Source organism: Coregonus lavaretus (genome assembly GCF_964263955.1).
Source record: "Coregonus lavaretus genome assembly, chromosome: 27".
Lineage (NCBI taxonomy): Eukaryota > Metazoa > Chordata > Actinopteri > Salmoniformes > Salmonidae > Coregonus > Coregonus lavaretus.
Genome location: NC_140014.1, coordinates 38,177,347 through 38,396,273, shown reverse-complemented (window position 1 = coordinate 38,396,273; position 218,927 = coordinate 38,177,347). Strand labels below are relative to the sequence as shown.

The window sequence follows — 218,927 nt, the reverse complement described above, 5'->3', positions numbered from 1 at the left end:
TCATTATAGTTCTGGGCGATTTCGTGGGAAGGTCAACTTGAGCATATACAAATAAAGTTAGTCATTTCCAAAAAGAAACCACGTTCATAATTTATCCTTAAGGTCTATATGTGGGTGTTCAGTCTATATTTGAAACGTTTAAGTAGTTAATTGCATGAATTTTGACCATTAGTAGCTAGGTTTCCATCCAATTGCCGACAGATTTTCATGCGAATATGCATAAAAACTATATGCCATTTTCCCATCAAATTGACTTGTCGCAGATAAAAGGCTGTGCGTGATGACATAGTGCACATAAAAATACCTTTTACGTTAAACCCCCCCCCCCAAAAAAAAACAACAACAACAACAACAACAACAACAACAACAACAACTAGTTAAATGGGTTGATGGTTTTCTCACAAAAAACGTTGCATTATAGGCCTTTATACAATGGGTGGTTCTAATCCTGAATGCTGATTGGTTAAAACCGCATTCCAGCCGGTGTCTATTCCACAAGTTACCACTGGCTAAATCTATGACATTAAAATGCCTATTTACTCTGTTCTATCTGACTGCGCAATCCGCTGTCTCATCAGCCCAACCAGGCAATTTATAAAGTTGATCTCCCCTAAAAAAGCAGTGTTTGGAGGAGCCTAACAACACCCGTGCCAATATATCCTCCAAACACCAGCTTCTCGGGCATTATCACTTAAATAGCGTGTGCCCACTCCGGTATTGGCACTGCGCTCTCGCCAACAGCTCACAGATACAGAGCTGGTTGGATAGCCTACATGATGAGGTTATTATGGACAAAAGAGCTAGACTATTTTTATTTGTCAAACGGCAGCCAAGCATCGATGATCATGTCAGCAGAATAAGACCCTCGATATTTATTGGAAAGGAGCATCAAGCTCATCACCTTGCACTTTCACCACCCTGTTAAATTCCTCATAATTTATTTCATCTGTAGCCTAATAATCTGCGTGCTTTCCCGACGAGTCATAGCGGGAGGACCACACAACATGTCATCGCGTGACTCCACGTTTCTTCGATATGATGGTTATTATATCAATATTTGCGCATAAAAGCGTTTCCACCGACATTTCTCGCATAATTCCTTTTACCGACACAAAAAGATCCCACCTTGTCTAGCGTATTTTGTTTTGTCGACATTTGTCAAATTTACCAACACATTTTCTGTTTCAATAAGGCCTGTGGTGAAATTTTTTATCCGACGTACTTTACTTGCATATAAAGGTTGTATGGAAACCCAACGGGAAACCTGGTTAGTGAGTAGGATGCCAAGTCTCAAAAAAGGCTTTTCAGACAATCATATTTCATGGCTTTTAGAAAGGGCCCACAGAGCTTGTTTTTCCACTCACATCTGGCCCGGAGTATTAGTTATGAAGATGAGATGTTAATGAAGCAATACAAACCAGATTGAAGTGTCTTGAGTCTTGTAATAATAGGGGAGGGGATTATGTTTTTTAGATAATGTTGTTGTAAAACCTTACATCGAATCCTCTTGAAACTTTCTCTGTAAACCCAACTTTCAACAAGGTTTTATATGGTCTATAATTGGTTTCTCTCTTTTCATTGTCGGGATCATTTTTCAGTGTTATGATATCCGTAAAATCCATAACGTTTGCGGATTTGATGGATATTGATGCATCATATCTTAGCTTCAGATATCTTGAAAATTATGTGTTCTATATTTAAGATTCTCTTAGACAATATATACATGCTGAAATGCGTTACCCATACATGGGCATGGCAGTCCTATTTATTAACAATAGGCTATGTGAATAGTCCTGTAGTGTCTTTTTCGAATTAAATCCCCCCCAAAATATACTGACTTCATTCAGTGTCCAGAAATGTGAATTAAGCACATGTATGCTGTCTCATTTACATATTTTGTTACAATATTTCAGATTTTTTTTTCAATTTGACATGTTTAAGGAGATAAAGGGTGTGGTGCCCGGCCTTGTATACTATCCAGGCCTCGTGTAACTGCAATCCTAAAGTATTATTCATTCTACTGACCTTTTTAAAAACATTCTGATTGACAACAAATATGTTATGATAGATTTTGATCAAGAAATCTTTAAGATTTTAATGTCTATTTCAGACTCCATAACATCCATAATGGTCGTTTTTCAGCTCTAAAGTAATGATGGAAATGACAGTCTTTCAAAATGATAGTTTTTCAGCTGTTCAGCTGTGTTCAGCTAAGCCTTTCCTTCGAAATGACAATCCATGTTTTGACCTAAGACTTATAAACTCACATACTCATTAAAAGCTTGTCCATTTCATGTAACATCCATAACGTTTCTTATTACCTTTATTTCTCCAACATGCCAATATTTAGAAATCCACTTTTTGGGGGGTATACAGGGTATCCCAGTGGAAGCTGGTGGGAGAAGCTATAAGAGGGCGGACTCATTGTAATGTCTGGAACGGAGTTCATGGAACGGTATCAAACACATCAAACATATGGAGCCGTACTCCTATAGCTCCTCCCACCAGCCTCCACTGGTATACACTCACCCCAAGGGGTACTATAGACACACACATCAAAAGTTTAATTCTGTGAGACATTACATTTGTGATTTTGCATACAAAATGTAATGTCCATAATGCTGGAATCGCCCTTCTATTTAATTCTGTGGGGATATTAACCTACATTTGAATGACTGGAACATTGGACAGTAGGACATCTTAGCTACCCACTGTGCCTTTATTAACCCTGTGAATAACAATTCATTCCATTTCATGATTAGGTCCAGATTGATATCTGGCCTGGTCATAAATGGCCCTTCATATTTTGGGATGTTTATTGCGTGTGTGTGTGTGTGTGTGTGTGTGTGTGTGTGTATGTGTGTGTGTGTGTGTGTGTGTGTGTGCGTGTGTTACTTTATTTATTAAATTTATCACCAGTGAAAACAACTCCCGAGTGAACATGGGTTTATCCAAGTATTGACAGTCCCACTGGCCATTTTTTTGTTGTGATGGAATGTAAATTACTTCCAGCTGTGTTTGTGCTGTACACCAACTGCCATTTCTCTCTCTGTCTCCATCTGAAGGTTACAACATGAAGACTTTCATTCTTTTATATTTTCTAGGACTAACTTGCAAGAAGGTTGGTCAAGATTTCAGCTATATGTTTGTAGCAGACCAAATACTTAATTACAAACTTGAAAATGGGCCCTATTCCATAATAATTGTATAATGTATCTTTGTTTTATTTTGTGGTTTGTTCCTGTTGAACATATGTACATGAGTAATAATGTGATGTGTTTTTGTTGCTGTTGCTCAGGTCTCCGCAATGGGTAAGTTAATTTAAATGTTTCCCTATTTTGAAGATGATGTCTACCTCCCAAATGGCACCCTTACGGTGCACTACCCTAGCCCTATTCCCTTTAGTGCACTACTTTCAGCCAGAGATGGCTGCAGGTAGCCTCCTACAGCTTGTCAGATCAGTCTGGTTGTAGGAGGCTATGCTCCAAGTGCCATAATCTATAGTCTGGAAGCGATCCAGAAATGAAGGTGCCACTAGGGTTGTTGGGGTCAATTCCATTTCAACTCAGTTAATTCAGGAAGCATTGACTGAATAGAAATTAAATTGACCCCAACCCTGCCGTATAGCTAACATAGGAATGTGACAGGGTTCCATTATCATGACGTAGTGCTGTTGATAGAGGTATGGGTAAACAGTGAGCATCTGCCAGTTTATCATTTGCATGCCCGCTCTTAATCTGAATTCCTTGTACAGTACTTCCTTTATGACCGGAAAACTTTACATAAACTTTACATCATCTAGTTTTAAAGTATGTTTTGCATGTTTCAGACAACTCAACAAAAGTCTACTATATGGAACTGAGAACCGAGAAGTCCATACCGGACAACTATATATCTGATATACTCAACAATTTTAAAATTGACAATCCCGTGAGTGTTGACACCTTTAAAATTACAACAGGTAAATATGTACGCAATATTGTAGCTGGTTTACTAATGCAGTATCAAATACTCTAACTTGGGAAACATTAGTAAACTTACAGTAAATACACACACAAGTCTAACCCAGTGTCCATTCAGTATAGGCCTATATGAATCAAACTCTATATGTGCCTACATAATGTGTTCCCTTAATTTTCTATTTATTTCCATTTTATTTATTTTGGGGTAAATACAGCTAAAATTATGTATTGAAATTATTTCAACAGATTGTGTCCCTCTTGAAAACCAAACTCAGTGCACTTGCAAGCTAGGGCATATCTGGAGTGAAGCAGTGTGTCAGTCTTCACCTAACTGTTGTCAACAAAAAAACTGCACATTTAAAAACCTAAACACAAAACCAATGTGTCTCCCTGAAACAAGAGGTATTGTGTGAGTGTGTGTGTGTGTGTGTGTGTATAATCCATGTGTAAATAATCAAACATACCAGTCCGTCAACTTGTTTGCATTTTCCATAAGCCAGTTCAAAAACAGAATGCAAAATGGCCCAGTACACATGGGAAATAATGATCTCTGTTATTCACAGTTACTGTCGACGGATCACTTACCATACCTGGAGAGGTATATTATGAGAGTCTCAGCAATCCACAATCTGCTGAATATATGGCATTGTATAACAAATTATTGCCACAGGTATGTGTCAAATTTACTGTAAATATAAACAAATAAATAAATAAATAAATAAATAAATATAAATATATATGTTTAAGATGTGGTCGAGGACTTCCAAAAATTCTCATTTTTTTTTAAACAACATAGAACCCAAATGCAAAAAAAGAGAAAAATCCAACCTTTTATTTAAGTACATTACTTTGGTGGTAAAAAAAAAATCACACATTTAGAAAAAGAAAAACTTGAAATCATGTGTCCCACAATTATTGGCACCCCTAACAATTCAGCTGAAATTTTTAATTGATTTTTTAAAAGATATATTTTTCTGTAGTTGCTAAACTTGGTCAGGGTATCTAGGAACTTTTAATATGTAATTCATGACTTCCTGTTTCCCTGGGGTATAAATATGACGTGACACAGAGGCCTAATTCTCTTACCCATTTGTCAACATGGCAAAGACAAGAGAACACACCATTCAAGTAAGGCAGATTTGTGTCGACCTTCATAAGTCAGGCAATGGCTACAAGAAAATAGCCACTCGCCTTAACTTGCCCGTATCTACAGTCAGAGGAATCATTAAGAAGTTTAAAACAACTGGAACAGTGACAAACAAGGCTGGAAGAGGTCCCAAGTTTATCTTGCCACAACGCACAGTGAGGAGGATGGTAAGAGAAGTAAAAAAAAGTCCTAAGCTCACTGTCACAGAATTGCATCAAAGAGTGGCATCTTGGGGTCACAAAGTCTCCAAAACAACCATCAGACGCTCTCTACATGCCAACAAGCTGTTTGGGAGGCATGCAAGGAAAAAGCCTTTTCTCACTAACACTCACAAACGTAAACGTCTGGAGTTTGCTAAGCGGCACTGGGACTTCAACTGGGATCGTGTGCTTTGGTCAGATGAGACTAAGATTGAGCTTTTTGGCAACAAACACTCTAAGTGGGTCTGGCGTAAAACAAAAGATGAGTATGACGAAAAGCACCTCATGCCCACCGTGAAGTATGGTGGAGGATCTGTGATGCTGTGGGCCTGTTTCTCTTCCAAAGGCCCTGGGAACCTTGTTAGGGTGCATGGCATTTTGAACGCTTTGAACTACCAGGACATTTTAAATAAAAACCTGATGGCCTCTGCCAGAAAGCTGAAGATGGGTCGTCATTGGGTCTTTCAGCAGGATAATGATCCAAAACATGTGGCAAAATCTACACAAAAATGGTTCAGCAGTCACAAACTCAAGGTCCTCCCATGGCCATCTCAGTCCCCAGACCTCAACCCAATCGAAAACCTGTGGGGCGAGCTAAAGAGGAGAGTGCATAAGAGAGGACCCAGGACACTGGATGATCTAGAAAGATTGTGCAAAGAAGAATGGTCAAAGATCCCTCTCTCTGTGTTCTCCAATCTTGTGAAATGTTATAAGAGGAGATGAAGTGCTGTCTTGTTGGCAAAAGGGGGTTGTACAAAGTATTAACATCAGGGGTGCCAATAATTGTGGGACACATGATTTCAAGTTTTTTTTTTTTCTAAATGTGTGATTTTTTTTTTACACCAAAGTAATGTACTTAAATAAAAGGTTGGATTTTTCTCTTTTTTTGCATTTGGGTTCTATGTTGTTTTAAAAAAAATGAGAATTTTTGGAAGTCCTCGACCACATCTTAAACAGGGGTGCCAATAATAGTGGAGGGCACTGTATATATATATATATATATATACACACACACAGTGGGGGAAAAAAGTGTTTAGTCAGCCACCAATTGTGCAAGTTCTCCCACTTAAAAAGATGAGAGAGGCCTGTCATTTTCATCATAGGTACACGTCAACTATGACAGACAAATTGAGAAGAAAAAAAATCCAGAAAATCACATTGTAGGATTTTTAATGAATTTTTTGCAAATTATGGTGGAAAATAAGTATTTGGTCACCTACAAACAAGCAAGATTTCTGGCTCTCACAGACCTGTAACTTCTTCTTTAAGAGGCTCCTCTGTCCTCCACTCGTTACCTGTATTAATGGCACCTGTTTGAACTTGTTATCAGTATAAAAGACACCTGTCCACAACCTCAAACAGTCACACTCCAAACTCCACTATGGCCAAGACCAAAGAGCTGTCAAAGGACACCAGAAACAAAATTGTAGACCTGCACCAGGCTGGGAAGACTGAATCTGCAATAGGTAAGCAGCTTGGTTTGAAGAAATCAACTGTGGGAGCAATTATTAGGAAATGGAAGACATACAAGACCACTGATAATCTCCCTCGATCTGGGGCTCCACGCAAGATCTCACCCCGTGGGGTCAAAATGATTACAAGAACGGTGAGCAAAAATCCCAGAACCACACGTGGGGACCTAGTGAATGACCTGCAGAGAGCTGGGACCAAAGTAACAAAGCCTACCATCAGTAACACACTACGCCGCCAGGGACTCAAATCCTGCAGTGCCAGACGTGTCCCCCTGCTTAAGCCAGTACATGTCCAGGCCCGTCTGAAGTTTGCTAGAGTGCATTTGGATGATCCAGAAGAGGATTGGGAGAATGTCATATGGTCAGATGAAACCAAAATAGAACTTTTTGGTAAAAACTCAACTCGTCGTGTTTGGAGGACAAAGAATGCTGAGTTGCATCCAAAGAACACATTTTTACATTACATTTACGTCATTTAGCAGACACTCTTATCCAGAGCGACTTACAAATTGGTGCATTCACCCTATAGCCAGTGGGATAACCACTTTACAAATCTTGAAGGATTACTTTATCCTATCCCAGGTATTCCTTAAAGAGGTGGGGTTTCAAATGTCTCCGGAAGGTGGTGAGTAACTCCGCTGTCCTGGCGTCGTGAGGGAGCTTGTTCCACCATTGGGGTGCCAGAGCAGCGAACAGTTTTGACTGGGCTGAGCGGGAATTATGCTTCCGCAGAGGAAGGGGAGCCAGCAGGCCAGAGGTGGATGATCGCAATGCCCTCGTTTGGGTGTAGGGACTGATCAGAGCCTGAAGGTACGGAGGTGCCGTTCCCCTCACAGCTCCATAGGCAAGCACCATGGTCTTGTAACAGATGCGAGCTTCAACTGGAAGCCAGTGGAGTGTGCGGAGGAGCGGGGTGACGTGAGAGAACTTGGGAAGGTTGAACACCAGACGGGCTGCGGCATTCTGGATGAGTTGTAGGGGTTTAATGGCACAGGCAGGGAGCCCAGCCAACAGCGAGTTGCAGTAATCCAGACGGGAGATGACAAGTGCCTGGATTAGGACCTGTGCCGCTTCCTGTGTAAGGCAGGGTCGTACTCTCCGAATGTTGTAGAGCATGAACCTGCAGGATCGGGTCACCGCCTTGATGTTAGCGGAGAACGACAGGGTGTTGTCCAGGGTCACGCCAAGGCTGTTCGCACTCTGGGAGGAGGACACAACGGAGTTGTCAACCGTGATGGCGAGATCATGGAACGGGCAGTCCTTCCCCGGGAGGAAGAGCAGCTCCGTCTTGCCAGGGTTCAGCTTGAGGTGGTGATCCGTCATCCATACTGATATGTCTGCCAGACATGCAGAGATGCGATTCGCCACCTGGTTATCAGAAGGGGGAAAGGAGAAGATTAGTTGTGTATCGTCAGCGTAGCAATGATAGGAGAGGCCATGTGAGGATATGACAGAGCCAAGTGACTTGGTGTATAGGGAGAATAGGAGAGGGCCTAGAACTGAGCCCTGGGGACACCAGTGGTGAGAGCACGTGGTGCGGAGACAGCTTCTCGCCACGCCACTTGGTAGGAGCGACCGGTCAGGTAGGACGCAATCCAGGAGTGAGCCGCGCCGGAGATGCCCAGCTCGGAGAGGGTGGAGAGGAGGATCTGATGGTTCACAGTATCAAAGGCAGCAGACAGGTCTAGAAGGACAAGAGCAGAGGAGAGAGAGTTAGCTTTAGCAGTGCGGAGAGCCTCCGTGACACAGAGAAGAGCAGTCTCAGTTGAATGACCAGTCCTGAAACCTGACTGGTTTGGATCAAGAAGGTCATTCTGAGAGAGATAGCACCATACCTACTGTGAAGCATGGGGGTGGAAACATCATGCTTTGGGGCTGTTTTTCTGCAAAGGGACCAGGACGACTGATCCGTGTAAAGGAAAGAATGAATGGGGCCATGTATCGTGAGATTTTGAGTGAAAAACTTATTCCATCAGCAAGGGCATTGAAGATGAAACGTGGCTGGGTCTTTCAGCATGACAATGATCCCAAATACACCGCCCGGGCAACGAAGGAGTGGCTTCGTAAGAAGCATTTCAAGGTCCTGGAGTGGCCTAGCCAGTCTCCAGATCTCAACCCCATAGAAAATCTTTGGAGGGAAACATCACTGCTCTAGAGGAGATCTGCATGGAGGAATGGGCCAAAATACCAGCAACAGTGTGTGAAAACCTTGTGAAGACTTACAGAAAACGTTTGACCTGTGTCATTGCCAACAAAGGGTATATAACAAAGTATTGAGAAACTTTTGTTATTGACCAAATACTTATTTTCCACCATAATTTGCAAATAAATTCATTAAAAATCCTACAATGTGATTTTCTGGGGGGAAAAAATTCTCATTTTGTCTGTCATAGTTGACATGTACCTATGATGAAAATTACAGGCCTCTCTCATCTTTTTAAGTGGGAGAACTTGCACAATTGGTGGCTGACTAAATACTTTTTTCCCCCACTGTATATATATATATGGGAATGGGTTACAACAAGGTTAACCAAAGTTCGATTTTAAGGTTGTTATTTTATTGGTGAAAAGACACAGAATGAAGAGGAACTATAATTTAGAGGGTGATATATTATTTAGATGGTTGTATATGGTATTTGCAAGAATATATGTTGACAATATACACTTCAAAGATCTATGTGCATGACCATTATCATTTTAAAAAATATATATGCAATCCCTTTTTTTCTTCTTCCTTTTAGATGAAAGCGTTGTACAGTACATTAAATTCGTTTGACAACATACGCATTACAGGGTTCAGGTAATTCAGCTTGTTTACATTCTATGTTATATTTTGTGTGGGATTGACATACAGTAGAGCTGATCTTGTCCCATGTTTTTGCTTTAAGTCGTGGTAGTGTCATCGTTCATTTTGAATTGACCTTCAACAACATTTCAGCTGACGACCTTGCAATCAAAACAGCAGAATTGCAAAAAACACTCAATGCTACGTTCACGCTAGAGACAACAGGTATGTCTATCTAAATCAGGGGCTAGCTACATCGGGGGCTAGCTACATCGGGGGGCCCGTATGTATCAATTATCTCAGATTAGGAGTGCTGATCTAGGATCAGTTTGGCCTTTTAGATCACAATGGCTGTGTTTACACAGGCAGCCAGTTCTGACCTTTTTTCCCCAAATTGCCCAATTATTGGCAAAAGAGCTAATCTGATTGATCAAATGAAACCAATTAGTGGCAAAATATCAGAATTGGTCTGACTGTATAAACACAGTCAATTAATAATATTACATGGACAAGGGGACCTGATCCTGGATCAGCATGCCTACTCTGAGACACTTGATACAGTGCATTTGGAAAGTATTCAGACCACTTCACTTTTTCCACATTTTGTTACGTTACAGCCTTATTCTAAAAGGGATTCAATTGTTTTTCCTCCCTCATCAATCTACACACGATACCCCATAATGACAAAGCAAAAACAGGTTTTTAGAAATTGTTGCAAATGTATTAAAAATAAGAAACTGAAATATCACATTACTCAGTACTTTGTTGAAGCACCTTTGGCAGCGATTACAAAAGCATACCCACAAAACATACAGGTTGGTTTCCACCATTTTAGCTACTAGGCTACAGTTGAAGTCGGAGGTTTACATACACTTAGGTTGGAGTCATTAAAACTTGTTTTTCATCCCCTCCACAAATTTATTGTTAACAAACTATAGTTTTGGCAAGTCAGTTAGGAGCTTCTGAAGCCTTGACATAATTTTCTGGAATTTTCCAAGCTGTTTAAAGGCACAGTCAACTTAGTGTATGTAAACTTCTGACCCACTGGAATTGTGATACAGTGAATTATAAGTGAAATAATCTGTATGTCAACAATTGTTGGAAAAATTACTTGTCGGAAAGATATCAGTTTGTCTCTGTGAATGGTCTGTCCTCCGACAAATCAACTGTACATTTCGGTGTTCCTCAAGGTTCCGTTTTAGGACCACTATTGTTTTCACTATATATTTTACCTCTTGGGGATGTTATTCGAAAACATAATGTTAACTTTCACTGCTATGCGGATGACACACAGCTGTACATTTCAATGAAACATGGTGAAGCCCCAAAATTGCCCTCGCTAGAAGCCTGTGTTTCAGACATAAGGAAGTGGATGGCTGAAAACTTTCTACTTTTAAACTCGGACAAAACAGAGATGCTTGTTCTAGGTCCCAAGAAACAAAGAGATCTTCTGTTAAATCTGACAATTAATCTTGATGGTTGTAAAGTCGTCTCAAATAAAACTGTGAAGGACCTCGGCGTTACTCTTGACCCTGATCTCTCTTTTGACGAACATATCAAGACTGTTTCAAGGACAGCTTTTTTCCATCTACGTAACATTGCAAAAATCAGAAATTTTCTGTCCAAAAATGATGCAGAAAAATTAATCCATGCATTTGTTACTTCTAGGTTAGACTACTGCAATGCTCTATTTTCCGGCTACCCGGATAAAGCACTAAATAAACTTCAGTTAGTGCTAAATACGGCTGCTAGAATCCTGACTAGAACCAAGAAATTTGATCATATTACTCCAGTGCTAGCTTCCCTACACTGGCTTCCTGTTAAGGCAAGGGCTGATTTCAAGGTTTTACTGTTAACCTATAAAGCGTTACATGGGCTTGCTCCTACCTATCTTTCCGAGTTGGTCCTGCCGTACATATCAGCTGGTAGAGCACGGCGCTTGTAACGCCAAGGTAGTGGGTTCGAACCCCGGGACCACCCCATACACAAAAAAAAATGTATGCACGCATGACTGTAAGTCGCTTTGGATAAAAGCGTCTGCTAAATGGCATATTATTATTATTATTATTATTATTATTATAATACGTACGCTACGGTCACAAGACGCAGGCCTCCTAATTGTCCCTAGAATTTCTAAGCAAACAGCGGGAGGCAGGGCTTTCTCCTATAGATCTCCATTTTTATGGAACAGTCTGCCTACCCATGTGAGAGACGCAGACTCGGTCTCAACCTTTAAGTCTTTACTGAAGACTTATCTCTTCAGTAGGTCATATGATTGAGTGTAGTCTGGCCCAGGAGTGTGAAGGTGAACGGAAAGGCTCTGGAGCAACGAACAGCCCTTGCTGTCTCTGCCAGGCCGGTTCCCCTCTCCACTGGGGTTCTCTGCCTCTAACCCTGTTGCAGGGGCTGAGTCACTGGCTTGCTGGTGCTCTTTCATGCCGTCCCTGGGAGGGGTGCGTCACTTGAGTGGGTTGAGTTACTGACGTGATCTTCCTGTCTGGGTTGGCGCCCCCCCCTTGGTTTGTGCTGTGGTGGAGACCTCTGTGGGCTATACTCGGCCTTGTCTCAGGATTGTAAGTTGGTGGTTGAGGATATCCCTCTAGTGGTGCGGGGGCTGTGCTTTGGCAGAGTGGGTGGGGTTATATCCTTCCTGTTTGGCCCTGTCCGGGGGTTTCTTCGGATGGGGCCACAGTGTCTCCGGACCGTTCCTGTCTCAGCCTCCAGTATTTATGCTGCAGTAGTTTATGTGTCGGGGGGCTGGGGTTAGTTGGTTATACCTGGAGTACTTCTCCTGTCTTATCCAGTGTCCTGTGTGAATTTAAGTATGCTCTCTCTAATTCTCTCGTTCTCTCTGAGAACCTGAGCCCTAGGACCATACGTCAGGACTACCGGGCATGATGACACCTTGCTGTCCCCAGTCCGCCTGGCCTTGCTGCTATTCCAGTTTCAACTGTTCTGCCTGCGGTTACGAAACCCCTACCTGTCCCAGACCTGCTGTTTTCAACTCTTAATGATCGGCTATGAAAAGCCAACTGAGAGACCTGAGCCCTAGGACCATACGTCGGGACTACCGGCCGTGGTGACTCCTTGCTGTCCCCAGTCCGCCTGGCCTTGCTGCTATTCCAGTTTCAACTGTTCTGCCTGCGGTTATGGAACCCCTACCTGTCCCAGACCTGCTGTTTTCAACTCTTAATGATCGGCTATGAAAAGCCAACTGAGATTTATTCCTGATTATTATTTGACCATGCTTGTCACTTATGAACATTTTTGAACATTATTATTTATTTATTTTTTATTTTATTTTTGGTCATTTAGCAGACGCTCTTATCCAGAGCGACTTACAGGAGCAATTAGGGTTAAGTGCCTTGCTCAAGGGCACATCGACAGATATTTCACCTAGTCGGCTCGGGGATTAGAACCAGCGACCTTTCGGTTACTGGCACAACGCTCTTACCCAGTAAGCTACCTGCCGCCCATCTTGGCATGGTTCTGTTATAATCTTCACCCGGCACAGCCAGAAGAGGACTGGCCACCCCTCATAGCCTGGTTCCTCTCTAGGTTTCTTCCTAGGTTTTCGCCTTTCTAGGGAGTTTTTCCTAGCCACCGTGCTTCTACACCTGCATTACTAGCTGTTTGGGGTTTTAGGCTGGGTTTCTGTACAGCACTTCGAGATATTAGCTGATGTAAGAAGGGCTATATAAAAAATAAAATTGATTGATTGATAGGCTAATTGACATCATTTGAGTCAATTGGAGGAGTACATGTGGACGTACTTCAAGGCCTACCTTCAAACTCAGTGCCTCTTTGCTTGACATCATGGGAAAATCAAAAGAAATCAGCCAAGACCTCAGAAAAAAATTGTAGACCTCCACAAGTCTGGTTCATCCTTGGGAGCAATTTCCAAACGCCTGAAAGTACCACGTTCATCTGTACAAACAATAGTACGCAAGTATAAACACCATGGAACCACGCAGCCGTCATACCGCTCAGGAAGGAGACGCGTTCTGTCTGCTAGAGATGACCGTACTTTGGTGTGAAAAGTGCAAATCAATCCCAGAACAACAGCAAAGGACCTTGTGAAGATGCTGGAGGAAACAGGTACAAAAGTATCTATATCCACAGTAGTCCTATATACACACGAGTATCTATATACACACGAGTCCTATATCCTTGTGAAGATGCTGGAGGAAACAGGTACAAAAGTATCTATATCCACAGTAAAACTAGTCCTATATCGACATAACCTGAAAGGCCGCTCAGCAAGGAAGAAGCCCCTGCTCCAAAACCACCATAAAAAAGCCAGACTACGGTTTGCAACTGCACATGGGGACAAAGATCATACTTTTTGGAGAAATGTCCTCTGGTCTGATTAAACAAAAATAGAACTGTTTGGCCATAATGACCATTGTTATGTTTGGAGGAAAAAGGGGAAGGCTTGCAAGCCGAAGAACACCATCCCAACCGTGAAGCACGGGGGTGGCAGCATCATGCTGTGGGGGTGCTTTGCTGCAGGAGGGACTGGTGCACTTCACAAAATAGATGTCATCATGAGGAAGGAAAATGATGTGGATATATTGAAGCAACATCTCAAGACATCTGTCAGGAAGTTAAAGCTTGGTCGCAAATGGGTCTTCCAAATGGACAATGACCCCAAGCATACTTCCAAAGTTGTGGCAAAATGGCTTAAGGACAACAAAGTCAAGGTATTGGAGTGGCCATCACAAAGCCCTGACCTCAATCCTATAGAAAATGTGTGGGCAGAACTGAAAAAGCGTGTGCGAGCAAGGAGTCCTACAAACCTGACTCAGTTACACCAGCTCTGTCAGGAGGAATGGGCCAAAATTCACCCAATTTATTGTGGGAAGCTTGTGGAAGGCTACCCGAAACGTTTGACCCAAGTTAAACAATTTAAAGGCAATGCTACCAAATACTAATTGACCCACTGGGAATGTGATGAAAGAAATAAAAGCTGAAATAAATCATTCTCTCTACTATTATTCTGACATTTCACATTCTTAAAATAAAGTAGTGATCCTAACTGACCTAAAACAGGGAATTCTTTACTAGGATTAAATGTCAGGAATTGTGAGAAACTGAGTTTAAATGTATTTGGCTAAGGTGTTTGTAAACTTCCGACTTCAACTGTATACACTCATCCACACAGATATACACTCATCCACACACACAGCTACCAGACTCTGTTATTGCTAAATACTGCAAAAACACTTGCGACCAATCCCCCCTTCCCCAAAACACGTGTAAATATTGGACTGTAAATTGTGCCTTCCTGTATTATACTGATGCTAACATGTTTATTCTATTCTACTGAGCCATTTACTTTATGTTCATATTCTTATCTTTTATTATTTCTTATTGTTGTTGCATTGTCGAGAAGGAACCTGCAAGTAAGCATTTCATTGGACGGTGTATGCAGTGTGTATCCTGAACATACGACTAATAAAACTTGAAACTTGAAAACATTTCTATAGCGCTTTTCCAGAGCTCAAAGAGCTTTACATAGTAAGGGGGGGGGGGGGGAACTCACCTCTTGCACCACTAATGTGTAGCAGCACCCTAGGGTGATGCACAGCTCACCACACATCAGCTAGCATGGTGGAGAGTTGAGGAGCTACTAAATGTTCTGTGTACTTTTCTCTTACAGGCCTTGTTGAGATCACAGTACCAGAAGGCCCGGTAAAATATGGTTCTACCCAGACAATATTCTGCCAAACCAAGGAGGACATGAACCCAATTAAATGGGCTTTGACAAGCAGTCAAAATAAAACAAATGACGTTACAACAGGTACTGAGTCTACGGTGACACCCACGAGTAGGAACTTCACAGTTGTCCTCAGACAGGCATCGGAGGTCTGGGAAGGTATGTGTTATCTGTTATTTGTATGGTGTAGTAGAAGATGATAGGACAGGTCACAGGGCCAATTAGACAGCGGCTGTGTCCCAAATGGCACCCTATTCCCTATAGGCACAGGTCAAAAGTAGTGCACTATATAAGGAAAAGGGCGCTATTTGGGACACATTCATTATTTGCAATTATGCATGGAATTTCATATTTTTTCTCTGTGCTGAAAGGTCTGTGCAGATATAGGCCTACAGTTTGTGAATTGGAGTTCGTTGGGTGAATTGCACTTTTATGATGAGCGAGTTGGCTGAGGACTTGTGCTAGCTCCCAGAACTAATGCCTCATTGTAAGCAAAACAGTAAAAACACATTTTATATTTTCTTTTCTTTTAACTGCAGGGCTGTACATGTGTGTCTTCAATCCAAAATCATCCAACGTGACCATAAACCACAGAGCCAGTGCCACACTAGACATAGCGCTACTGCCACAAATTGATATTAGTAGCACGCCCCAATTTCCAGACTGCTCCATGGTAAATAATGAAAACAGTAGAATCCTTGTCACAGTTCAATGTGAAATTAATAATATCGCTGAAAACTATAAAGTGACATGGAGTACGACCCACACTGAAAGTCCATTAAATAATCGAACAGGTAATTTTCTTCCCTTCATGGTCTTCACACGTTAATACACTATGTTTTAGACTATGTTATAACAGTTGCTATTAAAATGAAATTAGGAGCAAAGTTAACACATTTGACAGTTAAATCTTGTAATTTATCCCTCCACAGATGTTACCAGTAACAGCATAATTTACAGGATTGATACGACTGTTAGCTGCAGCGATTCAGAAAAGCCAACTGTAACATGTACATTTATGAACGTCCTGTCCCAAGAGAGAAATGCCACTGTCAAATTCCCCGTTATCTACAGTAGGTTTTCAGTACCATTACCCAGCATGCACAGTGTATTCTCCCATATGAACAATGATGCTCTAAAATGGTACAGTAACATTCAGCGGCATACCCAAATCTTTTTGGAATGGGTAACAAATGCAAGCATAATTTCAGTGAAATCAAAGATAAATATACTGAACAAAAATATAAACGCAACATGCAACAATTTCACGATTTTACTGAGTTACAGTAAACTATGGATTTCACATGACTGGGCAGGGTCGCAGCCATGGGTGGGCCTGGGAGGGCATCAGAATGAGTTTTTCCCCACAAAAGGGCTTTATTACAGACAGAAATACTCCTCCGTTTCATCAGCGGTCCGGATGGCTGGTCTCAGACGATCCCACAGGTGAAGAAGCCGGATGTGGAGGTCCTGGGCTGGCGTGCTTAGACGTGGTCTGCGGTTGTGAGGCCGGTTGGACGTACTGCCAAATTCTCTAAAACGACGTTGGAGGTGGCTTTTGGTAGAGAAATTAACATTCAATTCTCTGGCATCAGCTCTGGTGGACATTCCTGCAGTCAGCATTCCAATTGCACGCTCCCTAAAAACTTGAGACATCTGTGGCATTGTGTTGTGTGACAAAACTGCACATTTTAGAGTGGCCTTTTATTTGTCCCCAGCACAAGGTGCACCTATGTGTAATGATCATGCTGTTTAATCAGCTTCTTGATATGCCACACCTGTCAGATGGATGGATTATCTTGGCAAAGGAGAAATGTTCACTAACAAGGATGTAAACAAATTTGTACACAAAATTTGACAGAAAAAAAGCTTTTGTGCGTATGGAAAAATTCTGGGATCTTTTATTTCAGCTCATGAAACATGGGACCAACACTTTACATGTTGCCTTTATATTTTTGTTCAGTCTAGTTTTTTGTATTTTTTTGTATTCTTGGGCGAGTTCCAGGACGACTTCACTACAGACGTTGCATTGTATCAAACATGGGTTGTGCGACATGTCATCGACTTCAGTCGGGCATCAGATTGCTATGTCATATCCATCCAGCTAGGTTATCATCCTATCCAGGCGTTGTGAGATCTGGCAGGCGACTTCTGTCTTGACAAACATTCCACTCTATTTCTTGTTCATCTAACTGGTGAAAAAATTGTAAAGATGTCTTGAATGTCTATTTCTTACTTATTGTCAAAGATTGTTGTTTATTTCCACAGAGAATTCAAATTATTGTAATGCTGATGGTGACTGGCCAAAAGCAAAGGCTGAATTTCAGGCAGTGCTGAAGTGTAAAGATGGTATTGGAAAAAGACAGAGACCGTGTTTGAATAATGGATATTGGAATGATGAAATATCGAACTGTGTAAATGTAGATCTACATGATATCCTCATGGATTCACAGGTATTACAACTCTCATCAGTTTTTAAGGGGCAATCTGGGATTAGTACATCTGTTTCTGGACATTTAAATGAATGATATATCATGGGTCGTTCCACGAAAAGAGCCTTTTTGCGTCCCTTTGATATTTTAAGTAGAAATTGTGCACCAATATTGAATTTTAAAAGCCTGTTATATTAAATGAAGTGCACTTTAATATAGACATTTTTTGTCATTTTAGCAGACGCTCTTATCCAGAGCGACTTACAGGAGCAATCAGGGTTAAGTGCCTTGCTCAAGGGCACATCGACAGATTTTTCACCTAGTCGACTCGGGGATTAGAACCAGCGACCTTTCGGTTACTGGCACAACGCTCTTAACCACTAAGCTACCTGCCGCCCCATGAATAATTATATGAATCCGCTTTTTAATATGCATAAAAACTTGCTAAAGTGACAATTCTGCATCCCTCCGCACAACCTCTTTGCCTTCTAGGAAGATGTTAACACTTTAAACAGCTGGACCTCACTACCCCCTTATTACGTCAACGAGCAGCCATTTTGACTGCATTGTTCTAACAGTCTAATAAATACATTTCATATATGCTATCAGAAATGTTTTCCTTTGGTTGTGTTTATGAAGGTATTGGGTAACATTAGAATATGAAGAAAAAAAATAGTATACATTTTTTTTAGCATTTTCATTAGTTTATGTTACTGTAAGCGATCTGCTGCAGCGTGCTCATGTGTGGAGCACAAAGGAACAGAGGTTATTCTTGGAATAAGTTATATTTTGAACTAGAGCTCATCGCTTACATTTTAAGAGTTATTTGGCAAAGGTAAGTGTTTTGGAAACCTCAGAATCTGTTCTCTGATAGTATACTACTTTAATATTTGAAAAAGTCACTTCAAACTGCTTATAACACAAATTATGTTTGTGATATTGAAAAATCGAATATCATAAGTGTTAAATATACTTATTTAGGAAAAGTCAAGGACGGAGGGGGGCTTGACTTTAAAAATTGCAGACATATTTCCATTTTAAATTCATATGCAGTCAAAATGACTGGATCGGCGGTTCTAGTGTTAATCCACATCACCCCACAATGTCTCCATGTTTTCACCATCATTGTAAAGCCCTAGTTATTTTGTTGCTTTCTGAAGATTATTATTTATTTATTTATAGATAAGAAAGGCTAGAAAAGTTTTTTTGTGAATAATTAAATTGCCACTCCCTGTTGTCAAAAGGGGATTGATTTATGGCTGATTTAAGATGAAATCGTCAACACTGTTATGGTCAACTCTTACTTTATTTGGCACTGATTAGGCACTTACTATAGGTCTTTGTTTTAAGTGTTGAGATGGGAAAACTTTTTTTTTCTGGAAGTTGAACATGTGCTCTTTATGACAGAATGTTAAAATTAGGTGAAATCAAAGTTAGACTTCTCAAAAGGCACCGAACTGGTGTGTCGACCCATAGAGCCATTCATTATAGAATAATTGAACTTAAATGACTCATGAGCTTAGTCCAACTGTTGTACCCAAAATATAAGCTTGTTCTTTATTCCATTGTTTGTAAACAATGTATTTGTAAACAAACACTAGCTTCAAAACATGGTTAAAACTGTAATTTTGATCTTATTCAGAGTGGTTACATTTCTCCAGCCCCATCCCTCAGCTGTTTCCCAAAACAGGTGGCGGGGTGCCCGTGTTGTCATTTAAATTACTTTTTGTTATTATAATGCATAATGACATAAATTTGCCACTGCTCTAAACTGTCGTTTTTTAAATGCATTTTCCTTCTGTCATTACAGAACCTTGCAATAGGACTTGGGTCAGTTGAAAAAAATGCTGGGGACATATTTTCACGTCTGAACTCTTCCACCTTTACCCCCAATTCCATCAACACTTATGCTAATATACATGCTTCCGTGTCCATTCTCTCCACCATGTACAATGTAATCAATGCATCTCAAAACAATTACACACTGAATGACGCTCAATTAAAAGTAAGTATAATCCAAAATCATCTTTACCAGAATGTTATCTATCTGTTCTTCAGTATGTATTATTTATAATAACAAAAGATTAAGTAAACATAAAAATAAAAAATAATTAAATTGACTAAAATATGAATCCCCCCAACCCCCTCTTTCAGGATGCCCTATCATCATCCAGCAATCTTTTGGATGGCGCTCTTAAAACGTCATGGACATATCCATCTGACATTGACAACACATCCATGGCTGAAAGATATCTGCTTTCTGTTGAGGGCCTGGTTAAACAGTCAGATGTCCAGAATATCACATACCAACACACAAACGTAGAGTTGAATGGCTGTAATCCTCAGCCGGAGACACCTTGTGAGAACAAAGTTTTCAACGTCACCGTAATCATGAAGACTAGCTCCAATTTGGTTAAAACTATAGGTTTTAAATCTCTCAGTAAATACCTACAAAAAGACGATAATCCAAACAGCATCGTGGTGTCCACTACCATTGGTAAAGGATCTGGAGCGATCTCAATAGACTTCCAGTTGATCGATAAAAGACCCCGCAACCACATGATACAGTGTGTATATTGGGATTTTACGAAACACCAATGGTCTGATAAAGGTTGTAAATGGGGTGGTCCTGGTAACGAAAACCATTGCGAATGCAACCACTTATCCTCGTTCACCACCCTCATGTCAAAGACCCCAGAGATTATTCCCTATATGAATGAGATAACCTATGCGGGCTTGGCCGTCTCAATTGTCTCACTTCTTTGCTGTCTGGTGATAGAATGTCTTGTGTGGAAATCTGTTGTCAAGTCTAGCGTCTCATATTGTCGCCACACAGCCCACATTAACATCTGCCTGTGTTTACTGATAGCCGACTGCAGCTTTCTCGCCTCCGCTTTTCCCGACAAGATCCCAGAAAATTGGTGTCAGATCTTTGTGGTAGTTAAGCATTTCTGCTACCTGGCCATGTTCTTCTGGATGTTGTGCCTGAGTATCATGGTTCTCCATCAGATGATATTTATGTTCCATCAGATGAGCAAGAAGGTTTGCTTGGGCGTGTGCTTTTTCGTCGGCTATTGCTGTCCACTGTTAATAGTTTTCATTACATTTATCACCTACAATAGTGGCGAGGAGAACTTATACTATACCTCTGACACGTGTTGGTTGGTTTATATTGGGTTTTTAAAGGGCTCGATCTTCACGTTCATTCTGCCTGTCGGTACTATTGTGGTAATCAATGTGTTCTGCATGATAGTGGTTATCATGAGGCTCTTGAGACCAAGTATTGAGGTCAACACTAAGGATGAAAAAGAAGTGGTCAAAGGTATCCTAAAAGCGATTGTCCTCCTAACCCCAATCTTTGGAGGGACATGGATTTTTGGATTTTTTGTTTTGGTGTTTGACATCACCAAAGGACCTATAGCCTACCTGGTGAACTATGCCTTCCTTCTGCTGAACGCATTCCAGGTATGACTGAGATCAGGGTTGGGTCAATTCCATTTCAATTCAGTTAGAGTGAATTGGAAGGGAATTGAACCCATCATTGACTAAGATACAATTGTCTTTTCCCTCTTCAGGTCACATGGTTTTAATGTCGTTTTTTTATACTCTTACAGGGTCTCTTCATTCTACTCACCACATATTTTGGAGAAAAAACGGTAAGCTACTTAAAGGTCCAATACAGCTGTTTTATCTAAATATCAAATCATTTCTGGGTAACAATGAAGTACCTTACTGTGATTGTTTTAAATTAAAATGGTCAAAAATAAACAAATTGCTTCTTAGCAAAGAGCAATTTCTCAAGCAATAATTTTTCTATTTCTGACTGGGAGTGGTCTGAGTGGGGAGGGGAAAACTGAAAACTAACTGTTATTGGCAGAGGACTCTACAAGGTGTCGAAAGCCTTCCATAGGAATGCTGGCCCATGTTGACTCCAATGCTTCCCACAGTTGTGTCAAATTGGCTGGATGTCCTTTGGGTGGTAGACCGTACTTGATACACATTGGAAACTGTTGAGCGTGAAAAACTCAGCAGCGTTGCAGTTCTTGACACATTCAAACCAGCAAGCCTGGCACCTACTACCATACCTCGTTCAAAGGCACTTAAATATTTTGTGTTGCCCATTCACCCTCTGAATGGCACAGATACACAATCCATGTCTCAATTGTCTCAAGGCTTCAAAATCAATTTTTGACCGGTCTCCTCCCCTTCATCTACACTGATTGAAGTGAATTTGACAAGTGACATTAATAAGGGATCATAGCTTTCACCTGGATTCACCTGGTCAGTCTGTCATGGAAAGAGCAGGTGTTCCTAATGTTTTGTACACTCAGTGTCTATAAAACACAAGACGATCACTCTTTTGACTGCACTGGGCCTTTAAACAAAATAACACGTTTGATCCTGCAATGTGCAATACCTGTTGTCTGATGACTCATACTGAATTTAATTCCACTGCTCCATCAGTTACATACATTCAGTCTGAAAATGTAATCCTAGAAGTCTTTCGTGTGGTGATGTCAAAGTGAGGGGCATTGTAACCAATTCAACTATCAAAGCCAATTAAGTGATTCATGGCTCTGGCCCAACCCATCGGTTTCTGGGACCAATCATAAGGGTTTGAATGTTTTCGCATTCCAGAAGTAAAATCGGGGCTACCTTCAGTAAATTGGGGCTACGTACTGAAACATTTAATTAAACGGAAATGGAGCCGTTCTGAATGACTAGTTGAAAACCGGGGAGGTGTTGGGTTGTGGGTTGGGAAACGCTATCGGTTGGGAAACGCTGTCAGCATGGCTGCTGCCCTGTAAATATATCACTTATTGCTTCAAGCCACACCCCACCACATCCACCAAATGGAGAAAACGTACCTCAGTCTGTTCGAGAACATTTTGGGGAAACGTGTCATTCGGTACAAACCGTTACGCAACCTAAAAAAAGTTGAATCTAACTGAATGCACCCGACTCATCTTGGAGAAGAAACGTTAGTGGGCGTGTCGTTTGGCCGGAGTGATGTGGATGGGTAACCAGGTAACAACAATACCCGATGAATGAGACAAATATGTAGCAAAACAAAGACCCATTTCAATCTATTTTTTTATTCCTTCCAAACAGGTTCGTGTTGCACTACTGAAATATTTCAAAATAAAAGTAAGTTCACAAATCACATACAATTTATTTATTGGTCTAAAACAACTGGATGTAATGTCATAGCTAATTGATTATTTATCCATTTCGCTCTTCACCAGCAGGTACAATCAGCAGGGAGTGGAAGTTCCAAACTGGCATCCACGCTGAAAACGAAATGATATTTTTAATCCAGTTTGACAATTCTGTTTCTTTTTTTTTTAGATACATTTTATACCTATACTGTTTATTCATCTAGGCTTAGTTTACATTTACATCTAAGTTAAACCCCATACTAATCAACTGAAATTCTGACACGGAGATAAAGTATGTGCAGTGTCATACAAGTATCATTGTTATAATTGTAGCCTTTTTCTGTTGTAATATAGCCTATGTAGTAGATGTTTATGTAAAATGGTAAATTACATAATAGGAATTAACAAGTTGGAAAATGAATTGCATAATATGTATAGCCTACACCTGTTGCTATGATACGATAAAACTTTTTGGGGGGGTTATTTAAGTGTTTAGAACTGTTTTTCATACTGTATGGCCAGTGAAATGTATGTAATGTAATGTCTGTATTTTTCTGCGAAATGCAACTAGTGCTTCGTGGTGTAAAACGTATTTTTTTTTATTAAATTGGTTTGAGTAAATTATATTAGCTGTTATTTGTGTGTGCAATTTTCCCAATAAGGTTTTTGTTAACAAGGTGTGGTTTTGCAGTCCTGTTTAGTTCCTCTCTTCTCTGCTCCTCCCATTCCTTGTCCGTGTCGTCCAGGGGAAAACCTTTCAACACTGCCATCTGGCGGTAGGCCCTGCACTCTGGCTCTGCACTGAAATATGATGCAGACAATCACATTAAGTAACCTACTGCACATCACACACATAGGCTTGCATCCCAATGTTACCCTATTCCTTACAAAGTTCACTACTTTTGACCAGAGCCCTGGGAAGGGATTAGGGTTCAATTTGGGAATCTATAATGATGGCCGTGTCCGAAATTTGGTCTTGCTTACTAGGCTACTGACTAAAACTGCATGTGTACTAATCATACTACATACAATTTAGAACATTACATACGGTTTAGTAAACATTTATGCAGTAAGCAACAAATATTAACATAGGCTACTATACTCACTCACCCTTACTGAGAATGCATAATCTAATGCACAATTGTGTTGCTTCCTGCCATTCGTTAATTTTGGTACAGCACGTCCCCTTATGCCACATTCAAAACAACTGGGAACTGGGAAATCTCTGACTACCGACTTCAGTGCATACAAGAAGAGACAACTGGGAACTGGAGAAAAAAAAACGAGTTCCGACTGGGAAAAATAATTTTGAACAGTCATCCAGCTCGGAGTTCCAAGTCGGCAACTCGGGCCTCTTTCTAGAGCTCCGACCTGAAGATCACTGATGTCATGATTTGACCTAGTTTTTTCCCGCATTGTATTGAAAGCATCATTACTTCATCTGATTATCAGCTGCAATAAATACATTTAAAAAAAATCCCCATCAAAATCCATCTGTTAAGCTAGAGATATGTTTTTTGTATGGGCTGTCTCTCAATCCACGGTATCCGCCACTTTAATATCTATGATCCGCCAATGTCGGCCTTCCGCATCTGTGGTGGAAGGTGGCAGAGCCACAGCGGTGTTCGTCAGACCAGGACACATCCTGAAAATGTATCTTCTCACGAAAACGTCTGTAGCGTCCGAGAGGTTTGGGCTACACACTATTGTGACCCCACAAGTGTCACGGGACACGTCTGAAAGTAACCCGGTACTGAGCTGAAAAAAAATGAATGGAAGTTGGTTAAAAGTCATGGGAAGTCATCAAAAAGTAATGAAATTCCATCTGTCAAAATGTGTATGAACCCTTAACAGAGAATAATCTGGTGTCTCTATAGCATAATGTCATTTGGGAATTTCTGTGAACATAGTCTAATGGATCGACTTGAAAAAAGACAGCTCCTGCAACTCTTTCATCCCAAGTCAAGCGCTGGAATTGAAGGAAAGCTGGCGGGTACACAGTTCGAATGCTGGAATTATTTTGGATGAACGTGCGAAGGTAACCTACTTTTTGAAGTGAATTGTTTGACAATCAGATGAAAACATCATGACTGGTTCTGTTTACGGCACATGAAAAGGTAATACATTTTAAGGGGGGGGGGGGGGGGACTGGCCGCTGTCTGGGGACTCCAAATCACTAGTCCGCCCCTGACTAGATGCTGGCCTCTGTCTGGGGACTCCAAATCACTAGTCCGCCCCTGACTAGATGCAAAGCCGAAATTAGTATGACATCCTGGCAATTAAAGCATAGCCTACTTAATTTTCCACATTTTTACTATTCACGTTTTTTCGCATTCCCAAAATGACTACTATTAACAACGCAAGTAGGCCTATGGGTTTTCGGATACGGCCATTGATCCCCTCAGACATCATTCAAATAAAGCAGTGAATCCATCATCTATCAGCAGTGAATCTTTCATATTATTGTGCATGATGCAGAAATAAATAATCACATGAATTACGTCACACATATCCCCTCAGACGTAATAGAAATGAAGCTGTGGAGCAGTGGTGTTTACTGTACTTTGAAAGAGAAGAGAACATGAGAGAAAATTAGAGTTCTCACTTTTAAACTAGACTTAAAGAAGTCTGGCAAGAGGGGACGTTATTCTTATATCAATCACAATTCATTACCCAAATGTTTAGTAGACTAGAATACATTAACCACAACAGTGAAGTATGTGTGTGTGTGTGTTTGAGCAGAGTAAAATAAAAATATAAAAATCACCGAAATGGGATAAATATAATACTATAAATATACAAAACACAGTTGTGTAAAGTACTTAAGTAAAATACTTTAAAGTATTACTTCAGCAGTTTTTTTGGAGTATCTGTACTTTACTATTTATATTTTTGGCAACTTTTACTCCACTACATTCCTAAAGAAAATAATGTACTTTTTACTCCATACATTTTCCTCGTACTCGTTACATTTTGAATGCTTAGCAAGACAGGAAAATGGTCCACTCACACACTTATCAAGAGAACATCCCTGATCATCCCTACTTCCTTTGATCTGGCAGACTCACTAAACACAAATGCTTCGTTTGTAAATTATGTCTGTGTGTTGTAGTGTGGCCCTGGCTATCTGTGGTTTGCTCAATATAAGCAATTTGAAATGATTTATACATTTACTTTTGATACTTAAGTATATTTAAAACCAAATACTTTTAGACTTTTACTCACATAGTAGTTGCTTTTACTTTAGTCCTTTTCTGTTAAGGTATCTTTACTTTTACTCAAGTATGACAATTGGGTACTTTTTCCACCACTGACAATACATACCTTTCAAGAAATCGAACACAGTCACTATGTCCATAGACTTCTGCTATTCTGACTGGTTTGTCCCCAGAGAAGTCTTCTTTGTCTATGGGGGCGTGTAGTGAGTGGAGCAGGCGCAGCACCCCAAGTCTCCCAGCCTCGGCTGCAAAGTGGGCAGGTGTCCATCCACTATCAGTTCTCAGGCAGGCTCTGGCTCCGTGCTCCACCAGAATCCTAACAGTCTCGGTCTGTCCTGGGAAACAGGGACTAAATGTGACAACATATTTAAAAAAAACTAAACAAGAAAGAGAGCCTCCCAATGCAGTTCATAATAAGCATGATTTGACAAATTATGAGTCCCAAATGGTACCCTATTCCCTTTATAGTGCACTAATTTGGTCAAAGTAAGTGCACTATATAGGGAATAGGGCACCATTTGGGATGCAAACTAAGTGTTATGATAGTGGGCATACTGTAGGTTGTCACAGACAGACAAATATTTAATGTTCTGTAGGCAAAAGTTGCAAATAAACATTTTATTTGACATTTTATTTATTTAGCAGACACTCTTATCCAGAGTGACTTACAGTAGCGAGTGCATACATTTTTATACTTTTTTTTCGTACTGGTCCCCTGTGGGAATCGAACCACAACCCTGGCGCTACAAGCGCCATGCTCTACCAACTGAGCTACACGGGACAAACACAACCGACGTGATTCCTTATTCTACATGTCAGAGAGGCATGTTTGTTCTATAAACCAGTACATCATGTTTGTTCTATAATATATTTATATCTGAACGTTTCATAACATTATACCCTGCTGAATGCAGCCCTCTTGTTTAATGGACACAAACCTTCTAAAGACGACTACCTTTGGCTGCAGCCCAGTGAAGCGGTGTCTTGTAGTTCCAGTCTATGTCTCTATGATTGGGGTTACATTTCTTCTTCTTCTTCTTCTTCAGAATCTCCTCCACTAGATCAAAGTCTCCAGCAGCAGCTGCTTGGTGCAACTCTGTCATTTCTAACATGATTGGAAAAAAAGGAGGTTGCCAAGCAACGTTCAACAACACAAGAGCTTACAGCTCCAGGGTGAATTTCCCCTAGGAACAGATCGAGCATCAGCTTCCCCTCCCCCCCAACCATTAGTGTGGAAATGCTAAACTGACCCATGATCAGCATCTAAGAATGAACCAGGAAGTATGTTTGCCCTCTGGTGGACTGGTAAACAACTTTCACACATTAGCCCAATTCCCAATTCTTTCATCCTTCCCAAGGTGTGCACTTGTACACTCCTCCATCAAGGATTAAAAAGCATTATATTAGTGCAGGTTCAAGGTAGAATTGGACTTGGGATAACTGATCCTTCTAATCTTGAAAGGGAAAACAAATTCATACATGACTACCATGCAAAAAAAAAAAAGACAATTATGGCAACAAACTGACAAAAAGTAGGCTATTTGAACTTTAGAGTATTGAGTATAAAAACTACAAACAATATCTTTGATAATGCATTCTCAGTCCCATTTTATTGCTTTCAATTCCAAACAAGGTACAATTTCATGACATTCCAAGACAGATACTAACACTTTCATTGAAACATCCTTTGAAATTCCCATCTACAAGCTTTTCAAAACCTGTTGTTTCCAAGTGCATTAAGTTTAGTAGCAGTTCTATTGAATACTAGTCACATGGACAATCAATTTGGCAAAGATAGCGTAGATCCCTGGCATAGGAAAACTCAAAATGCAAACTTTTGGAGGGGAAACAACTAACAAGTGGGAATCCCAGACACCACAAATAAAACAAGATCATTCAATCAAGATCATTCACCACCTAACATATATTTAAACAATTACAAAGTTACAAAACCGTTACAGCTATGGTATTTTGAACATGAAAATAGTCACATTTAATAGTACATTGTTACATTTTAGTCATTTAGCAGATGCTCGTCCAGAGCGACTTATAGGAGCAATTAGGGTAAAGTGCCTCGCTCAAGGGCACGTCGACAGACATCACCTAGTTGGCTCGGGGATTCGAACCAGCGACCTTTCGGATACTGACTAAACGCTCTTAACCACTAGGCTACCTGCCACCCCTGTAGATTTGTTTGCAGCCATAAATGTCTACAATGTGCTAACATACACAATCTCCCCTTCATCACTTCTAAAGTCTTGCTGCAAATTAGGACCAAAATCTGACCAAACCAGTTTCAATCATCAGATTCTGCCAGTTGCCAGCTACAATGATTAGCCGCCTCTTCTGAAAGGGAAGAAACATGAATTTACATTATTTATAATGTATACTGATGATTGACTTGAGATTATTGATCATTTTTACAGTGTTTTTGGTTTTACATGTGGGGCATTATTTCTTATTTGCAAACTAAGTTTCCCAATGGGATAATAAAGTTGAACATTTTAAATGTATTGTAGTATTACTAAATAATATAAGAATTTAACAACGTTTAAAAACGTCAGCTGAAGCACAGGTAACCTTTAATAGAACAAAAAGCAATGAGTTAACATTTGCTCACAAGCATTCTACGGAGACGTCAGTGAAATGCTACATACCATTTCTTCAGAAGTGGCTCCCGGGTGACAATCTCACGGTATACCTCTTTCAATAAAAAGTTGAGAACTTTTACCAACCTGGTTGAGACTCGGTGGGGGAGCTTCTCCAGCAATTCTTCATGAAGTCATTCACAATCAGCTTCTCACACTCTACTTTCACTTGGTATTGAGGAACGGGTAGCTTGTTATTATTATCCATTTTCTCAACTGTCACTTTCAGCGGCTTATCAGCAAGGAGCTCATAGAATCCATCAAGAGCATTGTCATCCCAGCTGCCTTCTGAGTTCTCAAATCCAGCCAGGGAACACAGAAAGGCCTGAGGAGGGAATTCTAGTAGCTGAAGTGGAACAGACTTCAAAGACTTCAAATCAGTTTCGGACTCATTTCCATAATCCACAAAGACAACAGAGATAACATCCGTTTTGCTAACAATCTGAGCTCGATACCATTGCTCGTCTTCGGCAAAGAGAGCCAGACAAAGACTTCCAGAGCTCAGGGTAGTCATGAGGACTGTGTCCTTCTGCTCAGCGTTTCCAATGAGCTGACAAACTTTAGAGATTTCAGCAAGCTCCTCAGAGTTTGCATACTGGCACCAGAAATAACCAGGGCCAACTATGGAGGAGGCGTACACATCCAAAGTCTGTCCCAGGAACATATCAGGTTTCCAGAATTGCAGCAGTGTAGTATGCTCTCTGTGACTCCTCTCCATCTGGGATGGCAAAGATCCAGAACTTGGGCTTTGTTGGTCAAGGTGAGTAGATTCTCCAGCTGAACAACCCAGATGTAGTGAATCTGCTAGTACGATGTTCTTGTCCAGACAGACCTCCCAAGTGGATCCAGTCTCTTTGATGAACTTGCATTCCAATTTCCTCGCACTGTCCGCATTTGCAACTTTTTTGACCTGGCAACTAATTTCCTGCTCCAATCCTTTGTCTTTAGTGTCCGCAAGTCCACTTAAAGAACAATGGATGCTAAATCTTGGGTGCTCCAGGAACTGGGCGTCCAGCCTGCAAACCTTGAGGGGTGAAACGGATGCTTCATTACCAAAGTCTATGTATTGCACATTAACTTTGTCTTCTCCATTTGTTCCTAGAATGACTGCACGATACCAGGAATGGTCATCTGGAAACTCAGAATTCACCAGATCCCCTGGCTGCGGATTGGCAACGTTCTTGCGTGCAACACCATCTGATTGGTCAGAATTGAGTCTTTCCACAAGAGAGAACAGATACTTTTCATCCTCTACTAATTGAACAAAGAAACTTGATGGACTGTTGCATTGTGAAACATAGACATCTGCTACCCAACCTGGTTTTATTGATCGTGTTGGAAGATTTTCAAGTTTGGGGACACTCTCGGAAGGTACATTGGATCCACTTGAGGAGACTCCTGCAAGACCATCAGAACAGATTGTCCTGACTGCCAGATTGTCTCCTGAACATTGCGTGGTGCTTGGTGATATATCCATCATTGGAACCTCAGTGGAATTCAATTTTGGAGTTGTTTCTTGTGTAAGACATTTATACCCAGACAGGTTCAAGGTTTCATTTGAAACAGTCACGTCAGAGGAGAAGAGCTCGTCAGCGCACTCGGTTTTGCTGTGGACGTGCGAATCAGAGCAATGCCAGTAACTTCGCATCAAGTCGTTGATAACATGCTCCTCACACTCCACTTTGACCTGGTATTGTGGGGTGAGACTTTCCAGATTATTATACATATTCTGAACTGTAACTTTCAGTGGTTTGTCGACTACAAGCTGATAAAACCCATCAACAGCGTTGTTATCCCAGGCACCTTCTGGGTGCTCAACTCCAGCCAGAGAACACAGGAAGGCCTGTGGGGCGCTCTCTAGGAGCAGAGGTGGAACTGACCTTATCGCCATAAGATCAACTTCGGACTCATTTCCATAGTCCACAAAAAGAACAGTGAAAAGATCACTAGTTTTGCGAATGATCCGAGCTCGATACCATTGGTTGTCTTCTGCAAAGAGAGCCAGACAAGGACTTCTGGGGCTCAGGGTATCCATGGGGACAGGGTCCTGCAGCGCAGAGTCTACAAACTCTTGAACAATTCTTGAGATCCTGTATAGCTCCTCAGAGTTTGCATGTTGGCACCAGAAGTAGTTAGGTCCAACTATAGAGGATGCATAGACATCTAAAGCCTGGTTCTGGGAAATGCATGGCTTCTTGTACAGCAGGGGAATCGGGTTTTCACCTGAACAAGACAGTTGTGATACATCTGCTCTGACTGTTCGACTAGCTTCAACTAAGGAATGTGCCAACACAATACCTTGATCTTCTAGACTGACCTCCCAAACTGATCCGGTCTCCTTCATGAATGTGCATGCCAGTTTCTTCTCAGCGTTTTCTGTTGTTGTAGCCTTTTTGAACATCATTGTGACATCTTCATCCCATATCTCTTTGTTGTTAGCATTAGTTATTCTTCCAAGTACACAGTGAATACTGAGCCTGGGATATTCTATGAACTGCTTGTCGAGTTGTTTGACTTTCAGAGATGGAATAGTTGCTTCATTTCCAAAGTCTATGAATTCAACATGAACGGTTCCATTCCCAGGTTTGCGCCTAACAACTGCACGATACCATGAGCTGTCTTCAGGATACTCTGCATTCACCAAGTCACCGAGCTGCAGTTCGTTCAAGTCAACTGGAGGGGCATCACAAAATGACGGTGAGCCATTTAGTTTCTCCACAAGAGAGAATATATCATCTTCATCCTTTGTCAACTGAATAAAGAAACTGGAGGGGCTGTTGCAGTGTGAAACATACACCTCTGTTACCAACCCTGGTTTCAAGGGTCTTGAAGGAAGGTCTGTGAGTTTGGAAAAACTACACATCTGTCCACCATGTTCAACCATAGGCTTCATTTCAGGTGTATTGTCCAACAGTGACTGCTGAGGAGTAGACTGTCCAACTTTTCTTTGTGGAGATGCGAAACACATTGCAGTGGTACTGTGCATTATTACCGTTCTCCTCACATCCTGAGATGTTGGCATTTGCACACTTTCTGGCAAACTCAATTTAGTAGTTGATAGTTTAGAGCTCAGAGAAGGCGATTGGACAAAAGTTATTTCTTTTCCTGGTCTCGCCTCTTTCAGCTTCTCTCTGACCTTCTCATTTACATGTGTCGTTCCGTCATACAGTTCAACTAAAAGCTTTCCACCAGAGTCTTTAGCCACCGCTGTGATGGTAAAGCTCAGGTCCGTGGCATGCTTTTCAAACCAGCGGTTGACCTCTTGGGATACATCTTCTGGAACACCGAAGAGTCCAAACGGAACAGCTTGCACAGGAACTGACATGAGCGAGCCGGCTTCCACAGGGCAGGGAAGGATATCTGATTGACCCACTGCAACTGTGTCACCATAATCCACAAAGTGAACCTGAAGGGTTGGATGTGTTGCTTTAATCTGTCCTCTGTACCACTGGTTATCAGTGTATTTAGCTAAACAAACAGTTTCTAGTGATTGAGGACAGTTTGTGCTCTGCAGTGGCTGGTGGCAGAAATGCTGAAGATATTTTGTCAATTTGTCAATCACACCAGAATTTCTTTCAAGCTGGCCATAGAAGTGAGAAACACTTTTTGCACTCGTTATCCACACCTTCTCTTTTCCTCCAACTTCAATATTGTGTAATGAGAAGTTTTCCGTGTCGGGTGGGGCAGAAGAAAGTGGAGGAGCTGGGGCCTTTACTCCTTTCTGAACCAGTAGTTTGCATGCGCTTTGAACTGGTGTTTCAATATCTACCATATTAACCACCAAGCCTTGGTTGTCACGCATGACTGCATGTACAGTGCATTTCAATCCTACATTTGAGTCAGCAGTGGAATCTACAAACTTCTGGAACTCCGATGAGGCAGCATCACTCCATTCTGCTGGAACAGGACTTGTAGGAGTGTTCAGATTCTGCAGGAAACACTGAAAGGCCTGGGTCTTCAGTCTTCGAAACACTGGGTCCAGGGGGCGCAGGTCCTGCAGAGAGACCCTCCTGGTTTGTCCGTAATCTAAGAAACGCACCTCTACATGGGGAGACTGATCATTCTCAACGATCCGTGCTCTGTACCACATACCATTGTCATGATGTAGAGCAACACAAATGTCTTCATCAATTTGCTGTGGAGAACTGGAGGCATAACGATGCTGCATTTCTTGCATAAGGATCTGAAGACTTGTACCCTCTTGTGCCATCTGGCACCAGAATTTTGCCGGACTTTCAATACAAGATACTTTGACCTCCAAGGTGCTTCCTACCTGGAACAAATGTTCATTGAGGACAGTCTCTGTTGCTGAGGGAGAGTGTGGCGTGGTAAGGGGAGGCACACTGTCGTGTATGTCTGTGGCAAAGCTTTCCTCTTTGACTCGTGGTGGAGGCCTCTCAGACTCCAGAAGACATCTCTCCTTCACTCCAAAAAGCTTGTTGATGTTTACATTGTCGTCTCCATAGAGTGTCACACAGTTGATGCCTTCTGACAAGTTGTGGTATTCAAATTTGGCGATGACAGTCTTGTGCAGCAGCACAGATTTCAGATACTTTATTTCATCCACTGTCCATCCAAGGCCTTTGTCCTCAATACCGTGGAGGGAGCAGACATAAGTTACAACTGGCATTCTGAAGAACTTGGCAGCCAGTGGTCTGATGTCACCCACATGGACAAAGTCTGTCTTCCCATAATCCACATGTAGTACTTCCACAGCACTGTCGGATCCAATGTCCTGCTGTAGCACAGATCGATACCACTTGCCATCGCTCCCTCTAGCTGCACATGGAGCGCCTGAGGCCAGTTGTGTTGCCTTGCAAAAAGCAGATCTTCCTTCGTAGTAGTCATGAATATGCTCAGAGAGTTTCTTCAGCTCCTGAGAGAAAATTGAGAGTTTGCAGAAGATACGCTGTGGGTTTATCACCTCTGTGACTTCCACAGTCTCAATGGAGTCTGTTAGCAGTTCTGGATAGAAGTATTGTTGAAACTTCTCAAGTTCTCTCCCAGCATCAGGCTGTTTGTGTGACACTGTAGGAGGCAATGCCTCTGTCGAGGCAACTTGACTCTTTGGCAAGTTCAGAGACGATAGAACAAGTTGTTTGAATGTGTCACTGGGGAGCTTTCTGGCAAAGCCGACTTCGCACATATGTTTGTTAACGATCGGAATATAAAGGAGGACTGTTCTGTCTGGCATCAATACATCCTGAACCATTCCATTGACCGTTTTGCCACAAAGAGACTCCAAAAACTCTGAGGCTGTTGGAGTCCATTTGTTTTCATGGGATAAGGGGGACACATTGGCAAGAACACAGAACTCCACTTCTGGAGGTAAAAGAAAACAGTCATTCTGACCCCATGCTAAGGTGCTGTTTGTAGCAACATGAGCTCTCCCTTCATCAATGAGAAACACATTGTAAAGCTGCCCATGTCTTGATATTATCCTAGCTCTGTGCCAGGTTACATTCAGATGAGCTAGACACAAGTCTCCAGGGTTTCCCTCTGATTCACAAAAGCTCTGTCTGGGAATCTGAATTCCCCTTCTCATTTGCTGGTAAGCATGTTGCCTTTCTTGATCAAAGTTGCCCCACAATTCCACTAGAGCACAGATAGGATTTAGGTTTACCCTTGTAATGAGAACTGTGACTTGGGATCCTGGAGTTGGCAGTCCAGGAATGGAACACATTTTGAGTAGAATTCAGGACCTCAGGTCACAATTACCCTGGGAATACAAAAAAACAAGAATTAGGTATGTGGATGGTAGGCTACAAAGGAGGTTGGTGGCACCTTAATTCGGGAAAACAGCCTTGTGGTAATGACTGGAGTGGAATGGTATCAAATACATCAAACATATGGTTTCCATGTGTTTGATGCCATTCCATTTGCTCCATCAGCCATTGTTATGGGGCGGCAGGTAGCTTAGTGGGTAAGAGCGTTGTGCCAGTAACCGAAAGGTCGCTGGTTCTAATCCCCGAGCCGACTAGGTGAAAAATCTGTCGATGTGCCCTTAAGCAAGGCACTTAACCCTAATTGCTCATGTAAGTCGCTCTGGATAAGAGCGTCTGCTAAATGACTAAAAATGTAAAAATGTTATGAGCTGTTCTCCCCTCAGCAGCCTCCTGTGGTAGGCTAACCCTTTTACAATTACATTACATTTGGCAGACACTAGACAGAGTGACTTACAGTCAGTGCGTTCAACTTTTACAATGGACATATTTTCAAAATATATGGTCATCCATATGATATATATTTTTGTCATTTCTTTCATGATATATGGGACTGTTTTTGTTCAAAATTAAATAAGGAACAAATCAATGCTTATGCATAGTTGGCTACCTTGATCATTAAGAAAATAGATGCACAACACAATGTGATAGGTGGCCACTTAAAACAGATGGAAAAAAAACACAAATTATAATTGCAAAAATTAAAGGTTATCGAAAGCTCTCTTTTTGTTGTCAGTTATTCCTTCAAACTTTGCTATAACTATGTGCTACAGTTTACTATTGTGAATTATGTTTGTCAAACCAGCTTTAGCTGGTAGATGATGCCATGTTCCAAAACATGCCTAGAGCTGATTAAGCAGGTCACCAGCTTGCCTAATAAATCAGACTGCGATACCAATTATTGGTACACAGTCTGAAAAAAAGCAGTGCAAAACTTGGAATGTTGACTTACAAAACCAGAATGTTGAATAAAATTACATTTAAACTCACTCTACCGGTTGTCTGTGCGGTTGGTTTCCTCCAAACGTGACGCTTGGCATTCAGGCCAAACAGTTCAATCTTGGTTTCATCAGACCAGAGAATCTTGTTTATCATGGTCTGAGAGTCCTTTAGGTGCCTTTTGGCAAACTCCAAGCGGGCTGTCATGTGCCTTTTACTGAGAAGTGGCTTCCGTCTGGCCACTCATAAAGGCCTGATTGGTGGAGTGCTGCAGAGATGGTTGTCCTTCTGGAAGGTTGTCCCATCTCCACAGAGGAACTCTGGAGCTCTGTCAGAGTGACCATCGGGTTCTTGGTCACCTCCCAAGGCCAAGGCCCTTCTCCCCCGATTGCTCAGTTTGGCCGGGCGGCCAGCTGTAGGACGAGTCTTGGTGGTTCCAAACTTCTTTCATTTTTTGGTACCCTTCCCCAGATCTGTGCCTCGACACAATCTTGTCTTGGAGCTCTACGGACAATTCCTTCGACCTCATGGCTTGGTTTTTGCTCTGACATGCACTGTCAACTGTGGGACCTTATATAGACAGGTTTGTGCCTTTCCAAATCATGTCCAATCAATTGAATTGACCACAAGTGGACTACAATCAAGTTGTAGAAACATCTCAAGGATGATCACTCGAAACAGGATGCACCTGAGCTCAATTTTGAGTCTCATAGCAAAGGATCTGAATACTTACGTAAATAAGGTATTTCAGTTTTGTACTTTTAATAAATTTGCAAAAATTTCTACAAACCTGTTTTCACTTTGTCAGTATAGGGTATTGTGTGTAGATTGATGAGGAAAATGTTTTATTTAATCAATTTTAGACTAAGGCTGTAACATAACAAAATGTGGAAAAAGTGAAGGGGTCTGAATACTTTTCGAATGCACTGTAGATATATATACAGTACCAGTCAAAAATGTTTGGACACCTACTCATTCCAGGGTTTTTCCTTTATATTTACTATTTTCTACACTGTAGAATAATAGTGAAGACATCAAACCTATGAAGTAACACATATGGAATCATGTAGTAACCAAACATTTATTTAAACAAAGCAAAATATATTTTATATTTGGAGATTCTTCAAAGTAGCCACCCTTTGCCTTGATGACAGCTTTGCACACTCTTGGCATTCTCTCAACTAGCTTCATGAGGTAGTCACCTTGAATGCATTTCAATTAACAGGTGTGCCGTGTTAAAAGTTAATTTGTGGAATTTCTTTCCTTCTTAATGCGTTTAAGCCAATCAGTTGTGTTGTGACAAGGTAGGGTTGGTATACAGAAGATAGCCCTATTGGGTAAAAGTCCATATTATTGCAAGAACAGCTCAAATAAGCAAAGAGAAATGACAGTCCATCATTACTTTAAGACATGAAGGTCAGTCAATCCAGAACATTTCAAGAACTTTGAAAAGTTTCTTCAAGTAAGTCGCAAAATCCATCAAGCGCTATGATGAAACTGGCTCTCATGATGACCACCACAGGAAAGGAAGACCCAGAGTTACCTTTGCTGCAGAGGATAAGTTCATTAGAGTTAACTGCACCTCAGATTGCAGCCCAAATAAATGCTTCACAGAGTTCAAGTAACAGACACATCTCAACATCAACTGTTCAGAGGAGACTGCGTGAATCAGGCCTTCATGGTCGAATTGCTGCAAAGAGACCACTACTAAAGGACACCAATAAGAAGAAGAAACTTGCTTGGGCCAAGAAACAAGAGCAATGGACACTAGACCGGTGGAAATCTGTCCTTTGGTATGGAGTCCAAATTTGAGATTTTGTTCCAACCGCCGTGTCTTTGTGAGACGCAGAGCAGGTGAACGGATGATCTCCGCAAGTGTGGTTCCCACCGTGAAGCATGATGGATGAGGTGTGATGGTGCTTTGCTGGTGACACTGTCAGTGATTTATTTTGAATTCAAGGCACACTTAACCAGCATGGCTACCACAGCATTCTGCAGCGATACGCCATCCCATCTGGTTTGCACTTAGTGGGACTATCATTTGTTTTTCAACAGGACAATAACCCAACACACCTCCAGGCTAGGTAAGGGCTATTTGACCAGAAAGGAGAGTGATGAGTACTGCATCAGATGACCTGGCCTCCACAATCACCCTACCTCAACCCAACTAAGATGGTTTGGGATGAGTTGGACTGCAGAGTGAAGGAAAAGCAGCCAACAAGTGCTCAGCATATGTGGGAACTCCTTCAAGACTGTTGGAAAAGCATTCCAGGTGAAGCTGGTTGAGAGAACGCCAAGTGTGCAAAGCTGTCAAAGGCAAAGGGTGGCTTCTTTGAAGAATCTCAAATATAAAATATATTTTGATTTGTTTAACACTTTTTTGGTTACTACATGATTCCATGTGTTATGTCATAGTTTTGATGTCTTCACTATTATTCTACACTATTATTTTTAGTTTCAAAACGTATTGCCACAGTTTGCCCTACTGAACACGACCCAGGTCTCAATAGGCCTTGTTGTTAGTCAGAACATCCTTAGTTCAGGCAGTGATGCTCTTAACGCTCAGAAGCCACTGAAATGGAGAGGACAGCAGTAATCTTGCTTGAAGATATCTTATATATAATAATAAGAATAATTTATTAGGGCTTTTCCAAAACTCAAATTGCTTATATTTTCTTGTCATCTCAAACATAACATCAGTCAAAGCTTTTTGTCTGTTTTAGTAGTATTGCATGGTCATGAACTGGAAAAATGTGTCATAAGATCTGCTAGACATTTGGAGCAATGTTGTCTTTCCCTACAGCGAGGTCTTTTGGGTCTCGAAAAACGACATTCATTAAATGGTCTGTCTGCTGTGTGTGTGTGTGTGTGTGTGTGTGTGTGTGTGTGTGTGTGTGTGTGTGAGTGAGAGAGTGTTAGGGAGAGAGAGACAGGTTGTGTGTGTGTGTCCTTGTGTGTGTGTGTGTGTGTGTGTGTGTGTGTGTCCTTCGCTGACTCAGCAATCAATGGAGTAAGACGTGTGTTGTGAGGCGCATTTGAAGGAAGGATGGCGTCTGGCAAACCTCACCAGCATGGGGTCTTGTCCATCCCAGGGGGAAATCGACAGACAGGGAACAAAGCACTCTGGGAAAGGAGACAATCTCTCGGCTTGTAGAAAGTTGTTCGTAAAAACGGGGTCTGTCAGTCACGAGGCTCCGCCCAGCAAACAAATACTAGTGTTTTGAAACTGGTGAGTCAGTGAGGCGGAGAAAGAGTGCTCGAAATTAGGTGGTGAGGAGAGGCGGAGAGTGGGGGAGGGAGGGGTAGAGGCTATAGAAAGGAAAGACACTGATAAGGCACAGTGTGCTACTACATGGTAACGAACTGTGAAGGAGGTGTGTGTGTGTGTGTGTGTAAGTGAAAGCGTGAGTGTGTTTCACTAACACTGATGTTTGTTTGCTACGAGATAGGAACGCAAGCTAATGAAGACATGCAAATGCAAACATGAGTGCAGCAATTATATTAAATGAGCACACAGCACTTGTGCATTGCGGTTTTACCAAGGTGGAGTAAGAGATGTGCGGGGGCCTTGCATGCCTGTTGTCCGCCAAAACGCTGGTGTTGTGGTTGTCATGGCATTATTAATTGATCGGCTTATGTATGCTAATTTGTTTTCCCCGGGATGCGGTGGGCGGGGGAGCCGCGTGGGAGTGTGAGAGACAAGAATGCAAATTATAAACACGAGTGGCGGCAGGTAGCTTATGTAACAGTGTTGCTTCCATCCCTCTCCTCGCCCCTACCTGGGCTTGAACCAGGGACCCTCTGCACACATCGACAACAGTCACCCTCAAAGCACCGTTACCCGTCGCTCCACAGAAGCTGCGGCCCTTGCAGAGCAAGGGAAACAACTACCTCAATGTCTCAGAGGGAGTGACGTCACCGATTGAAATGCTACTAACGCACCGGTTACACTTAGTGGTTAAGAGCGTTATGCCAGTAACCGAAAGGTCGCTGGTTCTAATCCCAGAGTCGACTAGGTGAAAAATCTGTCAATGTGCCCTTGAGCAAGGCACTTAACCCTAATTGCTCCTGTAAGTCGCTGTGGATAAGAGCGTCTGCTAAAATGTAAAATGTCAATGTAAGAAAAAGGAGGAGACAGAATGAGGAGCGGCGACACCACAGCAACTTACTTTTCCCTTACTCTTTTAGGAGCTTTGTAAAAAGCCTTTTCTGCAGGGAAAAGTGCCGTTCCACCGAGTCCGCAGCAGCAGCTGGAAGGGACGTGGCCTTAGACATTTGTCAGAAGCCCAGGTGAGGGCAAAGAGAGATTGATGATACAGAGTGAGAATTCAATTATACAGTGATGAACTGTGCCCAGCGGGCAAAACTGATTACAATGCCATCATTATGACGTATTTTATGATATCATGGTCAGGTTGTATATGGACTGGATATGTTTTAATCTTTTTAGCAACCAGAAAAAAGGTCCAAAATATGACTTACTTCCCTGTTGTCACAACAACAACAAAATGATTTACCTGGAGTAACAGAGACCATTTGGTGGTTATGACGTCTTCTCAAGACGTCATGTGCCAAATTGTGTCAGCTGGGTATTTTTTTAATCCTGCTAAATATCTTGAGGCTGAGCTGGTTATCAAAGCCAATCAAGCTAAAACAATATCCACCAAGCCATGTGTTGCTTCCCGCCCGAGGAGAATTTGGCCCTAAGGGAGCATCGAAAGGGCATTTGTGGAGTAAATATCTCATATATGTAGAGAAAGCCAAGCGTGTGCAAAGCTGTCATCAAGGCAAAGGGCGGCTACTTTGAAGAACCTAAAATATATTTTGATTTGTTTAACACTTTTTTGGTCACTACATGATTCCCTATGTGTTATTTCATAGTTTTGATGTCTTCACTATTATTCTAAAATGTAGAACATTTTAAAAATAAAGAAAAACCCTTGAATGAGTAGGTGTGTCCAAACTTTTGACTGGTACTGATATATTATATAAATAAATGAGAGAGAGATAAATAAAAACAAGGGAAGAGAAGAGAAGCTCTAACCCCAGAGAGACAGAGATATGCTGGTGGCATGCTATGACACATACATGCATTTCTTTATTTCAGATGCTATACAGATACAGACTTACAGAAGGAGAGTAATTCGTTAATTTTCTATCATATTATTTTGTATAAAGATAGCCATTATATTGTTAGATCATAGGAATAACTCTGGTAGGCCTGAAAACAGTCTTCCTCACCTCAAGATCAACTATCGGAGTCAGTTGGAGCGCCGGGGTGCGCTGCCTTCATATCATAGGCCTGCAGTAGGTAAAGCTTAATAATAGCCACACCATACCAAACATTTCTAAATTGTATTAGGGTCATATCAAAAGTAAGTCAAGCCATTGTTTATAGGGAAAATACAAGCAGAAGAGCAAATGTAAACCAGGCGAAAAAATCACTACCCCCCCCAAAAAAGAAAAAAAAAAAAAAAAAAAAAATACACAACCCTCCGCAAAGCAAAATAAATTAATATCCACAACCCTCCCCTATTTTGGACCAACCCTCCCCCCAGTAAATGTCGATCTGCCCCTTAGGTTGGGGGAAAAAATCCATGCAAAACATTGTTCAATTCAAACAATTTCTGCTGAGGGGTCCACAACAATTAGCTATCGTTTTCTCTTTCAGAAACTGACACAGTCCTTTTCCAAATACAGCATCAATTACTGCTCAAGATTATAACATCCTGCCAACATGGTAAATAGACCGGTATTTTATGAAAAATATTTGACAGTATCGGTAGGCTAGGCTATTGTGTGCGATGGGAGCACGACATCATTGCCTATTTAATCCCAGGGTTTATACCAAGAAAGTACACAGAAACCCAATAATATATTGATAAATTAAATATTGAACAACATTTCGTATTTTGCATGCCGTGGGCCAATAGTTCCAAATTATATAGCAAATAATGGGCGTTATTAGCAATAACGGTGCGTGGGGACAATGACTGAGGAAGCTAAGCCAGTAAAAAAATCCATATTACAACTTGTTGTGATAATTGCGTTGTTTGCTCTACAACCCATTCGTTCGTACGCCACTGTGATCTACAATAAGGCCGTGACAACAAAAAGACAACAGTCACACAGTGGCGGAATAAATTCAAGTACACATACGTTTGTTTCATCACAAACCCCGGAGAGCAACATCTGTCCGGTGAAGTCAACAAAGCAAATATTGCACGTCACAAACAGTTATATGACCTACAGCATGGTCAAGCAAAGTTAACGTTTGACAGTTTACTAAACAACTACTGATTTAGAACCACAGTTACCCGCAAGTCAGCCCAAATACAACAGGAGCACTGCCTCCGCTATTCCAGCACCATTTCAACTTAAACATTTACACATCAAATCAACAAGGCTATATATGCTTAGTGTAGTACACTGAAAAACTAATTTATGTATGGCGTGCGCCAAATTTATGAATCTCAATATTTTCGTATGTGTGCAGACTTTTCAGAAATGGCGCATGCAGAGATTTACGCAACGGTTATAAATGAGGTCCCAGCCCCATGGACAATCGGCTGAGTAAATTCAAATATAATTATATTCAACATTCGTGACAGACAAGGGACGTTTCGGGGTTTTTTTCTATGTAAATGTACGTGGCTATATACTGTACACAATGAAAAGCATCGCCACATTCAGGACTAGTCACCAGCTTGAGATGGTCAAACTGGATGTCCCAGCGAGGAGTACTCTGTCATTCCATGGTGAATGGAAACTCCAGCTATTTGACAAGTAATTCAATATACCTACCACAACGTTTTATAGAAAACCATAGAACCCACAATCGTCTTGTAGCCTATTACAAAGCAGACTTCTAATTAGTTCTAAGCAACCATTTAGAAATCAAATGTAAATTCAGAACAAATCCTTACCAAGTTTGATGTAACTTATGTTTGTGAACGTTTTGTATTTCCTCATCGCGATCCAATTGGAATCAACCACCACATGCAATGGACGCCAAATAATTAGTGTTTATTGAAGCCAGTCTACCGGGGAAGGTGGAGGTTGAGGAGCACCATAGACCTATTTAGACATCGCATCATTGTATATGTCCTACTACGGTGTCTGTGAGCATGGGCAGCGCGGTTGAGGCCACCTCCATTGAAGTAGTCAATTTTCTTCTTCTTGGCAAACAAACTGAAAGGGTGCACACTGCCACCTACTGTGTGTTGTTTGATCAGGGATAAAGCCAATGTTGGCGATTTACTGCCACCTGCAGTTATGGAATGTTTGCTCAGGAGTATAATGAATTGGTTGATCCCTCCTGATGACCTAGAATTATGTGATTTTTCCTTAACCCGTAGGAAGTCCCACGCACTTGACTACTTCAAAATGGTGAAAGTCGTCAATGACACTGCCCATACTAAAATAGGTTTTTGGGTTCTAGAGTCCTCTGTCTATCTCTATGGGGCGCGCGTCACCTGTTGCGCCCACATCCGCAAATTGATACATTAAAGTCATGAGTATGTTTACAACTTTTTGATAATGGATTAGGCAGAATCTACTGCACACCCAAAACCGACTAATTAAGCTGCTGGAGACAAATTGCAAGACTGGAGAAACAGGAAAAAGACTCAGCACATTTATTTTAATAATAGCTGAGATTTCGGTCAGTAGACCTTCATCAGACCATGTAGAACTTTTTTGACGGTGCGACTCTGAATGCAGCTCAAATCTGACTGTTGAGCGCTCCTCGCAACAAACCAACACAAACAGGTAGGTCCCAGGGGCGGTGTGTTCAATAGGGCGATATGGGCGACGCACTGCCAAACGGGAAAAGGAAGGGATTTTTTTCTAATCAATTATATCACGGCAACAGTAGTTATCAGTGTTGTAATCTAGACGTCTGATCTGCCACAGTGCCACTAAATGTCCAATCAGGCTAAAGTCGTGCTTCAAATGCCCCCCCCCCCCTTTTGGGGCGATTTCAGTCAGGTTGAAAATCGCCCAGAAGTCTGTCATAGACTCCCATGTAAAATCTATTTTTTTCAAATATCAGAGCTTTCAATACAATCTCTATGGGTTTCTGAGGGCTTGCACTTACGCGCTTTCGTCATACGTAACGTAACCATGAACGTAACTAAGAAAAGAGCGGGTAGCCTCATCAATCAATTCACGTACTACTATCAAGATGGCTATAGCGTTCAGTGCAACTCGATTGTCTCTTTGAAATAAGTTACTTTTTGTCGGCGAACAAATGAAGATAAATTGGCAACGAAACAATTAGGACCTCCCAGACCAAATTTAATAATTCAACAGGTTTCTACTAAAGGGGGGAAGTCCTACACCCGAGGATTTTCCAAAAATTGGTACGAACGAAAAACCTGGCTAGCAGGCTGCGATGTAGCTAATGCAGTCTTCTGCTACCCCCTGCTTACTCTTTCACCCTGAAGGCGGCACGGCAGACAGCACTGCTTGGACAGCGACTGGTGTGTAACGGACATGCACCATCTTTCAGGAAAGATTAAGAAACATGAGCTGTCAAAGACCCACATGGATAGCTGTTTGAGATTGTCTGCTTTGGGGAGAGTGAACATTCCCACTCAACTGGATGAGGGATACAGGCTAGCTGTCCGCCGCCACAACGATGAGGTTAGTGTTGATAATCACAAGTTTACTGGAGAACTGAAACTGACAAGGCTGACAAGATAGGACCCTTTTGTCCATTGTTATTGGATAGGAACAGAACTTATAACCAGCTCCTGACCTAAATAGATCTTAGCACAACATTTTACTCAACATATCATATTCCATATTCACTATAACAAATATATTTACTACGACATTAGCAAGAACCGCCACATCCTCAGCCGGCTAATCCAGTGTGTGAAGTTTTGCGGAGTGTTTGAGTTAGCTTTGCGAGGCAAAGATGAAACTGAGGGCTCCACCAACCCTGGTAAGCCAACACTTTTGAGATCAGTCAATAAATGCTTCTGGTATTGACTTATATGCTGCCCCTGTCTTCATGTTGTTGCTGGACATATCTTTTTTAAAATGTGTGTTGGTCACCTAAATCATCAGAAAAATTGCCCCCCCTGAGAATTTTTTCAGGAGCCGCCACTGGTAGGTCCTCTTACCTATGTGAAGCTAGCCAAAATAAGGATTAGCCACAATAGTGGAATTTGTGGTTCGCCTTCAAAATAAAAGTCCCTAATTTCAGTGATACAAATGGTGGAATCGTGCCATATTTGGACTAGATAATGTTAAACAAGTTTGGAACGTTATATAAATTCAACAAAAGTCAGTTGATCGCACTGTGGATGTATTAGACTTCAGAATTGCATTGGGGGCATACTTATATTTCACTGTAGAGCCTTACCTATGGATTGTGGATCCATGAAATGGGGGATCAGTCTAGTCAGCGACACCCACATAACACAACTGTGAAGGATTTACACAAATATGAGCGTTGTAGCTCATATTGCGTGATTCTGAAACCACTGAAATGAGCCACATTAAGCTTACCAGTCAACCTACTACATATATTGGACATTCATATTGCACTGGACAGCTGTTACCTATGGATTGTGGATCAATTAAATGGGGTAGTCAAAGTCCCACAATAAGAGCTGCAATGCTAATATTACATATTTTATGTAAATTCTAAACATTTGTTCTGTGGGTGTCACTGAGTACACTGATACCCCCATTTCATGGATTCACAATCCATAGGTGAGGCAGTACAGTGCAATATGAATGGCCAATATAAGTAGTAGGTTGACTGGTAAGCTTAAAGGGGAATTTCACCCTGGGGGAATCTGGGCTTGTTATCATGTCCGAGGCATTTCTAGGTCAGTGAGATGTGTTTCACACATAATTGCCCAGGAGGAAGGCAGGTCTGGGATTTGCGCGCTGAATGATACACCCTATGACTACTTCTGGTGTATTGAAAGGGGGGGGGTGAAAATAAATGTAGCCTGCTTTGTGGCATTTCGAAGGATATATATATGATACTGATCACACTATAAGGCTCTATGTTATACTGATCACACTATAGATTTTTGTGCGTGTAGATATGGTTGTCCTTGTTCGGCAGAGCCATTGGGCGTCTTTCGATGTTCCTATCGGTGGATGAATTGCTAAATATACAAGCTGACACATTTTTTCCAGTCTGAAAGACTACAACTGGTGTGGGGCGGTGCTTCGTTCTCTGGCCCAGTCCCTCCCCAAGACAGGCTTTAAAAAAAAAAAGGGAGGCAGACACTAACACCATCCTTTGGGCAAAACAGAGAACTGACCAGACAGCAATGACCTCGAGTGATTGCTCTCAACAGGAATCCGACAACGGGACATTTTTTAAATGTTCTATTAGCTACATGGTGACATTCAACCATACATGTTTTAATCGGAATATAGTGAAGAGGATTCAAAACAGTTGGATTTAGCTAGAAGCTCAGCTACAGCCGATGCCAGCACCAAGAAGGCAGATGACAAATATGGTGGCTAGCTAATTAAGTTATTTTTCCTGCAAGCCACCTAGCTAGCTAACTTTAGTTTATATACTGAAACCCAAATTGTGTATTGCTGGCTAACATACTGTGTTACCGTGGGGGGAAATCAAATTATTTTTCTGTTTGCTAACTTAGGTGGCTAGCTAGTCTAGCTAAGTTAGCTAAACAACTACAGGTAGCCATATCTATGACTAAAAATAGAAGAGGTTTTACAATCAGAGGTCGATTGTAAAACCTCTTCTTTTTATTCTTAGATATGGCTACTAAACAGCAAGTTACAACCAGCCACCTAAAGCTAGGTTTACCAGCAAACATTAGCACATGACTGCCATTGGCTAGTTAGTTAGCCTGGCGCCTGCTAACTTATATGCCATATCTATGACAAAAAAAAAAAAGTATGTTTATGACAAAAGCGTAATGTTAGTTTTTTCCAACTGCTTACACACGTTTTTAAAACTGTCTCCTTTTTTCAAAACTCTACACACAATTCCCAAAACTGCACACACAAAATGCAAAATGCCTCACATCTCCTTCAAAATGTAACACTGCATTCAAAATGCCATAAAAACATGTCAGAATGAAGCATTGGCATCAAATGGCAAACACTTCTTTCATAATAGTACATTTTTGGATATACCATGTAAACACTGTTGTTCTAAATCTAAAGCTCTTTGGTCTTTCATAGGCTTATATCTACATTTCAATACAGTGTTCTACAGTGAAAGTCATTTGCTGAGAGGGGTAACAAGTACACTGTAAACACCAATGCAATGTAGAAACAGAAAATATTTAGTTAATTTTATTTAATTACTGTTGTATACAGTAGCATACAACAAAACCATAAACATATGTAAGCCAAAAGTATATTCTTTAGAATACAGTAAAGAACACAATTCACGGGGGGGGGGGGGGGCAGTCCAGGAATTGGTAGGGGGGGGGGGCAGTCACCAGTGCTAAGCTACGCTTCATCTCTTCTCCGGGCTGGGTCTGGCCACAATACTTCGTCCACATCACAAGATATGTTTTCTCTTGCCAAACATCGAGGGAAGTATCTCCTAGCATAGCGTATCCAACCTTGGACAGAGGCAACCTCTATGTCCCCACATGCGTCCTCCATTGCCTGGAGAAGCGGCATGCAGGCATAGGGTTGGCGATCATACCACTTTCCAGCGCCAGGCTGAGAAGAATTCCTCTATGGGATTTAGAAAAGGTGAATATGGGGGTAGATACAAAACTACACATTGTGGATGGGTGGCAAACCAGTTTTGGACCAGAACAGCCCGGTGAAAACTAACATTGTCCCATATAACCACAAATCTAGCAGGCTCCTGATCTGGATCAGGGACAAGCATTGTGTAAATTGCATCCGGAAAAGTGAGCATATGGCCGGTGTTGTACGGACCCAGTGTGGCATTGTGATGGAGGACCCCGTTTTGAGTGATGGCAGCACACATAGTTATATTACCACCACGCTGTCCAGGGACATTGGTAATTGCCCTCTGTCCTATCACATTTCTTCCGCGGCGCCTGGTTTTGGAGAGGTTGAAGCCAACCTCATCCACATAAATAAATTCATGGCGAATTACATGGGCATCCATCTCCAATACTCTCTGTAACTGACAAAAGGATATACAGATGAGTAAATATGGTATGTCTGAAGTACTGGAAGTAGTGTTGCATACATACCTCTACAAAGTCATGTCGCAGATTCTTGACTCTGTCAGAGTTTCTCTCAAATGGCACCTTGTAAAGTTGTTTCATCGTCACTTGGTGCCATTGGAGGATGCGTTGTATGGTCGACAGGCTTACAGCATTAATGTTGTTAAATATGGTGTCATTATTCAAGATATGCTCTCTTATCTCTCGAATCCTAATTGCATTGTTGGCCAAAACCATATTTATAATTGCAGTCTCTTGTACATCTGTAAACAAGCGTCCTCGTCCTCCATGATGTCTTTGCCTTTCCACTCTGTACAGAATTCAAACACAGTATGTGTTCAGCATAGGAACTGTAAACAATGTACACAAAAAGGTAGTACAGCATGATAACCAACCTTATTCATTTAATGCAGTGCAGTAAATGGATGGCTTAGAGTTACAAATGTTTATGCAATACTATGCAGTCATACGTATTTTACAGTACATTACTGTAATGCTAAAATAGTCATTAGATAGTTGCATACCTGTTCTCATTTCTGAAGGTTCGAATTATGGACGCCACTGTAAATCGACTCAAGTTGGGCTGGACTCTCAGTCCAGCCTCTCATGGTCAAACCGTGGTTGATCACATGATCAACAAGTGTTGCCCTAATCTCATCAGAGATGTCTCTCCTTCCTTCTCTTCTCTTCTTTTCCCTCGTCCTCGTCTTCCTCTTACTCCTCCTCTTCGTCTTTGAATTTGTCCTCGTTGTTGTCCCCTGCCTCTCCCTCCTACTCCTCTTGCTCTCTGTCCATTGTTGGCATCCATTGTTCAAAACAGGTAATCTGACCTTTGACCTATTTATAGGCATATACTACAGTAAAGCAGTGATTGGTTAGTGATCAGTTAAGCAGTTAGTGTTTGCACATGTGAGGAGTGTGTGTGTGACCTGGTGAATAAGTGTAGCATTTTGATTGGTTGTGTTTGGAAAAGGAAAGCAAGTCACTTCCTGTTAGATTGTTGGGTTTTAGGTAAAGAATTGTGTGTAGTGTTTTGAAAAAAGTGTTTTATGCAATTGACAACTGAGTCAAAGGCTGAGAAATAGCTTATGGTTTTGGAGATTTTGTGTGTAGTTTTGCACTTTGAGTGAGAGGTTTCAAAAATCGTGTGACATGAAAAGATTTTGTGTGTAAGCAGTTGGAAAAAACTGTAATGTAGTAATGACTATATGCCGTGGCAGTGCCAGGGTGAAATTTCTCTTTAATGTGGCTAATTTCACAGTGGTTTCAGAGTCCCGCAATATGAGTTACGATGCTAATATTTGTATAAACTCTTCACTGTTGTGTTCTGTGGGTGTCACTGAATAGACTGATACTCAATTTCATTGATCCGCAAGCCATAGGTAAGGCTGTACAGTGCAATATGATTGTCAATACGCACAATAGGCTGACTGGGGAGGTGATTTCCCACTGTCAAAGTCCCGCAATAAGAGCTACAACGCTAATAGAGAGAAATACAGTGAGGGAAAAAAGTATTTGATCCCCTGCTGATTTTGTACGTTTGATCAGTCTATAATTTTAATGGTAGGTTTATTTGAACAGTGAGAGACAGAATAACAACAAAAAGATCCAGAAAAACGCATGTAAAAAATGTTATACATTTATTTGCATTTTAATGAGGGAAATAAGTATTTGACCCCCTCTCAATCAGAAAGATTTCTGGCTCCCAGGTGTCTTTGATACAGGTAACGAGCTGAGATTAGGAGCACACTCCTAATCTCAGTTTGTTACCTGTATAAAAGACACCTGTCCACAGAAGCAATCAATCAATCAGATTCCAAACTCTCCACCATGGCCAAGACCAAAGAGCTCTCCAAGGATGTCAGGGACAAGGTTGTAGACCTAAACAAGGCTGGAATGGGCTACAAGACCATCGCCAAGCAGCTTGGTGAGAAAGTGACAACAGTTGGTGCGATTATTCGCAAATGGAAGAAACACAAAAGAACTGTCAATCTCCCTCGGCCTGGGGCTCCATGCAAGATCTCACCTCGTGGAGTTGTAATGATCATGAGAACGGTGAGGAATCAGCCCAGAACTACACAGGAGGATCTTGTCAATGATCTCAAGGCAGCTGGGACCATAGTCACCAAGAAAACAATTGGTAACACATTACGCCGTGAAGGACTGAAATCCTGCAGCGCCCGCAAGGTCCCCCTGCTCAAGAAAGCACATATACAGGGCCGTATGAAGTTTGCCAATGAACATCTGAATGATTCAGAAGAGAACTGGGTGAAAGTGTTGTGGTCAGATGAGACCAAAATGGAGCTCTTTGGCATCAACTCAACTCGCCGTGTTTGGAGGAGGAGGAATGCTGCCTATGACCCCAAGAACACCATCCCCACTGTCAAACATGGAGGTGGAAACATTATGCTTTGGGGGTGTTTTTCTGCTAAGGGGACAGGACAACTTCACCGCATCAAAGGGACGATGGACGGGGCCATGTACCATCAAATCTTGGGTGAGAACCTCCTTCCCTCAGCCAGGGCATTGAAAATGGGTCGTGGATGGGTATTCCAGCATGACAATGACCCAAAACACACGGCCAAGGCAACAAAGGAGTGGCTCAAGAAGAAGCACATTAAGGTACTGGAGTGGCCTAGCCAGTCTCCAGACCTTAATCCCATAGAAAATCTCTGGAGGGAACTGAAGGTTCTTGTTGCCAAACGTCAGCCTCGAAACCTTAATGACTTGAAGAAGATCTGCAAAGAGGAGTGGGACAAAATCCCTCCTGAGATGTGTGCAAACCTGGTGGCCAACTACAAGAAACGTCTGACCTCTGTGATTGCCAACAAGGGTTTTGCCACCAAGTACTGTCATGTTTTGCCGAGGGGGCAAATTACTTATTTCCCTCATTAAAATGCAAATCAATGTATAATATTTTTGACATGCGTTTTTCTGGATTTCTTTGTTGTTATTCTGTCTCTCACTGTTCAAATAAACCTACCATTAAAATTATAGACTGATCATTTCTTTGTCGGTGGGCAAACTTACAAAATCAGCAGGGGATCAAATACTTTTTTCCCTCACTGTAGTAATGGCGTCTTTTTATAGGCACTAACTCCGCCATATTTCGTTGGACAAAGCCTATGAGGAAAATGAATGGCGTTTTTGTAGCGTGTTTGGATAAACGCCGAAAATAAGGTCTGTGGTAAACACAGGCTTAGGAGATCTTATACGTTTTGTTCTATGAGATAATCTTCATCCGCTAACTTCATTTTAGTGAATTTTGAAGAATTTATGTAATAATAGAAAACACATCACTTAAAGGCTTCATTATTCATAAAGGTCATGTTAACTGACTGCTAGTATCTCATAGAACAAAACGTATAAGATCGCCTAAGCCTTATTTTCGGCGTTTATTCCTTTCCCCAATTATTTTTTCCCATAGGGATAGCTAACGAACAAGTTTATTTCCGGGTTTTAGGACTACAAGTTGTCGAGCTCTATATTTTTGTAAACTCTTGTCCTTATAGTTTGCCACAGTGGACGTGTCATAATACCCATAAAACCTTGGCGTGACGTTTTGATAAACGTGTAATTGTCTCTAGGACAAGGGTCGTTTTATCAATATATTCGCCTCAATTTACTCAAATTTTTTAAAAATGCTAATTAGCAACAGAGAAGACCCCAGCAAGACTACAAATTCCTGCAGGAAACTCCTGCATGTAATCTCTAGCCGACACTGTCAGCTACCGTTCACCAGCGCGAACAGAGACCTGTGCCCAATCCATGATGAATCCATGTGCTGCACTGAAATGAATTGAATAAAGTGTTGAACTTCTTCTGTCCCCTTTCTCTGCGTTAGCAAGCCACTGACTACACTTTAGCTAGCTAATTAGCAGTGCAGTAGATACAAAAACATGTTGTATTACTAGACCACTATAAGTGTGGAGAAGTGCAGCTATAGTGAGGATTTGGTCAGGGCCAGCATGAGGGATAAAGTTGATCCTGCATCGGTGAGTGTAGCTATTAAGTTCAGTTTGAGCATCTTAGCAATATAATGTGGTGTATACAGCTGTCAACATTCTACAAGGAAAGAGCCACTTAATCAGTTATATAATCATTAACCAGATTACCCAGGATACCAGACTTAGATGAGCGATAACTCAGTTCTAGAATGCTGTCATTGATATAGAATCTAACAATTAAAATTCAGAATTGACTTTGTTTAGACATCCAGCCTGTATTGTAGTTTCATGACCAGAGACAAGTCTTCAAAGGCACAGTATTTATTTATTCGGAGTGGTGCATGATTTCACACAGTCTTGATTTATAGGATCCTTCCCACTATATGATTGATATGTCAACCGATAAAATCCCAAATTATCAATTAAAAGTTTATGGAAAAACTACACTTGTCCTCATGTGAAAATGACAGTTTATTAAATATTCTACAGCTGTAATATCAATCAAATCAAACTTCATTTTTATAGCACATTTCTTACAACAAATGCATTTCAAGGTGTTCAAAGTAATGCATTGAAAGGCATTTAAAACTTAACATCCTTTCTCTTGGCAGGTCTCTATACGCCTCTGTGGAGCCATGCAGCCTATTTTGGCGGTTCACAATATCGGCCGTACGGATGTGAAATCTGATTGGAGGAAGCCAGCCATGCCCAACCAGGTGCAGTCAGTGGAGGACCTGTACCCGGCCGAAGACTACAACCCTCTGTCCCGAGAGCCCACATAGGAGGATCTTCAGTGGCTAAGGAACCGTCTCCAGGGCAGGTTCAGTGGAATGGCATGTCTCCTTGAACTTGAGTCAGAACAACCGCTACCCAAGGGCACTTGGGGCATGCAGGCATCCTGGCTGGCATGATGCTGTCGGTGGAGCAGCAGGAGGCTATACGGCAGGCAAGAGTTAGACAGCGCACCAACCCCAACTGGCTCACCATGAGGAGAGGGAGGTTGACGGCCAGCAATTATGGAGCAGTGGTTAGGGCAAAGCATGTTACTCCATCGCTGCTAAAAAGGGTCCTCAGATCAGTCGTTGGATGGGGTGTTGTCTGTAAAGTGGGGCCCAGATAATGAAGAGGAGGACATCAAGGCATTCAAATGACTACAGGGATGGATGTGCAGGAGTCAGGGCTTTGGGTCACGGGGTCTGGGATCCTGGGTGCCTCACCGGATGGTCTGGTGGGCACCACAGCAGTGGTGGAGGTTGTGTCCCTATGGTGTAAGGGACCTTACCATTGAAGAGGCAGTGAAGTCAAAATATGTAATTATCAAGGAGGGAGGGTCTTACCGCCTCTGTGAAGACCATCCTTACTGGCACCAGGTCAAAGGTCAGCTCCACATCACTGGAAGGGACACCTGCTTCTTCGTTGTGTGAATCACCACCTCCATCACCATCCCCATCCAGCGTGACGACCTCTGACTGACTCATATTGCTCCTCTTGTCATTACCTGTTTTCAGGGAAGCCAATGGTCCAAAAATATTCCACATAGTTCATACACACACACTAGGCTCCCAGAATAGGTTATATTACATAGAAGTTTAGCTCAAAGCAGCCAACTAAAGTAATGTAGTTAACTTTATCATGGGCACAGTGGGAATTTATATCTGTGATGTTCAAATTATTTATTACCCTGTATCTTATTTGCTGAAGGCCCCAGTCATCCCTGCCTGTACCTGGCATTGTTGAAAAACAAGTGAATAATAAATAAAGATCATACACAAACAATAGGCTCCTATAATATGTTATATTACCTTCAGGTTTTGCTCAAAGCAGCCAACTAAGTTAAAGGTAAAAAAAAAAAAGAAACGGCCAACTAAAGTAATGTAGTTAACGTAAATTCTATCCCAAAGGCTGGTCTGAGTGCATCTCCTCAGTTTCATTCAGTTGTACAACACAATTCACATTGCATTGTATCATGGACACAGTGGGAATTTATATCTGTGATGTTTAAATGATGTCTTACCCCCAGAGTGAGAGAGAGAGAGTACATCACTTCCAGCAGATTTCCTTGTTGAGGGTGGCGTTGATGTTCCGCATGTCACGCCTCATGTCTAAAACATGGGGAAAAGGGACATAAAGTCCATTTCTATGCATTTACAAATTCTATGTTTTACACAATATTGTATCATATTTGAGTTACTGACCTCTCCGTCCACAGGCTCGATCTGCTGTAGTCTCTACAACTGGACCCTTGCGCTCGGATCACACTGGCACAGGATGTCCATGCCCCAGATGGTCTGAGGGATGCACTCCTGTTGGACTGTAAAACAAAGAGACGTGGTCAGTGGTGGGTCTTTTTTCAAAGCTGTATCAACATCTTTATCTGGACAGAAAACACATTGTTTATCATAACACAAACCCACCTTGGACAATGTGACAAGTGGTCCCTCAACACCCAATCCTCACGCCTCATTGTTTGTTCTGGTTTCCCAATCAACAGTCTGGATCTTCCTCTTCTGCTATGGTGGATGAGCTTCCTTTTCTGGTAAATACAGGGCCATTTTTCTTTCCCACTGGAAAATGGCAGCTGCAGACCCGAGTGTGGTCACTGGGTTTCTGGTCCGCCGTCTGAAATACTTTATTTTTTTATTTTTTTTACGTTTAATAGCTAGCTAAGTTGATTACTAAAATGGTAACATCTATATTAAAATACCATAACCCACAGACTTGACTATAGTAACGGTAAAATAGACTGGGCTTTGGTCAATCTGCACATCTAAAATCCTACTATGTGGATGCGACATTTCTGCTGGAATGGAGGAATGATCTGGAATGCTCAACTAGATGATCAGGACAGTCTAGGGTACTATTTGCCAGGAAGAGGTGAAGTTTTGCGATGAGCTGTACGACCTTACTTAAGATTCAAATTCTCAAGAAGAAAGTTGAAACCCTGAGCCGTGAGGTCACTGAGGATGAAGAAATGTGGAGGTTTTTCCCACCCTGCGCCTTGAGTGATTATGTCAAAGCACAGGATGTGTAGTTCTGTATGATAGCCACATTAGTGGCTGTATAGTATTTCATTTTCGGGGGTGGAAACAGAGACCTTATATGAAGTAGTTCTAAAAATCCCCTATGGAAAAATGAATGGTGGAAAAACGATTGGAACCATTTCCGGGTTTTACCGCTAGGTTTTATGGGTATCATGACTCATACTGTGGCTAATTTCACATAGGTGTTCCTCGTCCAAGGTGAGCAGGATGATTATGAGATGGAGATACATTGGGATGCCACGGGGCCTTATGCAAAGTCCGGATAAGAGGAATATTGGGACAGGGACACAGAGAAGTGGATTTCTGAGGAGGAAGAAGAGGTCAAAGAGAATGAGGAAAGTAGAGGTTGGATTTGAATTTGAGGAAGATGGCGATAAAAATGGAGATGGAGTGTTGAAGAAGATTGGTGTCCAATGCAAACAGAGTGAGCCGTACGCCAGACCGAGTTCTGGAGGTGAAATGGAAGTGAATGAGGGAGAGTTAAGTGAGGTGGAAGGTGTGGTGAAGAGCTCAGAACCAGAGCCTGGCATCAATGGACATGATAAAGAAGAATCTGGTCCAGTAGGAATTGGGTGCAGTTGAATTAGTGAAGGTAACCTGTAGTGGACTTGTGATATTTGTTTGTGTTTCTTCTGACCAGAGGGAGCAGGCGCTCTGTGTCACGCAACTTGGGTCAAGATCAGTTTCTTGCTTTGCTCTTAGGAACAGCGCACCATTGAAAGGAGTGATTTCTGGGGTAGCCTTAAGTATGGAGGTGGAGCAATTGAAGTTGACGATTCCTGGTGTTTGTGATGCCCGATGTTTGGTGCGACGCAGATCCAGTGGTGAGTGTGGTGAAAGGAGTCACTGTCAGTCCTTTTGAGTTTTGAGTCAGTCTCTACCAGACAAAGTCATGTTAGGATATATCAGTTATCCTGTTAGAGCTTTTGTGCTGAATCCACTGCGCTGTTTCAGGTGCAACGTTTATGGGCATGTCACAGCAGTGTGTAGGAAGGAGATTCCAAGATGTGGGAAGTGTGCATGAGGGCATGGGATAGAGAATTGTGTAGTTTCGGTGGATAAAGTTGTGTGTGTCAACTGTACGGGTGCCCATGTTGCTGGGGTTCGGGAGTGTCCGGTGCGAGAGAGGCAGGTTGAGGTGGCTAGAGGCAGAGTAGTGCAGAAGGTGTCGTATGCTGAGGTAGTGAAGAAAATAGAGGGTGGGTCAAGGGTCATCTGTTTCTTTCTTGGTGTCTCTGAATATGTTAGTCGTGCCTGTGGTCCTCTGTAGCTCAATTGGTAGAGCATGGCGCTTGTAACGCCAGGGTAGTGGGTTTGATCCCCAGGACCACCCATACGTAAAAATGTATGCACACATGACTGTAAGTCGCTTTGGATAAAAGTGTCTGCTAAATGGCATATTATTATATTATATAGTAGTAGATCTGTGCCAGCGCAGAGGGATAGGCCAATGAGTTAAATATGCTTCAGTAAGGTTGGCTTCTTAGCGTTTATAGCAATGGTTATCAACTGTACCGCAGAAATGGAACGTAAATCACAGAAAATAGATGTTGTGGTGGCAGCTGCAGAGAAGTATTTGGGTATACGAGATTTGACTTCAGAAGAGTTACAGGGTGTGTTGAGTGGTGGTGTCCGGTCTTCCCAGGCCGTTGGCATGGTACAGGAGCAGATAGGGTTAAAGTAGTGAAATGGGGTAGTGGGTTTTTAATGATTGTAGGGTTAGTTTGAACGGTGTGTTATTATTATATATATTTTTTAAAGTTTTGTTTTGACTTCTCCCATTTTGTATTACAAAGTATAATGGATTTATACTATCGTCCAGTTGGGGGCGGTAATGCAACATATTTGATGCCAACCGAAGAAGAATAGGTGTTCCTCTTCGAAAGCAGCCTGAAACGAAGTTAGAACACTCCCACACATTTCTCCTCCGTTTCACAGCACGTCCACCACACCAGGAAGTCAGAGTCGGGTACGTACGCGCTCTATTTTTGTCTGTTGTTGAAGAACACATAATAGATAATTCAACCTCATAAACTGACATTTAGAAGTTAAGACTATCCAGAATGAGAAGGCAGTAGAATAAGACTGCTTGTCTGGACCTGTGACAGACGAAGTTGAACGCATTTGTCTCTTCAGTTTAAAACTTTCATGCACTGATCTTGCAAACAAAGATAGCCTATGCTGCGCAAAGAAAGTATCGAGTAGGCCTATAGTAGCTTTATTTGTTATATCACCCCCTATATGGAACCTCATCAGCCCTTGAATAGTTGCATACGAAACGTAAACATGTTACATTGTGTCAGTTTGGATTGGAACGTTACAATGTTAGTCTGCACCTGCGCGTTCTTATGGAAGATGTGTCGACTGTCAAGCTTTGTACTTTTATGGCGCCTTCCTGTGTGGTAGTAGAGGTGGTAGTCTACACTGAAGCTTACCCTTCCACCTGTTAGACAAATACAATTATTCGTTTTTCCTGAGGATCATTTCAAGTCTAGACACCAGACGTCAAATCACTTACTCAAACGCGATAGCCTACAGTTGTCCACATCTGTAGTGTAGCCTACAGCAGGCCAGGCAACAATTCATTTGAGACTCATATTTACATTTACATTTTAGTCATTTAGCAGACGCTCTTATCCAGAGCGACTTACAGTTAGTGAGTGCATACATAATTTTATTTTTTTCATACTGGCCCCCCGTGGGAATCGAACCCACAACCCTGGCGTTGCAAACGCCATGCTCTACCAACTGAGCTACATCCCTGCCGGCCATTCCCTCCCCTACCCTGGACGACGCTGGGCCAATTGTGCGGCGGAATCTTCCCTATGTGCTCTGGCAGTAAACTAACATGAATATGGCATGGAATTACTAATATTTATGCAGATGTTTTCGTTTCGACAGCGTGGACCCAGATGTTACTAAAATGAAGAGGAAAAGCAAAGTACTGAATGATGAAAAATTCACCAAGAAACGTAGATTGGAAGCGGTTACAAAGGAAGAAGATGGCAGAGAGGATCATGGGACATTGTTTAACGACCACTCCACCTCTCCCTCGGTCAGTGCCTCGAATCAATTATCTGATCGATTGATTGATTTTTAATGGCTTACATTTTTCTTCTATTTTTGTTGTCCTTTTTTTTTAGGGTTTGGGAGATATTGGAGTCATCGAAAGCATCACCATAAAGAATTTCATGTGTCACCATTTGCTTGGTCCATTCCAGTTTGGGCCCAATGTGAACTTCATTGTTGGCAACAATGGAAGTAAGAAAGATTTTTAAACTGATACTTTGTATTGGCTAAAGGACTCACCATAGACATGTTTTCGATGCCTTACCTTAACATTCTAACCCATCTCCAACAGTCATTATAACTGAATTTGAACACTGAATTGAATTTACAGTTTTCCCTGTCTATAATTTCCTGGGAGGGAAAATGGCTTAGTTGCTATTCATGAGTGGGACCTATTTCTGCTATGTTGTGCTTGGGATTTTCACCTGATTTTGTTTTGCAGGTGGGAAAAGTGCCATTCTGACTGCCCTAATAGTGGGCCTTGGTGGAAAGGCCACCATCACTAACAGAGGAGCATCTTTGAAGGGTTTTGTGAAAAATGGTGAAAGGTTAGTTATAGTACTTATAGTATATTGACTCCCATTCCATATCTCTTTGTTTTATGGACATTGTACATTTTCATTACCGCTGAGTTTGCAGATAGTTATTTTGAAGGTTCTACTTGTAATGATTGTGATATGGGCAATTCCAAGGTAACGGAATTACGCGGAGACTTTTCACTTTAAAATGTATGCCAAACAAAAAATACAATGATTTCAAAGTTTAACAAACCGTACAACTCTATGCACAATGACTGCTTTGAACAATTTAGAATGTAAAAATAAAAAAATGTGCAGATGCACAAAGTTTGGTAACAGAATTACGGTAAAATCTCCTTCAGTTTTTATTCTGTTATCAAACTTTGTATCTGCACAGTTCTTCCTGTAAATGTTTTTGTAAAAATGTATGTGGAAATTGTTTTAAAGTAGTTATTGTGCATAGAGTTCTATGGTTTGTTAAATTGAAATCAATGTTTTTTGTTTGGTATACATTTTAACGTGAAAGATCTGTAATTCCGTTTACATGGAATTGCCATATGTGGTTGTTATCTGCGTTAGTGTTTGTAAGTCGCTCTGAGCCTCTCCTAAATGTCAGAAATATATAAATGTAAAGAAGAGACCAATACAATGTCCATGTGGGTCAACTTGTTTCCAGCACAGCGGATGTTACAGTGAAACTGAGGAACAGAGGACCAGACGCGTACAAAGGGGATGTCTATGGAGAATGCATTTCTATTGAACAGAGGATATCTAGTGATGGTGTTCGGACGTGCAGGTTGAAGAGTAAATCAGGTAATAGTTTAAATCTTTCTGGCCGCCGGGTCTGTCTGGCCGTCGGGTCTGTCTGGCCGCCGGGTCTGTCTGGCCGCCGGGTCTGTCTGGCCGCCGGGTCTGTCTGGCCGCCGGGTCTGTCTGGCCGTCGGGTCTTATCTGACTATTCTCTTTATCTCTTCTCTATTTTTAATTGACCTTTACCCTCTATTCCAGGGCACTTGGTTTCAAATAAAAAGGATGAATTGACTGCAATTTTAGATCACTTCAACATTCAGGTATTGTGTGTGTTAAATTGAAAGTGAATGATGTTATTTATTTGTAATAATGTCCATACTTTAAAAGCCTATTTTTACTGTTTACTGTAAATCACAGGTGGATAACCCAGTCTCAATTCTTAACCAAGAAATGAGTAAGCAATTTCTCCATTCAAAAAGCGAAGCAGATAAGTATAAGGTACAGTTGTAATTTAAGCTCTTTGTCCTTGTCTTGTCTACGTGTTGGTGGTGCTTGTTTTTTCATCCATTTTTATCCTTTATGCAATTCTAATTCTGTGTGTACTTCATAATGCGCAACCAAAGTTCCTTCTGGGGAAAATTTATATAATTCTATTCTATTTCTGTAGTTCTTCATGAAAGCGACTCTACTGGATCAGATGAAGAGAGACTACATCCACATCAAGCAGACTAAAGCAGTTACCAGAGAACAGGTTGAGAGGCAAGAGGAGGTAATGCTATCCCATGGAAATTATATTTTATGGGGGCCCAAAAATAAATGTACAAAATTTTTAAAGTGCATTTCATACATGGTCACACATACACTTAACGAAAAAGTATATTATTTTTAAATCAGATAAAAAAGGATAACAATGTGACACTACATATGTACAGGTTTGTTAAAGGTTTTCAATTTAAATTACACTGAACAAAAATATGAACGCAACAATTTAAAATATTTTAATGTGTTACAGTTCATATAAGGAAATCAGTCAATTGAAATAATAAATTAGGCCCTAATCTATGGATTTCACATGAGTGGGAATACAGATATGCATCTGTTGGTCACAGATACCTTAAAAAAAAAAAGTAGGGGTGTGGATCAGAAACCAGTCAGTATCTGGTGTGACCACCATTTGCCTCATGCAGCGGGACACATTTCCTTCGCATAGAGTTGATCAGGCTGTTGATTGTGGCCTGTGGAATGTGGTCCCACTCCTTCAATGGCTGTGCTAAGTTGATGTTTATTGGTGGGAACTGAAACACGCTGTCGTACATGTCGATTCAGAGCATCCCAAACATGCTCAATGGGTGACATGTCTGGTGAGTATGCAGGCCATGGAAGAACTGGGACATCTTCAGCTTCCACTAGTTGTGTACAGATCCTTGTGACTTGGGGCCATGCATTATCATGCTGAAACATGAGGTGATGGCGGCGGATGAATGGCACGACAATGGGCCTCAGGATCTCGTCACGATATCTCTGTGCATTCAAATTGCCATCATAAAAATGCAATTGTGTAGATTGTCTGCCCATACCATAACGCCACCACCACCATGGGGCACTTTGTTCACAATGTTAAATTCAGCAAACCGCTCACTCAAACAACGCCATACACGCTGTTTGCCATCTGCCTGGTACAGTTGAAACCGGGATTCATCCGTGAAGAGCACACTTCTCCAGTGTGCCAGTGGCCATCGAAGGTGAGCATTTGCCGACGCCGCACTGCCGTCAGGTCAAGACCCTTGTGAGGTCGACGAGCACGCAGATGCGCTTCCCTGAGACGGTTTCTGACAGAAGTGTGCAGAAATTATTCGGTTGTGCTAACCCACAGTCTCATCAACTGGCCAGGTGGCTGGTCTCAGACGATCCCGCAGGTGAAGAAGCCGGATGTGGAGGTCCTGGGCTGGCGTGGTTACACGTGGTCTACGGTTGTGAGGCCGGTTGGACGTATTGCCAAATTCTCAAAAATGAAGTTGGAGGCCGCTTATGGTAGAGAAATGAACATCCAATTCTCTGGTAACAGCTCTGGTGGACATTCCTGCAATCAGCATACCAATTCCACGCTCCCTCAAAACATGAGACATCTGTGGCATTGTTGTGTGACAAAACGTAACATTTTAGAGTGGCCTTTTATTGTCCCTAGCACAAGGTGCACCTGTGTAATGATTTTTGTGGAAATTCTTACACAGGGACACTCGAAATCAATCTTAAATTAATCATAATTTATTTGTCAGCGTGCTGGAGAGGTTCCAACCAACTCAATACACCATAGTACACGTCTGTCAGAAGCTCCCTGGGGCCGTCCCAGCAGTTGTCTTATATACGGCTATACACAGACATGTTATATTTGCATGATTTTGCATAGTTAATTAATCATTACAGTTTTGTTTCATCCATGTGGCTGACCAATACTGGTTTATAATATGTGACATACCAATACCTCACGAGGCTTCTTCTCTCTATGCTGAGACCTTAAAACTGAGAGATATTTCTCCCCATGTTCTCAAAACAAGGTCTGGGCGTACTGCCAAATTGCAGATACTGATAAGTGAGGATTCGTCCGATCAGTCACTTGCATGAACACAGACATTGGTTATTAGAACAGCACATGAATAGAATAAAGAAATGTATAGAATAGAAAAGCACCAACATTAACATTTCCATCACATGATCATGCTGTTTTTAATCAGCTTCTTGATATGCTGCACCTTTCAGGTGGATGGATTATCTTGGCAAAGGAGAAATGCTCCCTAACAGGGATGTTAGGGAGCATTTTAGAGAAATAAGCTTTCTGGGCATATGGAAAATGTCTGGGATCTTTTATTTCAGCTCATGAAGCATGGCACCAACACTTTACGTGTTGCATTTATGTTTTTGTTTAGTATATAAATAGGACAGGAAGTTAGGCTCTAACCATGTTTTATCATTTGCTTTCAGTGTCTAAAGGATCTCAAGCAGGAGTTTTTGCAGAAGAAGGAGAGGTATGAAAACCTGTCATCTGTTGGTGAGATGAAGGAGACTCTGGAGGATCTCAAGAAGATGATGGCATGGTGCTTGGTAGGACTTTCCTTGGTTGTTGCTCATGGTTGGTGATTCACCATTTTTTTTGTTTAGTTTGGGCAAAGTCAAAGCCATTAAAAGGTGTTGGAAATTCTTAGAAAAACTGCATAGTTTAGGTCACGTCACCTCTGTTTTATTACTTTCAGGTGAGAGAAAAGGAGAGGTTGGTCCAACAGCTACAGGAACAGATAGACGCAGAGGAAAGTAATCACAAACATGAAGAAAACCTTCAACTCTGTCAGGTATTTGTGAAGTATATTTGTACAAGTACACTACATGACCAAAAATATGTGGACACCTGCTCGTCAAACATCTCATTCCAAAATCATGTGCATTAATATGGAGTTGGTCCCCCCCTTTTGCTGCTATAACAGCCTCCACTCTTCTGAGAAGGCTTTCCACTAGATGTCGGAACATTGCTGCGGGGACTTGCTTCCATTCAGCCAGAGCATTAGTGAGGTCGGGCACTGATGTCGGGCGATTAGGCCTGGCTCGCAGGCGTTACAATTCATCCCAAAGGCGTTCACTGTGGTTGAGGTCAGGGCTCTGTGCAGGCCAGTCAAGTTCTTCCACACCGATCTCGACAAGCCATTTCTGTATGGACCTCGCTTTGTGCAGTGGGGCATTGTCATGCTGAAACAGGAAAGGGCCTTCCCCAAACTATTGCCACAAAGTTTGAAGCACAGAATCGTCTAGAATGTAATTGTATTCTGTAGCATTAAAGATTTCCCTTCACTGGAACCAAGGGGCCTAGCCCCTAACCAAAGCTTTACAGTTGGCACTATGCATTGGGGTAGGTAGCGTTCTCCTGGCATGCGCCAAACCCAGATTTGTCAGTCGGACTGCCAGATGGTGAAGCATGATTCATCACTCCAGAGAACGCGTTTCCACTGCTCCAGAGTCGAATGACGGCGAGATTTACACCACTCCAGCCGACGCTTAGCATTGTGCATCGTGATCTTAGGCTTGTGTGCGGAAGCTCGGCCATGGAAACCCGTTTCATGAAGCTCCCGACGAACAGTTATTGTGCTGACGTTGCTTCCAGAGGCAGTTTGGAACTCTTTAGTGAGTGTTGCAACCGAGGACAAATGATTTTTATCAAATAAAATAAAATTTTATTGGTCACATACACATATTTAGCAGATGTTATTGCGGGTGTAGCGAAATGCTTGTTCCTAGCTCGAACAGTACAGTAGTATATACGCGCCTCAGCCCTCAGCAGTCCCGTTCTGTGAGCTTGTGTGGCCTACCACTTCCGTTGTTGCTCCTAGACGTTTCCACTTCACAATAACAGCACTTACAGTTGACCGGGACAGCTCTAGCTGGGCAGACATTTGACAAACTGACTTGTTGGGAAGGTGTCATCCTATAATGGTGCCACATTGAAAGTCACTGAGCTCTTCAGTAAGGCCATTTTACTACCAATGTTTGTCTATGGAGATTGCATGGCGGTGTGCTTAATTAAATGTCAGCAACACGTGTGGCTGAAATAGCCGAATCCACTAATTTGAAGGGGTGTCCACATACTTTTGTGTGTGTGTATATATAATGTATGTTGTCAGGTTGTTATCAAGGTTCATTTAAGATGTGAGTGTGTCAGTTGGATCTGTTGAGAAATCCATAGGAGAAAATAACTCTTATGATTTTCTTAGAAATCCTGCCTGTGTTATATCTTAAAGGTCCAATGCAGCCTTTTTTTTCACAATATCAAATCATATCTGGGTAACATTTAAGTACCTTGCTGTGAATGTAAAAAAAAAAAAAAAAAAAGAAAAGCTGCTTAGCTAAAATACATTTCCCAAGCACAAATTTTGCTAGGACTGTCTGGGAGTGGGGAGGGGAAAACTGAAATGTAACTCTTATTGGCAGAGGTTTGGAACTCTTTCTTATTGGTCTATTAAATATTACCGCATGGTGATGTCACCATGGAAGGCCAAAACTCCCTCCCATCAAAACAGGCTGAAATTTCAGATGGACTTTTCAAACAGTTCTTACACTAAAAGGGCATATCATTATTTTCACAATTTCACAGTGTTATTCCAACCTGATAGTGTGGAAATGTATATAAAACACAGGAAAATCACGTTTTTGACTGCACGGGGCCTTTAAAGTTTTCCTTTCTTTTCTCTCCAGAATAAAGTGACAGTAGCTGAAAAGAAATTGCAGGACATCCAGAGCAGGCTTGATAGTCGGAAAGAAGAGGAGGAGTCCCTGTCAGAGGACTGTCGGAAGATTAAGGAAGAAGTAAAGTCGAAGAACAAAGCTCAGAAAGAGCAGGAGGTAAGGGGCTGGGTTGGGGTCAATCCTATTCCAGGAAGTAAATTGAGGCTTACGGCCCAAATGGCACCCTATTCCCTATGTAGTACACTACTTTTGACCAGGGTCAATAGGGCTCTGTTCAAAAGTAGTGCACTTTATAGGGAATAGGGTGCTGTTTGGGACGAACCTGAAATGTAAATTTTCCTCGCCAATACCCTTGCATACTGATACTTTTTCTGCATGAGTTTGCAGCACTTTGAAATGTAACACCATTGTCTGAGCTGTATTGTCTGAGCTGTATTGTCTGAGCTGTATTGTCTGAGCTGTATTGTCTGAGCTGTATTGTCTGAGCTGTATTGTCTGCTGTTGTATTGTAGGTGGTGTACTTCCGAGCTGTGAACAAACTGAAGCAGTCGGAGAAGGAACAGTCTCTTCTTCGTGAGAGAATTCACAAAGTGAAAAATATGTGAGATTTTTGAGTGATAGTTGGGCATTCAGCATTAGTCAATGTTTGGTAGAATATACTGTGAAATAATTAACTGCCAGTGTTGAGGAGTAGGTATTTAACTACGTTTTGCAGTAGCTAGATGGTAGTTAAACAAATTTCAAATCTAGGTAGTGTTTTCAGTAGTTAATAACTTATTTGCCATGTAGTGGTGGTGTAGCTAACCACTGGAACTTTCTTCTAAAAATAACCGAAAATATGGTAGGCATCACATCTTCCGAATTCTGACTTGAAACAGTAATCTGTGCTTTCAGTTTGTGGTCTGACATTTCAGATTTAGATACCAGAATTTATCACCAAGTAGTTTGGATGTAGTGAACTGCTTTTTCAATGTAACTTAAGTAAACTATATTTTTCTTAAGAGTAGCTTTAGCGTAGCTTAACTTCTTCCAGTGTGAAGTAATTGGTTGCTACGTAAACTGTTTTACATTCGGCTTTTGTTGAAATGATCTTTTGATGTAACCCTGTAGTGGGAGTCAGAACAAGAAGGCTGAGACCGAGCACACAAAGAGACTGCAGAAAATCTCCAGTCTGAGGACGCAGCTGGAGAAGCATGAGACGCAGTGCACCGCTCTGAATCAGGAGATCAAGGACAGGCAACAGGCTCTGTTCAAAGGGAAGGAGGAGCTGGACAAACTACGGTAATGGAAAAACGATGTAGCTCAGTTGGTAGAGCATGGCGTTTGCAACGCCAGGGTTTTGGGTTCGAATCCCACGGGGGGCCAGTATGAAAATGTATGCACTCACTAACTGTAGGTCGCTCTGGATAAGAGCGTCTGCTAAATGACTAAAATGTATTTTCTTTCTCATCCAAGAATGTAGTCTTATCATATTGTACAGCCACAGTATGATAAGATTAGATAAAAACCTGTTATTTTTAAATGATTAAGTCCGATGCATTCCGTTTGCATTCTTCTACAGTATGAAACAAGTACTACAACATACCTACAGACCATTAGCAATTTTAGACGTTAAGACCAAAGGGCCATGGTTCCGGTCTAGAAGCACTGTTTCGACTGCTCCTACAGTTTTTCTTCGGTACTGCAGTTTAACTGACGCCCAGCCCAGAATGACAATTTCCATATACCGGCCACATAGAGAAGTCAGATAATACAATTCCTAATAAGACACTTTAGTCATCAACTTTGTGCACAAAACCTCCATGAATTATTCAAATAATTGTCGCTGAAGCCTTTTTTTTTTTAAATCAATTTTTGCCGAAGATATTAAACATTTTATATTCATCCAATGTCTGCCATGTTTTTGGATGACGTCGTCGCTGCACCCTGTGCACACTGAGTGCTAGTGCGCATGTGATGTTGGTGCGCATAAACCAGATACAACCCGTATATGGACGGTCCATGAATCGGCGTATGCCAACGTGAGTAGATTACCTTGGAAACAACGGTCGGACATCTTGGACGCAGTCTCCAGTTCTTATTATACCTCATTGGTTGAGACTGAGAAGCTTAGTGTTGGAGTAGGGTGTGGCCCGAGGTGACTCACTTATAGGCCTCAGCAAAGTGATCACCACCACTTTCTGCATCAACTGTGACTGACGTGGAATGTTTGTATCAAATGCATCCCATTTGCGCTCACATTCTTCTTTAGTACGAGTACTCAAACTTCTCTAATGCTGATGTATTGATTGAATGCACTAGGTTGGAAGAGAAGAATATCCAGGTGTTGATGGAAGCCAAACTGAAGAGGAAGAACCAGCTCCTGGCCAGTAGATCCAACAAACTGAAGCGCTTTGGAGATAACATGCCTGACCTGCTAGACACCATAGACAAGGCTTACATCCAAGGACGCTTTACCAAGAAACCTCTTGGCCCTATAGGTCAGTGGTTCTCAAGCTTCTTTGGTTGATGTAGGCCAATCATATAGTGGTCTGCCCGAATGGCATGGTCATGTGCAACAGATCTTTAGGTCCATGTTCTTATGAGTCTTCATAAATACCCCCTGTGGGGAAACCTCAGAAAGATGTTTTTAACATTTAATTAATCTGTTTGTTCATTTTTTATTTTTTTTTGTCCATTCATCCACCCATCTGCCTACCTACCCACCCATCCATCCATCCATGTTTTCCCCTCAGGGGCATGTATCAACCTGAAGGACCCAGCGTTAGCTATAGCAGTGGAGAGCTGCTTGAGGAGCTTCATGAAGACCTTCTGCTGTGACAACTACAAGGACGAGGCTGTCCTCCAGGACCTGATGTCACGTTACTTCTCTAAAGGCAACAGGCCCCAGATCATCGTAAGCCCCTTCTCTGGCTCCGTCTACAAGGTTCAAGGACGGTGAGACACATTGGCTCCATCTGAAATTGCAACACATTCCCTACATGGCTCTTGTCAAAAAGTAGCGCACTATGTAGGGAATAGGGTGCAATTTGGGACACATTTAGTTACAGATATTATTAGAGTGAAACTGTGTGGACTGATGAATAACAAGTCTCATTGTTACCAAATTGTTTTATATGTACATAACAAACTGTGTCTACACTTTTTGTCTTTTTGTCAGTAAAGCTATTTTTTTTTTTTTTTTTGTGTGTGTTTCAGAGGAGTCAATCACCCAGACTACCCCTCAGTGCTGGACTCTCTGAGCATAGCCAACCCAGTCATCACAAACTGTCTCATCGATATGAGAGGCATAGAATCGATTCTCATAATCAAGGTTAGTTTCTTCCCTGATTTAAGCTCATAGTTGTGGTCAAAAGTTTTGAGAATGACACAAGTATTGGTCTTCACATAGTTTGCTGCTTCAGTGTTTTTAGATATTTTTGTCAGATGTTACTATGGTATACTGAAGTATAATTGGAAGCATTCCATAAGTGTCAAAGGCTTTTATTGACAATTACATTAAGTTTATGCAAATAGTCAATATTTGCTGAGAAGCAACCCCACACATGAATGGTCTCAGGATGCTTTACTTTTGGCATGACACAGGACTGATGGTAGCACTCACCTTATCTTCTCCGGACAAGCTTTTTTTCCGGATGCCCCCAAACAATCGGAAAGGGGATTCATCAGAGAAAATGACTTTACCCCAGTCCTCAGCAGTCCAATCCCTGTACCTTTTGCAGAATATCAGTCTGTCCCTGATGTTTTTCCTGGAGAGAAGTGGCTTCTTTGCTGCCCTTCTTGACACCAGGCCATCCTCCAAAAGTCTTTGCCTCACTGTGCGTGCAGATGCACTCACACCTGCCTGCTGCCATTCCTGAGCAAGCTCTGCACTGGTGGTGCCCCGATCCTGCAGCTGAATCAACTTTAGGAGACGGTCCTGGCGCTTGCTGGAATTTCATGGGCGTCCTGAAGCCTTCTTCACAACAATTGAACCTCTCTCCTTGAAGTTCTTGATGATCCGATAAATGGTTGATTTAGGTGCAATCTTACTAGCAGCAATATCATTGCCTGTGAAGCACTTTTTGTGCAAAGCAATGATGACGGCACATGTTTCCTTGCAGGTAACCATGGTTAACAGAGGAAGAACAATGATTTCAAGCACCACCCTCCTTTTAAAGCTTCCAGTCTGTTATTCTAACTCAATCAGCATGACAGAGTGATCTCCAGCCTTGTCCTCGTCAACACTCTCACCTGTGTTAACGAGATAATTCCTGACATGATGTCAGCTGGTCCTTTTGTGGCAGGGCTGAAATGCAGTGGAAATGTTTTTTGGGGATTAAGTTCATTTTCATGGCAAAGAGGGACTTTGCAATTAATTGCAATTCATCTGATCACTCTTCATAACATTCTGGAGTATATGCAAATTGCCATCATAAAAACTGAGGCAGCAGACTTTGTGAAAATATTTGTGTCCTTCTCAAAACTTTTGACCACGACTGTACAGTCCAACAAACTGTTTGTTTGAAGGAGTTTGCATTGAGGCGTGATGCTACAAAGGTAAATTGGAAGATCTAAAAATGATAATGTCTGTTTCTAACTGTACCATCATGGAATTGATCAGGCTGTCTTGCATAGAGTGGGAACAGTAGGTAGCTGAAGTTTGAAGATGGTTTTAAGTTAGCAGTAGACTTTGCTGTATGCAGATGTTTCCCCTTCTTCACTGGAGAGTAGGGATGTCCCCGGACAAAAACATCTTGGTCGACCAAGAGTTCTTTCAACCAATCGACTGGTCGAAATTTTAAAACTTGTATTTTTCCATATATAGACACACACTATATGTGTTTTGATCAAATCAAGTAGGCTACTGTGCTTGTCTGATGCTTTAAGCACACTGTGATTTTTAAATAATTAAGACACACAAATGACTCGAGGGACCCAGAGATCAAAATAGCCTAACCAGAAGAAACAAAACTCTTCCCGACCCACTGCTGGCCTTCGCAGATTCTGCTATTATGCTGACAAAGTTGCCGGTAATAGGCTACACCAGGGGTCTGAAACTTTTTTCATTTGGAGTGCCAATTTATCTTACTATTTCTAACGATCTGCATGCCAGTTAGGATTTTCATATGCTCATTTTCGTGGAACAGTTTAATTTATTTTAATAATGAAGTCTTCGTATCTCAAATCATTGTCATGTGATTAATACAAACTATATCTAACATTATACAAATCTAAAAGTAACTTCTATTGACATCCTATGTAAAAATAGCCTACATAAAGCCAACAAATAAAAACATTGCAGCCTGCAGGTAGAAAATATCCTGATAAAAAATAGATCACATTGGCTACTCATGACCTGTCTTCTAGGAACTTGAAACATTGTATCAACTATCAACTTGGTCCAGCCCAAAGCTTGCTCTAACAAACTTGCAACGTTGTATAAAATATTCTGGACCCTCAGTATCCCATGCTAGTGAGCTCCGGACAGACTCTGAAATATTTGCGCTAGGGATAAGAAGTAATCAGGTAGGCCTATTTTATGACTTTTCCACCAGATCAGAGCATGATTCTTTATTAAAAAAATTATGCCGAGTGGTTATCGGTAAAGGGAGAGAAATTGAAATATTTTTCTAATAAGCTACGTTGAGGAACTATTGTCATTCTCATTGGATGTAAAAACAGACTTCGTTCACTTGCTGTTTGAGGTGAAGAAAACATTTATTTGAGAAGCTCCACAGCTCATTAGTGGTGGTGAGTTAAGACTATCAGAAATACTATCAGATCCCCAAATTTATAGCCCTACATTTGCGGGCAGGCCAGGTAGCCTAGGCCTACATCTATGCGTAATCATGTCCGTGTCCTTACTCAACATTGACAGGAGTGCTCCAAACAAAACACAATGAATAAATTGACAACTCATAAATGGAATGAAAAAAAACACAATGTTCCTCACAAGTGTAGCCTAGGTCGTGTGCTCTGCAAACAACGTGTCCACTCCGATAATGAGAACAGTAAAAGACTAATAATAATATATTGAATGCATTAACAGAAATTACGGTAACCAAACAAACGTTGTAGGTTAGAAATGATGAGAATTAAGGGTATGTGTACTACTGGTGATACTGGTGTGCCTCCCCCGCGGCCTCAGCAATGGATTAGTCCACTGAGACAGGCATCAATCAAGACATGCCAGTAACTGACTAAAACATCCTTGGTCGACCAACAACCTATCGACAAAACCGTCGACTAAATGAGTCAGCCCTACTGGAGAGGATGATTAAAGTTCTCAGCTACCAATGTTTCTCTCCCGGTTGTGATTGCAGGAGAAGGATGCAGCCAGGAGGGTGATGCAACAAGGCCGACCCCCGAGGAACTGCCGTGAGGCCTTCACTGTGGAGGGAGACCAGGTTTACCCCAACCGGTACTACACTCCAGACTTCAGCATGGCCAAATACCTCGGGGGAGATCTGGAAACAGAAATTCGGCAAGTACCTATTTTGTTGATCTGGACTCTATTTAAGTCATTTAGATGTATTTGGGTTGTTGTAGTGTGCTCTTATAAAGGACCTTGCTCCGAAACCCATCAGCACTACATATTTGTTTATTGATTTTATTTAACCTTTATTTAACCAGGAAGTACCAGATTAAGATCACTTTATTGGTCAATTGCACACGAGGTCCAACGTAAATCTGACTTCCGCTATTAACCCATCCCCTCAGAAAGACAAACACACAAATATATATATATATATATATATATATATATACATACATACAGTGGGGAAAAAAGTATTTAGTTAGCCACCAATTGTGCAAGTTCTCCCACTTAAAAAGATGAGAGGCCTGTAATTTTCATCATAGGTACACATCAACTATGACAGACAAATGGAGAAAAAAAAATCCAGAAAATCACATTGTAGGATTTTTAATGAATTTATTTGCAAATGATGGTGGAAAATAAGTATTTGGTCACCTACAAACAAGCAAGATTTCTGGCTCTCACAGACCTGTAACTTCTTCTTTAAGAGGCTCCTCTGTCCTCCACTCGTTACCTGTATTAATGGCACCTGTTTGAACTTGTTATCAGTATAAAAGACACCTGTCCACAACCTCAAACAGTCACACTCCAAACTCCACTATGGCCAAGACCAAAGAGCTGTCAAAGGACACCAGAAACAAAATTGTAGACCTGCACCAGGCTGGGAAGACTGAATCTGCAATAGGTAAGCAGCTTGGTTTGAAGAAATCAACTGTGGGAGCAATTATTAGGAAATGGAAGACATACAAGACCACTGATAATCTCCCTCGATCTGGGGCTCCACGCAAGATCTCACCCTGTGGGGTCAAAATGATCACAAGAACGGTGAGCAAAAATCCCAGAACCACACGGGGGTACCTAGTGAATGACCTGCAGAGAGCTGGGACCAAAGTAACAAAGCCTACCATCAGTAACACACTACGCCGCCAGGGACTCAAATCCTGCAGTGCCAGACGTGTCCCCCTGCTTAAGCCAGTACATGTCCAGGCCCGTCTGAAGTTTGCTAGAGTGCATTTGGATGATCCAGAAGAGGATTGGGAGAATGTCATATGGTCAGATGAAACCAAAATATAACTTTTTGGTAAAAACTCAACTCGTCGTGTTTGGAGGACAAAGAATGCTGAGTTGCATCCAAGGAACACCATACCTACTGTGAAGCATGGGGGTGGAAACATCATGCTTTGGGGCTGTTTTTCTGCAAAGGGACCAGGACGACTGATCCGTGTAAAGGAAAGAATGAATGGGGCCATGTATCGTGAGATTTTGAGTGAAAACCTCCTTCCATCAGCAAGGGCATTGAAGATGAAACGTGGCTGGGTCTTTCAGCATGACAATGATCCCAAACACACCGCCCGGGCAACGAAGGAGTGGCTTCGTAAGAAGCATTTCAAGGTCCTGGAGTGGCCTAGCCAGTCTCCAGATCTCAACCCCATAGAAAATCTTTGGAGGGAGTTGAAAGTCCGTGTTGCCCAGCGACAGCCCCAAAACATGACCTTCTCCCATTCCTCCTCTGGATCATCCAGATGGTCATGCACTGGCTTGAGCAGGGGGACCTTGCGTGCGCTGCAGTATTTTAATCCATGACGGCGTAGTGTGTTACTAATGGTTTTCTTTGAGACTGTGGTCCCAGCTCTCTTCAGGTCATTGACCAGGTCCTGCCGTGTAGTTCTGGGCTGATCCCTCACCTTCCTCATGATCATTGATGCCCCACAAGGTGAGATCTTGCATGGAGCCCCAGACCGAGGGTGATTGACCGTCATCTTGAACTTCTACCATTTTCTAATAATTGCGCCAACAGTTGTTGCCTTCTCACCAAGCTGCTTGCCTATTGTCCTGTTGCCCATCCCAGCCTTGTGCAGGTCTACAATTTTATCCCTGATGTCCTTACACAGCTCTCTGGTCTTGGCCATTGTGGAGAGGTTGGAGTCTGTTTGATTGAGTGTGTGGACAGGTGTCTTTTATACAGGTAACGAGTTCAAACAGGTGCAGTTAATACAGGTAATGAGTGGAGAACAGGAGGGCTTCTTAAAGAAAAACGAACAGGTCTGTGAGAGCCGGAATTCTTACTGGTTGGTAGGTGATCAAATACTTATGTCATGCAATAAAATGCAAATTAATTACTTAAAAATCATACAATGTGATTTTCTGGATTTTTGTTTTAGATTCCGTCTCTCACAGTTGAAGTGTACCTATGATAAAAATTACAGACCTCTACATGCTTTGTAAGTAGGAAAACCTGCAAAATCGGCAGTGTATCAAATACTTGTTCTCCCCACTGTATATTGAAGACACACCCTATGTGTTTGAATAAAACCAACTACATATGCACTGAGCTTGTCTGATGCGTTAAGCACACTGTTTGATTAAATAATTAAGACACACAAAGGACTCAAGGAAGAGCCCGATGGTGACACTGTGTTATTCACAGCGAGTGCCTGTGTGACTGGTGCATGTTGTCTTCCTCTCTACTGCAGCCAAAAGACACCACAGCACAGCAAGTGTTTATTGCGCTGTGTGTGCTGAAGCTGCAACATTTCAGCCATTTGGTTTACTTACTTGAAAAGGTCTGTTACCGTTTAGGAAAAACATACCCTGAACCCTTGCTCTCTCTTTACGTGAATCATGTAAGCATCACATTCCTGTGATCAATAACAGTTGTTGTTAGATTACAATATTTTTGTTAAATCCCGACCATTTGGAACAGTGTAAACAACATTAAATAACGGAAAAAAAGATGTATAAAGGCTTTATTACAGCAGACTAAAAACAGTTTAGCGGTTTATTATTTGTTTAGGCTCATTATTCAAAGCTCCTTTTGTTAGTTAATTTTAAAACTAAAATGCTTGATTGCATTTCAAAGCATGAATGTCTCCTATGCTGTGTGATGGCATGAATTAATATTTGATTGATGGAGTGTTTGATACAGTAGCCTATATATTGAATTATAGGCCTAAGTAAGTTACGGTATTAAGACTAAACAGGATGTGCTCTTAGGCCTACAGCTAGATGGTGGTTATACAAGGCTACTCTACAAAGCCTACTAATGATAACGACATTACTTATTATTATAATGATGATCATAATAATAACTAATAAGAACAATAAGAAGGAGATCTAGAGAGAGTAGGGTATAGGAGCGAGAGCTGTGTGCATACTATGTGTGACAAACAGGTGCTGTTAGATTACAATAATTTTTCTGCCTGTTTGGAACAGTGTAAACAACACTAAATACATTAATAAGTAATACCAGTCTGTTCTAACGAAAACAAATTGTGAAGCCTTTATTACAGCATAGAAAAGATGGAAAAACAGCAGAATCTGTGAAATTGCTTTATCCAACATTTTGCCGTTGCATGAGGCTTCATGGTCACGGAATCAGTAGGCTATTAAACAAACACTCAAACAGGCAACAGAAGCAGCATCTGTCTTATTTCTGTAGATATATATGGATGATTTATAAAGCCAGGTACATTGAACAGTTAGGCTATTGATTATAGAACTAATTAAGTTGGGGTTTCCTCTCCTCAATTTTCTTAGACAATTAGGCTGAGGCAAGGGATGTTTCCTCGTCTGTGCTGCTGCTGCCTCCGCCACATTGTTCTCAATCCCAATATACTGGTTAATTTTGCTATTATGCACATATAAACATAGGGAAAGGCGCCAATTCTACGGTGCACTGAAGATTATGTTTCAGAACCGTGGACAGTGACCATATACAACGCGGGAGAAAGCGCATTTGGTATAAAATTATATTAGATTTATTAGTGTTCCACCATTATTTTTACATAATATAACCATATGCCATTTCAGTATCACATGTCTTAGAGTGATGGACTGTGCCGTCCTCGTGGCCTCCACAATGGATCAGTCCACTGAGACAGGCACCAATCAGACAGGTGCCTTGGGCACCATGTAAAAACAAAACTAATTGTGACTGCTCGACTAAAGACATTTCGTTCAAACAACAGCCTATCGACCAAACAATCGACCAGTCGACTAAATGGGGTCAGCCCTAATATATACATATACAGGGTCAGGAGAGTTATGGGGGGCTGCCACACTGGGTGCCCGGGGGAACAGTTGTTTTCAGGTGGTTAAGTGCCTTGCTCAAGGGCACAATAGCAGGCAATGGCATCACAGATTTGATACCAGCAACCTTCCGGTTGCCAGCTCACTTTCCACCCCCAGATTTTTCAAGCGGACCCGGGATTCGAACTGGCAACCCTCCGGTTGCTGGCTCGCCTCTTAAACCTGCCCCCTTCATCCCATGAGATGATACTGTCCTTCAGCATTGTATTGATTTGTAGTTTTATTGTTCTTTGTCATTGCTCAGCATGGTGGAGTCAGAGCTGGAGAACTACAAGGCCCAGCTCTCCCGGTTTCAGCTTCACCTGAGCTCAGTCAATGAGGACATCCAGCGCATGGAGGCCAAACTACACAGCACAATCATGACTCTGAAAAAGACTCTGGTAATGTGTTGAACTGTGTTATAATGTGTCTGTCCCTGCTGTGTTTTCTTCCCGAATTGTTCATTTGAATAGGGACATATGCAACTAAAACATTGACACATTGAACAGTCCGATGCATTGTACCATCACTACTCTGAAAAAGACTGGTGGTGTTGTGGCCGTAAGCATGCTCATCACAAGTGTAATGCAATGCAAGCTGTAGATGAATCTGAAAGATATTGACAAATGTCCTGTATATTAATGCAGGGTGCGATCTGTTGTTGAGCATGTTACACCTCTATGTAACGTAGGACATGAATGCTGTTTAACAGTCTACCTGTATATTTGAATGCAGGCCACAGTGAATCAGGTCAAGGCCAGTGTGACAGAGCTGGAGAATGTTGAGGAGGAACAGACTGATGACATCAACACTTTGGTAAAATATATAACTTTATTTATCCATGATTCCAAATGATGCCATGATTTCCCGTAGAGATGATCGATGACTGATGTTGGTTTGTTTGATTTTTGAAGTGTTAAACGTTTAAATTAAATGCACAGTGTTAACTTCATCAAATGCTACAGGAAGAAGTGGCTCAAGAGAACCAGCAGAGAATCGACGCTGAGAAGAAAACTGTGGAGGAAGCAAAGCAGGAGTTGGTGGAGCGTGAGAAAAATACCAAGGACGTTGATTGCCAGTATGTTGACGTGAGGAACAGGATAGAACAGCTGGCTGAAGAGACAGAGCCACTGAAGGTAAACAAGCATGTTTGGAGTGCCTGATGCTGTAAATATGAAAGCAGTTAATAAAATATGCCACTTGGCAGACACTTTTATCCAAAACAACTTACAGTAGAGGGGGTTTGGTACAATGACTACATGTTTTGTATGTGATCCCTGTGGGAATTGAACCCGTGACCTTGCATGGCATTGCTGCTACCATCCTCTTACCAACTGAGGCACACGATACCTGGCTGATCATTACAAAAACAGCAATAAAATACAAATGTTCTTGCTTTTATAGTTTAAATGGTCCTTAATGAAATGGGAGTTATCTGATACACATTAAACTGTTTGTGATGACATTGTGCTTTGTGTGTTCTTGTTGTGTTCTTGACTGACCAGGAGGAACAGGGAAAGGCTGAGGTACAGTGCAGTAAATTGGATCGAAGCCTGAAGATCTTTGAGAAGAAACTCAAGGATCATCAGGACAACATACAGGCTATGAGAAGTGATCTGGCTCTGAAAGAAGAGGTGGTCACGGTAAGCGATAATGTTTGTCCCAATGTTAGAATCAACCCTAGTGCTGAGCGATTAACCGTAATTTTTTTTTGTTTGTTTGTTTTTAATCAACTAATTAACCGACGTCGGTTCAATTATTTGAATTCCATTTAGTATATATATTTTTTCTGTGAGCTCAATGCACACATTGCACAGTTACTCTTGAGATAAATCAGATCCAGCTGAATTGTGCGATGTAGTAGGGAGTTGTAGTTTCCAACAGTCCAATATTCTACATAGTTTAGTACATAAAACCTGGTAATTAACTACAATGACCATAATCCATTGCGCATCTACTTGTCTGGTCTGTTTATTTTATGCCTGCAATGGATGAGGCAGAAGTATGTGTGATCGTAAGGGGATATAGAGAGCAGCTGTTGCTTCGCGAGGTTTCTCTACCTGAAAATACTTGATCTAAGTGATTGATAGTTGATATTCAGCAGTCATAAAAGTATGCCTTATTTACTTTGAAGAACTACAAAATAGTGATTTGTCAGAGAGGATAAGCAGCAGCTCTATAGAGATGAGATGATGACTTGGAATGAAATAAGTCATCAAATAAAACAAATGTAGCTAATGTACACAACAACTGAAATATTTTATTAAATTAATGTGAATAAATGATGGTTAATAAGTGATAAGTGATAAATGTAATTATTATAATAAAACATTTTTATTTAACCTTTTATTTAACTAGGCAAGTCAGTTAAGAACAAATTCTTATTTACAATGACGGCCTACCCCGGCCAAACCCTCCCCTAACCCGGACGACGCTGGGCCAGTTGTGCGCCGCCCTATGGGACTCCCGATCACGGCCGGTTGTGATACAGCCCGGGATCGGACGCCTCTAGCACTGCGATGCAGTGTCTTAGACTGCTGCGCCACTCAGGATCCCCTAAAAATGGCAGTTGTTAATCTGTTGTTTATAAACTGTTGACAGGAATTTGTGGCCAAAGCCAAAGAGATCAGCCCAGAGCGCCAACAGATAGATCGCAGCGCCAGGAGTATTGATGTGGAGATCACGAGGTTACGGAGGAACATCAGCGTTCAGGAGAGTAGCCATGGAGACCATGAGCAGGTGGTCAGGTAGGGTACTGCATCAGTACATATCCAAATGGCATGGATATTTCATAAAACATTGCTCATTTAACTGTCTGTCGTCTTGTAATGTTTAATCTCTCGTGGACAGACTAGGTAAACACCAAATTACACATTATTTTAGTTCTGAGTTAACTGAGATTATGTGATGTTAGAAGACAAGAATTGTGTGTACATTTCTGCCTGCTCCCACATGCTGTACCTACTGTGTCAAGGCATTTTGAAAATGTAACTTTTCCAGGCCAGTACTGTACATTCATTTAGTATATATCTTTGTCTCCTCACCAGAGAGTATGCAGAGGCCCTTGCTAACTACAGGGACAAATCCAACCAAGTGAGAGATCTGAAGAAGTTCATAGATCGTCTTGACAACATCATGTCCGACAGGCAGACCCGGTACAAAATAATGCGCAGGTAATTCCCGATCATTTTACGCATTTCATTAAGGACAATCCCACCTTGAAAATGCTCATGACTGTTGTTATTTATTTAAACCGTTCGAAACCCCAAAAATAATACTCTATGGCTGGTTTCCCAGATACAGATTAAGACTAACCCTGTACAAATGGATGATCTCCATTGAGCATGCTTTTTAGCCCACGACTGGCCCTTTTAGTCCACAACTCGCTCTATGAATACAGATTTTTCGAATACTGTATATTTAATTTAATATTCCCCCACTCTTTATTTTTATGTACCTAGGTCCCTCTCTGTGAGATGCAAGTTGTACTTTAATAATTTCCTGATAAAGATGAATTGCTGTGGGTCCATGATGTTTGATCACAACAGTGAGACACTCTCCATCTCGGTATGTGTGCTAATCCTCATAGTTTTCAAATGGCCTCCGTAGCTTTTTACATTTAAAAAAGAATCTGTATTCGTCAGAATCAATTTGACAAATATATATATTTTTTATCATAATTGTTCAGTTCATTTATTTAGCCTTTTACAGGAATGTGTCTGGCATTCAAGAGGACTGAGTTTAAGACAACATTAAACCGTCAGTATTTACAGACAACAGGACATACATGACAACAACCACATGAAACAGATGGCGCTAGTCACTCCGCCTCGGTTTGTCCTGTTGTCTGTCCTCTCTGTAACCTCCTGGGCTTGTGTGTACAGGTGAAGCCGCCAGGCCGCGAGAACGACAGTATGAGTGACATGCGCTCTCTGTCTGGAGGAGAGAGATCCTTCTCTACAGTGTGTTTCATCCTCTCCCTCTGGGAGATCACGGAGTCCCCCTTCAGGTGCCTGGACGAGTTTGACGTCTACATGGTAAGACAGGCCTATAAGCATGCTTGTTATTTACACAGCTGGATTCACATAGTTTCTAAAATAGTATTTAATCAAAGTTCAAGTTACTAACGCTCTTCTCCAAGACCTTAGTTTGAGCTGACGAGAAATTTTGAAATCCTTGAAGTTTACAACTTCTATGACTAATTTAAAGGCCCAATGCAGCCATTTTTATATCAGTATGAAATCATTTCTGGGTAACCACTAAGTACCTTACTGTAATACACTGAACCAAAATCTAAATGCAACATGCAAAAATTTGAAAAGATTTTACTGCGTTACGGTTCATATAAGGAAATCAGTCAATTGAAATGAATTCATTAGGCCCTAATCCGATTTCACATGACAGGGAATACAGATATGCATCTGTTGGTCACAGATACCTTAAAAAAAAAAAAAAAGTTACGGACGTGGATCAGAAAACCAGTCAGTATCTGGTGGATCCACCATTTGTTTCATGCAGGTTGACACATCTCCTTCGCATAGTGTTGATCAGGTTGTTGATTGTGGAATGTTGTCCCAATCCTCTTCAATGGCTGCGCCATCTGCCCGGTACAGTTGAAGCTGGGATTCATCCGTGAAGAGCACTCTTCTCCAGCATGCCAGTGGCCATCGAAGGTGAACATTTGCCCATTGAAGCCAGTTACGACACTGAGCAGCAGTCAGGTCAAGACCCTGGTGAGGACGACGAGCACGCAGATCAGCTTCCCTGAGACTGTTTCTGACAGTTTGTGCAGAAATTATTTGGTTGTACAAACCCACAGTTTCATCAGCTGTCATCGTGGCTGGTCTCAGACGATCCCACAGGTGAAGAAGCCGGATGTGGAGTTCCTGGGTTGGCGTGGATACATGTGGTCTGCAGTTGTGAGGCCGGTTGGTCGTACTGCCAAATGCTCTAAAACGACGTTGGAGGTGGCTTAGAAATTCTATGGCAACAGTTCTGGTGGGCATTCCTGCAGTCAGCATGCCAAATTTGTTTACATCCCTGTTAGTGAGCATTTCTTCTTTGCCAAGATAATCCATCTACATGACAGGTGTGGCATATCAAGAAGCTGATTAAACAGCATGGTCATTGCACGAGTGCACCTTGTGCTGGGAACAATAAAATGCCATTCTAAAATGTGCAGTTTTGTCGCACAACACAATGCCACAGATGTCTCAACTTTTGAGGGAGCGTGCAATTGGCAAGCTCACTGAAGGAATGACCACCAGAGCTGTTGCCAGAGAATTCAATGTTAATTTCTCTTTCATAAGCTGCCTCCAACGTTGTTTTAGAGAATTTGGCAGTATGTCCAACCAACCGCAGACCATGTCTATGGCGTTGTGTGGGCAAGCGGTTTGCTGATGTCAACGTTGTGAACAGAGTGCCACATAGGGTTATGGTATGCGCAGGCATAAGCTACGGACAACAAGCACAATTGCATTTTATTGATAACAATTTCAATGCACAAAAATACCGTGCAGTGGGGGAAAAAAGTATTTAGTCAGCCACCAATTGTGCAAGTTCTCCCACTTAAAAAGATGAGAGAGGCCTGTAAATTTCATCATAGGTACACGTCAACTATGACAGACAAAATGAGAAAAAAAATCCAGAAAATCACATTGTAGGATTTTTTATGAATTTATTTGCAAATTATGGTGGAAAATAAGTATTTGGTCAATAACAAAAGTTTCTCAATACTTTGTTATATACCCTTTGTTGGCAATGACACAGGTCAAACGTTTTCTGTAAGTCTTCACAAGGTTTTCACACACTGTTGCTGGTATTTTGGCCCATTCCTCCATGCAGATCTCCTCTAGAGCAGTAATGTTTTGGGGCTGTCGCTGGGCAACACGGACTTTCAACTCCCTCCAAAGATTTTCTATGGGGTTGAGATCTGGAGACTGGCTAGGCCACTCCAGGACCTTGAAATGCTTCTTACGAAGCCACTCCTTCATTGCCCGGGTGGTGTGTTTGGGATCATTGTCATGCTGAAAGACCCAGCCACGTTTCATCTTCAATGCCCTTGCTGATGGAAGGAGGTTTTCACTCAAAATCTCACGATACATGGCCCCATTCATTCTTTCCTTTACACGGATCAGTCGTCCTGGTCCCTTTGCAGAAAAACAGCCCCAAAGCATGATGTTTCCACCCACATGCTTCACAGTATGTATGGTGTTCTTTGGATGCAACTCAGCATTCTTTGTCCTCCAAACACGACGAGTTGAGTTTTTACCAAAAAGTTCTATTTTGGTTTCATCTGACCATATGACATTCTCCCAATCCTCTTCTGGATCATCCAAATGCACTCTAGCAAACTTCAGACGGGCCTGGACATGTACTGGCTTAAGCAGGGGGACACATCTGGCACTGCAGGATTTGAGTCCCTGGCGGCGTAGTGTGTTACTGATGGTAGGCTTTGTTACTTTGGTCCCAGCTCTCTGCAGGTCATTCACTAGGTCCCCCCGTGTGGTTCTGGGATTTTTGCTCACCGTTCTTATGATAATTTTGACCCCACGGGGTGAGCTCTTGCGTGGAGCCCCAGATCGAGGGAGATTATCAGTGGTCTTGTATGTCTTCCATTTCCTAATAATTGCTCCCACAGTTGATTTCTTCAAACCAAGCTGCTTACCTATTGCAGATTCAGTCTTCCCAGCCTGGTGCAGGTCTACAATTTTGTTTCTGGTGTCCTTTTGACAGCTCTTTGGTCTTGGCCATAGTGGAGTTTGGAGTGTGACTGTTTGAGGTTGTGGACAGGTGTCTTTTTATACTGATAACAAGTTCAAACAGGTGCCATTAATAAAGGTAACGAGTGGAGGACAAAGGAGCCTCTTAAAGAAGAAGTTACAGGTCTGTGAGAGCCAGAAATCTTGCTTGTTTGTAGGTGACCAAATACTTATTTTCCACCATAATTTGCAAATAAATTCATAAAAAATCCTACAATGTGATTTTCTGGAAAAAAATTCTCAATTTGTCTGTCATAGTTGACGTGTACCTATGATGAAAATTACAGGCCTCTCATCTTTTTAAGTGGGAGAACTTGCACAATTGGTGGCTGACTAAATACTTTTTTCCCCCACTGTACATTTACATGACCAAAAGTATGTGAACACCTGCTCGTCGAACGTCTCATTCCAAAATCATGGGCAATAATTTGGAGTTGGTCCCCATTTTGCTGCTATAACGGCCTCCACTCTTCTGGGAAGGCTTTCCACTAGATGTTGGAACATTGCTGCGAATAATTGCTTCCATTCAGCCACAAGAGCATTAGTGAGGTCGGGTACTGATGTTGGGCGATTAGGCCTGGCTCGTAGTCTGCGTTCCAATTCATCCCAAAGGTGTTCGATGGGGTTGAGGTCAGGGCTCTGTGTAGGCCAGTCATGTTCTTCCACATCGATCACGACTAACCATTTCTGTATGGACCTCGCTTTGTGCAGTTGGGGGCATTGTCATGCAGAAACAGGAAAGGGCCTTCCCCAAACTGTTGCCACAAAGTTGGAAGCACAGAATCCTCTAGAAGGTCATTGTATGCTGTAGCGTTAAGATTTCCCTTCACTGGAACTGAGGCCTAGCCCGACCCATGAAAAACAGCACCAGAACATTATTCCTCCTCCACCAAACTTTACAGTTGGCACTATGCATTGGGGCAGGTAGCGTTCTCCTGGCATGCGCCAAACCCATATTTGTCGGTCGGACTGCCAGATGGTGAAGCTTGATTCTTCACTCCAGGGAACACTGCTCCAGAGTCCAATGGTGGTGAGCTTTACACCACTCCAGCCGACGCTTGGCATTGCGCATGGTGATTTTAGGCTTGTGTGTGGCTGCTCGGCCATGGAAACCCATTTCATGAAGCTCCTGACAAACAGTTATTGTGCTGACGTTGCTTCCAGAGGCAGTTTGGAACTCGGTAGTGAGACAATTATTTTCAGCGGTCCCGTTCTGTGAGCTTGTGTGGCCAACCACTTCACAACTTAGCTGTTGCTCCTAGACGTTTCCACTTCACAATAACAGCGCTTACAGTTGACCGGGGCAGCTCTAGCAGGGCAGAAATTTTACAAACTGACTTGTTGGAAAGGTGGCATCCTATGATGGTGCCATGTTGAAAGTCACTGAGCTCTTCAGTAAGGCCATTCTACTGCCAATGTTTGTCTATGGAGATTGCATGGCTGTGTGCTCAATTTTATACACCTGTCAACAACGCGTGTGGCTGAAATAGCCGAATCCACTAATTTGAAGGGGTGTCCACATACTTTTGTGTATCTGTGACCAACATACAGTGCCCTCCACAATTATTGGCACCCCTGTTTAAGATGTGGTCGAGGACTTCCAAAAATTCTCCTTTTTTTTTAAACAACATAGAACCCAAATGCAAAAAAAGAGAAAAATCCAACATTTTATTTAAGTACATTACTTTGGTGTAAAAAAAAAAAATCACACGTTTAGAAGAAAAAAAACTTGAAATCATGTGTCCCACAATTATTGGCACCCCTGATGTTAATACTTTGTACAACCCCCTTTTGCCAACAAGACAGCACTTAATCTCCTCCTATAACTTTTCACAAGATTGGAGAACACAGAGAGAGGGATCTTTGACCATTCTTCTTTGCACAATCTTTCTAGATCATCCAGTGTCCTGGGTCCTCTCTTATGCACTCTCCTCTTTAGCTCGCCCAACAGGTTTTCGATTGGGTTGAGGTCTGGGGACTGAGATGGCCATGGGAGGACCTTGAGTTTGTGACTGCTGAACCATTTTTGTGTAGATTTTGCCACATGTTTTGGATCATTATCCTGCTGAAAGACCCAATGACGACCCATCTTCAGCTTTCTGGCAGAGGCCATCAGGTTTTTATTTAAAATGTCCTGGTAGTTCAAAGCGTTCATAATGCCATGCACCCTAACAAGGTTCCCAGGGCCTTTGGAAGAGAAACAGGCCCACAGCATCACAGATCCTCCACCATACTTCACGGTGGGCATGAGGTGCTTTTCGGCATACTCCTCTTTTGTTTTACGCCAGACCCACTTAGTGTTTGTTGCCAAAAAGCTCAATCTTAGTCTCATCTGACCAAAGCACACGATCCCAGTTGAAGTCCCAGTGCCGCTTAGCAAACTCCAGACGTTTACGTTTGTGAGTGTTAGTGAGAAAAGGCTTTTTCCTTGCATGCCTCCCAAACAGCTTGTTGGCATGTAGAGAGAGTCTGATGGTTGTTTTGGAGACTTTGTGACCCCAAGATGCCACTCTTTGATGCAATTCTGTGACAGTGAGCTTAGGACTTTTTTTTACTTCTCTTACCATCCTCCTCACTGTGCGTTGTGGCAAGATAAACTTGGGACCTCTTCCAGCCTTGTTTGTCACTGTTCCAGTTGTTTTAAACTTCTTAATGATTCCTCTGACTGTAGATACGGGCAAGTTAAGGCGAGTGGCTATTTTCTTGTAGCCATTGCCTGACTTATGAAGGTCGACACAAATCTGCCTTACTTGAATGGTGTGTTCTCTTGTCTTTGCCATGTTGACAAATAGGTAAGAGAATTAGGCCTCTGTGTCACGTCATATCTATACCCCAGGGAAACAGGAAGTCATGAATTACTAATTAAAAGTTCCTAGATACCCTGACCAACTTTAGCAACTACAGAAAAATATATTTAAAAAAAATCTATGAACATTTTCAGCGGAATTGTTAGGGGTGCCAATAATTGTGGGACACGTGATTTCAAGTTTATTTTTTTCTAAATGTGTGATTTCTTTTTTTTACCACCAAAGTAATGTACTTAAATAAAAGGTTGGATTTTTCTCTTTTTTTTGCATTTGGGTTCTATGTTGTTTAAAAAAAAGGAGAATTTTTGGAAGTCCTCGACCACATCTTAAACAGGGGTGCCAATAATAGTGGAGGGCACTGTATGTGTATCTGTATTCCCAGTTATGGCCTAATGAATTGATTTCAATTGACTGATTTCCTCATATGAACTGTAACTAAGTAAAATCTTTGTAATTGTTGTATTCATATTTTTGTTCAGTATATTTTATTTGTTGTTTCCTGTTTTGAACCCAGGAAGAGTAGCTAATTGGGGATCTCAACAAAATAGTAAAATAGTAAGCATTACTATTGTCTCCAATTTGTTTTCCAAAGGACATGCACAATCGTCGTATCTCATTGGATCTCCTCCTGGAGCTGTCAGAACGGCAGCACCTTCGTCAGTTCTTCTTCATCACCCCCCTGTCTACTAGGTAGGAGGAAATAGGAGGCGGACATTGTACATGTGTATATTGCCTCCCATTATTGATCTTACGCAGAACATTAAAGATGTGTTGTTGGTGTTTCTCGCAAACTTTGTCTTTCAGCAATTTGCCAAAAAGTGACCACATCAAGATCCATCAGCTGCAGGATCCAGAGAGGACAGGAAGACGTACAGAAGATGAAGACCTGGGGTAGCTGATAGATGGCAGGGTTGTGGTCAATTCAGTAAGTAAACCAAATTCCAATTTGTACATTCTGAATTTACTGGAATTGAAATGGAGTTGACCCCAACCCTGATAGATGGTGGATTAGGCAATCGTCATGCCTAAAAAGTCATTAGAAACAGCGCGGGAATTTTTAAACACATTCTAGTAATTTTTCTAGGAGTGAATACGTAAGCCTCTCTGGGAGACTTAAGACTCTGCTTTACTGTTGTGCGCCATGCAGATGGATGAATTATGAAGAATTTCCCTTATTATACAGTATGTAGGTCTGTATATTTACATAGTGGCTGTGTGGATCATCTTTGTTGTATTATCAACAGTCACATATCTCTAAGCATATCTCACATTCTACATATTAAAGCTGCAATATGTAACTTTTTGGGTGACCCAACCAAATTCACTGAGAAATGTGTGTTTTAGATCTGTCATTCTCATTGAAAGCAAGTCTAAGAAGTGGCAGATCGGTTCTATGTGCGCTCTTTTACTGCAATATTTCTGTGTGTGGAAAATATATTTCACAGAGGTTTAGATGGTACAATGATTCTCTACACTAGATTGTTTTGTCACATAAACTGAAATTAGGCCAACTATTCGAATTTTAGCAACCAGGAAATGGCGAGCGATTTCTGCATAGGTCATTTTTTAATTGCTTGTGATTTAAATTCTGCTTTGAAAGCAAGTGGTGCGATGTTGCAATCTTGCAAATGAGCATTTAACTGTAAATTTGGTTTTGGCTGATTTGTTGAGTGCCTTTTTTAGCTTACTGTATGTGTGCACTAGATGTAGATATCTTTGACTTTGATTACAGTTAGTAATACACTGTGTAATTTTGATACATTGGGAAGTATGTTTTGTTTCATTCCTTATTCAGAAATAATTTGCCCAACCCTGTTATTGATTTAACTGTAATATGTTTAGGTTACTGTATTTGTTTTTAAAATATTTGAATGATGATGATGTGCTTTAAACTACTGTCACTTGAAAGATGTTTTACGCAGCCAATTTTCTAACCTAATTTATATTTTGGAATTCTTACTGTTACAGTGTTACAATTTAAATGCATTAACAAATATTAGCTGATCCGACTGTCATTGGTTGTAATACATAATATTACAGACATTGGGGAAAATAAACTAATGGAAATACCTGTATCTTAAATGAGAGAATCTTGAAAGGCGAATAATTCACCTCGAACAACAACATAATGCATATGTTTGGAACCTAACTAGTTGCTAAACCAGCATCATTTTTGTTGGTGTGGCCAGCATGGAAATATGTACCATTCTTGATTGATTGGTTAATGAATAGAATCACACTTACCAGACCATGGCTTTTGTAAAAGCCCGTAGATGTTTATTTTATTGAGTTTCATTAGGACTACATAAAGAATGTAACCATGTAATTTTGGGTGCAACACATGCAACATGTATAAAAAGAACAAAACTAACAAAATACAGTCTTATCATTTTGAATTTGATTTTTCATATTTAGTATAAACATTTACTTGACAAAGATTGTTGCCATGGAGTTTGGATCATCCTGTTCTAATTATAATATAATAATAATAATAATAATAATAATAATAATAATAATAATAATAATAATAATAATAATAATAACCAACTATGAGCATTCAAGTCTACATGATGCTGTATCCAGAACTGTGAAAACCAGTGCCAGATTCCTCTGGTACAGTAAGTGGACTGTCTACCAGGACATGCCTGCATAGCTTCGCAGTGGTAAATCAGTCTAGTATGGTTCAATGGAAAGTACATTTTCACAATATCTGTAATCCATATAGGTGTACATTTGAAACAGGACTACAACCTTTAGTTTCAAAAGCTTTGTGTTCATGTAGCACTATCTAGTGTAGGATTCTGCATCATCACATTTTTATTTTTATAAAAGTACCGTTGGTAGTAATGCAGTATGTCCGGTGAACTCATGTAAGGTTTTTCTGCTCTGGAAATAAGTGCTTCACAAGCTCCAGACGCCATGCTTGAAAGCCAATATTGTTACATTTCTGCCATGCTCTGTGTTACAGTAAACATATTGATATGTATGATGTAACTCTGTATTGTAAATAGTGGGCAAACGTACAGGCAGAGAAATCCAACCTATTAGGAGCGTTATCATGGCATATATAATGTATCCAGAAATGCTAAGAGTGATGGGTGGCTGATATTGAATATAGATAAGCATTGGCCTGGTGTTGATTGCTCTTACGTTGATTACATTTTGCAAATCCAATCAGTTTTCCATGTTAATAATAATAATAATAATAATAATAATAATAATAATAATATGCCATTTAGCAGACGCTTTTATCCAAAGCGACTTAGTCATGTGTGCATACATTTTTACGTATGGGTGGTCCCGGGGATCGAACCCACTACCCTAGCGTTATAAGCGCCATGCTCTACCAATTGAGCTACAGAGGACCACCATGTTGATTCAACGTCATCACATGTACATTTTTTTATGCCGTGGAAATAGCGTTGATTCAACCAGTTTTTGCCCAGTGGGTAGTATATAATCAGCACCAGATTTATTCTCTCGTTTCTCAGTACTGCTGGACTTGAATTCAATACTCAACTTTCAGATACATCTTCTCTCTGTGTGAGAGGTTACAACCTGGGCCCGTATTGGCTGTCGTTCAAGAACTCAAGTGTCACATTAATTACACATGTATACATTATAAAAAATGAGGGCAACAAGCTCCCACAGGAGGTTAATAATGTAATGGTCTGGTGAATCACTACTGTACATCCCATGCAACAATACCAAACGCTTTTCGTAGGGCTTCTCCTTGAATACCCCGCTTGCAGATGCAACAACTTAATAAGAGGTTAGATTATAGAGCCTGAACACATAACACATGCATGCAAAGATTAGAACCTACACTTCAATTCCAGTCAGTCTGAATAGAACACCTTATTTGGAAAGAACAAGAATCTCCTCTATTTTTCCAAGAGCTCAAGAAGTTTGAATATTATAGAGACGAGTTACAATTATCATAGGAATGAGTGTTCATTACCAGCATATTAAGCATTAGAAGCTAGCTGCAGCAGTGGACATAGATCATCTAAATACTGCAGGAACAGAATCATTTGATGTATAGAGCTTCACTGATATACAAGCTAGCCTAAAAGTGAATGGGTAAATGGAATAGGATGACTTGTGCACAATTCACATTGGCAGATCAGTTTCGATAAAATATAAATGTATCATGATACTGTGTAATATAATATATTTAAAATTATTCTGCTATTTGACATTCTCATGCATACAACCACAAGAAGCAAGTCCATTGAAAAATAGTCCAAGCATAATTATTTTCCTGTGGAAAAGGCTGAGAAGTTGAAGAAGAAGAACTTAATGAAACATTAAAACATGTGCTGCCTGTCCAAAGAGTGAGCAGGTCTGATTTTCTGCAGACGAGCACCACCTCCTCACTTCTGCATATCACACTGCAACAGGAGCACGATGGACGGATCGCTCTTGGCCGCCTCTTTGAACTCATCCAATGAGATCTGGTCGTCGTTGTTCTTGTCCATCTTGCTGAAGATCCTGTCCACCCGTTGCTCCGGTGTCAGGCCGTCCTCGTTCATCTTCATCATGATCACAGTGCCCACCATTTTGTATATGGCCTATAGACACACAGGGGTGAGAGGTGAGGTGATACTACAGGAAAAGAACAGGGGTATAAGGAATTCAAGAAATACCTATTTTCACACAGTCATGGTTAATCTGTTAACATGTTCAAAGTTTAATCTTGATACTACTTCAGTTATTTACCAATGTTCCCCACCATAACATACTGTATAGGCATATACATAACATATACAGTGGGGAGAACAAGTATTTGATACACTGCCGATTTTGCAGATTTTCCTACTTACAAAGCATGTAGAGGTCTGTAATTTCTATCATAGGTACACTTCAACTTTGAGAGACGGAATCTAAAACAAAAATCCAGAAAATCACATTGTATGATTTTTAAGTAATTAATTTGCATTTTATTGCATGGCATAAGTATTTGATCACCTACCAACCAGTAAGAATTCCGGCTCTCACAGACCTGTTCGTTTTTCTTTATGCCCTCCTGTTCTCCACTCATTACCTGTATTAACTGCACCTGTTTGAACTCGTTACCTGTATAAAAGACACCTGTCCACACACTCAATCAAACAGACTCCAACCTCTCCACAATGGCCAAGACCAGAGAGCTGTGTAAGGACATCAGGGATACAATTGTAGACCTGCACAAGGCTGGGATGGGCTACAGGACAATAGGCAAGCAGTTTGGTGAGAAGGCAACAACTGTTGGCGCAATTATTAGAAAATGGAAGAAGTTCAAGATGACGGTCAATCACCCTCGGTCTGGGGCTCCATGCAAGATCTCACCTCGTGGGGCATCAATGATCATGAGGAAGGTGAGGGATCAGCCCAGAACTACACGGCAGGAACTGGTCAATGACCTGAAGAGAGCTGGGACCACAGTCTCAAAGAAAACCATTAGTAACACACTACGCCGTCATGGATTAAAATACTGCAGCGCACGCAAGGTCCCCCTGCTCAAGCCAGTGCATGTCCAGGCCCGTCTGAAGTTTGCCAATGACCATCTGGATGATCCAGAGGAGGAATGGGAGGTCATGTGGTCTGATGAGACAAAAATATAGCTTTTTGGTCTAAACTCCACTCGCCGTGTTTGGAGGAAGAAGAAGGATGAGTACAACCCCAAGAACACCATCCCAACCGTGAAGCATGGAAGTGGAAACATCATTCTTTGGGGATGCTTTTCTGCAAAGGGGACAGGACGACTGCACCGTATTGAGGGGAGGATGGATGGGGCCATGTATTGCGAGATCTTGGCCAACAACCTCCTTCCCTCAGTAAGAGCATTGAAGATGGGTCGTGGCTGGGTCTTCCAGCATGACAACGACCCGAAACACACAGCCAGGGCAACTAAGGAGTGGCTCCGTAAGAAGCATCTCTAGGTCCTGGAGTGGCCTAGCCAGTCTCCAGACCTGAACCCAATAGAAAATCTTTGGAGGGAGCTGAAAGTCCGTATTGCCCAGCGACAGCCCCGAAACCTGGAGGATCTGGAGAAGGTCTGTATGGAGGAGTGGGCCAAAATCCCTGCTGCAGTGTGTGCAAACCTGGTCAAGACCTACAGGAAACGTATGATCTCTGTAATTGCAAACAAAGGTTTCTGTACCAAATATTAAGTTCTGCTTTTCTGATGTATCAAATACTTATGTCATGCAATAAAATGCAAATTAATTACTTAAAAATCATACAATGTGATTTTCTGGATTTTTGTATTAGATTCCGTCTCTCACAGTTGAAGTGTACCTATGATAAAAATTACAGACCTCTACATGCTTTGTAAGTAGGAAAACCTGCAAAATCGGCAGTGTATCAAATACTTGTTCTCCCCACTGTATAACATAACACACTGCCCTTACCCACCTGGACAAAAGGAGTGGATATGTGAGGATGCTGTTCATCGACTACAGCTCGGCCTTCAATACCATAGTGCCCTATAAGCGCATTATGAAGCTCACGGCCCTGGGTCTGAACTCCTCCCTATGCAACTGAGTCCTGGACTTCCTGACGGGCCGCCTCCAGGTGGTGAAGGTAGGCAAAATGACCTCCTCGACTGATTCTCAACACGGGAGCCTCACAAGGGTGTGTCCGCTGTCACCTCCTGTATTCCCTGTGTACCCACGACTGCATGGCCTCACACAGTTCCAACTCCATCAAGTTCGCTGATGACACAACAGTAGTAGGCCTGATTACCAACAATGATGAGACAACCTACAGGGAGGAGGTAGACACTCTGACGGTGTGTCGCCAGGTAACCAACCTCTCCCTCAACGTTAGCAAAACAAAGGAGCTGACTGTGGACTTCAGGCTGGACACGCCCCCATCCACATCAACAGGACCGCCGTGGAGACGGTCAATACCTTCAAATTCCTCGGCGTACACATCGCAGAGAAGCTGAAATGGTCTAACCACACAGACACTGTGGTGAAGAAGGCACGACAGCAACTCTTCAACCTCAGGATGCTGAATAATTTAGGCTTGTCCCCGAGGGCCCTCCGTGTTCTACAGGAGCACCATTGAGAGCATACTGTCAGGCTGCATCACAGCCTGGAATGGCAACTCCACCGCCGCAGACTGCAATGCACTTCAGAGGGTGAAACGTGCAGCCGAACGCACCAATTGAGTGCACACTGCCTGCCCTACAGGACACCTACAACACCAGGTGTCGCAGGAAGTCCAAGAAGATCATCAGGGACCCCAGACACCCAAACCATGCCCTGTTCTCCCCGCTTCAATCACTCCGACATTGGCAGTACAGGAGCATCATGGCAAAAACTGGAAGAGTGGCCAATCTAACCTCAGACCATCAGGCTAGTCAGCAACCTACTCCCCCTTCCCCCCTCCCCCCTGCTACTCCCCCAATGGACATTTTCACCCCACACCCCTCTCAATGATCACTTACCTTACCTTCTGTTCCCCCTATGGACACACATTCTCCTGATTTTATCTAGCGGCTAAACTTGATCGTCCTCTGTCTCAATGTTTATTTTAGTCATGTTTGTCTTTGCAGTATACATTCAAATAACATGCACTGCGGATTTCATTAAAACTGGATAAATAACTTAAACAGCTAGTATAAGCTTCATGGGTACAAGTTTTAAAAAAAACATATAGGGCTGGTTCCCGGACACGGACTAAACCTAGTAATGGACTAAAAAGGCTTAATCTGTGTCCGGGAAGCCAGCCATCAATGTTATTCCTTACCTCAATGATCTCTAACATCTCCACCCTGGTGATCTTGCCATCTCCATCCAGATCGTACATGTTGAAGGCCCAGTTGAGTTTCTGCTCGAAGCTGCCACGCGATGTGATGGACAGGGCACAGATGAACTCTCTGAAGTCGATGGTGCCATCGCTGTTCTTGTCGAAGGTCCTGAAGGCGTGCTGTGCAAACTTTGATGCATCGCCGTACGGGAAGAACTGCAAAGTTGAGAAATTGATTGAGACAGCTGTGATATCCAACTATTTAAAAACATATCTTTAGTTGTAACTAGCATTATGATCAGTTAATATGACGGAGAAAACATAATGAACGACAGAGCAGTTCTAATGCAGAGAAATCAAACCCTGATTCTGTCTGTTCTAGCTTCACAAAGGTTTCTTATCACATTATATAATAAGGATATCAATCATTTCCCTAGCTAGAAGTTATAACACCATATATAAATCATTTCTCCGGTTGTACCACACCTCATACGCACCTTGATATAGAGTTGTTGAAACTCGTCCAGGTTCAGCCTGCCGCTGGGGCAGTCTTTGAGGAAGCCTTTGTACCACTGCTTCAGCTCGTGTTCGTTAAACTCCGTGCTCTTCACCAGGTCCTCCATCACCTCAGGGGTCAGCTTGCTGTTCTGTTTTCCCATGATGCCTGTGGTGCAGGAAGCACATGATCAAAGAGACTCGATAAGATGAAACCTCTCTGACAGTGATGACTGGGATGGGTTTATACTGAATAGAAAGGAAACTCCAGCACACAGAATATCTTGATGCTTCTAGACATTTAATAAATCATAGGCCAGCGTTTCGGTCTCAATAAACCTTTACCAGGGTATCGTTCTACTAACATGTAGTACAATATAGCACAGTACGTAAGACATTTCTTTATTTTATTTTACTTCTATCATGGTTATAGAAAAAGCCTATCACACATTCAAATGTATATTGTGCGTTATGCATAGCGCATAAAATGTTATAAACATGCTTATAATGCATAATGAAGGGATGGTTTTCATAGGAAGTGTTACCAACAATTTTGCTCTCAAACCTGCTTTGTGTCAAACAGTCCTTTTGTAAAAAAATAAACCAAAAAAACAACATTAATAATGAATTGCTTGGTTGATTTCAAGCAATCTGTGTGACCTGCACAGATGCTTTCCCTGCCTGACGCCAGTGTTCTATTTGTGTTCTCTAAATCTGTTGGCACCACATCACATCTGGCCTGACATCACACAGTGCTGGACAGGACCACTGCAGTCAGCACGACCACTTCATCAAGCGTTCGATCATCACCTATCAGGTTACCTGTTTACATTTTACCTGGAGCCTTGACACTTTGGATGCATCTTAAATAGCACCATATTCCCTTTATAGTGGCCATAGGGTTCTGGTCAAAGGTAGTGCACTATATAGGGTGCAATTTGGGATGCAAACTTGGGCTTTTAACTGCAGTTTATGTTTAATAACCTCGATGTAGAAACCTTCCAGAGGAATCTATTCATTAATGAAAACGGAGTGATAAAGTCTCCATCACATAGTGGAGGGATTAGATTAAGTCAGTGTGTAGCCCGTAGGGTGCATGGGCAATAGGCTATCATTGGTACTTCAGTGATCCTTTAAAGCCTTTTGACTAATGAATAAACAAGGGAATCAGCCCAACTGGTGAGCTGCTCTCTGATCATCTTCAATAATATAAAACTCGCAAATCTGACAGCCTGGATTAAACATTGGCTGCTGCTGACACCTGTCTCGCAAATACGTTGACTACAGTATGTTATGTAAACTAAATGTGCGTCCATATGGTAGCCTATATGCGAAATGTCAGATGTTATCCTGACCTGACCTAGAAAACATAAGCCAAATCAAATTAAGTCAGACTATTTATAAAAGGACAATAGTGGGCGATCATAATAATTGGAACAACCGTAATATAATAGAAGACGTTGATGGCCTTGGGTGCAGGCTATGCAGCATATTGTCATGTAGTCATGGACACCAAGCACCGTGCTTGGACCAACAACCATGTGTTAATGCACCACCTATGCCCAAAAGGTGCAGACCTCTGCGCAGACCATGTATGCCACATACAGCGCGTCAAACTCATTCCACAGAGGGCCAAGTGTCTGCGGGTTTTCGCTCCTCCCTTGTACTTAATTGATGAATTAATGTCACTAATTAGTAAGGAACTCCCCTCACCTGGTTGTCTAGGGCTTAATTGAAAGGGAAAAACTAAAACCAGCAGACATTTGGCCCTCCATGGAATGAGTTTGATACCCCTGACATACAGAAACATTACACGATACACAGACACAGTATATTGACATGGGCTTGGCTTATTTGCAATGTAGGCTATATACCCAACATTTAGCACAAACGATATTTTTCATTTAAAAAATGACATATTTAGATGATACAACCAAAAGGCGTGTGTTGAAATGATTTGGATGTTACATAACATCAAATGAGCGTAAGTCATTAGGCTACTATGCATCGAATGACCTTGAGGAGAAACATTTTGAGCGAAGATAAGAAAAGAGAAAAGATCAGGGGCAAGGTGAAAATGGGTTTGGCTCCTACGTTCTGAAGGTTCAATATTTTTAATCTAAGATTAACGTCGTTAGACATTTAACAAGGTATAGATGTCCACATCACATGTACGCGCAAAACTAACATGTGATGTGGAGAAAAATGGGCTATTTATTTGCAGATAGAACATGTCATTTATGATATCCAGTTCATGATAGGAGTCTGCTCAGACAGAGAGAGGTATGCAAGTGCATTCCGATAGAAACGACGCAGTGGTGTGGGAATTAAACCTCTTTAGTGATAACCCGCCCGAAATCACACCACTCTATTTCTCATGTCATTTTTCACCATGCGCATAATCTTAAAATATGACAAAAATTGGCAATCAACCCATAAAATTACATGGTTGTCTGGTCATTCTCATGAAATATGAATAGAACGAGAAAAACACCATTTGGATATTATTTTCTAAATATAATGAATTAACTCAGGATGTTTTTAAAACGTAATGCATTAATTTTAAGGTGACAATTCCTCTCTCACCCAAATAAAACGCAAAATCTCTCCCCAAATCTCATTCATTCAAATTTGTTTTTAAGGGCAGGAAACCACCATTATGAGATACATCTTGAATGGAAATGATTAGCCTATGTCGCTAGATATTCAAACAAAATAATGTAAAATACATGCCATGACAACATAAAAACAACATTCACTGTGTCTGCTGCAGACAAATGCTTCTTACCGTATTTTGGAGATGCTACCGCTAATGGCAGTCTGCACTGTCGTCTATTAGACACAGTAAAAACCTCCCGATGATCAAGAATGCCCAAATGGGACTATCCCTGAAATTGGCCTCTTCAGGACGCAGAGCGAAAAATAACGGTTTTCTGTGCTATTCCAAATGAGGCAGGCAGCGGCGGCAGTACAGGGACGGATCCCACGCTCGTCTCGTCTTTGGTTATGAGATTCTAGACATACGGCGTCACCCCCGTGTGCATTACAAATGGATCTTCAGTTGGCCTCAACTCTGTGCATTGCTCCACTGCTTGATTTTCTAAATTTGTGTCGATCAAATAAGTATAGTATAGGCCTGTCTATGACTTAAAAGTCTTGTTCCCTTTCAGCACAAACGATGACATTATTGGATAGGTGTACGGATAAGAATGGGGTGACCAAAACCAGTCAATAAGCACATGCAGAATAACTAAACATTTATTTTCCCTGGGTGATTTCATGCTGTTTTGTTAAAAGGCTATGCTTCATATGGGATATTCAAGAAATACTTTTTTAAAACAGCTATATTTATCCAGATTACCATTTACATGCAACTGCAGTAAGGCCCATAGGCTACATGCACCAGTTTCTGCATATATTCTAACCTACAATAGCCAGGTCAATCCCAAAGCAAACATTTACATTTTAGTCATTTAGCAGACGCTCTTATCCAGAGCGATTTACATGAGTAATTAGGATTAAGTGCCTTGCTCAAGGGCACGTCGACAGATCTTTCACCTAGTCGGCTCGCTGGATTAGAACCAGCGACCTTTCGGTTACTAGCACAACGCTCTTAACCACTAAGCTACCTGCCGCCCCAAACAAGGCTGTAAAGGTAGACCATGAGCCAAACAAAGGATAGGCCATACTGTTTGACTAATTCAAATATACTGAAATAGCCTGTAGGCTAATACATTATTCTACATCAGGAGAAAATAGAACTGAATTAACACATGATTGTGTCACATTTGGTAACATTTCTTTATTATTTTTTACATGAGTCCCAAGCTTGATTTCATTCTGAAAGATGGTTGATATCACAAAGAAAGATGCTTGTCAAACCACACCTTGTTTCCTTAATATTTTCTTAATTGTATTACTTAGATAGGATACACAGCCAGGTTAAATACACACATTGATTGTTTTCTATTTAAGTCTCACAACACAAAAGCAAACATGAGATATTCAAATACATTGAGAACTTCTTTAGCACCAGTACAAATTAATGAATCCATCCAGTGGTTATTCTCTGACTTACAGTATAGATCTTTCCAATATGATTTTCAAAATAATATACACTAGTCCCAGGTTGGTTTACATGTAATTGGATACAGCAGCAATGACACACAGGTTACTAAAAAGTACACATACTGCCAAATTGGCATACACAAGCATTGTTGAATGGCCTAATACTCCAATACTGTAGGTCAATTGAAGTTATGCAGTGAGTGTTCTCATCCATTGCTCTCCAACTCTGTTTCAAGAATGATATGTAGTAAAAAAAAAATGTACACAGTAAATAGGTTGTGAGGATGCTGGAGATCATTATTTGACCATCTGGTATATTCAACTGTATAAATGACTCATTGTTATGTGTTGGAGCACAAACATGATATATTTGGCAATTTTATCAAAACAATATGTAAAACAATACGCAAAGTCGTTTGAATTTCTGCATTGAGTTTAGTTTATATTATGTTGTGTAAAAAATAAATAAAAAAAGTATAGTACTGTTTAATGTTTTTAATCACATGCATTGATATGTTTAGAACTTTATCAATAGCTTCAACCCTACGACACATTCAAGTCACTTTTGTAAAGCTATAGAATAAAAACAATATGGGACAGTTTTGATGTGTTTGTCACACATTTGTGGAGACCCCCCTTTTTTTATAACCATTAAAACAAAGTAATAACCGAAGATTTGAGACCAAGTATAAATAACAGTTTATCTAAAATAATTCACACTTCTCAACCGATCATAAACGTGACTTGGTATGTTTTACCAGGGCGCATAGGTGCCTTAATAAGCTCATTTATGGGACAGCTGTATCCTCTTCCAGGTATTGTCAGCCAGTGTATCAGTTATGCATTCCACAATTTGCATATTTTGCCATCTGTATAAACCAAAACCTTGTTTCAACAGAAAAACTAGAATATCCAAAAACGTATTCTGTCAATCACATGATCACATTGTTTTCTTTAGCTACATGATCGATGAAAATGCAAAAATAATCAGTAAAATATAGCGTCTCAAATGGCACCCTATTCCCTATATATTGTACCACTTTTAACCAGGGCCCATAGGGCTATGGTCAAAAGTAGTGGAGTATGGGTGCCATTTGGAACGCATCCACAAAGTTGGGTCCCACAGATTGATTAAGTGAAAAAGTGTTCAGATTTAGAACTTGTTTTGTTTTAGTTTGTCGATGTGATAGCAGAGCTTCAGGGCTGGCCCCAGCTTCAGTCCTAGGTACTTCATGATCATGTCACTCTTTAGAAGTAACAACGCGTTGCCGTCTATCTCCTGTGGAAAAGAAACAGAAGCTCAGGTTATATTAAATCTCCACAAAAAGTAAAGTGGACACATGTATCAGAGTTGTTTACTGAATTGAACTGGGAGTGACCCCAATCCTGGTAAGTATTTCACAAAACATCACATCCAGATATAATCCAACCACTCAAATCAAAACATCACATGAAACGTAACAACTGAAAAAGAAAAGGGGTTTCCCCCAACTGTTACAGATCCAGGCCTCAATCTCAATGTCTTTCAGCGATTCCTCACGTCCTTGTCTCTGCCTCAACTGGATTGGAAGAGAAGGTCCAAGGTCCCTCCCCAAGGACCTTCTCCTCCAAGGCGTTTTGAGAAGGTTAGGAGAGAGGATATGAGGTATCAAGGAAATATGAATGAATTATGAGTGATCCAAGGGGTAGCCTACATGCTTCCTGAAGACGTCCACGTGAGGGCCCAGGGACTGCAGGTCAGCGTCTCTGATGAACCAGACCACATCCTCTACACTCCAGGTGGAAGGGTCCTTACTGGGGGACGCCTTGGACTCCTGGGAGTCCTGAGATGGATTGTACACTGCATGAGAAAAGAGAAAGAGGTCAAGAAGGATTTCTATGCTGGTCTATTTTACCTGGTTAGGGCATTGTGATTATAGCAAGAAACACATTTTCTCAAAATCCCTAGGTTTTCCAGAAATCCCGGTTGGAAGATTCCCGAAATTGGGAGGGAATATTCAGGAAAACCTGGACATGTTGGGAAAGTTACCGGAATTTTGCAAGCCTAGTCTCCACTCTCCAATCTCTTACCTATCCTGTTGCCTTCCAGGAAGGTGTTAGGGCTGGACGTCTGTCTACACATACCCAAGGGGGAGGAGCCGTTGGGGAACTGCTGCGAGGAGCGGAACCCATAGGATGGTTTGGATGAGTAGGAGGAGCTTATGGCACTGAAGGCGGAGTCACCTGGGTCCATTGAGTACCGTTTGTCTGACGGGTCCAGAAGATACTCCTCTGGCATGGAGGTTTCAGCTGTGAAATGAATGGAAAGAGATTACATAAGTAAAACATATTGGCAATACTTTTAATAACTTTGGATAGAAGCTGAAGCCTTTAAAGATGTCTATGAAATGTCCTTCTGTGCTTTTATGGTCCAATCGGAAGAAATTGAGCGTAGGGTAATTCCGAGGGAATTATTTCCCCCGGTGCTCTTGTTTAGGTACAGGAGAATGTTCTAGGTAGTGTTCTGGCATGGAGGTCTCATCTGTTTAGGTTGGAATACAGGGATTTGGATAATGGATTAGGATTACCAGGGATTACACTAGTAAAACACCAAATGATGTGTATTTGACAAAATGTCATTCTGTGCTTTCATGTGCAATCTGACGCAATATAGCACAATATTTGAGGCCATTTCTTCAAAAGCTCTTGTTAAGGTACAGGAGTGTTCTAAGAAGTAACATTCAATGCATCATATCTGCACCTCTGCCTACATAATTTCCCTTGTAGGATAAAGAAAGTATTTAGAATTAAATTGAATTGAATACAGGACAGTGCATTACCCTCTGATTGGTAGGAGGCATTATTATGCTGGGGGATTGGTTGGTCGCTGAAGAGGTTTTCACAGTGCAAGCTGCGACAGAGCTTCTTGAGAAAGCGTAGCACGTAGCCAATGCTGTTGACCACAGGCAGACTCAGAAGGTGCTGCTTCCCATCGAAGGTGGCTGGAACACAAAGGAACACTTGATTAAACTTGGGTTGCGTTCCAATTGGGACCCTATTCCAGAGCCCTACGGGCCCTGGTCAAAAGTAGTGCTCTACGAATAGGGTGCCATTTGGGATGCACGCCTGGAATATATTTTAATTTCCTATTGCAGTAAAGCTTGTTGCAGTTAACTTTGCCCCAGGGGACACATCTCTACAGCCATGTCTCAAAGCAACAGTTAACCTAGGATGGCCAATGCATTTCATCCACTGACATTCAAAGACGGAAATGGCCAATAACCCCGGGTAACAGATCCGGATGTTCTCGGAGAAAGGAAGGATACTTCATGGTTACTAGATTATCTAATCAGTGTATGTCAATTTCTATCATTTCCCTCTGGGCAGCAATCAAAATAATAAATATACAACCAAAATCTCAGTGACACTATGTACAATTGGTGGGTCTGTGGTATTTTCCTAGGGGCCTGTGTTTTGGTTAATCGCATCACATTTTAACCTTTATTTGAAGCTTTTTCATCAAACTGTCCCCTTTAATTTTTTATGTAAGATGGTCCAGCACCATTCTCAGACAAATGCTTTCATTTTTGGTCTAATTCTCATTTCTGGAAAAGGCTTAAAATAAAAGGTTAAAATCCAGGTCATGTGACATGATTAACCAAAGCACAGGGCCCTGGTTGTACCTGATATTTTCTCCCCTCCGTATCCCTGTGTGAGGAGAGTGAACACCGCTTTCTGCTGGAAGGCGCTGTCGATGCACCCCTGGACGGCCTGCTGCAGCACCACGGAGGGCCTGTCGGGCCCAAAATGATCTGGGAGCTGCTGCAGCTTCTTCCTGTCCAGGTTGGGACCCATGTTGACGTGCTTGTTGATGTAGATACACACTGCAGGATACACAACAGCAGGGACAGAGGAGGCAAAGATGTTTAGGTCGGCTATTTTGGTGACGTTGCTTTCCTTCACAATTCAATTTAACGAGTACAGTATGCTTATAACTAACAGAATACAAATTACATTTGAAATGTGATTACCAACGTGACTTTTCATAACACCCAATATGTTTCACCGGACAAAGCAGTATGGGGGAGACATTGGAAAAGTAAACTCTGTGAGCACCCGGGGCCTTGTTTATCAAATGTGCATGAGCACAAAAAAGACTAAACCTTTTCCCACAAAGGTTGGTATTTATCACATTTGAATTCGACGGGAAAGTGTTCGTATCTCCACGCGTAGTGGTTGTAGAATTGTATTACAAGTAAATATTGTTATTTTTGGGAAATGGAGGTGTTTGACACAAGGGAATTATAATAATGGTAGGCTAATAAAAACATAAAAAAATTGCCTAATGATAAAACAGATGCATTTTTGTTGTTGGTAAGAAGATCACATAGCAGCCTATGTTTCTTTGACTTTATTATAAGGGCCTGTGGGCTACAGTATTGCTGTGTGATAGGAGCATGACATCATTGTCTATTTCATCTCAGAGCCTATACCAAGACAGGACATAAAAACACAATCATCGATCGATAAACAAAATATTGAACAACGATTCGTCTTTTTGCACAGAAGTGTGGGCTGTAGCATTTATTTGTTTATTGTTTGAATAGACAGTCAATCATCCAGAATGTGCGGCCAGTGTTTCGCACTCGCTACAGACGGCATGCATTCTTAGTTTGAAAAAAGTAACTGCAAAATATTAAAACATTCTGCGCACACCTCTATACAAATGTGATCTAATTTGCTATTGTGCTTTCTTGTAGAAACTGACATGGCCCAGTTCCAACATTTCCAAATCATACAGCAAATGAGGGTGTTTTTGTTACCATAAAAGGTGAATGGAGGGCGTTTTCCAGGCAGGGTTGTAGTACAAATATAGTACGGCTCTGATTTATCAATGAAAACATGTGTACAACAGTTTGATAAATCCCAGTAATTTGTTGTGCGTGCAAATCCTAGAATCTCCACGTACGCCAGAATTTGGTACGACATTTATGCACGGTTAATAAATGAGGCCCCAGGGGCGCGTGGTAGTGTGGGGGCGGGGCTTACCTGTGAGCACCTGGGCATGACAGAGTGGGTATAGTTAACTGTGAGCACCTGGGACCTTGCGGAGTAGGGTATAGTTAACTGTGAGCACCTGGGACCTTGCGGAGTAGGGTATAGTTAACTGTGAGCACCTGGGACCTTGCGGAGTAGGGTATAGTTAACTGTGAGCACCTGGGACCTTGCGGAGTAGGGTATAGTTACCTGTGAGCACCTGGGACCTTGCGGAGTAGGGTATAGTTACCTGTGAGCACCTGGGGCGTGGCAGAGTGGGTATAGTTAACTGTGAGCACCTGGGACCTTGCGGAGTAGGGTATAGTTACCTGTGAGCACCTGGGACCTTGCGGAGTAGGGTATAGTTACCTGTGAGCACCTGGGACCTTGCGGAGTAGGGTATAGTTACCTGTGAGCACCTGGGACCTTGCGGAGTAGGGTATAGTTACCTGTGAGCACCTGGGACCTTGCGGAGTAGGGTATAGTTACCTGTGAGCACCTGGGACCTTGCGGAGTAGGGTATAGTTACCTGTGAGCACCTGGGACCTTGCGGAGTAGGGTATAGTTACCTGTGAGCACCTGGGACCTTGCGGAGTAGGGTATAGTTACCTGTGAGCATCTGGGGCGTGGCAGAGTGGGGGATGGTAGCAGCGTCCTGGGGGATGGAGCTCATGTCTGGTTCTGGGGTGCTGCTGGGAGGAGAGATGGCCAGGGGATTCATCACCATCCTGGGCTTCAGCTGCAGGGAGACAGGGGGTTGGATCTCAGTATCTATTGGGTTATTTGCACACAGCTTAAACTGATCACTTGTTAGTTGTAAATAATACATGCCATTTAGCATTCGCGTTTGTCCAAAGCGACTGACAGTCACATGTGCATACATTTTTACATATGCGTGGCCCCGGGAATCGAACCCACAACCCTAGTGTTGCAAGCACCATGCCATGCAGTCTGAGGTAGAAACAATAGACTAAAGGATGATGGTTCTCAATTGGCATTAGCAAACACTCAACAGCAATCTACACATTGATATGCAACTTGTAAATAAAATCACATCTTCGTATTGCAATATTTACCAAGCATTTCATTTTGCTAGGCATATACAGAGGCCAATCAGAATATTAATTAAAACAGTGTTCAATTAAACAAACAAAGGCTACCTCATGTTAAGCCTTAAAACATTTTTATTTCTCCCACTAAATCTAAATGAAATGAGGTCTGTCAAGCTACATCATCATATGCATTTTTTAAACATCCTGCTGACCCCTCCTCTTTCCCTCTCCTCCCATTCCTCCTCTTTCCCTCTCCTCCCATTCTTCCTCTTTCTCTCTGCTCTCCTCCCATCGCCTCCGCTTTCTCTCTCCTCTCCTCCCATCCCCTCCTCTGTCTCTCTCCTCTCCTCCCATCCCCTCCTCTTTCTCTCTCCTCTCCTCCCATCCCCTCCTCTGTCTCTCTCCTCTCCTCCCATCCCCTCCTCTTTCTCTCTCCTCTCCTCCCATCGCCTCCTCTTTCTCTCTCCTCTCCTCCCATCCCCTCCTCTGTCTCTCTCCTCTCCTCCCATCGCCTCCTCTTTCTCTCTCCTCTCCTCCCATCCCCTCCTCTGTCTCTCTCCTCTCCTCCCATTCCTCCTCTTTCTCTCCTCCCATCCCCTCCTCTTTCTCTCTCCTCCCATCCCCCCTCTTCTCTCTCCTCCCATCCTCTCCTCTTTCTCTCTCCTCTCCTCCCATTCCTCCTCTTTCTCTCTCCTCCCATCCCCTCCTCTTTCTCTCTCCTCTCCTCCCACCCCCTCCTCTTTCTCTCTCCTCCCACCCCCCCTTCTTTCTCTCTCCTCTCCTCCCATCCTCTCCTCTTTCTCTCTCCTCTCCTCCCATCCTCTTTCTCTCTCCTCTCCTCCCATCCTCTTTCTCTCTCCTCTCCTCCCATCCTATTTCTCTCTCCTCTCCTCCCATCCTCTCCTCTTTCTCTCTCCCCATCCCTGCCTCTTTCTCTCTCCTCTCCTCCTATCCTCTCCTCTCATCCCCTCCTCTTTCTCTCTCTTCTCCTCTCATCCCCTCATCTTTCTCTCTCCTCTCCTCCCCTCCCCTTTCTCTCTCCCCTCCTCCCATCCTCTCCTCTTTCTCTCTCCTCTCCTCCCATTCCTCATCTTTCTCTCTCCTCCCATCCCCTCCTCTTTCTCTCTCCTCCCATCCCCTCCTCTTTCTCTCTCCTCCCATCCCCTCTTCTTTCTTTCTCTCTCCTCTCCTCCCATCCCCTCCTCTTTCTCTCTCCTCCCAACCCTCCTCTTTCTCTCTCCTCTCCTCCCATCCTCTTTCTCTCCTCTCCTCCCATCCTCTCCTCTTTCTCTCTCCTCCCATCCCCTCCTCTTTCTCTCTCCTCCCATCCCCTCCTCTTTCCCTCTCCTCTCCTCCCATTCATCCTCTCTCTCTCCTCTCCTCCCACCCCCTCCTCTTTCTCTCTCCTCCCATCCCATCCTCTTTCTTTCTCTCTCCTCCCATCCCCTCCTCTTTCTCTCTCCTCCCATCCCCTCCTCTTTCTCTCTCCTCTCCTCTCCTCCCACCCTCTCCCCTTTCTCTCTCCTCCCATTCCTCCTATTTCTCTCTCCTCCCATCCCCTCCTCTTTATCTCTCCTCTCCTCCCACCCCCTCCTCTTTCTCTCTCCTCCCATCCCCTCCACTTTCTCTCTCCTCCCATCCCCTCCTCTTTCTCTCTCCTCCCAACCCCTCATCTTTCTCTCCTCCATCCCCTCCTCTTTCTATCTTCTCTCCTCTCATCCCCTCTATTTCTCTCTCCTCTCATCCTTTCTCCACCTTTTCCTCCTCTTTCTCTTTCCTCCCATTCCTCCTCTTTCTCTCTCCTCCCACCCCCTCCTATTCTCTCTCCTCCCATCCACTCCTCTTTCTCTCTCCTCCCATCCCCTCCTCTTTCTCTCTCCTCCCATCCTCTCCTCTTTCTTTCTCCTCCTTCCTCCTCTTTCTCTCTCCTCCCATCCCCTCCTCCTTCTCTCTCCTCCCATCCCCTCCTATTTCTCTCTCCTCTCCTCCCATCCCCTCCTCTTTCTCTCTCCTCTCCTCCCATCCTCTTTCTCTCTCCTCTCCTCCCATCCTCTCCTCTTTCTCTCTCCCCATCCCCGCCTCTTTCTCTCTCCTCTCCTCCTATCCTCTCCTCTAATCCCCTCCTCTTTCTCTCTCCTCTCCTCTCATCCCCTCATCTTTCTCTCTCCTCTCCTCTCATCCCCTCATATTTCTCTCTCCTCTCCTCCCCTCCCCTTTCTCTCTCCCCTCCTCCCATCCTCTCCTCTTTCTCTCTCCTCTCCTCCCATTTCTCATCTTTCTCTCTCCTCCCATCCCCTCCTCTTTCTCTCTCCTCCCATCCCCTCCTCTTTCTCTCTCCTCCCATCCCCTCTTCTTTCTCTCTCCTCTCCTCCCATCCCCTCCTCTCTCCTCCCAACCCTCCTCTTTCTCTCTCCTCTCCTCCCATCCTCTTTCTCTCCTCTCCTCCCATCCTCTCCTCTTTCTCTCTCCTCCCATCCCCTCCTCTTTCTCTCTCCTCCCATCCCCTCCTCTTTCCCTCTCCTCTCCTCCCATTCATCCTCTCTCTCTCCTCTCCTCCCACCCCCTCCTCTTTCTCTCTCCTCCCATCCCATCCTCTTTCTTTCTCTCTCCTCCCATCCCCTCCTCTTTCTCTCTCCTCCCATCCCCTCCTCTTTCTCTCTCCTCTCCTCCCACCCTCTCCCCTTTCTCTCTCCTCCCATTCCTCCTATTTCTCTCTCCTCCCATCCCCTCCTCTTTATCTCTCCTCTCCTCCCATCCCCTCCTCTTTCTCTCTACTCCCATCCCCTCCTCTTTCTCTCTCCTCCCATCCCCTCCTCTTTCTCTCTCCTCCCAACCCCTCATCTTTCTCTCCTCCATCCCCTCCTCTTTCTATCTTCTCTCCTCTCATCCCCTCTCTTTCTCTCTCCTCTCATCCTTTCTCCACCTTTTCCTCCTCTTTCTCTTTCCTCCCATTCCTCCTCTTTCTCTCTCCTCCCACCCCCTCCTCTTCTCTCTCCTCCCATCCCCTCCTCTTTCTCTCTCCTCCCATCCCCTCCTCTTTCTCTCTCCTCCCATCCTCTCCTCTTTCTTTCCCCTCCTTCCTCCTCTTTCTCTCTCCTCCCATCCCCTCCTCCTTCTCTCTCCTCCCATCCCCTCCTATTTCTCTCTCCTCTCCTCCCATCCCCTCCTCTTTCTCTCTCCTCTCCTCCCACCTTCTCCTCTTTCTCTCTCCTCCCATTCCTCCTCTTTCTCTCTCCTCCCATTCCTCCTCTTTCTTTCTCTCTGCTCCCATCCCCTCCTCTTTCTTTCTCTCTCCTCCCATCCCCTCCTCCTTCTCTCTTCTCCCATCCCCTCCTCTTTCGCTCTCCTCCCATCCCCTCCTCTTTCTATCTTCTCTCCTCTCATCCCCTCTCTTTCTCTCTCCTCTCATCCTCTCTCCACCCATCCTCCTCTTCTCTCTCCTCCCATTCATCCTCTTTCTCTCTCCTCCCATTCCTCATCCTTCTCTCTCCTCCCATCCCCTCCTCTTTCTCTCTCCTCCCATCCCCTCCTCCTTCTCTCTCCTCCTATCCCCTCCGCTTTCTCTCTCCTCTCCTCCCATCCCCTCCTTTTTCTCTCTCCTCCCATCCCCTCCTCTTTCTATCTCCTCTCCTCCCATCCCCTCTTTCTCTCTCCTCCCATCCCCTCCTCTTTCTCTCTCCTCCCATCCTCTCCTCCCATCCCCTCCTCCTTCTCTCTCCTCCCTTCCCCTCCTCTTTCTCTCTCCTCTCCTCCCTATCCCCTCCTCTTTCTCTCTCCTCCCATCCCCTCCTCTTTCTCTCTCCTCCCATCCCCTCCTCTTTCTCTCTCCTCCCATCCTCTCCTCTTTCTTTCTCCTCCCATTCCTCCTATTTCTCTCTCCTCCCATCCCCTCCTCCTCTCTCTCCTAATATCCCCTCCTATTACTCTCTCCTCTCCTCCCACCCAACCCTCTTTCTCTCTCCTCCCATTCCTCCTCTTTCTCTCTCCTCCCAGCCCCTCCTCTTTATCGCTCCTCTCCTCCCATCCCCTCCTCTTTCTCTCTCCTCCCATCCCCCCTCCTTCTCTCTCCTCACATCCCCTCCTCTTTCTCTCTCCTCTCCTCCCACCCCCTCCTCTTTCTCTCTCCTCCCATCCTCTCCTCTTTCTATATTCTCTCCTCTCATCCCCTCTCTTTATCTCTCCTCTCATCCTCTCTCCACCCATTCCTCCTCTTCTCTCTCCTCCCATTCATCCTCTTTCTCTCTCCTCCCATTCCTCATCCTTCTCTCTCCTCCCATCCCCTCCTCTTTCTCTCTCCTCCCATCCCCTCCTCCTTCTCTCTCCTCCTATCCCCTCCTCTTTCTCTCTCCTCTCCTCCCCTCTCTTTCTCTCTCCTCTCATCCTCTCTCCTCCTTTTCCTCCTCTTTCTCTCTCCTCCCATCCCCTCCTCTTTCTCTCTCCTCTCCTCGCATCCCCTCCTCTTTCTCTCTCCTCCCATCCTCTCCCATCCCCTCCTATTTCTCTCTCCTCTCCTCCCATCCCCTCCTCTTTCTCTCTCCTCTCCTCCCACCCTCTCCTCTTTCTCTCTCCTCCCATTCCTCCTCTTTCTCTCTCCTCCCAGCACCTCCTCTTTATCTCTCCTCTCCTTTCCTCCCATCCCCTCCTCTTTCTCTCTCCTCTCCTCCCACCCTCTCCTCTTTCTCTCTCCTCCCATTCCTCCTCTTTCTCTCTCCTCCCAGCCCCTCCTCTTTCTCTCTCCTCACATCCCCTCCTCTTTCTATCTTCTCTCCTCTCATCCCCTCTCTTTCTCTCTCCTCTCATCCTCTCTCCACACATTCCTTCTCTTCTCTCTCCTCCCATTCATCCTCTTTCTCTCTCCTCCCATTCCTCATCCTTCTCTCTCCTCCCATCCCCTCCTCTTTCTCTCTCCTCCCATCCCCTCCTCCTTCTCTCTCCTCCCATCCCCTCCTATTTCTCTCTCCTCTCCTCCCATCCCCTCCTCTTTCTCTCTCCTCTCCTCCCATCCTCTTTCTCTCTCCTCCCATCCTCTCCTCTTTCTCTCCCCCCATCCCCGCCTCTTTCTCTCTCCTCTCCTCTAATCCCCTCCTCTTTCTCTCTCCTCTCCTCTCATACCCTCATCTTTCTCTCTCCTCTCCTCTCATCCCCTCATCTTTCTCTCTCCTCTCCTCCCCTCCCCTTTCTCTCTCCCCTCCTCCCATCCTCTCCTCTTTCTCTCTCCTCTCCTCCCATTCCTTATCTTTCTCTCTCCTCCCATCCCCTCCTCTTTCTCTCTCCTCCCATCCCCTCCTCTTTCTCTCTCCTCCCATCCCCTCTTCTTTCTCTCTCCTCTCCTCCCATCCCCTCCTCTCTCCTCCCAACCCTCCTCTTTCTCTCTCCTCTCCTCCCATCCTCTTTCTCTCCTCTCCTCCCATCCTCTCCTCTTTCTCTCTCCTCCCATCCCCTCCTCTTTCTCTCTCCTCCCATCCCCTCCTCTTTCCCTCTCCTCTCCTCCCATTCATCCTCTCTCTCTCCTCTCCTCCCACCCCCTCCTCTTTCTCTCTCCTCCCATCCCATCCTCTTTCTTTCTCTCTCCTCCCATCCCCTCCTCTTTCTCTCTCCTCCCATCCCCTCCTCTTTCTCTCTCCTCTCCTCCCACCCTCTCCCCTTTCTCTCTCCTCCCATTCCTCCTTTTCTCTCTCCTCCCATCCCCTCCTCTTGATCTCTCATCTCCTCCCATCCCCTCCTCTTTCTCTCTCCTCCCATCCCCTCCTCTTTCTCTCTCCTCCCATCCCCTCCTCTTTCTCTCTCCTCCCAACCCCTCATCTTTCTCTCCTCCATCCCCTCCTCTTTCTATCTTCTCTCCTCCTATCCCCTCCTATTTCTCTCTCCTCTCCTCCCACCCCCTCCTTTTTCTCTCTCCTCCCATCCCCTTCTCTTTCTATCTCCTCTCCTCCCATCCCCTCCTCCTTCTCTCTCCTCCCATCCCCTCCTCTTTCTCTCTCCTCCCATCCCCTCCTCTTTCTATCTCCTCTCCTCCCATCCCCTCCTCTTTCTCTCTCCTCCCATCCCCTCCTCTTTCTCTCTCCTCCCATCCTCTCCTCTTTCTCTCCCCTCCCATCCTCTCCTCTTTCTCTCCGCCCATCCCCTCCTCCTTCTCTCTCCTCCCATTCCTCCTCTTTCACTCTCCTCCCATCCCCTCCTCTTTCTATCTCCTCTCCTCCCATCCCCTCCTCTTTCTATCTCCTCTCCTCCCATCCCCTCCTCCTTCTCTCTCCTCCCTTCCCCTCCTCTTTCTCTCTCCTCCCCTCCCATCCCCTCCTCTTTCTCTCTCCTCCTATCCCCTCCTCTTTCTCTCTCCTCTCCTCCCATCCCCTCCTCTTTCTCTCTCCTCCCATCCCCTCCTCTTCTCTCTCCTCCCATCCCCTCCTCTTTCTCTCTCCTCTCATCCCATCTCCTCCTCTTTCTCTCTCCTCTCCTCCCATCCCCTCCTCTTTCTCTCTCCTCTCCTCCCATCCCCTCCTCTTTCTCTCTCCTCTCCTCCCATCCTCTCCTCTTTCTCTCTCCTCTCCTCCCATCCCCTCCTATTCTCTCTCCTCCCATCCCTGAAACTGACCTTGAAGCCAGGTTTTCTCCCCCTCTTCTTGGGCACTTTGAGGGGAGGGAGGGATTCAGGGTAGTGGGTTGGAAAATCCATCTTGCGATGTAGTGGGGGTCTCCCCCTCTTCCTGCCGGGAATCTTTCCTGGCTGGCTGGGGAGGAAGGAGGGAGACACTGCAGGCGACTGCATTTCACTGTTGCTGTCTGCTTTCTGTGCTGCTGCTGCTGGTACACTCATTGGAGCTGGAGGGAGACATACAGGAAGGAGGGAAACACAAAGGGAGAAATCATTATATTAATTGAAGACTGCATGGCACATAATAAAAAACAGTGGCTGTTCCACCATATAGTCCTTCCTATCCTCAATGTGCATGAGCCAACATTCTGCCTGCTTGTCTCCCAGACCTTCCATTACCTGATCTCCTCTGATCTAGAACCCTTGAGAACCAAGCGCTTCCCTTCTTAGATCCCGGTTAGATTCCAGAATAGCAGAAGATGGTTCTAAACACTGCACACTGCCTCAGCAGGCTATGAAAGCCATCTTGCCTTTAGCTGCTGTACTGTATGTTTTCTTTCTGCCCCTCTCGTCTCTGCTGCTGTACGCCACACAGGCTGGCTGGCTGGCTGGCTGCAGACTCCTCATTACACTAATGTATTCAGCAGTGGCAGAGGAAGGGAGGGGGAATTGACTTCACCATGGCTACACAGCTATGAATTACCATGACGGATGACAGCGCTCACCATAATCTTAAAAAAGCAGCAGCCTCAAGTGCCAGCCTACTGATGAAAACAAAAACAACATGCATGTCTCATATATATAGCACAGAAGACTATATACACAGGCAATGCTGAATTATTACAGAATATAGCATTAGCATGCAGCATGCTTCATCCTTCCTTTGTGCAGACAAAGACAATAGAAAATAAAGGGAAATAAAACACAGCCAGTGTGCACACACCATCAGAATGAATGAGGATTGGAGAGTATATCCCTTTTCAGTTGTTCTCCTATTGAACCACCCTCTGTCCTCTCTGTGTCTTTGCCTGCTTCTAAATGTCTTGAACCACACCGCAGAGCGGAATCTCCAAGAAAGGCGGATTCCACTGTAATGGTGTGTGTTTGTGTGTCTGCCAGCGCTGGGAAACGTTCTCATGTTGTCATGGCAACAAGCCTGTAACACCCTGCCGGCTGTATCTCCCATGTTATGCTGCTTGATACTCAGGCCCAAAACTGGGAGGATGTATGATTAGTAAAGAAGACATCCTCAAACCAACCGCTAAGTACAATAGGAAATTAATTTGAAAGTGTTGAGAGCGTACATACAGTGGGGAAAAAATGTATTTAGTCAGCGACCAATTGTGCAAGTTCTCCCACTTAAAAAGATGAGAGAGGCCTGTAATTTTCATCATAGGTACACGTCAACTATGACAGACAAATTGAGATTTTTTTTCTCCAGAAAATCACATTGTAGGATTTTTAATGAATTTATTTGCAAATGATGGTGGAAAATAAGTATTTGGTCACCTACAAACAAGCAAGATTTCTGTCTCTCACAGACCTGTAACTTCTTCTTTAAGAGGCTCCTCTGTCCTCCACTCGTTACCTGTATTAATGGCACCTGTTTGAACTTGTTATCAGTATAAAAGACACCTGTCCACAACCTTAAACAGTCACACTCCAAACTCCACTATGGCCAAGACCAAAGAGCTGTCAAAGGGACACCAGAAACAAAATTGTAGACCTGCACCAGGCTGGGAAGACTGAATCTGCAATAGGTAAGCAGCTTGGTTTGAAGAAATCAACTGTGGGAGCAATTATTAGGAAATGGAAGACATACAAGACCACTGATAATCTCCCTCAATCTGGGGCTCCACGCAAGATCTCACCCCGTGGCATCAAAATGATCACAAGAACGGTGAGCAAAAATCCCAGAACCACACGGGGGGACCTAGTGAATGACCTGCAGAGAGCTGGGACCAAAGTAACAAAGCCTACCATCAGTAACACACTACGCCGCCAGGGACTCAAATTTCCTCATTTTGTCTGTCATAGTTGACGTGTACCTATGATGAAAATTACAGGCCTCTCTCATCTTTTTAAGTGGGAGAACTTGCGCAATTGGTGGCTGACTAAATACTTTTTTCCCCCACTGTAGATGTAGTGCGTGTGCGTGTGCGTGTGTGTGTGTGTGTGCGTGCGTGCGTGCGTGTGTGTAGTGCGTGTGAGTGTGTGTGTGCCCTGCGATCAGTGCTTTTTGAGGACGGTTCAGTTTGTTCGATTTTTTGTATTTTTATCACGGTTTTTCGATTTCAGTTTAAATTATCTTATTTTAAACATTAAATGCACTATGCATTATGTGGGTTGAATGCTGTAACAGCACAGAATAAAACAATTAATAAAAGTCCCATGATAGTAGTGACTGCCCATTACTGCTGATCACTTATTAACAATCATTTATTCACATTACTTTAATAAAATATTTCAGCTGTTGTGTACACTGAGTGTACAAAACATTAGGAACTCCTGCTCTTTCCATGACATAGACTGACCAGGTGAAAGCTATGATCCCTTATTGATGTCCCCTGTTAAATCCACTTCAATCAGTGTAGATGAAGGGGAGGAGACAGGTTAAAGAAGGATGTTTAAGCCTTGAGAGAATTGAGACATGGATTGTGTATGTGTGCCATTCAGAGGGTGAATGGGCAAGACAAAATATTTAAGTGCCTTTGAACGGGGTATGGTAGTAGGTGCCAGGCACACCGGTTTGTGTCAAGAACTGCAATGCTGCTGGGTTTTTAACGCTCAACAGTTTCCGGTATCAAGAATGGTCCACCACCCAAAGGACATCCAGCCAACTGTGGGAAGCATTGGAGTCAACATGAGCCAGCATCCCTGTGGAACGCTTTCGACACCTTGTAGAGTCCATGGCCCGACGAATTGAGGCTGTTCTGAGGGCAAAAGGGGGGTGTCCTTAATGTTTGGTATACTCAGTGTATATTACATTTGTTTTATTTGATGACTTTATTATTTCATTCCAAGTCATCATCTCATCTCTATAGAGCTGCTGTCTGACAAAATCACAATTTTAGTAGTTCTTCAAAGTAAATAAGACATACTTTTATGACTGATGACTAATGATCAATCACTTTTCAGTTAGAGATACATGTACCTCGCGAAGCAACTGCTCTATATCCCTCTTGATCACGCATTCTTCTGTCTGTTCTCTCTCTCTCTCCATGTATTCCCCACGCTAACCTAACATAGCAGGCATAAAATAAACCCACAGACCGGACAAGTAGGCGCGCAATGGATTATGGTCATTGTAGTTAATTACCACTTTTTCTGTGCTAAACAATGTCGAATATTGGCCATCGCACAGTTCGGGCCTATTTATTCAGCAACACTGAACCATGCATGAGAGCACCAGCTTTTCCGGACGACTGTGTAATCATGCTTTCTGTAGCCGATGTGAGTAAGACCTTTAAACAGGTTAACATTCACAAGACACATTACCAGGATGTGTACTCAGAGCATGCACTGACCAGCTGGCGAGTGTCTTCACTGACATTTTAAACCTCTCCCTGACCCAGTCTGTAATACCTACATGTTTCAAGCAGACCACTATATTCCCTGTGCCCAAGAAAGCCAAGGTAACCTGTCTAAATGACTATCGCCACATAGCACTCACATCTGTAACCATGAAATACTTTGAAAGGCTGGTCATGGTGGCTCACATCAACATCATCATCCCAGACACCCTGGACCCACTCCTATTCGTACTCCACACTGCCCTTTCCCACCTGGACAAGAGGAACACATACACTACCATTCAAAAGTTTGGGGTCACTTAGAAATGTCCTTGTTTTCTTTATGAAAAGCAATTTTTTTGTCCATTAATATAACATCAAATTGATCAGAAATACAGTGTAGACATTGTTAATGTTGTAAATGGCTATTGTAGCTGGAAACGGCTGATTTTTAATGGAATATCTACATAGGCATACAGAGGCCCATTATCAGCAACCATCAGTCCTGTGTTCCAATGGCACGTTGTGTTTGCTAATCCAAGTTGATCATTTTAAAAGGTTAATTGATCATTAGAAAACCTTTTTGCAATTATGTTAGCACAGCCGAAAACTGTTGTGCTGATTAAATAAGCAATAAAACTGGCCTTGAGACTAGTTGAGTATCTGGAGCATCAGCATGTAACACCCTGGCTCTGGGACTCTATATGTTGAGCCAGGGTGTGTTCTTTCTATGTGGTGTATTTCTATGTTGGGAGTTCTAGTTTGTTTATTTCTATGTTGGCCTGAGTGACTCCCAATCAGAGGCAACGAGTGTCAGCTGTGGCTGGTTGTCTCTGATTGGGAGCCATATTTAAACTGTCTGTTTTTCCCTTTGTGTTTGTGGGTTCTTGTTCCGTGTTGGTCTATGTTACCTAGGACGTTACGAGTCGTTTGTTGTTTTTGTTTACTGTCCGTGTTTATCGCTAATGATAAATAAACATGTTCGTTCATCACGCTGCGCCTTGGTCCTCCTCTCTTAACGACGATCGTGACACAGCAATTGTGGGTTCGATTACAGGCTCAAAATGGCCAGAAACAAATAACTTTCTTCTGAAACTTGTTAGTCTGTTCTTGTTCTGAGAAATGAAGGCTATTCCATGCGAGAAATTGCCAAGAAACTGAAGATCTCGTACAACGCTGTGTACTACTCCCTTCACAGAACAGCGCAAACTGGCTCTAACCAGAATAGAAAGAGGAGTGGGAGGCCCCGGTGCACAACTGAGAAAGAGGACAAATACATTAGAGTGTCTATTTTGAGAAACAGACGCCTCACAGGTCCTCAACTGGCAGCTTCATTAAATAGTACCCACAAAACACCAGTCTCAACGTCAACAGTGAAGAGGCGACTCCGGGATGCTGACCTTCTAGGCAGAGTTGCAAAGAAAAAGCCATATCTCAGACTGGCCAATAAAAAGAAAAGATTAAGATGGGCTAAAGAACACAGACACTGGACAGAGGAAGAATGGAAAAAAGTGTTATGGACAGACAAATCGAAGTTTGAGGTGTTCTGATCACAAAGAAGAACATTTGTGAGACGCAGACCAAATGAAAAGATGCTGGAGGAGTGCTTGATTTCATCTGTCAAGCATGGTGGAGGCAATGTGATTGTCTGGGGGTGCTTTGGTGGTGGTAAAGTGGGACATTTGTACAGGGTAAAAGGGATCTTGAAGAAGGAAGGCTATCACTCCATTTTGCAACACCATGCCATACCCTGTGGACGGCGCTTGATGGAGCCAATTTCCTCTTACAACAGGACAATGACCCAAAGCACAGCTCCAAACTATGTAATAACTATTTAGGGAAGAAGCAGTCAGCGGGTATTCTGTCTATAATGTAGTGGCCAGCACAGTCACCGGATCTCAACCCTATTGAGCTGTTGTGGGAGCAGCTTGACCGTATGGTACGTAAGAAGTGCCCATCAAGCCAATCCAACTTGTGGGAGGTGCTTCAAGAAGCATGGGGTGAAATCTCTTCAGATTACCTCAACAAATTGACAACTAGAATGCCAAAGGTCTGCAAGGCTGTAATTGCGTCAAATAGATGATTCTTTGACGAAAGCAAAGTTTGAAGGACACAATTATTAATTACATTAAAAATCATTATTTCTAACCTTGTCAATGTCTACATTTCCTATTCATTTTGCTATATTTCCTATTCAAACTCATTTCATGTATGTTTTCATGGAAAACAAGGAAATGTCTAAGTGTCCCCAAACTTTTGAACGGTAGTGTATGTGAGAATGCTGTTCATTGACTACAGCTCAGAGTTCAACACCATAGTGCTCTCCAAGCTCATCACTAAGCTAAGGACCCTGGGACTGAATGCCTCCCTCTGCAACTGGATCCTGAACTTCCTTCCTGAGGGTCGGCAACAACACATCCGCCACGCTGACCCTCGACACTGGGGCCCCTCAGGGGTGCGGGCTTAGTCTCCACCTGTCATCCCTGTTCACCCACAACTGCGTGGCCGCGCACGACTCCAACACCATCATTAAGTTTTCAGATGACACAACGGTGGTAGGCCTGATCACCAACGACGATGAGACAGCCTATAGAGAGGAGGTCAGAGACCTGGCAGTGTGTTGGCAGAACAACAACCTCTCCCTAAACGTCAGCAAGACAAATGAGCTGATAGTGGACTACAGGAAACGGAGGGCCGAGCACGCCACAATTCACATCGACTGAGCTATAGTGGAGCGGGTCGAGAGCTTCAAGTTCCTCGGTGTCCACATCACTAAGGATCTATCATGGTCCAAACACACCAAGACAGTCATGAAGAGGGCACGACAACGCCTCTTCCCCCTCAGGAGGCTGAAAAGATTTGGCATGGGCCCTCAGATCCTCAAAAAGTTATACAGCTGCACCATTGAGAGCATCTTGACTGGCTGCATCACCGCCTGGTATGGCAACTGCTTGGCATCCGACCACAAGGTGCTACAGAGGGTAGTGCGTACAGCCCAGTACATCACTGTGGCCGAGCTCCCTGCCATCCAGGACCTCTATACCAGGTGGTGTCAGAGAAAGGCCCTAAAAATTGTCAAAGACTCCAGCCACCCAAGTCACGGCACCGATGTACCAAATCTGGAACCAACAGAAGCCTGAACAGCTTCTACCCCCAAGCCATAAGACTGCTAAATACTGTAGTTGGTTAAATAGTTAACCAAATACTGTAGCTACCCGGACTATCTGCATTGACCCTTTTGGTAACACTTTATTGGATGCCTAGCGTCATAACCATGTCATAACCATTTCATAACCATGTCATAACCATTTCATAACCATGTCATAACCATGTCATAACCATGTCATAACCATTTCATAACCATGTCATAACACTGTAATGACACACATTTTCCAAGATGGCGTAGTAGTGCAGTTCTGTTTTTTGTCGTGTGTCTGTAAATAGCCTGTAAATACCCAGTTTTTTTTGTATTTTTCGTACATATTTCCCTATCAGACTTTTCATCCTTCTACAAAATATACTTTCCTGCAACCCGCCTCACTCAATGTGGAACGGATTCTATTATTGACTTACCTTTATCTAGAATCTCCAGTTGAAACTAGCTAGCCAGCTAACTAGCTACTTGCTATTAGCCACAGTTAGCGGTATTTCACCCAGAACATTGGATTTTTTTCTGCGGGATTAATTTTAATCACTGGACATTAATCACCGGATCGCAACTAGCTAGCCGCAACCGAATGGATGTTGCTGTCTGGCTAATCACCACTGCCCCCGATGCAAGCACCAGTTAGCCTCGAGCTAGCCTAGATCCAGGCTCATATCTACCTCTAGGTGTACCGGACAGGAGTAGCCAGCTAACTAGCTACTTGCTATCAGCTACCGTTAGCGGTTTTTCACCATTGTCCGTGGCCTGCACCACTCACCAGCCAGCTCAAGTCTGGACTATTATTCGGCCAGTCTGCACAACGCGTTATCGACCCAGAACATATCAGTTTTTCTGCCGGAATCACTGAATCACTGGACCTTTAACTCCGGATTCATCGCTACCAGCTAGCTGCAACAAAATGGACGCTGTGGTCTGGCTAATCATCCTGAGCTAGGCCCATCTCCCGGCTATCTACCTCTCTGTCAACCGGACGGGACCACCTAGTGTTGACACGGAGCCCCGCCGATCCTACACGACTGGTCTGCCGACGAAATCGTCTGATGTGGTTACAACGTCGACCACGAAGATTCCATCTGCTAGCCCCGGCCCGCTAGCACACGCTAGCCGTGGCCTCTTACTCGCTAGTGCTTCAGCAGCCTCCGAACTATCCTATTGCTGTTCACCGGACCTTATGATAACTCAGCTATACAGCAGATGTCTGCTGGACTGTTCCTTTTTACGGTACTACATCCTGTTTATGTTTAGCCTCAGCCCAAACATGGTTAGCTTATTGTTGTTTCGGTTATTTCTAATTGTACTATTTCACTGTAGATCCCCCAGCCCAGCTAAACCTGCCTTAGATAGCTCCTTTGTCCGACCCCCCATACACGCCGAGACCGACTCAATTGGTGCCTCCAGAGATGCTATCTCTTTCATTGTTACCCAACGCTTAGGTTTACCTCCACTTTACTCATATCCTTCCATATCCTTGTCTGTACATAATGCCCTGAATCTTTTCTACAACACCCGGAAATCTGCCCCCTTTATTCTATATACGCACTAGAAGACCAGTTCTTAAAGCCTTTAGCCGTATCCTTATTCTAGTCCTCCTCTGTTCCTCTGGTGATGTAGAGGCTAACCCAGGCCCTGCAGCCCTCAGTATCACTCCAACTCCCCAGGCGCTATCATTTGCTGACTTCTGTAATCGCAAAAGTCTTGGTTTCTTGCACATAAATATCAGAAGTCTACTTCCTAAGTTTGAGTTATTCACTGCGTTAGCACACTCCGCCAACCCTGATGTTCTAGCAGTGTCTGAATCCTGGCTCAGGAAGGCCACCAAAAATTCTGAAATGTCCATCCCCAACTATAACATTTTCCGTCTAGATAGAACTCCCAAAGGGGGTGGAGTTGCAATCTACTGTAGAGATGACACTCTATCATACTATCCAGGTCTGTGCCCAAACAGTTTGAGCTTCTACTTCTAAAAATCCACCTTTCCAGAAATAAGTCTCTCACTGTTGCCGCTTGCTACAGACCCCCCTCAGCCCCCAGCTGTGCCCTAGACACCATATGTGAATTGATTGCCCCCCATTTATCCTCAGAGTTCGTACTGCTTGGTGACCTAAACTGGGATATGCTTAATACCCCGGCCATCCTACAATCCAAACTAGATGCCCTCAATCTCACGCAAATTATCAACGAACCTACCAGGTACAACCCTAAATCCGTAAACATGGGTACCCTCATAGATATCATCCTGACTAACATACCCTCTAAATACACCTCAGCTGTCTTCAACCAGGATCTCAGCGATCACTGCCTTATTGCCTGCGTCCGTAACGGGTCCGCGGTCAAACGACCACCCCTCATCACTGTCAAACGCTCCCTAAAACACTTTAGCGAGCAGGCCTTCCTAATTGACCTGGCCCAGGTATCCTGGATGGATATAGATCTCATTCCGTCAGTAGAGGATGCCTGGTTGTTCCTTAAAAGTAATTTCCTCTCAATCTTAAATAAACATGCCCCATTCAAAAAATACAGAACTAAGAACCGATATAGCCCCTGGTTCTCCTCAGACTTGACTGCCCTTGACCAGCACAAAAACATCCTGTGGCGTACTGCATTAGCATCAAAAAGCCCCCGCGATATGCAACTTTTCAGGGAAGTTAGGAACCAATATACACAAGCAGTCAGGAAAGCAAAGGCTAACTTTTTCAAACAGAAATTTGCATCCTGTAGCACTAACTCCAAAAAGTTTTGGGACACTGTAAAGTCCATGGAGAATAAGAGCACTTCCTCCCAGTTGCCCACTGCACTGAGGCTAGGAAACACTATCACCACCGATAAATCTACAATAATCGAGAATTTCAACAAGCATTTTGCTACAGCTGGCCATGCTTTCCTTCTGGCTACCACTACCCCGGCCACCAACTCTGCACCCTCCGCTGCAACTTGCCCATGCCCCCCCCGCTTCTCCTTCACACAAATTCAGACAGCTGATGTTCTGAAAGAGCTGCAAAATCTGGACCCCTACAAATCAGCTGGGCTAGACAATCTGGACCCTTTCTTTCTAAAACTAGCCGCCGAAATTGTCGCAACCCCTATTACTAGTCTGTTCAACCTCTCTTTCATAACGTCTGAGATCCCCAGAGATTGGAAAGCTGCCGCGGTCATCCCCCTCTTCAAAGGGGGTGACACTCTAGATCCAAACTGCTACAGACCTATATCCATCCTGCCCTGCCTTTCGAAAGTATTTGAAAGCCAAGTTAACAAACAGATCACCGACCATTTCGAATACCACCGTACCTTCTCCGCTATGCAATCCGGTTTCCGAGCTGGTCATGGGTGCACTTCAGCCACACTAAAGGTCCTAAACGATATTATAACCGCGATTGATAATAGACAGTACTGTGCAGCCATCTTCATCGACCTGGCCAAGGCTTTCGACTCTGTCAACCACCGCATTCTTATTGGCAGACTAAATAGCCTTCGTTTCTCAAATGACTGCCTCGCCTGATTCACCAACTACTTCTCAGATAGAGTTCAGTGTGTCAAATCGGAGGGCCTGTTGTCTGGACCTATGGCAGTCTCTATGGGGGTGCCACAGGGTTCAATTCTTGGGCCGACACTTTTCTCTGTGTATATCAATGATGTCGCTCTTGCTGCTGGTGACTCTCAGATCCACCTCTACGCAGACGACACCATTTTGTATACATCTGGCCCTTCATTGGACACTGTGTTAACAAACCTCCAAATGAGCTTCAATGCCATACAACACTCCTTCAGTAGCCTCCAACTGCTCTTAAACACTAGTAAAACTAAATGCATGCTTTTCAATCGAACGCTGCTGGCACCCGCCCACCCGACTAGAATCACCACTCTCGACGGGTCTGACCTAGAGTATGTGGACAACTACAAATACCTAGGTGTCTGGTTAGACTGTAAACTCTCCTTCCAGACTCACATAAAGAATCTCCAATCCAAAGTTAAATCTAGAATCGGCTTCCTATTTCGCAACAAAGCCTCCTTCACTCATGCTGCCAAACATGCCCTCGTAAAACTGACTATCCTACCGATCCTTGACTTCGGCGATGTCATTTACAAAATAGCCTCCAACACTCTACTCAGCAAATTGGATGTAGTCTATCACAGTGCCATCCGTTTTGTCTCCAAAGCCCCATACACTACCCACCACTGTGACCTGTACGCTCTTGTTGGCTGGTCCTCACTACATGTTCGTCGTCAAACCCACTGGCTCCAGGCCATCTATAAATCACTGCTAGGCAAATCCCCGCCTTATCTTAGCTCATTGGTCACCATAGCAGTACCCACCCGTAGTCTGCGCTCCAGCAGGTATATCTCACTGGTCATTCCCAAAGCCAACACCTCCTTTGGCCGCCATTCCTTCCAGTTCTCTGCTGCCAATGACTGGAACGAATTGCAAAAATCTCTGAAGCTGGAGACTCTTATCTCCCTCACTAACTTTAAGCATCAGTTGTCAGAGCACCTTACCGATCACTGCACCTGTACACAGCCCATCTGAAATTAGCCCACCCAACTACCTCATCCCTATATTGTTATTTATTTTTCTCTTTTGCACCCCAGTATCTCTATTTGCACATAATCTCTTGCACATCTAGCATTCCAGTGTTAATACTATTGTAATTATTTTGCACTATAGCCTATTTATTGCCTTACCTCCATAACTTGCTACATTTGCACACACTGTATATATATTTTCGACTTTGTTTTTTTACCCCATATGTAACTCTGTGTTGTTTTTATTGCACTGCTTTGCTTTATCTTGGCCAGGTCGCAGTTGTAAATGAGAACCTGTTCTCAACTGGCTTACCTGGTTAAATGAAGGTGAAAAAAATAAAAAAAATAAAAATATTTAGACGTGTTGTGACATAAAGTATATTGCAATATTTTATGGCTGGTTATGACACCTACATAAGAGTGTCAAAGCCCACAAATCCGATCACACAAGCCAAACCATTCCATTCTACTTGTAAATAGTATGTTAAATAACATTTCCTAAAATTGGCCATTTCATTACCATTGTAATTGTACACACATTGATGACAAATACAGTGCCTTCGGAAAGTATTCAGACCCCTTGACTTTTTCCACATTTTGTTACATTACAGTCTTATTCATACAGTAGCACTTTGATCGACCTGCATCCTGAGTTTTCCCGCCGCTTCTCAGACTTCACCAAGTTTGAGACTGAGCTGGAGCTTGTATCATGCCCCCTGTCTTTCGACAGTGAGAAAGCACCACCAGACACACAATTGGAGCTCATCGACATCCAATGTGACAGTGCTTTGAAGGAGAAGTACAAATAGTTCTATGGCTCACTGAATGAAACAAAGTTTCCAAACATTAAAAAGCACGCCCAAAGGATGCTTGTTTTATTCGGGTCCACATATGTGTGTGAACAAACGTTCTCAGTCATGAATTACAACAAATCCCGTCACAGGTCAAATTTAACAAATGACCAGTTGTCAGCTGTTCTGAGAATCTCTACATCAAAGATGACACCAGACTTTGATGCCCTTGCCAAGAGAGGTGACCAGATCCATTGTTCACATTAAGACTCGAATAACTATGACTGGGTAGGCAAGGATTATGCTTTTTCATTGTGATGGTTATGCAGTGAGAATTATCCAGCAATGCACTTGGATACAGGTAATAACTAATCAGTCAGATTTGGGCTGAGGTGATTGGATAACTGTAAATATGGCTCACAATGGAGATGAGAATTGTTCCTTAATATGCTTTCAAAAACAGACCATTCCTAATGAAACAGATGCTCTTACCATATGTTTCACTCAAATTTTAGAATAGTTATTTTTTTACACATCTGCTGTTACATTTTGCATGTCTCCAGTCATACAATGTATATCTATTTTAAAGTTTGCATATTGTGACTAAGTTTGATTGTTCTTTACAAGGGTAGAGATGCAGGATCTGTGTGTGTGTTTGACTGTGTCTGTGATGTTATAAATTATATCAATTTTGTGAAAAATATGTTCACAAAAAACAAGGGTAGAGATGGTCCAAGGGTAGAATTGTTCTGCAAGCATATTTACACCTACAGTACACTAGTATTTGCGTGTCAATGTGAAAATGAATAAAGGCTTCACATGTTTTGTCACACATATAGTACGTGGCCCTTCACTTGGTTTCAAAAACTCAATGTGGCCCTTGAGCCAAAAGGTTTGCCCACCCCTGACCTAGCCCAATGCTCTGTCGCTGATGACTGGGATGAATGCAGGAGCAGGACAAAACACCCTCATTGGGACTTATGACTGACATATGGTTTTTCAGGATAAAAAAGAAACAGAATGGAGCTAAGCACAGCAAAATAAGTCAATGGGTATGAATACTTTCTGAAGGCACTGTACATCATTTGAAACTGAATTTCATGAACTTTCAGGACCACTTGTCAAACAAAGTTTAACATTTATCAGGGTTTCCTTTTTAAAGCAATTTATACAGGTCATTCTGATATAATATGTACCCTAGAGGTCAAAGTTCTGTTGACCTGAAAATTCCAAAATTGTATCTGATGGATAGCTGTTCATCTAAGCTTTGCAATTATATCTGATTAATGGGTATATGAGGGCAATAACTTGTTGTATACTGACATTGTTTGTCATAGTAAAATCCCTATGGGAAAAATGAATGGGAAGGAGGGATGACATTAAGAGAAAGCTGCCATTGCTGCGCTGCTATCACACATTTTCCAACTAGGGACAAAGACCTTCAAGGAAATCACTATGAGTGTCACACCCTGATCTGTTTCACCTGTCTTTGTGATTGTCTCCACCCCCCTCGAGGTGTCGCCCATCTTCCCCATTATCCTCAGTGTATTTACATTTACATTTACATTTTAGTCATTTAGCAGACACTCTTATCCAGAGCGACTTACAGTTAGTGAGTGCATACATTATTTTATTTTTCATACCCCCCGTGGGAATCGAACCCACAACCCTGGCGTTGCAAACACCATGCTCTACCAACTGAGCTACATCCCTGCCGGCCATTCCCTCCCCTACCCTGGACGACGCTGGGCCAATTGTGCGCCGCCCCATGGGTCTCCCGGTCGCGGCCGGCTACGACAGATACCTGTGTTCTCCGTTTGTCCGTTGCCAGTTCGTTTTGTTTCGTCAAGCCTACCAGCGGTTTTCCCCTTGCTCCTGTCTTTCTCAAGTTCCTGTTTTCTAGTTTTCCCGGTTTTGACCATTCTGCCTGCCCTGACCCTGAGCCTGCCTGCCATTCTGTACCTTGTCACACCATCCTGGATTATTGACCTCTGCCTGCCCTGACCCTGAGACTGCCTGCCGTTCTGTACCTTTTGGACTCTGATCTGGATTACTGACCTCTGCCTGCCCTGACCTGTTGTTTGCCTGCCCCCTGTTTTTATAATAAACGTTTGTTACTTCGACACTGTCTGCATCTGGGTCTTCTCCTGAAACGTGATAATGAGACATCTTCACGAATTTGGGGGTCTGGCCCATAGACTATTACTGCCAATGCCATTCATTGCCAATTGAAATCAAATAAACCAACACTGCAACAAAATGTGCATATTTAGTAAGCTACTTTATTCTCTATTCATGAAAAACTTATGCATAATGTGAACTGCAGTCCTTAATTAAATGAGAAATACTGCCCTCTCTTGGCTCACTTAAGGATCATTTTGTGCATTTCTGCCTGGTTGAATAAAGTTGCATTTGAAGCCAAAATGGCGACGTGCATGTTGTCGTCAAAGATGTCGCCCATCATTAGATTTGTACTGAAAGAGCAGTACTATTCCTCGAGACCGATATATAACGGTGTGACTGAAATTTCCAGACGAGGTGAGAATATTATTTTGGTGAGTGAAGACCTCGGTTGTGTGTCGTTTCAAATGAGTAGCAACTGACAGCTAGTTAACCGTTACTGTAGCTTGTTAGCATAGCTAAAGTTAGCTAGTTACCTTAACCTGTCAAACTTAATTTCATTCCGGACCTGTCTAGTCCAGGCTGGCTAGATAATTAACTAGCAACCTACACATAAATCAGCCATTATTATAATGACATTAATAGCTAGCTACATTGTTACGGTGCTGACAAACTTACCTTTTTGAGACGAGGGAATATCGAATCGCTGACAAATCAATGAATCTTTGGACAGCTTGCTCGCTAACTCGGTAACGTTAACTGGATAACAGTTTTTGCTCTTCTAAACACGTAACGTTAAACCTCCGCGGGGGGGTTTAGCTATATATCTTACTACCACAGCATCAGGATGTTAACGTTAATTCCGTGATATGTTCTACTGCTCAGGCTACTCGACAGATGGAGATGCTCTCCCCCAGCCTGCTGCAGAAGACCGCAATGCCGCCGCAGCGTACAGCGGACTGCTGGAGCACTACACCAGTCTGGTCAGGGACGGGGCGCTGCGAGAGGACCCGCATCAGAAAGACGTGGTTCAGACCTGGGATCAAATGCACAAAACCCTACGAGGTTACAGAAACCAGCCTACGTCCATATTTTCGAAGGTAATCGGATTTCAATGCATGCACTTTGATTTTAGACACTGGTGTGCAGACTCACCAAAACACATTCAATAATGCACAGGGGCGGTTGTAGTGATTTGGAGGCACCAGGAAGAGGCATGTCTTAACAAATGTATGGAATTTATAGTAAAGACATGTAATTTAACTGTAAAAAATGTATTGCCTTTTAATGTGCCATGAACACGACCAGTCATGATGTTTTCATCTGATTGTCAAACAAATCACTTCAAAAAGTAGGTTACCTTTGCACGTTCATCCAAAATAATTCCAGCATCCAAACAGTGCACTGTGCACCCGCCAACCAAGTGGCTGAAACTATCTCACTGGGACAAGCGAAACAGCGCTCCTCTGTCTTTTCTATATCTAGCCCATGTATCTGATGCTGTCTGGCCAAAAAGAGTATGAAATCCCATAATATTTTTGGCCAGACAGCATCAGATACAGCGCCTATAGAAAGTCTACACCTTTTATTGTTTACATTTTACATTTCCATCATTTAGCAGACGCTCTTATCCAGAGCGACTTACACATTGGTGCATTCAACTTATGATAGCCAGTGGGACAACCACTTTTCTTCATTTTTTTTTTTTATGGGGGGGTAGGAGGATTAGTTTATACTATTCCAGGTATTCCTTAAAGAGGTAGGGTTTCAAGTGTCTCCGGAAGGTGGTCAGTGACTCCGCTGTCCTGGCGTCGTGGGGGAGCTTATTCCACCATTGGGGTGCCAGTGGGATTAAAATTGATTAAATTATAATTTGTTGTCAATGATCAACACAAAATACTCTAATGTGAAAGATTTTGTTTAATTTTTTAAGATGAATACAAAATAAAACACTAATATACCTTTATTAAATAAGTATTCACCCCTCCTGAGTCAATCCATGTTAGAAACACCATTGGCAGCGATTACAGCTGTGAGTCTTCTTGGATAAGTCTCATAAGAGCTTTACACACCTGTATTGTGCAATATTTGCCTATTATTCTTTTCAAAATTCTTCAAGCTTTGTAGCCCCGGACAAGCACACCCGATTCAACTTGACTAATCATCAGGCCCTCAATGAGTTGAATCAGGTGAGTTTGACCGGAGCTACAACAAAAATGTATGCTGTTGGTGTACTGGAGGACTGGAGTTGGGAAACACTGCTCTAGTTAACCCTATATTCACACAGACTCACAATATATTGACAACGGTCTCTTTTAATTGACCGTTTTTCTCGAAGCCAAAGCTCCCAGAAGGCTTCTACATCTATGGTGATGTCGTTAAGTATAGTAGCTGTATAATATATATATATATATATCTGCTGCCACTATAGTATTACATTTATGATGTTTCTCTTTTGACTTCATTGCACATTTGGGCGGCAGGTAGCTTAGTGGGTAAGAGCGGTGTGCCAGTAACCGAAAGGTCGCTGGTTCTAATCCCCGAGCCGACTAGGTGAAAAATCTGTCGATGTGCCCTTAAGCAAGGCACTTAACCCTAATTGCTCATGTAAGTCGCTCTGGAGAAGAGCGTCTGCTAAATGACTAAAATGTAAATGTACATTTGGTGTGATTCACTCTCCAATTCACTCTTTCTCTGTTTTATTTCTAGGTACAGGGAAAACAATGGTTATGGACATGTTCTACTGACGTGGAGACAGCGAAAGAAAAAGAGGGTCCATTTCCATGGCTTTATGTTGGAAGTAAATAATAAGAGGTTAAGTTGTCGTCAAATGATGATTGACTTGACTGTTAAAAATACTTCATAATGAGTTGAGCAATAGTTTCAGATTGATTTAACTGAAATCTTTGAGGAGGTCAAAGTAAACTCAATATTTGTTATTCTACTTGTTGTATTTAGGGATACGTCGACCTTAAAAAAACCTGCCGAAGAGCAACGCTGGGAGGATGGCTAAAGCCTACGACCCAATGGCACCACTAGCAGAGGAGATCAGTGAAGAGGCCTGTCTGTTGTGCTTTGATGAGTTTCAGGTAAGGGCAGAGGGAGATTCCTGTTACTGATCACTTGTAACCACTGTTATTATACAAAATCACCTGAATAGCATTAGCTAATGTATGGATGTGATCATGTGGAATCCTGTTTAGAGCTGGACAAATAAAGCTGTTTTCTATTATATCCAATGTTAGTATTCTATTCTATACATAGGTAAATATAACAGGATTAGGGCTGTCAAAGTTAAGGCGTTAATTAACACTTTAACGCGTGACATTTTTAATGCAGTAAAAAAAGAAATACGCCGTTAATCACATCTACATACCGCACAAACCCTTTAAAGTGCACTTGTTTCCCGCACGGACAATTTTAAGCACAACTTGGTCTCGGTAGTGCTGACTGTCTCTATTGATTGTGGTGCGCTATGCGCACAGCTTTGAGCAACAATTTTCAAGGAAAACGTACAGGATGTTCAACCATAAACACATTCCTAGGCGTTTCTTTAGATAACAGCAAAAACATAATTTGTACAGAAGTAGCTAGCTAGTTATGTTAACGTTAGCTAATTAGCTAACCCAAATAATGTTTACAATGCCATGGCTCAATGCCTCTTGATTCAACTAACTTCCCACAATGATTTTAATCAGAACAGGACATCCATTCCATTTAGCTACTGTTTTTGTTGTAGTTCTCGGGTAAAAAGATTTAAGCAAATTATCCCAATTCTAGTAGTAGCAGCTTGTGACTAGTTAATGTTGAAGAACATGGGTAAGTAGTTTAGGCTAGATATCTGTATTATATTTTACATGAACTCAGACCTGGCTGATCTGTTATTGTCTTCTGTGGAATTCATAATATTGTTGGGCAGGTTTAAAAGCCCTTTTTGTTCTTTGTCTCCATAGTGCCAGTTATTTTTTTCCTATAGTTAACCCTCCAATCAGAAATTGGGAGAACACTCATTTAGAATGCCTGAAGCTTTAAAAAAATACCTAGAGTCAGGTGTTTGTTAGACCATGAGACATCCCGGAAATTGGTCTTCTCACAAAAACGTCTGTAGTGTCTGACCACTCTATGAAAGGGGAGATTCTCACGAACACGATGGTTTTCTCCGTTTGGCTCTACGACCCCCACAAGTGTCACAGGACTCATCTGAAGGTAAAATAAAAAAAATAAAAAAATGAATGGAAGTATGAAGGTAGTTTTGTGCCTCCCCAAAAAGGGGTTAAATATGTGTAAAAAAACATATTTCCTGATCTTTCTTATATCTCCTATATAGGACAAACACTTCAAAAGCTTGTTTCTTATGATTTGTTTTGACTGTCTTATCTTCCATTTATGAATGTGTTATTCAATGTGTTTCTCTGGCCTATAGTACCTTCTACCTTCTCTTCCTCGGAATCCACTGCTAACACCACTTTCTATCACTCTAAATGTCAAGCTTCTGCCTCTATCCCTAGGAAAGTATTGTCTACCTTTTCCTCCCTCTTTAATCCTCCACCCCCTCCCTCCTCCCTCTCTGCGGACGACTTTGTCAACCACTTTGAAAAGAAGGTTGACGACATCCGCTCCTCATTCACTCAGCCTATTGAGTCCACTGGTCCCACTCACACAGAACTACCCTACGCCTTGACCTCTTTCTCCCCTCTCTCTCTCCAGAGGAAATCCTGCAACTAGCGGGTCCGTCCGCGCGACAACCTCCCTGCTCGACCCCATCCCCTCCTCCCTTATCCAGACCATCTCTGGAGACCTTCTCCCATTCCTCACTCCCTCGTCAACTCATCCCTGACCACAGGCTGCGTCCCCTCTGACTTCAAAATAGGGTTTGAGCATAGCCTGAAGGTAGTTCCTCTTGCTGCTCCATAAACAAGTAAAATGGTAGTGGATATGAGCTTCGACTGGAAACCAGTGGAGTGTGCAGAGGGGCAGGGTGACATGGGAGAACTTGGGAAGGTTGAACACCAGGTGGGCTGCAGCATTCTGGATAAGTTGCAGGGGTTTGATGGCACAAGCGGGGAGCTCAGCCAACAGAGAGTTGCAGAAGTCCAGACGGGAGATGACAAGTGCCTGGATTAGGATCTGCGCCACTTCCTGTATGAGGTAGGGTCGTACTCCACGGATGTTGTAGAGCAAACCTACCTCTTCAAAGAGTATCTTAAATAATCCCACAGCACCCCCCCCCCCCTCGCACCCCCTCCCCATAAGCCTTTCGTGAACTAACACTCACACTTGACTTCTCTCCCTTACTAGCTCTGCCTTTGCTGATAGCTAGGTGGGACTTTCTTCTCTCAATAAAAGTAGCTATTTTAAGATGAATGGACTAACTCTAATTCGCTCTGGATAAGATCGTCTGCTAAATGACTAAAATGTAAATGTACATTAAAAATGACATTAAAAACATTCTGATACAGATTATTTTGTGTTTTTTTCCCTTACAATCAAAACAGCATGGCTATAATCAAGGGAGGACAAACATTTTCATGATTTCACTAATATCATCGAAATCAATAGTACCATTTTATATTCCTAAAACATGCATTGAAAATGATACTGTTGTTGCATCCTGTTGTCATAGCTTTTTTTTTTTTTGGCCAAGTGTCAAAACATCAGTTTTAATAAATGTCCAAATTCATAATCAATATGCTGAAATAACTTGTGAACTTTTGAAGACCAATACATAAAAGTTACTCCCTACACACGTGTTCAGATTACTTGTGTTTTGCGATGGCACCGACCAACATAGTCACCCTTTTTCTAGCTCCTAGCCAACTTTGCAGTATATTATTTTTATTGATCTATTTGATTTAGTACCTTCTAAACTGCACACGGACCAATATTTACCATTTTGCGCTCTTCTTACAGACAAACGTCAATGAACTGGGTGTAATACATTTACCTGTCGATGGATGACAACCTGTCGTAGCCATTTATCAACTTATATTATTATTATTCTTTAGGTAGATTTCCAATACGGAAATGGAAACAACACTGTTTTTGACTGGATAGTTTCAACAAATCACCAGCTCCCATCGGTAGCGACGGGTTGGCTTTCATTTGAATGATCGCTTAACCCTCAAATCCATGAATTCATGTGAGGCCAGATACTTTTTTTCTTCTTCTAGCCACCGGGATTGGAAAATGACAGCTAAGGTAAGTCCCACTACGGATCATTTAGCTACACTGAACAAAAATATAAACGCAACATATAAAGTGTTGGTCCCATGTTTCATGAGCTGAAATAAAAGATCCCAGAAATGTTCCATATGTACAAAAAAGCTGATTTCGCTCCAATTTTGTGCACACATTTGTTTGAAAACCTCTTTAGGAATGGGGGTTGTTGTAGTGGCCATGTCCAACCGGCCCCCAGATGGTAAGTAGAATTACCTTTGTTGAGCTTGGTTCAGCACAATCCATATAGGACAACCTATACTGATATAGCCAGGTCTATTCCTCTACTGATCTAACCAGGCCTATTCCTCTACTGATCTAACCAGGTCTATTCCTCTACTGATCTAACCAGGTCTATTCCTCTCTACTGATCTAACCAGGTCTATTCCTCTCTACTGATCTAGCCAGGTCTATTACTGTCTTCTAGATTTGTACAAGAACGGAATACAGAGGGTCAACTTTGTGCCATTCATTGCTGTGTTAAAGGTAAAGAAGTACATTTCTGATGTTTCTTTGGTATATTAGACAATACATAGTCAATCTTACAGTAGTCTGCCCCTCTTCTCTCATGCAGAAATATTGCCAAGAGCTTCGGCTAGACTCTGGGATAGACTACCGCAGGAGAAACAGACCCTCGGATGGAAAACTCTACTTCCTGTAATAACTGCATGGTGCAAACCATGGATACAACCATAAAGCACTCTACTCACTATATTGGGGTTTAGTAAGGTAGGATTTATTTTAACATGGACATCTTTCTTTCAAGCCTATTGTGAGTGCCGGGAAGGAGGGGGGTGGTCAACTGTGCCCGTAAATTGATTTAGGGTTGCCCTAAACTGTTTATTTGGTAAACATTCCTATGTCACACACACCAAACCCCATGATAGGAACCAATTAAGTTCTTGCCTAGCAACAGAGATATGACCATTCAAAAAAATTCACAAAAATCCACATCAATCCCCCTTCTTTGGGAATACATAGTCCCATATCAATACCTCCAAATACTTCAAATGTATATAGTGACTAATATGTGAATACGGTAACCTAATAATCAAGATGTTCATGATATCAGTCTCAATCCTTACATTAACTTCCACGTTTCAAACCGTAAGATTCAAAAGTTTCTACTCGAAATAAATCATATAAGTGTATCCGAAGACATTACCATAAGGTACCGCTGTTTTAACCATAATATCTATTTAAGACAGTTATCTCGCAATTGTACAAGCAATACCCATTATGCTGAAAATAGTTTTAACATCTTTATTTACTAATATATATACTAATGATTTACGTAAATCAGTCTGTCATCTTATAAATCATAACCAAAACCAAATGACTTATCTCAACCACATTTAGAATGGCAATTCTTAGTAATTCACATTGGTCCTATCACTCAAAATTAAAACCCTCAACTTTAGCACCCATTACAACTGTCAGAGTGTACACGCATATTAACATACAGTATAAATATCCATAATTCTATTATGACCTTCCTCATCCTGAGAATAACTACAGATTATTATCTCAATGCATTCTTAGTACTATTAATTTAGCAGTGTATATACCTCCTACCCAAATTAGCAAATTTAGATAAATCCACATTTATTATCGACACAGCTAACCAACCCCTTCCTTCCCCGGCACTTAAATCTTCTGGCGTCTCTTCATTATCTTCCTCAGACAGCTTCATAGTTGTCAAGGGGTGCTGAAGGTGGGTGTGGTGCAGGAATCAAGCGCAGGACGCAGAAGCTAAGTCCAAAAGACTTTAGTGAGTTATTCACGTAGTACACGAGAACACTAAGCCCGGAGGCGAAATAACGGCGCACACAGGCGTCAAACAAAAGGGCGCACAAACATGTGCGAAAACCTCTCCAAACACGGAGGGAAGAATACGTAGCTCCGAACACCAAACAGAGGAGCAATCACACACAACACCATACACACACAACGAGAACTAAATAGGACACTAATGAGGACTAACTAGACACAGGTGTACAACATCCAGACAAAACCAAACGAACATGAAACATAGATCGGTGGCAGCTAGTACTCCGGGGACGACGACCGCCGAAACCTGCCCGAACAAGGAGGAGGAGCAGCCTCGGCCGAAACCGTGACAATAGTTCAAAATGCATTGCCCATGACAATGTCCCAACTTCAATGTCTCATCCGAGTCACCACCATCTCTACCCCCCATTGTGTCTTGTCCATTTGCCAACCAGTATACCAACAACATGAGAAATGTTGTATTTGAACAGATCTTTCTCCATTCTCACTCAATGGTGGACTCCTGTCCCACTCCCTCGAGATAAAAACATGAGAGAAAATCCGTTGATAGCTTTGATTGGCTGTTGTAGACCGATTGCAGGTAGAAGTGGTGCTGTACAGGAACGTCTTCAACGCCTCTGATGTTCATCTTCAGCCGGTTCACAGGTTGTTTCTTCTTTAGGTTCACACCCTTCTAGGCCAAATGATCCCTGCTATGCATCAAGACAGCATCTGTATTTACCTCAAAAGAAGACAGAACATAACAGTTTAGTTGAGTTCATTTCTAATCCAAGAAATCCATATAAGCATTGACTATATGACAAATTATTATGTTTTACCAATTATTCTTAATACCAATTTCTATTATACTCCCCAATTTCTGTTAGGGAAACCCTCCACAGACAGAGAAATGAATGGGGTGACAGTCAGGTGATTCTTGAAATTCTGGAAGATCTTGAAGTTCTTGGAGGTCTGTCCGTCCGCTGAAGGAATCAGCCAGAACACGTAGCTCATCAGTAGCATTCCCCTTTCCATCGTCTCCCATCACCTGATCCTTGTCAGCTCCAGCATCCTCAGCTCCCTTATCTCTAGGTCGTCGGTTTCCTCGTAGTAGTCTGTTGCAGTGGTTTACATGATACCATGTCGATCTCCCCTCTATCCGTACATCTGTTGGTGTAGACTGGGTGACGATGTATGGTCCTTTTAGCTCTGAACCGTCTTCCTTGACTATGGTCTAGGATCATGCAGAGTCCTTCTCCATTAATCAACATCGCTCTGTGGAGTGTGTCCTTCTGGCAGCGTACCAATAGGGAAGTTGAGAGTCCCTGCTGCAATGACACACAGACACAGAAGAAAGCAATACTCCGCCGTGGCGGTGCCATCTTCCTCCTCTGGGTTGGAACACTCCTCCCCACCTGGGTTTTGTCCATCTCTTCCTTCTGTAATCCTTTACCGCCGGTCTCCAGGGTGCAGACAATGCCCAGATTCTCCTGTTAGGTTGGCAGCGAAGCCTTCACCTGGTGGGAAGAAAGTCTCAACAACATTGTTAGGTGCCACCGTATGCTACTATACCCTGTCTTCTTATCAGTCAGGAGAAGCCTTGAGAAGTGCACATTCTTGCAGCTTGTTATAGGTCATTAGTTTCATAGATAGGCCTCCTCTACACCATGCCTCCTACCACAAATACACTTTCACCTAAAACATGTAATCTAACCCATAACACATTAATTACTACTTCTCATATTTTTAATACAATTTGCCTATTTACCAAAAAGCCTCATGCAACCAGTACTTCCCCCCCTTTAGACACATGACTCACATCGTGATTCGTGCATTCAAAAAACAAAACAACAACATTGCCTGAAACCAAAATAATAAATGAAATGAAAATGACAAATGACAATACCTTAACGTAATTGTATCCCATCAAGTAATATCAAAATTCACTAGCGCCAGGTGTTCCTCATTCAGGACTAGCTCTCTCACTCTGACCTTTTGTTACGTGAATTATTTAACAAACTATTTCAGTGTCTCTGTGCGTCTCCCAAAATCAAGAAACGGACAGAGTCCCGGTCTGCATAGTCAGAGATGTTTATTCATTGAGAATTCTGCCATCACAATTTCAGAGTCCATCTTTTATACTCACACGTCATACAAAAATCCCTCCTCTCTGTAGGCGGGCTGTAGTTTTCCACTTTATAATTGCTCTCCTGACCATCAGTTCACACACACACGCACTCTTCCAAGCCTAACAGTTTCTCTCCTCCCTAAATTCCTCAGTTATCTTGGTTTCTCAGTTGCCTGTAGACAGTTCTCCTTGTCCTTTGTTGTCTGGTCTAACTCTTACTCACATTGCTAAATAGTAGCTCAATGTCATAGTCTTTACTGGTCCTACACTCACACATTCTAACACATTTCACACAGTTTCAGGGTGTAATAATTAGTCATTAATAATTATTCTATCACCTTTATGGTCCGAATCATATATAGGACCATTGCCAAATTATAAACTTCTTCCAAATTATCAGTATTATAAATTACCCTCAACTCTGTATAATAAATTACCTTAAATTCCTCATCCTATGCCTCGTGGCTTTCAAGTGTGGGTGATCAATTCACACTAAAAAGTCAGGACAGAGTTCAGAGGTCATTCAAACCCTTCAAAGAAGTGTTCCATTCTATAGTATAGACTAATCATTAACAACCTTCAAAACTTTCATAAATGTTTTGTATCCCAAGTGTACAGTAAGTCCTCATTACATTTCTTCTCAAAAGAAATCACGTGTTTACCCAAAACTTACTCATAAAAACAATCATTGGAAACATTCCAATGAGATGTAAGGAAATCCCATTTTCCTGGAAGAGAAAGTATACATTTCATTAACATTCAATTATAATCAGCAATCCAAAATTAGTAATTACACACAAAACATGATGCAGAAATACACTGTCCTACCTCACATCAATAATCGTTTGTTTCAATCTAATTCCTCATAACTACTCCAGAAGAAGATTACATACAATCTCTCAAAAGATGAAAAGCACTCAAGGTTCTTTGAGTTTACAATGAGTATTTTTAATTGATAATTCTTTATACCTCATTCTCTGTAATTCTCACAATGATTGATTATTAAACCCCAAAATGGGCTTCATTTTATCCCATATCAAATCATCATGGTATCGTTACTGGATGACTTTCCCCTTAGATTGTTCCTGTCACACCTCTAAATGTAATATTTGAGACATTCACAAATATAATAAATTACTACACGTAAAGAATCAGTGATATTTGATTCCAAGCGTCTATTAAAAAGTTGTTTGAGATGTGATCTCCTACGTCTTCCTTAACATACCTACTGTAGGGTACTTCCACCAATCCTATAAGAAATAATTACACTCAAAACACATCAGATAATACCACATTTCATTAAGTTGACTACATCTTCTAATACAAACCTATAACCCCTTTTCGGTAATGTAATCATCTCAACTTGTTGATGTTTTAAAATAAAAACCTATTGTATAATAAATTCAGAACTTACAAGAAATGTTCACGTCTCCATCAGCCTAATAGGAAAGACTACCTCCCATTGTTCAACGGACCAGAAACAGATTATCGTTTTAGAATTAATTAACTGTCTGCAAAACTCACTGGTGTTAAGCAAACTATAGAATTTAATAATAATAATAAAAAATTGTCAAAGAACATTCCATATTCAACTATTCAGATATCTGCTTCACATTACCCCCTGCATCCTTTACATCCTGATATACATGTAGCCCAACGAGCACGACTCTCTTTCACCCGCTTACTAAATCATGGCATTAGTCAATTCTATCCACAAACCACTACTACCTAATAACATATTTTCATTCACATAACTAGAAAGAATTATTTTTAATACTAGTCTACTCAAACAATCCAATTAAACATTTCTCATCTCCCAATTAACCTACTTTCCTTTTTAACACAGAAAACCCTCTACAATCTCTATTATCCTCTACCTCTGTCTTTCCATCTAACGTTACTTTAGCAGGTGATAAATTATTGTGAAGTTGTAGTCAAAACAAACAAAACATCTATTCACAGGGATGCCACTTTAATTACTATGTTATCCAATGCCGCCATGGGTTGGTTGGCTAATCTCTTTCGTATAGTCTTATCAATTCACCCAGTGATTCAGGTCAACAGCATCAATGTAACAGTTTTGCTTCCTTCCATACATGGGCTTGAACCAGGGACCCTCTGCACACATCATCAACAGTCACCCTCGAAGCACCATTATCCGTCATTCAACAAAAGGCGCGACCTTGCAGAGGAAGGCAAACAACTACTTCAAGGTCTCAGAGCAAGTAACGTCACCAATGGAAACTACCCATTTTGCACTGCTAGCTAGCTACCCATTTCAAACCAGTAACACTCACCCCCCTTTGACTTCCTCCTTTTCCGCAGCAACCAGTGATCCGGGTACACCAAACTTAACCCATTATGACACTTACAGCTCTCTCACATTCAGCGAGCCCCAGTTGCTAACACCCGCAGCTCAACACCTAGAAACTCTCCAGACAACAAAGAAAAAACATTCTCAAACAGCGTACTGCATTTACCTCTATAGTAGGGTTCATGTTTGGTTCATTTTCTCTGTTACGATATTGGGTCAGTAATATTTCTGTAGTGATCTCAGCTAAAAGTTGCTATATTCCTCAGTTAATGTTATCTTTCACACTCTGCTTCCTTCCAGCACTGCTTCATTATCCCTGGTGTTTTTTAATACTATTTTTATTCTCTTTGTCCCCTTGCTTTTTTATTTTTATTTTATTTCACCTTTATTTAACCAGGTAAGCCAGTTGAGAACAAGTTCTCATTTACAACTGCGACCTGTCCAAGATAAAGCAAAGCAGTGCGATAAAAACAACAACACAGAGTTACATATGGGGTAAACAAAACATAAAGTCAAAAATACAACAGAAAATATATATACAGTGTGTGCGAATGTAGTAAGTTATGGAGGTAAAGCAATAAATAGGCCATAGTGCAAAATAGTTACAATTTCGTATTAACACTGGAATGATAGATGTGCAAAAGATGATGTGCAAATAGAGATACTGGGGTGCCAATTAGCAAAATAAATAACAATATGGGGATGAGGTAGTTGGGTGGGCTAATTTCAGAAAGGCTGTGTACAGGTGCAGTGATCGGTAAGCTGCTCTGACAACTGATGCTTAAAGTTAGTGAGGGAGATATGAGTCTCCAGCTTCAGCGATTTTTACAGTTCGTTCCAGTCATTAGCAGCAGAGAACTGGAAGGAATGGCGGCCAAAGGAGGTGTTGGCTTTGGGGATGACCAGTGAGATATACCTGCTGGAGCGCAGACTACGGGTGGGTGTTGCTATGGTGACCAGTGAGCTAAGATAAGACTGGGATTTGCCTAGCAGTGATTTATAGATGACCTGGAGCCAGTGGGTTTGGTGACGAATATGTAGTGAGGGCCAGCCAACAAGAGCGTACAGATCACAATGGTGGGTAGTATATGGGGCTTTGGTGACAAAACGGATGGCACTGTGATAGACTACATCCAATTTGCTGAGTAGAGTGTTGGAGGCTATTTTGTAAATGACATCGCCGAAGTCAAGGATCGGTAGGATAGTCAGTTTTACGAGGGCATGTTTGGCAGCATGAGTGAAGGAGGCTTTGTTGCGAAATAGGAAGCCGATTCTAGATCTAACTTTGGATTGGAGATGCTTAATGTGAGTCTGGAAGGAGAGTTTACAGTCTAACCAGACACCTAGGTATTTGTAGTTGTCCACATACTCCAGCTCAGACCCGCCGAGAGTAGTGATTCTAGTCGGGTGGGCGGGTGCAAGCAGCATTCGGTTGAAGAGCATGCATTTAGTTTTACTAGTGTTTAAGAGCAGTTGGAGGCTACTGAAGGAGTGTTGTATGGCATTGAAGCTCGTTTGGAGGTTTGTTAACACAGTGTTAGGGTCAGATGTATATAAAATGGTGTCGTCCGCATAGAGGTGGATCCGAGCGTCACCAGCAGCAAGAGCGACATCATTGATATACACAGAGAATAGAGTCGGCCCGAGAATTGAACACTGTGGCACCCCCATAGAGACGGCCAGAGGTCCAGACAACAGGCCCTCCGATTTGACACATTGAACTCTATCTGAGAAGTAGTTGGTGAACCAGGCGAGGCAGTCATTAGAGAAACCAAGGCTATTTAGTCTGCCAATAAGAATGCGGTGGTTGACAGAGACGAAAGCCTTGGCCAGGTCGATGAAAATGGCTGCGCAGTACTGTCTTTTATCGATCGTGTTTATAATATCGTTTAGGACCTTGAGCGTGGCTGAGGTGCACCCATGACCAGCTCGGAAACCGGATTGCATAGCGGAGAAGGTACGGTGGGATTCAAAATGGTCGGTGATCTGTTTGTTAACTTGGCTTTCAAATACTTTCGAAAGGCAGGGCAGGATGGATATAGGTCTATAACATTTTGGATCTAGAGTGTCACCCCCTTTGAAGAGGGGGATGACCGCGGCAGCTTTCCAATCTCTGGGGATCTCAGACGTTACGAAAGAGAGGTTGAACAGGCTAGTAATAGGGGTTGTGACAATTTCGGTGCCTAATTTTAGAAAGAAAGGGTCCAGATTGTCTAGCCCAGATGATTTGTAGGGGTCCAGATTTTTCAGCTCTTTCAGAACATCAGCTGTCTGAATTTGTGTGAAGGAGAAGCGGGGGGGGGGGGGGGGGCATGGGCAAGTTGCAGCGGAGGGTGCAGAGCTGGTGGCCGGGGTAGTGGTAGCCAGGTGGAAAGCATGGCCAGCCGTAGCAAAATGCTTGTTGAAATTCTCGATTATTGTAGATTTATTGGTGGTGACAGTGTTTCCTAGCCTCAGTGCAGTGGGCAGTTGGGAGGAGGTGTTCTTATTTTCCATGGACTTTACAGTGTCCCAAAACTTTTTGGAGTCAGTGCTACAGGATGCAAATTTCTGTTTGAATAAGCTAGCCTTTGCTTTCCTAACTGATTGTGTATATTGGTTCCTGACTTCCCTAAAAAGTTGCAGATCGCGGGGGCTGTTCGATGCTAATGCAGTATGCCACAGGATGTTTTTATGCTGGTCAAGGGCAGTCAAGTCTGAGGAGAAACAGGGGCTGTATCTGTTCTTAGTTCTGTATTTTTTGAAAGGGGCATGCTTATTTAAGATTGAGAGGAAAGCACTTTTAAAGAACAACCAGGCATCCTCTACTGACGGAATGAGGTCAATATCCATCCAGGATACCCGGGCCAGGTGAATTAGAAAGGCCTGCTCGCTAAAGTGTTTTAGGGAGCGTTTGACAGTGATGAGGGGTGGTCGTTTGATCGCGGACCCATTACGGACGCAGGCAATAAGGCAGTGATAGCTGAGATCCTGGTTGAAGACAGCGGAGGTGTATTTAGAGGGTACATTTGTCAGGATGATACCTATGAGGGTGCCCATGTTTACAGATTTAGGGTTGTACCTGGTAGGTTCGTTGATAATTTGTGTGAGATTGAGGGCATCTAGTTTAGATTGTAGGTTGGCCGGGGTGTTAAGCATATCCCAGTTTAGGTCACCAAGCAGTACGAACTCTGAGGATAGATGGGGGCAATCAGTTCACATATGGTGTCCAGGGCACTGCTCGGGGCTTAGGGGGGTCTGTAGCAAGTGGCAACAGTGAGAGACTTATTTCTGGAAAGGTGGATTTTTAGAAGTAGAAGCTCAAACTGTTTGGGCACAGACCTGGATAGTACGATAGAGCTCTGCAGGCTATCTCTACAGTAGATTGCAACCCCACCCCCTTTGGCAGTTCTATCGAGACGGAAAATGTTGTAGTTGGTGATGGACATTTCTGAATTTTTGGTGGCCTTCCTAAGCCAGGATTCAGACACTGCTAGTACATCAGGGTTGGCGGAGTGTGCTAACGCAGTGAATAACTCAAACTTAGGGAGGAGGCTTCGGATGTTAACGTGCAAGAAACCAAGGCTTTTACGATTACAGAAGTCAACAAATGATAACGCCTGGGGAGTAGGAGTGATACTGGGGGCTACAGGGCCTGGGTTAACCTCTACATCACCAGAGGATCAGAGGAGGAGTAGAATAAGGATATGGCTAAAGGCTTTAAGTACTGGTCTTCTAGTGCGTTGGGTACAGAGAAAAAAATGGGCAGATTTCCGGGCGTTGTAGAATAGATTCAGGGCATTATGTACAGAAAAGGATATGGAAGGATATGAGTACAGTGGAGGTAAACCTAAGCGTTGGGTAATGATGAAGGAGATAGCATCACTGGAGGCATCGATTGAGTCGGTCTCCGCGTGTATGGGGGGTGGGACAAAGGAGCTATCTAAGGCAGGTTTAGCTGGGCTGGCGAGATCTACAGTGAAATAGTACAATAAGAAATAACCGAAACAGCAATAAGCAAGGCATATTGACATGGGAGAGAGGCATAAAGCAATCACAGGTGTAATTCGAGAGAGCTAAGACAACACCTGGTAATGGCGACAAAGTTTGGGCTGAGGCTAAACATAAACAGGATGCGGTACCGTAAAAAGGAACAGTCCAGCAGGCATCAGCTGTATAGCTGAGTTATCATAAGGTCCGGTGAACAGCAATAGGATAGTTCGGAGGTAGTTCGGGGGCTGCTATAGCACTAGCGAGCAAGAGGCCACGGCTAGCGTGTGCTAGCGGGCCGGGGCTAGCAGATGGATCTTCGTGGTCGACGTCGTAACGGGAAGCCTGTTGTAACCACATCAGACGATTTCGTCGGCAGACCAGTCGGGTTGGATTGGCGGGGCTCCGTGTCAACACTAGGAGGTCCCGTCCGGTTGACAGAGAGGTAGATAGCCGGGAGATGACCTGGCTCAAGGCTAACTCAGGGCAGATTAGCCAACCACAACGTTCATTTGGTTGCAGCTAGCTAGTAGCGATGAATCCGGTGTTAAAGGTCCAGTGTTCAGGGTCGATATGTTCAGGGTCGATAACGCGCTGTGCAGACAGTGCAGACTGGCCAAATAATAGTCCAGGCTAGAGCTGGCTGGCTGGTAGGTAGTGCAGGCCACGGCCACGGACAATGGTGAAGACCGCTAACGGTGGCTAATAGCAAGTAGCTAGTTAGCTGGCTAGCGATGATCCGGTGTTAAGGTCCAGTGATTCAGTGGTTCCGGCAGAAAATCCGATATGCTCTGGCTCGATAGCTAGATGTGCAGACTGTGCAGACTGGCCGACAATTGTCCAGGCTAGAGCTGGCTGGTAGGTAGTGCAGGCCACGGCCATGGACAATGGTGAAGACCGCTAATGGTGGCTAATAGCAAGTAGCTAGTTAGCTGGCTAGTTTCAGCTAGAGGTTCTGGATTTAAATTTATGAAGAAACAACAGAATCCATTCCACATTGGTTGAGGCGGGTTGCAGGAAAGTATATTTAGTTAAAGGATGGAAAGTGAGATTGAGAAATATATACGAAAAAGACAAAAAAACTAAAAACAGGCTATTTACATGAGGACACTACAGAAAACACGACCGCACTGCTATGCCATCTTCACTTCCCATTAAGATAACACACTCGCTTCCCTGTTCTGCACTACACTATTATTATCCCCTGTTATCAACTAAGATAATCGCCACAGCTCTAATGAAACCACCAATCCGCCATTATTAGAAGTCAGCATATCTAGGTAACTGTCCTTTCTAAGTAGGCTACAAGTAACAAACCAAAAACTTGCTGTAGTTGACAAGCATATATTGAATTTATATCCATAGTATTAATATCCAATTTATTGATTGACATTACGCCACCATTCTCAATCGTTTAATCTAGCAAACTATTAGGCAACGCAAAAAAATTACTACCTCGAAATCGTCTCGCTATTCCTGTTAAATAAGTGAGTCTTTCCATTTGAACCAAGCACGCTGCCAAATCTTCCATTCAACATCACCGTACCAAATACTTTGTAGTATCTGTCTAAGCAACACATACCAACAGTTGAATTACACTCAGAAACCCAGATGTCATTCTATGCCATTGTCCCAATGCTATTGAAATGACAAAGAAATCCCGCAAATAGCCCAATTACACTGGTTTATCTTCTTACCATCTGATACAAAATGAAGTTCCTACACTTCATCACCTTAGCCCCGAAATGATAATTAGTATAATGGAAAGCCTAAATTGGCTTTGTACTATGTTATAAGTTACATCTATAAATTCCACTCCTTCTGGGCAGTTAATTTCTTAAACCTTATCTCTATCAAATGATCAATCCACGGCACAAACTCAGAAAACCTATATTTATTATTTTCCACCCCTGACGTACGTCTACGTTTGGGTGAGCAAGTTAATATATACATATTGTTCTAATTATTACTTTATCACCTCTCAAGTAATCGATTACACACATACAATTCATCCTATGTTCACATCTTCACATACTCCATATAGAACGTTAGAATCTCCTAGGTACTCACATCAAACGATCCTTTCATGTTTGTTTTTTTTTACGATTTCATTCGACACAAATCAACCTCTTCAAACATACTCCCAGCGGAACCAAAAAAACCAGACCGTAGTTTCAAGGACACTGACCTTCCCGTCATTGGATTCTCACCGGTTCTCTAACCTTCAGGAAACCCCGTCAAAGACAAACCTCTCCTTAAAACATAGACTTTTCCACTACACTCTAAAATAACCCCACGCTCTCCATACCACTCCTTGATATTATATTATGGGCATTGATGTACGGAACCACAATATAATGTTATATGAAAGCTTATTATCCAACCTTATATCAAATTATCATACACATTCATATAATGTATTATGCACCCTTTCAGATAAAAATTACTTTCTGCTCTTTGTTCATAAGATAGCCTATGTTGTTCCGTTCAATTACTTAACGTCGTTAACTGACTTTTCGCTCTATCTTTAACCTATCCCTTTTAAAAATACCTTCTTGGGGATCCTTATTATCTGTCCATGCTGATAAATCACTGATATATGGTTCACCATAGAAAAACCCTAATTTACTAAACATCCATTCGCACATTGTCTGATTTTCACTACTTTTACAAGAGACTTGTTCTAAATGTGGATTTGTCTGTAATAATTTAGTAATTTCCTTTCTCTCTTTTCGAGGTAAATGAAGCTCTGATTTAATCTTAATGGTGACTGTTTTTCCAGATCCCGGTCTACTAAGCTGACCATCCATTACTTCTATTAGTTCATGCAATATTAGTAATCACATACTTGGATCAAATCCCCAACTTAATCTTTATTAAAATTTAGTTTGCCTATTTTGTCATTGGTGCCATGATTCAACATGATCTCTCTGAGTATTTCACAAATAACTTATTCTCTCCTTACCAAGGTATTCAAACCTAAACAACCTTATTATGATTCTACACACCAAATATTTTTCTATGATGATACTACACATCAGAGAACTTATTTTATGATGATACAACACATCAGAGGTCCGTAACCTATCTCTTTATAATGTCTTTATACACTAAGGGAAATCTTGCGCCCAATTTTTTTAATAAACATTAACACAATCTCTTTATAATGTTATTTCACATTAAGGGAAGTCATGCGCCCACTCGTTTATTCTATGTTGTTTTTTACTCATTACTCTAAACACACCCTGTTTTGAATCATAGCACCATGTCATTGTCTAATTTGAAAGTTGTCCTTACCTCCCTTATACATAACTCAACACCACTCATCGTCCCCCTTTAAAATATTGAATTTTAAACATTCTTTAAGCTCAGCTTTACCACAGATAAGCAGAATTTAACCTAATCAAAAAATGAAAGTCTGCTTACATGTTAGTCTGGCTGTAAACAGCATCCGGTTCGTGACGCCAATCTGTTATAACGAGTTTCTCTGGTATCTCGTACCTCAGGATGTAATAGAATAGTTAAACACTTAGATTCGGAGTTATTTAATAGTTACAGTACTGGATTCGTATGACAAGCTGTACGGGCGTAGCCTATTGTCATCCGAATGACTTACATAGAAAAACCTCTCCGTTTATATAATACTTTCCGAGCTAATTCCATCCAACAGTTGCCAACCATTATTGAGTGTCACTCATCTCCTACAATAGGATCCCCCTACATGGTATCGTGTGGCACCCTAGCCAGGCTATTCCATCACGTACTCCTTCTAAGATTAGCACAAGTGGCCCCCAATCTATCTTGGCACGCAGACCTTCTGTCACCCACCAGTGACATCAATAACACATGGCGTGTCCTTACCCTCTCTCCCACATACAGCTCATGAGTTTAAAGACATTAACAAATACTGTATAGAAAGACGTTATATCAGGCAGTATTAGTGGTAGCAGGGGTTACCTTGTCAGCATTGTGGGGATATCACCTTCTGAGGGCATTGATGTTGAAACGTATATACAGTGCTGATTTGCCTCAAGGTGAGGTAAAGTTGATTTAAGGTCACCGCACGTGTATATTGGGTGGCCATGGAGGAAGAAGGAGATGGGGAGCGAAGTGAAAATTATATGGCGTTAGAACACTTTTTTTGTAACCTGTGACTAACGGGGGAAGACTGGGTGAAAGCATGAGGAGGTTTTTTAGGGCCTTCATTTTTGTGGACCCCAGCAGGAAAGTATCCGAAAGGTATAGATGGAGTCAGGCTAAGAGAGAGTGGGAATCGTCATGTTATCAACATTCGTTTTTTCTTTGCACATGTAATTATGCATAGCTTAACGCATTATTATTACGTTATGTTTTGTTTTTCCTTTTGCTTTTCAAGTCTTGTACTATCACTCTCTTAGGACCCCGAAGGAGGAAATGGAGAAAGTCAAAAGCTCCAGCTGAAATGGAGGAAGTCAAACGTTCCAGCTGAAATGTCATCATCAGTTGTACGACGAGAGGGGGAAATAAGAGTGTGCATAGTGTGATTATAGATCAGAGGCCATAAGTCTCGGAGGTGTAAATATGCAGATCAACTGTGAATGTTAATCGTGTTTTATTTTTTGTTCATTTATAAGTAATTTCCAAGTTGATATAATTTTGAACAGTATGGAGTTACTGTTAAAAAGGGGGGAGTGTTGGATTCTAACTTGGAATATACTTATTCATGTTACCATACTACTTTACATGTACAATTAATATATATATTGGGGTCAATGGAGGGGGAGTGCAGAAAGTTTACATTCTGTCAGAACATGTTATTGTCAAATCTCATGTATCCTATGGAGAGAGGATTAGGAAGGAGTGAATTAGGGAGGAGTGAGGACTTTGGGCCGAGGTCAGGTCAGATGAAGTGACAAGGAACAGTCACCAGTTAAGTTCCTGCCTAGCAACAGAGATGTATTGGATGTCTAGAGGTGCAAGGAGGGGACTGCCTAGAAGGAGGGTATAAATATATGTGCTTGTGTAAACATGTCTTTGTCTTCTGCAGCTGTTTGACCCAGTGGGGGGGAAAAACTTGGTTTGAGCTTCACTAGTCGTCCGTGAGTTTTACTCTGTTTGTTCAGAACCTGACAGGAGCCAGTGACTACCTTGAGATCTCCATGCACTTTAATACGGTCTTCATCAGGAACATTCCCCATGCTCGAGTCATCACTCAATCAATCAAGTTTATTTATAAAGCCCTTTTTACGTCAGCAGATGTCACAAAGTGCTATACAGAAACCCAGCCTAAAACCCATGTCTGTTCTAGTTGGGGTAATGTGTTGTGTTGTTTTTATATGTAGATGTAGCCACTGAGGTTGTTCGATTAACATTGTTGGATGCACTTGTATTTGGTGAGTTGCTGAGAACTAGCCTGGTCCCAGATCTGGCTAGAGGAGAACTATCAGTCTCAGTAAACCTCTCATCCTTGGTTTCTCCAGGTACGAGTGGTGATTCTGTCCGCTCACCCTCTGGATCACATCTTTGTACACGAAGGGAATCACGAACACCACCATCATGAACTCATGGATGACCTCGACCTAAAAAGGGTAAGAATTGCTCCAGTATTATTTTATTGATCTCAGAATTCTGCAATGGCAAAACAAAAAAGCAAAATCAACAGTTCCCTGCATATTATGCAAGGGCTTGCAAATATGACCAATCACAGCACTATTTCCACATAAAACAGTCAAATCATCGCAATATTATCGCATAAAATGGATCCATCATACAGTACGAAAAGAGAGCTCTAAATTTCAACCAATCACTGCACATTTACCACATAATATTACTCAGTGCATCACTGGGGGTGAGCTCCCAGCCATCCAGGACAGGACGTACATGCCAGGCGTCTGAGAAAGGCCTGAAAAATTGCGAAAAACTCCAGCCACCAGAGACATGCACTGTTCTCCATGCTCCCATCCAGCAGGCGGTACCTGTGCATCAAGGCTCAGACAAACAAATTCCTAAACGGCTTCTATCCCCTGGCCACAAGACTGTTGGCTAACTACTACCTCACCCTTGCTACTGGTCACTATTACTGCTGTTTACATGTATATATTACCATCAGTATTTATATATTCCTGCTAACATTCACTTCTCAGCCCTTTTGACATGTTCTGTATACCTGCCTATCACGCCTACACTGACACTCTTGCTCACACACACTCACTCACCACCACACACCCACCACTTATGCTGCTGCCACACTGTTTACTATTATTATTTATCCTGTTACCAGTCACTTTTTCCTTGCTTACATGTACATATCTACCTCAATACTCCAGTATTCCTGCACATTATACATTTGGTATTGGCACTGACCCTGTCTATAGCTTCCTCTCTTAATTCGTATGTTTTAAAAAAAATTAGTTTTACTTTTTTATATTGAATACTGCACTGTTGGGTAGGGCTTGCAAGTTAAGCATTTCACTGTACTTTTGACAAGTATAACGTTCTTCTGAATTGTTATGTTTGTTCCTTTAAATAATGACAAACCGGGGCATAGGTTCAACTACTTTTAATAAACTGATACTCTAGCTAGCAATCTCCTTGTGTAGCCATGCAAGGCATACTTCAACTTCCCCCCTCGCATAGTCTGCTGGGTAACGTAGTCTTAATGTTATTAACACATAACAACACATTAATATGGTTCAATCAAGGCACACGTCAACAAACTTTATCCCTCGTCAGCGCATTTTCGCGACAATTTGGACAAAATAATTGCATAATGATATTGCCATACAAATCTCAGAATTGACGCAGCAAAATCAAGTGTTTTTGCCCGCAAACATCGCAAAAAATGCCAGCGGAATCCTGGAGGGACTGGGTAGAAAGTACATTAAATACAATCTCCTCCTGTTATTGAGTTGACCTCTCAAACTACCGAATTTCACAGAGATGATTGTTAACAATCTCAGACTTTAGAAAACCCCAGAATGACACCAAACACTCATACTAATTATGTTTTTCTATTGAATACATGTACACCTTCCTGTGTTGGGCCAGGATGCAGCCAGTGAGCTGTCCATCTTCAGTGGAGCAGAGGAAATTCCTTGCCTCTCTGAGATGCAGACTGAAGAGTACTGGCTGGAAGGAGACCGCCGGAGCACCACGATCACGTAGCTGTACAGTACCCCAATGAACCCCTACACCCTAAACCCTACACTACCTGCAAGGACAGTGACAACCACCTCGCCAGTACAGACTGTCAGTTCATTTGAGGATATCAGTTAGAGCAAGGTGAGGTGCAGAATCACTCATCTTGATCACATAAATACTATGGTGATTTGTTGATCAGTGATTATGCGCCGTCCGACTGCTGTAGTAAATCTCAAACACGCACATACACTACCACGGGGGGATTCAAAACAAAGGAAGATTTTTTATTTTACTAACATGCTGACCAAACCGGCCGCGTTGCGTGCGCTGGAAAATACATTTACACATGTACCTGCCGTTCAATAATTTCATCCCAACTGCTCGCGGGCGTCTTCGTAGCCAGGCACTAAAATTTTAGAGGCTTGATGCGCTGCAAGTCCCGCCTCTCCCATCTACTCATTATTTTTTATGAACATATACCCACGTGGGTGATTGAAAGATGAACGAGGTCCACACTCCAGTCCAGTAGGTGGCCGTAACGCACCTTAAAGTTGGTTGCCAACAGCCATTTAAAATCCACAAAAGAAGAAAGATGAATCAAAGAAAACCTATTAAAAACTAACTAGGTTTCCCCTTTTTATCTGTGGATTAATTGTCGGAGTAGAGAATGACCCAAAATGGGTCAAAATTCTACAAAGATCCAGCTAAAAAAAGGACCATATGCATTTCAGATAAAATAACAAACCCACTGGCTCCAGGCCATCTATAAATCACTGCTAGGCAAATCCCCGCCTTATCTTAGCTCACTGGTCACCATAGCAACACCCACCCGTAGTATGCGCTCCAGCAGGTATATCTCACTGGTCATCCCCAAAGCCAACACCTCCTTTGGCCGCCATTCCTTCCAGTTCTCTGCTGCCAGTGACTGGAACAAATTGCAAAAATCTCTGAAGCTGGAGACACTTATCTCCCTCACTAACTTTAAGCATCAGTTGTCAGAGCACCTTAACGATCACTGCACCTGTACACAGCCCATCTGAAATTAGCCCGCCCAACTACCTCATCCCTATATTGTTATTTATTTTGCTCATTTGTACCCCAGTATCTCTATTTGCACATCATCTCTTGCACATCTAGCATTCCAGTGTTAATACTAATTGTAATTATTTTGCACTATAGCCTATTTATTGCCTTACCTCCATAACTTGCTACATTTGCACACACTGTATATAGATTTTTTCTGTTGTATTTTTGACTTTGTTTTGTTTTACCCCATATGTAACTATGTGTTGTTTTTATCGCAAGGTCGCAGTTGTAAATGAGAACTTGTTCTCAACTGGCTTACCTGGTTAAATAAAGGTGAAATAAATAAAATAAAATAAAACAGCCAAATGTTTACCTCCCAGGACAAATTAGCTATCAACAGCAAGCTAGCTAAATGACCATGAATGTTTCATGTGTGTTTTGACCTGTCCCCAAATTAATATAAATTAGTTGGTTCACAATGGGTTTTGGTATTTTAACAATTTTGTCATGAACGTGTCGGGTGGGGTTAGAAAAAAATCTACATGTCCACAATGGCGCACGCTTGGAGACGGTTTGATCAGCATGTAAGAAAGTATGAATTCAAGCCTTTGATATTACTTTGCCATTGCACTTTACAAACTGACCATATTGTACAGAATATTTTAAGTTAAACCTCTGTTATCTGTTGATTTCTTTCTATATTTTAGTCATTTACATGTACTATGCTGTACATGTACAGTAGCTAGCAGGTGAATAGTGTGAATGGCGTTCGCAAATAAGTATTCAAGGGAATCCACTTATGCAAATAGAACTCCTGGTTTGAGGTGCATTGCTATTTTATTTTGAAATCTGGTGATGAAAAGGATTGTCTATTTTAATAAGTGATGTACTGTATTATTTAATTAAAATGATCACCAAGATGATCACCAAGAGGGAACTACTTCAGTATGCTTTCCATTATTACATTTAGTTTTTGCCTGTTTTACTTTCGGTTTTGTACACTAGCTTCAAACAACAGACAATGCAATATTTTTGGTTATTAAAAATGTAAATGATTCTCTACATTCTGAGTGCTTGTTTTGTCACCTAAACTGAAATTAGGCTAACTATTAGAATTTTAGCAACCAGGAAATGGCGGAGCGATTCCTGCATATTGGGTCTTTAAATTATGCTATTGTGCTGCGTTCAGGTACTAGTCAGAACTAGGAAACTCGGAAATGTCTGATTAGCCAATTCATTGAACGCAGCGCTTGTTTAACTACAACCAGCAGCAAGTCGGAAATTGTTGAGTTTCCTTGTTTCCACTAGCACATGAACGCGGCGTTAGTATGTTGCATTCATTTCGCTTTCAGTTGAAATGTTCCAACCTGTCAATGTGATGCAATACAGCGTGTCACTTTAAAAGCTGATTCCTTTCGCGCAATCCAGGGGGCAGGTCTGTTCTGTCCTCTGGGACTACTAGCTGCTAGGCTAATTGTATTGTACTACAGTGCTAGTAGCCAGTTAGGGATGGCCTTGGAGGTTGTGTGTGTGTGTTGTGCAGGGCTACTCGAGATGAGGAGACGGAGCGCAGAATCACAGACGGAGCGAAGGTTTTATTTAATCGAATTTCGACATGCAACATTTTGTAAGTAGCTAAACTCTACAATTGGACTCTGTGCAAATGCTGAAAATAATGTCTCGATGGTAACGAGTAACGGTAGCTAGCTCACTGGAGGCAGTGAAAGAAAGCTCTCGGTGGTGCTCTGCTCATAGTTAAACGGATGATAAAGGACTTCGAAAGGAAATGGTCAAGATGGCAGCTCCATTCGGAATGTGAAGGTGCTAGTTTTAAATGTGTATGTAACCCGCATGTTGGAAATGGTAAATAAACACGGGCAAACGGAACGCTGTTGATTGAGTAGCTAACGCGGTACCTATTAATTGAGGACGCATTCCAAAGATAGGTGATGGAATTACATTGAATCCCTTAAAACGAATGTATTAACAAATATATATATATATTTTTTTTACAAAGTACAAACAGACGCTGCAGTACTAGCTCAATGCACATAAAACAATGGACTTTTAAAAAGCGCCATCAATGTTGCTGCGATCAGCAGGTAGAAGACAGTCGACTGGACGCACGTGGAATTCTATCATCAGCTGGAGGTGTGGAATGTGGACACTAGCTATATTGTGTTCATGATGTATTAATGAGTCTGCATGACAACCAAACAAATAGCCTTTTATTAATGGAATGCAACTTTGTTAATCAATGTATACCTAATACAAGCGACAACCCGAGGAGAGGAATATGGCTTTAGTATCGCACAATGAAATTGACATCGATCCAGACTTCGAGCCCCAGAAACGACCTAGGTCTTGTACCTGGCCTCTGCTTCGACCCGAGTCCAACACAGGGAAGCCCGAATCGAACGATGACATCATCCATGAAGACGAGGAGGATGACGTCACAGCGCCCAGCATCTCTAGCTCCACTCCTGTCAACAATGTGAATGGTGGCATAACTATACCCCAGATCACAAATAACTCTTCTAAACACCAAAACATCACCACTACCACTAAGAAAGAAGTACTAACCCCAACCTCCAAAGAGGAAGGGAATAATGTTGATGGGTCCCCCAGGTCCTTACAGACGCATGCTGTCTCAGCTCTCAACGGCCTGGCCTCCCAACCTAGGAAGTCCTCAGCTCGGAGGAATGCCTGGGGGAACTACTCCTATGCGGACCTCATCACCCAGGCTATAGAGAGCTCCCCGGACCAGAGGCTGACGTTATCCCAGATCTATGAGTGGATGGTGAGGTCCGTCACTTACTTCAACGACAAAGGGGACAGCAACAGCTCTGCAGGCTGGAAGGTAAGCAGTGTGAGTGGGGTGACATCACATATGGGACGATGCGTTCAGTCAGAACACTGTAACAAAGCGCTGTGTGACCGAGCCCATGTGTTTTTAGGGTACACTGTCATCTGAAGGTGGCGTCTGAATTGTTAAAGAAATACATTGCTTTCACTTGGGAGTAAACCCATGTTTTAGGTCCGTAGTGTACATATTGTAGAGGACACACGCACGCACATGTTAAATACTTTATTTGAATCACATTACATCAAGTATTCCAACATTTTTAAAGGCGCATTCAAATACACACTCGGGCGCATTCAAATACATGCATACCAAGGACCACAGTATGGTATTCTATGTTAGACCATGTCCCTCGACGTGTATAAGATGAGATGGGGTTAGGCCTCTATATGAGATGAGGCCATGGTGTTCTTTTAATGATAACCAACTGGGAATGGACAGTGTGTGGCTGCCTGATTAAGAACAGGGTGATCCCAGAATGTACCGAATCATGCGTCACTGCCCAGGGACCGTCCCGGCCCCACGCAGATATCACTGATGACTGTTGCCAACAGCTCTCCTGTCACCCCAGGACGCAGTGCTGTACTGTAATAGAAAAAGATGCACCCATTCAGTCATTCGGCCCTCTTGATGAAGACCATGATGAAGACCATTCTGAGAAGGTCAGGACAATCGGGTGTTGTCATGCATTTAGGACAGAACCATATAGGCCTTCATTATTGGTCTGGTTTAGGAGAGTTGGGCTATAGGCTACTGTTAGTCTGGATCCAAACCTAATTGTTCTGTTTTGGATCCAGGCTAGGCTACTGTCCGTCTGGATCCAAACCTAATTGTTCTGTTTTGGATCCAGGCTAGGCTACTAGGATTATATTTCTGACTGTAACACTGAGTGGATAGTTCCTCTGACTGCCACAGTTGTATCAGGGGTCGTAACCACAAATTCATAGACCCTGCCTATTTCGACAATTTCTCTTTAAAATTAGATTTGAACCTTTAACTCTGAGCTTAACCACACTGCTAAACTTATGCCTAACACTAGCTCTCAAATAACTCTAGGCAGCATTCTGCCTTCTCCCTACAGTTTTCAGCGATTAGCTTCGCCCATGACTGGCTCATGTGGACTACAGTCTCCATGCTGTGTTTTAACATTTAGAAACGTCAATCATCACTTGCGTAATGGCTTTACGAAACACATGGCCCTTTCATCAGCAAGAAAGAATCCTTCAAATCAAAAATTAACTTACTGTAGCAGTTTTGCACAGATCCATACAGTTATGGGGGCCTCCATCCAACAAAACTACACTTCCCAATGTACGTGTTAGGAGCATACCACTTGTCTTCTGTTTGTTTTCGGTAAACAAGCGCAGTAACATGGACATGTGGACATGTGGAACACTAACCCTATAAAGGTGTGTAGTAATTTAACCTTTTAGTTTTTTTGAAAATTATTTCTCGCAGATATAAAATATATGTTCTTTATGTTTCCAAAACAGTACCGCAAGCAACGTGTTAATGTTTACAGCAAGCATCGGGGCACTTAACAAAACTCCCCCGGTCAGAAGATGCTATCGTCAATAGGTGCTAAAACAGTTAGCGTCTATGAATGGGGTAGCCTAACCTTAAATTAAGACCAAAAAGCTAATTGTTGTTTTCATTAATTTTTACAAAATAGCCGTTTTGACTTTGTGGCTGTGGTAACGAGTGTAAACCGAGAGTAGGGTTATTTGCATGTAGTAGAGGGGTTCTGGCCTGCAGGGCTCAATGCAAATCTCAAATCACAACAAAAAAAACACTCTTCTTGTAACTTTAAAACACTTTAGGCTAACCAGTTGTTATGCTAGTGAAAGATTAGGCTAGTGATTATTTGGTTTGAGTGGATTTATAACCACGGTTGTCAGTAACGATCATAACCAAGGGGCAGTTAAACACAAGTGTCTGAAATTAGCCCCTTTTTATAATGCTCTACTTTTAACTAGGGGCCCATAGTGCACGGTGTAAGGAATAGTAGGCTGCCATTTGGGACGCGGTGAAAGATAGCTATTCATTGTGTTGGTAGATGGTGAGTGATAGCCATTCATTATGTAAAACGGATCCATACAGCTGAGGATGAAAACAAAAGGCCCCACTACTAGTCCTCAACAGCCTAATCATACCAGTGAAGGGAGTGCTTTTCTTTTTATTTCTCCCTAGTGGAGATACTGATAAAATGGGAATAGGCAGATGATGAAGTATATATTTTTTCAGGCTTCTCTTATTGTGCCCCCACTAACCCTGGGCTGTAGTCAGTAGTGCATACCTTTAGCAAAACGTTTTGCACCGTAAACAGCAAAAAACAAGCGTTTATTGGAAAAGTTCAGGTAGTCCCTCTCCGTTTCGGTCCGTTTTCTTCTTCTTGGTTCGTAGTGAATCCACCCCCAGGCCTCTCTTCTAGTGCCCTTATAGGGTATAAGGGCACTAGAAGAGAGGCCTGGGTGGTTACATTCGGGCTAGTCTATATGTTGGTCTGCAAGGCTCTCTGCGCTCTTGTCTCCTGTCTCTGTTTCATTCCAGGGATTAGTTTGGCCTGGAAAACAAATCCACCCGCCATGGAATCAAGTCTAATGAAAGCTTCAGCTTTGCTGGATTGAAATTGGGGGGGGGTCTGGAAATAGAAATAGCCTAGGTTTGTAATCCGTTACAACTGTTGGATGCGGGATAGATGTTTGTCTCCATCTACGGAAAGGAATAATGATCATAGTAATAACGTAGGGCTGGGCCATATATATCAAACTAATTCAATTTATTTGTTTTTGTTTTTGCGCGATATTCCAAATGCCTGTATAGCAAGAATCAAGTAAAACAATTGTTATGAGCGTTTGTCTGCTGGTTCGCTCATGTTGTCTTTTTGGTCTCACCTTCCCATTTACACCAGAGATCTGGATATAATGAGGAGATGCTCGTGTCTCCCCCCTAACAACTTGTGCCAAAGCCGGGAAGGAAGGTGACAAGCTTAGGTCCAAAATAAGCCCATAGAAACACATTGGGCTTATTTTGGACAGATTTTGGCGAGAGTGAAACATCTCGCTTCACCTCTTCCTCTGTTTACACACACACCAACCCCCTGCCACTCACAACAACAAAGATGATGAGAGATCACTTCTTCCTCTCTGACAAGTGGTTTCAACTCACCATTTGAGGTTTGTTCCAGTAGAATCGGTCATATGGACTTCGAAACACATTGAGACATTATTTTACTGTAATAGAGAAGATGACCTTTAACGATACCCTTTTTATGTCTCAACTGCTCAAATTGAATGCAGAGGAGACGCTATTTAAAATAAGAGTATCAATGAACATTCATTCTAGAAAATTAATGCTCAGTTTGTCGCACAGAGTATTGCAGTACCACATACCGCTAGCAGCATTTTAGCTGAAGACTGTTATACTAGCTGTCTAGTCTGTGTTTTATAAATGTGCAATAAGCATAAAACACAATTTATATAAGGAATTGGCAACTCGTTCTCATTCTGAGAAATAAGGTAGGCCACTTGATTTCAACATCTGAACAAAGTGGACAGGCTAGCATGCTGTTCAATAAGTTGAGACGGACAGAAGGGTTTGTTCAATACAATTCAACTGTTCTACCTTGTTAGCTAGCAAATAAATCCAATTTGGCTCAACTTTAAATATAAAGATTAGCTGGCTACTCACTAGCACGTAGGCTTGTGCTTGAGTGATTATGAGACCTGTGTTAATTTTCTATAATGCCTGCTGCAAGTTAGTAAAATTAAAATCAAATTCAAAATCACATTTTATTTGTCAAATGCGCCGAATACAACTGATGTAGCCTTTGCCGCGAAATGCTGGCTTACAAGCCCTTCCCAACAATGCAGGTTAATAAAAAAAAAAAAAAAAAAAAACTATTTTAACACAAGTAATAAAAAAGCCAGATCAGTGATTATTGCAAAAAAGCCGGTTAAACTTTTTTGATGAAATGATGGTTGTGGAAGGCTTATATTTAGCCTTGGTATAATTTCGCAAACCCTGAATTCATTCGATTATTGCTGACTGTTTGAAATACAGTGTATTTTATATTTTTATTGTACAACAAAGCTTATTTAGAGAACATTTTAATAAGGTCGATTTCCGCACCCGCGTGGAAATTTAATTGGCATAATAACAAATCCCTAATTTAAAATCCTTCAGTTTAAGAGAGATCTGTTTTTTTTTTGCATTAGATGTGTCCCAATCCACCACATCCACCTATGTAACACTTCCGCATCTGCGGTGAAAGGTGCTAGAGCGGTGTTTGTCAGACCATGAAACATCCGGAAAATCGGTCTTCTCACAGAATCATCTGTAGCGTCCGAACAGTTTGGGCTACACAATAATATGACCCCTCTGTGTAAAGGATGAGAATCTCACGAACACATACATGGCGGTTGTACACAGGCCTCACTACAGTCGTGGTCAGAAGTTTTGAGAATGACACAAGTATTGGTCTTCACAAAGTTTGCTGCTTCAGTGTTTTTTAGATATTTTTGTCAGATGTTACTATGGTATACTGAAGTATAATTACAAGCATTCCATAAGTGTCAAAGGCTTTTTATTGACAATTACATTAAGTTTATGCAAAGAGTCAATATTTGCAGTGTTGACCCTTCTTTTTCAAGACCTCTGCAATCCGCCCTGGCATGCTGTCAATTAACTTCTGGGCCACATCCTGACTGATGGCAGCCCATTCTTGCATAATCAATGCTTGGAGTTTGTCAGAATTTGTGGGGTTTTGTTTGTCTACCCGCCTCTTGAGGATTGACCACAAGTTCTCAATGGGATTAAGGTCTGGGGAGTTTCCTGTCCATGGACCCAAAATGTTGATGTTTTGTTCCCCGAGCCACTTAGTTATCACTTTTGCCTAATGGCAAGGTGCTCCATCATGCTGGAAAGGGCATTGGATGTTTGGGAGAAGTTGCTCTCTGAGGATGTGTTGGTACCATTCTTTATTCATGGCTGTGTTCTTAGGCAAAATTGTGAGTGAGCCCACTCCCTTGGCTGAGAAGCAACCCCACACATGAATGGTCTCAGGATGCTTTACTGTTGGCATGACACAGGACTGATGGTAGCGCTCACCTTGTCTTCTCCGGACAAGCTTTTTTCCGGATGCCCCAAACAATCGCAAAGGGGATTCATCAGAGAAAATGACTTTACCCCAGTCCTCAGCAGTCCAATCCCTGTACCTTTTGCAGAGTATCAGTCTGTCCCTGATGTTTTTCCTGGAGAGAAGTGGCTTCCTCGCTGCCCTTCTTGACACCAGGCCATCCTCCAAAAGTCTTCGCCTCACTGTGCGTGCAGATGCACTCACACCTGCCTGCTGCCATTCCTGAGCAAGCTCTGCACTGGTGGTGCCCCGATCCCGCAGCTGAATCAACTTTAGGAGACGGTCCTGGCGCTTGCTGGACTTTCTTGGGCGCCCTGAAGCCAATCGTCACAACAATTGAATCTCTCTCCTTGAAGTTCTTGATGATCCGATAAATGGTTGATTTTAGGTGCAATCTTACTAGCAGCAATTTCATAGCCTGTGAAGCCCTTTTTGTGCAAAGCAATGATGACGGCACGTGTTTCCTTGCAGGTAACCATGGTTAACAGGGGAAGAACAATGATTTCAAGCACCACCCTTCTTTTAAAGCTTCCAGTCTGATATTCTAACTCAATCAGCATGACAGAGTGATCTCCAGCCTTGTCCTCGTCAACAATCTCACCTGTTTTGACGAGAGAATCACTGACATGTCAGCTGGTCCTTTTGTGGCAGGGCTGAAATGCAGTGGAAATGTTTTTTGGGGATTAAGTTCATTTTCATGGCAAAGAGGGACTTGCAATTCATCTGATCACTCTTCATAACATTCTGGAGTATATGCAAATTGCCATCATAAAAACTGAGGCAGCAGACTTTGTGAAAAATTATATTTGTGTCATTCTCAAAACTTTTGACCACGACTGTACACCTGTCTGAAGGTCCCTCGGTACCGGTTGAAAACATTTATTGAAGTATACAGTGCATTTGGAAGTATTCAGAACCCTTGACTTTTCCCACATGTTGTTACGTTACAGCCTTATTCTAAAATTGATTAAATTATTTATTTTTCCTCATCAATCTACACACAATACCTCATAATTTTTTGTTGTTGACATTTCTGCTAATTTATAAAAAAAATAATCTATCACATTTATCTAAGTATTCAGACCCTTTACTCAGTACTTTGTTGAAGCACCTTTGGCAGCGATTACAGCCTCGAGTCTTCTTGGGTATGACGCTACAAGCTTGGCACACCTGTATTTGGGGATATTCTCCCATTCTTCTCTGCAGATCCTCTCAAGCTCTGTCAGGTTGGATGGGGAGCGTCACTGCACAGCTATTTTCAGGTCTCTCCAGAGATGTTCGATCGGGTTCAAGTCCAGGCTCTGGCTGGGCCACTCAACGACATTCAGAGACTTGTCCCGAAGCCACTCGTGCATTGTCTTGGCTGTGTGCTTAGGTTCGTTGTCCTTTTGGAAGGTAAACCTTGGCCCAGTCCTGAGTGCTCTGGAGCAGTTTTTCATCAAGGGTCTCTGTACTTTGCTCCGTTCATCTTTCCCTCGCTCTTGACTTGTCTCCCAGTCCCTGTCACCACCATGCTTCATGTAGGGATGGTATTGGCCAGGTCATGAGCGGTGCCTGGTTTCCTCCAGACGTGACGCTTGGCATTCAGGCCAAAGCGTTCAATCTTGGTTTCATCAGACCAGAGAATCTTGATTCTCATGGTCTGAGAGTCCTTTAGGTGCCATTTGGCAAACTCCAAGCGGGCTGTCGTGCCTTTTTACTGAGGAGTGGCTTATGTCTGGCCACTCTACCATAAAGGTCTGATTTGGTGGAATGCTGCAGAGATGGTTGTCCTTCTGGAAGGTTCTCCCATCTCCACAGAGGAATTCTGGAGCTCTGTCAGTGACCATCGGGTTCTTGGGCAAATACTTTTTTGTTTGCTTTGATGTAACATGAAGAAATTCAGAGCCAGTTAAGTTTTATGAGAACTTTTTTTATTTGTAGCTCTTTATTATGATCGTTGATGGAATGTGAGATTTACATTTACATTTTTACATTTTAGTCATTTAGCAGACGCTCTTATCCAGAGCGACTTACAGTTAGTTAATACATCTTTTTTTTTCTTCATTTATATATATATTTTTTATACTGGCCCCCCGTGGGAAACAAACCCACAACCCTGGCGTTGCAAACGCCATGCTCTATCAACTGAGCTACATCCCTGCCGGCCATTCCCTCCCCTACCCTGGACGACGCTGGGCCAATTGTGCGCCGCCCCATGAGTCTCCCGGTCGCGGCCGGCTGCGACAGAGCCTGGATTCGAACCAGGATCTCTAGTGGCACAGTTAGCACTGCGATGCAGTGCCTTAGACCACTGCGCCACTCAGGAGACATTTTCAAAGGAGGAAGTCTAAGACCTCCCTGACCAAGGCCCTTCTCCCCCGATTGCTCAGTTTGACTGGTCGGCCAGCTCGAGGAAGAGTCTTGGTGGTTCCAAACTTCTTCAATTTAAGACTGTCAACTGTGGGACCTTTTTATATAGACATGTATGTGCCATTCGAAATCATGTCCAATCAATTGAATTTACCACAGGTGGGCTCCAATCAAGTTGTAGAAACATCTCAAGGATGATCAATAGAAACAGGATGCACCTGAGCTCAATTTCAAAACTCATAGCAAAGGGTCTGAATACTTATGTAAATAAGGTATTTCTGTTTTACATTTGTAATACATTTGCAAAAACATTTAACCTGTTCGCTTTGTCATTATGGGGTATTGTGTGTTGATTGAGGGGGGAAAAAAATAATTTTATCAATTTTAGAATAAGGCTGTAATGTAACAATGTAGAAAAAGTGAAGGGGTCTGAATACTTTCCGAATGCACTGTATATGGAGACTGTTTAGTGACCAAAATAAGGGGTGAAGTACTTGTGAAAACAAATCAAATACATTCCTCATCTTTCTTATGTCTCTGATGTACAGATATTCAGTAGTTAATCCAGCTCCTGCTGTGATAATAACGCTATGTTTTATGTCATACATCAGTTCTTGAATTCAACCTTGACATTTTTTTTATTTAACCAGGTAAGCCAGTTGAGAACAAGTTCTCATTTACAACTGTGACCTGGCCAAGATATATAATATAACTTCAATAGCTTTTATTTAACCTTGCTGTCAACCCAACTCGTTCAATACATAACTTGTCCCTTCAAACATAATGTTTGGAAGTCTTATTATTAGAGTATTGATTCTATGCATTATGTCAGGTTGTTAGATGGATGAGCAACCCTTTTGATGTAGCTATTGTAGGGATGTGACGGTTATGGAGTTTTGGGTAACGATTAATTGTCGTGCAAATGACCACGTTATTGTCATAATCATCATTTTGGTTGAAAGCTGTTTTGAGCTTGTAATCCATCATAACGCATCTTTGAAAATGAGCTATGACATCCCTAATGAATACAACACATTTTTGGTGAAACCAGTGTCTCAAAAACGAATGGTTTTGACCACTTCAAACTTTTGGAAATTAAGCTTTTCTTCCCGACTGTACCGTTCTACTCTGTGCTCGTAAAATAATTAAGAACTTTACCTTCCATGTAAACATTTAAAACTGCTATTGGGTTAACTATATTTACATTTTACATTTTAGTCATTTAGCAGACGCTCTTATCCAGAGCGACTTACAGTTAGTGAGTGCATACATTTTTCATACTAGCCCCCCGTGGGAATCGAACCCACAACCCTGGCGTTGCAAACGCCATGCTCTACCAACTGAGCTACATCCCTGCCGGCCATTCCCTCCCCTACCCTGGACGAAGCTGGGCCAATTGTGCGCCGCCCCATGGGTCTCCCGGTCACGGCCGGCTACGACAGAGCCTGGATTCGAACCAGGATCTGTAGTGGCCTTAGACCACTGCGCCACTCGGGAGTACTACTTGAAAATTAAGTTGAATCCTCCTCCTAAAATGAATGTATTAAGACAGTTATGCATTTTGTTTTGGTTCACGGTTATTGTCTATAATTGTCAGTTACTTACACGATAATACAATAATTGTGCCAGCCCTAGCTAATGCTCTGACGCAGTGTTATGGGCCTACCTACTACGATTAGCTTTAAATCAATGGGAGGCTTGCCATTGGCTGTTGTGCTCCATACCTCCATTTTTTCATTGGCTGGTGGCCTGAGCACAATCAATCAGCTGACTGGAAACTATGTAGGTCAGCAGTGAGAGAGAGAGAGAAATGGAGGGTTTGTGTGTGAGGGAGAGGCTCTGTCTGTTCACAACGGGGGCTTTGCGTAAAGGGTGCTACCGGCTGCTGCTGCTGCAGGACTGCTGCTATGAAATGACAGGGTGGGGGAAGGGAGCACTACAGTTCCTGCTTTTAGCGCCGTCTTTCTACAGGAAGCACATACAGTATAGAGATCACGTTTAAGATGCAATATCTTTCACTCTGCAATTCCACCAGAGAATCTAGAGTATCTTGCTTTGTATGAGTTTATATATTTTTGATATTGGGCATGTTGCATTAGATCTATTTTACACAACTGGTAGAGGGTTGTTACCATGTTGTATTTGTTCAATGTCACACATCCATCCTCATTTCAGTCAATATCCTTTAGATGTGGCCAGCCAGCTAGCCTACTGGTTTGAAAAGAACGCCAACTGTTGTAAATAATGTCTGAGAAGTCTTCTACATGTCCCTGTTTCTTTCTCCACACAAAAGAGAACTTGGGAGTCTGCACACTGCACGAGACGCTTTGAGCCAAGTTTCTGAGGAGGTTTTCAATTATATGGGCTGGGACTTGTCACTGCCTGAGAGGGTTGTGGAAAATGTTATTCCTACTCTTTCCTAGAGGGCTTGAGTTCAACTACATATCTTGGCAACAAAGGCATTCATTTAACTGAATAGTCAACGTGAAGTTCCAAGATATGGGAAAATACAAAAAAAATGCAGTCTAGAGAGTAAGGGAAAGGAAAGAGGCTTTTGACTGTCTCTACCACAAAGAATTAACTTCCTTTTTGATGTCACAGTCCCAGCTGAGCTAAAACGCACCCAGAGGCCTTGTGTTCTTAAAGGCATCACAACAATCACACATGTTTGTATTCTATGATTTACAAGGGAAAGTTCTGGATTGGGCTACATGGGTTCAAAGACTTTGCATTCAAGAATGGGCCTTCATAGTTTGATTGGATTATACATGGGGGAAATACAAATAATGTAACAAAGTATACATTTAGATCTTAATGAGGTAGGTTTGTGTTACCCTAATCCACTAACCTTAGTCATGACCACAGTGTTCAGCTTGTTGCCAAATCCTATCAACCTTGCCAGGCTAGTCAATAACAAAAAGACAAGCTGATGAGTCATTAAGAGTTGAGGAGAAGAGAAGCATGTTTCACTCCTGACTGATTGGGTGATGAAAGGGTTCACTGGTTGGTGTAATCCTGTCATTAATTGGCTTGGAGCGAGCCGGTGAGCGAGGGCTGAGGGCTTTTCTGGAAGTTTGTCACCAGACCAACCCATTGACCCAAAGTAAAATATAGACCGGCTTGGTCAGGCCCAATGACCCATATTTCACCATGGACAGACGTGGTCAGCCATATCTCTCACATCACAGAACTTCTGAGTTTGTAGACTATTGTGTGATTCTAGCGGCTTGCTTATATGTAGGCCTATTCTGTCCCATATGGTCTTTGGTTTCATTTTTTGCATATATATCATTTGAATACCACCAATCAAACTGTCAGCTGATGCTAGCCTAAATGGTAGAAAGACTAGAGCCACTCCCATCCATACACCTCATTAGCCCAGCCCTCTCTAAGCGCTGGTGCTGCAGAGCCAGACTTACTGCGGTGGTTTCTCTGCTCTGGGCAGCACTCCGTTAGTGTAGCCTGAATGAACAGACGTACTCCAGCTCTTTAATTTAGAAGCTACATGGTTGAGAATCTCTCCAGGGAAATCTGTTAGACCTTTTACCGCAGAAGACAGAAAATGGGTCACAGCTGCAGTGGAATACTGTATCTCCCAGAAGAAGACAAACACATTGTATAACTAACTGCAGTGTAGTAACCAGTGTATACTATTGTTTTCTCCTTTTATTTAGCTTTTCTGCTTAATGCCCAGTTTATACAGTTGAAGTCGGAAGTTTACATACACTTAGGTTGCAGTCATTAAAACTCGTTTTTCAACCACTCCACACATTTCTAGTTAACAAACTATAGTTTTGGCAAGTTGGTAAGGACATCTACTTTGTGCATATAATTTTTCCAACAATTGTTTACAGACAAATTATTTCACTTATAATTCACTGTATCACAATTCCAGTGGGTCAGAAGTTTACATACACTAAGTTGACTGTGCCGTTAAACAGCTTGGAAAATTCCAGAAAATGATGTAATGGCTTTAGAAGGCTAATTGACATCATTTGAGTCAATTGGAGGTGTACCTGTGGATGTATTTGAAAGCCTACCTTCTAACTCAGTGCCTCTTTGCTTGGCATCATGGGAAAATCAAAAGGAATCAGCCAAGACCTCAGAAAAATAATTGTAGACCTCCACAAGTCTGGTTCATCCTTGGGAGCAATTTCCAAATGCCTGAAGGTACCACGTTCATCTGTACAAACAATAGTACGCAAGTATAAACACTATGGGACCACGCAGCCGTCATACCGCTCAGGAATGAGACGCGTTCTGTCTCCTAGAGATGAACTTACTTTGGTGCGAAAAGTGCAAATCAATCCCAGAACAACAGCAAAGGACCTTGTGAAGATGCTGGAGGAAACGGGTACAAAAGTATCTATATCCACAGTAAAGTCCTATATCGACATAACCTGAAAGGCCGCTCAGCAAGGAAGAAGCCACTGCTCCAAAACCGCCATCATAAAGCCAGACTACAGTTTGCAACTGCACATGGGGACAAAGATCATACCTTTTGGAGAAATCCTCTGGTCTGATGAAACAAAAATAGAACTGTTTGGCCATAATGACCATCGTTATGTTTGGAGGAAAAAGGGGTGCTTGCAAGCCGAAGAACACCATCCCAACCGTGAAGCACGGGGGTGGCAGCATCATGCTGTGGGGGTGCTTTGCTGCAGGAGGGACTGGTGCACTTCACAAAATAGATGGCATCATGAGAAAGGAAGATTATGTGGATATATTGAAGCAACATCTCAAGACATCTGTCAGGAAGTTAAAGCTTGGTCGCAAATGGGTCTTCCAAATGGACAATGACCCCAAGCATACTTCCAAAGTTGTGGCAAAATGGCTTAAGGACAACAAAGTCAAGGTATTGGAGTGGCCATCACAAAGCCCTGACCTCAATCCTATAGAAAATCTGTGGGAAGAACTGAAAAAGCGTGTGCGAGCAAGGAGGCCTACAAACCTGACTCCGTTACACCAGCTCTGTGAAGAGGAATACACCAAAATTCACCCAACTTATTGTGGGAAGCTTTTGGAAGGCTACCCGAAACGTTTGACCCAAGTTAAACAATTTAAAGGCAATACTACCAAATACTAATTGAGTGTATGTAAACTTCTGACCCACTGGGAATGTGATGAAAGAAATAAAAGCTGAAATAAATCATTCTCTCTACTATTATTCTGACATTTCACATTCTTAAAATAAAGTGGTGATCCTAACTGACCTAAGACAGGGACTTTTTACTAGGATTAAATGTCAAGAATTGTGAAAAACAAGGTTTAAATGTATTTGGCTAAGGTGGATGTACATTTCCGACTTCAACTGAATGTATAATTGAGTATAGGTATTTTTTACAGAGGTTAAGATGTTTTTCACTAGTCTCCATAGAAAAACAACGTTTTGGAGCAATTGTTACCACTTACCGCCAATAATCTTTAACATCAAAGACAATTCACAAATTTGCATCAGGAATGAAATCGATACTGCTAAATCCACTTGCATTGGGCTCATTCTCCATTTAAAAAACGATCACGTTATATTGTTGCTCTTCTACCTGTGTAGTAACACTAATTGCACATGTGACATTGTATGAGCCTGTTCAAGTGTTACACAAAACTGAAGTGACCTAATTCTAACCAACCCTCTCCTCTATCTCCAGAACTCCATCCGACACAACCTCTCTCTCCACAGTCGTTTCATGCGGGTGCAGAATGAAGGAACGGGGAAGAGTTCCTGGTGGATGGTCAACCCTGAGGGTGGGAAAGGTGGGAAAGCTCCACGACGACGGGCCGTATCCATGGACAACAGCAACAAGCTGATCAAAGGTGCTCGAGGCCGCGCCGCCAAGAAGAAGGCAGCTCTAGGCCTACAGGCCGTCCAAGATGGCAGCTCCGAGAGTTTATCCTTATCTTCTAGCTTGTCCAAGTGGACAGGAAGTCCCACGTCCCGCAGCAGCGACGAACTGGACACCTGGACGGACTTCAGGTCTCGTACCAACTCCAACGCCAGCACGGTCAGTGGGCGCCTCTCCCCTATCCTGGCCAACCCAGAGCTGGACGAGGCTCTGGATGATGACTCCATCTCTCCCCTCTCCCCCATGCTCTACTCCAGTCCCAGCAGTGTGTCCCCATCCACCGGCCCCCTAGGTCTGGCCGACATTGCCCTTACCATGAACCTCAATGACGGTCTCCCTGACCACCTGATGGGCGACCTTCTTGACAACATCAGCCTGACTGCGTCCCAGCAGCCCCAGGGGCAGGAAGTGGAGAGCAGAGGAAGCAATCAGACGGGGAGCTCAGTGTTTACATTCACGTGTCCAGGAAGCAGTAGTAGTCTGGGCGTCCCATCCTCCGGCAGCTTCGGCACTCCCAGCACCATCTTCCAGCTCAGCCCCCCGTCCTCCTCAGTGGCCTCCCTACGTCAGTCCCCAATGCAGACCATCCAGGAGAACCACCAAGCTTCCTTCTCATGCCTGTCCTCTCGTTTCAACAACCACCACACCCTGCAGGACCTGCTGAACCTGGAGACCGGTGGCAGCCATGTCAGCGACGTCATGCTCACACACTCTGACCCGCTGATGTCACAAGCCAGCGTCTCCATCACTTTGTCCCAGAATTCCCGGCGGAATGCCATGCTTCTCCGCAAGGACCCTATGATGTCATCAAACCGGGACTGTGCTGCAGGTCCGAATTCCCAGACTTCCTCAGTGCCCTGTTGGTGGGCTCAGACTGGCTTGTCAACACCTAACAATGAAGTCTTGTGCTCAAGCAATGAATTGGCCCAGCAGGCCAAGCAGCTTCTCCAGCACCTTCCGTCTCCCAGTAGAAACTCTTCTATGCAGCTTGGTGGCTCTGGTACCAACAACAGCAGATCTGGAAGCATGTTGCAGTTGAATGCTCAGGACCGCTTCCCAATCCCTGCAGACCTTGATCTGGAGGTGTTCAACAGCAGCCTGGACTGTGACATGGAGACTACCATGCGTAATGAGCCGATGGACGCTGACTGCCTTGACTTCAGCTTTGACGACTCTCACCTGCTCTCTGGCGCTCAGACCACTAATAGTTTAAGTACAGCAGGGGGATTCTCCAGCTCCAAACAAACCTCTTCTTCCCAAAGCTGGGTTCCAAGCTAGCTGGCGTACTGTCTCAGAACAGTGTCAGGGTTGGGGTCAGTTCGATTTCAGTCAATTCAATGGAATCTCAGTGTACTTGCTGAATTGACTGAATTGAAATGGAATTGACCCCAACCCTGATCAGTATAGAGAGTGATCATTGCAGGTGAGCTTTCACGACTCATGGATAGTGTGCAACGTGTAGTAGGGCTAAGTGTAAAGTATTCAATGATATTCTTGTTTTTATTATCAGGCATTACATATTTAGAACTGCATTTTTTAAATTGTCTACAAGATGGAGATGAGCTTCTTGTACACGAAACCATGGTCCAAAAAAGGAGGCTTGAGTCAGATTTCAAGGCATGTATTCACAAACCGTCTGTAGTAGAAGTGCTGATCTAGGACCAGGTCCTCCCTCTCTTATTCATTGTGATCTGAAAGGCGAAACTGACGTTAGATTAGCACTCGTACTCTGAGGCTCTTTGTGAATACATGCCCTGGACTGTAGAGGTGTGTGTAGTCTCTGTGTTGGGAGCTGGGACAATGACCATCAGTGTTATCAGTGGGATTTTAGATGTAGACGTGAAATAGACACTTCTTTTAAGTCTCAGGGATTTATCCTTATGCGGTGAATTGTAAACACAGACATACAAATTAAACTTGTTTTACCCTGCTTCCCATGTCATAATTCTTAACCATACATGAACCAACACAATATTTTTACCAAACCATCCGTCAGTTCAGTGGTTGGCTGCCTGTTTACATCTATGAAGCTCCAGCGAATGTTACCTTTTATTTTGTAGATACTTGGTGTTTTTGAAACGTCTTACATCAGTGCACCATTCCATACACCTATATCCTAAATCATGGTTTATAAATGTGTAATATTAAAGTCCAAGGTAATCCACATGGTGTGAATTGTACTGTATGTAACTTTTGTTAATTTTCATCAGTGATTTTGGTATTCAATACTCCCGTGATAAACCCTGAAAAGAACGTTATGAAAAAGGATGACATGTTTCTGCTTGTGAAGTTGCAATGTCCGACTGCGCTATAACACGGCCTGTATTCAATAAAGCATGTCAGAGTAGGAGGGCTGATACAGCATCAGTTTTGTCTTCTAGATCATCGTAAATATGATTCTATGAACGGGGGACCTGATCCCAGATCAACACTCCTACTCATGAATGAGGGCCCGGGTGTTGGGTGGTTGTTCATCTTTAAACAAAGCGATGTAATTACAAACATCTGATTTATTTACATTTAATAAACATTTACTCATGCTAAATATTGACATATAGGCTAGGCCTAAAATAAGAGATTATAGAAAATAACATTCCATTTAGAATCAGAAGCAATAAACTCAACGTTATGAATTATTGCGTTAAGTCAATATTTTGAGATGATTTCCCACATGGAGTAGGATTACGTGAAGAGACGTTAACCAAAATCTAAAATCAACAATCATTCTACAGGCTTTACGGCTATCCTATGCTGTTGTGTTGAAATGTTAGAAGTTTTAATGATTCCTTCTTTTCTTGTCATCTAACTTCATAGCACCACCAACATAGGAGGTCCTGGTAATGAATTTAGATGGATTTAAACTCCTAATACAACATATTTTGAATACAGTAGTTGGATAGGTTTTGGGATGATTCGATGATTAACCATTTGACAGACTGGTTTTATGCTGAAACAAGTTGTGTTCCTATCGTCATTAAAGGAGCAATCTGTAGTTATGTAAATTAATGATACATACCCATTGATTCTTGAAGAATTTAACATAGATGCCTCATGAGCTTAGCTTAGCCCATTACACCCAAAATATAAACTCCTTTGTAAACGATGTAAATGTAAATGAACACTGTATAGCCTCAAAACATGGTTAAAACTATCATTTGGATATCATGGATGGTCGGTCCTTGTATCCATAGCTCTGTCCATGAGTTTGAAAGCGCTTACATTTCTCCAGCTCCATCCCAAATCAGCGGTGGGGGTGTCTCTTTGTTATTGTTCAAACTACAGATTGCGCCTTTAAAGAAATAAAACAGTATTACTTCATGTATGGCAGATCAACACCCACTGCCTACCTATGTCCTTATTTACCTCACTGGTCCTCCTGAATTGCTTCTACATCTGCATTGCTTGCTGTTTGGGTTTCTGTATAGCACTGTGACATCTGCTGATGTAAAAAGGGCTTTATAAAGAACTCTGATGATCACAACCCTATTTGATTTTTGTTGGCATTTCCTTATGTATTTCCACTTTGCATTATGTTATGTGTGTCTGAGAAATGGTGCATGTAAATAAAAGCTTTGTGAAGCACAATAATCGTCTTGAAAATTGATGTTATTCTATTAGATTGAATATTTATATCAATCGCAAGGTGTATTTAAAAATGTTTACTCCGCTGCTGCTGCAAATGTAACCGAACAATAATTGATTGGATTTATATAGCAAAATGCCTGAAGGGCTCTGTTCTGAGACAAAGGGGAACCCTTTATAAGAACATTATTAGATTTCCTATATGTCATTTGTCCTCAGACATCCTGCTATAGGAAATGGTTGCTAGGGAGACATGCCGCCTTAAAATGGGGGGTTGCAACCAGATTCTGTTAATAACCGAGCATTTCTATAGTTCTGCCTTTTTGGGATAGGAAGGAATAGAATGGTGTGTGGAGGCAAACTTGATTAATAACTTCAACAAGCCACATTGCATTATTGTTAATCATCTATCCACAGTCATTCATTCATAATGCAGTTCAGTCCAGGCGATCACAGCCTTCTCTCCTTATGGTGACAAAGGAATTAGAACACTCCCTTGTCCTTGTGGACTTATTGGTGGAAGTGCACCTTGTGACCATTTCTTATTGGATGTGCCAATCCTTTGTTGGAGCCAATCAGTTTCCCTGTATCCAAGAGAAGTGAGCGTGTTGAGATATTTCAATACAGCTAGGGTAGTTGATAATAGAATAATTAAATATTTGAAAGGTACAGTATGGTAAATATCTACGGGCAAGAGATAAAGGTATACCTGACTTATCGAAATTGCTGATAATGGTTTTGGATATGTATGGCGGAAGTTTATACTTGTAATTATAATTGTTTTAAGCTAAGATCTGCTAAATACACTGAGTGTACAAAACATTAGGAACACCTGCTCTTTCCATAACATACTGACCAGGTGAATCCATGTGAAAGCTATGATCCCTTATGGATGTCACTTGTTAAATCCACTTCAATCAGTGTAGATGAAGGGGAGGAGACAGGTTAAAGAAGGATGTTTAAGCTTTGAGACAAGGATTGTGTATGTGTGCCATTCAGAGGGTGAATGGGCAAGACAAAATATTTAAGTGCCCTTTGAACGGGGTATGGTAGTAGATGCCAGGCGCACCGGTTTGTGTCAAGAACTGCAATGCTGCTGGGTTTTTCACGCTCAACAGTTTCCAGTGTGTATCAAGAATGGTCTACCATCCAAAGGACATCCAGCCAACTTGACACAACTGTGGGAAGCATTGGAGTCAACATGGGCCAGCATCCCTGTGGAACGCTTTCAACACCTTGTGGAGTCCATGCCCTGACGAATTGAGACTGTTAGGAAGGTGTTCCTGATGTTTTGTACACTGTGTAGATTACCAATAAAAATATTTTACAAGAGGATAGTGCATTTATCTCCTTTGAAATTATTCAAAGAGAATGAAGTGTATTCACCAATGAAAGAAGCAGCTCATACAAATATTACCACTAACTGATTGAACAAATATATTTGTGTTTTTGTTGGGGGACGGGGCACATGGGTATTGTCTATCAGAAAATTCTGATTTGCATAGGTCAGCAATCCAGTTGGATCATAGGTGTTATTGGAGTTCTAGTGCCCTCTAGGGGTCAAAAGTATGTATAGGTTCCCATAACAACGTAAATCAGGAGCCTGTATAGACTTTTATGACCCCCTAGTCTTCATGGATACTCTGGACAACAAGCTTGGGAGAGGAACCAGTTTGGAGTTGCTTTCAGGAGCCAATGATTCACTTAAATTAGTTTATTTGTGTTTCGCAAGATTTATTGAGAAAACTACTACACACTACAATATCTCTCCCCAGAGATGTTTTTGATTGGATTACACCAGTAGAGATCTGCCCATTGATTGTGCAGTGTTACATCTGTTCATAATTAACATGTTTGTTGCTGTTGCGTTTGTTACTCATAGAGAGTCTCCAGAACGTCCTGTCGTGTCCAAGGTGGTTTACAAACTTTGCTCTACTGCAAAGGTAGAGCTGACCGAACCAGAGCTGTCTCCGGACAGATATAAATTAGAAACTCCCTCCCATTCTTATAGGTACAGACAAATGTCTGTGAGCAAAACATAGTTGGTCATGGTTTAAATGCCAGCCAGTGATTGTGATATTGTCCGTTAGATAGTATTTTTTTCAGTCATTTCAATTTTTTATTTTAGTCTATTCCATTAATTTTTGGAACTTGTTATAGCTCAGTTCCAATTCCTAAAGATGTATCCTACTTCCCGTATGGAGAGAGAGCAGGTCCTGACGAGAGGTCTTCCGGTGGCAGAGGCAGTGTCAGTGGTGTCTCTGTCTGATGAAGTACAGTGAGAGCTGAAGAGCTGCCTCAGTCAGAAGTGCACACCTGAGTCTGCCTCTTCTCCTGAACCAGGTCAACTGGACGGATGATAATGTCACTGGGATAGTCATATATTTATGGTTCTACCGAATAGAAAAAGGTTTTAACCTGTTTCACCCTAAGTCGACAATGTAACACATCACCCAGAACTACTTTACAGCACTGACCAGTATAAAAAGTTTGATATCCTCCCGCCCCCCTCCTAGTTTTATGGAGACTGATGCTACCTGTTGGCCCAGATCAAGTACCTGCACATGCTGAGATGGAGAAGGTTATGTCGTCACTCCCACGTCATTGAGCAGCTGTATCCCTTTTACAAGGTAACCTGGCACAGGCTGTTTACACAGGCAGCCCAATTCTGATCTTTTGCCCAATTATTAGCAAAAAAGCTGACTTGATTGGTCAAAAGACCAATTAGTGGAAAAAGAACCAGGATTGTTCTGCCTGTGTAAAGCAGCCTTTAAGATACAGTATTGAATGTATAACCTTAGTTTATTATGAATAGTAGAGGTCAATCAATCGACCAAAAATCAATCATCAGTTGTCACCAAGTGATTTCCACTACAGTACAAACAAACTCAAATGTCACTAAGGTTACTCAGAGAGTCCTGACACACTGCCAGACGGAGTACGGCTGTACCAAGAGACCGCTCCCCCAACAGGTAGCTACAGTATATCATCCCCCAGACCGCTCCCCCAACAGGTAGCTACAGTATATCATCCCCCAGACCGCTCCACCAACAGGTAGCTACAGTATATCATCCCCCAGACCCCTCCCCCAACAGGTAGCTACAGTATATCATCCCCCAGACCGCTCCCCCAACAGGTAGCTACAGTATATCATCCCCCAGACCGCTCCCCCAACAGGTAGCTACAGTATATCATCCCCCAGACCCCTCCCCAACAGGTAGCTACAGTATATCATCCCCCAGACCCCTCCCCCAACAGGTAGCTACAGTATATCATCCCCCCAGACCGCTCCCCCAACAGGTAGCTACAGTATATCATCCCCCAGACCGCTCCCCCAACAGGTAGCTACAGTATATCATCCCCCAGACCGCTCCCCCAACAGGTAGCTACAGTATATCATCCCCCAGACCGCTCCACCAACAGGTAGCTACAGTATATCATCCCCCAGACCGCTCCCCCAACAGGTAGCTACAGTATATCATCCCCCAGACCCCTCCCCCAACAGGTAGCTACAGTATATCATCCCCCAGACCCCTCCCCCAACAGGTAGCTACAGTATATCATCCCCCAGACCGCTCCCCCAACAGGTAGCTACAGTATATCATCCCCCAGACCCCTCCCCCAACAGGTAGCTACAGTATATCATCCCCCAGACCCCTCCCCCAACAGGTAGCTACAGTATATCATCCCCCAGACCCCTCCCCCAACAGGTAGCTACAGTATATCATCCCCCAGACCCCTCCCCCAACAGGTAGCTACAGTATATCATCCCCCAGACCGCTCCCCCAACAGGTAGCTACAGTATATCATCCCCCAGACCCCTCCCCCAACAGGTAGCTACAGTATATCATCCCCCAGACCCCTCCCCCAACAGGTAGCTACAGTATATCATCCCCCAGACCGCTCCACCAACAGGTAGCTACAGTATATCATCCCCCTGAATCATTCAAATCAATTTCTTTTTACATTACAGATAACAATAAGTGGAATGTCTTTACATTTTCTAACAAAGGCACATACACTATATATACAAAAGTATGTGGACACCCCTTCAAATTAGTGGATTCGTCTATTTCAGCCACACCCGTTGCTGACAGGTGTATAAAATCGAGCACACAGCCATGCAGTCTCCATAGACAAACATTGGCAGTAAATTGGCCTTAGTGAAGAGCTCGGTGACATTCAACGCAGCACCGTCATAGGATGACACCTTTCAAACAAGTCACTTCGTCAAATTTCTGCCCTGCTAGAGCTGCATACTTCCCATCTCATGTAACTGTAAATAGTGAGATATTTAGTTCTCTGCCATAGCTGATTTAATAACCACATCTAAAGATATACACCTGTCTGGTCTGACATGATTTCTATTTCATGACATTATGCCCTGCTACCAGACCTCACTGATGGAGGCCCTGCTACCAGACCTCACTGATGGAGGCCCTGCTACCAGACCTCACTGATGGAGGCCCTGCTACCAGACCTCACTGATGGAGGCCCTGCTACCAGACCTCACTGATGGAGGCCCTGCTACCAGACCTCACTGATGGAGGCCCTGCTACCAGACCTCACTGATGGAGGCCCAACCTCCTCCAGTCTCCTGCACACCTTTAGCAGCTAAGACTCAACTATCAGTAAACATGATGCTGTTCTCTTAGAAGATATTTAAACCATGTTGTAGCAAGTAAACATGATGCTGTTCTCGTAGAAGATATTTAGACCATGTTGTAGCAAGTAAAGAAAACTAACTTTTATTGGTAATGAAAAGGAAAATGCTGTTGATGAGATACAGTATGTGAAGGAGCTTTATACTCCAGGGCCGCTAAAACAAAACATTAAACAAAACATGTAAAACAAGTTTGTAAGTCACCGTGGGCAAACGTTTTCATAGAGCAAAAGCAACGTCTTAAAACTAGAATCCTCAGTTGCTCACATCCATTTTTGGACTTAAATTAATGATACCCATTGATTCTTGAAGAATATAACTTATAAATTCCCCATGAGTTTAGTTCACCTGTCGTACCCCATCAGAACCCAAAATAGAAGCTTGTTTTACTCCAATGTTTGTAAACAATGTAAATGTAAACAAACGCTGTATCGCCTCAAAACATGGTTAAAACTATTATTTTGATATCATGGATGGTCAGTCCTCCTACTTGCATCCATAGATCTGTCTATGAATTTGAGCAGTTACATTTCTCCAGGCCCATCCCTCAGCTTTTTACCAAAACAGAGGTGGGGTGTCCCTTAGTTATTGTTTCAATTAAGGATTCTAGCTTTAAGTGCAAAATGTACCATAAACCTCATTGTAATCTGGCAGCATGATTTAATCTCAAACCTTTCTTCAACAATGTGCGTTTTTTAACTAGAGTTTAGTAAACTGAGCAATACATAAATAATCGCCTCTTTATAACATACATTGTTGAAGAAAAGTTTCAAACTAAATCACACTGCCAGCTTACAATGCGGTTTATGATAAAATGTTCACTTAACACTACAGAAATGCAGCCCCTTGTTTAAAGCTGTGATTTCATTGTTGCAAATGCTACCATACAAATGTAGTCAAATACAGATATTTCCAGTGTTTCTAGCCACACACACAACCATTAGAAAGGTTATTGTAGGGTGAAAAATAACCTTGCATTTGATGGATAAATCATGTTTTTAAGAATGACGGTAATCTCTTCACTCACATGCAGAAAAAAAGGGGAAATAAATCTGACTCGAGCAGAAACATGGCTGGCCTGGTCCCAGATCTGTTTGTGCTGTTTTGCCAACTCCTATGGTCATTGATCATCAACGACCATCAGACTTGGCTAAACATCAAACAGATCTGGGCCCAGGCTATAATGTGGGGATGATCAATAGGTTAAATTCGGACCTGAGAACAACCAGACCTAGACCCATACTAGAACAGACCTGAGTGACCCAAAAATATTTTTGATCAGTCAAGTTGCTCTTCTGGTTTACAAATAGGTCTTTATGCAGTATGTTGGCTAGGTCTTCTATAAGTCAATACATTCACCGTATTAGCGTAAAATAAATATGTTGGGTCCATTCGGGTCTATCAGCTGTAGTTAAATTGACCCGAGACCCGATGACAATCAAACAGGACCCGACCCAGACCCTAGCGAAAAGTTAGAATTTTAGACCCGCTCATGATTGCAATAATGCAAAGTTTGCACTTGTTTTTTCCCCCCAAAATGGAATAAAACACACATGGAAGAACAAACAGTACAGGGATTCAGAGAAGAAGAACATATGGTAAAATAAACGTTTACTTCCTTTTAAAAATAACAGATGCAAACTGTGCCCTTAAGATCCAAGTCGGGCCCTTACAACTCAATCTTAAACCCATGATTTAAGGCGGGAATCAATCCGATCGTGCTTCGCCGACAATGCGTCATTTAAAGGTAATTCCCAATTGAACCGAAATATGCAGTGTTTACTGTGAATGCGATCTCTGCAAACATTGCCTTTTAAAGCCGCATTGTCTTCAACCTGCCATCGGATTGAATCCCGGCCTTAATTTCATCAACACAATCTTTTAGACCGATTAATTAAATCTTGCACTCCACTTCCAGATTTTCAACTAATATTCAAATCAGAGAAAACCATGTCAAATGATGGGTAGGTTATTGATAATTATAAGATCTATTGAGGACATGGAATTGAATGTGTCAATACCAACACTGCAATAAAACACAGCAGTAATACTGAACGGTGCATCGGTCCTAGAACTAACCACCCTCTATCACCATGACAACAAAGTGACTGCTCCATGTGAAGACTGGTAGATAGATTGGTGTATCTTTTACACATAAGCCCGATTCACACTATAGAGCCGTACAGTACAGTTTGGGTCAGCCCTGTAGTGTCAATCAGGCAATACAGTACAAGTAATGGCCAGCACTATTGATGCAGTTTCATGGCTGCTACCCAAATAGCACCCTATTCCCTATACAGTGCACTACTTTTGACCAGAGCCCTATGCAGGCCCTGGTCAAAAGTAGTGCACTGTATAGGGAATAGGGTCCCATTTGGGAGGCATATTTGCTTTACAAACCCTGAGACACAGCAGGCAACTTCTGAACACAGAGACTACGTAGTGCCAAGAGGAACACACAAAGATAAAAACACTCATTTAACTTATAGCCATGACCACGACTGACTGATTATTAGCTAATTGATTGACATGATCAGTTTCCTTACTGATCAACTCTAAATGACCTGATGCTACGTTATACCAACGTTCCCGGACCTGCAGGATTCACTGATCTATAACAAGTATTCACACAAATGGTTTTCACAGAAGTAAAATTTTTATCAAATGAGGCACAGGAGAGTGGATACAGAAAGACAACCAATCAGCAGGAGAGTGGATACAGAAAGACAACCAAACAGCAGGAGAGTGGATACAGAAAGACAACCAATCAGCAGGAGAGTGGATACAGAAAGACAACCAATCAGCAGGAGAGTGGATACAGAAAGACAACCAATCAGCAGGAGAGTGGATACAGAAAGACAACCAAACAGTCAACACTGTTGTCCAGTCTGATACTGACGGTGGTGGAGTTAAGGCGGGATACATTCTGATCGACATTTAAAGGTCATTTCTAATTGAGCTGACATCTGCAGAGTTGACCTTGAATGCGATCCCCACTAACGCAGTAACATTGCCTTTCAAATCTGTGTTGTCTACAAGCGGGATCGGATTGAATCCTTAAATAGCTACATAGTAAATGTTCCACTGACAATAATGGCATGTAGTGTGGACATGTTAAGTTGGGTCTGAATCTTAACATGATCCGCTGACTCAAAGTAATGACATGATCCGCTAACAAAGTAATGACATGATCCGCTAACAAAGTAATGACATGATCCGCTGACAAAGTAATGACATGATCCGCTGACTCAAAGTAATGACATGATCCACTAACAAAGTAATGACATGATCCGCTGACAAAGTAATGACATGATCCGCTAACAAAGTAATGACATGATCCACTAACAAAGTAATGACATGATCCGCTAACAAAGTAATGACATGATCCGCTGACTCAAAGTAATGACATGATCCGCTAACAAAGTAATGACATGATCCGCTAACAAAGTAATGACATGATCCGCTAACAAAGTAATGACATGATCCGCTAACAAAGTAATGACATGATCCGCTGACAAAGTAATGACATGATCCGCTGACAAAGTAATGACATGATCCACTGACTCAAAGTAATGACATGATCCGCTAACAAAGTAATGACATGATCCACTAACAAAGTAATGACATGATCCGCTAACAAAGTAATGACATGATCCGCTAACAAAGTAATGACATGATCCGCTAACAAAGTAATGACATGATCCGCTGACAAAGTAATGACATGATCCGCTGACAAAGTAATGACATGATCCACTGACTCAAAGTAATGACATGATCCGCTAACAAAGTAATGACATGATCCGCTAACAAAGTAATGACATGATCCGCTAACAAAGTAATGACATGATCCGCTGACTCAAAGTAATGACATGATCCACTAACAAAGTAATGACATGATCCGCTAACAAAGTAATGACATGATCCGCTGACTCAAAGTAATGACATGATCCACTAACAAAGTAATGACATGATCCGCTAACAAAGTAATGACATGATCCACTAACAAAGTAATGACATGATCCGCTGACAAAGTAATGACATGATCCGCTGACTCAAAGTAATGACATGATCCGCTGACTCAAAGTAATGACATGATCCGCTAACAAAGTAATGACATGATCCGCTAACAAAGTAATGACATGATCCGCTAACAAAGTAATGACATGATCCGCTAACAAAGTAATGACATGATCCGCTGACTCAAAGTAATGACATGATCCACTAACAAAGTAATGACATGATCCGCTGACTCAAAGTAATGACATGATCCGCTAACAAAGTAATGACATGATCCGCTAACAAAGTAATGACATGATCCACTAACAAAGTAATGACATGATCCGCTGACTCAAAGTAATGACATGATCCGCTAACAAAGTAATGACATGATCCGCTAACAAAGTAATGACATGATCCGCTAACAAAGTAATGACATGATCCGCTGACTCAAAGTAATGACATGATCCACTAACAAAGTAATGACATGATCCGCTAACAAAGTAATGACATGATCCGCTGACTAAAAGTAATGACATGATCCGCTAACAAAGTAATGACATGATCCGCTGACTCAAAGTAATGACATGATCCGCTGACTCAAAGTAATGACATGATCCGCTAACAAAGTAATGACATGATCCGCTAACAAAGTAATGACATGATCCGCTAACAAAGTAATGACATGATCCGCTGACTCGAACTTAACAAAAATCATGATCACCCTAAGTATATAAAACCATGCAAGACGTCGTAAATCACTCTAGCCGGGGGTCAATGAGAAATCTACTCATTAAAGATCCCCATCTGAACCCTCCCATGACCAGAAATCAAGCGTTTATCATAAGTTAAGGCTCCACTTTCTTTTGTCGGCAATACGGCACAGTATTGACTTAGTTATTCATATAAAAATAAATGTATTTACACATTGACAGTCTGTAAAAGTTAAATAATCTATTCAGTACATCGGTAACAATATGAATATATACACAGTGTACAAAACATTAAGAAGACCTTCCTAATATTGAGCCACCCCCAGAACAGCCTCAATTCGTCGGGGCATGAACTCTACAAGGTGTCGAAAGCGTTCCACAGGGATGCTGGCCCATGTTGACTCCAATGCTTCCCACAGTTGTGTCAAGTTGGCTGGCTGGGTGTCCTTTGGGTGGTGGACCATTCTTGGTACACACGGGAAACTGTTGAGTGTGAAAAACCCAGCAGCGTTGCAGTTCTTGACACAATCAAACCAGTGCACCTGGCACCTACTACCATACCCCGTTCAAAGGCACTTAAATATTTTGTCTTGCCCATTCACCCTCTGAATGGCACACATACACAATCCATGTCTCAAGGCTTAAAAATCCTTCTTTAACATGTCTTCTCCCCTTCATCTACACTGACTGAAGTGGATTTAACAAGTGACACCAATAAGGGATCATAGCTTTCACCTGGATTCACCTGGTCAGTATGTTATGGAAACAGCAAGTGTTCCTAATGTTTTGTAAACTCAGTGTGTATACATATCAAATAGGTTGCATTGAAAACAATTCAGGCTTTTTCTGTCAAGTCTGGAAGAGAACGATAGCAGCATTTTGTATTTGCTCATCATAGAGCAGGGTTGGAGTGCATTTCAATTCAGTGAATTCCGGGAGTACTTCTGTAAGAACTTACTATAATTGATTGAAATGTGCTACGTCTGAAATGGTCCCCTAATGACTTCATAGTGCACTACTTTTAACAGGGTGTCATTTCAGACGTACCCATGGACTCCCAACCTTTCTACGGCGTTACTCATAATACTGGCTTGAGGACTGAGCGCAGTGAGCGTCCCTCTTTGGTGAGCTCTCTGGATAAGCACATGCAGGGCAGAGGGATAGCCTCGTCCCGACAGGTGATGCTGTTAAACTTGCACTTCTTCAGATGGTCGGCCATATTGGCGATGTTGGCAAACTTCCACTCGTTTACCGTACCGAAGGCCGTGCTGAATCGCCACACCTGGTTGTCAAACAGAATAATATAAATTAATTAGTTATCATCCAATAATGATAAAGACGTTTATTTCCTGTATGTCATATTGTATTCCTGCTTGTGTTTGTCCTTTTGCAATGCCAAGCCTTTAATCTAGTTGACTAGTTTGTTGATACAGGACAGCATGCATTCAGTGGTCAGCAAATAGCTGTGAACTCGAGATCCCCATGAGCATCTCAAACTATCGTACTGTTCCACTGATCATAGATTTATGGGAAAATGAGACTAACTACAATTAATTACAGATGTTAATAGACATGCACAGTGAGTGACTAACCTTGTTTCGGATCTGCCATGAGGACGACCCATCAGGCCTTCGTGTGTTCTCCCAGAGCAGCACCACCATGCCTCTGGACTGTAGTAAGCTGGCACACACATCCCTCATGGTCCGAGAGACCCTGGACAACTGGCACAGGCTGAAGCCATCCAGGAAACTGGCCACATACTGGAGCACCTCGAAGGGCAGGGAGCTCAGGTGGTCGCAGGTGGACCCGAACCGACAGGCATTCCTGGGGAGGGTTTTATCTCCGTACTGGGGAGGCATGTCGGGCTGCACCCCAAACGAACCCAGGTGTCTGTCATGGATGATCCTGGAGCCCTGCACAGAGGGACAGAGGCGTCTCTGGGAGTAGGTGCAGCCGTAGTAGGCCAGGGGACAGCGGTGCTCCAGCCAGCCGTTCAGCCCGGCGTGGATGTCCCCGTGAACGTTTTTGAAATGCGAGGAGAACTCGTCCCTGCGGAACAGCTGTCCACACACAAAGGTGAACATGGTGCGCCGCTTGGTTTGGTAACGGGCCACGCACTCCAGAACCAGGTCCAGTCTGAGGGAGTGGAAGGGGCTGGGGTTGGAGAGCTGAGGGCTAGCGTGATCACAGGCCGACGCTGAGGCGATGTCCCCCACCATGGTGTTAGTGGCCAGTATAGCCGAGGGGAAGGAGAAGGTCTGGGTACCAAAGTCGATGCGGTAACCGTCTACAAACCTGCTGTCTGAGATGCTGCGGCCCCCAGGGGAGTCCCCCAGACAGAAGAGCAGCGCTGCCGTGATCAGGTCGATTCCATGGAGCCCCAATGGATCGTCAGTTACCTCCAGGTCTGAGGTGTCCACTGACCTGTCCTCTGTTTTGGCTCTGAACAGACAGGGGTCAGACATCAGAGCCCTGCGCCCGTTAAACGTAAACACACTCATCCCTCTGAGCACCTGGAGGTTCTGAAGTTTCCTCTCCAGCCAGCTGTCTTCTATCTCCAATGGCAGATGCTGGAGCACGTTGTAGGGTTCCAGATTAGGGAGTGGCATGGGAAGAGGCAGGTGGATGGGTAGTGGGGGAGGGTGGGGCCCAGAGGGTTCCCGTGGGGGAGGGTGGGGCCCAGAGGGTTCCCGTGGGGGAGGGTGGGGCCCAGAGGGTTCCTGGGGAGGGTGGGGCCCAGAGGGTTCCCGTGGGGGAGGGTGGGGCCCAGAGGGTTCCCGTGGGGGAGGGTGGGGCCCAGAGGGTTCCCGTGGGGGAGGGTGGGGCCCAGAGGGTTCCCGTGGGGGAGGGTGGGGCCCAGAGGGTTCCCGTGGGGGAGGGTGGGGCCCAGAGGGTTCCCGTGGGGGAGGGTGGGGCCCAGAGGGTTCCCGGGGTGTTACTATATTAGGCATGGAGAGATAAGGCATCACCGGCCTGAAGTCTGAAAACCTGTTGACTTCAGAGCGTCTGGGCGGAGATCTGCTTAGAACCATCCACTCACGCTGTCCCAAGTGATTTTGGTCGTCTCCTGTATGGTTGAAAGCGTTACTGAGAGGAGGAGGACCACCCACCTCTGCAAGACCCATCATGTGGTCCTTCTCCACTTCCTCTGAAGACTCTATCCAGTAGCTCTCATCATCTCCCTGTCTGTCCACTGCGACTCCGCCCACTGCTCCGAGCTCACAGCCCGACTCTGTGTCACTTGTCTTCACCTCTACATTCTTCAAATCATCATCATGATTATCATCATCATCACTGTCCTCTCCCCTATGGAGAACCCCATTTCTCTCACCGCTCTTTTCCACATTTACATTGATCAAGTCAATGTCCTTTGCACTTCTGAGAACGTCCAAGGTAGCTGCTAAGTTTATTTTGTGCACCTCACTATAAGACGCATAATCATCATCCATTTCAACCACTCCATTAGTCAAAGCAGCAGCCTCATCCATTTCAACCGTTCCATTACTTCTGGCAGTCTCTGGAACACCTGACACTACATCAGCCATCTTGTCGCGCGTTTCCTCAGCTGGTTTATTATATTCCTTCTCTGACGTGTTGGTGGTGACTCGGAGGGACTCCAGTAGCATCCTCTGATCTTGCAGAGCCAGGGCCATGTCTAGCTGCTCCACCACTTCAACATCGCTCAGGTGCTCATAGGACTTCCTGTCTGAATAGCTCACAGGCCAACGGTTCCACTCCATGGTGCAACACACCACACTGGCCGGGCACGTCTCTAGGTGTTCAGCCATCTTGATCCGGGGGATAGTGAAAGGGCACCCGAATCCAGTGTTGAGGCAAGGCACTCTTTCAAACGGGCATAGTAAATGATGCTCCTCCACTTTACAGGAGTGAAAGACTGCTCCACAGACGAGAGGGCAGCGAATTAGATCACAGGACATACCGGTCTCTGGGCGGATCATACACCTCCTGTTCACACAGTTCAGGCAGTGGGCATGGAGCTCCTCCATCTTTGTTATGTTGATTTTATGGATTTAAAGGTGGATGGGGGGAGGGGGGAGGGCTGTATTGCAGGAAGGGGTGAAGTGACCTGCCCTGCAATAACGAGACAAAAAAAACATTATTAAAAACATGTATTAAATTGGACAAATTAGGTCTAATTAAAATGGACAAATTCAAGTTCAACCACAGTCAGTTTATGAATAGAAAAAGCAACCAGGCCATGTCCCAGTTGCTAGAAACATACTGTCCTGTTACATTATCCCACTGACCTGCTCTCTAGCCACGGAACATGTGGCAATGGAGTCTCGTGCCTTTAAAAGGCTGGCATAGCGCCTGCTCCCTGCTGCCGTCGCAGACTTTCTGTTTACTAAATCTCTTAAGCTGCTGCATGACATTTCACAACATTTGTCGTCTTGGGTTACACGGTCACGCCAGTTCTAGAATCGAACCTAAAGGACCACAGGGTTCATGACCTTTGACCCCAGGCTATACGAAGCAGAGGCCGGTTCAGTGGCCTCACCAGAGACAGAAGAGGAAGCGGGACATCTCACTCGCTCCCTTTTCTGGTTCATATACAGTCAATGAACTAAGCAGACCAGACCCAGCTGCTATTGCATTAGTGCATATGGGAGAGCCACTTAAGCAGACAGGAACTGTGACCATTTCTTTCACCGGTAAACGGTTCTGTGTGGGACATCTTAATTTATCCACCATCTTTGGCCTCACTGGCCTGCTCATAGCTTGATGACGACAGAACCTGAAGATGTTTATAAGCAACTGTCGGCCAACCATGACAGTCTGTAAGGAGAAACGTTGCACTGCCGGGCTTGGCTGGGTTGTCTGGCTTGACAGGCCTTGAATTACTATAAATACAACAGCAGGACAGGATTCCATTTTGGAATATCTGGTCATCCATGAAAGGGGGGTGTAGTTATAGTTGTAAAATACTAGACATGTGTTTGTAATTATTATCGGACATATACAGGTAACTGCCAAAATAAAATAAAAACCAACATAGTGTCTTAATAGGGTGTTGCCCCCAGAACAGCTTAAATGCGCCTTGGCATAGATTCTACAAGTGTCTGGAACTCTATTGGAGGGACGAGACATCATCTGGTGTTTTGTTGATGGAAAATGCTGTCTCAGGCACCACTTCAGAATCTCCCTTAAATGTTCAATTGGGTTGACTACTTTTCTCCTTCCCCCCTTTCTGACACCCAGGTGCAACACGCATCTCTGTGTGCCTGGCAGATATCTCAACTTGGATGTCGGCCCACCACCTCAAGCTCAACAAGACGTAGCTGCTCTTCCTCCCGGGGAAGGCCTACCCGCTCAAAGACCTCTCCATCATGGTTGACAACTCCACAGTGTCGCCCTCCCAGAGTGCAAAGAACCTTGGCGTGACCCTGGACAACACCCTGTTGTTCTCTGAAAACATCAAAGCAGTGACTCGCTCCTGCAGGTTCATGCTCTACAACATCTATAGAGTACGACCCTACCTCACACATGAAGTGGCGCAGGTCCTAATCCAAGCACTTGTCCTCTCCTGTCTGGACTACTGCAACTCACTGTTGGCTGGGCTCCCCGCTTGTGCCATCAAACCCCTGCAACTTATCCAGAATGCTGCAGCCCGTCTGGTTTTCAACCTTCCCAAGTTCTCTCATGTCATCCCGCTCCTCCACACACTCCACTGGCTTTCAGTCGAAGCTCGCATCCACTCCAAGACCATGGTGCTTACCTACGGAACAGCAAGAGGAACTGCCCCTCCCTACCTTCAGGCTATGCTCAAACCCTACACGCCAACCCGAGCACTCCGTTCTGCCACCTCTGGTCTCTTGACCCTCCCACCGGAGGGCAGCTCTTGCTCAGCCCAAGCTCTTCTCTGTCTTGGCACCCCAATGGTGGAACCAGGATCCCCCTGAAGCTAGGACAGCAGAGTCCCTGCCCATCTTCAAACAGTATCTTAAATAATCCCCCATCCTCACCTCGACCCCCCCCAAAAAATAAATAAAACCTGAACCTCTGACAACTACTTTGAGTTGTTTCTTCTTCTATGCCTGTGATGTGGTTGTCCCACCTTGCCATCTTAAGATGAATGCACTAACTGTAAGTCGCTCTGGATAAGAGTGTCTGCTAAATCAGGGTTTCCCCAAACTCTGTCCTGGGGTCCCCCCTGGGTGCACGTTTTGGTTTTTGCCCTAGCACTACACAGCTGATTCAAATAACCAACTCATCATCAAGCTTTGATTATTTGAATCAGCCGTGTAGTGCTAGGGCAAAAAACAAACCGTGTACCCAGAGGGGGCCCCAGGACCGAGTTTGGGAAACCCTGTGCTAAATGACTAAAATGTAAATGAGATCTGGTGACAGACGACCCCCTAAGCTCCTTTGAGACTCCTCTTTCAAAGTCAAAGAGACCTCTACTTCTAGCCATGGTGGCCAAATAACTGGCAATTGGACATTTCTATACATGACCCTAAGCATGATGGGGAAGTGAATTGCTTAATTAACTCAGGAACCACACCTGTGTGGAAGTACCTGCTTTCAATATAATTTGTATCCCTAATTTAGTTTTTCCTTTATTTTGGCAGTTACCTGTATAGCTATCATCCATAAACTTACATTTTAGTCATTTAGCAGACGCTCTTATCCAGAGCGACTTACAGTTAGTGAGTGCATACATTTTTATTTTTTATACTGGAATCGAACCCACAACCCTGGCGTTGCAAATGCCATGCTCTACCAACTGAGCTACATCCCTGCCGGCCATTCCCTCCCCTACCCTGGACCAATTGTGCGCCGCCCCATGGGTCTCCCGGTCGCGGCCGGCTACGACAGAGCCTGGATTCGAACCAGGATCTCTAGTGGCACAGCTAGCACTGCGATGCAGTGCCTTAGACCACTGCGCCACTCGGGAGGACCGAACTTGCATCTAAATATGCTTACTTCCTGCTGTAGTTGTAGCTAAGAATTCAACTTTTTAGTCAGATATGGCTAGCTACTGTTGTAAAGTTATTTGTGTAGCTAGCTACATTTTTTCTCCAGTAACTTTCATATATAGAAATTCATAAGATACGACTAGGAAAAACCTTTCAACGACAGAACTCAGTCACTGCAAGAAGTAGCTATGCACACACATAGCTAGCTAGATCCTTTTATTACTACCAGTGCCAGTTTGCGCAAGATAGATAAACAATAATCTAGCCACAAAGATGTTTATAACAAACCTGTTCTAACTTAGCCATTGATCATGACTCTCAGTTCCATTCCATTACACAAAAGAGCAGTGTTGTAAAGAACTTAAGTAAAAATACTTGAAAGTACTACTTAAGTAGTTTTGGGGGGTACTGTACTATTTCTGACTACTTTTCTCCCCCCCAAAAATTTTTCTAATTCACACACTTATCAAGAGAACATGGCCATCCCTAGTGCCTCTGATCTGGAAGACTCACTAAACACATGCTTCGTTTGTAAATTATGTCCGAGTGTTGGAGTGTGCCCCTGGCTATCCTTAAATTAAAAAAACAAGAATGGTGCGGTCTGGTTTGCTTAATATAATGCATTTTTAATGATTTATACTTTTACTTTTGATACTTAAGTACATTTTAGCAATTTCATTTATTTTTGTATATTTAAATCCCAAATACTTTTAACTCAAGTAGTATTTTACTGGGTCATTGGATGAAGACGTCTTATGTATAGGTGAGGTTTGTTAAGAGCCCCGACGCACAATCTGAACATTAACGTGCGTCGCTTGCGGTATGGTATTGGAAGTATAAGGCCCTTATCTTTCATATCAGCGAGAAATCATTTTCAAAAAAACAAAAGGTTAAATTGATACACACCTTAATATGGTTAGGGTTCCCACAAGGCCATATCTCCATGTTACAGCGCTTGTATACAGAAAACAGACAGAAGACGAGGCAACCACCTGTGCTAATTAGCATACTCTGAACACCTGTGTGTAAAAGCATAACTCGGGAAGTGTAGTTTCGTTGGATGGAGGCCCCCATAACTGTATGGATCTGTGCAAAACTGCTACAGTAAGTGTATCTTTTTTATTTGAAGGATTATTTAATCGGGGATAAAAGTTAAGGGCCATATGTTTCGAAAGGCACATCGCAAGCCATGATTATTGACGTTTATAAGTGTTAAAACACAGCATCAGGATTGTAGGGATGTAGCTCAGTTGGTAGAGCATGGCGTTTGCAACGCCAGGGTTGCGGGTTTGATTCCCACATGGGGCCAGTATGAAAAATACAAAAAATAATGTATGCACTCTAACTGTAAGTCGCTCTGGATAAGAGCGTCTGCTAAATGACAAAATGTAGTTCACATTATTAGCCTGTCGTGGGCGAAGCTAATCGCTGAAAACTGTAGCCTACAGTGTAGGAGAAGGAATGCTGCCTAGCGAGAACTACTGTAGTTCTATAGTTAACAAATATTTAATTAAACATGGTAGCAAGCTAACTGGCTAGATTATCACAATAATACAGTTAAAATACTGTTACTTGGCAAAGTTGGCTTACCCGTAAAAAACGATACAGCAAATGAGTCTTGTCTTTATATTCGGCAGCAACACTAGCCACACACAATTAACTACTGTAGTTCTATAGTTAACAAATATTTAATTAAACATGGTAGCAAGCTAACTGGCTAGATTATCACAATAATACAGTTAAAATACTGTTACTTGGCAAAGTTGGCTTACCCGTAAAAAACGATACAGCAAATGAGTCTTGTCTTTATATTCGGCAGCAACACTAGCCACACACAATTAACTAGAAGTTCGTCAATGTTGTAGCTGTTAGTCAGCTACAAATATTCACGTCGTGTCTTTCGCCTCTAGTCGCTGTGTTGTAAAAAGCAAGCTAGCTCATCTTTGGCTAGCTGCTGAAAGCTACAAGTGGCGCTAGTTGATTACGTCATCGTGCAGCGTACCAAAATTTGGCTAGATACGTGCGCCTGAAATAGATGGGGAATAACGTCACAATATTACATCTCACTGAAATATATTGTCTTAGACATGGAAAAGGTCCGAAATATTACAATTAAACACATGAACAGCTCTTTGAAATACCTTCATTTTTTCTCTATAAAAAACACAGAAAACTCTGTGCAGAGACAAGTTTTTATTTTCATATCACATCTTCAAAATTCCTCTTAATTTCTACAGTGAGATTTTATTTACACACAAAACTACAGTCAATTCATACTTTCCGCTTTCCTTATGCAGAAATGTAATGTGTGTTTATGTGTGCATGTGCGTGCATGCCTGTGCATGCATTAATTTGTGTGTCTGAGTGCACCGGTTCAGATCAGTTCTCATAGCTTGGACTGCTGGGTTAGTTCAGGAGGCCACTTCTGCATTGTGGTGTATGTTGGACAGGGTGAGCTGAGTCTCCTGTGCTGGGTAGGAGCGTCTGGTTCGCAGCCACAGCCTCCCAAACACTCCAGTGATCAGCAGCAGGACCGCTAACAGGCCTGCCAGGGCAAAGGTCTCCACCGAGGGCACACCAGAATCTGCAGGGCAAGAGATCGATCAGTCAGAGATGCAGGGACATATTCAGTAGGGCACAGCTTAGCAAAACATTTTAAAACAGAAAACATAAATGAGCTGGGGTGCGTTCAGCAGGACACAACATTTTGGAACGTTCAGATAGAAATATGTTATGAAGAACAAACATGCCTCTCTGGCATGTAGAATAAGGAATCATGTCGACTCTATCATGGCATTTATATCTGCAACGTACCTCCCTGTTTCACTCTAACACAAAATGTTTTATCTCTACTGAACACGACCCAGTACAGTATGTTGGTCATGGTAAATAAAGAGCCTTTATTGGGAGACTTACTCAGGCTGGGTTGGTCACTCTCAAGCAGACGTCGCCTGATTGGTCCATAAGATACTGTATGGGCCGTAGTGACATCCCTTCTCATCCGCCCATTGTTATCCTCACCAGAACAGTTCTGTTAAATGGATGGTAGTAATCAATGATAGAAATTAGGGAGAAATATTAAGGTACAGCAAGCAAATATATAGTTTAATTACAGGATTATTACCCAGTCTCATTACCATATTTACTTGTTGTTTTACATTTTCCAAAATGATAATTAATTGTAATATTAGGAATGCAAAAAAAGAAGTGTTTTTCGTTCTCTCTTTTATGACAGCAGTTAGGACCTTACTATAAACTAGGGTTTGAAGGAGCCAGTGAGCATCATCATTATGAAGAAAGGAGGAGGGATCACTCACAGGCTGACAGACCCCAGGTGTGTTGTGACAGATCTGAACATTGCAGTGGAGAAACACATTCTTGTAAGAGCTGCCCACGAACTTGAACATTTGTATCCTGAACATAGCCTCTGGCCCCTGTCCATTCTTCAGCACTGTCAACGGTTCGTTTGACAAAACGGGGCAGCTGAGACAGGCCGAGAGAGAGAGCCAGAGAAAGAGAGAGAGAAGGAGAGAAAGAGAGAGAGAGCAGGCAGACAAAGCAGGCAATGGATCGTATCAGTATCAGAGGCAGCATGTGCTACCATTGAATAAGATATCATACATTTTAGAATGTGTTGGTTAATAAAACTCAGGGAAATCCATTAAAATCCTATAATTCCTGGTAAACTATTCCAACAGCTGATACAAAAACCAGACGAGGAATCTATAGTCGCTTGTTTTCATTGAACACATGCCAATGTAAGAGCAGAGCACTTTGCTATTGTGACATATCCATCTTTCATAATGGCAATGCAAACACATTAACATTTAGTATTCTTGGAATGACAAGACAGATCCTCCTAAGTGTTTTCTCCTCAGACGTAGTAAACAAAAGTCCTTGTGCAAATCATTGCTGTGCTGTTGCTAACAGTACAACATACCTCCTGGTTGTCAAGGACATGCACAGTTGTTGAGCTGAAATGCATATGGCTGATGCCGTGTTCATATCATGTCGAACACTCGGGACCTCAGATTTAAAATAAACGTAAGTTAGTTGCGTAGAGCTTCCTATTGGTTGATTCTGATACTTATATATATATATATACATATATGACAATTGGGAAACTCGGACATCATCTTTCTACCACGAGTAAGCAAGTTGGAAATGTCTGAGTTTCCGACATGACATGAATGCGGCATCAGACAGGGCCCGAGTCATGTGACAGGGGTCTGAAATCTATATGGCCTCAGACAGTGTCATGAGACAGGGGTCTGAAGTTGTTGTGTCACCCCTGGTCTCTTGTCTAAGCAATTCAGCAGCTCTTATTTCATAATTCAACAACGCCATTCCCAGAGGACTGTGTGCTGGTGTCAAATGTGGTTGAAAGTGTGACACTGCAAAAATATACATTTAGATAGGCCTCCATAACACATTTATGAATAACAATAAACTGAATGAAACTTAAAGCAAGATGTGCTGAGAGGGGCTTATAATGCACAGTGATATAATGTTGAACTTCTCTTTGAACAGACCTGTCCTTGATGAAGGTGTATTGGATGTTACTGTATGGGTCGTTGGTTGGGGTAGCCCAGCACCTCTCCACACGCAGCAAAAGATGAGCCGGTATCTAAGTGAGAGCGAGACAAACCGAGACTGCAATCAGTGACACACACACACACACAAAGAGGTGCCTCAGGCCTGCAGTCATTAAATATTTTGACCAGGTCAACAGAGAGAGAGTAAAACACCAAATACTGCATGCAGAGCAGAATTAGGACGATACCCGCTAATTATCAAAATCCAGAAAAGAGCTGTTCAATTCTACAACCACCTAAAAGGAAGCGATTCCCAAACCTTCCATAACAAAGCCATCACCTACAGAGAGATGATCCTGGAGAAGAGTCCCCTAAGCAAGCTGGTCCTGGGGCTCTGTTCACAAACACAACAGACCCCACAGAGCCCCACTTCAATCAGTGTAGATGGGAGGATACCGGTTAACCAGTTAAATGTAACCAAATGTAAACTAAAATGTAATCTACGTAATCCCCAAAAGTAATTATTTATCATGAGGGCCATAAACAATAACTAGTAATGCGGCATACTCCAAGAAAGGTTCAAATATCACCTTTCTGGTAAAAATAGTTATCAATTACTGAAGTGTAGTCACTTTTGAGGACACAAGCTTAATTACATAGTACAAATATGATGAAAATATGAAAGATGTTATATGATATATTTCCCATTCAACAAAAAGGCTTGAAATCACTTATGTGCTTTCTAAATACAGCATAATCAAATTATAAAATGACTAACTATAAGATTTCACCTTCCTTATAATTGTAAAATACATATTTGTGTGTTTAGTGTTAGAGAACATTTGCATATTTTCTAAAGGTCTCTCTTGATCAAAACGTCTGCCCCCTTTCGTACTTCAACTATTTGCACATTGTTAAAACACTGTACATGGCCATAGCATTTGAAATGTCTCTATTATTTTGAAACTTTTGTGAATGTAATGTTTACTGTTAATTTCTGAGAATTGTGTTTTTGTTTATTAACTATTTCACTTGCTTTGGCAATGTAAACATGTTTCCCATGCCAATAAAGCACATTGAATTGAATTGAGATAGGATAGAGGTACTGTGGGGAGAAATAGAGAGGGAGAGCGAGAGAACTAGAGTCCAAGTTGTAGTTAGTATGCAGAGCAGCCTGTGATAGAGGCAGGGGGTCAGAGCAGTGATAGTAGCAGAGAGGCAGGGGGTCAGAGCAGTGATAGCAGCCTGTGATAGAGGCAGGGGGTCAGCGCAGTGATAGCAGCCTGTGATAGAGGCAGGGGGTCAGAGCAGTGATAACAGTCTGTGATAGAGGCAGGGGGTCAGAGCAGTGATAACAGCCTGTGATAGAGGCAGGGGGTCAGAGCAGTGATAGCAGCCTGTGATAGAGGCAGGGGGTCAGAGCAGTGATAGCAGCAGAGAGGCAGGGGGTCAGAGCAGTGATAGCAGCAGAGAGGCAGGGGGTCAGAGCAGTGATAGCAGCAGAGAGGCAGGGGGTCAGAGCAGTGATAACAGCAGAGAGGCAGGGGGTCAGAGCAGTGATAGCAGCAGAGAGGCAGGGGGTCAGAGCAGTGATAACAGCCTGTGATAGAGGCAGGGGGTCAGAGCAGTGATAGCAGCCTGTGATAGAGGCATGGGGTCAGAGCAGTGATAGCAGCCTGTGATAGAGGCAGGGGGTCAGAGCAGTGATAGCAGTCTGTGATAGAGGCAGGGGGTCAGAGCAGTGATAACAGTCTGTGATAGAGGCAGGGGGTCAGAGCAGTGATAACAGTCTGTGATAGAGGCAGGGGGTCAGAGCAGTGATAGCAGTCTGTGATAGTGGCAGGGGGTCAGAGCAGTGATAGCAGCCTGTGATAGAGGCAGGGGGTCAGAGCAGTGATAACAGCCTGTGATAGAGGCAGGGGGTCAGAGCAGTGATAACAGCCTGTGATAGAGGCAGGGGGTCAGAGCAGTGATAGCAGCCTGTGATAGAGGCAGGGGGTCAGAGCAGTGATAACAGCCTGTGATAGAGGCAGGGGGTCAGAGCAGTGATAGCAGCCTGTGATAGAGGCAGGGGGTCAGAGCAGTGATAACAGCCTGTGATAGAGGCAGGGGGTCAGAGCAGTGATAGCAGCAGAGAGGCAGGGGGTCAGAGCAGTGATAGCAGCAGAGAGGCAGGGGGTCAGAGCAGTGATAGCAGCAGAGAGGCAGGGGGTCAGAGCAGTGATAACAGCAGAGCAGAGCAGTGATAGCAGCCTGTGATAACAGCAGAGATGAGAGAGAATCAAGAGCAGCGGCACTCACATTACTGTCCAGTCTGTCACAGACTGAGTAGTTGATTAGCTGCCCACAAGGTCTAGTGTCAGGGCCAATATACTTTACATTTTGGTCATTTAGCAGATACTCTTATCCAGAGTGACTTACAGGAGCAATTAGGGTTAAGTGCCTTGCTCAAGGGCACAATGGCAGATTTTCACCTAGCCGGCTCGGGGATTCAAACCAGCGACCTTTCGGATACTGGCCCAACGCTCTTAATCACTAGGCTACCTTCCCGGCAACGCCCTATCTGACAAGTACTGTATGTGTATGGTCATGTCAAAAGACTGGGGTTATGTCCCAAATGGCACCCTATTCCCTATATAGTGCCCTATGTGCCCTGGTAAAAAAAAAGTAGTGCACTATGTAGGGAATATGGTGCCATTTGGGATGCAGCCTATGTCTATGGTCAGGGCCAAAGACTGGTCATTCAGCTCAACACACACTAAAGGTGCTTATCTTTATCCAGCAAGAAGCAGAAACAGCTCAGACACAGTAAGCTTCCACAGATTATAGGGTCTGTTTTTGATCATTCAAAAGCTGTACAGTAAGTCACACCACATTTGTTGGTATTTCAGTTAACTAGCCTAACTAAATATCTGCTGGTTATCTTTACATGATCAGTTCTGATTTCATATTTCAACAACACCATTCCTAAGAAGACTGTGTGATGGTGCCAAGTGTGGTTGCAATGGCACTAAGAAAAGATAGAACAGAAAACAGGTACATGCCACTGAATCAAACAGAATGAAATCACATTGTGACCTTTACCATCAACACTTTAACGTAGATGTTGTCGTCCAGGGTCAGGGAGGGCACAGTGGTCCACTTGTCCTCAAAGTCCTCGTCTTTATAAAGCAACATGGACACAGAGAAGTTCCCATCTTCTGTGTTCAGAGTGATGGTCCTGGAGAGAATTGTATAGATTGTATAGATGCAGTGCTCGAGTTACAGATACAAGAATCCTAACTTCCACTAAAGTCACATTTTTTACATGAACGACTAAAGTGAAAATTCGACTTAAGTGGAAGTTAGGATCGTCCAACAGAGATCTTAGAGGTGATTGGATTGATGTTTTCTACAAACTGTAAGCACCACATAGAACATAAAACATTCCTCTTTTAGATCAGATGTTTTGGCCAATTAAGACTGTGTGAACAATTGTAAAATACCGTTTGAACCATGCGTTAATGAACTCGTAATGAAAATCTATTACCAAATGTGATTTTTTTTTTAAAACCTTAGCTAGATATCTTACTTGACATCCACTCTGATCATGTTTTCCCCATTGGGCTGCTGGACCATGTAGTTTATTGGGTAGCGGCAGACAAACGTGATGTTTATGTAGTTCCTCGTGACGACATCCAAGTCGTTGTTGCGTATGGTGTTTATGAACATAATATGTGTTTCATCCGATGCCTAGAATGAGTAGGATGTCAGAAAAACAACAGTGTCAAGGAAATATGAAGGTTATGAGGGCTGACCTATAAGTCTATGAGGCAGGTGGTCAGTCAGACAAAACGTGATGCATTGGCTGGCTTGGTACATTATTCCACAGCTAAATTAGTCACTTAGGAAGTAACTGGAGATTGATAACCATGATGCACGCAACACAAATAAAATAGAATTTGGTGTACTTGTGTAGACTTTACCATTAAATGCTTGCTTACAAGACCTTCCCAACGATGCACAGTTTAACCTTTTACTGTATTGGGCTAAATCAGGGTCACACAGAGTGTTTCTTGGTAGTTTTAAACAAATCTACTTTGAAACGAGTATACACCTCAAACACATGGTTATGGGCTTTAAAAAAGAAGGCACCTGTACCTTGTCAGATATAGAGTTTAAATGTATTCAATTTTGAGTTTGCATCCCAATATTACACTTTATATACATCACAGAAGACTGAAATATAACAAAACCGTTTGACATGGAGTTTAAAAACAACAACATGTTTTTACTGATTATAAAATTATGAAAAATATACATTCCACCCATGAGTCCACTATGTCATTTGACTACAGGAAAGGGCTACAAATAATAGTAAAAATAGTAACACGATAAATAAAATAAAATACACAAGAATGGAGCTATATACAGGGAGTACCAGTACTAGATCAATGTGGAGCTATATACAGGAAGCACCAGTACTAGATCAATGTGGAGCTATATACAGGAAGCACCAGTACTAGATCAATGTGGAGCTATATACAGGAAGCACCAGTACTAGATCAATGTGGAGCTATATACAGGAAGCACCAGTACTAGATCAATGTGGAGCTATATACAGGAAGCACCAGTACCAGATCAATGTGGAGCTATATACAGGAAGTACCAGTACTAGATCAATGTGGAGCTATATACAGGAAGCACCAGTACTAGATCAATGTGGAGCTATATACAGGAAGCACCAGTACTAGATCAATGTGGAGCTATATACAGGAAGCACCAGTACTAGATCAATGTGGAGCTATATACAGGAAGCACCAGTACTAGATCAATGTGGAGCTATATACAGGAAGCACCAGTACTAGATCAATGTGGAGCTATATACAGGAAGCACCAGTACTAGATCAATGTGGAGCTATATACAGGAAGCACCAGTACTAGATCAACGTGGAGCTATATACATGAAGTACCAGTACTAGATCAATGTGGAGCTATATACATGAAGTACCAGTACCAGATCAATGTGGAGCTATATACAGGAAGCACCAGTACTAGATCAATGTGGAGCTATATACAGGAAGCACCAGTACTAGATCAATGTGGAGCTATATACAGGAAGCACCAGTACTAGATCAATGTGGAGCTATATACAGGAAGCACCAGTACTAGATCAATGTGGAGCTATATACATGAAGCACCAGTACTAGATCAATGTGGAGCTATATACAGGAAGCACCAGTACTAGATCAATGTGGAGCTATATACAGGAAGCACCAGTACTAGATCAATGTGGAGCTATATACAGGAAGCACCAGTACTAGATCAATGTGGAGCTATATACAGGAAGCACCAGTACTAGATCAATGTGGAGCTATATACAGGAAGCACCAGTACTAGATCAATGTGGAGCTATATACAGGAAGCACCAGTACTAGATCAATGTGGAGCTATATACAGGAAGCACCAGTACTAGATCAATGTGGAGCTATATACAGGAAGCACCAGTACTAGATCAATGTGGAGCTATATACAGGAAGCACCAGTACTAGATCAATGTGGAGCTATATACAGGAAGCACCAGTACTAGATCAATGTGGAGCTATATACATGAAGCACCAGTACTAGATCAATGTGGAGCTATATACAGGAAGCACCAGTACTAGATAAATGTGGAGCTATATACATGAAGTACCAGTACCAGATCAATGTGGAGCTACAGTTGAAGTCGGAAGTTTACATATACTTAGGTTGGAGTCATTAAAAGTTGTTTTTCAACCACTCCACAAATTTCTAGTTAACAAACTATAGTTTTGGCAAGTCGGTTAGGACATCTACTTTGTGCATGACACAAGTAATTTTTCCAACAATTGTTTACAGACAGATTATTTCACTTATAATTCACTGTATCACAATTCCAGTGGGTCAGAAGTTTACATACACTAAGTTGACTGTGCCCTTAAACAGCATGGAAAATTCCAGAAAATGATTTCATGGTTTTAGAAGCTTCTGATAGGCTAATTGACATCATTTGAGTCAATTGGAGGTGTACCTGTGGATGTATTTCAAGGCCCACCTTCAAACTCAGTGCCTCTTTGCTTGACATTATGGGAAAATCAAAAGAAATCAGCCAAGACCTCAGAAAAAAATGGTAGACCTCCACAAGTCTGGTTCATCCTTGAGAGCAATTTCCAAATGCCTGAAAGTACCACGTTCATCTGTACAAACAATAGTACTCAAGTATAAACACCATGGGACCACGCAGCCGTCATACCGCTCAGGAAGTAGACACGTTCTGTCTCCTAGAGATGAACGTACTTTGGTGCGAAAAGTGCAAATCAATCCCAGAACAACAGCAAAGGACCTTGTGAAGATGCTGGAGGAAACAGGGACAAAAGTATCTATATCCACAGTAAAAAGAGTCCTATATCGACATAACCTGAAAGGCCACTCAGCAAGGAAGAAGCCATTGATCCAAACCGCCATAAAAAAGCCAGACTACGGTTTGCAACTGCACATGGGGACAAAGATCATACTTTTTGGAGAAATGTCCTCTGGTCTGATGAAACAAAAATAGAACTGTTTGGCCATAATGACCATCGTTATGTTTGGAGGAAAAGGGGGATGCTTGCAAGCCGAAGAACACCATCCCAAACGTGAGGCACGGGGGTGGCAGCATTATGCTGTGTGGGTGCTTTGCTGCAGGAGGGACTGGTGCACTTCACAAAATAGATGGCATCATGAGGAAGGGAAATTATGTGGATATATTGAAGCAACATCTCAAGACATCAGTCAGGAAGTTAAAGCTTGGTCGCAAATGGGTCTTCCAAATGGACAATGACCAAGCATACTTCCAAAGTTGTGGCAAAATGGCTTAAGGACAACAAAGTCAAGGTATCAAGCCTTGAGACAATTGAGACATGGATTGTGTATGTGTGCCATTCAGAGGGTGAATGGACAAGACAAAATATTTAAGTGCCTTTGACCGGGGTATGGTAGTAGGTGCCAGGCGCACCAGTTTGTGTCAAGAACTGCAACGCTGCTGGGTTTTTCATGCTCAACAGTTTCCTGTGTGTATCAAGAATGGTCCACCACCCAAAGGACATCCAGCCAACTTGACACAACTGTGGGAAGCATTGGAGTCAACATGGGCCAGCATCCCTGTGGAAAGCTTTCAACACCTTGAGGCTGTTCTGAGGGCAAAAGGGGGGATGCAACTCTTCATTAGGAAGTGTTAATGCTTGGTATACTCAGTGTATAGTCTAGTGAGTGTGCATAGGATCAGTGCAAGATAGAGTCAGTGCAGATAGTTTGGGTACCATTAATTGGCTTGGGAATAGAAGCTGTCTCGGAGCCTGTTGATCCGAGAGCCGATGCTCCGGTACCGTTTGCCAGACGGTAGCCGAGTTTTTCGGGCCTTCCTCTGACACCGCCTGATATAGAGGTCCTGGATGGCAGGGAGCTCGGCCCCAGTGATGTACTGGGCTGTCCGCACCACCCTCTGTAGCGCTTTGCAGTCAAGGGCGGTGCATTTACCATACCAAGCAGTGATGCAGCCAGTCAGGATGCTTTTGAGGATACGAGGGCCCATGCCTTCTGAGGGGGAAGTGGCCATGACTGTGCCGGTGTGTGCGGACCATGTTAAGTTCTTAGTGATGTGGACGCCAAGGAACTTGAAGCTCTCAACCTGTTCCACAACAGCCCCGTCGATGTGGATGGAGGCGTACTCTCCCCTCTTTCTCCTATAGTCCACGATCAGCTCCTTGGTCTTGCTGACTTTGAGGGAGAGGTTGTTGGCCTGTCACCATACTGCTAAGTCTCTGACGTCCACCCTGTAGGCTGTCTCATTGCCGTCAGTGATCAGGCCTACCACCATCGTGTCATCAGCAAACTTGATGATGGTGTTGGAGTCGTGCGCAGCCACTCAGTCATGGGTGAAAAGGGAGTACAGGAGGGGACTAAGCACACACCCCTGAGGTAAAGCATGGCGGAGGTGTTGTTGGCTATTCTCACCACCTGGGGTCGGCCCGTCAGGAAGTCCAGGATCCAGTTGCAGAGGGAGGGGTTCAGTCCCAGGGTCCCTAGCTTGGTGATGAGCTTGGAGGGGACAATGGTGTTGAACGCTGACTGTAGTCTATGAACAGTATTCTCATCACAAACACGTCACAAACCCTGCTACATTCACCAAATGCATGTGTAAGTCCCTTTGGATAAAAGCGTCTGCTAAATGGCATATATTATTATATTATTAAAAGCCATTCCTCTTTAGCAAACTCTTTCCTTAGTCTCGTGTGACAAGACTGTTCACATAAATGTTAAATTGAGTAGCTGGCCAGTCCACGCAAGATTTGGTTCTGGGTTCCAAGATGACTCTTTCCCCAAACAGAGCCCCTACCTATGTACAGCAGGCAGCACCCCTGTGATTTTCTGTGACTGAAGAAGGTGTGAGTAGTACAGTTGAAATGTTTAGTAGCCGACTACTGACGTAGGCAGAAACCATAAAGAGGGGTTGGATGAAAAGGTGTGACAGGGTTGTGTTCGGATCCGTGTTGAGGACGACTGGTCCCATGGCCATTGAGAAGGATGAATTGACCCTTGCCCTTACTGTCCAGACTTAATAACACCAGGGTAAATACATAGCCCCCCACTGGGCCTACCACTCACTATGTCTGGCCCACAGAGGCTGTGTCCCAAATGGCACCCTATTCCCTATATAGTGCACTACTTTTGAACAGGGGCTCTGGTCATAAGTAGTGCACTACTGTATATAGGGGGTAGGGTGCCATTTGGGACACAACCAGAGAGAAACTAATGTCTTAACTTCTCTGTAGGAAAACTGCTCACTGACCTTGGGTTCTTATAAATGTTTAATTAACAAACTCATCTTGACAGACGGAGAGACCACAATGATAATGGACGACAAGATCTTCAAATCCAATTTATTTCTAATTAGATCATTTAACTTTTAAAATGTGGACCAGAGACTCGTTACATTCACACTTACAGTGGGGAAAAAAGTTTTTAGTCAGCCACCAATTGTGCAAGTTCTCCCACTTAAAAAGATGAGAGAGGCCTGTAATTTTCATCATAGGTACACGTCAACTATGACAGACAAATTGAGGAAAGAAAATCCAGAAAATCACATTGTAGGATTTTTAATGAATTTATTTGCAAATTATGGTGGAAAATAAGTATTTGGTCACCTACAAACAAGCAAGATTTCTGGCTCTCACAGACCTGTAACTTCTTCTTTAAGAGGCTCCTCTGTCCTCCACTCGTTACCTGTATTAATGGCACCTGTTTGAACTTGTTATCAGTATAAAAGACACCTGTCCACAACCTCAAACAATCACACTCCAAACTCCTCTATGGCCAAGACCAAAGAGCTGTCAAAGGACACCAGAAACAAAATTGTAGACCTGCACCAGGCTGGGAAGACTGAATCTGCAATAGGTAACCAGCTTGGTTTGAAGAAATCAACTGTGGGAGCAATTATTAGGAAATGGAAGAAATACAAGACCACTGATAATCTCCCTCGATCTGGGGCTCCACGCAAGATCTCACCCCGTGGGGTCAAAATGATCACAAGAACGGTGAGCAAAAATCCCAGAACCACACGGGGGGACCTAGTGAATGACCTGCAGAGAGCTGGGACCAAAGTAACAAAGCCTACCATCAGTAACACACTACGCCGCCAGGGACTCAAATCCTGCAGTGCCAGACGTGTCCCCCTGCTTAAGCCAGTACATGTCCAGGCCCGTCTGAAGTTTGCTAGAGTGCATTTGGATGATCCAGAAGAGGATTGGGAGAATGTCATATGGTCAGATGAAACCAAAATAGAACTTTTTGGTAAAAACTCAACTCGTCGTGTTTGGAAGACAAAGAATGCTGAGTTGCATCCAAAGAACACCATACCTACTGTGAAGCATGGGGGTGGAAACATCATGCTTTGGGGCTGTTTTTCTGCAAAGGGACCAGGACGACTGATCCGTGTAAAGGAAATAATTAATGGGGCCATGTATCGTGAGATTTTGAGTGAAAACCTCCTTCCATCAGCAAGGGCATTGAAGATGAAACGTGGCTGGGTCTTTCAGCATGACAATGATCCCAAACACACCGCCCGGGCAACGAAGGAGTGGCTTCGTAAGAAGCATTTCAAGGTCCTGGAGTGGCCTAGCCAGTCTCCAGATCTCAACCCCATAGAACATCTTTGGAGAGAGTTGAAAGTCCATGTTGCCCAGCGACAGCCCCAAAACATCACTGCTCTAGAGGAGATCTGCATGGAGGAATGGGCCAAAATACCAGCAACAGTGTGTGAAAACCTTGTGAAGACTTACAGAAAACGTTTGACCTGTGTCATTGCCAACAAAGGGTATATAACAAAGTATTGAGAAACTTTTGTTATTGACCAAATACTTATTTTCCACCATAATTTGCAAATAAATTCATTAAAAATCCTACAATGTGATTTTCTGGATTTTTTTTCCTCATTTTGTCTGTCATAGTTGACGTGTACCTATGATGAAAATTACAGGCCTCTCTCATCTTTTTAAGTGGGAGAACTTGCACAATTGGTGGCTGACTAAATACTTTTTTTCCCCACTGTACTATTCTCTCTGGTCCTGTCTGTACCTCTCTTGTCCTGTCTGTACCACTCTGGTCCTGTCTGTACCACTCTGGTCCTGTCTGTATCTCTCTGGTCCTGTCTGTACCTCTCTGGTCCTGTCTGTATATCTCTGGTCCTGTCTGTACCACTCTGGTCCTGTCTGTACCACTCTGGTCCTGTCTGTACCACTCTGGTCCTGTCTGTACCACTCAGGTCCTGTCTGTACTTCTCCGGTCCTGTCTGTACTTCTCCGGTCCTGTCTGTACCTCTCCGGTCCTGTCTGTACCTCTCCGGTCCTGTCTGTATCTCTCTGGTCCTGTCTGTACCTCTATGGTCCTGTCTGTACCTCTCCGGTCCTGTCTGTACCTCTCCGGTCCTGTCTGTACCTCTCCGGTCCTGTCTGTATCTCTCCGGTCCTGTCTGTATCTCTCCGGTCCTGTCTGTATCTCTCCGGTCCTGTCTCTACCTCTCCGGTCCTGTCTGTATCTCTCCGGTCCTGTCTGTATCTCTCCGGTCCTGTCAGTGGGGTTTAAGAGGGTCTGTTCCTACCTCTCAAGGTGAAAAGAAGGCATGTTTCTTAACTATGGCATTCCCTTCTTTTCCCAAACAGCTTCTAATCCCAAAGGAAAAGTAGGCTTACTACTTTCACTAGGGCTGGTATGCTAGAGCTTGACCCTTGTAAAACTACTGCGAGGGTAGAGAGAGAGAGGGAGAGATTTTTCTTCCACCCCCCCCCCCCCCCACTAAGCTGTGTTAACATTTCGCTCGCTTTACAAGAAAAGCATTTGTGCATTCTAAGCAAGCGTCACAATGACACTCGTGGTCTTGAGTACAGATTTATACCACACCAAATGAAAATGATCCTCAGAGCTGTACTACTGCTGCAACCGTATGAGACCAGGCTGGGAGGATTATAAACGGCGGGACTACAAAGTGTGCCAAAGGCAAGTTTTACGTCTGAGGGTGGTTTTAACCTTCCAGACTTGGAATTGTATTAATTCGCCACCCAAGGCTTTTACTTGCGCCACCCCTCAGAGCCTGGTTCCTCTCTAGGTTTCTGCCTTTCTAGGGAGTCTTTCCTAGCCACCGTGCTTCTACATCTGCATTGCTTGCTGTTTGGGGTTTTAGGCTCGGTTTCTGTATAGCACTTTGTGACATCTGCTGATGTAAAAAGGGCTTTATAAATAAATGTGATTGATTGATAAATGCACAAAAGAGGAACAATGGGTAGCTTACATATTGAAGATGCGCATGTTCATCCCCAGAATATTCTAATGTGTCTGTTTTCAAAGGATAAAGCTAAGAACATTAATATAGTTAAAATGAAACGGATTCTACAAGAACCAATATCACTCCCTAAAAACACACCCCTATGGAAAAATCATTTTATAACTTTTCAGAATTCACAGATAAATTGGTCCACATGGAAAACTAAAGGTATAGAAACCGTAAATGACTTCTTGGGTAATAGGAAATACCATTTATTTCCATGACAGAATTAAAAAGCAATTTGGAGTGACCAATGTAGACATTTTCAAATATATTTAAATTACAAGTTTTATATCATACAATTTAGATCTGAAATCAGAGCAATGTTGAGGGAATCCTATTTGAGTCAGAAAAAAATACTCATGTGATAGGTAAGATATACCAAACCTTGCAGAGAGCCTATCTAACTGACAATCTCTTAGAAAAAATTTTACTATTCGAACCATGACCGAAAAAGAACTGAAATTGGCACAAGATGGAGGGAGTGTTGGAACATAACTTAACGAAATTACAGTTAAATCCAGTATAAAATAATGTACAGAATGTATTATACAAGAGACAAAATCCACAAATTCTACAGCACAACGGCAGAGTCATGTCTTAAGTGTAAAACAAATAATGACTCAATAATGCATGCTTTCTAGGAGTGCTATAAAGTCAAAACGTTACGGTTGGAGGTTCACGGTTAGCTGTCAGAAGTTTTACAATTTAAGTTTACCTTTAATCCGTCTATCTGCATTTTTCAAGACATGGCATGTGGACATGCAGTGAGATACCCAATGGGTTGGATAATCCTTTTCTCTGCAATCATTTTGGAAAAACATTACTTATTAACTGGAAATCGAATGATCAGATCCTCCATCGTTAAGACACTGGATGAATCAAATGCAGTATTATTTAAATATTGAAAAAATGCGGGTTACAGAAAGAAACTAAATAGAACAATTTGAAGCCGTATGGCATAAAATTACAAGCACTAGAAATAACCAATGGATGAAAAGTGAAAACAGTATGTTATTATGAGAACAAACAAGATAGGTGTGGATACTGTGGGAACAGGTCTGAGCAAGTATGATGTCATTAATGTTTGTTGAAATGTATGTACGTCTGAGTTGAAGTTTTGTCTTTATTCAGCTTTTTTTCTTCATGTTGAAGGTTGGGCGTTAAGTCCCAGCCAACGTCATGTCTAGTTTAGTGGATCCATGTCTGTGAATTGTTAAGTTGTCTATTGTCTTTGTCTATGTCTATTGTCTATTGTCTAAAAAACAAACTAAAAAAAGATTTATAGCCTGGCTATTCAGCAGGTCTGAAAACACGCTCCTCATTACCATGTAAACCCTGATAATTTAGAGCTTCAAGCTCCCACCCATCCTTGCTGCTTTGAATGAAGTCCAGTGGCTCTGGGGAGGAACAACACTCCCATTTTCTAATAGGCTACTTATCCCTCCCTCTCTCGTTCTCTGTCTCACTCTCTTACTCTCTCTCTCTCTATGTGTCTCTCCCTCTCTCGTTCTACAGATTATGAGATTATTACAGTGCAGGAAGCTGATATCTGAGGTACACCACCCCATTCACGAAAATGAATTGCTGTGAGTCACGTGGCAGACAGGCATCGAGGCATTCAGTTACTGTTCGATTGAATGTTAGAATGGGAAAAACAAATTACCTAAGCGACTTTGAGCGTGGTATGATCGTAGGTGCCAGGTGCGCCGGTTCCAGTATCTCAAAAACGGCCACACTTCTGGGCTTTTCACGCACGACAGTGTCTAGGGTTTACCGAGAATGGTGCGACAAACAAAAAACATCCAGCCAGCAGCAGTCCTCTGGGCGAAAACAGGTCGTTGATGAGAGATGTCGAATGAGAATGGCAAGAATCGTGCAAGCTAACAGGCGGCCCACAAACAGACAAATAACGGCGCAGTACAACAGTGGTGTGCAGAACGGCATCTCAGAATGCACAACTTGTCGGTCATTGTCACGAATGGGCTATTACAGCAGATTACCACACCGGGTTTCACTACTATCAGCGTCTCCAGTAGGCATGTGATCACCAACACTGGACTATAGAGGAGTGGAAAAACATTGCCTGGTCCGACGAATCCCAGTTCCTGTTGCGTCATGCTGATGGCAGAGTCAGGATTTGGCATAAGCAGCATGAGACCATGGCCCCATCCTGCCTGGTGTCAATGGTACAGGCTGGTGGCGGTGGTGTACTGGTGTGGGGAATATTTTCCTGGCACTCGTTAGGTCCCTTGATACCAATTGAGCAACGATTGAATGCCACAGCGTATCTGAACATTGTTGCTGACCAAACCCAAAAGAGCATCTTTGGGATGAGATGGAACAGGCTGTTCGCAGCATGAATGTACCACCGTCCAATCTGCAGCAACTGCGTGATGCCATCGCTTCAGCATGGACCAACATCCCTGTGGAACATTTCCGACGCCTTGTAGAATCCAGGCCCCGAAGAATTCAGGCTGTTCTGGAGGCAAAGTGGGGTCCGACCTGGTACTAGATGGGTGTACCTATTAAACTGGCCGGTGAGTGTATATGTAACTTATAAAGGAAAACAAGAGGTGTTATTTATGCTAGTCATTTTAAGCATTGCGTGCATCCAAACTCTCATTTAGCTCACACAAACCATTGCAGGGAGGTTCTACAATACTACACCAGATGGGAGGCCAGAGCTCAGTATGACAGAAGTGCATCGTAAAATTAGGTAATTTACTGTGATGGGGATTTTATGTAACTGGTGAAAGGAATCCCAACTGTAGTTTATCTCTATGTTCCTGGTACTAATGTCTTTCTACTTTGTCTGGGTAGCTCTGAATGACAAAGGTTACTACTTTGTTTACTTTACGGATTTAAATCCTTCATAGTTGGCGTACACAAGTAAATGTAAATCTCCCAAAGCAATCATTACAGAATTGCAATGCAATGCCGCTGAAATGAAAGGGCATGTGTACGGGGAAAAACTCAGTTTTACCATGATTGTCCCACAGTCAGAGAGATTAGTCTTGATGCTGAAGACGTAGTCATCTTCAATCTCAACACCACGGCATTCTAGGTCATTTAGGTGCAAATCCCAGACCTAAGAGAGGGGATTACTAGAGAGTTGCAGTAGACCCACGTGACAGCCTAATATTAAAATTGTGATTTGGTTTTGGGTGCTGAGATTACTAGAGCAAGATATTGCACAATATGACACAGCACAGCACATCACAACACACAGGCAGTAATCTATAATACCACATTTAACGGTAGATGAATGGTAATGAAGCTGCATTATAAAGTAATATTAATTCTAGGTGAAACGGAACTTACATAAACGGGTGGCACTTTGTTGAGGAAGAAGGCACTGGGAATGACCACCTCCATCAGGTCATTGGTGCAGAGGACAGTTTCATTCAGCTCTAGGCGAGAGGAAGGAGTCAGAGGGACTACAAATACATCCTGTCCCCCTGACCCTGACATGAAATCACAGAACATGAAATCAGATAAGATGAAATCACATAACATCACATGAAACCACAGAACATGAAATCAGATAAGATGAAATCACATAACATCACATGAAATCACAGAACATGAAATCGGATAAGATGAAATCACATAACATCACATGAAATCACAGAACATGAAATCACATGAAATATCATAACGTAAAATTAGATAGCATTAAATCTGTTGAATGGAGATTTAAATGTATTACACTGTAACTCAATATGTGCAACTATACCGTTTATTACAGTTATTATAAGGGCAGTTGTTTAAGAATGTTGTACTACCACACAGTATGTGACAACATCAATATTGTTACGGCAAGGTTAAATCTATAGATTCTGTTCTCCTACATGTTCCATCACAGACTCCAAACAGTTTCCCCTGTGACAACATGATGCTTCTGGTATGCTTCTGTAATACATGTGGTCTCTAGATTTCAACAGGTTCTTATTGTTGAAAAATATCCATCAACATTAAACCCACATCAACAAACAGATCCAAAAATAGATATTCAACTCAAGATTTGCTCACGAATAGGGTTGCAAAATTCCTGAAAACGTCCCCAAAATTCACTTGTTCATCAAAAGGCCTGGTTGAAGAGAATTCAAGCTTGGAGCGTATTCCCTGCTTATTCCAGAAATCCTGCAACCGGAATTTCTGGAAAAAACAGGGGATTATAGCAACCCTGAAGTAGTTGGATCCCGGTGGTGTTGAAGTGAACTGAACTCACCCTCCTCCTCATGCTCCAGATACACAGTAGAGTTGACTGTCCTCACAGCGAGCAGGAACCAGGCTAACACCAAACTGGCAGGTGTCATCTTCAAAGGCTCTCTCTCTCTCTCTCTCTCTCTCTCTCTGGCGTATCTACTGTCAGACACTCCAAACCTTAGACTCCTGTCTTCTTGGCCCTTTCTCCCAGATCTTTGAATCTTCTGAGCTATTCACCACAGTGTAGGTTCAGACGTAGTCCCCCCTCTCAGTGCAGCCCTCTAAACACAGCTTTAATTAACCTCCTTCCTTCCCTCTCTTCAGACCTTAAAGGCCCAGTGCAGTCAAAAACTAGATTCTCCTGTGTTTTCTATATATTTCCACACTATGATGTTGGAATAATAATGTGACATTTTGAAAATGATGATAATGCTCTTTTAGTGTAAGAGCTGTTTGAAAAGGCCATCTGAAATTTCAGCCTGTTTTGGTAGGAGGGAGTTTTGGCCTTCCATGGTGACATCACCATGCGGTAATATTTAATAGACCAATAAGAAAGAGTTCCAAACCTCTCTGCCATAACAGCTAATTTTCAGTTTTCCTCTCCCCACTCAAACCCCTCCAGATAGTCCTAGCAAAAATTCTTGCTTGAGAAATTGCTCTTTGCTAAGATGCTATTTTTGTTTCTTTTTGACCATTTGAATTGCAAAACAATCACAGTAAGATACTTAATTGTTACCCAGAAATGAACTGATATTGAGATATAAAAAAAACAGCTGCATTGGACCTTTAAAACCCCAGCCTGAATGATGTCCCCACCAACAATGAGATTCCACACATGAATAGGGGGAACCGAGGGGAGTCCGAGGTAACACGCATAAGTTTGTGTCCCAAATGGCACCCTATTCCCTATATGCAGCCATACAACTAGGCCGTTGCCGGCGATGCCCTCTTAGTAAACATCTTACAATTACGTAACTACGTTGTCTTACTACATACATCAACTCATTAACATGTAAACAGAGGCGATAGTACATCTCATTAACATGTAAACAGAGGTGATAGTACATCTCATTAACATGTAAACAGAGGTGATGGTACATCTCATTAACATGTAAACAGAGGTGATGGTACATCTCATTAACATGTAAACAGAGGCGATAGTACATATCTTTAACATGTAAACAGAGGTGATAGTACATCTCATTAACATGTAAACAGAGGTGATGGTACATCTCATTAACATGTAAACAGAGGCGATAGTACATCTCATTAACATGTAAACAGAGGCGATAGTACATCTCATTAACATGCAAACAGAGGCGATAGTACATGGGTGGTCTGCCGTCTTTTGTCCATTTCTAAAGGCCATGGTGAAATCTTTACTGGTGTGGGAACCCCAGTCAATGGCTACGTCCCAAATGGCACCCTATGCCCTATATAGTGCACTACAATTGACCAGGGCACACATTAGGCTCTGGTCAAAGGTAGTCCACTATATAGGGAATAGGGTGCCATTTGGGACACACACTGTGAGATGAAAAGAAGGCCTGCCGACGAGTCAAGGGCAGTACACTGACACTGCCAATGCTCTAACGTTGTGTGTGTTTGTGTGTGTGTGTGTGTGTGTTTGTGTGTTTGTGTTTGTGTGTGTGTGTGTGTTTGTGTGTTTGTGTTTGTGTGTGTGTGTGTGTGTGTGTTTGTGTGTGTGTGTGTTTGTGTGTGTTTGTGTGTGTGTGTGTGTGTGTGTGTGTGTGTGTCTGTGAGGCTGTAACAGACAAGGAGCACTGCAAAGCAAGCTAGAACATGAGGAACATTTAAAGACAATTGTACTATTTCTTTATTCGGAAATTTAACTTTTTACGAGTTGATTTTACAGGCGAAATTTTATGGACATAGAATCATGTTTTTTTTTTGTCTCGCAAATAAGGCTAGTTGAACAGTTAGACTATGATTGTCTGTCATTATCCCACCAGAAAACCAGCTTCAATGGATCCTCTCAACGAATGAGATTCCCCCAAAACTCACAAATCCACTTATGATGTAAAGGACAGCTTCTTTCCTTCCTACAAACTTTTACAATGGCCGAACGAGGCCATTAACAACTTGTCTGAGTTTGACATGAACATCATATAATAGCACAAAAGAAGCAGGTTCAAAACAGACAACTGTCCTATGACAGCCTTTTATTCTTTAAAAAGGGATGGAAATACCTCAACCAATCACCACAGTGATTACATCATCTGGAATGTTTTCCCTCGTCAGAATATCAACATTTAAAGAAGGGGCATGTTTGATGTCATGTTATCCGGTATCTGGATTGGTCATGAGCAGTCTGGTGGAGTTGATACAGGTCCAATAACTGATAATGATGCTTGTTCTGTAGACATTTTCTGAAATCACACTGATAATACATGATCTACTGTAACAAGTGAGCTAACTATTCTGTACCAGACAGACAGATCTAAAGAGACCAAATTCAAACACAAAGTTATATCTACTACTTTACTTACAGGCTTGCTTTTTCTATTTTTTTAATACGTAAAAAGTGGAACGTCTATTACCAATGAAAGACTTGGTCTACTATCAGCACTGTGTGATGGATGCAGTGTGAGCTGAGCTTTGAGCCTGCTTATCCTCGTCTGTGGTGGTAGCCCCTGCTGGGGAAGCATGGTGGACATCTGTAGCCCCTGCTGGGGAAGCATGGTGGGCATCTGTAGCCGCTGCTGGGGAAGCATGGTGGACATCTGTAGTCCCTGCTGGGGAAGCATGGTGGGCATCTGTAGCCCCTGCTGGGGAAGCATGGTGGACATCTGTAGTCCCTGCTGGGGAAGCATGGTGGGCATCTGTAGTCCCTGCTGGGGAAGCATGGTGGGCATCTGTAGTCCCTGCTGGGGAAGCATGGTGGGCATCTGTAGCCGCTGCTGAGGAAGCATGGTGGACATCTGTAGTCCCTGCTGGGGAAGCATGGTGGGCATCTGTAGCCGCTGCTGGGGAAGCATGGTGGGCATCTGTAGCCGCTGCTGGGGAAGCATGGTGGACATCTGTAGCCCCTGATGGTGGACATTTGTAGCCCCTGATGGGGTTAGGATTAGGGTTGGAGTGGCTTGGTTGACAGGTTCAGCTTCCCTCCAGGGCCTGGTGTGGTACTGGTATGGTTTAGTCCAGGGCCTCGCTGTCCTCAGTCAGATCAGCCAGATCAACCACCGTCAGGCAGCCCTTAGCCGTGGTATATTGGCAATATACCACAAACACCCAAGGTGCCTTATTGCTATTATAAACTGGTTACCAATGTAATTAGAGCAGTAAAAATATGTTTTGGTCATACCCGTGGTATACGGTCTGATATACCACGGCTGTCAGCCAATCAGCATTCAGGGCTCGAACCACCCAGTTTATTATAACATTTAACAAAGCAATATATTTTTTGGTTATATATATGTTATAATAATGATAATACATTATATTCACATACTGCTTTTCAAGGACACAAAGTCGCTTAATGTTGTTCTATGACTATGAAATAGATTATTGACCTCTGTTTCTAACACGAGAAGGCCCTCATCTTTTCTCTGCAGTCTTCAACATAGGCTGCATTCTCTCGTCAGTAGTGGACTTGATAAGGAATATGTGAACATTCTGTAGGTGGGTCTAGAGGACAGAGATATAACATATTATAAGCCTTATAGAAATACATTATAATGGCCCATACATGCTTACAACAAGTAATAAAGCAACCCCTGTGTTCTCACTTGGTCTGGCTGATGAGGTGCACCCGGCCAATGGCCTGCAGCTCGTGGGCGGAGTTGAGGATATCTCCACCAATAGGACGTACGTAGCCTTGAGGATGTTGATCCCATTGGAGCCCTTGTGGAGACGAAGGAGCAGGAAATTGATCTTCTCCTCCTATTTAAACCAACATAGATTCTCCTGAAACACCAACGATCAATTCATAGGTTAACAGCACGGAGATGAAGACATACAGTAACAGCAAGCAGGCAGGGTGGACTTCATCATTGGGGCAAATGTATCTAAATTGGAAAATGAGAGATGCTGCGATTGTGAGGGGAAAAAAGCTTATCAGTGGCAGCTCTCGCTCTGCAAGTAAAAAAATATACTTAATTTAGGAGAAAAGTATTGTGCCACTGAGACGTTGTACAGAAGCTATGATTGGAGTGACATGCAACACAAACCTTGAACTTGTGAATGGCGTTGATTTTTACATTTTAGTCATTTTAGCAGACGCTCTTATCCAGAGCAACTTACAGTTAGTGAATGCATACATGTTTTTTTGTTCGTTTATTTTTTATTTATTTTTTTCATACTGGCCCCACGTGGGAAACGAACCCACATCCCTTCCGGCCAAACCCTCCCCTACCTTGGACGATGCTGGACCAATTGTGCGCCGCCCATGGGTCTCCCGGTCGCGGCCGGCTGCGACAGAGCCTGGACTCGAACCAGGATCTCTAGTGGCACAGCTAGCACTGCGATGCAGTGCCTTAGACCACTGTGCCACTCGGGAGTCAATTTGATCTGATCAGTTGATCTGAGAGAACTCCATGTTGTCGTCGAACAGAGCCTTGGCAACGATGTACAGTATACTCTGCCACTGAAGAGTAGGAACAAATACACCACACACAACAACAACAACAACAACAACAACAACAACAACATCATCCTAATGTGATGTTTTAAACATCACCACCATGATTTGTATCACAGGTTTATATATGTTATCAACAGGAAGCTGGATGAGCTCCGCCCAAGACTAACCTATCAACGTGATCTGAAGAAGTGTAATAACCTGTGTTTCTCTGAGTTGTGGCTGAACAAGGACATGGTAAATATAAATCTAACTGGTTTCTCTAATATATCTCTAATGTTAAGGAAATCTCAAGGTTTTACCAAGAGAGTTTTTGTCTATATTTTTCGTAGCAGTCTATTTACCACCACAAACCGATGCTGGCACTAAGACCGCACTCAACGAGCTGTATAGGTCCATAAACCAACAAGAAAATGTTCACCCAGAGGCAGCACTCCTAGTGGCCGGGGACTTTAATGCAGGAAAACCATTTTACCTCATTTCTACCTGTCACCTGTGCAACTAGAGGCGAAAAAACTATAGATCACCTTTACTCCACACACAGAGACTCATACAAAACTTTCCCTCGCCCTCCATTTTGCAAATCTGACCATAACTCTATCCTCCTTCCTGCTTACAAGCAAAAACTCAAACAGGAAGTACCAGTGACGCGCTCAATACAGAAATGGTCCAATGAAGCAGATGCTAAGTTACAAGACTGTTTCGCTAGCACAGACTGGAACATGTTCCAGGATTCATCCGATTGCATTGAGGAATTTACCACATCAGTCACCGGCTTCATTTAATAAATGCATCGACAACGTTGTCCTCACAGTGACCATATGTACAGTTGAAGTCGGAAGTTTACATACACTTAGGTTGGAGTCATTAAAACTTGTTTTTCAACCACTCGACAAATTTCTTGTTAACAAACTATAGTTTTGGCAAGTCGGTTAGGACATCTACTTTGTGCATGACACAAGTAATTTTTCCAACAATTGTTTACAGACAGATTATTTCACTTATAATTCACAATTCCAGTGGGTTAGAAATTTACATACACTAAGTTGACGGTGCCTTTAAACAGCTTGGAAAATTCCAGAAAATTATGTCATGGCTTTCGAAGCTTCTGATAGGCTAATTGACATCATTTGAGTCAATTTGAGGTGTAACTGTGGATGTATTTCAAGGCCTACCTTCAAACTCAGTGTCTCTTTACCTGACATCATGGGAAAATCAAAATAAATCAGCCAAGACCTCAGACAAAAAATTGTAGACCTCAACAAGTCTGGTTCATCCTTGGGAGCAATGTCCAAACGCCTGAAGGTACCACGTTCATCTGTACAAACAATAGTACGCAAGTATAAACACCATGGGACCACGCAGCCGTCATACCGCTCAGGAAGGAGACGCGTTCTGTCTCCTAGAGATGAACGTACTTTGGTGCGAAAAGTGCAAATCAATCCCAGAACAACAGCAAAGGACCTTGTGAAGATGCTGGAGGAAACGGGTACAAAAGTATCTATATCCACAGTAAAACGAGTCCTATATCGACATAACCTGAAAGGCCGCTGACCCAAGTTAACAATTGAAAGGCAATGCTACCAAATACTAATTGAGTGTATGTAAACTTCTGACCCACTGGGAATGTGATGAAAGAAATAAAAGCTGAAATAAATCATTCTCTCTACTATTATTCTGACATTTCACATTCTTAAAATAAAGTGGTGATCCTAACTGACCTAAGACAGGGACTTTTTACTAGGATTAAATGTCAGGAATTGTGAAAAACTGAGTTTAAATGTATTTGGCTAAGGTGTTTGTAAACTTCCGACTTCAACTGTATCTCCCTGGCATATTCCATCATTTATGCAGCAGCATACAATACATTTTTGGACTCACCTTATTGTGCTGTGCTCACTTGAACAGGACAGTGGCGCGGCGGTCCTTCTTGTGGGCAAATTTTGTCATCAAAAAGTCTGGCATTCTCTGGATTTATGGTGCTTTAAAGACAATTGGGAACTATGAAAAAAACAAGGTTGAATCATCTTCAGGTCGAAGCACTAGAAAGAGGCCCGAGTTCCCGACTTGGAATTCTGAGTTGGATGACCTTTCAAAATGTATTTTCCCAGTCAGAGAGAGTTTTTTTTTCTTCGATTTCCCACGGCAGAAGTCATGCTGGATTGACAGCATGGCCAATGTATACAACATTTTCTGGCCCAAGGTGTTGCATGTGAATGTTTATCCTTTTAAGCTTGGAAAAGAGACCCTTAGACCCAGACTTGGACCACACACCCGCTCCACTGAATAGCAGGCTAGTGATTGCTTTGCAACGCTTGCAGTTAGCCACTGATTCCTTCCAAACCACTCATTGTTGAATTTGCGATTTCCAACTTGTTATGTAATGTTGACGGCCGATGAGCACCGATACATTTTATCTATAATTTCTCTTCATATGACAAGGATTGAAAAGGATTTGGCAGTAGGTTGTCGACTTGAGTCATGATGATGACTGCTTGTCTAGCTTGCTAGCTACGATTTTGAAAGTGTGATGTTGACGTGATCAGTCCAATCAAAGCTACAGTAGATATAACGTGATTTTATGTCATTTTATCTGTGGCCAATGACCTTGAGCCTTCTTGGATGGGCACTTCTAATGTAAATCTATGGCAGCACCCAAAGCAGGTAGCTTAGTGGTTAAGAGCGTTGTGCCAGTAACCGAAAGGTCGCTGGTTCTAATCCCCGAGCCGATTAGGTGAAAAATCTGTCGATGTGCCCTTGAGCAAGGCACTTAACCCTAATTGCTCCTGTAAGTCGTTCTGGATAAGAGCGTCTGCTAAATGACGAAAAAAAAAAGGGGCTTGAATTTTCGAGCTCTACCCGTAGATTTTGTGGTGACGTAGTGTCCCCATGAGTGACAGAACACTGAGCCAATCACGGCGCAACTAGAGAACATTACCAACCCCTACACTCCGTATTTTCTGCTGACTGCCCCACCACCACAGAAAGCACTGAGCTAGGCTGAAACATCTGCATTTTGGAGCTGCCTTACTCAAGAAAGCAAAAAAGAGACCATGTTTGTATGCGGCTTTATTAACTCAAATATATATATTTTTTACATTGTTTGCAAACTGATATGTGACACGTATTAATGCCAAAATAACATGCAAAACAGGCAACAACAACAACAAAAATAACAGGTTGCCACTGATGTGCATAAAGGATAATGCAATTGTTGGTAAAGTGTAGGTTAAGGGATCATAGCTTTCACCTGGATTCACCTGGTCATGGAAAGGATTCTTCATCTTGGATCCCAGAATCAATTCTTGCGCACACTAGCAAGCTACTTAATTTGATTCTGGGGATTGACACAGCAGGAAATGGAAACAGCAGATTCAACCCCTCCCCCCTCCCCACTACAGAACCACTACAGAACCACTACAGAACCACTACAAGCACTACCTTGATTTGTCAGAACAATCAGTGATACTGGAGACTACGGGTCTCTTACTTTACATTTGAGCTCCTTGATGTTCTGTAGTACAGGCTGTAGAGACTGTTGGGCCTCAGACACCTCAGCATTGTGTTTAGATAACACAGTTGTATAAATGTAAATACATTATAGTACACAGGTAGGCAAAATAAAAGGAACGTTCATTTGGATTTCTTTGGCCAAATCATAGCAACAACAAAGCATTGGTCAGGGTTTCACCTGTTCTTTGAGCCGGTCGTCTCTCAGTGGGAGGTATCCCAGGGTGCTTTGCGTTGAGCAGTTCCATTAGATTGTGTGTGGCATGAAGCAGTGGCATCAGTTCAGCTAAACCTAGGGTATGGCAAATTCCAAGGAATCTTTGGGAAGTTGAAGCTCATTTACTGCATTTCTACAGTAGCTTAGCTTTATATATATATATTAAAAAAACAGGAAATGCTCTAAATAGCAAGTGGTTCAGTTGTGTTTATTTTGATACCAATACATGAAACCAAAATTGCACTAGCCTACTGGGTGAATTAATGAAAATATCAATTAGGCTACAGCTATCACAACCTATACTGTATTTTAATAGCAATACATTAGCTTTTGGTGTTGAATGGTCCCAGTTAAATTAACCCCCGGCTATCAGATTACAACAAGGCTTACCAGGCCGAGTTCAAATGCCGACATCAAATTCAAAGCAATCGGAAAAGCAAACTGGCACAGTCCCTCCTCTCTGCTTTCTGAAAGGGAAAGCAAAGGGTTGCAGGCTGGCAGCTGCTCTCCGAGCCATGCTCGGCATGGTCCTAAAGCCAGCCAGTCATTACGCTAAACAGCCGTTGCATTTTAATCGAGATTGGAATGATTTTAGCCTACTTAAAATTGTTGGTCTTGAGCTAGGGTATGGCGACTTGCATACCATGCCATACCCAACTGATGACCCTGGCATGAAGCCTCTGTTTAGAAAAACACAGAAAGATTAAATAGAAAGAGAGAGTTAATAAAAACGGAAAAGTTTCATATCTGATGTTGAATAGGTTTTGATAGTCTAACAAGGGCCTTAAAGAGATTGAACAGGATATTAATTACTTACAAATTCGTAACATATTGTACGAATTGGAATCCGTAACGTATCATACGAATTGCAAGCTTTTTTGTATTTTAGTCTTTTTTTTTGCAGGACATAACATATCATACGAAATGGATGACGTTGTACACAATTGTGCACAATTTTCGGGGAAACGTTTTTGCTCGTGACCTTTACTTTCAAAACTACTGGCTGAAATGATACAAAACCTTTATAATGCATCTTTAAGATGTTGGCTGCGGATTGTAGCGTATACCTGCAGTGAATCAGTCTTCAGTCGTCCTTTGCGTTCCTCTGAAGACCTCAGGGCTTCTCTGTACATCTCCACTGCCTCCACAAGTTCATCTACAGGTGGTTATGACAACAAAAACTCTCCTCATTAAAGCCACACTCCTCAATTTGTTTTTCAGCAGTTTCAACCGTCATGCCATGGGCAGACTGGGACCAGAAGTCGGCCATGGCATTTCTAACACACCGGCCCATTTTTTTATTTGAGGCCCCCACACTGGCCCTTTTTTCCTCAAGTCCCCCTCACTGGCCCATATTTTCCTTGAGGCCCCCATTATTAGCTAGATCATTATCAACTTGCGCAAAAAAAAAGAAGGTAGACAGGCCCATTAGGCTAAAAATGGACCAGCCCATCTGGCATTTACCCGGAATTCCAGATGGCCAGTCTGCCCCTGCACACAGCACAAGGATAAAGGATCCTCATTATAGGGACCATCACAGATCAATGATGTCACAGTCTATCAGGTCGGTTTCCCATGGGAAAGACAGAACAACTGGAGAGGTAGAGGAGAGAAGGCGAAGTGGAGGAGGAGAGAAAGAGAGGTGGTGTTTTGTTGTGTACCTCTGATGATGTGGATGCCTGCCAGGCCGTTGAGGACGCACACCAATTGTCTGTGAGCCTCTTCACATTCCACTCAACATTTCTTCTGCAGGGACTTGAGCAGCTCCTCCATCTTCATGGTGCTGTGTGATGGCATTAGGTCATGGGATCCATTAGTGTCACTGACCTCATCGCAAACAACTGGCAAACTAAACCAAAGAAACCAGCTGGCAAACAAACCAAAGAAACCATCTGGCAAACAAAACAAAGAAACTATCTGGCAAACAAAACAAAGAAACCCTCTGGCAAACAAAACAAAGAAACCATCTGGCAAACAAAACAAAGAAACCATCTGGCAAACAAAACAAACAGCAGCACCAGAAACTGAAACCCACTTTAGGCTTTCCTTTATCAACCAACAAACAAAACTGAAACACATTGTAGGTAAGACCTCATTAACTGTCAAACTGAACTGAACAAAACAATATTGCACCAGAGACCTGAACACACTGGCTTTATCGATTAACCAATGAACAAATGTGAGGCCATAGAGGCCATTTATCTCTGTGTGAGGCCATCCAATTACCAGCTAGTAATTTGGGCTCCGTGCCAACCAACTAATATAAGAAAGAGCAATTGAGTCTTCAAAGACAGCATGACGAGACAAGAGCCCTTCTATTGGCCACACACCCCACCTGCTTCACACAGTGAATGGAGCCTTGTAACACAGTAAAGTAAGGTGAAAAAACCTGCACTATTAAGATGTTTATGAACCCCAGAGCCCAAACCTTTTACACTTCAATTTATTTTTGGTTTTTAAAACAAATGTTAACTACAAAATATAATGCTTTTATTTCCAACTTTGGAAGGATACTGAAAGGATATTTGTCAATGCTTTTGTTTTTATTCACACTTCCTGATTTATACTTAATGATTTAGAAATGTCAGGGTATTAATTCACAAATCTCTATTCATGTTTACGAATAATTGTACATTTATTCAAATGATGGTTTACAAATACAAGGCAATATGTTTTTGTGTGTGGATAGTGAATTATATTTGTGCTTAATTTTTTTGTTTGTTTACAGATCATGGTTTATATATTTTTATTGTACTCTCTTTATTTCCAACAATATTGGTATTCATCTACCCACATAGGAGGAGCAATGACAACATTCCTACTATGTATTGGGTAGGAGTGTCTTTGGCTGTTCATAGGATAAATAAACCCTTTGTTTACTTCCAAAGGTAGGCTTCTTCCAAACTAACCACTGCTGAAAGGTATGTGAAGTTCTCTACATGACCCCTACAATTACATTAGAATCAAGTCTACATTCTTGTGACTCATGGTAAGTTTAGGATTTATTTTTTATGTTATCAGTGGCAACTCTCATTCAGGGCTCAAATATGATTATGTATTTTTTTTAATTACATTGTTTGCAAACTGATATGTAACACGAATTAATGCCTAAATAACATGCAAAATTGGCCAATTATAAAAATAAAAAAAATAAAAAATTGTATTTTAGCTAAACAGGTAGCCCTACCTATTTTGCATGTTATTTTGGCATTAATTCGTCTTACATATCAGTTTGCAAACAATGTAAAAAATAAATAAATAAAACATAATAATATATATATATATATATATATCCTTGAGTTAATAAAGCCGCATACAAACATGGTCTCCTGAGTAAGGCAGCTCCAAAATGCAGGTGTTTCAGCCTAGCTCAATGCTTTCTGTGATGAAAGAATAACCAGCGAAAGCAAAGAGCGTAGGCGTTGGTAATTTTCTCTAGTTGTGCTGTGATTTCCTCAGTGTTCTGTCACTCATGTGGACACTACGTCACCGCAGAATCTTCAGGGAGAGCTAGAAAAAATACATAATAATAATATATATTTTTTAATTAGGCAGTTCAATCCCCGTTGGGTGCTGCCAGTGCTGCCATAGATTTACATTAGAAGTGCCCGTCCAAGAAGGCTCAAGGTCATTGGCCACAGACAAAATGACGTCAGACACGTTATATCTACCATAGCTTTGATTGGACTGATCATGTCAACGTCATACTTTCTAGAGGTTCGACTTTCCGACCTGAAGATCACTGACGTCATGATTCGACCTTGTTTTTTCGACCGAGTTCCCAGTTGTCTTGAAAGCACCATAAATCCAGAGAATGCCAGACTTTGATGACAAAGTTTGATGACAAAGTTTGTCCACAAGAAAAGAAGGACCACCGCGCCACCTTCCTGGTCAAGTGAGCACAGCACAACAACTGCTGCTGAATAAATGATGTAATATGCCAGGGATATATGTATACTGTAGCCAAGAAAGTAATACTAAGTGTATGTTGTGTAGTAAGCTGTTAGTAGCCCATGTGTCTCACCCAAAGAATTTGGTCCCTCTCCCCCTCAGAACTTAGCCTATACTGTTCTGACTTGGTGGTGCACATGTAGCCTATAGGCAGTTTTAGAGAAATGTCATCATCCCATATTTTTAAAGCTTTCATTGTCTGCTTATATGCCCTCGTTATCTATCCTACGGTTCTGACTTGGTGCACAGGGAGAATACTGTAAGAACGGCCCATGTTCTGAATTATGTTGGCCATTCAAAAGTGCTGAACCAATAGTTATATCGTCCGTCTTAGCTCGCTCAATAATGTCTTTATCGAAGTTATATTGCCTATCTCATTGGTAACTTATTCATCATTTTAGGCGATGTTGGAATTATGCATTTCTTTGTTTTGCTTACTTTGTGTATTATAATTAGCTCATGTACTTTTCTCCACGAGGAGGGGATACTATATAATGTTTGCCAGTGATAGTTCAGTAACAGACCCATTGTCACGCCCTGGCTCTGGGGACTCTAATATGTTGAGCCAGGGTGTGTATAGTCTATGTGTGTTCTAGGTTTCACTTTCTGGTTTTGTAGATCTATGTTGGCCAGGGTGGCTCCCAATCAGAGACGGCTGTAGCTCGTTGTCTCTGATTGGGAGTCATACTTAGGTAGCCGTTTGGCACTCATTCATTGTGGTTTCTTGTTCGTATTTGGTTTGTGTTTTACCATTGACTGTCACGTCATCGTTTTGTTGTTTTGATCGTGTGATCATTCCATAAATAAATATGTTCGCCTTCAACGCTGCGCCTTGGTCCACCTCTCTGTTCGACGAGCGTGACACCCATGTAATTCCAGTTGATATTGCGAGGGTTGTTTTGTTTGCGCACTGAGCTGTCTGTGCGTCGGTATATTGTCTATAAAAGTGGATCCTCATGATTGTATTTTCCTTCCTTTTTAGACCACATAGGCCTAATAAAATAATTCAAATTGTAGGTTAACCGTGTCTCTCTCTCTCTGTGTCGCTGTGGTGACTTAAAGAAGAGTAAAGTTAACGCCTCAACATCCTGCTGAATTGATCTGAACTAACACCTATCTGCGTTTCTGTCCGTGTCCATTTTGAAAGTGCTGAACGAAGGCCTACCTCGTCTCAGCTCGTTTGCTAGCACTTGCTTATACTTAGAACTTAGTGTTAATGATATAAGAACAGACGTTGTGAATCTACTGAACATAAATGTAATAATGTTTGTTTATGGTTCAAAAGTCAAAACTCATGTCGGCATTCAGTATTATTGAAGGAGAATGCGTTTTTATCGAGTTACATAAATGCACAAGGAGTCAGTAGAAACCATATTTATGTTTGTTTTTTTATACAGTAAATGAGGCTGAATTAACTTTTTAGCTGCCCGATGAGGCTCCGCAGATAGCCAGGTGTAGCGGTGGTAAAGATTACCTCCATGGTGCTGAAAAGAAAGCTCCGATATCGGGACAGCTTTATGTAAGCCTTAACAGTTTGTGGGCACCGTTTGTCACCGTTCTAGTGCAATTAATGTATTGTTTAGTGTTGTGTTGTGGCTTTGCTGGCATGCCTCTAAGATAATCGGCAATGTATGTTATGTATGACACACACACACACACACACACACACACACACACACACATTAAGTATATTGAAAAAGACAACAAAAAGACACGTTTGATATGTTACATAGTTTTTCTTGTTTGAGGTACTGTATGACCCGTTGTCGCGACGAGGATATGATCTGGCATCCAATTGGTTGCCGCTGGAGGAACGGTGATTGCATGTATTGCCGTTGTCGATCCAACCGGGACATGGCATGCTGCACAGCGTGAGTACCGGTACACAGCTTTATTCTAGTACCCACAAAATGTATCTGTCACACTAAAGGAATAGTCCTCATTGTTATCTTCACAAAACCTCCACAGAATCTACCTCAGTAATATTATATTACTACTACTAATAATAATGTATGCCATTTAACAGACGCTTTTATCCAAAGCCACTTACAATCATGTTGTTTATGAATAGAA

The 218,927-nt window shown here is 42.6% G+C and overlaps 7 protein-coding genes and 1 pseudogene across 12 annotated transcripts; 4 read left to right on the top strand and 4 right to left on the bottom strand.

Moving 5' to 3' along the window:
* The first annotated feature begins 19,877 nt into the window (after positions 1-19,877).
* Positions 19,878-23,498, top strand: adgrf3a (adhesion G protein-coupled receptor F3a). Its single transcript, XM_084144068.1, has 4 exons — positions 19,878-21,182; positions 21,332-21,373; positions 22,830-22,865; positions 22,964-23,498. The coding sequence occupies exons 1-4, from the start codon at positions 19,956-19,958 to the stop codon at positions 23,021-23,023; spliced, it is 1,365 nt and encodes a 454-aa protein (XP_084000194.1). The 5' UTR covers positions 19,878-19,955; the 3' UTR covers positions 23,024-23,498.
* LOC311102694 (ankyrin repeat domain-containing protein 66-like) lies at positions 23,491-42,522 on the bottom strand. 2 transcript variants are annotated; one of them, XM_084144067.1, is made up of 4 exons: positions 34,366-34,455; positions 27,050-28,440; positions 26,201-26,429; positions 23,491-23,677 (listed from the first exon to the last, which is right to left on the bottom strand). In XM_084144067.1, exons 2-4 carry the CDS (start codon positions 27,204-27,206, stop codon positions 23,503-23,505), a joined length of 561 nt encoding a protein of 186 aa, XP_084000193.1. In that variant the 5' UTR covers positions 27,207-28,440; positions 34,366-34,455; the 3' UTR covers positions 23,491-23,502. The 2 variants fall into 2 exon arrangements, with proteins under 2 accessions (XP_084000193.1, XP_084000192.1); XM_084144066.1 differs by lacking the exons at positions 23,491-23,677; positions 26,201-26,429 and adding an exon at positions 42,331-42,522 and having other exon boundaries at positions 27,204-28,440; positions 28,830-34,461.
* Positions 42,523-56,462: 13,940 nt separating this feature from the next.
* Positions 56,463-93,102, top strand: smc6 (structural maintenance of chromosomes 6). 3 transcript variants are annotated; one of them, XM_084144692.1, is made up of 28 exons: positions 56,463-56,525; positions 57,458-57,611; positions 57,700-57,817; positions 58,068-58,173; positions 58,820-58,956; positions 59,152-59,213; positions 59,311-59,391; positions 59,561-59,662; positions 61,873-61,992; positions 62,142-62,237; positions 64,129-64,275; positions 64,632-64,720; positions 65,230-65,400; positions 66,421-66,599; positions 66,855-67,056; positions 67,318-67,432; positions 70,425-70,585; positions 74,973-75,108; positions 75,443-75,523; positions 75,673-75,843; positions 76,213-76,350; positions 77,309-77,454; positions 77,755-77,880; positions 78,169-78,274; positions 78,592-78,744; positions 84,868-84,965; positions 85,080-85,200; positions 92,067-93,102. In XM_084144692.1, exons 2-27 carry the CDS (start codon positions 57,480-57,482, stop codon positions 85,168-85,170), a joined length of 3,264 nt encoding a protein of 1,087 aa, XP_084000818.1. In that variant the 5' UTR covers positions 56,463-56,525; positions 57,458-57,479; the 3' UTR covers positions 85,171-85,200; positions 92,067-93,102. The 3 variants fall into 3 exon arrangements, with proteins under 3 accessions (XP_084000818.1, XP_084000817.1, XP_084000819.1); XM_084144691.1 differs by lacking the exon at positions 92,067-93,102 and having other exon boundaries at positions 85,080-86,350; XM_084144693.1 differs by lacking the exons at positions 78,592-78,744; positions 84,868-84,965; positions 85,080-85,200; positions 92,067-93,102 and adding an exon at positions 78,419-78,536.
* Positions 87,716-95,526, bottom strand: LOC311103145 (visinin-like protein 1). Its single transcript, XM_084144694.1, has 4 exons — positions 95,299-95,526; positions 92,513-92,679; positions 92,016-92,231; positions 87,716-88,849 (listed from the first exon to the last, which is right to left on the bottom strand). Exons 2-4 carry the CDS (start codon positions 92,672-92,674, stop codon positions 88,652-88,654), a joined length of 576 nt encoding a protein of 191 aa, XP_084000820.1. The 5' UTR covers positions 92,675-92,679; positions 95,299-95,526; the 3' UTR covers positions 87,716-88,651.
* Positions 95,527-96,289: 763 nt separating this feature from the next.
* LOC311102720 (sex comb on midleg-like protein 4) lies at positions 96,290-124,293 on the bottom strand. 2 transcript variants are annotated; one of them, XM_084144093.1, is made up of 8 exons: positions 124,025-124,293; positions 109,239-109,465; positions 102,204-102,333; positions 100,241-100,441; positions 99,398-99,559; positions 98,649-98,867; positions 98,273-98,418; positions 96,290-97,857 (listed from the first exon to the last, which is right to left on the bottom strand). In XM_084144093.1, the coding sequence occupies exons 2-8, from the start codon at positions 109,458-109,460 to the stop codon at positions 97,732-97,734; spliced, it is 1,206 nt and encodes a 401-aa protein (XP_084000219.1). In that variant the 5' UTR covers positions 109,461-109,465; positions 124,025-124,293; the 3' UTR covers positions 96,290-97,731. The 2 variants fall into 2 exon arrangements, with proteins under 2 accessions (XP_084000219.1, XP_084000220.1); XM_084144094.1 differs by having other exon boundaries at positions 98,703-98,867.
* On the top strand, positions 123,649-146,886 carry LOC311102995 (AFG1-like ATPase; annotated as a pseudogene). The gene is made up of 12 exons: positions 123,649-123,763; positions 124,232-124,446; positions 125,673-125,733; positions 126,056-126,160; positions 126,305-126,435; positions 129,640-129,764; positions 129,990-130,048; positions 130,137-130,219; positions 132,512-132,524; positions 144,846-144,926; positions 145,203-145,310; positions 146,770-146,886. The product of its transcript is annotated as an AFG1-like ATPase (transcript).
* A 2,444-nt stretch (positions 146,887-149,330) lies between these two features.
* foxo3a (forkhead box O3A) lies at positions 149,331-167,660 on the top strand. The gene is made up of 2 exons (XM_084144468.1): positions 149,331-150,748; positions 163,889-167,660. Exons 1-2 carry the CDS (start codon positions 150,185-150,187, stop codon positions 165,359-165,361), a joined length of 2,037 nt encoding a protein of 678 aa, XP_084000594.1. The 5' UTR covers positions 149,331-150,184; the 3' UTR covers positions 165,362-167,660.
* A 4,573-nt stretch (positions 167,661-172,233) lies between these two features.
* Positions 172,234-181,044, bottom strand: LOC311102927 (F-box only protein 30-like; the record flags this gene model as incomplete). The annotated part of the gene is made up of 3 exons (XM_084144417.1): positions 172,234-178,319; positions 178,630-179,679; positions 179,947-181,044. 3 exons carry the CDS (start codon positions 181,042-181,044, stop codon positions 178,116-178,118), a joined length of 2,352 nt encoding a protein of 783 aa, XP_084000543.1. The 3' UTR covers positions 172,234-178,115.
* Between the last annotated feature and the right edge of the window lie 37,883 nt (positions 181,045-218,927).

Excerpts from the sequence above, each read along its gene's own strand:
- adgrf3a (XM_084144068.1), top strand. The coding sequence starts at position 19,956 with ATGGCTGAAAGATATCTGCTTTCTGTTGAGGGCCTGGTTAAACAGTCA. Across the intron at positions 21,183-21,331 it reads TTCTGCTGAACGCATTCCAG|GGTCTCTTCATTCTACTCAC; the intron begins GTATGACTGAGA and ends ATACTCTTACAG. Across the intron at positions 21,374-22,829 it reads CATATTTTGGAGAAAAAACG|GTTCGTGTTGCACTACTGAA; the intron begins GTAAGCTACTTA and ends CCTTCCAAACAG.
- LOC311102694 (XM_084144066.1), bottom strand. The coding sequence starts at position 34,425 with ATGTGTTCCATTCCTGGACTGCCAACTCCAGGATCCCAAGTCACAGTT. Across the intron at positions 28,441-28,829 it reads CCCCACCGAGTCTCAACCAG|AAGAGGCGGCTAATCATTGT; the intron begins GTTGGTAAAAGT and ends CTTCCCTTTCAG.
- smc6 (XM_084144692.1), top strand. The coding sequence starts at position 57,480 with ATGAAGAGGAAAAGCAAAGTACTGAATGATGAAAAATTCACCAAGAAA. Across the intron at positions 59,392-59,560 it reads GCGAAGCAGATAAGTATAAG|TTCTTCATGAAAGCGACTCT; the intron begins GTACAGTTGTAA and ends CTATTTCTGTAG. Across the intron at positions 84,966-85,079 it reads ATCACCCCCCTGTCTACTAG|CAATTTGCCAAAAAGTGACC; the intron begins GTAGGAGGAAAT and ends TTTGTCTTTCAG.
- LOC311103145 (XM_084144694.1), bottom strand. The coding sequence starts at position 92,674 with ATGGGAAAACAGAACAGCAAGCTGACCCCTGAGGTGATGGAGGACCTG. Across the intron at positions 92,232-92,512 it reads TTCAACAACTCTATATCAAG|TTCTTCCCGTACGGCGATGC; the intron begins GTGCGTATGAGG and ends TCAACTTTGCAG. Across the intron at positions 88,850-92,015 it reads AGATGTTAGAGATCATTGAG|GCCATATACAAAATGGTGGG; the intron begins GTAAGGAATAAC and ends GTGTGTCTATAG.
- LOC311102720 (XM_084144093.1), bottom strand. The coding sequence starts at position 109,460 with ATGAGTGTACCAGCAGCAGCAGCACAGAAAGCAGACAGCAACAGTGAA. Across the intron at positions 98,419-98,648 it reads CCTGGAAGGCAACAGGATAG|TGTACAATCCATCTCAGGAC; the intron begins GTAAGAGATTGG and ends TTTCTCATGCAG. Across the intron at positions 97,858-98,272 it reads TGGACGTCTTCAGGAAGCAT|GAGATAGACGGCAACGCGTT; the intron begins GTAGGCTACCCC and ends TCTTTTCCACAG.
- foxo3a (XM_084144468.1), top strand. The coding sequence starts at position 150,185 with ATGGCTTTAGTATCGCACAATGAAATTGACATCGATCCAGACTTCGAG. Across the intron at positions 150,749-163,888 it reads ACAGCTCTGCAGGCTGGAAG|AACTCCATCCGACACAACCT; the intron begins GTAAGCAGTGTG and ends CTCTATCTCCAG.